This window comes from Protopterus annectens, chromosome 4.part1 (assembly GCF_019279795.1).
Source record: "Protopterus annectens isolate FY-2018-M chromosome 4.part1, PAN1.0, whole genome shotgun sequence".
Lineage (NCBI taxonomy): Eukaryota > Metazoa > Chordata > Ceratodontiformes > Protopteridae > Protopterus > Protopterus annectens.
In genome coordinates, this window is record NC_056734.1 from 268,088,544 (window position 1) to 268,376,901 (window position 288,358).

Genomic DNA, 288,358 nt, shown 5'->3' on the forward strand with positions numbered 1-288,358 from the left:
CCAGTCAAAATATCTGAAGATTTAATGGCAAGCTGTGATTCAATTTGTTTCTCTTTCTGAAAAGAAGTAAGAGGCTGTAATGGTCTGTGGAATACATTGTGAAGGTTTTGTCATGTTTACATACATTTACACTACTAAATGAATGTTTGTCACTAGTTTTTAATAAGTTTCCCACCAAAATGTTAAGAGAGACAATCTGAGATGTGGGCTGTCTCATGCACAGTGTCCATGAACTACTTCAAAACTTCAACTCACAGAATTCTAACAGAGAAACTGAAAGCAGTTAGTATAACCTTTGACATAGTTATCACACTGACACACCACAGATTCAGGAAAAATACTCTATTCATAAAATATGCCAGTTATAATGAGTCTAAATGATGTAGTTTCTTGTAGTAAGTAAATGTCTTATTTTAGAAGGCATAGAAAATGAAACATTTATTTAAATGTTTTTGAAAATCTACTTAACAGCAGCATAATAATCTGTGTTAAAAATTTGTGTTCCAAACATATACTTTACTATAACTCATTTAATTCATCTGATTGACAAGCACAAATAATCTTATAACTCTATTCTGGAAGAAATGTCATGTGATATATTTTAAAGCAGTAGGTTAGCATGATTGTAAAATCTGGTTACTAAAATGTGTTTGCTGTGCATTATTTTGTATAAAGCAGACAGATTTATTCTAGGGACAGCAAGTAGGATAGTGCTCAACAAAGACACAACTCAGTGAGATCAGATATATATATATATATATATATATATATATATATATATATATATGTGTGTGTGTGTGTGTGTGTGTGTGTGTGTATGTATGTGTATGTGTGTGTGTGTGAGTGTGATGGCTTTTTTTTTTTTATATATAATAATGCAAGTGTTTCTGAGAATCTGCATAACTATCCAATATGATTTATAATAATTTCTATGAATACCATAGTTTACTCTATTGACAAAATGAATGTTTGTCACACGTTTTAATAAGTTTCCCGCCAAAATGTTAAGGGAGACAATCTGGGATGTGGGCTGTCTCATGCACAGTGTCCATGAACTACTTCAAAAGCTTCAACTCACAGAATTCTCACAGAGAAACTGAAAGCAGTTAGTATAACCTCTGACCTAGTTATCATACTGACACACCACAGATTCAAGAAAAATACTCTATTCATAAAATATGTCAGTTATAATGAGTTTAAATGATGTAGTTTCTTGTAGTAAGTAAATGTCTTATTTTAAAAGGCATAGAAAATGAAACATTTATTTAAATGTTTTTGAAAATCTACTTAACAGCAGCATAATAATCTGTGTTAAAAACTTCTGTTCCAAACATATACTTTATTATAATTCATTTAATTCATCTGATTGACAAGCATAAACAATTTTATAATTCTATTCTGGAAGAAATGTCATGTGATATATTTTAAAGCAGTAGGTTAGCATGATTGTAAAATCTGGTTACTAAAATGTGTTTGCTGTGCATTATTTTCTATAAAGCAGACAGATTTATTCTAGGGACAGCAAGTAGGAAAATGCTCAACAAGGACATAACTCAGTGAGATCATATATATATATATATATATATATATATATATATATATATATATGTGTGTGTGTGTGTGTGTGTGTGTGTGTGTGTGTGTGTGTGTGTGTGTGTGTATGTGTGTGTGTGTGTCTGTGTGTATGTGTGTGATGTTTTTTTTTTTTTTTAATAATGCAAGTGTTTCTGAGAATTTGCATAACTATGCAATATGATTTATAATAATTTTTATGAATACAATATTTTACTCTATTGACAATAATGAGTTTAAGTAAATGCTCATATACAAATAATTCAAGATTTTTTTTTTTTGGAAGCTGTTAATAGTATTCACATGACAGAAAATAGATGCATCTTAATATATGTAATGTCTGAATCATATTAGCCAAAGTTTTTGATTTAAATGAATGTTAGAACCTAATTTTCTCTCCTCTTGATTTCTAACATCAAGATTATTTGAATGCTATTTGAATACAAGTGTTATATATTACATAGATCTATATAGTATTATGGACAGTTTTTAAAAAAAAAAAAAAAAAAAAAAAAAAAATTTATTTTAGTTTATAAGATGCTGTTTTACCAAATGTGTAGTTTTGTCTTGATAGATAATTGAATTGAAAACTGTTAACCTCAGTTAAATATAACTAGTATTAAATTGATAAGGTGGTAGCTGAGGTACTGCTGCTTAGGGTAGGGGGTTAACTTGAGTAGTAAATACTACTCTAAGTTGGAGTTTTCAACTCCAGGCTGGATGCAAGGTTTAATCCTTACATTATTTTCACTTGCTCATTGTTATATGTATATAGTTTTGACATCCACAATATATTTTGTACACTCATTGTCACTACAAACAAAATTGAATCCTATACAAAATCCCATAAGAGATTTAATAAATACAGCTATATTTAAAGGTACACCTAAAAGAGGAGATGTAACATTATTTATCTTGTTATTTGTTATTTCGATCATAAGATTCTTGAGTTTTAAAAATGCCAAATGACATCTTTAAAAGGAATTTCTTTAAACATTAATGGATTTAATAATCCATGTAAAAGGGCAAGCCTAATAAGATACATTAATTTACACAAGGCCAATCTAGTCTTCCTGCAAGAAATCCATCTCTTGAAAAAAGATATTGATAAACTAGCCACTAATAAGTATACAGTATTGGTTAGTTCAGAGCACACTCAGAAAAAAAGAGGAGTGGCTATTTTATGGAATAAAAGTATGCCCATTCCTAAAACCATTAAGTCTTATCAGGATGACAAAGGAATGTTTTGTATGGTTACAATACAAATTAATGGGAAGACTTACACTTTAATTAATGTATATTGGATACCTGGAATTGGTATTAATACAGTGAAACATCATATTGATAAGATCATATCATTCTCTATAGGGGATATTATTTTAGCTGGTGATTTTAATTGTATACTACATGAAAGTGATACTACCACTATAAGGAAAAGAAGAATTACATCTAATGCAAAACATTTAAATGATTTTGCTAATTCTTATCATTTGAATGATATTAATAATCAGATAGATTCAAAATCATTACCATACACCTTTTTTTTCTAACAGATACAAAACTTATTCAAAAATAGATAGGGTCTTTATTTCTAACCAGATAGTAACAGATTTAATTAATTCCAAAATCATTTCATGTCCTATATCTGATCATAACTCAATTGTTTTTGAATTCATGATAAAAAATACTCATAATGTTCAGATCAAAGGGATACCAGCATACTTAACTCAGCTAAAAGACTATAAAGAATATATACTTTCAGAAGTACAACATTTTCTAGACATAAATAATACTCCTGAAGTCTCCATTGTCTATGTTTGGGATGCCTTAAAATCATATCTATATGGACAAAGTATCAGATGGTATAATAATAAAATGAAATCTTGGGATAAGGAATTGTTAGATATTCAAAGTAAATTAGACTCTTATAAACATAATAATAAAGAAAATATTATGGACAAGAAAGTTATTGAAGAAATAAACAAACTAAATGAGAAATACAAAGAAATTTTAACTCATAAAGTTAAAATAACTTTAGAGAAATACAAGTTTTTGTCTTATTCAATAAGCCCCAAATACTTACAGAGACTTAAAAATAAAACAAAAAGGTTGAATAAACAAAACCATATCAAAGAAATCTTTTCTCTAAGGAAAAAGTAGAATGTTTCTAGTATACCAGAAATACTAGATGAATTTAGAAATCACTTTCACAAGATTAACCATAACAACATTAACATGGAACCTAAAGATAAAATAAAGGAGTTTATAACCACAAACATGAATAAAACGCTTAATAAACAACAGATTAAACTATTGGACAAGAGTATTTCATATACAGAAGTTATTACACAAATAAATAAGCTTAAATCAAACAAAGCACCGGGTAATGATGGTATTATACCAGAGATATATAAAATCTTTTCTAAAACTACATATTCATTAATACATAAGGTTTTTATTTAGGCCCAAACTGAGTTAATAACCCCCCCATCTTGGCAATATACATTTATTTCACCAATTTTAAAACCTAATAAAGATCCAACTAGATGTTCTTCATATCGACCCATCTCATTACTTAATGTTGATTATAAAATGTTTATGAGTATTTTTGCTGATAGATTGAAGACAATCATCCCGGCATTATAGATATAGATCAGACGGGCTTCATTGTAAATAGAAATACTTTTGATAATATAAGAAGAACTTTAACATTAATTGATTTTGCAAATAGGAAAAAGAAAGATTTAACACTTATTAGTCTTGATATAGGTTCAGCATTTGATTCAGTAAGTTGGGACTATCTGTTTACCTTACTGAAATGCACAAACTTCTCTGATGCATTTGTAAATTTAATTGAGCATTTATACAAAGGAACGCTGGCTTATATTAAGGTAGGAACATATGTTTCACAAAAATACCCATTCTTAAAGGTACAAAGCAAGGATGTCCACTTTCTCCACTATTATTCACTTTAGTAATGGAGCCTTGGGCTAATTTGATTAGAAACAGTACTGACATAGACGGTTTTGAAATGGATGAAAATACAACATCAAAAATTCAACTTTTGCAGATGATGTTCTAATTACATCAGCAGGATCTAATTCTTCTATGCAGTCTTTATTTGATAAAATGATGAATTTTAAAAGTATTTCTGGTTTAATATTCAATGAAGAAAAACTAAAATACTACCTATATATACACGAAAAATATTCTCATTAGTGATTTTACTAAATATGTACCCAATTCAGGTCAGATAACTTATTTAGGTATAATACTATCTAAAGATATTAAATCTATTATATATAATAACTATAATACCTGTTTTCTTAATATACAAAATCTTTTTAATACCTGGAATAATATGTTTTTTACTATGGAGGAGAGACTTACAATTATTAAAATGATAATATTCCAAGATTTTATACTTAATACAATCAATAATACTTTCACCTACAAAAATAATTATCAAGAAACTGAATACACTAATGTTAAATTTCTTATGGGCACCTAATAGACCTGGGATTGCATTAAAGAAACATACTAATAGCTGGTTTCAAGGGGGTATTTCTTTTCCAGACTTTAATTTATATATTATCTCTTCTATTATAAAAGTTATTACTTTATTAATAGATCAGTCATATATCTAAAATGGAAAGATTATTGGGAGCTAATTAGTATGCACTTCATGAAAATCTCCTTAACACATAAAAATATGATTGTAAATAATTCCATGTTGTGGTTGCTAAAGGAATTTTGTACTTCACCTATTACACTTAAACATATGGTTTGTTATCCATTAAATATTATTATTAGTTATCGTAACTTTATATTCATGCACCCTAAGTATAGGGAATGGAATTTTATTGTATTCCCAATAATGTATACTCAGGGTATGCTTATGTCATCTACTTCTGAAGGAGCTCATTTAGCTATAGATAATGATCTAAAGTACTGGTATCAGCTGATATCTGATAATAAAGTTAAAAATCTAGATTTCTTAAAACAAGAATTTGATCTAAGAGAAACTTGCTGGTTAGAGGTTCAGATCTTTAGACAACATCTCATTGATAGAATAGATCTAATGTCTACAACAGTTAAAGAATCTATTCCAAAACTGATTGATTACTTGATATTAAATTTACAGCATAAAGTTTCTGATAAAGGTAAACTTTCATATATACATAAAATTATCAGACAAGAAACTTTTTACAGTGTAGATTCATACTGGAATTATTTCACCTCTATTAATGGGGACCCACCAACTCAACAAGATAAACAATATATATTGGAATCTGCTTATAGAACTACATCTTCCATTGTCTGAAGACTTTATACATGGACATTTTTACATAGATCTTTTTATACACCTTTGATGATGAATAAAATAAATAATAAAGATAATCTATGTAAGAGATGTAATGTAGAAATTAATGCTGACTGGGCTCATATGTTTTATGACTGTATGAAGTTGAAAGAATACTGGAAGTCAATTAATGAATTTTTGCAGGCTCTTTTTACAGATAATTTCATTATTTCTAAGTCTCTTATATTATTCAACACACATGTACCTCAATGTGTTAAAAAGATTAAGCTTTCCTTGTTATGGTCTATCCTAGCAGTGGCCAGGAAAATAATAACTAGAAATTGGATTTCAGATACACCTCCTTCGTTCAATGAATTTAAAAATGTTATGAATATAATGTGCCATATGGAAATAAGCACAATTAGAATGAGAACAACTAGAAAAACATCATATTATATTGTATGGGATAATTTACAAAATTTGTTAAAAAAATTCTAATTTCAATAGCACGGTATTTTAGTTTAATTAATTGATCTGATTGTAGTGGATGTCTTTGTAAATACTTTAGATGTTTTGTTGAATATTATAATAATACCTATTTTTAATTACTTGTATAAAATTGTTATGATATTTCTCTTATATGTTAAAACAATAAACCTGTTTTGAAAAAAAAAGATGTGCAGCAACCACATAGCAAGCATACCACAGGTATATATGGAACCATAGTGGCCCTGACAATGGTATGCAGGTGAATAGTCTGTAACAGGCAAGCAATGATAGTGTCACCAAGGGAACATGGCTACAAACACATTGCACAAAGTGTGGTACAATACAATATCTGCCTCACTGGTAGGTAAGCTGTAGCCATACCTATTGAGTTGTGTGTACAGTTTGTTATTGCTGATATGGTGGGAGGGTGACAGTGATGTGTATTAAGAACTGTGGTAACCTTGTTTCATGACTTGCTCACACCTGTGTCCATCTTTATGTCTTTCAGGCAAGATGTCATATGGAAGGCTTCCGGCTTACTCAGCTGCTGAGAATGACATTGTGGTAAACCACCTTATCTAGCACTACCCTGTCTTTTTTGGCTGGGCCACCCATGATCAGCAGGAGTGGACCGCCCTGTGGAATGACTTATTCCACAGGATCAGTGATGTCGGACTGCACAACCACAGTTATGAGCAGGTCCAGCATCATTGTTCTGACCTGCTTCACAATGCCCATCGGCGTGTTGCTGGAGTCCGGGGAGATCACCTCAAAACAGGGGGGGCATGCCATCCATCCCCCCGACAAGTGTGGAGGAGCTCCTAGCCATCCTTGTGGCACCTGCCCATCCACATAGCCAACAACTGTCAGACACCATTGTGGAGGTGGGTGCTACCCACACACCAGTTGAGGAGCATGCAGGTAAGGCCACAGGGCACATCAGTAGACCACTGTTGCGCATACATCCATATCTGTACAGGTAGATCATGCATATCTGACATGTCATAGATATAGTATGTTGCTGCATAGTAGTGATAAACAGATGTACATATGTGGTAGTATTGTGTACATGTACTGTTGATGTATTGCAATGCTGCACCCACCCTGTAGCAGTGCCACAGGTGTGGCCACTGACTTTGCATCTCTCACCCTCTTATGTAGGTCCCTCTGGTATACCACCAAGGCAGCAGCCTGTAGCTGGTGAGTATGGTTAATGTTGATGCTTGCCAATACACTGGGTATGTAATGGCTATGGTATATTCCATGCACACATCTAACACACCTACACAGAATGCATGCTGTACATGTGCATGTATTGTTGCAGTTAAATGCACGGCATCACAGAGGTGATCATGATGGGGTATTGGAAGGGTATGTCAGACACCTGCAAGATAACTAACATCCTGTCATTGTGGAATGTGTCCACAGGGAGTAACATAATGGTGGGAGACATAGCCTACAGTAGGGACATGTTTGAAACATCACCCATATACAGTATAACACCAGTGTATATACCTGTAGGACAATGGCAACTGTGGCAGTTACACTATGGCATAATGTATTACTGTGGTCCACATTATCAGCTGGTACTAGGCTGTAACATGTGGTGTTCAGTGTATGGGACACTGCAAACTGACACATGTGTAGGCCTTACTTGTCAAGCATCTGCAAAAAGGCTGAAGGTGGGGGGTGTCAACATGACACACCAGTGCACTGCAGCAGGGATCCTAAGGATGCTAGAAATGGCTGTATCTGCACATAGTCAGGTTCAGGAACTGTAGCAGATGTAACCCTACCCCCACAGCAATAGTGACAGCAGTGTGTAAACACCAAGGGATGTGCACATGAGTAGACCTTGCAATCATGCAGATTATGGGGACATGTGTAGGGCAGACTGAACATACACTGGAAAATGCAGATGGCCCATGCTAGTATAACCCTACCAGGAGTAGTGACTGCTGTAGTACACATAACAATAGGTGCAACACAACGTCATGGTAAGGGTGTGCACACATATGCCCACACCGAATGTGTGCATCATGGTCAGCATCCGCACACTTAATACACTCCGTAGACAAAGCTTGTTAAAGTACAGGACATATGTCACATATCGGGCTCATGTACGGTTAATATATGTGGCAATGTGGTCCCATGGCAGATCAAGGAAGGGTGTGTCATATCAATAAGGGTGTGTATACTCCCCATACCCGTGGTATGCTCCGATAGTTGTCAGTGTAATAGTATTGGATTGGTCATACATGGTCCGCTGATGTTGAGAGCTGTAAATCAGACATCAGGCATTCACAAATGACATCTGTCCACATATCATCCCAGGTATGAGTTGCTGAAAAACATAGGGGCTGTGAGCATTAAAGCTGACATAACTGATACAGTACTAAACATTCAGCAATGGGTTGTACACCTGTGAGGTGTGGTGCACAGTACATGGCAGGTTGCAGAACAGGTGCACAGCAATACTGTGTACATGGGTGCAATGGTATCCAGGGGAAGGGGCATCACCTAGCAACACAGCACATGTATCACACACATGTATACTGTTGCTAGCATGGATTGACTTTAGCTGCACTGCATGTTGTTGTGTACCATATGTTATGCATGTTCACAGATGGGTAATAGGAGGACTGTGCGTACTATCATTGTTCAACCTCACATGTATGTATGTGTGTGTGTGTGTGTGTGTGTGTGTGTGTGTGTGTGTGTGTGTGTGTGTGTGTGTGTGTGTGCATCCTGGTGGGTGGTTAGTTTGTCTGTATGGTTACTCTGATAAAGTGGAGGGTGGTTGATGCATGTAGGATGTGTGTGTGTATGTGTGTGTGTTTGTGTGGGTGTCCATGTATGCACATGTGTGATTGTGGGGTTGTTCATACAGCAATACCTCCCTTTGGGATTATGCAGTGCATGGACATGGACTGCCACATGACACACCAGGAATACATGTCATGTATGTAATCACAGGACAGCTGATAGTATAATAAGGTCTGTAGCATGGAACAGGCATTGAGAGGGAAGGTAGACACCAGCTATACCCTTGATATTGCATTCAGCAAATAGGTGACTGACAACCCACGTTTACAGCACTACAGATGCATTGGGAAATAACTTATCAACACCAGGGAGTATATCCATATAGTACAGTTGTCACCTTATAGGCTGATTGAGCAGTATATTTGGCATGTACTGAGCAATACATACACATGACACACCAGTGTGTGATATTATGGCATGAACATTGTAGCCCTCACATATAGGAGCTATGCTCATGATGTCCAGATATACATAGAGTGAACACTGAATGACAGCAGTGAGGCCATGTAAAAGCACTCCACTCAGGTCAGGCAGGCAATGGAGTAACAGGTCTTGTGTTGTGATCACTTGTCTAGGCGCTTAGAGGACTGATACGTTAATGAGTGGTATCAATGAATGTATATCACAAAGTGTGATACAGAATAGGGAATGCATGGGAATATACGTGGGACTGCCTGTAAAGTCACACACAGGTAAGTATTAAGGTGGTGAGTGTGTGTGTGTGTGTGTGTGTGTGTGTGTGTGTGTGTGTGTGTGTGTGTGTGTGTGTGTGTATGTGTGTATAGTTATGCAATGCTGTATAGGTCTTAAAGTGCATTTATTGTTTTCTCCCACCGCTGGCAAGGTGGGTCAGGGTCCCTCCTGCATGTAATCTGATGTTGGTGTCCATACAGACACCGAAGATGATGATAGCACTGTTGAGGCACAGGTGGGGTTGTCAGGGGCTGAAATAGCACCATCATTTGACATCCCCCTTTTAGTCACCCCAACCCCGCACACAGTTCCATTGCCTACACATACCCCATCACCAGTGGCCATAGTGGAGGGACAGCTGGCATTTGGTGGCAGTGCACAGGAAAGTGTGGTAACCATGCCTACTGTGTCTGGTCACAGAAGGCATAGCCAGATGTCCGACAGGGCACCACATAGGCAGATGTCCCAGGGTGCTCATGGTAGGGCTGCTGGTCATCATGCCCCTGGCAGATGCAACACAGCCGGTACCAGCAGGTGCATGTGTCTGGCTGTCATGGCAACGCAGACACATCTGGAACGTTACACCACACAGGGCCTGAGGCAGCAGAGGGCTGCTCTCACATCTGCAAGTGACAACATCTGTGAACTGTCTGGCACCATCTGTGCGTATACTGAGCTCATGGATAGACGAACTGGTGAAGTGATGGCCCTCATCGACCATGGTTTGTCCATGCTTGAATGTGTGGTGGGAGTGCAGTGATGGCCGTGTGGATGTAGGCCAGAAATGCCAACAGCTGGCAGTCAACATGGACATGCTAGGACACCAAGGACTCCCGTACTGGCAGTACCAGCCCCGGCACTGTGGGGGGTACTGCCCACACCACACCATAGCAGGCCACGAGCACGTGGTCCTGGCCAGTCCCAGGAGGGACCTGGTTCCAGCGGACATTTGTCATCATCAGGTGACAGTAGCACATCGAGGCCTTTACCTGGATGTGCCCATGGAACCCCTGGCAGACACAGTCCATGTGTCCATGGCTGGAGGCAGTGAACTGCACACCCTGCCAAGTATGGTCTGCAGCTGTCCATAAACACCTATGTAGGGCAGCCACATGGCAGAACTGTGTGCATGCATACCCACACACTATACAAACACACCTAGGGCAACCCCATACCTACACACACCACATCACCAGGCCCAGTTCAGCTCATTACACCCCTCATCCACACACATGGTGTCAAATATATGGCCCACCCTCTGCCTCTAGGAAACCAACAACACACCCTGTGCATATGATGATACCTGTGCCACATCCCCGTCATGCTTACCATCAATGCAGGGACAAGCTAATATGGTTCTGATGCACACAGTGACTGTACTACAGTGTACCTCAGTACTGCAGTGTAACATGTTGTCAGGAGTAAAGTGTAATGCATATATGTCAGGTAGTGTAGCCATCCAGCAATGATGCATTATAGCTATTAGTAACAATGGTTGATTGTGGTGTCTATAATGTTATTCATTTGTGTTGTAGGTGTATGTGTCAGCACGAGGATGGTCTGCAGTCATATTCCACAATGGGGTATGGCACTGTGGTGACACCATGGCTGTGACATATATGTGGTACAGTTGAACACATGCCACAGATTTGTATAACAGTTATTGCCTGTGCCACATGGGCAGGTGACCCACTGGGACATGTATAATCTGCAACCTGATGTAGACCCACCCACATACACGCACACTCTTACTTGGCAACACTGGGACAAGACCACTATATAGGTATGTAGTTATACTGAAGTATGTGGCTTTTGTTGCATACACCACACAGCATTTAGAGTGAGGTGTGTTCCAGGTTACATGTTACATGCAGAACATCCCCAGACATGTACAGTATGCTAATGGGGGATGCAATGGGTGTATATGGACAATACATAGTGTGACATACCTTCATATACACATTAACAGACACATAACAGGCAGACACACATCTGAAATACCTGGGCCTATCGCTGCTAACTAATTTGATCATGTGTCCAATGTGTTACAGGTAGGCTGCACACAGAACATGCATAACTGGCCTTGATTGTGGTATCAGTTACCTGTATGGTTGATGGTGACAGCGGTAACCATAACGTGGTACATGGGACATATACTGGGTGTACCTTGGTGTAATGACAGTGTACACAGCACCCACATCCACCAGTGGATATTGTACTCCCTGAAACCCATGATGACACTCTGACATACCCACCATCACACATTGCCTACAACTGCACTACAACCCATTGTATATCCCAACAGTTTTACTACAGGCATATGCATCTAATGCACATGTCACATGCATAGTAGGGTGTTGCATTGTCATGACTCACCTATGGGCAGCAACAATGCTATCTGTACTACTATGTGGCAATGGGTATTGTAATAGGAGTATGTGGCCTCGGAATGCTGTACCCTACAGATATGCAGACATGAACACATACACACACTTGTACCAAAAAAAAAAATAAAATAGAAGCACTATAATCAAAACCAAAACAAACCGGACACTGAATGGACAGAAACGGAGCACAAAAACTGTACAAAGTAGCCAAATTTAAAGAACCATTTGATTTAATAAACCATTTTAGCACTTTCATCTCCTCAGAGACTTCATCAGAAATAAAACCATGAACTTAGTACAATTAACATTTAAATACTGAAAGTCTTATGACATCACATTTGATCAATTTGTCAATTTAAAAAGACAGTAACAGACAGAAAAAATTCTTTTAAATAAACAAACACAATACTATTACATAAAACAATTGTGTAGAACAACCTAAAAACAACTTAATGAACTGCTTTAGAATATAATAATATAAAAACAACTTTTTATATTTAAAATTTTATGTTATTGCAACTATATAATGTTGGCTTTTTCATGTAACATGGGTGCCAGGGAAACATAATCGTTAAGACCTGGCATAAACATAGCTGCCAGTCTAAGTTGCCACTGGCTCTCTTTTTTCTTTAAAATATTTTTCCAATCCCCTCCCCTGGGATTTATATGTACTATTTCTAAAATTCCAAACATATATTTCTCAAAATTATCACAGCACAAGGAATGTCTATATAAGGCATTGGTGGTTTTCCTGTTTTTAATGTCATTTAAGTGTTCATAAATTCTATGTTTAAGCATACGTTCAGTCTTACCCACGTAGAAATGTCCACTGGTAATACACCAAGCCAAATAGACTACCCCCCCCCCTAGTGTTGCAGTTACCCTTCTTAAAGAAAACTTTACTCCTAACACTGTTGTTTAACTCGACATGTGGTTCCTTCATTATGTATGTACAATATGAACATCTGCCACACGGCCTTGTACCTTTATTGACCTCCCTAAAATTTTCTATTCTATTCTCTAATAATTGTTTAATATTATAACCCACCTTGTATATAAATCGAGGCATGTGTCCTACTTTTTCTAAAATATCTTTTTTTTAGTCCTGAAAATATTCCAATTTTTTACAAAGGCTTCCTGGACCAATTCAATATACTATTATATTGTAAAACACAGGCCTTGGTAAATTTATTAGAACCAGTAGCTTTGTTATCCTGTGTTTCTTCCTGTAAACTAGATCCCAATAAAGGTTTATATCTAATAACCCATTGTGTATAAATATCATGAAGAATGTTTCCTACAAAGTCTCTTGGATAACCTCTCTCCAAAAACATTTGAAAAATATTATTAAACTCTTTAGCTAAATCCTCCTTATGTGAAGTCATCCTAGCAATTCTTATTGCTTGTCCTTTAACTATACTAACTTTTTGTCCCAAAGGATATTCACTCTCAAAATGCAAATAAGCATTGCAAAAGGTCTTCTTTCTATATACTAAAGATTTAAATACCCCTTTGTAATAGGAGTATGTGGCCTCGGAATGCTGTACCCTACAGATATGCAGACATGAACACATACACACACTTGCCAGAACTCAATGGGTATCCCATGCCTATCAACCCATTTGTACAACACTGTTATGCTGGTACTGCAAGGCTCATGTAGCCAGTATGGAGAGGAGCTTAACAGGATACATGTAATGCCTCATACAGCAGCAGCCACAACTGAGTATGGCAATGGGTGTTGCGGTGTTTGTGAAGGCCCTCATGGAATTCCTAAGTACAGGTGTGCTAATACACAGACACTGCTATATTCAGTCATGCAGATGTACATGTGTCAGTACTGGGATGCATCACTGCAGGTGGTCATAGCTGTGTACCTAGCTATTGTCCAAGGAGAGATGGGTTGTGTAGGGGATGTGTGTGCAGTGGTATTCTGCCACCTCCCATGTGGCAGCAGGAAATCTATCGACAGACACTACAGTGGTGACCCTCAGGGTGAGAGTGAAATGCATCAGCAAAACCTCCAGGTGCCTCCTGCGCATGGCCACTGAGTTGATCAAGTTGACATGTATGCAACATGCATTACAACACATGGTTAGTGTCTGTGATGAAGACTTGTACCCAAGCATGTTCTGTTGACTGTGGTAGTGTAGTGGAGGTACCCATGGCATTTGGTGCATACAGGGTATTATCTCCTATATGTGCCAGTTCTTACACAGCTGGGCAGACATGTCAATGTCAATCAAGCATAGGTTGCCTGTGCATATCCCAGCTGGATACCTGCCATCTGCACATCTGTACAGGGACTGACAGTCATCAGATTGCTAAGTAGCTATGCAGTAGGGTGAATGTGTTGACAGATATGCGTTTAATAACAATATGTACGCAATAACTACATGTCAGAAGTCCTCGCTAATATGTGCTGTACAGATGGTAGTCTACAGTTACATTCCACATGTTGGATCATTACCCATTAGGGGTTATATACTGTGACACAGCTCACACACCAGGGATACAACAGGGAGGCCTCAGAGTCCAGCTATGCCTGCAGGTGTGCCTGTTGTCACTACTACATTTACCACTCTACTCTTGCCTGGGTAAGCACTGTCAAAAGTAGTACCGCCATGATACACTACATGCCAGTGTGACAGCACATACCCTGGGCTACTACCCCTGTATGCAACATATTCATATGGATAACAGTGCTGTACAGGCCTCATATATGTCTGTGTCCCAGACATGACACTTACACCCCTTGCTACTTTAATGACAGCACATAGGTGCATGTATTGTACATGGCATTGCATACACTTATTACAGATGTTATTACCCTGCTATGTTATCAGACTGGGTGGTGTAAACTGGTTACAAGGGCTAAGCCATGCTTAGCAGGTATCAACATTGCTGCAATATTACAGCTAAGCTGATTTGCACACTGGTAAGCAAAGCCTACACTATGTAAGCGCCCGTACATTTACCCGTAGCTTTGTACTGCTTAGCTTCATGCAAACCCACTTAAAGCTTCTCAAAACTGCCTTAACCACTCTGTATCCAATAGCCCTTGTTCTGCCTAGCAACAAAATGAACAGCCATTGCAGGTCTTGAACCCAGGACCATGTACACTATAGCTCAAACATTTAACCACTATGCCATGACCCCTGCAAAGACAGCTGTTATTTTTCCAATATATCTGTCAATATATATATTGATTAGTACTGAACAATTGCCTTTACTTCCACAATTGTATAGTACGTGTTATTAATATGACTGTTGCATCACATAGGTTGTTTTATTATAATGTACACATAGCAGATAAATATGGTGAGATACATCTGGGAGGGTATACACAACCATGAGATTTACACATGACAGGAATGTGGATATATACATATAATAGGTTGATATATGTCTACATGTACACACGCATGTATATTCATACATATGTCTGTATACACATCTGTATAGTACACCATATATATGGCCATGTGTACATCTCTTCATATGTGTATATATATATATATATATATATATACATATCTATATATATTTTATTTTATTTTATTTTATTTTCCATTTGTTGACTGGGCTGGTCCAACTGGATATTGAGTCCATTTTCAATGGAGACCCGGGGAGAAAGGCTCCAAAAATACTTTCTTTGATAAACAGAAATTACAGAGAGTAACTCTTTAGTTAATGAGTATTTAAAGTATCAAGTTTTGTCAGGTGCAAAAGTTAGGACATTAACATACTTACTAACAGTCAATTTACTTGTGGACTAATAATTAGTAGGCAGAAAAGGTGAAAGTACTAGAACTAGATGGAAATGTTAGTCAGGGTTTATGCAGGAGCAAAGCCAGCAGGTTCTAAGGAAAGTTTTGAGCTGGGTTTTAAAGCAGTGAGGAGAGGAGATGGAAGAGAGATTGTCGGGAAGAGAGTTCCAGGATTTTCTAATAGTGTTAGAGAACAAGGTGTTAACTGCCAAGTTGTTGGCTTTACAAGTTGCTATGAGGTGTTTGTTAGAGGAACGTAGGCTTTTGAGGTTGCAGTATGGAGTTATAAGGGAAGTGAGTATAGGGGTATTAGTGGGCCTGTACAGAATTTTTTGGGCTGAAGAGAGTTGATGAAACAAGATCAGATTTTGTAATTCTAGCCATTATAATTCCTTTAAGTTTTTGCAATGGTGAGTTCTGAAAGTAGAACCAGAGGCAAATCTGGTGATAGTATTATAGGCAGTAGACAGTTTCTTGAAGTTAGATTTGGAGAGGTTAGTATAAATAGGTGAGGCATAAGGGAGGGTTGAAACCAGATGGGAGTGGGTAATGGAGGTTCTGGCCAGTGGAGTAAGGAATGTTTTGATTCTATAAAGTGAGCCTAGTTTTCTGTTGACTTTTTTATAGTGTTATTTATGTGAGAATCAAAGGCTAGGTTGTTATCTATTTCAACTTCCAGGAGCCTAGTGGAGGGGTCTGGAGATATACTGGTGCCATTATTAGAGAGGACTGAGAAGTTGAGAGGAGGGGACTTGTGGGTGGGGGAGAAAAGTCACAATTTTTTTTTTTTTTTAGGGTTTAAGATTAGACATCGTTTAAGGAACCACGTTTCTGCGGTTAGAAAAGTCTGCTGGGTGATAGAATGTAATTCAGAGGCAGGTGACACAGAACAGATCAGAGTAGAATCATCAGCATATTGTATACAGCTAGCTAAGGGAATACTAGTTTGCAGATCATTAATAAAAATAGAAAACAGAAGGGGGCCAAGAATAGAGCCTTGGCGAACTCCTAGGGAAATGGGGAGGTGGTTGAATAAGTTATTATGCCAGAGTACTGCCTGTTGTCTATTTTGAAGGTAGGAGTGGAACCAATTTATGACACTAGAGTCTAAGGCTAATGTTTTCAGTAAATTTATTAGAATCTGGTGATTGACCATATCAAAGGCTTTGGATAGGTCAATGAAGAGAGCAGAGGTGAGGATATTATTGTTCCGATTTTTGTTGATGCAGTCAGTGAAGGAAAGGAGGGCAGAAGTGGTGCTATGGAAGGGTCTGAGACCATGCTGACAGTTGGATAGGAGGTTGTTATTTAACAGGTATTTAACAAGCTGTTTTTGGATACATTTTTCCATTATTTTGGCAAGGGGGGAGAGAAGAGCTATGGGTCAGTAGTTAAAAAGCTCTATTGAGTCACCACCTTTATGTAGGGGAGTGATATGTGAGATTTTCCAGATTGAGGGAATGTAGCCTTTGGTAATGGTTCTGTTCATCAGAATGGAAACAGGATAGGCCAATGGTTTGGCAGCAATTTGTAGATATTGGGGGGATAGAAGGTCAGCAGATGGGGAGGAGGGTTTAAGTTTGTGGAGAAGAGAGCAGATGAGGGATGTGGGTACAGGTTGAATTTGTAATCGGGGAATAGAAGTGGAAGGGGAGGTGGGCTGAGAAGCTATATCAGGGGATAGTTGTTTAGATAGAGACTGGACAGTTTCAGTGAAGAATGTATTAAAGGCATCAGCTGTTTGTTTTGGGTTGTTATGGGAAGAGTTTAAGGGGTGTGGGGTGTCAGAGTGGCCGGGTTTCAAGAGTCTGTTAATCCCTGCCCAAAACTTTTGTGGGTTTAGCTGGTTAGTTTGTTGTTGGTGGCAGTAGTAATTTCTTTTGTCTAGAAGTATGGCTTTTTTTGTAATGTTTCTTATTTGTCTAAATTTAAGATGGTCGCTGGGATCTTTGGTGCTATGGTATTTGGTCCAAAGCTTATTTTTCATAATTATTTTATGTCGTGTGTCTTTTGAGAGCCAAGGGGCTTGTTTTGAGCGAATTCTAACAGATCTTAAAGGGCATGAGAGTCTAGTATAGATAGGAATTTTGAGTTGAAGTATGCAGCAGCGTTGTTTAGTGGCAGAAGTTTAACAGGATACCAATTTGTAGTTTGTAGTTCAGCAAGGAAGGATTCAGGGTTAAAATCTCTATTTGTTCTGATTTGTTTATATTTAGTAAGGTGAGGAGTAGGGCTTTTATGTCTTATTAAATAGGTGAGGGCATGGTCATTTAAGTCGTCAGGTAGAGTTCCTACTATGTAATTTTGGTTGTGACTGTTAATCAGAATCCAATCCAATATGCTTTCTTTATTGTTAGATTTGTTTGCTCTGGTTGGAGTGTTAATGGTTTGTGAGAAGCCATTGAGATTTAGGAGGAAGGTTGGGACTCCTGAGGAGCAGGCTTTCCAGTCTATATTGCCATCACCAAGTAGTATGGTTTCTTGTGGGTATGTAATAGAGAGTCAATTAAGAATTTCTTCTAGTGTGTTAATATTATTTCCAGGGGGAAGGTAGGTGCAAATAATATTAATGGATTTGTGGGTATTATGGTGTAGTTTAGTGATAAGGATTTCAGAATTGGTAACAGAGGGAGATTTTTCATGGATAACAGTAATTTGCATGCCCGTTTTATAAAGAAGTGCTATACCACCGCCTTTCTTGGATTTACAGTCCAGTTTTAAAATGTTGTAACCTGGGGGAGTAATTTCACTGTCTTGGATTGTTGGTTTTAGTCAAGTTTCAGTTAGGCAATTGAGATCAAATGAGTGGATATCAAGCAGAGCATGGACCTGGGCAATTTTATTATTAATACTGCAGATGTTTAGGTGAGCTATAGAGAGAGAGTTTGGGGGTTTGGATGGAAAGATAGAGCAGGAGGGTGGAGAGAGTGGGGGATTTATAGTAGGAATATTGTTTGGGGCAGGGTTGGGATGAATGTCACCTGCTATGAGAGAGAGAAGTAATCTAATTTTGGTGTCAGAGGGTTTGGAGTAGAAGTAAGATTTTTTTATCTGGCTGATTATTCTAGGTAATATGGAACTTTCTTTGAAGTCTTGGTAGAAGGTAGCTAGGAGAATATATCTAATTTGAAAATGTCTGGAATGCGATTTGGGAAGGTTGGCTAGTGTATTGGGTGAAAGAGTGTGTGCCTTTTAGTCTAAGTTGTTCATATGATCTTAGCAGGTAAGATAGTATAAGGAAAGGAAGAAGTGAGGAAAGGAGTATATGATTTAAATTATTAGAGTTTAGTAGTGGAGGCATAGTGACAGGGATGTGTATGTAAGTAGTTAAAAGGATAGAAAAGAAATGGTGGGGAGGAAGAGAGGGAGTGATGGAAAAAATAGAGTATGTGTTCTAGTAGACAAGGACAGGTTTTGGATGGATAGGAGGGTGAGGTAGTGTGTGATAGGTGAGCTAAGAAGGGGGAGTGGCTAGAGAAGTATAAGTTTAGGACCCCTGGGGGTGGGTGGAATTTGGGGGTAGGGAGGGAGCGGAGTGAGCTCACTGGGCGAACGGAGCAGGTTAGAGCAAGTAAAGGATGAGAATCTAAGAGACAATCAGAAAGCTACAGAGTTTAGAGGAGCTCTTGGACAGTTGCAGGTGAGTGGGTAGTGATTCTACAAGAATCTGTTTACAGGAGAATAGAGGTGAGGGGAAAGGGCGATAGGGTGATAAGGGGTAGGTACAAGAACAGTCAGATATAGAACAGGGAGAGTAGGAAAAGAGACGTCGGAATTAAGCAGAAGTGAGGGGTTAAAAACTAGAGAGGGGGAAGATAAGACAAGCAAGTAAAGGTCGCCACCTAGTGGACAAAGTTAGAAATGTGAGTTGGCAGAGAAGGTACAAAGGTAAGAAATGGGTAAGGTAGTGTTTAGTTACAACAGAGTGGAGTGGTTTATTTATAGGGGAGAGCAGGGCCTGGCTGCTGGATGCCTAGCTTGAGAGAGGGCCTTTTGTACACAAACCAGAACAGGTGATAAAATAGTTCATTACACTGAGGTTGTAAATACACGTACTTCCTTGAGTCCTTTTGTAAGATGGACTTGGAGAGTTAGACAGGATTATCCCCAGAGAGCAGCTCAGATAGCTGGATTTAATAGAAGGGGATCCCTTTTGACCAGGCAGGTAGGTTCACGATCATAAATGAGGGAAGGAGTTTGAGAGCTATGTGGGGTGGAGAGAGACAAAAAAAAAATTACAATTTAGTGAGAGTTCAGTTAGGTGTCAGTGTAGAGCTTAATACAGTTAGGTAAGAGCATAGAGTAAGCCAAAGATGAATTGCACTTAGCACAAGCACTTACACAAGGTTATATACTACATCATAAAATTACTGTAGCTAAGGCTAAACAAGGATGCAGGTTCTGGTTAAATGTTGGTAACACAAGCCTTGTAGAAACAAACAATTATACATGCAGAAACAAGTAGGGAACCTAACAAATCCTTACAATACATTGCAATTGTCAGAACAAAACATTCTCAATGTGCTGTTCTAAAGAATACTAGGCAAGAGTATCTAGACTACTGCAGCTGATAACAGATATTAGTTAAATACAAGAGAGGCAAGCAATTAACATAAAGATATGAGCCAGAAACAATGACAAGTAACAGCTATCACAGTACATTCCCAAGGTGCATTCCTAAGTAATGCTAGGCAGGAGCTAACTAGAAAAAGCAGATATAAAGGAGATAGCAATCTGATGCAAGTGAAGCAACCATAAGCAAAACTGTCACACCAACAAATTACTTTCCAATGCCAAAAGGAAGACAACTAATCGAGTAACCCTGAGCAACAGATGCTAGCCATAGAACGCTCCTCAGTATGTCCAACATAGGAATAAACCATTCTATGTCATAGTAGCAGGGTACTGATTGACAGAAAAAAAACTATTTGGCCCAAGCCAGTAACAATTAGAGCAGAGGCTTTCTGGCCTGTCTGTGCTCGGAGAAAAAAAAATAACCTCCTCAAATATGTGCTAGTGAAAGCGCTTCAGCTACTTGTGTTATTTGAGCTTGGAGACTATCTTCCTCCTAAAATGGGCTGAGTGTAAGTGCTTAGGAGTACAATACAGTCTTTCTATTTGTGTGTCCTATACTTCTTATTTACCCTTATTGTATTATATATACTCAGAGACCAGTGTCCTCATGTATGCGCTAAGTGTAAGCGCTTAGGCTATCTGCGTCTTCAATATTCTGTGACTTATTTCCTTCTATATGCACTACATGTATGCATAGTAAAGGATTAAGGGTAGTAACCAAAAAACAGAAGCTCATATGTATTAGGAAGGGCAACTCAGGAAGAGTCAACTTGAACTAATTATGAAGGCGCTGTCGGGAGTTCTGCACTGTAGTTGACAGCAAAAGCACTTGACCACATGCCGACCAGCACCTTAAAACAGTATGTGCTTCTTATGAGGACAAAACTACATAATAGTACCAATGTATTGGATGCAGAGAACATGCTAAAATAATGGTGAGCTCTCTGGATACTATCCCTGATGAAATACTAAATGGGTTAGTAGCTAGATCTGTACAAGCTTTGTGAGCTGAAGAGCACTTTTTATGCGTTGTACCAGATAAGACAGTAGCATATAAGAGCAGCAAACAAGTCTATGTACCTGATAAGAATCTAAACAAGGGTAAACATAGTATATGTCACCAAAATTAAGGTACACCTTCACCATAAGCGCAGAGCTGCAATGGGATTATCTGAAAACCTGAAAAATAAACTAACTCCAAGGAGTAGGGACTCCCTTGCACACTTTGAGGAGGAAATGACGTGGTAAAGTAACCACGCGGAGTCATTACCTAAAAATCAGGCGTTTTAGATGCACAGAAATGGTGAACAATTAAATACAGATAAGTAAGCAATACAACAAATATACTGGCCTATGTAAGTCCACCTTAGAAGTCACATATAAAACAAAAAGAAGTTAAACATTGATGTTGCAATAAGTAAACAGACTTACATTGCGATCACCTGGTGGGCCAGGGACAACACAGCAGCCAGAGAGAGGTGCAGGATACCAAAGATGGTGCCAGGCCAATTTACCTGACTATAAGCCTTTCGGGAAGGAAGTGAGGAGGTGAGGAGAGGGGATAGGCAAGAAAATGGGAGGGAGGTCAGGAATCTAGGGAGGAGGAACAAGGATAATAAGGTGAGCTAAGATATGTGATAATGTCGTAGCTAACCTAGGACACTATAGGGGACAGAAGGAGGGCAAGAGATAAGAACAGAAGTAGAAGATTGTGGAGCAAGTAAAGGATGAGAATCTAAGAGATAATCAGTAAGCTACAGAGTTTAGAGGAGCTTTTGGACAGTTGCAGTGGGTAGTGATTCTTTAAGAATCTGTTTACAGGGGAATAGAGATGAGGGGAAAGGGAGATACAGTGATAAGGGGTAGGTACAAGAACAGTCAGATATAAGACAGGGAGAGTATGAAAAGAGACATCAGAATTAAGCAGTAGTGAGGGGTTGGAAACTAGAGAGGGAGAAGATAAGACAAGCGAGTAAAGGGTGCCACCTAGTGGACAAAGTTAGAAATGTGAGTTGTCAGGGAAGGTACAAAGGTAAGAAATGGGTAAGGTAGTGTTTAGTAACAATGGAGTGGAGTGGTTTATTTATAGGGGAGAGCAGGGTCTGGCTGCTGGGTGCCTAGCTTGGGAGACGGCCTTTTGTACACAAACCAAAACAGGCAATAAAACATCATCTACTGCCCTCCTTCTGCCCCCTATAGTGTCCTAGGTTAGCTACGACATCATCACATATCCTAGCTCACCTTACTATCCCTGTTCCTCCTCCCTAGATTCCTGACCTCCCTCCCATTTTCTTGCCTGTTCCCTCGCCTCACCTCCTCACTTCCTTCCCGAAAGGCTTAAAGTCAGGTAACTTGGCCTGGCGCCATCTTTGATATCCTGCATCTCTCCCTGGCTGCTGTGTTGTCCCTGGCCCACCGGGTGATCGCAATGTAAGTCCGTTTACTTATTGCAACATCAATGTTTAACTTATTTTTGTTTTTATGATATATAAATATATATATATATATATATATATATATATATATATATATATATATATATATATAGTCTTTCTTTCTTTCTTGTTCTTTTGGCTGCTCCCGTTAGAGGACGCCACAGCAGATCAACTGTTTCCATTTATTCCTGTCCTATGCATCTTGCTCTGTCACACCAACCACCTGCATGTCCTCTCTCACCACATCCATAAACCTTATCTTAGGCCTTCTTCTTTTCCTGTTACCTGGCAGCTTCATCCTTAACATCTTTTTCCCAATATACTCTGCATCCCTCCTCAGCACATGTGAAAACCAACTTAACCCTGACTCTCTGGCTTTGTCTCCAAACCTTCCAACCTGGGTGACCCTCTAATATACTTATTCCTAATCCTGTCCATCCTCTTCACACCTAGTGCAAATCTTAGCATCTTCAACTCTGCCACGTCAAGCTCTGACTCCTGCCTTTTTATCAATGCCACTGTCTCCAACCCATATAACATAGCTGGTCTCACTACCCTCTTGTAGACCTTCCCTTTCACTCTTACTGGTACTCGTCTGTCACAAATCACTCCTGACACTCTTCTCCACCCACTCCATCCTGCCTGTACTCTCTTCTTCACCTCTTCTCCACACTCACCATTACTCTGAACTGTTGATCCCAAGTATTTAAACTCATCCACCTTCGCCACCTCTACTCCCTGCATCCTCACCATTCCTCTATCCTCCCTCTCATTCACACACATATATTATGTCTTAGTCCTGCTGACCTTCATTCCTCTTCTCTCTAGAGCATATCTCCACCTCTCCAGGGTCTCCTCCACCTGTTCCCTACTCTCACTACAGATCACAATATCATCTGCAAACATCATAGTCCACGGGACTCCTGTCTGATCTCGTCTGTCAACCTGTCCATCACCATTGCAAATAAGAAAGGGCTCAGTGCCGATCCTTGATGTAATCCCATGTCCACCTTAAATGCATCCTTCACTTCCACTATATATATATATATATATATATATATACATATATATATATATATATATATATATATATATATATATATATATATATAGATATATACATATATAGCTATATATGTATGCACATTCTATGTGTACAGATATGCCTATTTATGTAGATATTTATGTAGATATCTATAACTATATGTGCATACATATCTATTCTGATATACCTATTACTGTCAATATATATCTAGATATCCATAAGTATATGTGCATATGTATCTCTATCTGTATATGTGTAGACATATATTGCTGTGTATATGTATATATCTGAGTTTTTATATGTATATATATATATATATATATATATATATATATATATATATATATATGTACATATACCTATCCATCTATGTATGTCGAGATGTATATGTGTATATATCTATATAGATATATGGATAATTATATATACATATATGTTCACCATATGTCCAGAGCATGAAGTGGAGTCCTACCTCAGCCCCAATAGTCCAAACCTCTTAGTGCAAGGGGATGCCAGGTATGTATTGCAGGTATATATGTAGACTAGTGCTACTGTAATAGTGGTTGTCTTCACAGACAGGTTGTGTGTGGGAGGTCACATTTGCTTTTAACATGTGCACCATTGGCTACTGACAGACATCCTAAGTACATTATAGTGCTGTACCACTGCTAGCACAGTAATGATCCTGTAAACTACAGCAAAGATATGGCCAATAAATGTGGATAGTCTGACACACTCTGGTCAGTTTAGAGGTATACACAGAACCCCTTAGTGCAAGATATTTGGACCAAGCCTGACAACGTGGATGTTAGCAGCCTATCACGTAAATACTGGTATATATTTGCCCGCATAGGTTATGCATTGACACACTCCAGTCTGTCCTGACACATAATAACCACTGGTACAGAGGTGACATGGCCACATACTACCCACTAGTTAGTGACATACATCTTTACAGCATCCCACTGCTTTGTCTGACATACATGACTGTTATGGTGGCCTGGCAGCAGTACATCTGGCAAGTATCTGGACATAACATCACACTAGGTATGTACAGTAAGCTTCTAGGCATGTAACAAAGCACTTTGCAGGCTACAGGCAGACTGTCACAACACTGGCCTACATTTCTTATGGGGGAATACACATGTACCTGCATATATTGCAGGCTCTACAGGCATGTCACAGCACAGAGTAACAGACACATGTGAAAGTGCTTAACCACAACCAGTGTGAACACAGCCACAGTCACATATGGTAAGCTAGCGTAATATTACAGTATATGGACTATCTGATCAACACCATCCTCATATGTGCCATTCACACACTAACCCTACATATACTGAGCCACTACACAGTGTGGTCCAATGCCTGTCTGTGGTATGGGACATGTTTGTGTTTGGCCCTACAAACATGTAAGCTGATAGGGTACCATACACTGGAGCAGCATGTAACATCAGATAGAACAGGACCAAGAACAATGACATCTACCACAGTCTGTACACCGGCCAAGGTACATATTCACAATACACACACTGTCGACAATCACCATAAGTACACAGACCTCACCACTGTACACACAACCACAGAATGCCCAGGTTATGTCCTCAAAAGAAACCCCTACTGTACATAACATGTGCAGCAGTCTGATATCTCACTGGCTTATCAGATATGATGTTGATAAATTATGGTGTACAGAACATATGCGCCTCTTACTGCATTACATATGTACAAAGGTTGACAGAGTTGTGGCTAGAGGCACAAACACAGGGCCAATATTGACATGTTGCTGTGATAACCTCATACATTTACAACAGTAAAAGTATGAGGTTATCACAGGGCCAATATTGACATGTTTCTGTGATAACCTCATACATTTACTGTTGTAACAGGGTTTGTTGTGACATGTCTTATGAGGGATATGAAGTCAGTAACTCTCATGGCTGTCACCATGTACTGACCGCAGTCCTCACACTATCTTCTGCAGTTCACAGATAGGTACTCTGTGAGTAACACAAGAAACAAAAGGCACCACACACTGCCCAGTCTGCAGATGACCCTACAGATGGTGATTTCATCAGAAACATAGCACTGTCATGACAGGTATTAAAACATGTGGACCAGCCATATCCACGCACACCCTGTTAAACCAACATTACTCCAAATGCAGAATAGCAACACTTACATTCTGCAGTCATGTCAGGCACATCCCCCTCCTGTGTGTTGGCCTGTTTCCACAGTGTATGTTGTTAGAGGTAAATCCCCAATCCATCTGTGATGCTGTTTGTCAAACACCAAATCTAGGTCCTGCTCACAGTGAATGATAAGGCCCAGCAACAACATGCTTTTCCATAGGTCCATAGATTAGTACTAAGCTAACTGCCCTTGCAAGCCATTTTAAGCCTAGCCAATTATCCCTTGCGAGACTCAAACCCTGCACCTTGTGTTTGTAAGGCAAACACCTTCACCATTAGGCCACCATCCTTCCTAGATATTGGAGTGTGTTTCCATGCAATTGGCTATAGGAATATTACCACAGCTGTTCCACATGCAATCAGCTAGAGAAGGGCTGCAATTCATGCAGAGGCCATCAGCTGATCATGAGCATCACTTACAAAACACATGCTGCTGCCTAAACAAAGCGGGTGGAGTTCCTCACATCCACCAGAGAGGTAGTGAGAGAGGTAGACAGAGACAAAGTAAATCAGGGAAAGGGTGGGAGAGTAAAACCTAAGCATGTTTGTGTTACACACCTACCAGTACAGGGTATCAATCCCCTGACTATGTAGTGTTATCACATGTCTATGCAGTTATTGGATGCACCACATAGCTTTCATGTTGAGGAGATCTCCAAATGTATATGTGATGGTGAGTGACATCTGCAACAGTGATATGGTAGCGATATGGTAGGTATAGTACATGTGCCTGTCTTCATGAACAGGTGTCAGCATCAACACAGCCACACTGTCTCAAGGACTCACACACATTGACACACTTGGCAAGGTCAGGAATACACTTCCTCACTAGTTGGTTTCCCACAATACAGTACTGTGCAGGTATCACATGCTAAAAACAATGGTGTCACTGCTCAAAATATCCAACGACAACTCTAAAACACACCAAACACTTTATTGCAAAGCTTTCGGGTCTACACCCTTCATCAGTACAAATCAATTAAATGCATTCAGTATTTAAATAGGAGATGAAAATAAACCACATGCTTCAGCCAACCTATCACACTAATTAACAATCAAAGCTTAAAGGAACTTTTCTAGTAAATGTATTGTTTTCCAAAAGTATTAAAAATTACATACTTATATAGGGAGAAGCTATAAGTTAGATTTTAATATGATAGATGAGAGTGAGAGTATGTGTGTATGTATATGTATATATATGTGTCTATATATGTATGTATGTGTATGTATATGTATGTATGTATGTGTATGTGTATGTGTATGTATGTGTGCATATATGTATATATGTATATATATATATATATATATATATATATATATGTATATATATATATATATATATATATATATATATATATATATATATATATATATTTATGTATGTATGTATATATATGTGCATGTATGTCTCTCTGTGTGTGAGGGCGAGTGTATGTGTAAATGAGAGTTTGCATATATATATATATATATATATATATATATATATATATATATATATATATATATGTGTGTTTGTATTTAAATGTGTATGTATTTTATATGCATAATTGTGGATATAATTGTATATATTTATATATATAAATGTTTAGAAGAGAATATATGTATGTAATTTTTAATACTTTTGGAAAACAATACATTTACTAGAAAAGTTCCTTTAAGCTTTGATTGTTAATTAGTGTGATAGGTTGGCTGAAGCATGTGGTTTATTTTCATCTCCTATTTAAATACTGAATGCATTTAATTGATTTGTATTGATGAAGGGTGTAGACCCGAAAGCTTTGCAATAAAGTGTTTGGTGTGTTTTAGAGTTGTCATCAGGTATCACATGCACCACAGCGGTTATCCGAAGGTTATATGGGCAAAGGGTATGTGGAGGTGTCTGACATCAGACAGCATGCTTCAGTATGCCAAATGTGGTTGTAGTGAGTGTGAATGTTGTCAAAAGCATCATACACAACACATACAGACACAGGGTGCCAGTACTGATATGCATGCGTGCATTGCTTCACGTGTGTGTAGTGGTTGACTGTGCCAGAAGGCTATACAAGGATAGGTGAAGGGTATACCTTGGCATCAGGCCACATGACAGTGGTCTGCAATGTGGCTCAGGGATGCAGTGTCTGGATTGGCCCACACAGGTGGGTATTGTATTCACCATCTAGTCACCTGGGTAACTATTGCGTGTGGCCATTGCTGTTCAATGCTTGCCATGTATGTGTTCTGTAGTCCATGACATGGACGCTGTCTGGGATGTGCACACGTCCCACATGCATGTAAAGTGACATGTGGAACTGTACCTGGGGTGTCTGGCCCATGTTGTATACACAGATTTTTATAATCAGATGTGCCTGTCCTGGCCTCATGTGCTGGGAACAGGTAATGGACAGCAGAATGACCCTGCACCTACATTGATAGCATGATATAGGTATAACCTGGTGTCCATGGCATCCGTCCATACAAGGCATGTGTATAAGGCATGGTATGTCCTTTGTGAGTCACATTTGATGGCACCACAGGTGTTGCAGGTTTCCAGTGGGGAGCATAGTGAAGGCACACTGTCTGCATGTAAATGCATATTACACTGGTGGACAGGGTGCCATGCCCTCTGTAGTCCACTGCAATCACATCATGGTTACTATCGGCAGGCAATATGCAGGGTACTATCAACATAGCAGTTGTTGCCTAGGCAAGTGTGTTTGTGTATGACACATGGGTTGAGAGTGTTTTCTGCATAAAACAAAGGTCGCCAATTTTGTTCACCAGGCCTTGATGTCACATGTAGGGGAATGGATTGCCACCCCAGCCTCTCAGCTATTTTACATCTGTTATCCTTGTAAGGTGGACATTGTGACATATAATAGGGCCACCATATAAGAAATTTGCAAAACCCACTCCACAATGAGTCCAGTTCTTACACACTCACAGCCACCTCCACACAGGATATGAATGACAAACACAGACACACACACACCTGCCATGTCTGGGATTAGAAATCCTACCTAACTAGTTTAGTACACTACAGCATTATGCAGTTATAGGATGCGCCACAGAGATTACTGGAGTACTCCTTCCCCAAAGGTGTATTTCACAGTGACTGTCATCAGCAGCCTTGCCAAAGTAGGGCATTTGATTTGTAGTGAGTGTGACTAGCCTAAAAAGCATTGCTCCCTACACAGACAAAGAAACACACACACAAACATGCACACTTGTCATGTGTGGGACCAGAATCCCTACCAAACTACTATATCACACTACAGCATTACGCTGTTATAGGACACATCACAGAGATTACTGGGCTACACCTTTCCAAAAGTGTATTTCACAGTGAATGACATCAGCAGCCTTGCCAAAGTAGGGCATTTGAATTGTAGTGAGTATGATTAGCCTAAAAAGCATTGCTCCCTACATAGACAGAGACACACAGACACAAACACATATACACACACACAGTTGCCATGTCTGGGATTAGAACTCCTACCTAGCTAGTTTATCACACTACAGCATTACACAGTTATAGGATGCGCCACTGAGATTACTGGGCTACACCTTTCCCAAAGGTGTATTTCACAGTGAATGACATCAGCAGCCTTGCCACAGTAGGGCATTTGAATTGTAGGGAGTGTGACTAGCCTAAAAAGCATTGCCCCTACACAGACAGAGACACACACTCACAAACACACAGTTGCCATGTCTGGGATTAGAACTCCTACCTAACTAGTATATCACACAACTGCATTACGCTGTTTTAGGATGCACCACAGAGATTACTGGGCTACTCCCTTCCCAAGGGTGTATTTCAAAGTGGATGACATCAGTAGGCTTGTCATAGTAGGGCTACGGAGAGGGCAGTGTGTGTGCATGGGCCATAACCCATTCATCTAGAGGTTGACACACCACAAGCAGGCACATGCAGGGTTATATTCTGCAGGTACGTGTATACAGCTGCTAGATTACTACTGCCTTGTACAGTTATGTTGCACAGCTAGCATTTGCACCACATAGTCTGGAATGCTGATGAAAACCAGTGGCTACTTTCAGTGACATTTACACATCATGTGGTTGTAGCCATTTGGCTGTGTGCTGGGTGGGACAGACCTCATCATGGATGGCTCTTCGGCACAGTCACTCTCTTCCACACATCTATGTATGACTACTTTTGGCATATTATAGTGTGTTGTCCTTGGATATATGTCTGTATTCCTATCCAATGTGTGTGCAAAGCATGGCTGGTGCATACTGAGGAGTGTATGCACTAACATCTGCACCTGTCAGATATGTATGGTCCACTGCTGTTTGCAGACATGGGCTTCATTTGTTTAAGTGAGTGTGCATGCCCAGTATGACCTTTCAGTATGTTGTTGTCTGACATTGCCTTTATTTCTCAAAGTGTGTGAGCATGCCCAGTATGCCTTCTGTATTGAATGTGTGAATCCATTCCAGGTGGTTTGTACTCCAGTGCAGACCTTTGCATTGCACACCAACAAGTAGCAAACTGTTTCTACAGGGTATCTGTAGATCATTTGGCAATATAGGGTCAAACTGTGCAAGGGATAGTGTGTACTGTAGGTGGTTGTGTCTGTGCTGCTTCTGCTACATGGTACTGGTGTTAGCAGAGCTATTCAGACATGTGTACTGTTATACACTGTGATGTTTTATGTTCTGAAGTACTGCCAGGTGGACATTCTTGCTCACAGTGATGTCCTGGGGAACAAGGAGAATGCAGCTGTGTACGGTATTGTGGGCAAACACCTACATATTCATGGACAGTTATGTCATTCTGGAGGGGGAGCTGCAGACACTTGCTTCTGGGTCTGTGTATCCAGTTCAGCACCTTGGTACACTGCTGGCAGAGGATCCCATACTTGTACATCCATTGACATGACAGTATGGCCTTATCTTGCTGTGGCAATACCTCACAGCTCTACAGATTCACACAGGTTACCCAGAGGCAGGGGTCATAAGTCAGGACTTTACCCCAATGTAGTGTATGGGCAGGTTTGTAGCCACTCATTTATGTGTTTGCAGCCAGGGATCATATGTGCACACAGCTGTGTGTCGGACCGTGCACATTCCATGATACCCATGCTCCTACCCCCCCCTCTAGTATTCTATCCTATTCCATGCATTACACATAAATTATCTGATACTTTCCCTAAGGTTATCACATCGTCACAGGTGTGCTTTGGTACTGGTCCACAGTTCATGCAGTGGGACATGGTGGACGTGTTACTGTGGTTTGTCCACATGGCCTTGCATATGGCTTATGTGGAGTGTGTTATGTTGTTATTTGGGTGTCCATGACATAACATGCATTAGCAGTACATGTGAGACACAGGCTTTTGACAGTGGCCTGTAGATCATTTGGTGGTGATGCAGGCCAGCTGTGGCAGGCTGTTGCATTCTGTCAGTCCTATAGTCCCAGACTGCCATACAGTACATTCCCCTAGGGTGAAAGGGTAGGTGTGCTAGGTGTTCATGCCAATACTTTCTATCAGTATTGATCAGGTGGTGTGGATACTGGCAGGGTGATGCCTACAGCTAGTGGACACACCTGCATTGGACACCTGCACTGCATGCTGCATTCTTTCGCTATTGCCATACACAGGTGGGGGTCATATTGTACCCATTCCTAACAGCAGGGATACGAGCAGAGAGGTACCTGTGGGTGGTGTTTGGGTGAGCTGGGTGCATTTGTGCTATGGACACTACTTGCATCTGACACACAGATATGCATAGGGAATTCCAGTTATACTGGCATGTGCAGGTACATCAGTTGTTTCCCAATACATCAGTCCTATCACCTTTGTGATCTGCAAGTGTTCGGCCAGATGACACCAGTATTCCCTACTACAGGCCCAGATAATGTGATGCATATCTGTATGTACAATTCCAAGGGTGTGTCCATTTAACAGTTACACATTATATACTGTATCACTGGGGTACATTTCCTTGTGTACTGCTTGTATATGTAGGCCAACAGCCATGCCATGTCCATCTTTCAGACGGTGACACATATTATCACCATACATTTACAATGGCTTACTGCTAGCATGTGTTATACTAGTGGGAATTGTTTTTGGCACTGCAGTTGTGAGGACTTGGCCCTGTCATTGGCAGTAGTGGGCAATGGCCACCAGGTCAAGCATCAACATGCATACATACTGACCACTGTCACTCAATATGAAACACACACCAACTTAACACACACATACCTGCATATTGTACAAATTCTACAATCTATCCTGCTACTTTGGCCACCTCTGGGCATCTGTACTCCACTGGTATTATACCTACACTTACATGTTACTACATTTCTACATAGGATTGGGGGGCACACCTGATTGTTACTACATGTCTACATAGGATTGGAGGGCCACACCTGCATATCTACATAGGATTGGGGGTGCACACCTGACATTTGTACACATTTGCTATGACTGTACTGGTATGTCAGGTACTCCATTTCATTCTGTTTTCTAACCTATCATGCTGACTAGAGGCATATAATTGTACTACAGGACGTATGTTTGATTGACCTACATATTAGTTTCTGACTTCCTAACCTTCAGAACTAATATCCCACTTCCTTACCTGATGTAGTCTGTGTAGGCCTGGGGGAGAGGTTACCCATAGGCATCATTCAGAGGCCTTAGCACAGCCTTTGTATTTGTCTACACCTGTTCTGCTGGCTGAGACTGTTGGATATGTGAACCTCCATGACTGGCATGTGTGTGTCATATGGACACACATGTGGCCCAGCACATTTCCTGCAGTGGGTTTTGCCACCATGTGTAGTACTTGCTACTATGGTGACACCAGTATTTGTTACAGGTCTCATGCTGCCACTATAGGTGTCTACTATCTGCTGGCATCCCATTCAGCCACCCAATTCCCCTGCATGCTCACATCCATACTATAGATACAGGTAACAACACATACTTCTCCATTCAGCAATTGGTAAGGAGAGTGACTTACTTTGTGGGTGTGCCAGTATTGCGGATGGTGCTGGAGGGTTGCCTATGTCGGATGCACATATTACACTCCCTACACATGGTTGAGTACAGGTAGTGTCATATTTGGCATCTCTTTTGCTGTATGTGCGAGTCAGATAGAGGTGTCATTCCCTGGGTCCCTCCCGTGTCAGTGTATGTGCTATGCGTTACCTCTTTGCCAAGGCCAGGGCATACAGGGCATGCCTCCTTCTGCCTACTGGGGCAGGCTCAGGTTGTTCCCCCTCTGAGTCACTCTGTGCCTGTGCAGGCCTTGGCAATGGTGGGGGGCTGTGTGGCCCTGCCCCATGCTATTCCTGCTGCAGCTGTTTCCGCATGATCATATTGTGTAGCATGGCACATATGATAACAATTTGAGTACATATAGCTGGTGAGTACTGCAAGGCTCCACCGGATGTGTCCAGGGACCAGAACTGTGACTTGAGCATCTCAAACACATGCTCTATTATAATTCTGGTCTGTGCATTTGCCTCATTATGGAGTTCTTGTTCAGGTATGTGTGCATTTCTGATGGGTGTCATCAGCCACGGCACCAGTGCGTAACCAGCATCCTCCACTAGATGACCGTAAGGGATGTCCCCATTGGCAAATCCATGGTACAGCTGCATCAGATGCTAGATGTGGGAATAGTGATAGCTTCCAGGGCAGCCAGCACACACATTCATTATTATGCCCTGGGCATCGCACACAATCTGGCAGTTGATGAAGGGGAAGCCCTTGCAGTTGATGTAGACCCTACCCCGCTAACTGGGTGGTGCTTTGATGCATATGTGCGTGCAGTCTATAGCACCCACTACCTCAGGTATTCTGCTATTTGGTGGAAGAGATGCATATTGCTGGCCAATGCATCACGGGTGTTGGGGAAATATACATGCTCACCGGCATGTGCTGACATGGCATCCAGGAACTGGTGGAGTGCCCTGGATGCCGATACCTGTGAGATCCCCATGATATCCCTAGTTGGCCTTTGGAAGGTACCTGTAGCTAGTATTCTTAGGCCGGGTCTATATCACTTCGTCGAAACGTCAGAAGTTTGAGCACCATATGTTCGAACTTCTAACCTCAAAGTGCAAAATCATCGAAGGCTTAGAACAGCAATTTTTTTCCCAAGGAAAAAAATCGCTGTTCCAAGAAACACACACACAACACAAGCACACCAAAAAAATAGCAATCCACACGCATACACTTAAAATCCTACATCTAACCCTACACTAAACTATACATACACTACTATCTATCCACTTACCTTAACCCAAACCCTAACCCTAAGGTCCGTCACTATCGCACACTCACCTGACCCGCGCCCTAACCCTAACTCACCTATCTCACCCTAACCCTAAAGTCTGTCACTATCGCACACCCACCTCATCTGCGCCCTAACCCTAGCTAACCTAACCCATGCCCTAACCCTAATGTCCACCACAGTCGCACACTTACCTGAACCCGGCCCGTAAATTTCCACCACAGTGCTGAAAATCGCGAAGCCACAGAAACGGTCCACAAAATTCTTTCCCTGGGAAAAAATTTGGTGTTCCACGGCTTCGCGATAATCAGTTTTTGAACTTCACAGTTTGAACATATGGTGTTCAAACTGCTGAAGTTTCGACAAACTGATAGAAACCCCTTAGGCCTACACATACCTTGGTATCCACTGGGATGGGTTCCCCTCTGTTAGTTCTGTGTGTGAGGCATGGCCGGCACAGCTCAATAATTTGTTGTAGGAGGTCCCTGTCCACCCTATAGCACTCCACTATCTCCAGCTCAAGTAGCCCCTGGTAGGTTACCCTGGGTCTATAAACTCTTCTCCGTCTCCTCACTGTGGGTTGGTCAACAGCATTCTCATCCTCACCACCTTCAGCCTCGTCCATGTATTGTTGTATAATAGCTATTGCAGCCCCTATAATTTTGTTGCTTTTTGTTTGTTAAAATTTCCCCACTTGTATACACCGGTGGTTTAGAGTATGGGGGAAAACCAGTGGGAAAGGTGTTTGCATAGTTTATAATAGTGTTCTGGGCTGGGCTGCTGCCTGTGTAATTGGCTGATTCTGATACATTTCACCTGCCAGCTATGCTTCTCCCTGATTACCTTCCTACTGCTGTTTTCCCTTCCCATTGCCTTCCTGTTTAAGCCTGCGGGCATGCCGCACAAACACAGTGCTCAAATGTGCACAGAATGGTATTTTCTAGTGCACTTTTTTTTCCTTTAAAACCCAGTGCGAGGCACGCACACCCGCTTAGGCAATGTAAAGAGTGCTAAGCAGCCTCAGACACACACCCTTGCTTAGCTCTGCTAAGCTTAGGGCAAACCTGAGCCACAGGGCTCCAATCCACTTACAGTATGCCTAACACACCCCCTATGATGTCAGATAACTCCTAGGCTCGCACCAAGCTATTCCTGCTCTTACACTGTTGGGTGCTGACTAGCATGCAGGGGAAATCTGGGATTCAGTAGCATTCCCCTCATTTGCATAGGATTGCCTGCTGATGCATAGTTACAGGTCCCACACTGAGCCTCCCCCCTTAGCAACCACTATTCACTGGCCATGTTGTCTTTTGCCTGCCATTGAGTATAATGGCAAAATAGTGATTATGGTTATAATGCTTATTTTAGTTTTTTTTTTCTTATTTTTTGCCCGATCCAATTTGCGCGCCACTGCCCTATGCTTAAACAGTGTATATTTCTTTATCTCCTACCTGAGGAGAGGCAGGTGAATATACCATTTGCAAGATGTGAAGGATCATTGGATATCTTCCTGGATCTACTGATGCAGCGTGATTCATGCAGGTCTTCCAGAGGTCCAAGAGAGGAACCAATGGTTTTCTCTGCTGTCCTTACAACTCATCTAAGAGCCTTATGCTCAGAGGTGTTGCAGTACCCGTACCAAACAATGATGTTATTGATAAGAATGCTTTCAATGGTACCCCTGTAGAGAGGTTGGAGGATTGTCTTTAATAGTTTTGCCTTCCTCAGTTTCCTTGGTAAATAACTCTTCAGTTTCCTTGTGAAGTGCAAGCATTGCTGAGCATTTTTGACCATGTAGGATGCATAGACTGACCAGGACAGGTCCTCAATGATATGTACTCCCAGAAATTTTGCATTTTTGACCCTTTCCACTGTCATCCTTTTCATCTCTAGAGGTTGGTGTGGTTCTTGAGACCTTCTGAAATCCACAATCAGTTCCTTAGTCTTGCTGACATTCAGTGCTAAGTTGTTGTTGTCACACCAGCCCAACAGATGTTCAATCTTGTTCCTGTAGGCTGTTTCATCTCCATCTCTGACCAGACCTGTGACCATGGTGTCATCTGCATATTTGATGATTTTATTGGACTCATGTCTGGCCATGCAGTCATGTGTCAGCAAGGTAAATAGGACAGGACTTAAGATGCACCCCTGTGGTACTCCTGTATTCAGGGTTATGCTTTCAGATCTGTTGCCACCCACACAAATGCTTTGAGGCCTTTCTGTGAGGAAGCTTAGAATCCAATTACATAAGTGGGAGTTGATGTCCAACTGTAGTATTTTCATTATAGATTTATTTTGTCTTTGGATTACTGTTGCTGTTGATATCACCTGCAGTACACTAGTCAGTTCTGTTATGCAGCCTAAACATTCTTTGACTACTACTGCATAGGTACATGTTGCCCAGTGTACCATGAGTAAAGTGGACAGAATAAGGGGCTTCCTGACAGTTGAGAATAACCCACTTTTTACTGTGTGCATAAATAAATCTAAGGTTGTGCCTGCAAGCTCCATTGATGCCTCTACAGCTACTGAAGCCAGTAAGTTACAGCAGACTTTAAAAACGTTGTGCTTTATGACAGAGCAGTGTAAGAAACTGCAGTGGCAAAGACTGAGTTTTAATGTGTATTTACAGGTCGGCATCATTCCTAGAGGTTTAAGAATTACTAAGATGTCAACCTATGGGAATAAGTATAAGGAATTACTATTGAAATGGCAAGAACTGAATCTGTGATGCAGTGAGGAATACATGCAGTTGATGAATGACTTTTTTTATAAACATGAATTGGAACTAGCGGCAGAGATTGAAACATTTGAGAATATTATCACAAGTTCTTTTTACTATTCTCAAGTTCTGGCAGACTAAGAACAGTTGCTAAAACATTTGAAATCATTTGAGAGTAGCCTCATAACAACTAAGAGAAAGAAGCTACTATGGGACATTAACAATTTCAATAATAAAAATATTTTTCATGGCCGAAAGAACAGCACCCAATGGATGAGCAGATTCAAGTTCCTGTTGACCAACCACAGGCCAAACTTAAGTTCCTCCCAACTACCAACACTGAACTATGTAGAGGTGAAGTCAAGTCATCTGAATCGAATGGCTGTGTGCTCACAGCAGTCCATCAATCTTTTGAGGCCATTGAAACTTTACCTTCTACCCCTCTGGAAACAGTGAAATGTGGAGAAGCTGTCTCAGACAGCTTCCCACCTGCTTTACAGATAACTTCAGAAAAAATTATAAATGTAAGCAGTGCTGATTCCGAGACTACTCAACAATTGACTTCCACTACTGCTACTGGTGTAAATGGTGATTTTTTTGTGCAAGGGCGATATTGCCTGCAACAACCAATTATATTGAGAGAAAAGGAAAAAGGCAGAGGAAGAAGCAACGGTCTGAAGTGGACAAGGAATGGAGAGGAATATGAGCAGAAAACAGCAAAGACATTCAAAAAAGTAGGCCAGGGGGTGAAACACAAGAAAATGAAGACATAATGACTGTTAATGGCAATGTGGTGAATTTGTCTGATTATGCATTAAACTCAATGGAACTTAAAGTTCTATCAAAAGGTCTGTTGTTTGTGCTATCCACAGAAGGTGATTTAACAGACCTACTTACAGAACTTAGACTGTTTGCAAGGACTGTAGATTTAAAGTTGTTGTTAAAAGGTGTCGAGTGCAGAGAAACTGCCTTGAAGCAATCTGGTGTTTTTGATCTTGTAATACTCCCCATGTTAAAGCTTTCTTATCTATTTGTGAGCAAGAGATTTATGAGTATATTTTAATAAACAGAAAGGTAGTACATTGTATAACCTTAGTAAGGAAGAACAGAATGCATTAATATCTTTGAGCACCAATGAACAAATTATTATTAAACCAGCAGACAAAGGGGAGATTATAGTAGTTATGGGAAGTGGCCAGTCTAGGGAATGGATGGAAGAATTTCTTTCAGACTCAGATACCTTTATGGTAATACATAGGATATCTGTTGATACAATTATAAGTAAAGTAAAATGTTTCTTATGTGACTTGCTTATAGAAGCAAGTATTACACCAGAAACATATAACTATCTATACATTGCCAAGTCTACAATCCCGTTTATTTACGGGCTACCTAAGATACACAAATGTTTAACTAAACCCCCAATGAGACCAGTTGTGTCTGGTAAAAAATGGGTAACAGCATCAATTTCTAAGTATGTGGATAAACAGATGGTTTCCATGCTGAATTTCTGTCATAGCTTTATTAAGGATACTCGAGATTTTTTGTTAGCTTTAAATGCATGGTGCTCCGATAATATATCTAGTGACATTTGATTGGCTACACTGGACATCAAATCCTTCTTCACTGTCATCCCCAATTCCTATGGAGTGGATGCTATAAGAGAATTTTTAACTCAACACAGTGAACTAGATAATTATAAAGTCAAAATGTTATGCTCAGTGCTTGAATATGTCCTTGAGAATAATATATTTAGCTTTAATAACACATATTACCATCAAAGACAAGGTGTAGCAATGGGTACTCCCGTCACTAATGCCTATGCCAATTTGGTTCTAGGAAGATGGGAAGAACATCATATCTATAAGGAACAAAGTTAAGAATTTAGAAATAGCAAACTGCTATTTTATAAATGTTTCATGGATGATATTTTTCTCTTACGGAATGGCTCAGTTTCTGAGCTGGAGAGTTTTATCTGTTATTTAAAATCCACCACTGATTTTTTGCAGTTTGTACCGAATACTTCAATAGAAACAATTAATTTCCTAGATGTTACTATTAGTAAAGAAGGTTCCACATTGAGTACTGCCATCTATAGGAAAAAGGTACAAGCAGGTAGATATGTTCTTTCAGAAAGCATGCATCCCAGACACGTTTTTAGTGGCATTGTCAAGAGCCAATTCATGAGGGTCAGTAGATTGAGCACTAAGGAAGGGGCATTTATTAGTGAAATGGAAAACATGGTATCTGATTTTAAGAATAAAGGATATGATGTACCTCTTGTTAATAAATCTAAAGAAATTGTGAAACAGCTGAGAGAAGACATAGCTAAACCTTACGTTTCTAATAAAGTAGACACTGCAGGTCCACGAGACATAAATAAGGAAAAGAAATATTGTCAGGTTAACTACAATATGAAATGTAATTGATATTCTGGTGTTATTAGAGACATAATTAGAAGGAATTGGATGAAACTAACTTCCAACCAAGATATTTGTGATCTTATAGAAGAGAGACCACACTCTGTATACAAAAGAGAAAAGACGTTACAACAATTTCTTTGTTATAAGAATGCTAGTAATAAAAGGCATCTTACGACTGGTATATATAAAACAGGCACTATTCCTTGTTATGATTGTGTCCATTGTAGTGATATCTGTACTGACAGATTATTTAAACATCCTATAAGTGGAGAAATTTTCTCCTTTAGAGCAAGAAGGACCTGTACTACTGAAAATGTGGTATTCTTCGGTCATTGCATACAATGTAATTGTTTCTATATTGGTAAAACCAATAAAAAACTAAAAGACAGAATAAGAAGTCACCTTTCAGATATACATAGAAATGTGTTAACTAATACTTTAGCATATATTTAGTGAAGGTACAGAACACAGATTCAAGTTTAGAATTTTATAAGTTATCTGTATGGATGAAATTGGGGGCGATATCATTAATAAAACAGAACTGTGTGAATATAAATGAATACATTTTTTTTAGCAGACCATTTTCATGGACTGAATACAAGTGTTAGTATCAAACCTATTCTGAAAGATAAACACAATGTTATATAAATGGTTTAGTAAGCTAGGATATGAAAGAACTAAGCTAATACTGCAGTGAATGTTTGTATGGGCACTTTAAAGTATTGTAATGAGCTAATTGATTGTTTTAACTAATTGGCTGTATGTTGTTTAAAAAGGCCCTCAGTGACCTTGAGTTTTAAACACTGATGAAGAGATTCTACTTGAAAGCTTTATTTTATTAAACTTCTTTACTTGAGGGCATTGGACTTCTTTGTTTTACTTTTTGGATTGTATTTCTGGTGCTCTGAAGTCTTTTAACTGCTCTGATCATTTATTTGTCTTTAACATTTTCTTTATCAGATTCTGAAGGATGACAGTATTGAAGGCAGAACTGCAGTTTATGAATAGTATCTTGTGTAGCAGTTCTTGCCTTCCAAATGGGTCAAAGTTTCATGGACTGCTAGGGAGATGGCATCTTCTGTACTACTGTTCATCCTGTATGCAATCTACAATGTGTCCAGAGTCACTGGTATGCTTGAGGCTATGTCATCTTTAACCAGCCTCTCAAAGTATTTCATCACTGTTGATGTTAAAACCGCTGGTCAATAGTCATTTAGAGCTGTTGGTTGCGGTTTCTTGGGTAAGGGAATGATGGTCATCTTCTTGAAGCATTTTGGTACACTGGCTAGTTGTAGAGAAGTATTGAAGATGTCTATGAGTAATGGTGACAGATCTTTCGCACATTCCTGCAGCACCCTACCCATGATGTTATCTGTGCCAGCTGCTTTCCTCGGGTTGACCCATTTCAAGGTTCTGATGACATTAGTTGTGTTCAGGCTCAGTACTGCTTCATCCTTGTGAACAGGTAGTTTAGTTACCGCCATTTTGTTATCTGTATCAAAACCTGCTGAGGAAGATGTTCAGTTGGTTCAAAAATTCAGTGCAGTCATCGCATGAGGCTGACATAGGTTTGTAGTCAGTGATGGTTTGTATGGCCTTCCATAGTCATCTGGTCTCCCTCTGGTCACCAAAGTGGCCCTGGATCTTCCTGCCATAGGTTGCATCCTTACTACCTTAATACAGTTGGTTTTTCAGTTTTTTTAGAGCATTCATGTCATTTGATCTGAATGCTGCATTTCTAGCTTTTATGAGCTTGTACACCTCACTGGTTAGCCATGGCTTTTGGTTTGCCCATATGGTGATGCACTTGGGGGTTGTTACATCATGCACAAATTTTGAGAGGTAGTCCATGAATTACTATGTGTATGTATCCAGGTCAATTTGATTGCCTATCATGGCTGCCTCTCTGAACACTGACCAATCTGTGCACTTGATACACTCTTACAAAGATGAGACTGCTCCCTCAGGCCATAGCCCTATTTGTTTTTTAGTTGATTTCCTGGTTTTCAGTAGTGATTTATATGCAAGAATCAGCATGATGGCTAGGTGGCCAGAGCTGCCTAGACATGGATAAAGTGCTGTTCTATATGCTTGATTAATGTTAGTATATACCTTACCCAGTGTATTTATCCATTTTTTTTGGCAAAGTCCACATGTTGGTGGTAACGGAGTAATATTGTCTTTAAGTTGGCCTTTTCAATGTCCCCTGCAATTACTATTGCAAACTCTGGGTTGCTGTTTTGAAATCACTTATAGACTGATAGAGAGTAGAGAGTGCTTCATTGGTGTTTTCATTGGGTGGAATGTAGAGAATGTAGAGACCAGATGGCTTAATGGTTAAAGTCTTCGCTTCCCATGCACAAGGTAAAAGATTCAATTCTGACCTCCGACCAATGCCTCTTTGGAGTTTGCATGTTCTCCCTGTGTCTCCGTGGGGTTTCTCTCATGTCCAAAATACATGATGAGTGTTTCCATCTCAAACTTACCAATGAATGGAGCTGTGTCCAGCAGCACAGACTCAACATGGTGCCCTATAAGGGGAAGAGTTGTACAGACCAGCTGCTTTGGGAATCTACTGTGATGTGCAGTATCTTCAAGATAGGAGAACATGGATCACAGACTGCATGCCATGGCCAGGCTAGCCACTCAACGGTGTAAAATATGGCTCTAAGTGATTCGGTCATGTTGACTAATGTCACCAAAAATGGGCATGGGTAGTTACTGGTGATAAGTGGGTTGATGACCCAGCCTACTCTGACTCACGCCATGGACCCTTCCTAATGGTGGGAGGGGTATATGTGCCCCTATTGGCCAGTGTGTGCCCTGGGTCAATAAGCTACTGGCTGGCCAATGTAGTTGCCCAGCTCTGTTGAGCAAAAGCTGGATGTAAAACCAACCAACCTGACAAATTAATTGCTATGCTTAATTTAGGTTCACTGACAGGATGCAGAGGATGTTGCCTATGTATCCAAGAGACAATATGGTAGAGCAGTACAGCAAAGCCACTTGGGATCCAGACTTTACTATTCTTATGGGGACAGGCTACAAATGGTGAGAGAGAGGCTTTAGAAGGCAGTGAGGGATATAATAAGAATTAATGATGGACTCATGACAATCAGACTCCAGTGTAATTATAGGGCAGTATTCATAATCTCAGCCTAAGCCCCAAGCAGGGTCACGATAATGAGGAAAATAATGCATTCAGACAGCAGTTGCAGGACCTATTAGATAAAGCAGGACAACATGAATTGATGTTGATAATGGGTGACTTGAATGCACGTCAGGACAGACAGAACAGGATATGAGGACTGCCTTGGTCCACATGGGTGAGGCAACAGGAATAAAAAAGGAGAAGCCATTCTAAACTTCTGTCTGGCAAATGGCTTGATAGTAGCCAACATGGTTCAGAAAGAGAGACAGTTACAAGATAGCCAACACGCAACTCAGGTAGACTTCCTCCAAGTAAGGAAATGGGGTAGAATCCATTATTGCAAAGTCATTCCCAGTGAAACAGTCGGTTCACAGCATAAACCATTATTTGCCACAATCAGCTGCAAGCAGTGGCCTGAGAAGGCTCTAAGGCCAACAGTGACCAGGCTGAAGACTGGGAAGTTGACCACAGAGAAAGGAATTATTCAGGGCTCTAGCACTTCAAGAACAGGAGGAAATAGGTGGAGTTGAAAAAGAGGCAGCACCTAAAAGCAGTATGTGTTAGGACTACAGAAAATATATGTGGCTGAGCCAAGTATGGAAATAAGGTATATAAGGAAAGCTGATGGAATGCATAAGTCCAGGAAGTCATCAAAGGAAAGAAGGAGTGCATGAAGAAGTGGGAGATAGGAAATACTGACCAGGCTAGGAAGGACTACTGGTTGGCTAACAAAGAAGCTAAGAAAGAAGTTGCAATAGCAAAGAATAGGGCATTGGAGGCACTGTACCATCTTTTAGAAAATGACTCAGTAATGGGCACAAAGAATCTATATCAGGTTGCAAGGCAAAGACAGAAAGATAAAGAAGATAGTCAGGCACCCTTCATAAGGGATGCCAGCAACAACCTGCTCACCAGTCCACAGGACATCAAAGGCAGATGGAAGGAGTATTTCCAGCAGCTTCTGAATGAAGAAAATCCCACAGAAGCTGTACTGCTCAAGAAACAGCCTATGATGAGAGAAGAAGAGGAGCTCACCTTAGAAGAAGTAAGAACAGCACTAAGGAAAACTAAGTCAGTCTCAAACGAGGTCACAGCAGATATGATAAAGATGCTGCATGACACAGGGGAGAAATGGCTCCTGAGAGTATTAATAGCAGTGTGGAGAGAAAGGCATATCCCAGATGACTGGAGAATAAGCATACTCATGCCAGTGTACAAGAACAAAGGGGACATCCACAACTGTGGGCAGTACAGAGGCATCAAACGCCTACCACATGCCATGAAAGTTCAAGAGAGGGTGATTGATAAACGGATACACAGAGTAGTAGAATGTAAGATGGGAGATGAGCAGTTTGTATTCAGATCAGGATGCAGCACAATTGACCTGATGTTTGCATTGAGACAGATACTTGAGAAGAAGCTAGAGATGAGGAGAGAGTCCAACTGGCCATTCCTAGACTTGGAGAAAGCATATGAGAAGGTCCCAAGAAATCTGATCTGGGCAGAACTGCGGTGGTTTGAAGTCCCAGAAACATTGGTAGAATTAGTGCAGGCTATGTACAAGGACCAAATGACTCAAGTATGAACAGTGGTTTTCCTCACAGAGGGATTCCAGTGAGAGAGGGTGTACACCAGTGTTCATCTCTGAGCCCACTGCTGTTCATACTGGTGATGGACTACATTAGCAAACAGGTTGGAGGGGACATATCAACAAAGCTGCTGTATGCAGATGATGTGGCAGTATAGGCAGACTCTGAGCTAGAACTTCAGCAAAGGATAGGCAGATGGAATGCAATTCTGAAGGCACATGGGATGAAACTAAGCACAGTTCAGATGGCTGCAATGGCAGCAAATTGAGGAAATCAGAAGAAGTTGAGAACAGAGATAGAAGGGAAGATAGTGGAACAGGTAAACAGCTACAAGTATCTGGGAGGGTAGTCTGAATGAAGAGGTCAAAGCTACAATCAGAGGGGCTGCAGCCAACTGGCATAGAGTGTCAGGTGTAGTCAATCACAGAAGAATGCCAAAGAAGCTAAAAAAAAAGGTGTACAAGACAGTGGTGCGACCAGTACTACTGTATGGTACAGAAATCTGGGCAGTAAAAGCAGAACAGTTGAAGAAGGTAGAAGTGATGGAAATGAAGTGCCTTAGAAAGGTGATAGGATGCACACCGTGGGATAGATGAAGAAATGATGACATAAGAGCAGAAGCCAAAGTTGCTCCAATTGCAGAAAAGATCAAAGAGAACAGATTACGGTGGTTTGAGCACATGTGTAGGAAAGCAGAAAACATTGTGAAGAGGAAGATTTGGGACAGACAGGAAGAAGGTAAGAGGAAGCAAGGGCATCCAGCAAAGAGATGAATGGATTGTTTGAAAGAAGATCGGCAACAGTCAGGCATGAGTATTGAAGAAGACAGGAGAGTGGCACTGAATCGAGAGAGTTTGCGACAGTTAACACAATATCACAAACCCATATAGAAAAATATGGGAAAAAGGAGGATGATGATGATGATGATGAAGGTAGACATAGTAGACAAAGTAATACATACTCCATTGAACTCTTTTGGCAAGTAGAAGGGTCTGTATTTTAAGGACAGAAATTCAATGTTGTCTGAGCAGAAAGAGATATACCACTTCACAGTTGTAACACCAGCTGTTATTTACATATATACATACTTCCCCTCCTTGAGACTTGCCTCGGGACTTGCCACAGAGTGATTGAATTCTGTCTGCTCTGAATAATGTCATGCCTTTTACATTTACTAAGCTTTCACTGATATCAGGATTAAGCTATATTTCAGTAAACACAAACAGATTGCTGTTTCTCACCTTGTTTTTTGAAGAGAATTCCAGTCTTAAGTAATCCATCTTGCTTTCAAGTGAGCATACTTTTTCCAGCAGAATGGAAAGCAGTGCAGGCCAGTGAGGGTTAAATTTTAATCTGGCTGAAATTCCTGCTCTAGTGCCTCTTTTTCTTGGTCTGCTGCATTTTTTTTTCTTTTTAAGTGTCTGCCAGGATCAATGAACATATGATTAGCCAGATGTTTACATTCCTTTCTATGATCCAGCAAAATACCCAGCTATATGAGTTCTTGTAGTATATTAGGCCTTGCAGGCCTCTCTGTAAACTGCTGATCAAACAAGCACTGAGAGATTTTAGATCTAGTTTCTAACAGTTTAGATCCAATTTCTAACATTTCTGAAATCCAGTTTCTAAAAATGAGTCAAGTCATAACATTTGCAAGCCCCAGTACATGTCTGAAAAGTTAAGTCATCTAACAGGTACAGCCATGTATAAGCCATAAACTAATGTCAACTGTCAAATTACCCTTCCTATTTCATAAAGTACCTTCCTCTCTGTTTGTTGTTGCTCTGTGCTTAACATTGCACAAACGCAGTTGGCATGGTTGTTCAGGTATGCACACTAGCCATAAAAAGGGATATCACAAATTGGTAGGAAAACACTTCAACTGTTGCTGGATGACCTGTGTAGACATGGCAGCAGCTAGGTTGGAAGTTTTCCAGTTTAGGGCTCAAAGATGGAGTGTAGAGGAGTCCAGAATATTCAGTGGAGTGTAAAGTGCCACAGCTGTAGGCTTCTACAGGGGGACTATACTGGGTCTGCATATACATAAGAGACTTGGAATAGTCTATCAAAGGCTGTCTCCAGTGCGACTAGCATTTCATGCACAGCAGTGCAAGCACTATTACAATTACCTAAAAAGGTGCAAGAAGGAACCAGTGGCTAGATGAGTTTAGTACTGCTGACATCCCATAGCTGTGTAGGTATACAGAAAAAGATACTTTAAATTATATACAAAGCTGGAGATAGCCAACACTGGTATGCATAATGCTCTTCTCTTTTTCTCCCCTCATTATTCTACAGCTGCCCAGGAAATTTTAGAGAAACTGAGGGAAGCAATGTGTATGCATGCAACACAAATTAGTGATCATTTTATGAAAAGTATTGCTCTTCCATGCATTAGTACTAAATTAAGCATACATATCTTAGATGTAAAATCAAGCATGCATTCTACATTCTCTAGGTCAAGCTAATTGTAGAACTCAGTTGTAATAGTGTATTCAGATGTTGTGGATTTAAATCCCACAAGTAGCAAATGCATACTAAAATAATAAAAAAAACATCAAATATTAATTTCAAAAAATTGGCATAAATGCAATGCTGTTAACATAATCTGTATTATTTTAAAAGCATATGTGAAATATATGCATATTGCAAGGATTATTTGGAGAAACTCTCAGTTCTAGTTTGGAATTTTAAAAAGTATAGTTAATGTAAAAGTAAAAATATACTTGTATTGTAGTAATTCATTGTATGTGACATATGATGGTTCTAATTATCTTTTTCTTTTTTTTTCTCTTACCCTACCTCTTATTTCTATTTTATTGTCATATGTGTGATCACACTATTCTGATGTCATAATTTTCTGACTACTAACAAAATGATTTCCAGCACAAGGAGGTAGGCCAACCAGTGTGTTTCAGCCTGCCACCCCTCCAATGGCTGCCACATCAACACCCAGCACATATGGGATGCAACCCTGACACACTGCCTCTGCAGCTCCTGCAGCACCTGGTCCCTCAACATAAGAGGTTCATAGGATCATAGCAGGTTACTAGGCTATTGGCCCTGAGACCCTTATAAGCCTAGCCAAGAGTTTAGCCCATGTTTAGACAAGTCAGCACCCAGAGTCTCTGTCCAGCAGGGAAATAGGTGGAATCCCAGGAGTGTATTTTCTGTTTCCCATCTAATTATCCAGGTTGTGCTTAAAAAGGGATAATGAGATACTCTGCTTGATGTGGAGAGGGTGTCTATTCCACAAATGGGGGAGTCTCTGGGGCACAAATCTGTCATGTAGCATTACCCCAGCAGCTGGTACAGTGATACCTTCTGGGAGTATTGTTGGAGGTAGGGATTTCATCACCTGCCAGGAGCTGCCAGGCCTAGGGCATGAGGTCATTGAAGGTGCCATTGGTGCACACCTCAGCCATATGGAGAAGATGCTTTTTCGAATGCTGAAAAAACAAAAGCATTGAGCACTTCAACAGAAAGCTGAGGAAGGTGACAGTGATGACAGTTCTGAGGGTGAGGACTAGATTCGCACTGCTTGACAGGCATGGGCCTCCAATGTTCCCTCCCTATCCCCAAAAATCTTTCCCCTAATCTTTTGTGTCCCTCACCATCCCTGCCTCTGTCTTGTTTGTCCTGTTTGCCTACACCTGCTTACTCACCTATCCTACTTATCTGACCCTGACATACCTATGCCTCTTACCCAACATTCCTCTCTTACTGAAATAAAATAAAAAAAAAACTGGGCACCTGTCCCACAACATGATGAACTTAGTACTGCCATCAGTGAGGTCCCTTCCTATGAATCATTATTCATTCTTGGCGATTTTACTGCCAGAGCCGGCAATGACCATCACAGTTGGTTGGGCATCTTGTCTGGGAAAGTTTGAAACAGGAAAAATGAATGAAAATGGACAGAATCTCCTTAAACTTTGTTCCCAATATGACCTCTGCATGACTAACACCTTCTTTAATGTCAAACCTCAGAAGAACGTTTCATGGTAGCACCCAAGATCGAAACATTGGGATCAACTTAACCTTATCATTACCAAGCACAGCATTTTAGGAAGTGTCAACGTAACATGCAGTTACCACAGTGCAGACTGTGATACCGACCATTTGCTCCTGTGTAGTAAAGTTAGCATTCAGACACGAAGGTTCTTTCTCTCTAAAAAGGAAGAGAGTCCACGCATTGACATAGGCAGGACTTGTGACCCTTCAAAAGTATACAAGTTTGTTCAAGCACTTGAAAGGCTTTGTCCTGCCTGGATAACACTGACAGCAACAAGAGATAGGAAAAACTATGGGATGCTATATATAACACTGCAATATCTATCTTTGAGAATAAGGCAGTCAAGTGTGCTGATTGGTTTGAAGCCCACATTGAAGTGATGACACCCCCGATTGAGAAGAAGAAACAGGTGTTGGCTGCTTACAGGTCCTCGTCCAATGAGAAAAACTTGCAGGTACTTCAGTGTGCTTGGAGTCAAGTGCAGCAGGTAGCTCAGAGGTGTGGAAATGATTACTGGATCCAACTTTGCTTCAAGATTCAGCAGGTCACAGACAACATGTGAGGAATGTACAATGGGATCAAGCAAGCCATCAGCCCATCATAATGGAAGACTGTCCCACTTAAGTCAGACACAGACAAGGCCTTGAAGGACAAAACCAAGCAGATGGAATGCCGGATGGAACACTACTCGCAGCTGTATGTCAGAGAAACCATAGTTATGGAGAGACCCTTGAATGCCATCGAGCCTCTGCCAGCTATGACTGAACTCGATGCCGAGCCCACCTTGGAGGAACTGAATGATGTACTAAAAGTGGTCTTTTATGGAAAAGCCCCCAGGAACGATGATATTCCCTCAGATATCTTTAAATGTGCCAGCAATATCCTGATCTCAGAGCTGTATGCAATACTTTGCCAGTGCTGGAGAGAAGGTAGTGTACTGCAAGATATGAAGGATGCTAACATAGTTGCTATCTATAAGAATAAGGATGACAAAAATGACTATAACAACTATCTTGGCATCTCATTTCTCTGTACAATGGGGAAGCTGTTTGGACCTGCTGCCCTGAAGAGGTTCCATGTTCTTGCAGCGAGAATTTACCCCTGTCTCAGTGTGGGTTCAGAGCTGCACAGTCTATAGATGGTTTTCTCTCTATTAAGCAACTACAAGACAAGTGTAGGTAGCAGAACAAACCTCTGTATATTGCATTCATTGATCTGACCAAAGCATTTGATTTGGTCAGTAGGTAAGGTCTGTTTGCGATTCTGGCAAATATTGGCTGTCCTATAATGCTGCTTAGCTTTATCAGGTCATTCCATGAAGGCATGAAGGGGACCATCATGTATGATGGATTCATATCCAAACCTTTCAAGATTCTCAGTGGAGTAAAGCAGGGGTGCGTACTGGCTCCAACATTGTTTGGTATTTTCTTTTCAGTTCTGTTGAAATTTGCTTTTAGAATTGAAACAGAGGGTATCTTTATCAGAACCAGAATAGAAGGTAACCTCTTAAAACTTTTGAGACTTAGATCGATGACCAGGGTGTGCTTAGGAAGTGTCTAAGGGAGTTTCTGTTCACTGATGACACAACTATTGTGGCTCAGACTGAACAAGAACTTCAGTCACTCATAAATCACTTTGTGGATATATGTATGGAATTTGGCTTTTCCGATCATTTTAAAGAAGACCCTGGTGATAGGCCAAAATATGGGCAATGAGCCATCAAACATGGTGAGTGACTATGAGCTGGAGGTTGTCCATGAGTTCATGTATGTAGCCTCTACAATCTCTGACAACTTGTCACTTGATAGTGAGATCAACAATTGATTAGAAAACCTGCCATAATATTTTCCTGGTTGCAAAGAGAGTATTGGCTAATAATAAGCTCGCTGCACACACTAAGGTGCAGGTTTACACAGCCTGTGTTTTGAATACATTACTGTATGCCAGTGAAACATGGATTATATGCTCAAAACAGGAGCAGCTGCTCAATGTATTCCATATGCATTGCCTTAGGTGCATACTTGGTAACTCATGGCAGGACAAAATCCCCAACAGCTTACGGCTTGAGAAGATGGGCACCACCTCCATGTTCACCCTCCTGAAACAGGAAAGTATGCATTTGTTGGGTCATGTATAAAGCATTACAGATGGCCAAATACCAAAAGACCTCCTTTTTGAGGAATTGGAGTCTGGAAAGATGCTGAAAGGGTGACCAAATTTCCCTACATGAATATGCAAACATGACCTCAGTGGTCTCTTCATCAGCATGAGCAACTGGTATTCTCTCACCTCAGACAGGATTGTCTGGAAACTTTAAGTGAAGGAAGCTCTCACTATGTATGAAACCACCTTGGCAAGGAGAGCAGAGCATAAAAGAACCCTCAGGAAGATCTGTTCCCATGATACCAGGCTGACATCTGCCTACTGCTGCTCAGAGTATGGAAAGGAATGCCACTGCCAGATTGGACTGCACAGCCAGAGAAGACAGTGCTCAAATCAGTCCCAATAGAAGCTCAAACCAATGATCCTTTGGGATTGAAGAGTGCTTAGCTATATCACTATGGTCATTGTTTCTCACATTTGTAGAAATGATCACATTTACTTATATAATTCCAGCCTGACAATAAGTCTAAAACAATTAGATTGAGCTATGTGTCATTTGTATTCAAAATATGAACTCACTGCTCTTAAACCTGCTCCCACAGGGAAAATTAGGTAGCAGGTGTATTTTTCACACTCAGTACTTTCCAAAGTGCTGATGGCTGTGCTTTGCTGCTTAGCATGTTTGTGCAAAGGAAGGCAAAACAATAGGAATATTACTACTTTCCCATTTAAACAGAAATTTGTGTTTGCTCATTGCTTAACTTTGTGCAAATGAGGAAGGCAATGGCAACAGTCCTTAATGTTAAAAAAGTTGTGACACAACATTTCCAATATAAACTACAATATAAACACCATAGTGACTGTCAGCTAGTTCTAGCCTAGTCCATACGCAGAAGTAATTCTCAAGTTCAAGTTGTATTCATTAAATGTGGATCTCACTTGTGCAAATACTTTGCCATCAATCATGCAAACCAGTTGCTCAGTGGTGCCCCGTGGAAAAATCGAATTGGCATGTATTACTATGTTTATTGTCCAGTTAATCTCCATCTCATTAAAACTCATATAAAACACAACCAAAGAGAAGGGAATTGTTTAGTGACTGAACACATATTTACTCAGACTCATGTGTGCCCTGCACCCATACACCTGAAAAGGTATATATCAGTAATAGTTCCCAAATGTCAACTTTACTACAAAAATAAATAGCACAACTGCATTGTTGCATCATCTAAAGTTTTATACTGACAATGTACATTCATATTGTCTTATACATGTCTTAATTCATCAAAAATATGAACATATGTACATCCACAGTTGCATCCATACTGAGCACCAAATATGTGTGTATGTGTGACTGCAAGTGTGCAATGTACACAGCATATTGAGTAACAGGTGCATATGTCTCAATTCTGCAACATGCATTCCTAACAGCTTACTGCATTTAGTTTGAGAAGTAGTGTTTTAAAGTATATCTCCACACTGGAATCAAAACAGAAGATCCAAAGTTCACAATTTGCACACCACTCTCATAACATGATATGTTACCTGCATCACATAATGATGATGTCATCATCTATAAAGACCACTATGACAAGGAAAAAGCATATTTTAGGAATGGTGCAAATGTTAACTACTGTGTTCTGCAGATGTGAAAATAGTTAGATGAGGGTTAACTTACCACAAGAGCCACAATTTGTGTGTGTCTGTGTGTATGTTTAAGTGTGTGTTTGCATAGTCAGAAGAGCATGAGTCTTAATCCTACTGCCAGCAATGAAGTGTCATGGAGAACAAAATGTTTACAGTCATACATGCCTTCACAACAATTTCATACAAGCCTCCCAATATCTCCCAAACATACAATGATGATATCATCTGGTATAAAGTCCAGCAACCATTTAAAAGTCATACTTGTGCCATAGCACTTGCATTATGTACTGTGTTCTCTAGCTTGTTTAACTAGTTAAGTAGTTGTTCTAATCTCACTACAGTCAACTGGTAATTTTGTTTGTGCACAGTTAGAAGAGCACAAGTCAGTATCCTGCTGTCAGAAATTCAGTACAATAGAGAACAACATTTTTTTTACAGTCATACATGCCTACACAGCCATTTCATACAGGCCTCACAACATCTTCTTCCAAACATACACTGTTGATGCCATCCGCGATAAATTGTTCTGCAACAATATAAAAATCAGTCTTGTCCAGCAGTACTTGCATTAAGTGTGTTTTTTAGCTTGTGTAAATAATTAGATAGGAGTTTAAATCTCAGTGCAGTCAACTTGTGTGTGCCTAGCCAGAAAAGCAGGAATCTGCATCCTAACAATCATATGCAGTCATGTATGCCTATACATCCATTTCACACAGGCATCCAAACATCTTCTCCCAAACATGCACTGCTGATGCCATCAGCTACGAGGTGTTGTCTGACACTATAAAAGTCAGACTTATGCTGTGATGCTTGTGTTCATAGGTTCATAGGTTCATAGGTTCATACTAAGCTATCTGCCCTAGGACATTTATAAGCCTAGCCAGAATGTGTTTGGCTTTCGCCACCCATTTTAAATTTATTTTGCTATGCCCTTTTTTCGAGGTTAGTATACTGTGCCTCTGTCTAACAGTGACACAAAAGTGATACCCGGGGTAAACCTACGATCTCCCATCCACTCATCAAGATTCCTCTTGAAGAGAGTCAATCAGGGACTCTGCCTAACCTGGACTGGGATTTTATTCCAGAGTGAAGGGAGCCTCTGGGTTATGAATCTGTCCCTCCAGCATGTCCTATTTATTTCAGTGCTGAGGTTCAAGTCTCTCGAGCGCATAGCTCGATGGGATTTGGATTTTCTGAGGTGCAGCACGTCCATTAATTCCGGGTTGGACATGGCTTTATACGTCAGGCACAGATCGCCTCTGAACAGGCGGTATGCCACTGAGTAGAGCTGGAGTTTCTTTAACCGGGCAGCATATGACATCTGTTTGAGCCCTTTGATCCTCTTGGTGAGGTACTTTTGGGGTCTTTCCAGTTGCTGCAGGTGTCTGGTAAGGTACATCCCAAAAGGGGCATTGTACTCAATTATGGGCTTGATGAGGGATGAGTAAAGAGGCACAATGACGTCCCCTGATCTAGATGTGAATCCCTTCATGATTAGGTGGGCTATATAAAATATATTTCTAACCACTTTGGCCACGTGGATGTCAAATGAGAGATTGCTATCAACTTGGGTCCCCAGGTCCCTAATTACTTCTTCTGTACTTAATGGATTACCACCTATGTGGTAACTTGTGGGCACTTTGTTTTTGCCAAAGGTGATGACTATACACTTTTTGGCATTTAGCTTGAGGCCATGGCTCTGGCACCAGTTGTCTGTTTCTATGAGGCCCTTTTGGAGGATGCTTGTGTCGACCTGAGAGTCGATTATGGTGCCCAGTTTGCAGTCATCTGCGAACTTGGTCAGCCACAGTCCTTCCGTGTTGGCCTGTACCTCCGAGAAATATATACCGAACAAGAGAGGTCCCAGGACTGAGCCTTGTCGGACACCACTTGTAACTGGTTTGGAGTCTGACACGGCTCCAGCAATTCTAACCATGTGGGTTTTGTCCTTAAGCCAGTTTGCATTCCATCTAGTGACATAGGGATTTATATTTAAGCTGGTGAGCTTATCTATAATGCCCGAGTGGGGTATTGTATCGAAGGCTTTTGCGAGGTCCAGGTAGGCTGTGTGGACCACCTTCCCCTTGTCAATGGCCTTGGTGACTGTTTCAAAGAAATCAACCAGGTTTAAGAGGCAGGATCTGCCCTTAACAAAGCCGAACTGGGTAGGATCCAGTGTTTGCAGGTCCCCAATATCTTTATTTATGAGGGCCATGATGATCCTTTCCATAGCTTTGCAGACCAAGCTAGTCAGGCTTATGGGGCGATAGTTTCCAGGATCCGTTGAGGCACCACCTTTATGGAGAGGGACCACTGTTGCTGTACGCCACTCTTTGGGCACATATCCTGTAGTAAGGCTGAGATTGAACAGTAGTTTTATGTTTGGGTTTAGCTCTTCTTGGAGTTCATGTAGGACGCAGCCTGGGACACCATCTGGTCCCATTGATGCTGTGTTTTTTGCTTTGGAGAGGGCAGCTCTTACCTGAGCATCTGAGATGTCAGGGGGGCAGCACTCTGCTGGGATAGATATTTGCCCTTTTGGTGTGGAGCCTTGGGAGTAGTTTGCGCTGACCCTGTCAGCTAGGATGTTGGCAATGTCTGTGGGTTCTGTGTATTTTTTGTCATTTTGGACTAATTCTGAGCATATCTGGGAATTACCACCCAGGTTCCTAACATAACTAAAGAAAGCCTTGTGATTATCCTTAGCGTCCTGTGCAATTTTTCTCTCGAAGCTGGCCTTAGACAATTTTATTTGTGCCCGTAGTTTTTTGCTAATACTGATCAGTGATGCCTTCCCTTTTTGGGATTTTGCTCTATCATTTAGTAGCTTCCTTCTATTGTATAGTTTGTTTATGGTTGGGGTCCACCAGACAGGATGTCTGCCTTTGGAGGATTGGGTCTTGGTTTTATTTGGGATCGCATGATCCATGCATTCCTGAAGGTGTTCATACAATGCATTTATAAAGGATTCTGCGGTCTGGGCCGTATTTTCCACAGGCCCGGGGGCTTTGAAGGATTCCACCTCAGTTTTGAGGAGTGTGAAATTTGCTTTAGAGAAGTTTTTCACTGTGGTTTTCTGGGCAGGGGGTGGGGTCGGGATGTGAATATCCAGTGAGATTAGTTTATGGTCTGATCTTATCAGTGAGGGATACACTTCTGGTCTGGAGCATAGAGTCCCCATGTTGGTGATGATCAGGACCAGTATGTTTTCCCCTCTTGTGGGAGTGGTAACAAGTTGTTCCATAGAATTTGAGTTTATAAATTCTAGGAACCTTTGGGCTAGGGTGTTGGAGCTAGAGTAATGCTCCCAGTCTATGTTTGGGTAGTTGAAGTCGCCCAATATAATGGTGTTTGGAGAGACCTTCATATTTTCCAGTGTTCTCAGGAAGGCCAAGTGGGGTTCCTGGGTTTGGGAGGGTGGTCTGTAGCAGGCTATAAACTGGAAGGCAGTTTTACCCACTGTTAGTTGCACATGGATAGTCTCTGATGCTTCGTGCTTTGCCACCAACCTGGAGGTGTGGGTATCTTTGATGAATATCGATACTCCCCCTCCTTTTGTGGTTCGGTCCAAGTTTTGGGGCGAAAAGCATGGTATGAGGTATAACCTGGTAGTGCTGGGGTGCTCTCGGGAGCCCTGAACCAGGTTTCTGTTACTGCACAGATATCAATGTTCTCCATGCTAAGGAGAGTTTCGAGTGCATGCATCTTGAGGTTTAGACTTGGCGTTGAGTAGCATTACTCTTAGTTTCTCATCCCTTGTGATACCTGTGGAGGTGGGTTTGTCTTTTGAGCCTTGCCTAAAAAGGCACTATGGGGGTAGCAAGAGCCTTTGCCAATATCCGAAAGCCCAGGGGTGACAGGTGCAAGCCGTCCCTAGCGAAGCATCGTGGCTTGTCGAGCATATCATCCCAAGCTGACAGGCATTGGATCCCCTTTGAATGACACCAGTACTTAAGCCAATTGTTGAAATTGATCATCTTGTCTTCATATTGTGGCATCATTCTTGGTGAGGGTAAGATGCTACTCAAGGTCAGGGTCATACCGGCCTGGGCTACATGCTCAGAGAGCTCCTTTATGTCTCTTTTCATGTAGTCCAGGGAGGTACGTCTCAGGTCATTCACACCAGCATGGACAATGACTGAGTCATATCTGTACTTGCCTTGGAGTGACCTGAGTGCTTGTGTTATGTGGCGGATCCTAGCGCCCGACAGGCTGCTCACCGTGACCCCCTCCTTGTTCAGCCTGGTGAGCAGGACGTCAGTGTGCCTGATGATAGAGTCACCTATTACAAGTGTATCAGGTGTGTTGTTTAGTCTTAAGGGCTGTGACTGTTTGGCACACTGGCTTTGTGAGATACGTGTTGCACGTGTTTTGTTTTGGGGTAGCGGCTGCTTGGATGTCTGCTTTGGAGGTCTCTGCTGCTTCGGCAGATCTTTATTTAGAGCCACCGAGTATGTTTTTGTGTGATTAAGTGTTTAGTTTGCTGTGGTGGTAGGTCTATGTGAGACTGGAATTGTAGTGAGTGTGGTTTCTTCCCCCTGACTGGTTATGCCAGTACTGAGTTGAGAGAGCTTAGCCTCCAGTTTGGCTATATGGTTGCATCTCTCACATGTGTTGGAATTTGTTGGGAGGAGGAGAGGGTTGTCTGTGTACATGAGGCAGTTGTAACATTGCCTCAAGATTCCCAGATTCACCAGCTGGACCGGGGAGGAGATTGACAACTGACCTTTGGACATGCTAGAATAATATTGGGAATTCCTTAATAATTGAAAACCAGGGCCAGTGGGGAGTGAGGGTGTAGTGCTTTTAATTTTTAGTGCTGACTTATATAATTGTTTTAGTGAGCAAGTGCCAGGTAACTTAAGTGCAATGTGTTACAGGTAACTTAAATGCAAAAACGACAAACAGTAACTTTCTTTCAAGTGAAACAAGGAAATAAGTACAGTAAGCAATGCAGATATCACTAGTGATCCACAGAAGCGCTGAGAAGCCGCTTATTAGGTGGAATTAGCGTTCCAGGGAAAGAACAAGCAAACAAACAACAAGCATATAAACAAAGCTAGATTCAGCAGGCCTGGATCTAGTCTATGCTACAGCAAACAAGGTCTACCAATTTCAGTAAGATACAGTTCAAATATTCAGGCACTATAAACCTTTAACCAGAAATTCCCAGCTCAGAAGGGCAGAGTCCAGCCTCTTCTCCCACAAGAGTGCAGACCACAAACCTTCTTAATGTAAAATAACTGGCCTGAAGCCCAAGTGCTTAAACCAGAACTAATACACTTTAAGAATAACAGACACTGGGCTCTCAATCAGCAGTTCCCAACTTAGAAGGATGAAAGCTACTTGTCCTGCCACTGCAGTGCATGCCACAAACCTTCCTAATGTAAAACAACTGGTCTGAAGCCCAAGTGCTTAATCTAAAACACTTAGAATGATAGCTACACTTTAATCAAGTTACTACCAAGCAGTAATAAATACAATTGAATACTTTAGAGAATGCCTGGATTAGTGCTCAAGTTACGCAAACAAAGCTAGATCCAGCAGGCCCAAATCCAGTCTATGCCACAGCAAACAAGGCGCACCAACTTCAGTAAGAAGCAGTTCAGATATGCATGCACTATAAGCCTTCAACCAGAAATTCCCAGCTCAGAAGGGCAGTGTTTAGCCTCTCCTCCCACAAGAGTGCAGACCACGACCCCTCTTAATGTAAAATACCTGGCCTGAAAGCCCAAGTGCTTAAACCAGAATTAATACACTTTTAGAATAACAGACACTGAGCCCTCAATCAGCAGTTCCCAACCTAGAAGGATGTAAGCTACCTGTTCTGCCACTACAGTGCAGACCACAAACCCTCTCAGTGCAAAACAACTGGTCCGAAGCCCAAGTGTTTAAACCAAAAGGCTTAGAATGAGTTACACCAAGCAGTAATAAATACAATTGAGTACTTTTAAGATGATGCAAAAGTAAAAAAGTAGGTAGAAACACAAGTACAGTAAAAGCAGATTCATTTTTTTTTCTGAACAAGTGCTGAGATCAAAGAAACAGATTTGAGTGCTGAAACTAGAAAACTGGCTAGTTATAAGAAAAAAAAACTAAGCTAGAAGGCTTCCCTCCAACACAGAAGGGCTTGGGGGCTCAGGAAGCCTACAAATAGTCTATACCACTTAACAGGAAAGGCAGGAAACAAGCTTAATTTTTTTTTTTTCTGTTTCTCAGATGCTCTCTTTGTACACAGTAGGAGTGCCTGAAATCAGAATATGATCTCACTGCACTCAGTTGAGTGAGCAAATGAGATGGGCCCAGAAGGAGTATCCAAACACAAATTTACAAGAGGGGCGGGCAGTTGCAAGGCCACTAAGATTAACACCAAAACAAAAACAGGGAGGGTGGGTGGGACTAACTGAAGAGCATTGTGAAAACTTCCAGTTCAGTTAATATTCCTTCCACACAGTTAAAATCAATTTAAATACTGTATTTTTTGAAAAAAAAAGAGCAGATAAAGGTACTTAAATTCTCTTATACGTCCAGTTGAATATAGCATGTTCTTAGCCAGCCAAAGCTGAGGTTTTTAAGCAGAAAATGTTTCACACTGTACCACTTAAATAGGCAAGGACAGGAAATCAAAGAATGTGACTACTCCCACACCTGTAATTACTAGCAAATAACAAAATTCAGCAAACACTGACTAACTTCCAGTTCAGCTAATATTCCTTCCACACAGTTAAAATCAATTTAAATACTGTATTGTTTTGAAAAAAAAAGAGCAGATAAAGGTACTTAAATTCTCTTATACGTCCAGTTGAATATAGCAAGTTCTTAGCCAGCCAAAGCTGAGGTTTTAAGCAGAAAATATTTCACACTGTACCACTTAAATAGGCAAGGACAGGAAATCAAAGAATGTGACTCCCCCACACCTGTAATTACTAGCAAATAACAAAATTCAGCAAACACTGACTAACTTCCAGTTCAGCTAATATTCCTTCCACACAGTTAAAATCAATTTAAATACTGTATTGTTTTGAAAAAAAAGAGCAGATAAAGGTACTTAAATTCTCTTATACGTCCAGTTGAATATAGCAAGTTCTTAGCCGGCCAAAGCTGAGGTTTTTAAGCAGAAAATGTTTCACACTGTACCACTTAAATAGGCAAGGACAGGAAATCAAAGAATGTGACTACCCCCACACCTGTAATTACTAGCAAATAACAAAATTCAGCAAACACTGACTAACTTCCAGTTCAGCTAATATTCCTTCCACACAGTTAAAATCAATTTAAATACTGTATTTTTTGAAAAAAAAGAGCAGATAAAGGTACTTAAATTCTCTTATACATCCAGTTGAATATAGCAAGTTCTTAGCTGGCCAAAGCTGAGGTTTTTAAGCAGAAAATATTTCACACTGTACCACTTAAATAGGCAAGGACAGGAAATCAAAGAATGTGACTACCTCCACACCTGTAATTACTAGCAAATAACAAAATTCAGCAAACATGACTAACTTCCAGTTCAGCTAATATTCCTTCCACACAGTTAAAATCAATTTAAATACTGTATTTTTTTTTTAAAAAAGCAGATAAAGGTACTTAAATTCTCTTATACATCCAGTTGAATATAGCAAGCTCTGCCTATAGTTAAGTACTGCCTCCTGTAGATAGGTAGGTAGCGGTTCTAGTCTCACTGCAATCAACTGGTGTGCATGTGTGTGTGTGCGTGTGTGTGCGTGTGTGTGTGCATGTGTGTGTGTGTCTGTGGTGAGTCAGTTCACATTCTGGAGAACATTTTAGAACAGCATGTGAGACACTCCTTATACCATCTTCTTCTCATCAGACACTGCTGATGTCATCATCTATAAAGTGTTGTCTGACAAAATGCAATTTAGACTTGTGGCTTGGTGCTTACATTAAGTACTCTGTCATACAGATAGGTAGGTAGGGGTTCTAGTCTCAGTGCAATCAACTAATGTGTGTGTGTGTGTGTGTGTGTGTGTGTGTGTGTGTGTGTGTGTGTGTGTGTGTGTGTGTGTGTGTGTGTGTGTGTTTGTATTCAGGTAGTTCACATTCTAGAGACTATTTTGGAACAGCATGTGAAACACACCTCCTAACATTTGTTCTTTCTTTGGGAGACCACAAATTCACCACTGGGTGGCACTCTTGTCCCTCATGGACAGGGGTAGCTGCTGTTGATCACAGACTCACTCTGTTCATAAATTTGTTCTGCAAACTACCTAAAAAAAACAAAACAAATGGTGATATGTGGGATTAACATGGCTAAGCTTGTAAAGGCTCTAGGGCTGCTACCCTAGTAACCTCCTATGAACCTATGAACCTATGATGATGTCATGTGCTATAATGTGCCATCTGATGCTATAGAAGTCCATATTAAGTACCGTGTTCTTTAGATAGATAGAGTTGTATGTGTGATTGTGTTCAGTTAGCTGTTATTATAGAGACCATTTTAGAGCAGTAAATGAAATACTCCTCCTAAAATTTTCTTCTCAAAACATATGGATGATGTCATGTGCTATTAAGTGTCATGTGATGCTAAAAAATCAGAATTGTTGCATGGTACTTGTGTTAAGTACTGTGACCTTTGGATAGATAGGTAGGGGTATAATCTCACTGCAATCAACTTGTGTTTGTGTTTGTGTTCAGTTATTTGTAATTGTGGAGACCATTACAAAGCAGCATAATGAGACAATCCTTCTAACATCTTTGTTTCAAAACACACTGATGATGTCATCAGTCTGACTTCTGCTGTGGCACTGAAATTAAGTGCTGTATTCCCCAGCTTATGTAACTAGATAGTTAGGGGTTTAAATCTCACAGCAGTCAACCTGAGTATATGTTCATTCAAATAATATTTTGCAGACAATGTTACACCGAGTTGTGACTCTACATCTATGCCTGACACTCTTCCAAAATCATCTTCTCAGCATAAATGTTGCTATCATCCTCCAAAATGTGCACCGTGACATATGTGGTGGTGCTAGCCTTATATTGTATGGAATTCATCTTCTATACCTACACAGGTTTAATGTTCAAATCTGACCTCAGTCAATTGTTGTGTGTGTATGGTTGTTGGCAAAGTACAGCCATTGTATGATCTTTATAATCTATTTTCATTTGACTCCCACTCAGGAGAACCTTTATCATATACCTATGAATCCAATGTCCCCTTTTTCTCTCTGTCCACATAACATTCTTTCTCAGAAGACTGGAGGATGTCGTCATCTCAAAGATTCGTACACACATCATGAAGCAGAGTCCTTTCATAACCTTCTGCAAGCCATCTTCAGACCACTGGATGTGTGCTTGCTAAATATCTCCTGGTGTGTTGAACATGTCACATATGGACAGAGGCAATATGTAATACCTTCAAACATACACACACATATGCACATACCTTACCATTTTCTATCTTATAGATATTGCAATTTTTGTTTAAATGTCATAATAATGGCTAGAATTTTCTGTGATGTTGGCCCTTAGCCTACTAAATGCTGATAACCCTATGAACACTGCACATGTCAATGTTGTTGGCATCTACATGTGCCATGTAGAGGATTGGATGTATGGTAGCCCTACAACAGTGTATTCCAATCTGTGATTTGAGGTAATATATTGATGTCCACTGCTGCCATTTGTTTATATGTTCCTTACATAACAGCTGTTGTAATATGCCACCTAAGAAATGTTGAGATGGGATGATGCTATGTATGCTGTTTCCTTACTAAGGCAAGTGTTTTTTGTAGTGTAGTATACCACCATTCTAACCAGTTGTCATCCAACCATCACAATTACACTTTCAGTATGGCACAGGTATGCATGTGTATACCTACCATCAATAAATGATCTGTGAGATACATCATTATGACATCATACTGATTACATGGGTGCAAATGTCTTGTTTAATCCACATGTTGTAATGCTGTTATATACACAAACCTATAAGTAGTCCCAATTTAATTGCAACCTTGGTGACTTCATTGTATGTACACTTGTGTTGCTATTCAGAAGAGAATTATTGAGGTGGTCCCCACCAGCATTGTGTGACTTATAGCATTTGTTTTAGTAATTGTTCTGCATGACCCATATTAACCTCATATGTAATGTGTCCATATATGGTATCAAGGCTCTCTCACACACACACACACACACACACACACACACACACACACACACACACACACACACACACACACACACACACAGCTTTCCAGTGAAAAACATATCTGTATATGATATGTAATTGATGTAATTATGTGACAGGTAGAGTTGTATGACTGTGTGAAGACAGCATGTGATGCATACCAAATGTTTTATTTTGGAGGTGTTGTCACAAATCATTTTTTAAATAAGTACAAAATGATATGAGGAATATACAACTAAGCACAGAGCTGTAGTGGATGGCACCACACATACTCAACCAAAGGAAATAGGCAGCTGACAGATTTGAATCAAAATTCACCCCCTCTCCACACTGGACATCACCCAAACTATACATGCAAACATTACTCAGATTATTTTCTCAAGACAGTAGCTCATCTATGTGCTCTCAAAGCTAAAAATGTAACATCAATGGGCCCTGACAACATCCCAGGTTGCCTTTTCAATAACTTGCAAACTGACCTAACAGACATAGTTGGATCCCTACTTAACCACCACCTCCAGACAGGCTATGTTCTGGCAGAAGGATGTACATCAGCAGTCATCCATCTGAACAAAGTCAAACCAACACCTGACCCAGGAAATTATACACCCATAAGCCTGACTTGGCTCATTTGTAAGACAATCAAAGAAATAATCATGCAACTTATCAAAAAGGACACAGGTAAACTTCTGACTGTGTACCTAACCCCTTTTGGATTCCTTAAAGATAGATCATGTCTGTTAAATCTGTTTGAATTTCTTCAAAAAGGCCATCAAGGCCATGATGAGGGAAAGACTGTGCATCCCATCTAACTAGACCTGGCCAAGGCATTTGACAGAAATCCACAGTCAGGTATTACAGAGAAAATCTCTCAAGTGGGTATAAACACATACGTCACCAGGTGGTTGACCAAATGGATCACTGACAGAACACATACTGTCGAAGTGTGTGAATTCACCAGTAGCAAGAAGCAATTGACCATGGCTGTACCACATGGTTTTGTACAACACCCTTTCCTGTTTGGTATTTACTTTCCAGAAGTCAAAACAAATTTAGACAGCCTTTGTCTTAGCAATATTGTGGATAACTGCAAAATATGGACAATCATTGAATCAGCACTCTATTGATATACTGCAGAAACTGTTAATGCACGAAAATGATTTGTGCCAGAGCCATGGAAACACACTACATGAACACAAAAGCATAGTTATTATCTTTTGAAAAGCAAATACTCAAGCTAATTACAATATAGACAGCACACTTCTTTGAGTACACCCAGCAGTAGGTGATCTGGGTACTCAGTTACATAGTAATCGGAACATCGACCGCCATGTGCACACAGTGGTGACAAATCCCTTGTATGTGGCACAGCTTAGAAGTATGGGCAGACCATCCACATCAAAGGACATTATGATGTCATTGGTGAGGAACATGCACTCTTTTGCATGTACCTCACCACACATCTGAAACAGCTGGAGCAACCCCAGAGATTTTGCACAGTGAAGATAAATGGTGTAAACAAGAAGTCATAAGCAGAAAGATTTAAAACCCTAGCACTGTATTATATCTGCAACAAACTATATGTGTCTGGCCTACTGGGTACCCTACAACCTGTCCTTGATGACGACGTTACAAATTAAGTTTAGAGACATAAATTGATCATACTTCTATCAAATAAGATATGTTTCATTATGTCAAAGGCAAGCAATCAATACTGCTACAGCTGTTCTGCAAACACTGAATTCCCTAACTTCAGTGGTTTCGTAAATGTATTTATTTATTTATTTTTACAGCCGGTGGTATATTTTGCCAGCATTTCTTCAAGACATAAATGGATACCAAGAGTACTTAGTGCTAAAGCTTCTGTTGGTGACACAATTCCCATACTTATGCTCCTTCATACCCCCTCCAGATAATTTCCTTTTCACATTGTCCTTCTGTTACCACTGATGTCCATACCCTCCTTGGCATGCTAGATGATAATAAAGACAAGGTATATACATAAGTGTGCAGTCACTGGTTACTAGTTACATTGGTTGCTTTTACAAAAGCTGATGGATGGCTGCAAAAACATAAGCATGCCGTCCACCAGAGACATTGTTTAAGCCATCTCTCAACTGTTTTAATTACATCTCTGTTGATACTGATATATGGATAGCTAAGCATCTGAATGATTATTTAGTGAGACATTTCACATAAAGTAAAATGAAGTGCAAAATTAAAGAGGACTCAGGATGCTAAAACAAATGTATAGCATTTACATTTAGGAAGGCACAGCTTGATTTTTGAACTAAGATCTGTAAGTATTCTGGCTCTTGCTGCTGGAATTTGCCTCGTCTATTACTGATAGTATCATTCTTTTCATCGCGTAGTGAGATCGATCATTTAATGTCATCACCAGTGTACTTTGCTATAGGATCCAAGGTGCTAGTCCTATTATAAATCCACACACAAGTGATTGTGTAAAAATGAAAGGATCAAAATGGTCTAAAAACTACATTTTTAGCTCAAAACCAGTGTTTTTGCAGGTGGTCTAGCTTCATGTGCCCTCACAACACTATTACTTACATATACTGTTAATATTTTATTCATCATCTGACTTTGCTTCTGTTGTAGCTTAAACTGTGTCACTACCATGCACATGTCAGTCTCTTCCTAGCATTCTTTCCCCAGACTTTCCATATTGTCTGCATCATCTACAGCTACATCATTAGCTCTTATAAGTATTCCAGTCTTTGTCAGTTGCAGGCTGTCTTATCTTCTGACATTATAGCAATCAAATAATTTATTGACATAAGTTATTATCTACTAAGGTGAAATGCAGAGTGCTTTCTACCTGCTTGCTATGGAAACATGCTATTCAAACTGAGTGTCATGATTTGGAGTTCCTCATAGTGCTTACTTGCAATTAACATTACCTGAAATTCCATTCAGAAGTCATCACCAGATAAAAATGTATTGTAGATTTACGACTAAAAAATAAATTCATGCAGTGCTGTTAGTTAGAAAGAAATGGCTATCTAAGCAAAATGTTACCTTTAAACACTGAATGATTATACCCTAAAAGTCAAACCTTGCATTTAAACATTCTTAAATAAGAAGTAAAGTATAATGTATATAAGGAAAAATGCTAGACACCACTGAAGATACTAAAATTCAGTAATCTTTACTAAAGACAGAACAATGTTACTTTTATCACACCTTTATCTATTGAAAGCTAGATAGTCATTATTACTTCCCCATTTCTGGAAGGATTGCATAATGTGCAGAACAGATGCCTATGTCTCCAAATTCAAAAGACATACTAATCTAAGAAATAGCAGAAATATGCAGTCCAGCTGCATTAAGTAATACTGTTTTCTGAAACAGATACAGGCAGTTTTATTTTCCACATCTGCATGAATGCATTGAGCAACACTTTCTGAAGCAGATGTATACATTTTTTATTATTATTTTCCACATCTGCATGAATACAGACCCATTTAAGTTCATGTTTCTCATTAAATGACTCGCCTGCTCTTAAAGGCAAAAGTTTACCTAGTTGGTTTAGATGGCAAGACACTCTAATAACACAGAATAAGTAAGTAGATAGTTTGGAGACAAACTTCCCTGAAACAGAAATTAAATATCTTAAAGCTATTTTTTTTATTTCTGTAAAGAAGAGGTAATTAAATACATTAAATGGTATTTGTTACTTTAGCACAGTACAAGTCTTCTCATTTTATTATATTCCCTTGTATACATGTTCAAGGATCTGGTGGTCTAGAAAATATTTTGAAGATATCTTAGGTAATAGTTTCTTATGCTAAAGAACAGCAACATTATACTATCTTTGAAGGAATGAAGGAGGCTATAATTCACGAAAAAAGGATGGCTGCCTGGTAATACTCCCTTCAACAATGAAGCTATACTTTCACTTTGTATGTTTGCTCCCTCCAGACACTTATCATATAGGACTAATAGTACCAGAGGTTACCCATTCCCATAATGACAAGTTTCATTCATTTGTTGAAACTGATGATATGAAAATTTACGAAAAAAGACTTCATGTAAGTAAAACCTTTATTTTACATAAGCTACAAAAGCTACTCGCCCCTGCATGAGAAAAAAAAAACTCCACGGAGATCATTTTTCTTGTCTTACCACCAACAAATATTTGTAGTATTATACAGAAGACGCTTAGTCTATAGAGTTTATCAGTCTGAAAATGGTTAAAGGCTCTTTGAGGCAAGACATGAGGCTTTAGAATATAATGTATATGTACTATTCCAAAATAATTTCAAAAGTTCAGAGACTTATCGTACAACATGTACATCATCACATGAAAGTGATGCAGTAATGCTTTGTGAGTGTTCACTTATAGGATTCTTAGTACCACTTAATTCTCAGCTCTTGTTTTGTGCAGTGAAACAATATGATTTGATCAGCCAAACCTGACCTATGAAACAGGACATACTGAAATTTAAACAGAAAAAGTCAGAAACATAGTAGTGTATGCTCAAGTTTATGTATTTATTTATTTATTTGACATTTGTTTACCAGAAAATTCCAGTTGAGCATAGAACCCATTTTTAGTGGAGGCCCACAAAGAAAACCTGCAATAACAGGACATTTAATTCATGTCAAGTAATAACAATTTGCAATGCAAATGTGATGGCAGAAGAGATAACAGTGCAATAGCTACATAATACAAATGAGGTGACAGAAGAAACACCAGTACAATATTTACATTTATAACCATTTATAGTTTTCTGTGGCTAACTGGTTAACATTATTATTGTAATTTTACAATTTGACAGCTTGCTTATTTACAGAAGACAGCTAAGATAAGGCTTTGCAAATGAGTCATTACTAAAACGAGATGGTGGGGATAGTTGACAGTATTGAAGATGGGAAGAGTGATAGAAAGGTAACAGGAGAACGGGGAGTAGAACAGAGGAAGCATAACAGAGAGACATAAAGAAGAAAGACAATTACTGGAAGAAAACGAAGAATGATGCTCCATCGTGTACCAATGCTCATTGTTTACTTTGAGTCTGCTTTCAGCTATTCAAGCTTAATGAATTACTTTAATAATGTAGTTTATGGCTAATTTACCAAGAATGGTGTAACTTCTATCAAAATGGCTATCATGTCTGACAGTTGATGTAGAGTGGTAAGGCTGTTCCTATGGTACAGGGTTTAGTTCCCTCAGTCTACTTTTGTCCACTATGTGACACTGAGTAAGTCACATAACCAGAGGTTGCCCCTGAAAAGGTATTGTGTGGCCAGGAGCCCTACCTAGTTAACAAAGGGCTGTTATGCTATTACGTACAAGTGAAATCTGATTGCTGCACTACTATCCTGATCTCCAGTTAAACCAACTGCAAGCTTGCACTAACCAAATGGAGAGTGAATAAATGTTGGCCATTTTCATTGCTGGAAGACCCCTTATTTTTTATCTGGATTGGTTTGTGGCTTGAGAGTGTCATTGGACCAGCACAGATACCTGCTTAAAGAAACAGATAAACAAATGAACACACAAAATGACTAGATGGCTTCCAATGTAAAGAACATGAAATTATTTGCACGTGTGCATGCAATATGTACTGAAACACAATCCAGATATTCACATGGTGAAAATGGAGATGTGCATGGACTATGCCCCAGCAGTGCTTTCTGTATGTATCACCTGAGAATCAGAAGGGGGTATATAGTAGTGGGTGGACACTGGTATATGCTTTGGCTACACACTACTAATGGCAGATGGTACACAGATATGCCTTCACATAAGAAGTGATATGTACAGTGTTCATAAGTGATGTGAACTTGTGGACTACCCAAAAGACTGCTCCATCAACTAATCATCACTAGTAGACGCAGTGGCCAGTGGTGACTCAAACATATGTAATACACAGTCAGCAATGTAAGTGTTATATTACTACAACAGTTTTGTCGTGCCATGTTAAGTACTGAATCTAGAGCATGGTCTTGATAATCAGCACTGCAGTAAAGAGAAAACCAGCTATCTGATAGGATATACTTTAAGTTCACAGTGCCTGGCTTAGCAATGGGACCTTTATTTGTCAAGGACTTGCAGATGGGTTGAAATTACCTCGACATTCAGTGCTGCTATCCCACATGTTAATGACTTTGGTTAGCATAACTAATATAATCTTAGCCACAGCTAGTCAAAATAGCTGGAGTTACTTTGCCACAGAGAGTGGCACAGTTCAATGACACTGGTGAATATGTACCAGTTACAAGTGCCTTGCCATATTTTCAAATTTGCAGTATTGATACATGCTGCACAGGCATATTCATTATGGTTTCATTGTTATACAGTATGTATTGCTTACTCATTGTGGAGCCATACCTGACATGCAGAATCTATTTACTGTTGTTTACTCTGGCTGTGTACTCTTTATATCATATGCATAGTGACAGAGCATCATGTTCATTTGCAGATGTAGGATACCTAATGCTGTTAATGTCCTTTGGTCTATGAGATGCCATAGTTACTTTTGCACAATCCTATCGGAACTTGCATCTATTATGATGGACATCTAGGCAGGTGTTTTATATGTACACCCATCAGTTTATACCACTCTGAGAGGTTTTGAACCCCCAATAATGGGGCACTCTGTCATCTTCAGGGCTTCTTGTGCATATGTTGTACAGCATGCTGCTTTTACAAATATCATCAACAGCAGCCACATCTGGTCTAGCAGCAGTTGTTTCTGTTATTGCTATGGTATGTTATGCCTTTGGCACAGATGACTAAACAATTGTCTGCATATTCTGTTATGTGCTGTATATATCTATGTGTCTGTTATCCCATGTGCAACCAGTGAATGCACTGTCCTACTTCTGGTCCAATAAAACATCTATACTTGGAAAGTGCACAATGGGAGCAAAGCATGGGCACAACCATTTACTGAAAACAGCATGTCTTTCTCTATCTATTGTGCAGAGTCACAGTTCCAAAATTTCCTTCTATTTGTAACCAGTTTCAGCATAGTCTTACTTCATGATGTGAATATACAAATGGCATCATCCTTGCATACAGTGCATCTGTGATATCCATGCACTAATGTGCCCCAAGCAATGCTTATCTACTCAGCTGCAACCATATATGAATTGCACTCTTCATGGCAATTGTGTCATGATGTTAAATACATGTGCCACCTGCTCTATGCATGCTTTGCAACTGTCACAGATGTCACTGCACTGAAAAGATGTGCTTGACTATGAATGCAGCTGTGATGGCACGCATTGATGTGGAGCATTTTTTTTGTTCTTATGTTTTGCAGATCCTGCCTTGCCTCAGGCAGGAGGCACACCATCAGTATTATATAGGTATTGTTTTCTTAGCCAGGCCCTTACATTTCCCCTTGCATTATCATATACCCCCATGGAAGCTGACACAGCACTAGAGCTGAATGAAGTCTGGCATTATTACAGGGCCCAACCATCTCCTCTTATCTCCTGATGTTTGCAAGAGTGCACACCTCAAATACCATTTTTCTCTCCTGGTTGTACAACACCACCACTGACATAGCCAGTGTTTATGATGACGGTACCATGAAGAGTGGTCTGTGCTAAAGCAGATGAAGGTGAAGTAAAGGAGGGGAACAGAATAGGGTGGAGGGAAGTAGAACAGGAATATAGAATGCTGTGAGACAGGACTGCTCCAGTAAATGAAGGCAGGAATGCGGGACCAGAACTGGTAAAGTCTGCAGGATGTGTTTGGCATTAATCACTAACTGAATCTTTTTAAATGATGCATGTTACCTGACTGTGGGAGCATAGCATACCAGTCACCTTCAGGTAGGCTGAGAAAAATTACTAGACACTTGCAGCTGGAATTAAAGAGAGAGGTTTCTTCTCTTTTGGGGAAGAAGCAAGCCGACAGGAGCTTGTTAAATACTGGGAATGAGAAGGAGAGATGTTTCTGGGCTATTGGCAAAAAAAAAACAAAATTCTGAATGGAGTTTTGTAAAGCAAAACCCTAAGCTACTGAGAAGACACAATGGTGTGGAATGCAACATAGTTTTTTAGAGGTAATGTTGGGTTTTGTAATAAAAGCCTAATGCTAGCATAAGTGTTATGTATAAAGAACTTCAAAATCTAACTATAAACATGTTAATAATGACAAGAAAAACTACTTAAAACCCCAGACTAGCTTTCAAAGCAACCCTAAAAATTTTGTAACACTTTAAACAATATTCTTCATCCTGGCAAACTGTCTACACCTAACCCATGTCCTAATAACTCTCCCCTTGAAACTGCTCCCTTATTAACTCCTATTTCACTGACTATATTAGTAAACTAACTCAGTCTGCAAACTCCTCTCGCCTCACCTGTCCCTTCTCCTCTAGTCAGAATATTTCCTTTTCACTTAAATCTGTTCCCACTACCTACATCAAAATGCTGCTTAGCAAACTAAAGCCTTACTGGCCCTCTGTGGATAATCTACCTACCCTCTTCTTAATGATTGCTGTTAACTCTATAGCCTATCCCATCTCCATCCTTATTAACCATTCAGTTCTTGAATCTACTGTTCCCACAATCTGGAAACAATTTTTTACCATACCTATTCACAAGGGAGGTCACTCTGCAGAAATATCAAACTATCAGCGTATAGATATATTGTCTCCCCTCTCTAGGTTACTTGACAAATGTGTTCACAAGCAACTCTTGGATTATCTGCTTCAAGAAAATCTGCTCACTTCCAGCCAACATGTCTTCCGTCCTAACCACAGTATAACTGCTGCCCTTATTTCTTTTACTCAAATGATTGCCCAAGGTAGAGACAATAACAAACTTGTTTCCTGTCTCTTTCTTGAACCTCTGTTATGAACCTCTGTTACTCTGTACATTATTATCGTGTTATACAGAAATTGCTTTTACTTCATCTATATTATTTATTGTATTATTGTGTGATACTATAAATGCTACTATCCTACATGTTCTTACTCAATTATTGTATGAGTCTGCAAATATTTCTATTTCATATATTCTTTATTGTATTAGTGTATGGAGTTTTTTTCCCCAGGCCTCCACTGAAAATGGGCAACTCTGCCCAGTCAGACATTTCCACGTAAACAAATATAAAATAAACAAATAAATAATACATTTGATACAGTCTGACATCCTAAGTTCCTTTATAAACTCGCAGACTTTAATCTCTCTAATTCATCTATCTCATGGTTCTCTAGGTACCTCTCCAACAGAAATCTGTAATATGGCTCTCTTTCACTTTTCCCTTTTTACCCATCAATATGGGTATTCCTCAAGTTTATATTTTAGGTCCTCTATTATTTAATATTTTTACAAACCACCTCCGCACCTCTTATTCTCACTCTTCTCTCTTACAATACGCTGATGACTTCACGATCATCTCCACCTCCGGTAATCTTTCTGAACTACACAGCATAACCCAAAATTCTTTCAGTTCTGTGGAAAACTCCCTTTCTGATAATCATCTTATTCTTAATTATAAAAAAAAAAAAAAAACTTCTCTTATTTCTCCCAAAATCTATTTCCCATCTTAAACATACTTTTGCTATTACATCGCTTAACAATACTGTCATCAATGTGGAAACGCACACTAAACTCTTAGGTGTTATCACTGATGATCATCTTAAATTTGACCTTCACAGACATCATTGTATAAAGAAGACTCATCAAATCTTGGCTTACTATACAGAAATAAGAAATTCCTCACCAAACACTCTAGACTCTCTCTAACCTATGCCTGTCTTCTTCCCACTCTTTCACAAATCTTAACTAATCTGCAATCCTCTCTAAAATCTAAGCTTGAGATCACTTACAATAAAGTAGCAGGGTTCACTGCAAACCGGCCCTTTAATTCTCACCACTGCCTCTCCCTTAAATCTCGTAACTGGTTGGAGTTCCCCATCATCTTTTACTTCCTAAACTGCTTATCATTCACTCCATCCTCAACAAACCTACCTCCTGCCCTGGAATTACTTCTCTCATCTCTCTCTAAACCCCTTCCCAGACCCATTGGAGCTCTGATCAACTATCACTGGAAATCTACAAGCACAAAAGTTCAATTGGGGAACATCTTTATAGCCACTCTATTGCACAATCTTGAAATAAACTACCCTTTTCCATCAGGATTATATCAAATGCTCGTGAATTCAAAAAAGCTCTAAAAGCTTATTTGCTGAACTCCTGGACATGTTCTGTAAATACCCTACTTAACATATACTCTCTTTTTTCTCTTTTACCTTTATTCTTATGGGTCTCTTTAACCACTTCTCTACATTACTTCACTTGGTTATATCCCTTCTCTTATTTCTTTATCACAGAGCTTGTATTTCTTCTCTTAGTTATATATCCCTTAGCTTATTTCATCTTTTCTTAAAGCTACTTCATTTTAATTTCTTTCTGTTCTCTTTGTTCTTATATTCTTCTCTGCTTGCCTATTTAAACTTAATTTGCAGATTTATCAAATTGTACAGTTACTTTGCATATTATACCTATCTATCTTAATATACTATTCATTGTTTTTAATGCTTGTTTAGCCTCAAAAAGTATAATTATTTGTTAATTTTAATGTGTTCTGTATTGGAGCTTTTCTCCCCAGGCCTCCAGTGAAAAAGGGCTTATGTTCAGTCAGACATTCCTGGTTAACAAATGTCAAATAAATATGGACATTCCTGGTCAAAAAATGTCAAATAACTAAATAAATAAATAAATAAATAAATAAATAAATATGTACACAGCATTTGCGATCAAAGTAAGCTACGGTGGTGGTGCTGTGGTAGCATTGTCACCTCACAATTAGAAGTTGCCCGTTCGATTCTCAGTTAAAGCGTCTACTGTGTGTCGACATGCATGAATGGGCGTTCCTTCGTTGAAGGTTGTGCGTAAGGCCCGGCAAGCCAGCACGTAAAAATCTACTGCCAATCATTAGTGGACCGGAGTTCTGCTGTGGCGACCCCTAACCGGGAAAAGCTGAAAGACACAATCATTTGCGATCAAAGTAAGAGACAGTTTTGTCCTACATTGTGAAGGAAACAGATGTATCAGGTACTTTACCGAGGAAAGCAGTTACTTTTTATGTTCTAAAAAAAAATAAACTTGCTTTCCCTTATGGTTTTGCTCACATAAAGTAAGGGTTGATTTATTTTTACATAAGACATGAAATAGTGTGTAATCTTGCACTTGTGTCTTAGTGATCTAAAAGGCACAGATGAAGCAGTTTGTCGCATGTGGTGGAAAACTTGGACAGTGAAGTAGCAGTGTTCTATGAAGAAACAATAGAAATTATTAAAATATGCCATCTGATTAAACTGTGTCTATTTGAACCCGGCACCTACTGCACATAAAGCCATTACCTGAACCATCTGGCTGCATAAACACATGGTGAATGCTTCTGCAGTAAAGCTATAAGCTTTTAAAGTACAGCTGTAGAGCCTAGTAGCCTAGCAGGAAACCAGTAAGACTAAATAATATAGGCTTAAACCTCTAGAGTAGTTAGCAATTAGTTAGCAATTGAACACAAGATGAAGATCACTGCCTTCCCCATATGAGGACTAAGGAAGAAAGATAACAACATCCTGTGTGAAAGGATTGATGGTAACAAGGTTACATTAAGTATAATAGAATTGGGCCTGGCACTACATATAGAAAATGATCTCTAATAACACTGAGGTATGTTTTACTGCATATAAATGAAGTATAAAAATTGAAAGACAGCCATTTGGTAAGTAGAGGAGACTGACTGCACCCTCCTTGAGTAGAGAATCTCAGAACGTATTCTTCTAGCTACAGCACTTACAAGGTAATAACAACCCAAACTCTGAAAGCCAAGATCATTACACACCTGAATGCAACAACTGCACTCCAGGCAAACATCAAGCCAATCAATGAACAAGTTTGGAGGATCAACAATTTATTTATTTGTTTTTTATTTAGTTTAGTTATTGTAGTACACTGATCACAACAGACCATTTGCAGGCACAGACCGGGTGAAGAAATTCCCAAAAAATAAAACAGAGCAAATTCACAAAGTAATCATAGAAGGTATATAATCCCTCAGACAATTGATACAATAAGTAAATATTATTAACACAGTATAAAACAAATGTGAACTAATGTTAGTAGTACATATGAGAGGGAAGCAGCAGCTCAGAAAAGAGGGTCAAAGTAGAAGTGATGCAAGTGAGGAGGGAGGTAGTTTATGTGTCCAGTGAAAACTCACTTGCAGTAAAATTTTTGATTGTGGTGTCAAGAGGAGACTTTTTTTAGGTGAAGTGAAAGGGATTCACAGAGTCTGGGTGCAAGAATGGGAAAAGAATGGTCAGAACAGTGCAATTTTGTTTGGCATGACTGGAGTGAGAGAGGTAATTGGGAGAGGTTGTGAAGATTATGTGGGGTAGCTTTATTATGGAGTTTAGCTGCAAGAAGATGGAAGCACCTGGTTGAAGTAGTTTAAAAAGAAAAGACCCTAGGAGTAGCTTAGCTCTGCATGAGACTGATAGCCATTGAGCTTTGAAGAGGGTGATGCAGTGGTGTTGTGTGTGTTGGGGGGTGGGTTTGGAAATGAATCAACAGATTTTATTTTCAATGGACTGTAGAGTGGATGAGCTTTTTTCCAGGCTCTAAGCAGATGAAGAGCCATATTCAAGTTGATCAAAGAGGGTGCCCTTGCCTATTGCAACTCTAGCTGGTCTGGAGAGAAAGGGAAATATTTCCCTGGACAAGAATTAAAGAAAACTGATCTTTTTTCCCAGTGCTTTCAGTGTGGCCTTGGAAGTTAAGTGACTGGTCTAGCCATAAACCTAAGTATTTAAAGAAAGTGGTTGTTTCTATTAGGGAGCAATTAAGATCTGTGATGATGAGAATATTAGGGTTTTTGCCAGCTTTTATGAAGTTCCAAATATCACACTTTTTGTTTTGGATGAGTTTAGGAGTAGCATATGGTTGTTTAACCAATAATTAAGACAACAAAACTGCTCTTCTTAACCCCCTTCCCAACAGCCTTGGTCAGAAATGTCACCCACTCCGCTCTTATCTCCAGTCTCCTTACATTTGAGAAAATATTTGAAAAACTAAGCTACAAACATGTGTCCACTTATATCCAACAACATACCCTCCTCACTCTTAAATAGCATGGATTCTGGATTGATCAGTGCACAATGACAGCACTATGATCACTTAGACATCAGATCCTTGTCACATTGAATAATCAAACCTTTCAGTAGTGACCACTTCCTGCACCATCTTTCCCTATAAGAAATTGGAGTTATCCCCAGTACTTTCATCTGGTTCCAACATTTATTTACAAACAGGTATTTAGAGTCAAAATAGGCTAATCCCTATCATCTCCATCACCCCTTACCACAGGATTACCCAGGGATCCATACTCGCCTCACTGTTTTGTTCAATCTTTATTAACCAACTACCTTCTGATCTCCCCAACCTTCCTAGTGGGGTAAGATCATGTTATTTGTGGTTTATATCACTTTGTGAAGACTTCCTTACCACACCTCTTCTCCATATTTTTAACCTCTGCTTAACTCAAAATGCAATGGGTTCAGTATCTGAGGAAGCATTTACTTGAGCAATGATGGTTGGTTTAAGGTTGTTTTTATTAAGAATAAGAGGGCCCCACCTTGTCTACTGAAAGGTCTTGTGTCTTGGAGGAATTTTTAGGAGGGAAGTAGATGCTAGACATTAGGACTGTTTTGTTTGATCCATGTTTCAGTGATATCTGTTGTCACTCATCTAGTCAGGATGTAATAGACAAGTCTTTGCCGGTCCTGTTCAAGCAACTTTATTATGCTTTGACTTTATCCTGCATAGCTATCAGAACTTTTCTTGTTGGTCTGACTATTAGACTGGCCTCTGGGTCTAACTTCATAGAATACACAAGTGGAAGTTTGCCCAACTTGTGATCGAAAACATCAGCATACTTGAGAAAATGGCTTCCAAAAAAATGGAGGTAGGATATGCGCTTATATGATGAACTTCTTTGGTAAAATAAAGCAGATTCATTCTCAAACTGTCTCTGAGACCCAGTAATGACTGCACAGGTCTTTGGACTACGTAGAATAACAAGCTGTAACAGTTCTTAGCCAAATAACATGAAAGCACTACTGAACCTTTGGTTTGTATTTCTTCACCTCCATAAGCAACAGGTTTCATACTACTAGCCACATTGAGTTGTTCATTAGTTTTTACCTTAGCAAATGTGTCTGCTAACATAACATTGCACTTTGAATCAATGTTTACTTTGAGCTTGGTGGATTTACCATTGATCTGGACATTACAAAACACTTCATTCTTTGCCAACAAATTCACTGCATCAACCTTTTCACTAATTACTGATATACCATCTATGTAGAAAGTAGATCTGCAGCTCTCAACATGATCAACTTGCTTTCTTGAGTGACCCTTTTTTGTAACTGTGTGAGGTTTACTTGATTTGCAAAACTTTTTAAAATGGTTCAATTTTTTACACCTGTGGTATTGCTGACCAAATGCTAAGCATTTCTTTCTTTTAGACTCATGACTGGCCCCACAATTGGGACAGTTAACAATAAAGCTGGAGTTGGGTTTTGCTGATTCATGCTTGTACTGCACTGAGCATTCTCCTTTCTTAGAACTTGCTGGAAACTACATGGTTTCCCAGGAGAAACCACAGGGGCTGTAGCTGACATGTGCTTAGGCCTGCTTTTGCTTGCCACGTGTTGCATGCTGTCTACATTTGCTCTGGAGCCTGCTGAAACCATGCTCTTATCACCTGCAAGCATACTTGTGTGCCTTTTTGTAACTTCATGGATTTGACAAATCTCAATAGCTTTACTCAACATTAGATCACTGTCATGAAGCAACATTTTCTTACAATAGCACTATTAATACCACACACAAGCCTGTTTTTTATTAACTCATCTTTTAAGTCACCAAACTGACACATTTTAGCTTTGTTCCTTGGGTCAGTAATATAAGCTGCAAGATTCCCCTGGTTTCTGATCTCTTATGTGAAACAAATGCGTAATATGTCTGGGAGTTACACATTTCTCTGAATTTGCAGTTCAAACATTTGGGGTCTTCCCTTGATTCAACCTGTACAACAATATGGTGATTTTACCCTCTCCCTCATATACTGCTGGTGCATACACAAATGAACACTCTCTTTCAATGGCCTCTGACACAGCTAGGTTTAACAAAATGAATGCTCTGGTGCATGCATCTTTGTCAGAATAAGCTGCTTGTATAAAAATATTGTACTCTTGCTCAAATATTCTCCAGTTCTCAGCAAGATCCTGATTAAATACAAGTGACAGGGACTTTCAAAATCCATCTGCCATTATTAACACATACCAGTGAAGGGTTTTGCAAATATGCATAAACACACACACATATATACACATGCCAGAAATTTATGCCAGTATTTGTAACTTTGCCCAATAATGCAACAAGCCTCTGAATAACTGAACTTTGTGAAATAAGTCTCTCAGGCACTGTAATACTCTTAAAATCACTGTACTGCAAAAAAAAATCACCCCTTAGTGTAAGAAACATTTCAATATAACTGCACTGTGCAAATTAACTGGGCAGAAAAAGCTCAGAGTAAGAAAGATTTCGAAGTGATTGCACTTTGCAATTAAACAGTACATGGTACACTGAAACTTCCTCAAAATGGCGGTACTTTGCAAGATAATTCTTTACAGTGCAAGAAACACTCTGTAATGGTGGTACTTTGCGAATAGACACATCCAACACAAGAAACTTTTCGAAATGGCTGTACTTTGACTGCATTTCATGAAACAGTTGCACTTTGCACACAAACTCTTCGGAATACATGCACACAAACTTTTTGGAATACATGCACTGTAATAAGCACATGCTGTAAGCACTTTTACACACTTTGAGATACTTCAGATAACTCAAGTTATACCTGGAATACAATAAGATGTAGTAGTTATGTCAAAACACAGTACTTTGCCAAAAAACTTGCAGTTGCTTTACTTTATTTATGCTTAATGTGTTCTTTTTTGCCCTTATTATATTTGTTTTGCTCGCTTAATCTCTTTTAATGCCCATTGTACTTTTCTTGTACTTGTTTTACTCTAAACATGCCCATTTTGCTTTAAACATGTTCATTTTACTCTAAACATGCTCATTTTGCAATTCTGAGGTAATTTCAAACCCCTTATGGGCCTTTCTGATAATTGTTTTATTGTATCATATCGTAATTTTAAACATTTTGTTTAATTAATAAACCTTTTTTGCCTCTTGCTTGTTTAATAATGTGGCTTGTGCCCTCGTAATGCTCCATTTTATCTTTTTTTTATAAAATAAACTGTTCATGCAAATTTGTATTACCTTTGTTTCATTCTGGGCCCTTTTCATGCTTTTTTCTCTTAGTTTACCTTCACTGTTAACTCTGTACCTTGTAGCTCTGAAAAGCAATCTCTGGAATCCCAGTTCTGACACCATGTTGCTCATCTAATCAGGATGTAATAGACAAGTCTTTGTTGGTTCTGCTCAAGCAGCTTTATTATATACAAGGATTGAGGCTTAATGACATTAACTTAGATAAAGTTATATACAGACTAGCTATTATATTCATACATGCTCACTCTCTGGCTGCACTCCCAAAATGGTACTGAAGTTAGCACATGCTTGCTATTTATATGTATTTATATGCACGTTCAGTTCTTCAAATGCTTCTTAAAGATACAACAGACACACTCTGTTCCACATCTGTGATGTCGGGTAAATGGATTGTAAGGAGGATTCTTATTTGCTCAAGTTTATTAGAGATGCTTTAGGCATTAACTAATGCACCAGAAAGAGTGCGGGTGTCAGGAAAAGTTATGGGTGTTATGTGGTGGGAGTGACCTGGATTGGATTCAATGTTAACTCTAATGAGTAGTATGAGCAAGATAAGGGTGAATTTATAAGGGTGGTTAGTAAGTTTGAGGTGGGGTTGCAGGGGGTTGGTAAATTTGAAGGAGATATGGTAAAGGGAGTGTAAAGATGGGGTTGTGTGAGCAGCAGTTGAAGAATGGAGCGTCTAAAAATGTGATAGGCCTTGGAGTTCAGCTGAGTGATCATGTGGCTTTGTGGCAGTGTAGTGAAGGCTACATGTCATCCTCTTCTGTAGTGAAGAGTAGGTTAAGATATGCTATATGTGATATTTTGAACTTCATTATTGTAGGCTGGCATTATTGTGCATTTTTGGCATTTTGGTCTCAATATTGTGAGTGTCAATCTTATGTTAACTCGAACTTCTTAAGTAGACGCATAAAGGTGTACTGCTATACATCAAATACACCCAATGTTGACACACTAAAAGTCGATGCAATAACATCAAACATGCCCATGTAACTACATATGTGCCAAGAAACAGCCTCAAAGCATGCAAAATTTAGCTATAAAAATACAAAGAAAAACACACCCCCTGCAGAGTATATATACTAATGCCAAGATCTCACAAACACAGGGTAAAGGCATAATCCCCAGCTCTGGCAAAGCTTTTGATATTGAACAGCTGCTTAGTCGATCATAAAAAGATGATTAAACAGCTGTTGACCAAACACAGGAGTGTACCTCTATATATATATATATATATATATATATATATATATATATATATATGGGAGTCCTTCATTTGCTTGAACTTTCAAATGTTCGAAACTCATATGGCCGACACCATGTGAGCGAATGTTTGAAAGGCCGGCAAATGATAGCGGAGATCCTGCTACAGTGAGGGACTGCGACATTCCCCTTTCCTGCACTGCAGTGCGATCTCGGAGTGAGAATATTTAAGTAGCAGGGGGGGTGTGGGGGTGCAGGGAGTCTTGCCCCCCTGCATAACACAGTTTTACTGTGTTTACAGGTAGGTAAATGGTGCTATTTCAGGATGTCGGTCTTTTGGAATGTTGATCATATGGTGTCGGCCATATGAAAGTCAGCTTTCTGAACGGTCGACATTCTGAAGTAGACCTATATAGATAGATCTGATCTATATCTATAAATGTATATATATATATATATATATATATATATATATATATATATATATATATGTGTGTGTGTGTGTGTGTGTGTGTGTGTGTGTGTGTGTGTGTGTCTGTGTGTGTGTGTGTGTGTGTGTGTGTGTGTGTGTGTGTGTGTGTGTGTGTGTAGGTTGACTATCAAAATGTGGAAAATCAAAACAATTTTTCACCTTTTGATTGAATTCAGTTTCTAAATTTGGTAATGCAAAATTACCAAGATATCAAAAATGTTAACCACGGAATCGACAATCAAACACAGGAAGTTCCAATGTCAAAATGCTACCAGTAATGTTTTTGCAAGGTGACAAGACCTCTGCACTCCCCATGTACCCTACATATTATTTATTTCAACTCCAAGATCACACTATAGTGAATAAAAAGGGTACATTTCCCAATCCCCACAATAGTGTGGTCTGTTATCATAATGTCGAATGCACATTAATAAAAGTACACTAACATTCTCTAATGTGCTTTTGAATATTTTTCAGTACAGCATTATGGAAACTGGAAAAGATGCATTCGCCCATCCCAGTTTCACGTAAGTGCAGCTCCACATTTTGATAGTATATATATATATATATATATATATATATATGTATGGATCTACTTAAAAAAAAATGAAAACCCACTTACCTGAAGATGAAAAGACTAAGACGATAACACCAAATCTTCATTTCAGCAACTTCTCACATAACTGACAATTTAACCAGAGAAAGGAAGTGGTCACCCAACATTCCGTAATTTGCCCTTCTCCCCACTGTAGTGCGATGTCAGAGTTGGTATAATTAGTTAGGGGGTGTGGGGGGTGCAGTACCCCACACTGAGGGGAGTGTTTGGCGAAGTCCCCCACTTGTGTGGGTTCGGAGAGCTTCCATGTGGTTTCTTGAGACTGTTGGTTGAATGCTTCCTTTCCCTGGGTAAATTGTCATTTATGTGTTGAGTCTTTGAAATGAAGATTTGGTGTTGTTTTCTCGGTCTTTTCATCTTTGGGTTAGTGGGCTTTTGGTATTTTCGAGTAGACCCTTATGTGAATAGATGGAGATATGGATATACTGAGCTACAACTTCAATAATATTCTGAGAAAAATGAAAATTAATTCACTACAGATGAACAAAACGTGTTTTGCTGAAGTAGAGTTTACCATTTGAATCATAAAAGCAGACTGAGGTGATTGGGGAATAAAGTCAGTGCCTTCATTGGAGGACTCCCACACTCACAATTGCCCATATCCACATCCATAGTTATACACCTCAGAGAGATAAAAATATGCTAGCACAGCTCAGCAGAATCCACTTCATTTATTTATTATGCTCTACATAAAATATTTTAGACATGCATAAGATTATAAAAAGCAAACAAATGGGGCAGTTAACATGAAAAAATATAAATATATATAAATAATGAAAGAAGGTTATGCAGGAAAGCATACTTAAAAACAGGACTACTAACACGAGTGTTTCTCTGCAGTAATGAAAGAAAGAGACGTGAGAAATGTTGTTGATTCCAGCATTTTCGTGGAGGAACAAGCCATGAAGAAACTTCATGATGTAAAGACAGACAAGGTGCTAAGGCTAGATCAGAGGAACCCTATCATTTTTACATTACTGAAGGGATAAGTAATAGCACGTGTACTGTAACTAACATTTTTTTTTTATCATGGCAAACAATTAAGGTTTCTGAAGACTAGAACTTAGCAGATAAAACTCCAGATTCAGGATTATAGGGTGTGAAATATGTCCATATGAGGACAATTGATTGGGGACACAAAATTGAATTGCAATGCTACTGCAGAGACAAATGGGTGCAACGACTTCACTGTGGATACAATAGCATAAAGTGCTGTACCTATAGGAGGAATAAGTAAGTGGGGGTGGCTAATGTACATGGTCCCCTAAGATACCAAGGGCAGCATACAGTGTGGAAGGCACCTGCAGCAGGATGCCAAATGGGCATGTTAGTGGCAGAGAAAATGCAGTGTCCAATGGGCAATGCTTTATGAATCTGTATGGGGAAATGATAGCTGTTTTGCTTGGTGTACAGTACAGGCAACTACAACTCACAGAACTGTAGAACAGCATGGAAGAAATCCTCTACATTGATGGTCCAATGTATTTTTGAGGGAGCGCTACAGAATCCTGAAAGTTCAAAATCCTGAAAACTCAAAATACTGAAAACTCAAAATCCTGAAAACACACAGGATACCAACACTTACTATATTCCAGTACAAATACATACAGAAGCATATTACCCTTCAACTATATGCAGGGGGCAAGCTCCCCTGCACTCCCCACACCCCCTGCTACTTAAATATATCAACTCTGACATTGCACTTCACTACACTAAGTGTTATAGTTGTAGAACAGTAATATAGTTTGAGTTTTATTTCTTTTTGTATGTACTTGTGCTGGAATATAGTAAGTGTTGGTATCCTGTGTGTTTTCAGGATTTTGAGTTTTCAGGATTATGAGTTTTCAGGATTTTGAACTTTCAGGATTTTGGTCTCAGGATTTTGGTCTTTAGGATTTTGGGCTTATAGGATTCTGTAGCACTCCCATTTTTGAAGACACTCCCTAGACACAATGGCTTTCTTAGAGTAACTAATAAGTATTCCTCTGACCAGGGATTCTCTGTGAGCATCTGTTAAATGTTGTTCTTGTTGCAGCATGGTAAGGTGTTTCATGACATGCAAAATAGGTCATCATAGTGGCACTTTCAGCCACTGGAGCCAGACGTCCACCTGATTGTCCATTCTTGCAAGATCCAGTTTGAACAAGCCACCTGCATTCCACTATCTTCCTCCAGCACTTGGTTATTCCAGCCATAAGTACAATGCCAGTAGCTTCTTTAGGTCCAGACTGAATTGGCCACAGCATTTCATCTATCCAGCAAAATTCCAGTTCTGCCATGTGTTCCCAAACAATTGGATCTGCTGAGAAATATGATACAAGCTATAAACCCAATCCCTGTAATGTCTCTTCATAAGACTAGATTCAAAAGGTAACTGAAATTTGCTGATCTGTAAGTTGGAATCACTGATGAAGAAGATAAAGTTGGCATATTCATTAATAAGTGGGGCACTGAACCCAAGGTAGCAGAGTTTTATTACAGGTAGCAAAAACCCAGAAAGACCCTGCCAGAGGCAAACCTTAGTGTTTTTTCCCTAATCAATTCACTTAAACTGTATGGCACTAAAACCATGCACCTTTTACCATTCAGGGAAAAGTGATAAGCAAACTCAAAATTGCTTGTCTTCTTTCCTTTTATTTCTGCATTTCATTACAGTTACTGTGTGCTTACATGAAATTAATAATTCAGTCCTTTTAACACTAATAAATATATACTATTATTAACACTTCCTAGTTAAGCACTTAACTGTATATGGATAATTTTAGTGCATCTTAAAGACATGTAATCATGTGTATGCAGTTACATAGATATGAAAATAAATATACTGGGGGCAATAATAACAGTCAAAAATACTGGAAATGGTGGACTTACATGGCTTATTCTTCACAGCTTGCTTTACCTGTTTAGAGATTTTGACTTTCTAAGTTTACCAGAACCAATGCCTAATGCCATCATACTGCACAAAAAAAGTCATATGCAGAGGTAACGGGAACATCGATTAATAACAGTTGTTGTGTCTTTCGGCTTATCCCGGTTAGGGGTCGCCACAGCGGAACTCCGGTCCGCTAATGTTTGGTAGTGGATTTTTACGTGCTGAGTTACCAGCCCTGACACACAACCTTCAACAAAGGTACACCCATTCACGCATGCCTCCACAAAGAAGACGCTCTAGCTGAGAATCGAATGGGACAACGCCTTGCTGTGAGGTGACAACGCTACCGCAGCACCACTACCGCAGGTACAACATCGATTAATAACAGTAATTCAACAAAATAAATAAATGAATAAACAAAAAATATAGAATGTACCTATAGGTTATAATAATGTCATTAACATCTGTGACACCATTCTAACTACCAGGGATAATAGATTGCTGTCCATATACTTGAAATTTCTACCAGCCCTTATTAATGGCTTAGGTACATAGACTCATAGAGTGTTACTAGAATACTGACCTGAGGAGCCTTTCTAAGCCTAACCAAGTATTCTCAATAGAAATAATGATGTCCTACATCCAAATTTGTCATTGAGGGCTAGGTATTTATAAGCTACCCCTTTCCATAAGGGGCATGGGTGCCAGGCCCGGTGTAAATTTCCTATTTCCCATCCACTGGTCTAGGTTGCACTTATACTTGACAATAGATGAACTCACCTTCACATGGATGGGAAGCCTGTTCCGTAGGTGGGGAAGTCTCTGGGACACATATCTGTCTGTCCAGCATATTCTGTTTAAGTTGCAGACAAAATGCAGGTCCCTAGAACTTGTATTTCTGGTACTGTTTGACTTATGAATATGCAGGAGATTCAAAAGTGTGGGGTTTGCAGATGCCTTGTAAACCAGGCATAGATCAACCCTCAGTAATCTATATATGACTGAGTATAGGTAAAGTGCTTTCAGGTGCTTTGCATACAGCAGGTTTGTTATTTCTTGTATTCGTTTTTGCAAGGAACCTCTGACGTCAGTCTGGTTGCTTCATATGCCTGATCAGGTAAAATTTTGAGTGTAATTAACTTACAATAATGACTTTTGTAAAAAGAAGATCTTTATATCCTTATGAGTTTGACTTACAATTGTCCATTATATAATAATTTGGAGTTAGGCTTAAAAGTATTTCAGAATAAATTCAGAGTGGTTAATTAAGATAAAGCTGATAATATGGTTATTTTGAAAAATGTTACTTAGCTGTAATGAACATTTTATTTATTTATTTATTTACATTTGTTGACCAGGAGAGTCCGACTGGACACAGGTCCGTTTTCAGTGGAGGCCCGGGGAGAAAAGCTCCATATTATTATTTGCATTATACAGTTAAAAAAAAATAGCATTTAAATACAGACATTAGTCCAGTTAAGGATGCAAGACAAGAAGAAAATAGATGTAAAACAGCTGCAGAGCATAGTACAGTTTTGAAATACGGTGCCATATACTAAACATTGTTAGAATGTAGTTGAGATTCATCAGTGAACAATTGATACAAACTGTTTTTGAGTTACATAACAGCCATTAGCAGTTGTTGCTACAAGAAGTTAATATTATGTGGTAGATAGCTGGGAACATTAATTGATAATGTTACTTACATAACTGTAGGTAAAGATGATTACAGTGTAATATATCTATTCCCCTTACCCCTATACATTTTACATTTCTTTTTTGGGGGATATATTCATTCTTATGAAGCAATAGCAAGACACATAGGACAAATTGGTAATAAGTCTTTCAGAGTTATGTCTGTAATATTAAAAATCTTTGCAGATATCACCAAGTCTTTCAAAGTTATGTCTGCAATATTAAAAATATTTGCAGATATCACTAAGTCTTTCAGAGTTGTGTCTTTACTGTTAGAAATTTTTGTTTGCAGATATCAACAAATCTTTCAGAGTTATGTCTTTAGTATTAGATGTTTTTGGAGATATCAGTACAGTTTTTCAAGTTCTGTCTTTAATATTAGAAATCTTTGCAGATCTCAATGCATCTTTCAGAGTTGTGACTTTAATATTAGAAATCTTCATTTGCAGATGTCAATAAGTCTTTCAGAGTTGTGTCTAATATTAGAATATTAGAAATATTTGCAGATATCAATACAACTTTCTGAGTTATGTCTTTAATATTAGAAATCTTTATTTGCAGATATCAATACATCTTTCAGAGATGTGTCTCTAATATTAGAAATCTTTGTTTGCAGCTATCAATAAGTCTTTCAGAGTTGTGTCTTTAATATCAGAAATCTTTGTTTGCAGCTTCCAATATGTCTTTCAGAGTTGTGTCTTTAATATTAGAAATTCATAGTTGTAGATATCAATAAGTCTTTTTGTTTTGTCTTTAATATTAGAAATCTTTGTAGATATCAATGTCTTTCAGAGTTTTATCTTTAATATTAGAAATATTTGTAGATATCAATAAACCCTTCAGAGTTGTGTCTTTAATATTAGAAATGTATATATGCAGATTTCAGTGTCTTTCAGACTTTTGCCTTTAATATTAGAAATCTTTGTTTACAGATATCAGTAAGTCTTTCAGAGTTATGTATTAATATTAGAAAATGTTATTTATGTGTTAATGATGTGGCTGAAATCTTTCCACTGATTTCAGTAAGGCTAATGTTACATTCCATACTTAGTAGTGAGTTATAGTCTCTCCTAGTTTATTGGAAATTTTCAGTAACTTCCATCATTTAATGCCTCATAACTAGAACAAATTAACTCTACTGGCACTGATATGCCATTTATTCACTTTGGGCACTAATTTCTGGCTGCTAATTTCTATTTTCTCAAGGGTTCAGTATGATATCTTTGGAATTATTTTATAATACCATGAAGGATAGTTTTTCGTTATCAAATTGTGTGTGTGTGTGTGTGTGTGTGTGTGTGTGTGTGTGTGTGTGTGTGTGTGTGTGTGTGTGTGTGTGTGTGTGTGTGTGTGTGTGTGTAAGTAATAGAAGTTAATGTCATATCTAAATGCAATTTCTTTATAGTGTTGGAACCATTATTTTTGTTTGTTCTTGAGTCTGACAATATAAGTATCCACATACAGTCAGCAATACGACATCTTTAACAACCAAATTCACGTTCTTTCTGGCAGTGACAGCATCTTTCTGGTGAGTTTCATAAATAAAATGCACTTGTATAAATGATAGGCTAGTTTCCCAGCTTACTCATTTTTCAGTTAACATACCTCTGCTAAGGATACACATACATAACAGTTTGAGATCATTATAATCAAACTTATTTGTTTATTTTGTTCTCCAATAAAGACCAACTACTTTATATATTATTTCAATGCTACAGTAATACATTTGGTTCCTAGCAGACACATGCTAGCCACAAGTAAACCAACTAATAGCTCTGAAGTGGCTGTTCTGGTCTACATTTAATATTCTAAAGTTAAAAATGATTATCAAGCAAGATGCAATACAGCTGACGGTGTCAGTCCATTTTTATCTCATTGTCTTCTGGTGTTGGCATCAGTATTACACCATGTCAGGAGAGATCTTGCTTCTTTCTATAACTTTGTCAGGTCTTATCTGAATTTAATTAACCAAACACAGTTTCGTTTTATGTAGGGATTATAGTCTAACTTTAGGTTGTCCCATAGATAGACCTGTATTACTTTCACCCCAGGGTAACAGGGATATGCAGTTTCATTTTTTTATTAAATTCCCATCATCTCTTTGCATCCAGTAGTGAAATAATTCACATTCTTCTCATCTTTGTATATGTCATGGTCAAAATTAAGTTGTCATCTAAGAGCTCCAAGAGATCTGGGCATTAATATAGCTCAGAATCCAGATCCTTTTAAGATAAGCCATAAATTTCTTTAACAATCACTAAGCATTCATAGTGTAGACCTGGTACTACTTACATATTAAATCAGCTACTACAAGAAAACAAGGAAATGAAAGATTATAAACTGAGACACTGAGTATTTCGTCATTTTCATTCCATCATAACAAAGGCATCTTATTGGGTATTACTATAGCTAAGCTGCATTTAAACCAATGGTTAAAATCTTCCTGATTAAATGTATATCAAAAATGCCAACTGAGACAGATTCCCATATTGTAAAACTTTACAAGTATCCCCATTAAAACTTTAACTCAATGTCTTAGCATTGACTACTGCTAGGCATAAACTCAAATAAGTACACTCTTCTGGGACCTCAGTTTGTGAATCAGAAACCCATGCACAATATACACAATGAGTGACTTCACCATCAAAATTGCTGGCAAATATTTTAAAACATTCATATTTCCAAACATTCTTGTTACACAGTTATTTATTTATTTACTTATTTCAATCATGTCCTGGGGTAAAACACCAATCAATCCTGAACAATTTTAGTCTCAGCCCAAGGTCAAAAACTGACAGACAAAAGTATAATAAGACATAACTGACAGTAAAAAAGTACAATGGTAGAATAATGTTTTGGATACATAGCAAATCCAATGTATTAATTTACAATGTGTACAAAAGTTTCAAAACATTTGAAAAATTAGAGTAGAATAAATCAGAGCTATGAAAAGGAGTAAAGGATTTTAGTGACTGACTTAGAGGGGGGAAGAGTTAAAGTTGAGACCTCTGGGGTAACAGGTATATTCTGCTTGATTAATTACATCTGATCACTGAATTATTGACCCTTTTTTCTCCTAATCTATTTCCTGAGAAGTGCATATCAGAACTACATTCAGATACAATTTATAATATGACTTGGAGGCTATGATAATGCCTTAAATAAAAGAAGGCTGCTGGACCTAATAATTTAAGTGTAACCTTCTTTAAAAATTAAAAGTATATATATATATATATATATATATATATATATATATATATATCTCCAATGCGTATCATACTATACGATCATATTATAAAACATGGCATAAATAAAATAAATTACTCAGTCAAGAACATTTTTATTCTTAAACAAAATGCAGACTCACAAAAAAATTAAAAAAAAAAACAATCTTTATGTTAATAATTAATCTAGCTATTGAGATTTATTTAATCATACTGGCTAGGAGGTTTTACCTGGTTGCTAACCAGATCATTTGAAACAAAAAATTCCAATTAAGAATCATAGATTCAAGGTGGAAGCTTGACATGCTAACATTAATTTTCCATGAAGTGACGATACCAGCTGTGATACTCATCAGGGAGGATTTGCATTGGATTCAGGTAAGACATTTCACTGTGGGCATATTCCTGCTGCCATTCAAATAATAACATTTTGCTTTATAGGATAATTATCTTCAAACTAAAAGGATTTATGTAATGTGTTTTTTACCTGTTTAACTTTCTACAGGCACCAGACAGGACTACTCTTTCTCTTTTTATTCTATACCTGGAATTCTTGTTACATAAAATCCTTCAAGATCCCATATTGTTATAAATTATACTTTCAATACAAGCGTTGATATCACTACATTTACAGATGTTATACTTTAGTTCAAGTACATGACTAAATATGTATTTATGTATTTATTTGTTTGTTTATTTATTTATTGTGTGCTTAATTGCAGATTGTAGAGTGGCATCAGTGTATTAAGTAAATATTGATTAGTTAACTGTTTTCCTGTGTGGTCCATGAATAATAAAATTAATTCTTCTCTGAAATCTAATAAGAGAATTTCACTCAAAGAGCACATAAGAATTAAATGCAAATCTAATACTTGCATCTTCATTTATATAATTTTCATTTTAACTCGTAAATGATACAGATCTGGATAAGGATATGTGACCAAACTGATTTCAAGCTGAGCTATCTATCTAGGTGGACAAAGTCCCCTTTCCAGAGGAAGGAGACCACCAAAATAAGTTTGCAGAAGTGCTGTTTATTCCTTGGATGGATTAGCATCCTTGCTCATATACTAAGTGAACTTACAGTTCAAAACATTTCATTCTTTGAAAAAGTTTGAAAAAGTCTTATGCAGATGAAAGTGCTTACTGGTTTCTTGATTAAAGTGGTTTGGTTTGCTCATTTCTATGCCTTTTATTTTGTTGAACTTAGAGTGGTATGGACCTTTGGGTCTATATCACTATATCGAAGGTTCACTACCACAAACCACTGTTCATCACACAGAATGCAATGTACATTCACTTTAGTGAATATGCACTACAGCAAATTACTTACCCAGGGAAAGGAATAAGTTGCCTAGCATTCCGATGTTCACACACAGCAGAGTATTTCAAATCCACCCAGGGGGGTGCCTGCACCCTCCACACCCCCCAGTGTGGGGGACTACCTACCTATATATACCAACTCTGAGATCACACTACAGTGGGGAAAAGGGCAGATTGCTGATGATGGACAACTTGTTTTTTCCCTGGGTAAGTCATTCATTGAAGGGAATGTTCCCTGTATTTGGTTTGATGAACAGTGGTTCGCAGCTGTGAACTTTTGATAAAGTGTTATAGACCCATGGAGCTTTTTATAAATTTTTTTAGCAGGGGAGGAACAGAGGCATGTTGAGTGGAAAATTTGGATTTGTGGTAGTGGAGTCTGCCTTACTGTAATATTTACAATTCCACCATTTAAAAAAGATAAAAGTGAACCTATATAACTAGCAAAAATGTCAACTTAGCCTAATAGGTAGAGTTTCTACAATGAAAATGGATGGTTTCTTGAGATTATTTTATTTTTTGCAATGATTTAATTTCATGTATTCCAAGTGAATTTTGAAATCTTTTACAAATAATCTCAAAGCTTTCATTGAATAACAGCAACACCTCACAGTCAGTGTTAGAAATCCCTCAGATCCAAAGACAAAGGGTAGACTTTAACTACAAAATCTACTACTTTTCAATACAACCTCAAGATTAGTGAAGCTTTTTAGTATTTCTTATCACTTTACTCCAAGCTTCTGCAACATTCCACTTTGATTCTCTCAGAGCACTCAATGATACATTATGTCTGCAAAATGCCCTCTGCTTATCCTTGCATATCTTTGCTACATTTCCACTGTTCTTTAAAATGTTAATACTTGATTCAAATAATGTTTTGAAAAGACTGTGGTTATTTAAATATTTTTTGTTATAACCACCTTTAGATAATCTTAACCTGTTTAACAGAAGAAAGGAAGAAAAAGGTGAATGACTTCTGGAAAGTGTAAGAACATTATTTTCCAAATATTTCAGCCTTTGTAGTTAGGGATGTTATTAAGATAACACTTGATAATAAAGCATATTGCAAAGACAAAAAAGGACATAACTATAAATGAATCTGAAAGGAAAAAAAAACTTAGATGGGTAAAAAAATGAAGGGAAGAAATCAAAATACCTTAAAAACCTAAATTCGAGGAATAGACCCTATTCAACTAGATTTAACAGAAGGAAAGTTAGTGCTCTACAACTTAATATACCTAAGTGTTCAGAAAGGATTATTTAACTGACCAACCCTAGTACAATCACCAGGCCACACTGCTTTGACAAGACTGTTTAAAAAACATATAAAACCATTGTAACCATCAAAAAGTCATATAATAAAGAGCCTTGTTGCATTTAGAAAGGTTTAAGAATGGTTATTATAATGTATTTATTAACCAAAGAGTAGGAGCTAATGATTTATAAAGCATTTTGTGTAAAATTATACCTACATTGATAGGTAACTAATCGACCAACCGACACAAATAATTAGTGAAACACAAAAAGAAGTACAATGAAAGAAGGTCTTTAAACAAGTTTACTGAATAAAACTTAAAGCGCTTTTCACTTGTACTTAAACAAGCTTCATCAGAAGTTAAACCCAATAACATACACATAATTTTTAAATCACAAATGTGATGACGTTGTATGCCCCACCCATGCAGTGTAAACCTGATTTAAAGGTATATGCATTATATAACAAATTTTGATTTAATTTATTTAAATAAATAACAGCAACACCATCATACTGTCTGTAGACCACTAACAATAAACCAAACTAATTATATGACTTATAATATAATTCTAGATGTTAAAAAATCATGATATGGACTAAAAGATATATGTAGATACAGACATACAATCCAAAAGAAAACACCATTTAAAAACACATAAAAGTTTATATAGCTATTCGATGACACGTTGCTATTAATATCAGTCAATTGGCTAGCGTACTACTATTCCCAATAGATGCTTGTTTAAAGCTAAATTATTTACTACCCAGATTTGGCATACCTAGGACTCGTTTTAAATCCAAGGCTTATCTGCAAATATTTTTATATTTCAAAATGCATCCAATAGAACACATATCATTTAAGCCTGGGTATCTATAAGCATTTAGTTTTATCTGCCAACCTAATTCGAGTTCCTCTAGCCAAAGAGGTGTTGGTCCACCCCTTATAGGATGAATTACTTGATCAATTGCCATACATGTAAACCCGTGGTCCTGATATTGATGGACATGTTTGGCTAATGCTTTGTCTAATTTCCCTTTGGAAATTGCATATTGGTGCTCGTATACTCTGTCCCATAATCTGCGTTCAGTTTTTCCAATATAATATGCGGAACATGATTTACAGCATGCTAGATAAACAATATTTTTAGATTGGCAATTAAACCTAAATTTGATTTTATAATGCACGTGAGTGATTACAAACAAATTCATTGTTGCCATAAATTTACAATAATTGCACGCTTCGCATTTAAACATACAGGTCACCCATGGTATAGGTTGTTTTACTGATTCTAAAATATTTTTCAAATTTCAGCCTTTCCTAAAAATAACTTTAGGGATGTTTCCAAACTTATCGAAAAGCCTTGGAGTCACCCTAAATAAGTCCCAGTTCTTTTTCAAGATATCGGTTACTAAATGGCTATCACAACTAAATGTTGTGATGAAACTCTGCCTTAAATTATGATCACTAGAGGTAACTGTACTACTACTGTGGTGGATTTGGCCTTGGACCTCGTTTGTCTCATTCGACAAGCTAATGTTCATTATATCAAAGCCCTTCACTCTTAAAATTGGAGAATATACTTCATTCATTCTCTTTAACCTAACTTAATTTATCAGCATATCAAGTAGTTCTTCTGGGTAGCCATGTCCCAAAAACATGGTCTTAAGGAATTGACATTCAATCATAAAGTCGCTCAGTTGTGTGGTAATACGTGCGGCTCTAACTAATTGACCCTTGACCATTAAGCATTTCTGATGAAAAGGGTGACAGCTCGAGAAATGCAAAAAATCATTTGAATATGTGTTTTTCCTATGTATGCTCACCTCAAAACAATGTGTAGATCTGTTCTTTGTCAAGCAAATATCCAGGTAAGGTATAGTTTCTGTATCGAATCACGAAGTAAACTTGAGGAAGTCTGTTGCACAATTCAAATAATTGACCAAATCATTACTGTCCTGAATAGAACCCTTAAATAGAATAAAAATATCATCCAAGAATCATGTAAAATGGATGATATTTTTAGTCCGCTCAGGATGTTTAAAGATAAATTCAGTTTCCCAATAAGACATAACTAAATTGGCGAAACTTCCCCCACATGGGGATCCCATAGTAACTCCAGACTTTTGCAAATAAAAGTCGTCCCCAAACATAAAGAAGTTGTTAGTAAGTACTAAATCTAGTAGTTCTGAAATTAAAGTGATTTCACTGTTTGAGGCACCCTTACTCTTTAATCTCAATGATGTCCACTCAATGCCCACATCATAGGGTATACAGGTATACAAGTCCTTTACATCAATTGTTAGGAAATTAAACTCATCACTATACTTGATTGTATTTATCTCTTGAAGGAAGGACCAAGAATCCCTGCAAACCTGTGGTTCAGATAACAGGTACTTCTTAAGTAGACTATCAATGAATTTAGCTATGGGGTAAGTGGGGGAGTTTCGACCATCGACCAGTGGTTGCATGGGTGGTGTAACCAAGCACTTCTGCAACTTTGGAGAACCAAATAAATATGGATATCTGGTATAAGAAACTGATAAATAATCGAACACATTTAATTCAATTCTACCCTCTATAAATAAATAATTTAAACATATGTTGATAAGCCGATATGCTCCATCAGCCTCCGAATGTGAGCTAAGTTGATAGGCTGGAGAATTTAGGAGTGATTTCATACGGGCATTATAATTGCTATTATCGAATATTGCTAAACCACCTCCCTTATCTGGTTTACACACACGGATGCTTTGTGATTGTATAAAATCCAAGAATTCCTTCTCTTCCTTAGAGATATTATACTTAACACCCTTCCTACGGCTAAATTGTGGTATTTAACGCACATCAAGTTCACATATCTGCTCGAAAATCTGTAAAGCCAGGTGTAATGGGGGGTAGAAAGTGCTTGGAACAAAGAATTTATCATCGATGGAAGGATTTGTACACTGGTTGCCTAAAATAAGGAAAAGATTAAATTTCCTTATGTACAATTTAATATCAATGATTGTTTTTACAAGGTCCAGTTTTTGAATCGGTACAAAAGTATATCCTCTCGCCAGTAGATCAGTCATGTCTGAAGTAATAGTCACCGATGAGTAATTGTAGATTTTAAAATCTCCCTTTTGATTGGTGACTATTATCGGACAACTCAGATTGTAAGTAGATGATGGATCACATTGCTGGTCAATACCTGGTATAATATTATCACCTATTGGTGACTGTAAGATATTATGCTCAGAAATAAACCTTGATGTTATTTCCTCCATCTGTTGTTTTTGTTGTTGTTGTTACTTCTGTTGTACTGGTGCGGGTAATTCTGCTTCGGCCTGGCACCTGTCCGTGTTGCCTCCTGAAAATCCTGATTTGGATAAAGCTGTGGACCACTACTAGTTTTAGTGGCCTTGCATATCCTCTCACTATGCCTTACTCCCGAATTATGATTGGCAACACCCACACCAGTTCTATCACTCACTGCTTCATTGAGTGGAGTCTGAGCATTAGCCAGAGTGACCTGTACAGAGCTCCCACTTAGCTCGCAGTTGCTACTGTCCCCATTCTCAGTATTCTGATGGACTTTTGTATGATTAAGGCCAGACCATATTTGAGCACCTGGTGGTTTAGGATAGGCTACACCTTGCTGATATGCATCTAGGTCTCTGCTCAATTTTTTAATTTTATTGCTTTTGAGTTTTACCATATGGTCGTCTATGCTGGAAAAGATTCGACCATACTCAAATTTATACCGATCAAAGTTAAAGTCATTCTTAATGCTTGTATCCAGTTCTGTGATAGTTTTTAATAACTCCGAAATCCAAACATAATATTTAATGATGACCTCCAATAACTCTAGTCTTTATCGGTTAAATAACTTAATTAAATCTAAATGAAAAAGAGAATTAGCTTCCAGCCCTGTAGAGAAATGATGACACCTCAGGCCTTTCGGCACAATTTTTAATTTATGGCATTCTTCAAAATACCCAACCTCCAGCTGTAGTTTTTTAACTTTTAATAAAAAAGCATCAAAAGTTTTCAAGCTGGAAACAAGGTTACTGTTTGAAATATTACCTCCTCTGGCCGAATCACCTGATGGATTTGTTGTCCGCCCAAATGACAGATTAAATTTGTCCGATAGCCAAGTGGTCAAAGAGGGCACAGGATGTGATCCCATAAGCTCTGAGGAGTTGCTTCCACACACCACTAAATGATTAATGGTCGCGCTTGGCCGGCTGTTGTTGATGACCGTGTCGCGTTGTTGCAAAGGCTGTTGCTGTGGAAGACTGCCAAAAGATATAATTGTAGGTGTCTCCTTATGTTTTAGACCAATCAATTGTTCTCTGACTGGCCCTTCTTGCCCATTCTGTAGACCAGAATGTGAATTAGATAAACTAATGGGCGAGTAAGTCAATTCAATGTTCTGCTGACCCAAAGGGCAGGACCCGGTTCCAGTTACTATTTGCGGCTGAGGGAGCTGACTCCTTCGCAACGACTCACATACAACACGCTGATTCTCATCCAATTTGTCGAGTCTGTTCAGAATCGATTGGATTTGAGAAGTCAACGAGCTGAGCAAATGCTCGGCATTGCCATTGTTATTGCCACTAGTGTTGCCATTATTTTGACCATTGAAACTGGTATTAATGCTCTCATTGCATGCTGCTTCTTCGGCAGACGAGAAAAGACACTGGCTATTCATTGTACTGGACGACATAACTCCAACTAATTGACCAACCGACACAAATAACTAGTGAAACACAAAAAGAAGTACAATGAAAGAAGGTCTTTAAACAGGTTTACTGAATAAAACTTAAAGCGCTGTTCGCTTGTACTTAAACAAGCTTCATCAGAAGTTAAAACCATTATTAATTTGCCTTATTTTTGGCAACCAGTGTACAAATCATAGGTTCATAGGTTCATAGGTTGGTACTAGGCTATCAGCCCTAGGGCCTATACAAGCCTAGCCATAACAATTCCCTGGCTATTTCTTCCCACATTATTTACTTTCCTGGACCCCTGTCTAGCAGGGCGACTGACGTGATCCCTGGGGTGAATTTCCTTTCTCCCATCCAATCGTCAAGGTTCCCCTTGAAGAGGTCCAAAGAGGCACTCTGCTTGACATGTATTGGCAATCTATTCCAGAGTCTGGGGAGTCTCTGGGTCAGGAACCTATCCCTCCAGCATGTTTTGTTTATTGTGATGACAAGGTTTAGATCCCTGGAGCGTGTAGCTCTGAGGGATTGGGATTTCTTTAAGTGTAGCATGTCCAACAGCTCTGGGTTTGACATGGCCTTGTATGTTAAGCAGAGATCGCCTCTGAGTAGACGATATGCGACAGAGTATAGCTGGAGTTTTTTAAGGCGGTCAGCGTAGGGCATCTGCTTTAAGCCTGTGATTCTTTTAGTGAGGTATTTCTGAGGCCTTTCCAGTTGTTGCAGATGTCTTGAGAGGTACATACCAAATGGGGCATTGTATTCTATAATGGGTCTAATGAGGGATGAGTACAGTGGGACAATGACCTCCTTTTTTCTGGATAATCCCTTCGTGATGAGGTGTGCCACATAGAAGGATTTCCTGACTGTTGTGGCGATGTGGTTATCGAAGGTGAGACCACTGTCCACCTGTGTCCCTAAGTCTCTTATCACACTTTCTGTGTTTAGTGTACTACCACCTATATGGTAATTCATGGATACATGTTTTTTCCCAAAGGGGATAACAATACATTTCTTGGCATTGAGCTTGAGCCCATGGCTCTGGCACCAAGCATCTGTTTCTGTAAGGCCCTTTTGTAGAGTATCCACATCATTTGGGGATTCAATAATGGCTCCCAGTTTGCAGTCATCTGCAAACTTTGTTAGCCAGAGTCCCTTAGTGTTGACCTGTACTGCAGAGAAGTAGATGCCAAACAAGAGCGGCCCCAGGACTGAACCCTGAGGTACTCCACTTGTCACTTGTCTGGAGCTGGATTTGGAGTCGGCTACTTTTACAGTGTGGGTTCTATCAGTAAGCCATTTAGCAACCCATTGGGTGACATAGGGATTAATGCCCAACTTAATAAGTTTATCTATGATTCCAGAGTGGGGGATGGTGTCAGAGGCCTTGGCAAGGTCTAGATAGGCTGTGTGGACCACCTTACCCTTGTCCATGGCTCTGAAGACTGATTCAAAGAAGTCAATCAGGTTCAGGAGACAAGATCGGCCCTTCACAAACCCAAATTGGGTGGGGTCCAGTGTTTGAAGGTTGCCAATGTCTTTGTTTATAAGTTCCATGATAATACGCTCCATGGCCTTGCAGATAAGGCTTGTCAGACTGATGGGACGGTAGTTTCCGGGATCCAAGGTGGATCCCCCCTTGTGGATTGGGATAACTGTAACTCTGCGCCATTCAGTGGGCACGAAACCTGAGGTGAGGCTATGATTAAACATGACACTTAGGTGAGGTGCCAGTTCATATTGTAGTTCATGTAGTACACAGCCCGGGATGTCATCTGGTCCCATGGATGCTGTATTCTTGGCTTTAGAGAGTGCGTTTTGTACCTGTGTGGCCGTTATTACTGGAATTTGGCAATCTTCCGGTATTGAGATGGGCCATTTAGGGGTGAGAGGGGTGAAGTTGGCACTGAATCGATCTGCCAGGATATTGGCAATATCCTTCGGATCAGTATATTTAATGCCATTCTGTTTTAGCTCAGAGCAGATCTGAGCATTGCCATTTAGATTCTTGACATAGTTATAGAATGCTTTGTGGTTGTCTTTGGAATCGTTGGCAATTTTATTTTCGTGACTAGCTTTGGAGGATTTTATGAGGCATCTCAGTTTCTTACTGAGGCTAGTAAGGGAGTTTTTTGCATCCTGGGATTTTCCTCTTTTCTGCAAAAGTTTCTTCCTTTTTTTGTAAAGTTTGTTTATGGCAGGGGACCACCAGATTGGCTTCCTTTTTTTTGGATGAGAGCATTTTGATTCTATTTGGGATGGCACGATTCATGCATGAGTGGATGTGCTCGTACAGTGCCTTAGTGTAGGATTCAGCAGTTGAACTTTCAGTTCCCGTCTGCATGGGTGTCATGAAGTTTGTCACTTCTGACTTGAGTAGCATGAAGTTGGCTTTGGAGAAGTTTTTTATGGTGGTTTCTTTACGGGGGGGGGGTGGGATGTGGATGTTAAGGGTGATCAGCTTATGGTCAGACCTGACTAACGAGGGGGTGATCATAGGTATGGAGCATTGATTTCCCATGCTGGTAATGACCAGGTCTAGGATATTGGATCCCCTGGTGGGACTATGGATTAGTTGATCCAGGGCTTGGAATTTATGAATTCTAAGAACCGTTGCGCAAAGGTGTTGGGACATGAGTAGTTTTCCCAGTTAATGGCAGGGTAGTTAAAATCACCCAGTATTAGGGTGTTTGGTTCTATCTTAATATTTTCCAGTATGTTTAGAAAGGTGTAGTGAGAATCTTGGGGTATGGTGGGGGATCTGTAGCAAGCTACAATTTGGATTGCAGTCTTACCCTAGTGTTAGTTGCACTTGGAGAATTTCAGACACATTGTGTTGGCCAACTAACCTGGTGGTGTGAATATCCTTGGTGAATATTGACACTCCTCCACGTTTAGTGTTTCGGTCCTGGTTTGGTGGCCGAAAAGTGTGGTAAGAGTTGTAGCATGGTATTGCAGGGGTGCTCTCTAGAGCCTTGAACCAGGTCTCAGTTACTGCACAGATATCGATGTTCTCCATTTTTAGGAGTGCCTCGAGAGAGTGCATTTTGAGGTTTAGACTTCTAGCATTGAGTACCATTACCTTCAGATTTTGCATGCTTGTACCTGTTACGGTGGTGGTTTTGTCCTTTGAAGTTTGCCTAAAAAAGGCACTATAGGGGTGGCAATCCTTCCATCGATGATAAATTCTTTGTTCCAAGCACTTTCAACCCCTCATTACACCCGGCTTTACAGATTTTCGAGCAGATATGTGAACTTGATGTGCGTCAAATACCACAATTTAGCCGTAGGAAGGGTGTTAAGTATAATATCTCTAAGGAAGAGAAGGAATTCTTGGATTTTATAAAATCACAAAGCATCCATGTGTGTAAAACAGATAAGGAGGGTGGTTTAGCAATATTCGATAATAGTGATTATAATGCCCATATGAAATCACTCTTAAATTCTCCAGCCTATCAACTTAGCTCACATTCGGAGGCTAATGGAGCATATCGACTTATCAACATATGTTTAAATTATTTATTTATAGAGGGTAGAATTGAATTCAATGTGTTCAATTATTTATCAGTTTCATATCCCAAGTATCCATATTTATTTGGTTTTCCAAAGTTGCACAAGTGCTTGGTTACACCACCCATGCGACCATTGGTCGATGGTCGAAACTCCCCCACTTACCCCATAGCTAAATTCATCGATAGTCTACTTAAGAAGTACCTGTTATCCGAACCACAGGTTTGCAGGGAGTCTTGGTCCTTCCTTCAAGAGTTAAATAAAATCAAGTATAGTGATGAGTTTAATTTCTTAACAATTGATGTAAAGGACCTATATACCTGTATACCCCATGACGTGGGCATTGAGTGGACATCATTGAGATTAAAGAGTAAGGGTGCCTCAAACAGTGAAATTACTTTAATTTCAGAACTACTAGATTTAGTACTTACTAACAACTTCTTTGTGTTTGGGGACGACTTTTATTTGCAAAGGTCTGGAGATGCTATGGGATCCCTATGTGGGGGAAGTTTCGCCAATTTAGTTATGTCTTATTGGGAAATTGAATTTATCTTTAAACATCCTGAGTGGACGAAAAATATCATCCATTTTACATGATTTTTGGATGATATTTTTATTCTATTTAAGGGTTCTATTCAGGGCAGTAATGATTTGGTCAATTATTTGAATTGTACAACAGACTTCCTCAAGTTTACTTCATGTTTCGATACAGAAACTATACCTTACCTGGATATTTGCTTGACAAAGAACAGATCTACACATTGTTTTGAGGTGAGCATACATAGGAAAAACAGATATTCAAATGATTTTTTGCATTTCTCGAGCTGTCACACTTTCCATCAGAAATGCTCAGTGGCCAAGGGTCAATTACTTAGAGCCGCACGTATTAACACACAACTGAGCGACTTTATGATTGAATGTCAATTTCTTAAGACCATGTTTTTGGGACGTGGCTACCCAGAAGAACTACTTGATATGCTGATAAATGAAGTTAGGTTAAAGAGAATGAATGAAGTATATTCTCCAATTTTAAGAGTGAAGGGCTTTGATATAATGAATATTAGCTTGTTGAATGAGACAAACGAGGTCCAAGGCCAAATCCACCACAGTAGTAGTAGAGTTACCTCTAGTGATCATAATTTAAGGCAGAGTTTCATCACAGCATTTAGTTGTGATAGCTATTTAGTAACCGATATCTTGAAAAAGAACTGGGACTTATTTAGGGAGACACCAAGGCTTTTCGATAAGCTAGGAAACATCCCTAAAGTTATTTTTAGGAAAGGCCGAAATTTGAAAAATATTTTAGAATCAGTAAGACAACCTATACCATGGGTGACCAGTATGTTTAAATGCGAAGCGTGCAATTATTGTAAATTTATGGCAACAATGAATTCATTTGTAATCACTCATGTGCATTATAAAATCAAATTTAGGCTTAATTGCCAATCTAAAAATATAGTTTATCTAGCATGCTGTAAATCATGTTCCGCATATTATATTGGAAAAACTGAACGCAGATTACGGGACAGAGTATACGAGCACCAATATGCAATTTCCAAAGGGAAATTAGACAATGCATTAGCCAAACATGTCCATCAATATCAGGACCACGGGTTTACATATATGGCAATTGATCAAGTAATTCATCCTATAAGGGGTGGACCAACACCTCTTTGGCTAGAGGAACTCGAATTAGGTTGGCAAATAAAACTAAATGCTTATAGTTACCCAGGCTTAAATGATATGTGTTTTATTGGATACATTTTGAAATATAAAAATATTTGCAGATAAGCCTTGGATTTAAAACGAGTCCTAGGTATGCCAAATCTGGGTAGTAAATAATTTAGCTTTAAACAAGCATCTATTGGGAATAGTAGTACGCAAGCTAATTGATTGATATTAATAGCAAAGTATCATCAAATAGATATATAAACTTTTATGTGTTTTTAAATGGTGTTTTCTTTTGGATTGTATGTTTGTATCTACATACATCTTTTAGTCCATATCAATATTTTTTTAACATCTAGAATTATATTATAAGTCGTGTAATTAGTTTGGTTTATTGTTAGTGGTCTATAGACAGTATGATGGTGTTGCTGTTATTTATTTAAATAAATTAAATCAAAATTTGTTATATAATACATATACCTTTAAGTCAGGTTTATGCTGCATGGTACAATGTCATCACATTTGTGATTTATAAATTATGTGTATGTTATTGGTTTTAATTTCTGATGAAGCTTGTTTAAGTACAAGCGAAAAGCACTTTAAGTTTTATTCAGTAAACCTGTTTAAAGACTTCTTTCGTTGTACTTCTTTTTAAATTGATAGGTAGACCGCAAAGAGACAAGAAGAGTTATCACAGAGAAAGCGTCTTCTTCCATTTATCTTAATGACATGAGAGCTGTTATTAAAAACAAAACAAAAATGTAACTTAGCTGAAAAAATAATGCATTGTGGATGCAAGACAATGGTAGTGTCCTATAATTTTTCTCCTCTTCTCATTCATCCTGCAGAGACACCAGATACCTTCATATTGGGATAGTAAAGTCTTAACCCTGGAGTATGGCAACCTGTAAACTACTTCTCTAAATTGCTTTTCCTGGAGGGGATCATGGTGAGAGGAAGCTGAGATGTGCAGACCAGACTTCTCCATCTGTAGTCCTAGTACGCAGGTCCTGCTTTACCACCAAAGTGTGGTACAGTGCCTACAGTACTGCTACTAATATAACAATCTGATGTTGCATCATCCATTCACTTAACCCTGACTCAATAACAATTAATTAACTTAATTTGAGTTAGGGTCCCCCTTCCTTATCTACACAAAGCAATCCAATGTCTTCTAGAAAATATTAATTCTTGGAGATGCTAATTCTCATCACAGACACTTTACAGAGCTCCACCAGATGTTTGAGGCCACACTCAAATTAAATCACAATTCACTACATGGTAAATCACATCAGGTAAGCACATGAGGACTTCTCTCTGAACTGTCCCCTAACTCTACAGGAGTCCCTCAAGGCTCATCAAATGTGTAAATGCCCAAAGATGTGAGAACTTTGTCCTTAAACCTGCTGATCCATACCCCCCACACACACACACACACAAAACACACACACACACACTCTCTCTCTCTCTCTCAGTCAGTAGTTAATACTATAAATGGTGCAAAATAAAAAGTACTACCTTCAATGTCAAATAAAAGCAGCACTCAAATATTTGGCAACACTCTTACTAACAGCATTATTAATTATGGGCAACAATTAACAGCTGACAAAATAATACTCAGTCCTAAACTTTCATATGGATAGGGCACCCTCTTAATATAACATAATGCTGAGAGCTTTGGAAGAGAAATTATTATTCCTTTTTACACATATCTTATCTGAACAATTACAGAATACTTCACAATGATTTGTAACCTACCCACTTGCCATATGTTATAATTGGGGAAGGTTCAAAAAATTCTACACAAAATAATCAAGGTCTTCAAGTTTTTTTTTGTAATCAAACACTACAGCAACTCTTTCTCTTTTTCTTGTCAGTATCTTGCTTCCTTCTTAGAGAAGACATTTGCTTGACATACAGAACATTAAAAGACCACTCTCAGATGAAAACCCTTTGTGTATAATATGCTCTAGTGGTCTGAAAACTAGAGGACACTCATCTTAAGTAAAAATGTATGTCAACCATATAATAGGACAACTTTAAAGCTGAAAGAATGACATATCTATGAAATACATTCTCCTCTCATGTTTAATATAATCTAATTATTTCATATCCTCAAGAAAGAATATGGTAACTTCATAGTCCCTCACAAGTTTCAGCACAAGATCTGTGGCATCAAGTGCCTTCATAGCTAACAGACCTTGAGCTTGTCCAGCAAACCTGTGAACCTGTGCTCAGGCTTCTGATTTTCTGGATAAGAGTAAAAAACCCAGCTCTTCCTATTTTACCCCCTCCTCCTTGATAACCCATATATTTCTAATTCTGTTTGGTGATCTCACTAACCTTTATTATTATTTAACTGCCTAAAAATTGTTTTTACTCCCAACACATGCTTCCTGTTACCTCCCTTTCAGCATAGTGGTCATTTAATTAGCTTTATCACTTAGCTTTACTTACACGTTGAAAATGTATAGTTTATTATATTTCATTTGCTCAATTCTCTTGAACTGTCATGTGATGATGTGAGGTACTGCCAGCTATACTAGGAGAAGTAGGGCAGTAGATGTGTAACATATGCCAGCATAGCTACCTGGAGTTTTGAAAAGAATTATATGTCATTTGTATATCAATCTAATTTGTACAGATGCTTTTATGTTGAAAAATCTATTTGTAAAGTTGCTTGTGTTAAAAATGTAGCAACAGTGTGCCCTGCAGGATAGAAAAGAAATGCACCTGCATGTCAGATTGTATTGTAACTGTTGAAATGAATATATTGTAACAGGGGATACTGGAAGATAAGAGGTTAATCTCAGTCCAGCTAACTTTGAAAAATAGTCTGCAGTTAAATTACCTGGTTTAGGCTATAAAGATTGTATCTTGCAGTTCTGATTGCAGCCAGAGGCAAAATGTCTGTGGAAACTGGGACTAGAAACTGTACTGTATTATCCTTAGGGGTGAACTAATTGCTGCCTTGGAGTGGTAGAAGTTTTTGAAATGGTTTCATAGCTTCCAGATGCTGTAACACATCTTAACAAAGCTCTGACTGTGTGAATTATGACTCATCTGTGCTAGATTCTGGTTCAGTTTCTAGTAAATGGAGTAGTGTGGGAACCAGAAGTCAGATGACCAGATGTGTGTGATGGCATGCTGCAAGCCAGCACTGAAATCATGTTTTAATACTAGATGAGACAGATGTCTTAGGTCAGACTGTTTGTTAAATCTGACAAAGAAGGATCACTCACCCACTTCATTTTGCCTTTCTTTTAGTAACCAGATCATTAGTCAGGAAACCATACTGAGATTAGTTAAGTGCTGTTTTTCTGTATTTGTATGAATCTATACATCTGTGTTATTTTTAATATTGCCTGTGATTGAAACTCTGGTGTTTATTGTTAATCGATATTTAGTATTTTATTCTTCTTTTATTATTCATTATTAAATATATTTAAACTTTTCATTGTGGCTGGTCTTTTAGAGAATATTTTAACCTTTGAGAATACTTATATTTATTTGGTGACACTGTGGCCACTCCTGAAAGCCTCACTGCATTGGTCAAACACTACCATTTATATTAGTATTAATTTTACTCAGTATAATTAGGTACCCTTGTTAGAGCCTTAGAGTAGCTGACATTGGAGTATTCTGGTGGCAGTATGTACCTTATAGTCTGGGCAGATGGGGCATAACTGGTAAATCTGTGCCAGCCTTTCCCAGGTTTGTGCATGTGTGTGTGTGTGTGTGTGTGTGTGTGTGTGTGTGTGTGTGTGTGTGTGTGTGTGTGTGTGTGTGAGTAAAAATCAAATCTCAAAGAGTGCATGTGTCAGCTACTTGGAGCAGGGACACAAACCACTGGTTTCACAGAGAAGATGATGGAGGACTTGACTTGGAACACTCAGCTGAAAACTCACCTCTACAGTTGTGCCAGTGGGGAGTCTTATTTCAGGTTTGGAGAGAGCGAGAGAGAGGGGGGGGCCCAGCCCCCAAACTGAGTGTATTCCCTGTGTGCTCTTAAGGGAAATTGTTCTTGGTGCAGACAGCTGATTCTGGAAATGCTATGTGTAACTATTTTTGTTCCAAGTAAACATCTCTCACTGGTTCTGCAATGAGGATTGAGACTCCTTGATCAGTGGCCTAGATGAGGGACATCTTGAACCACTCTAATTGATTATCTCCAGCTTTGCATCCTTTACTTTTAAGTCAGATTCTAGTTTTCCACAAAGCTGCTTGTCTTACCAAATCAGAAACTGGTTTTCACACATACTGACTCCAAACACAAAAAGCAAAAATTGATGTTTAATAAATTTAATAAATACTCACTTACTACAAATCACAAAAGTGACTGAAATGTTCATGGAAAGAATTAATGCAAACTGTACATTGCATGTTAGTAGTGATGGTTCTATTCTATGAGATGAAAGTATCATAACTCATACTTTTGCTGAATACCTAGCCAGTTTGGGCATTCTAACATTTTGTCATATCTCTTAAAACATCACACCACACCATTCTGAATTATTCTGGATTTCTTTCTTCTTTAAAGCCAATGAAATTTAAATTCACTGACAGAGTGATTAAGGAATTTTAGTGTATTAAAAATATCAGCAGAACTGAAGAAGATAACTTTTGCTCAAAATTCATTTAGCAGTGTAATGCTTTCACATCAATTTCTCATCTTCTCCTTCTATTCCTCTCTTTCTCATATATTTATATTCTTCATTCCCTTCAGCTATTTTCATTTATTATGATGAACCAAAAACATTAATAAACCTAGATGTATTCCCTGTTTCATCAGTCTCCTTTATTGTTATACTTATAAAAACATCTGAAAGGGGACTTTCTACACAAATCCATGAGCACAGAAACTCCTACTGTCCTAATGAGCAATATGGGTGAGGCAGCAGCATTGACTCCTCACAAGTTTGTTCTCCCGTTCTTTTATACGCTGAGGCATCTTCTGAGCAGAATCTGAGCATTTCCTCCCTGTGTCTTGCTCGTTTTTTTTTTTTTTTTGTTAGGTGATCTAGTTACCTCTCACACCACAAAAATGTGCTGTAAGTGAATCTGCAGCCATCAAATTATGCAAAGGTAAGTATTCTGTGTCAGTGTATTTGTATGGGCAGCTTGCAATGGGCTGACACTTGAGAGTAATTCCTTTGCCATGTATTCACTGAATGTTGGGATAGGCTCTAACTCTCTTGTGACCTTGAAATACTTTAATGAGTAGCCAGCAAGTGAGAGAATGAATAAAAAGCAATATACATGATGGATTTTGAATGGGTCATATTGCAGTAACAGCACTGCTGGCCTTAATTAAATTAATCTATAAAAATAAATAAGGGTTTAAAGTTTGTTTTTTAGCGTGCTAAGTGAATGGCCCATTTCAGACCATTTTCAACTATGGACCAGACCTTGATGGTAAGGAAACATACTCTGTCAATATATCTTTCTTTCTTTTTGGGAAGGTATCTATTGGATCATCATTGTAAATGCCATAGCCATCCAATACATTGCCCAAGGATGACTGAGGACTGATCTGTAGAAAACAAAGCAAAATGTAAAATGCAGTTTGTTTTTCCCACATCTCAAAATATATTAACTCAGACATTTCACAATACTGAGGGAAAATAATCATTCTTACCTACACTGAAAATATCTCTCGATGAGCAAAAAAAAAAAAAAAAAAAGCAAGTGTCCAAAGAAACTTACCCTGGGATTTAACAACTAGTATGGTGAGATCTTACCAATAAGCTGCCATGCTGACCAAAGATGGCAGCATGCTAGTGTTGTTTCTGCCAAGCGGATAGACATAAGACTCAGTTTACTGTAATATGCTATCTACAAAGCTTTAGTTTTATGAATTTGACAATTACAATAATCTGATTTATAAGAGAGTAGTCATATTAGTGCAGATCAAATTCTGTAGATATTTATTTCTCACAAGTTTCTGTCTTCTTCCAACTTGCTTTAATTCAGTTATCAACAACAGACCAGTTATTAACAACTGTAAATCAGTTATATGTGCATTTGATCTGGTCTTATTCAGAGCTGGTCATTCCAGCAATATATGATCTTGTTTTCAGGATGGCCAAACTGTCTTTTTTACCAGTTTAAGTTCAGGGAACAAAGCTCAGACTTGTTAGAAGAATCAAAGTTTCTTCACATAGTGCTATTTCTCTGTGGGAAATGTGCAGACTGTGTCGTAAGAGTACGTTGGAGTTCAGCTGGATCCCACAGTGTCCTTCTCCACACAGAGTGATGGTATAAAACAGAACCTTCATTCCATCCTAGGTGATTGAGGCAGAGTTAATAGATGTCTTATCAAGGAGACAGGTTTCGTTATTGGTAGAAGTGTGTTCATTCCAAAAGTTTACTTTTCCCTTTGTTTGTTGTCTACAACAGACACCTACATTGTAAATCCATAGCCCTTCTAAAAGATATCAATAAATAAATCTCAGGTGGACATATTCCAATTCACTTAAAACATCTGACTACCTCTCAGTCTTTGTTCTAAACTTTCTGCCTGTTCTCTGATGTATACATTTCTTAGTCTTAGCCTGTACTCTAGCCCATAGAAAATCACTGACACAAAACCAGCTCTCCCAGAAGTTGTGTTCCACATCCTTGACTCTTAAATGCTGTATGTGGAAGGAAAGTATTTTCTATACATGGTCCCAATTAATTCCAGTCTTGTCAAAAACACCAGTATCCCTGCCATTCCATTGTTCCTTAAATCAGCAGAACTCAGCATCAAAAGCCAGGCCAAAGGTTCAGCTCATTCTGGAGTAACATAGGTAATAAACGATTTGCAGCCATTTGCACTTACTTTCACCTTCATTATTATATAGACTTGTCCTGCCAGGCTCCAGCAGACTTTGCATTACTTCTTTTGCTTTCCATCTGATATAAAGTTCTCTTAGTTTAATTACTAGGGGTGAGTGGTCTGATAATCTTCTAATAAATAAGCTTAGGAAATCTACATAGACATATTTATACATATATGTTTATATGGGTCTACTTCACATCACCTAAAACCCATTTAACTGACTTTCATTTTACCAATGTCAAATCACCTAATTTCAAAATATTGAAAACTCATTTAACTGAATCTCATTTCACCAAAAGCAAACAATGCTAAATTTCAAAAGACTAAATGTTAAACCATAAACAAACATACTCACAACACTAACAACTACCTCTTTCCAGACCTTAAAAACTACTTATTTACCCTCTTAACAGAAACCGGACAATATAAAACCAATGTGGGGGGATGTGCCAAACACGCCCCCCCCCCCAACTATATATACTAACTCTAGGATTGTACTACAGTGGGGAAAAGGGCATATACCTTTTACATGACTTCCAGTACTCTGCACGCTGCCACTACTTCTGGGAACGCACAAAACATCCACCATATTACTTTAGATACTTACCATAAAAATGAAAAAAACATACCCACATTTAACAACACTACAATACTACTTTCTACATGACTATCAGTATTCTGACAGTCAGCACTGTAAGTTACAGAAATTCTTTTTATCACAAACAAGTCACAGGTGAATGGAACCCCACATCATGTCTGTGGTTTACAATTCAGTGAAATGAGATTCAGTCAAATGAGTTTTCAGTATTTTGAAAATTAGGTGATTTGGTCTCAGTGAAATGAAAGTCAGTCAAATGGGTTTTAAGTTATGTGAAGTAGACCCTTATATACATATGGTTGTATTTACTCCTAGCTGACAAAGCTTTTTTCAGGGGACACATAAAGCTAGAAATTAAAAAAAAGCAAGGTGCAAGGAGACAAAACAATCAAAAAATCACATTATGCTGTCTTCACACCCAAACATATGCATGTTTGTGTGTGTGTGTATAAATAATTATATATATCTATATATGTATATGGGGGGATAATTATTTTGGTCACATGTCTGGTTCATCAAAATCAGAATTCACAGCTTGTTTGATCAAATTCCTGTTTCATCAATCACTTAGTATACTGGCATTTTTATGTCCTAGAATATTATGGAAGGGAATATTTCTCCCTACAGTTTTTCAGTCTTGGAGATGGTATACTTAATGTAGTGGGGGATGTGGAGGATGCCAGTTGAGGGGGGGTTGTTCTTGCAGAAAAATTTTATTTTTCTCTTTTTTTTTTTGTTTTTGATTTTGCCAGTAGCAGGAGTTATCACGTGTGTGTGTGTGTGTGTGTGTGTGTGTGTGTGTGTGTGTGTGTGTGTGTGTGCGTGTGTGTGTGTGTGTGTGTGTGTGTGTGTGTGTGTGTGTGTGTGTGTGTGTGTGTGTGTGTGTCTGTGTGTGTGTGTGCGTCTGTGTGTGTATATCTATGTACATATATATATATATATATATATATATATATATATATATATATATAAAGAGAGAGGGGGGAGATAAAGAAAGAGAATATACTGTGAACAAACTGCACACTCATCGAAGAAAAATAATAATGGTAATTCTGAATCTCTTATAAGTATTTTTAAATTTATGTAATATGCAAGATTTAAAGAATATGATAAGAAAATTGACCAGCATGGCATGAGACCTAGAATGTTTTTATTCACTCAAATATAAAAATGATCAAATATATAAAGCACAAGCAGAAATTCTTGGCAAAAGAAGTAAAGTTGAGCACAGCCATTTTATCCCACTGTAAATACTTGTGTACTTTAGCTGAAATGGCACGAGCATATTTTAAATTATTGAGGCACTGTTTGTATAAAGTAAAAACAATAGTAGTCAGTAGAGATTTTATTTTGCTTATAGTTCATGACAGTGATGGTATAATAAAACTAAATAATTTACTTTGATTCAAAATATTTAAATCATATGATTTATAAGCTTTGATTATGAAATATATTTCACTGATGCAAATTTAAGGAATCCAGCCTTGTACAAATGTACTTTGTAGTCAGAAATAGGATACATTTCTGAATCATTTTTTGGCAACAAAATAGCAAACTACATAATTCCTGAGCTACCAGTTTTCTTTCACCAATCCCCTAAAATATAATGCAATGTGGAAGATGCTAGTAAAATCTGTACTCTTACCTTAAAGTATTCACTGATCATAACTATCTCCAGAAAAATTTCACGTAAAACATTAAAAGTTTTACAACTTGCGAGTTTCTGTCTTTGCTCTGATCGTCATGGATTCACTATAATTATTTTTTCTATGTTACATAATCATCCAACACACTGCTCATAATTTGTTCACATTTTTTTTACTTACTTCGCCGAAGTAGAACTTCCTAATACTGAATACATAGATTCAAAATGTAAAGCATTATACATGACCCCTGGGAATATGCAGTTTGGGTTTGCAAGAAAACAAATTAAAATATGCATGGTTGGGCTGTGGGCAATCAGACAATAAATTACAAAGGAGATTAATTTACTGCCAGATCTAGTTTCAGGCTTGATTTACCCCTTCAAATGATGTACCTATTTTTGGAGGTACATTCTTGTTCTCATGCTCGACTTACTCCCTACTCCCATTACATATGATTTTTAAGCTGTTTTCGTACACAAGAAACCAGGTGATACAAGCATCATACTGTTGGCATCAATCCTTAAAAATAAGAAGTCCCACATGGTACAAATCCCTTTTGCAGAATGAAAAAAAAATGATGTTTGTGAGGTAGATTTTTGCAATATCATTCATTAAAGTAGCAAAAGAATATAAAAGCCATGTGTACAAAACAGTAGTGCAAGCACTACTGTTGTCTGGTACAGAAACCTGGGCAATGAAAGCAGAGCAGTTGAGGAAGCTAGAGGCGATGGGGATGAAGTGTCTGAGACAGATGGTAGGATGCAAACTGTGGGACAGTCAAAGAAATAATGATATCAGAGCATAAGCTCAAGTAGCTCCAAGTGTAGAAAAGGTGAAAGAGAATAGATTATAGTGGTTCAGGCACATGTGCGGAAAAGCACAAGACAATCTGGAGAAGAAGATTTGAGACAGACAGGGATAAGACAAAAGGAAGTGAGGGTGTCAAGCAAAGAGACTGGATTTTGTGAAAGAAGACATGCAACAGTCAGGCATGCCAGTTGACGAAGATAGGCAAGTGGAACTGAATTGAAAGAGATGGCGACAGTTAAACGTGATACCAAAAGTCCATTTAGAAAAATGGGGAAAAAGCATTGATGATTATGGTGATCATTAAATAAAGTATACTGATTTTACATATCTTTTACAAAATATTTATATGAGTCTACAATGCTACATCGAAGAGTAAGTGGTCAAAAGAAAGTGATTGATTGCCTGCCGATTGAAAAACAAACAATAGTTAAAACATATTTTTGAAGGAGGGCAAGCCTCACTGCACCTCACACACACCCCTACTAGTTGTAGAAACGAACTCCCAGATCACAATACAGTGGGGAAAGGTTAATGCTCCAGATTTCTATTGCACTGTGATCTCTGTGGTCTCACACAACAGAAAAGGTGATGCATTTAATCAGCTAATTTTAGATCAGCTGAACTGGCTTTTTTGCAATTGGACATTTCATCTACCAAATTTCATGCAAGAGATAAACAGTGGTCCCCCCACTCCATGGATGGTAATATCCATCCCACCCTATTGCACTATCAGTCACTTGAGCCACTAATCAAACCCAGGGCAGATGGCCCATAGTCAGGGCTTTATCTCTACTCCAATGGAGTGACCTATATGTTTAAATTTTTGAGTCTTTTTGTTGCTGATGGATATTTAAACTTCTGTTTCTCAGCAATATAATAAAATATGGAATGATGACCTCCATGGACCTAGATGCCATACCTTTGTTTATAAGTTGCACAGTATAAAATGATTTCCTTACTACAGTAGACACGTGATGGTCAAAGGCTAGATTATTTCCTACATGTGTACCCAAGTCCCTGACTACTGGGTTGACTCTTAGGGGTGTGTTGTCAGTATGATATATATCAAGAGTGGCTGACTTTCTGAAGGATACTATTTTGCATGTCTTGGAATTTAGTTTTAGTCCATGGCTCTGACACCACTTATTTATCTGTATCAGCCCTTCTTGGAGAACATTAGTGTCAGTGGTAGATTCTACGACTGCTCCTTATTTGCAATTGCCTGTAAATTTGGTTAGTCAGAGCCCCTTGATGTTGGTCTTGACTTCAAATAGGTAGATGAAAAGGACCAATGCCTGAAGGACTCTAGTGGTGACTGGCCTCTTTGTAGAGGTGGACTCCCCATTTCTTACTTCCAGAGTCCTGTCTGTGAACCAGCTGGCTATCCACCATGTAACATAAGGGTTTATACCTAACCTCTTGAGTTTGTCAACAATGCCTGAGTTGGGTATTGTGTCAAATGCAGTAGCCAGGTCAGGGTAGGCTGTGTGTGAACTATTTTGCCCTTATCCATTGCTTTGGTCACCTTCTCAAAGAAGAAACAAACAAAATACTCCCAATGTACACAAGACTTAGCTTTAATAAAAAAGAGTAAGAGCTTTCACAGACATACACTGTCGCTTCATCAGACTAAAGCTTTAAAATGCATCAAATGCTTAAATAGGAATGAACAGAGCCAATTTGCTTCAATTAATTAATCAATCAAGTAATAAAATTGGTAGATGCAATTCAAATAAAACACACATACTTAATTCTGGAATGTGCAAAAATATATATATACACAACTTACAAATATAGATATATATATATATATATATATATATATATATATATATATATATATGAAACACATATATATGTGTAAATAAATACTTCTATCTAAAACTAATGTTTAAGCCTTTTTAGTTTCAGAAAGGGTTTCATAGAAAAGCATCATTTAGTCCTGGAAAATTTTCAGCATCCAACAATAAAATCCATTTCTGTTCCAACGCTTCAACTTTTGTTTCTATATCGCCCCCTCGTGGGCTAACATTCAATGATTGAATGACAAAAAATTAAAAAATATGTGTTTGGACAGTAGCCATAACAAGGTTTGCTAAGGCATTGCTCAACTTTTGATTACGAATGTGTTCTAATATTCTATCTTTTAATAGTCGATTCGTTTTACCTACATAAAAAGCATGGCATTGCTGACAAAAGGCACAATATATTATATTTGATGTATGACAATCTGCATAGTGTTTAGCATTTATAGTAAATTTTCTAGTGGGATGTATATTTACATAGCTGGAATAAATATATTGACAGGCAGAACAATTTCTGCAAGGGAAAGTTCCTATTCGAGTAGATTCATATGTTCTCCTATTATGGTTACTATCTTTATTACACAAATGCTGTTTAAGGGACATATTATTTCTAAAAGAGAATGGAGGTACTTTGTCAATTTTGCTGCTCAGCTCAGAGTTGGTATGAGAATATGCCAGTTTCTTTTAATGACATCACAATATTCGTTGATGTCACTGGAAAACTGAAAAATAACTCTAAGGTGATTGTTCAGATGTGCATCTAACCCTTGAGTTTCACATTCATCTACAACCGTATCTTTATAATATGGTTTACATCTACTATTCATTCCTAAGTCTCCATGCTTCAGTTATAGTGGTGTTTATTTCTTTTTCAGAGTAGCCCCTCTGCAGAAAATCCTGTTTAAGCTTAGCCAGGGCATTATGTGCCTCCAAGTCATAGTTGTGCAGTCCAAGTGTCCTATAGACTTGTCCTTTAAGCACATTACGTGCTATATGCCTAGGATGCATACTGTTTCTTTGTAGTAATGCATTCTTTCTTGTTGTTTTTTTGTAAATACTACTATGGACCTGATTCAAATCAGATTTAATAAGGAGCACATCTAAAAAATCTATTTCAGTTTTAGAGCATTTATAACTAAATTTTAGAAAATTAGTACTCCTATTCATGTAAGTAATCAATTCTTTAAGTTCCATAATATTTCCTTTCCAAAGCATAAAGACGTTGTCCACAAAACGGACATACCATGCAATATGGTAACTTAGACAATTGCTTGGAGCTAAGATGGTTGTCTGTTCCCACTGGGTCAAAGTTAAGTTGGCGTAACTATTGGCACGAGCTGTGCCCATAGCCACGCCAACCTTTTGTAGAAAAAAGTCTCCTTCAAAAAGAAATACATTGTTTTCAAGAATGACTTCCAATAAACTACATATAAGTGTGACATCATCATTTGTAAGGCATCTTTGGCCAATAAGAAAATCGCTGACCATCTCAATGCCCCAGTCATTAGGAATAGACGTAAAAAGTGACTCTATGTCTAGGGTCACAAACATATAGTCACTATCCATTGTCTGAATCCTGTTATAAAGTCATTCTAGAAAACTTTTAATATCTCTTAAAATAGTATGACATTCTTCTAGAAAAGGATGTAACCTGTTTTCAACATAAATCGATAGGGCTTCAGTACATCAACCACCACCAGAGACAATGGGTATCATAGGTGGGGGGACCCTATTCTTGTGTATTTTAGGTAGTCCATATATTTTAGGAATGACAGGGTATGGTTTATTAAAGTATTTAAATAAGCTCTCATCTATTAAACCTGTCATTAAAAGATCAAATACAAGAAAAGAAACCTTCTCCATAATCCCATTAATAAAGTGTTTAGATATACAACTATAAGTGTTAGTGTCTCACAACAATAGCTTCATTTGATTAATATAAACCTCTCTATCCAAAATAACAATGCCATTGCCTTTGTCCATAGGCTTAATGTCTATAGACTGTAGTTCTTTTAATGCATTTAAAGCATTATAATCACTTTGAGACATGTTACAAAAACCAAGTCTAGTGCCCTTGTCAAACAAAGACCTAAATTACTTTTCACGTACATCAATAAATGTTTGTACTGTCAGATCAATAATAGGCATAAATGTGCTAGGTCTTTTAAACAAAGACACATTGTCAATATAATTATCATTATTAAAATTACATTTTAAAGATAAATTTCTTCCCAACAAACGCAAGTCTTTTAGTAATTCAGCATGTTCCGCCCTCCTAGCTGGAATAAAGGACAAGCTTTTATTTAAAAGCTGAGTTTGTTCATCAGTTAAAACAAAAGAAGATAGGTTAAAAACCAAACCTTCATTCAAAAACAGCATCTCTTCGTGGTAGGTGTGTTCCTTTCCATGCTGTTCAATCTCTTAGGTCTGCCCTTTCTCGTAACACTCCTCGACCTGTTCTTGAAGGGCAGTGGATTCATGAGCATAAGAAGTACTAGGAGCTAGTTATAAGGATATAGAATGTTCCACACTATTCAGTGCTGGTAATTCAGTGAAATGGACAGGGTTAGCATTGGCACTGTTCATTCTTATTTAAGCATTTGATGCATTTTAAAGCTTTAGTCTGATGAAGCGACAGTGTATGTCTGTGAAAGCTCTTACTCTTTTTTATTAAAGCTAAGTCTTGTGTACATTGGGAGTATTTTGCTTGTTTCTTCAATTTTTTGTTCTGCTCCCAGTCTTACCCTCGAGTTATTTTTATCTGATACCTTCTCAAAGAAGTCCACCACATTGAGTAGGCATAACCTGCCGTTGACAATGTCAAACTGGTTCCAGTCTCTGTAGGTTTTCTATGATATTATTGACCATTTCTATGATAATTATTTATATGGCTTTGCATATGAGACTTTTGAGACTTATAGGTCTGTAGTTCCTAGGCTCTGTAGATAGACTGCCTTTGTACAGAGGGATGATGGTTGCTGTTCTCCATTCATGAGGTATGAAGTAACACTTTTAGATTCTTGGTTAAATAGTGATTATAGAAGGCAAATGTGGATCTTGTACTCAATGCAAACATATTTGTGAAGGCGATAGAATCTGGGTAAACTAGAAAGAATGGATTAATAAGAATGCTTACTATAATTGTACTTCCAAAAAAGTTGTTTATACTGCTAATTGTCAGGTATGTGCCAGTTTTTATATAGGGAAAACCGAGAGAATTAAGGAATAGATATATGAGTACATACATGACATTGGTAAGGAGAATGGGGATGGTGCATTGAGTAGGCATATTATTGATAATCCTGAACATTTTTTTAAATTCTGGGTCTGTGATTGCATACAAGTTGACTTGAGAGGGGGCCATGGAAGCTGAAATTAGAAGCACTGGAACTTAAATCTCAGCTGATTACTGCTGCTGATAAATTTTCTAGAATGAATGAAATGATATGCATTGATAATATTTTAAAACTAAAACAGTTAGAATTGTGACTTATGTTAATGTTTGCCTGAATGAGTTTGATTAACTTCATACATTGTTTTACTGTTTAACAGAAGTGTTTTTAACAAGTGTATATGTATTGGGTCTATGTCTCCTTAAAAGTGAACTAGTTTTAATTGATTTGATGATGCCATTGATCAAATTGTTATTTAAATGATGTATAACTTGCTATTTTTTTTTGTTCTGAAGAAGTCCTTGATAGGTTTGGATAAAAGCGCTTAACTTTATGATGTTTTAAATACAGGGATATTAAAATTATTTTTTCTACTAAATCTCTACAATTATTTCAAGGTTGCAGTCCACTATCAGAGCTATTTGCTTGGTTATTACAGAAGGCTTGATAGTCATGTTTCATGTTATTTAGTGGGCAGCCTGGATATTGTTGGGGCTCATGAATGCAGTATTCTTGGTCTTAGAAAGAATATTGAGAACCTGTTCCTTAGTGTTAGTATGTTTGTGTGTGTCAGAGGGGTATATTAGATGGTACTTCCTGAGTGGAGACTTAGTGGAGTGGGGGGTAATGTTAGGGATGAATTTGTCTGCCAGTAGGTTTGCTATATCTTCTGACTCAGTACAGATTGCTTCATTAACAATGAGCTCTGCACACAATTGTATATTGCTTTTGAAATTGTGAACATAGTTGAAGAATGTGTTGTGGTTTTCCTTGGCCTGGGAGGCCAAATTTACCTCACATTTGGCTTTAGTAGACTTCATTTGTCCTCTTGAGTTGTTTGTTAAGTTTGACATGAGTCCTTTTTTCTTGCTGGGTCTTATGCCTCCTTTTTTTGTCATGATTTTCATCCTTCTGTTGTGCAGCCAATTGATGTTGGGATTCCACTAGGGCGGCTTGTTTTTTGAGTTAGTTCTGTACTTATTCCTGGTGGTACAGCTGCCTCTATGCAGCTGTTGACTTGCTTGTATATGATTTCTGTGAACAGTTCCTCATAGGCAGCAGTGTTCTCAGGATTTGGGGGGGGGGGGGGCTGAAATTTTAACTGGTTATCACTTAATAGTAGGAAGTTAGCCTTAGAGTAGTTTCTGCACATTCCAGGGTTAGCTTGGGTTCTGGGTTTTATTTTTACTTCAAAGCAGACCTTTTGTGGTCTGACCTTACAAGAGGTGACATTATACTACAAGGTGTGCAGTGCTATCCCATATCAGTGAGGAATAGATCCAGATGTTTGGACCCTGGCCGGCCTATTGACAGTCTGGTCCAGGGAGTTTGTGTTTACAAAATCCAAGAATTACTGTGCCTGCATGTTTGGTGTTGTATGATTTCTAGTTTATTGTGGTGTAATTGAAGTCACTGATGAAATAGTATTGGGTTGTATGGTGAGTGTTTCCAGTAAGCTTAGATACATGTTTTGTGTTTCATGGGTCATAGAGGAGGACCTATAACTTGCAAAGAAAAGTTATAGGATTTTGCCTTTGGTCATTTGAATGTGGAAAAGCTCAACTGCATTATTCTGTTTGGCCAGCCTTAAGGTATAAATATTTTTGATGTAAATCAAGCCACCTCCATATTTAGTCCCTGCCTCTATAGTAGCTGGTCTAAATGTGTGAACGGCGTTATAGCCTTGTACTGCTGGTGTGCTGTCTCTGGCTTTAAACCATGTTTCAGTGACTGCACAGAAATCAGCATTCTCTAAGGTGAGAAGACCTTGTAGGGAGTAGAGTTTCTTGTTTAGACTCCGAGCATTTAGCAGTAACACCTTTAGATTTCAGGTAACCATTTGAAATGTTGGTACCTGCCAGATCAAGTCATGAAACATGGAGACTGAATGTTCAAAAAAACAGACCTACATATACTAAGTTCACGATGACCATCTCCCAAGATATTTCCTTTTGTCTGAGGTATGGCATATATAAGCTTTGGGGTTGCTTTCCAAATCGAGTTGTGTTGGTGGCTTTCTATATGCAAAAAAGATGTTTTAAGGAAAAGAGCGATGTTCAGGATTCTCTCTCTTACTGTAGTTTTGATCTTTTTTTCAGCTTGTTGGCACTCAGCATTTCAAGTGCGAAGATTTCAACAGGGAGTATTTTCAGTTTGGCATTGCCTAAAATAGGCATTATGGGGAAGGATGATGTTTTAAAATATTTGAAAGCCTGGATGGGAGAGGTGCAGAGCATCCCTGGCAAAGCAACATGGTCTGCTGACCATCACTTAATATGCTGAGAAATATTGCATCCCCTTAGAATGACACCAAAAACAGACAATTATTAAAGCCAGTCATCTTCTGTTCATAGTGTGGCATCATCATTGGAGAAGGTTAAATGCTGGTCAGTGCTAGGCTCATACCAGCCTGAGACACATATTCCAAGAGCTCCATGATGTCTCTATTCATATAGTCTGGGGAGGTATGTCTCAGGTTCTTTCATCCACATGGACTTTGACTGAGTCATATTGGTATTTGTGGTTTAATGACCTGACTTTGTGCATAATATGATGGATCATGGCCCCTGATAAGCAATGAAACATGACTTTCTACTTACTTAGGATGGTGAGGTGGACACTAGTATGTCTCACAATGGAGTCTCCAGTGGTCAGAATGTTGGGTTGTGGGGTGGCTTGCCTTATGGGCTTAGAAGTAAAGGCTTGATAAGATGTCGCTGTGTGTATTGAGGAGAATGCAGCTTTGAAAACATGCATTTGAGGCAGCTGAGGGCATTTGCTATGTGTGCTTCATCTATGAGGTCGTTAGGGTTTAAGAAAGTTACATTTAAGTGCCTCAGCATAGGTAGGTCTATGTGTCTGCTTCATGCTCTGTATGACGGGTGCAGCGTGTGTACTACTGACACCCTGATTAACATTAGGAATGCTTTTATGTTAGAACATTTCCTCCAGTGACATTGTGTAAATACATCTCTCACATACCTTATCAGTTTATTTGAGAATTAGCTGGTTGTCAGTAAACATGAGGCAATTCCTACATTGCCTCAGGATACCCATATCCACCAAGCTGGTAATGGAGATAGTGGGAAAGTTCATATCCATGGCAACAGACCCTTTTATTGATTAGATTGTTGTGATGAGAATATAAAGTAAAGTCAGGAATATCTGGTTTGTAACTCTGGGGAAACTAGTTATTGACAGGAAAATTAATTTATTGTTACTTGCTTGATTTTTTTCTGTATATGAAGAAGTTTTAACTGTTGCTGTAGTTTAAAAAGGAAATTATATTTTCATTCTTCAGTTTTATGTTAATTTTTGCACAACATGCTGTGCTCAAATGCGTTTACTTTCTAGACAAAGAATTTATTGATAAGATAACTTTGCTTAAAAAGTATTTTAGTCTTCAGTTAATTTTGTGGACCACATCTGTATTTTCAATGTGCATGTTTATGGTTATATGTGTGTTTCAGATGAAAATGATTAATACTTAACTTTATACTTGGTTCACTCTGGAAAAATCTTACACACATTATGTAGTATTTAAATAAAAAATATATAAACAGTATAGACCTGCTCAGCAGTATGTGACAGAACAGTGGCAGTCAGTAGAGTTCTTAGACCCAGAAAAAATCCTGGTTTTAGATTTAAGTTGATAACATTATTTTCTCCATAACTAAAAGCATACTGCCGCTTTTATTGCAACTGTATTGGAAAGGGAAAGACAAGGGATCTTCCACCCTAAAATCCTATCATCTCTACCCTTGAGACCAAATGACAGCACCTCAAGCAATGAGTGTCATTTGTATATTACTTCTCATTTCCCCTTCACTTGATCAAGTAAGATCAATAAAGTAGTGCCCATGGTGCAGTTTTGAAACTGACAAGCAGAACAGCAGAAGAAACAAGAATCAGCGTATATGGCCTTACCTTTATTAAACATATTTTGAAACTGCATAGATAACACTGAAGACATTTTCAATGCTGCAGTTTTACTATGGGGTATTTAAAATCACTCTTTTCATTGGTAATTTAGGATTTGCAGATACAAAAGCATACAGTATGTAATTACATCTGCAAGCACTCAGTAACTGCATAGCTGCATAGTTTCCACAGTGTCCATTGCCAAAAGGTAACTGAACAAATTTTCTTTCTAGGTGCTTTATGCCCCCATGCTTGCTGATCATTAAGTCTTCCCCAATCACTCTCTATCCATTTGTTTCCCCTTACTATGAAATTATTCCAGAGCAGTACGTGACAGAAAGCCCTTCAGAGGGCATTGTCATAAGGCAGCCATGAGGAGTGCTTGTGCCCTGTCCAGCATGACAATGGCAACATCTTTACAGCTTAACTATATCCCTGAACATGGGGGTTATCTACCTACATCAATATGTGGGAGCTGCGACAGCTTCCTCAGCAAGTGCACGCTCTTGTTCTTTCACTTATGAAGGCTACCATGATGTGGCAGCTTGCTGAGTTGAAAGCCCACTTCTGGGATGTACCCCTCCTGTGCAGCATTATGGCTGTGTGTCCTGCTCCATCCCCTCCATGGATATACCCATGCTTCTCTCTAGCAGCTTTGTCAAGCACCTAATCAAACCATGATCACATGGGCAGTAGTCAGGGCATTATGTCTCTATGCCATTGGAGCTGGCTAACTGATCCAATGTTTTAAGCTAAGTTTTCGCTATTCATTCTGAACAGAGGCATAGCCTGAATGCCACTACGGCAGAATCAGTGAGATGACTATATGTAAACAGAGGAGCTATCAGGGTCAGTCTTGGTGGGGTAAAAAAACACAAGGTTATGAAAAAATTTAAGAACTAAAATAGTGACAAACTTCAAGCAACAGTTGTTTAACTTATTTGCATATTTCTCTTTCACCTTGCCTAAATGAGCCCCCCCTTAGTGATTTTTTAGTCCACCAGCATACCCTATTTTCTCATTGCCCCCTTCTTTACCTAGCATCCATGTGAACTATTAGTTGTGGTTGGAAGTTCAATGAAGTTATTTCCTTAATTTTCCCAATATCTAACTGCATTTGTAAAAGCATTAAATGACAATAACCATGCAACATGTGCACAGTTCTGTTCCAGCATCTTTGGAGTGTCTGTACAACCAAGTTCATATAAAATTGTCCTATAATCTGTATCTAACTGGCATCACTAGAAGAGGGCCTGACAGTTGTTTAAGTAAACTTTCATCAAGTGCTGATGCAATGAAGTAAATTCAGTAAAAATCACCTTCAGAGACCCACTGTGTTGTAAATATTGAGTAGGTGGGTCTACTTCAGTGGACAGAAATTACACTTAATCAAAACTTAATTTACCAAGATGACATCACCAAACTTTGAAAGAATCGAAGCTTCACATTACCAGATTTTTAGAGGGGAATGGAAGCACTTGTCCAACATACAATGTAAAAACACACCATAGTATGTAAAACCCACCCACATCCCCCTAACTAAATATACCAATTCTGGGATCAAACTATAGTGGGGAAAAGGGCAACTTCCCTCATGTTGACCAAGTGTCTCCATTGCCTTTAAAAAATGTGGTAATGTAAAGCTTTGGTTTATTCAAACTTTGTTGATGTTGTCTCAGTAAAGTACGTTTTGATTAAGTGTAATTTCAGTCTACTGAAGTAGACCTGGAGTGTACATATAGATCATAGGTTCTTAGGTAAGTACTAAGATAGCTACCATTCTGGGACATTTTAAGCCTAGTCATTTACCCTTTTTGTGCTTGAGTTCACCTATCCCATTTGGTTAGAGGCTGGCCTTACCCATCCCATGGTTGATAATTATATATTAGTCCTAATGGAATAACTGGGACCATACCATGTATAATTTGAGGGTACTCATGCATGGGATAAAGCATTTAGGATATAAGTGCTGAGTGTGTGGGCGGTCAGTATGAAAGTGCAGTGGAGCATTGCCCCCTGCAAAAAACTGTAAGTTAGTTAAGTGGCTGACAAAGCCCCAAGAATATGTCATAGAACATGTCAGTAACCATTCAGTGGAACTCTTTGCAGTTAGCTCTCTGGAACTAACTTTGGTTCTTTTACCCACCCAGGGTTAAAAACATATCAGAGTGGACCCCCTCCCTCTCTTTGTGCCAGTGTGCAGGCACCATAGAGTTTTATTCTTCATTACAGATATTCATTTATGTATTATTGGATAGGGACTTAGTACCTTTGCTGTACTGTTACTATAAGGTGGATGAGTTTTGACTCTTGGGTTTCTGTGCCTTAATTCCTAAAGGAAATCACTAATGATGTTGTTTTTATTCTGTATATCAACTGTGATTTAGAGTCTATGGGTTTCTCTTTTTTCTCTGTGGTTGTGCACTTGTAGATCTATTATAAACAGGTAAGGAGATCTGGGTTAAAAAATTACCTTTTTTCCTTTGTTTCCATCAAGAAGAAGCTTTGACTGGCTTGCTTTATCTGGTTGAAATTTGAATGCATTTAATCTTGGTGTAATGTAGGGGAAGCAGTGCTTAGTGACAAATTCATATTCTTATAAAATATGAAGCACGCTATACAGACAAATGTTCAGTATCTCCACAGCCATAACTAGGGTAGGCAAAAGTTGTTAGGGGGCTTAATCTATACATGCTGATGGGGTACGAGTGCAGCACTTGAACTCAACTAAAAAAACAAGAATAATATCACGGTCTCCTAAATTAACATCAATGTTATATTTGTACATTAACATGTTAGTAACAAAGGAGCTTGCTATAGTTATTGAAATCTATAGAGTACCTTTTTGTTTGGCCCTCAGTTTGTGAAGACCCTCTCTGGGATTCATTAAACTTTATATTCCATGCAGGAACAATGTAGATGCTTCTGCATGGAATATGGCCGCCGATATATTCAGCAAACAGCTGATCTGATGTGCATGAGCCTGCCGACACTGTTCCTGCATGGAAAGCCATGTGGAATACTAATTACCTCATTTGCTGGTGAAAACCATGCAAATGAGGTGAATTAGTGATTCAGGAAGCAGGCAGGCATCTGTGCAGGAACAGTGCTAGTTGCAGGAATGTGTTCAGTTACTAATGGAACACTTTTCTGCAAATAGCAAAATGGAGGCATGACAGCTCAAATAGAAACATGTATTATAAACTTTAGGCATGTGAATGGCCAAATATATGGCCATTGGAATGGGAAGGTGTTTAAATTAATAAAGAATCAAATTATTTTTTTTGGCTGATTTTGGCCGTTTAAGCATAAGGCAGTGGTGTGCAAACGGGATCGTACCAAAATAAAAACAAAATGTAAAAACTCAATTTTAGGGGAAATCTGCATTTTGCCATAATAGTCAATGGCGTGCAGAATTAAAACATTACCAGGGAACACTGGTTGTCAAGGGGAAAGGCTTCGTGTCAGAGCAGTAACTATGGATTAAGGCAGTGGGGTATGCAAATGAGGGGAAATTTACTGAATCACAAAATATTCTAAGTCCACACACTGCACCTAATCATGTAGGTGCTAGAAATAAAGAGTGTAGGCAGGAGGAACAGCTAACATGAAAAGGGGGTGTATCATGCTTTCTATAAGCACATTCAAGCTCCATTGCCCGGGTTTGCACTTAGCTAAACACAGCTAAGCAAGGGTGTGTGTCTGAGGCTGTAATGTCTTACACCATGAAATGAAGAGCATGTTCATGTCCAGGGAGGGCCATCTCTGCTAAAATGTGTTTACCTTAGCTAAATGGGTGTGCATGGTGCACACTGGGACTGAAGGAAAAAAAATGGAAATAGCAGCACTGTTTACATTTAGGCAGTGGGTTTTTTTGCCACTCCTTGGAGCTTAAAAGGGGTGGAGATGAGAAGGGAAAAAGGAATAAAAGTAAAATAGCAATATACAGCCACTCAAATACAAGAAAAATAACTGGCAGGTGTAATGTCTCAAAGTCAGCCAATCACACAGGCAACATCTGCAGCACACCACTATAAACTATGCAAACACCTTCCAGTCTGTTTTTTCCTACAAACTCTCACCATAGGTGTACACATACAGGAGAATTTTAACAGACAAAACTGGCAAAAAATCTTAGGGGCTGCTGTCGCATTGTTCTATCAGTATGTGCAAGAGGCCGAGGGCACTGTGAGGGATAATGCTGACAACCAACTCAGACTGAGGAGAAGGAGAAGAGTGTTCAGACCCAGGGTAACCTATTAGGGGCTACATGATCTGGAGATAGTAGAGCGCTACAGGGTGGACAGGGACATACTTCAGCAACTTGTTGAGCTGTGCCGGCCTCGCCTCAGACCCAGAACCAACAGAGGGGAACCCATCCCAGTGGATACCAAGGTATGTGCAGTCTTAAGAATACTAGCTACAGGTACTTTCCAAAGTCCAGCTGGGGATATCATGGGGGTCTCACAGGCATCTATGTCCAGGATACTCCACCAATTCCGGGATGCCATGCGCCCGCATGCCACTGAGCACATTTACTTCCCCAGCACCCGTGAGGAGAGGACCAGCAATATGTGTCTCTTCCACTGTGTAGCAGAATACCCGGAGGTACTGGGTGTCACAGACTGCATGTACATTCACATCAAAGCACCAGCCGGTGACCAGGGTAGGGTCTACCTAAACCACAAGGGGTTCCACTCCATCAACTGTCAAGTAGTGTCATGGGCATTATCATGAATGTATGTGCTGGCAGCCCTGGAAGCTATCAGGACTCACACATCTGGCATTCAACACAGCTGTACCAGGCATTTGCCAGTGAGGACATCCCATATGGCCATCTGGTGGGGGATTCTGGCTAAGAACTGGAGCCGTGGCTGATGATACCCATCAGAAATGCACACTCACTCACACAAGAATGCCATAATGAGGCGCATGAACAAACCTGGGTCATTACAGAGCATGCATTTGGGATGCTCAAGTCACAGTTCTGCTGCCTTGACAAATCTGGTGGAGCCTTGCAGTAATCTCCAGCCACATGTGCACACATGTTCATAGTATGTGCCATGCTACACAATATGATCCTGCGGAAACAGCTGCAGCAGGAACAAAACGGGGGAAGGGCCACACAGCCCCCCACCATTGCCAAGATCTCCATAGACACAAAGGGACTTGGAGGAAGAACATCTTGAGCCTGCCAATGTAGGCAGATGGAGGCATGCCTAGTATGCCCTGACCTTAGCAAAGAGGCAATGCATAGCACATACACTGACACTGTAGGGACCCAGGGACTGATCTCTCTCTCTGACTCACACACACAGTAAAATGTATGCTGAACATCACACCACCTATACCTTACCATGTATAGGCAGTGGACTGCGTGCATCTGACATATTCAGACCTCAAGTACTGTCCTTACAACTGCCTCAGGCACAAGATAAGTCAGTCTTCTTAACAATAAATGAATGGAGTAGAATGTTCTGATAGCTCATCTATGGTATTGATGCAAGCATGCATGGAAATGGGGTGGCTTACTGTGATAGCAGCAGACAACTGACAGCTTTGTGGGACAGCAGGAAGTGTATTCCCAGTACTGGCTTACCCACACTATGCAGTACCACCCTAGTTAACAAATACCACTGCAGTATATGTGGTAAGCCAAATAACTGGGGTGTCATAGGTCACATGCATGGATGTCAAAGTGGGGGTCCCATACCCACCCCAGCCTCACCCAGCAGATCAGCTGTAGAAAACCATACAGAAATGTTTAGCAAAGGCCCCTACATGGTGACATCCATGAAATCCCCACCTACAGACTTACATAATGATATCACAGCAGGTCTGGCAGTGGCAGTATGGCTCTGAAAGGTAAGAAGTCTGAAACTACAAATGTTTATGCCAGAACAATCTGACCTGTGGTTGATACCGTTATGCCAGTAGTCTCAAAGATAGGGCACGCCACTATGTTAAATGGGACAAAAATGTTAAGCAAATATCAGCACAGTCTCTGCAAATTTGTATTGTGTACAGATGTGTCACCCCAATAGTCCCATAGAAATGCAGTAACATGTCCTTAGGCTTAAGCAGCATCCAGCCGTCAACTAGAGTGATGGCTCAACACAAACAGAAAGCAATTGTCAGTAACACCCACAGTCAACTTACTGGTGCTATTCCAGGGGTGTCAACTACCTGCAGCCTGGGAACATATGATCATCAGAATACACTGCCTTGTTACAGATGGCCTACATATGTCACACCTGGCCTACAGGTCTCTGGCAAATACCCATGCCTCACCCACAGTGCCCTGTTAGGGAGTGTCATGGGGTCCATAACACCAACATAACACAGTCGACAAAATGCAAAGAAAGGCCATGCAGCTAACTGTTAGGAGAAAACCTGCCAGTGTCAGAGAGCCAGAATCCTGGACAAAGCAATGAATAATGGGGTGAAAAAGGTCCAAAGAGAAGGACAATTTTGAAATACTGCTCAAATGTTAGAAAGTTAATGGAATGATTGCATTAGCATGGAATGTCTGAAGGGTATGAAGTGTGAAACTGCAATGTCAACTGTCAGTAATATCTGACTTCAACCCTGAGTGACTTGCAAAACACTTTTCCTTGAAAACCACACTTGTTTGGGTAACCAATCAGATACATCAGTCATGAATCTGGACATTCTGTGATGCTCTGTACAGTTGACAGGTAGGGCTAGGAGTTTAAACATGGGAATGCACTCATTGCAGGCAGTCCTAACCCTGGATGAGGGTGACATGCCTGCACCCACAGAACCCTGGCCCACAGCCATGGGGAATAACACACCCTTCCCTGATCACTCATCCTATGCAACATCCTGACCCCAAAATGTGGCCATCCAAGCAAAATGAGATGAGCCATACATATATGTGAGACATACACATATGTCCAGGCTGGTCAAATGGTCTGACACACACACAACCCTCCAAGTGCAGTCAACCTTTGAAAAGACCCCTATGCAAAGTACTGGTTGCTATAGGGAAACATATCTGACCCAGGAGACCCCCCACACACATATCTTATCCCCTACAAATCTATCTGGAGTCTGCCTGTCACCCTGATCCTGTCTAACTTACATTACCCAACAGTGGACTGGAAATCAGACCAGGCCAGAACAGAAATGCACAGAGATTCCACCATTGCAAATATATCCCCAAGGTTTTGGAATGTTTCCACAGCTCCAGCAGTCAATTGCTCCTAGGCACACCTCTCAACAGGCTGGATTGTGCAAGAATGCATAGAATTTGGTCTATAATATCGATGTGTGCATCATCCATCATATATTCCTCTGGTAAATCACTGTGATGATCTGAGGAGGTATGCCATGAGGTGCTGAAACAATACATGACAGTGTCAAACGTCATATATGTCAGATGTCTGCTAAAACAAGCCCTGTAACCCTAGCAACCCATATATTACTGAGATAAATAGTCACAATCACTATATCGCCCATTATCTCCCCATTTTGATAAGCTATCGCAAGATAGCCTGCACCAACAGGTTGAGAGGTATGGCTGTAGTACAAAACAAACCAAGAGTTCTAATGTCAGTTCTGGAAAATGTCAAAGTGTGTGTGTGTGTGTGTGTGTGTGTGTGTGTGTGTGTGTGTGTGTGTGTGTGTGTGTGTGAGAGTGTGATAATCTCTGTGGTGTATGTGATAACTGCATAACATTATAGTACAAATAGCTAGTTAGTTGGAGTTCTAATCTCAGTCCTGGCAAATGTCAAAGTATGTGTGTGTGTGATAACTGCATAACACTATAGTACAAATAACTAGTTAGGTAGGAGTTCTAATCTCAGTCCTGGCAAATTTCAAAGTGTGTGTGTGTGTGTGTGTGTGTGTGTGTGTGTGTGTGTGTGTGTGTGTGTGTGTGTGTGTTTGTGTGTATGTTTATAAGTTAAAGGTTTTGGGTCCATTCAAGCCCAGTACACTTCCCCTTTCCCTACTTTAGCAGTCCTGCAGATATCAGTCACCTTAAAAGTCCCTTTCATCAGGCCTTAGCCCCATAAGCTCTGTGGTGCGTGTGATAACTGCGTAACACTATAGTACAAATAACTAGTTAGGTAGGAGTTCTTATCTCAGTCCAGGCAAATGTCAAAGTGTGTGTGTGTGTGTGTGTGTGTGTGTGTGTGTGTGTGTGTGTGTGTGTGTGTGTGTGTGTGTGTGTGTGTGTATGAGTGTTTATAAGTTAAAGATTTTGGGTCCATTCAAAACAAGTACACTTCCCCTTTCCCTACTTTAGCAGTCCTGCAGATATCAGTCACCTTAGAAGTCCCTTTCATCATGTCTCAGCCTCATAAGCTCTGTGGTACGTGTGATAACTGTGTAACAGTATAGTACAAACAACTATTAGGTAAGAGTTCTAATTTCAGTCCTGGCAAATGTCAAAGTGTGTGTGTGTGTGTGTGTGTGTGTGTGTGTGTGTGTGTGTGTGTGTGTGTGTGTGTGTGTGTGTGTGTGTTAATAAGTTAAAGATTTTGGGTCCATTCAAACCAGTACACTTTCCCTTTCCTTTCTTTAGCAGTCCTGCAGATATCAGTCACCTTAGAATTCCCTTTCATCAGGCCTCAGCCTCATAAGCTCTGTGGTATGTGTGATAACTGTGTAACAGTATAGTACAAACAACTATTAGGTAAGAGTTCTAATTTCAGTCCTGCCAAATGTCAAAGTGTGTGTGTGTGTGTGTGTGTGTGTGTGTGTGTGTGTGTGTGTGTGTGTGTGTGTGTGTGTGTGTGTGTGTGTGTTAATAAGTTAAAGATGTTGGGTCCATTCAAACCCAGTACACTTTCCCTTCCCCTACTTTAGCAGTCCTGCAGATATCAATCACCTTAGATGTCCATTTCATCAGGCCTCAGCCCCATAATCTCTGTGGCATGTGCGATAACACTATAGTACAAATAACTAGTTAGGTAGGAGTTCTAATTCCAGCTCTGGCAAGTGTAAGTGTGTATATGTGAAGTTTAAAGCATGTTGTGGCCTCTCTCACCCAGTACATCACCCATTGCCATACTTTACAAGGACTGGTGATGTTCCTCACCTTAGAAGTACTTTTGGGCAACCTTCACCCTATAATCTCCATGGTGCATGCAATAAATGCATAATACTGTAATAACAATAAATAGATAGGTAAGGGTTCTAATCTCAGTCTGGGCAAAGGTGTGTGTGTGTGTGTGTGTGTGTGTGTGTGTGTGTGTGTGTGTGTGTGTGTGTGTGTGTGTGTGTGCATGTGCGTGTGTACCATATCCATTGGTGGGTCGGTTATGCAACTTTTTGCTGTTGACCACCCAGTACATGTCCCAATGACCACATTACAAGGCCCACAGTTGTCTTCCACTGTAGAGGGACCTGTAGACACTCTGCTGCCCTATAAGCATTGTGTCATGTGCAATAACTATGTGACAGTATGGAATAGATAACAAGATAGGCTGCCCATCTAATCCTTGGATATCACTCTTCACTTAGGAATCATACACAAACACACTCAGGTAGGCAGCCACCCCTACATCAGTAGGTGGCCTGCAAACCGGCTCACAGATAGAATGCACAGTGTCAAAGCAGCGGACTCCATATCAGACTGCTGAACATTCACGAGTGGAGTCCCACAGGATGATGACCTGGGTTTCCTCATGTTTGGGATCCACACCTCTGAGGACCAGCCCAATACAAAGGTGCCCTGGCTGACAGTGTTTGCAGATGACTACAAGGTGGGTGCTATTATTACCCTCCCACGTGAGGTTGACATCCTTCACAAAGGCCTCTCTGAGACCTATGACTTGTCAGAACCCTGGACATAAGCTCAATGCCAGATGATGTGATGCCATCCCCTTTGGGCATGACATGGTTCCCATGAAGTAATACATTGATGGTAGTCCACTGAAAACTGATGTTAGTATAACACAACTGGGAACACAGGTTGACAGTGAGCTTTATGGTGACCACCACAGTGCCACGTCTTCCAAAAGTCCTTACATGTGTCACTTCTCTTGACTCAGAGTGTTGAATCCAGGAAGTAAAATGACAGTGTTTCTCTTTACACTCCTCTCAGTAAGCTAATCAGTGTGTACTATGGCCCATTTGCCATGTACCCCACTGGACACCAGCAAAAACAGGAGAGGCTGCAAATGTACCTCACAAAGAGGATCTTAGGTACTACACACTTGCCCCATATGGACAGACTCCAACAACTGCAATGAATCTCTGTCTCATATTGGCTACTTAGGTGTGATCTCTGCCTGACATACACAGCCATGTCTGACCCAACCCTTTCAGGAATGCTACATCCGAGGAAACCCATCTGTCCACATAACATGCCCCAGATACCTCAACCCCATCCTCACAGTCAACAGGAAATGCTGGAGGGACAGGTTCACAACCCAAAGACTGGCCACCTATGGAATAGATGCCACATACATGTCAAGATGAGCACATCACTGGCCCTCTTCAAGAGAAAGCAGGAGGAGTGGATGGGGAATAGAATACCCACACTGGGGATCACTCCAATGACTATATTCAATAGACACACTGGGGAGTATCGTCAGGTGGCATGATACCAGTATATTCCCATGGGCTAGCCTTGTAAAGCCTCCATGGCCATTTGCTATATACACACCTATGACTCTTTGAATCTATGGATCTCAGTACTGTCAAATGTGTGTGTGTGTGTGTGTGTGTGTGTGTGTGTGTGTGTGTGTGTGTGTGTGTGTGTGTGTGTGTGTGTGCATTAGTGTGTCTGAAAGTGTTTGTAAGTGTGTAAACATATGGGTGAAAGTACTTGGTGGCTCGTCTCATCCAGTACAACTACCATTGGCATATCTTACAAATGCTGTAGATGTTATTCACTATGTAGGTACCGTGGGACACCCCACCACCTATAAGCTCTGTGGTGTGTGCTGTAACTGCATAACACTATAATACCAACAACCACATAGCTAGGGGTTCTAATATGAGTCCTGGCAAATGTGAGTGTGTATTATCGTGCCTGTGTATATGTGTAGGTTACAGTATTTTGTGGCCTCTCTCACCCAGTACATCACCCATTGTCATAATTTGCAAGGCCTGGTGATGTCCCTTGCCTTAGAAGTACCTTCGGACAAGTGGCACCCCATAACCTCCGTGGCACATGCGATAAATGTGTAACAATATAGTAAAAATAAATAGATAGGTAGGCATTCTAATCTCAGTCCTAGCAAATGTGTGTGTGTGTGTGTGTGTGTGTGTGTGTGTGTGTGTGTGTGTGTGTGTGTGTGTGTGTGTGTGTGTGTGTGTGTGTGTGTGTGTGTGTGTGTGTGTGTGTGTGTGTGTGTGTGTGTGTGTGTGTGTGTGTGTGTGTGTGTGTGTGTGTGCGCACGCATGCATTGGTGTGCATAGCAGTGGTTGTGAGTGTATAGACTTGTATGTGACACTATTATGAGTACTCTCACACCCAGTACAGCCACCATTGCCATACCCCACAAGGCCACATGATGTTATTCACCTTACAGGTACCTTGTAACACTCATCACACTAGTAGTCCTGTGCCACCTGCAATAACTGCATAATAGTGTGGTACCACAACTTGATGATTAGGGGTTCCAAACACAACACTGGCAATGGTGATCCTGTGTGCATGTATTATGTGTGTGTGTGTGTGTGTGTGTGTGTGTGTGTGTGTGTGTGTGTGTGTGTGTGTGTGTGTGAACAGTATTCTCTGTGTGTTTGGTCGACTCAATATCCTCTGGGGTTGAGGAAGTTAGCAATCTGAGGGGTGTTCCACCCACCACACTTGCCATTGTCCACTATACTAGAGCTGATGTCAGCCAGCATAGACTGAGATACATCCCCTCGGCCCTATAAGCTGTGAGGCACATGCAAGAACTGTTACACAGACCTGGGAAATGTGTGCAGATACAGCTGTACTTCAACAATGACATAGTTGGTGTGTTACAACACTGCCATACCCCTCATTGGTGATGTCTGCAGGGCCACATCTTGCTGACACACAGACACCTGGAACACAAACAGAATACAGCATGTGAGAACACATTTGCTTAGTGTTACTAACACCAATAATGCATCATGGCTGAAAAGGTACACACGCACACACTCTGATGTGTATGCATTACAAATACCAGATGACAGCACCTTACACAACATTAAATAGCTACACTCTACTGAAGTCACCCTGTGCATCAGACCCATATAAGCATGTATCTGCATCGATGGCATGGACGTGACACAGGTATCATCATATGCACATGGTGTTGTGTGGGTTTGCCACAAGCCTAGGCTGGCCCATACAGTTGACATCATGTGTTTGTTTTTGGGGGGGGTTCATTAAATGGGTCATGCAGGGGTGGTGGTGTGTGTGTGTGTGGGGGGGGGTGCCTGTGTGTGTGTGTAGGTGACTTTTCTGATGGTGATGTGTGTGTGTTTGTATGCACACAGTTGCACCATGTGTGCTCCCTACACAGGGGTATGTTGGACAGCTGTGGGCCGTACATGGCAGGGTGTGCAGTTCACAGTCTCTGGCCACTGACATGGGAAGTGGGCCTGCCGAGTGTATCACTGGCACTACCAGGGCCAAGTCCAGATGTTGTATTACTCCCCACTGGTGACTGCTGCCTGCTGGATCCACATCCTTGTTGGGACTGGCCAGGAACACATGCTCATGGCCTGCTGTGTCATGGCATGGACAGCACACCCCCTGCAGTAGTGCTGGTGGTACTGCCAGCATGGGAACAAGATGGTGCATGGCCATGTAGACCCTTAGCTGATCATGGTGCTGCCCCACAGCCACATGGCTGCTGGCCAGCATCCACCAAACACTCATGCATGGATATTCCATAGTCGAGGAGTGCCAAGGTCTACCCCCCACCATCTATCCATGACCTCAATATGTTTACAGATGACTGCAGTGAGTTCATATCACCACGGATACCAGGGATGTTCTCATTAATGACCCTGCATATATGTCTGGTATTATTGGTTGTTTGTTATTATGTGCCTGTGCCCCCATGAAGGCCCATAACATGCATCTAGTGACTGCTGCCATGGCACTTGCAACAGGGGTATGATGGGCTGCAATCCTCCTCCAAGCACCCCTGCCCATCTGCCTGCGTGGGACCTCACCAGGACTCTGGCTATGGCTAGTGCCTGCACCCTCACTTGTCATAGGTTCATAGGTTCATAGGTGTGTACTTGGCTAATGGCCCTGGAGCCTTTACAAGCCTAGCCCATAGGATTACCCTGGCATCGTGCCACCCAATCTTAGTCACTAGTGCCTTTGTTGAGTAGAGCCACTAGAATGATCCCGGGGAGAATTTTCTATTTCCCATCCACTCAAGATTTCTCTTGAAGAAGGCCAGTGAGGTGCTCTGCTTGACATGTATGGGAAGTCTATTCCATAGCATGGGCAGTCTCTGGGTTATGAACCTGTCCATCCAGCATGTTCTGTTGATTGTGGTAATGAGGTTGAGGTCTCTGGAGCGTGTGGTGCAGAGGGATTGGGATTGCTTTAGATGTAGCATTTTTAACAGAGCTGGGTCAGACATGGCTTTGTAGGTCAAGCAGAAATCACCTCTAAGTAGGCGATATGAGACAGAGAATAGTTGGAGTTTTTTGAGTCTGTCCATATAGGACAAGTGTTTAAGGCCTAGGATCCTCTTTGTGAGGTACTTTTGTGGCCTCTCCAGTTGTTGCAGGTGTGTAGTGAGGTACATGCCAAATGGGGCATTGTACTCGATGACTGGCCTAATGAGGGAGAGTAGAGGGAGACAATTACCTCTTCCTTCTTGGATGCAAGACCCATAGTAATGAGATGTGCCACATAGAAGTAATGGGTGTGTACTACATGTCACAACAACCTTTCATGGTCTCCATATGTCCTGCCTATAGGATAGGTTTGGAAGATGGCAGAAGTTCCATGCCACCACCCACCAACTTTCCATTGTCTGTGGCCACTGGTGGTGGGGTATGTGTGGGCATTGTGAATGTGTGCAGGGATGGAGTTGATAATAGTAGGATGCTAACTGATTGCACAGTATCAGCCACTGAAAACCCCACCTGTGCCTCAATATGAGTGTCATCATAGTCATATTCTGCAGAGATACTGACATCAGTATCAGAGTGGGAGGGACCGCAGCCACCATGTCAACCTGTCAGGGAAAAACAACATGCAAATTACTACTAGCACTATAAGGTTTGCTGGTCTATACACACACACACACACACACACACACACGCACACACACACACACACACACACACACACACACACACACACACACACACACACACACACAAACACACACACACACACTCACACACAAATAGGTGATGTGCCTCAAAGGCATTACCCAAACCTCACATTAGCCGACTGGGGGCATTCATAACACACAGTCATACAATAAAGTACACACTCTGGATGGACTCTCAGCATCATGCATTGCAGCCCTTTCCAATTATGTTTCTACTAATATACACCTCTGGGATACGTGAGTGGTGTTAGTAGTTGCTGGCCCTTCACCTACCACACATTGCACCCATATAAATTATTGCTGTTCACCTTTATAGCACTGTGGCGACTCCTACAGAACATACCACCCAACTGTACTGGGTTTTGCTGAATGTCTACATGTGTGGCTAATATGTTTGGTCTGTTCCTCATAACTCCTGTGTTTGTCTGATACATTACTGGGTTGGCCTGTGGATTGGCGCCACTAAGTAATGTAATAATCTGAGGTGCAGACCGCATAACCTGCAGTACCTGTATGTTAAAACAAAGCCGGTTACTCAAACTACTTCCCAAGCTTACAGTGGATATAGTACGTGTATACACATCTGTTAACATGCCAGGTTTTCATGATATATCTCATGAGACCTCAGAAATCAAGTCATAACATTTCCATTATTTCATATGACATATAACCTCTGCAATCCAAGTGAAGAACATACACATCATTTACAGGTAGCATCTTGTAACTGAAATAGGTACAATAGGCTGGTTGCATGAGTGTGCACACCCTTAAAGGAATACTCTGTTACAGTACTTTTTGATTTAATCACAACATGCAGTCCTCCTAGCAAGGTGTCTATCAGCATGGCACATCTTGACTTGCCAATGTTTGCACACTCTCCCTTGCAAAATACGTCCAACTATGTCAGATTGCAGAGGTCTCCCCACTGCACTGCCCTCTTCAGGTCACCTTGTATATATCCTATTGGATGCAGGTGTATGCTGTGACTCGGCCAGTGCAGAATGTTGCATGTGTTGTGGAGAAGCCATCCTTTTGTTGATATGGATGTATGGTCTGGGTCATTTTTGTGTGGAAAGGTGGAATTCCTCACCATCCATACCTATGTAGCAGACACCAGAACATTTTAGAGCCACAAGGGACCAGTGTTTGGAACTGTTGATAGTCCCCTCTAACTTGGCTACAACCCCACTTCCAGCTTGTGAAAAGCAACCCCAAAGCAGGACATTGGCATCACCATGCTTCACCGGGGGGGGGTGTTGTTGTGGTGATGTGCAGTGGTGATATTGTGCCAAACACACCTGTCAGAATTGTGGCCAAAGAGTTCAACCATGGTCCCATATTACCATAACACATTTTTCCACTTGCTTTTTGGAGACCTGATGTATTGTTTTCAGACTTTCACCAGGCCTGCATATTGTTTGGTGTGAGGAACTTCTTCCATCTTCCACCCCTACCCTGGGTATATATTATATGAGCGAATTGCACAAATTGCGAACGCTCATAATACCGAACATACTGGACCTCAAACTTCCTGTTGTGGGGGGCGCCCCCCGCTAAATATATATTCCAACTCCAAGATCGCACTACAGTGAGGAAAGGGCAAATATCCCATTCTTCACTGTACCGTGATCTCTGAAAAAACACTTCGAGATCCAGTACGTTCAATATTATGAGCATTCATAATCTGTGTGGTTTGCTCATATGATATAGACCCCCCCTACTCTATAGGCAGGGCATATGGAGACCATAAAAGATTGTTGTGACATGTAGTGCACACCCAGTACTTGCTGGAGATTCCTGCTACTCCTTTACTGTTGCTGTAGAGCTCCTGGCAGCCTCCCTGGCCAGTTTTGATCTTGTATTCTCATAGACTTTGGTGGGATGTCCACTTCTTCACAATGTCACTGTAGCCCCATATTTTCACCACCTTTTGATGACTGTCTGCACTGTGTTCTATGGTATGTGCAATGCTGTGAAAATGTTTTGCTACCCTTCTCCAGGTGGATACATCTCAAACATGTGGTCCCTCAACAGCTTCATCAGCTCTATGAGAACCATGGCTATTGCTCTACCAGGCAACTGGGTATCTTCTTCTTCTTCTTCTTTCGGCTGCACCCGTTAGGGGTCACCACAGCAGATAAACTGTTTCCATTTCTTTCTTTCCTCTGCATCTTGCTCTGTCACACCAACCACCTGCATGTCCTCTCTCATCACATCCATAAACCTTATCTTAGGCCTTCCTCTTTTCCTGTTACCTGGCAGCTTCATCCTTAGCATCTTTTTCCCAATATACTCTGCATCCCCCTCAGCACATGTCCAAACCAACGTAATCTTGCCTCTCTGGCTTTGTCTCCAAACCTTCCAACCTGGGCTAACCTTCTAATATACTTATTCCTAATCCTGTCCATCCTCGTCACACCCAGTGCAAATCTTAACATCTTCAACTATGCCACGTTAAGCTCTGACTCCTGCCTTTTTGTCAGTGCCACTGTCTCCAACCCATATAACAGCTGGTCTCACTACCCTCTTGTAGACCTTCCCTTTCACTCTTACTGGTACTCGTCTGTCACAAATCACTCCTGATACTCTTCTCCACCCACTCAATCTTGCCTGTACTCTCTTCTTCTCCTGTCTTCCACACTCACCATTACTCTGAACTGTTGATCCCAAGTACTTAAACTCATTCACCTTCATCACCTCTACTCCCTGCATCCTCACCATTCCTCTATCCTCCCTCTCAATAACACACATATATTCTGTCTTAGTCCTGCTGACCTTCATTCCTCTTCTCTATAGAACATATCTCCACCTCTCCAGGTTCTCCTCCACCTGTTTCTTACTCTCACTAAAGATCACAATGTCATCTACAAACATCATAGTGCATGGGGACTCCTGTCTGATCTCGTTTGTCAACCTGTCCATCACCATTGCAAATAAGAAAGGGCTCAGAGCTGATCCTTGATGTAATCCCACCTCCACCTTAAACATCTGTCACTCACAGAGACCTCACCACTGTCACACTACCCTCGTACATATCCTGTACCACTCTTACATACTTCTCTGACACTCCCGACTTCCTCATACAATACCACAACTCCTCTCTAGGCACCCTGTCATATGCTTTCTCCAAATCCACAAAGACACAATGCAACTCCTTCTGACCTTCTCTGTACTTCTCCATTAGCACTCTCAGAGCAAACATCGCATCTGTAGTGTTCTTTCCTGGCAGGAAACCATACTGCTGATCACTAATCATCACCTCCCTTCCTAACCTAGCTTCCACTACTCTTTCCCATAACTTCAGGTACCAGAAGTGTGTTAATTAAAGAACTCATTTTGTCCTTTGAGTGGTGTTCCTTTTCATGGGATTTATGTTTTTTATGAAGTTCTGTGGTCCTTTGGATGTGTATTAAATTGGTGGCAGTGAAGAGTTAGCAAATATCTGGGTAACTACATCTGATCTAGTAAGGAAGATGAGTAAAATGGGGCTTGGTGTGACATCTGCACAGAGGAAGGAGGACAAGGAGACCTGGTGCTTGCATGAGGAAGCACAGGGCAGTATACAGAGAAAGAGGTTGGCCAAGGAGAAGTGGGATTCTCAGATAGGTAAACAAAGTAGACATGTGTATAGGGAGATGGGGTGTATGGCAAAGAGAGTGGTAGCAAAGGCTGAGGATGCGGAATCTAAAGGGTTGTATGTAAGGTTGGAAACCAAGGATGGAGAATAGGAGCTGTACCAATTGGCTTGACAGAGGCATGTAACTAGGAAGGATGTGCAGCAAATAAGGCTGAGAAAGCGTAATGCTGGAAGTGTACTCACAAGTGAGGACAGTGTGTTGAGCAGGTGGAAACAGTACTTTGATGGCCTGCTGAATGAAGAGAATGAGAGAGTGAGAAGGTTGGATGATGTGGGTATGGTGAATCAGGACATGCAACAGATTATCAAGGGGGAAGTAAGGATAGCTATGAAGAGGTTTAAGAATGGAAAGGCTATTGGTCTAGATGACATACCTGTGGGAGAATGAAGGTGTTTAGGACAAATGGCAGTGGTCTTTTTAATCGTGTTGTTTACTGTAATCATAGAAAGTGAGAGGATGTGTGAGAAGTAGATAAAATGTGTTCAGGTACTGATTATGAGAATAAGGGTAGTGTGCAGAGCTGTAGTACCTACAGAGGTGTAATATTGATCAGTCACAGCATGAGGTAATGGTAAAGGATGGTGGAAGCTAGGCTAAGAAGGGAGGTGAGGATTACTGATCAGCAGCATGGGTTCATGCCAGGAAAGAGCAGTACAGATGCAATGTTTGCTCTGAGAGTGTTGATGGGGACATACAGAGAAGGTCAGAATTAGCTGCATTGTGTCTGTGTGGACTTAGAGACAGCATATGACAAGATGCCTAGCGAGGAGTCATGGTATTGTATGAGGTGGTCATGAGTGGTGGAGGAATCTGTCAGAATGCTACAGGATATGTACAAGGCTAGTGTGATAGCAGTGAATTCTGCATTGGGAGTGACAAGTGTGTTTAAGGTGGAGGTGGGAGTATATTAGGGATCAGCTATGAGACCTTTCTTATTTGTAGTGGTGATGGACAGGTTGAAACACATGATCAGACAGGAGTCCCCCTAGACTGTGCTGTTTGCAGATGGCATTATGGTCTGTAGTGAGAGTAGGGAACAGGTTGAAGAGACCCTGGAGAGGTGGATGTATGGTCTAGAGAGGGGAGGAATGATGGTCAGCAGGACTAAGATGGAATATATGTGTGTGAATGGGAGGGAGGATAGACGAATGGTCATATGTGAGCCGTCCTTTCCTGGGGTGACTCAGGGCCCTGAGCTGTGTTCTATATCACTTCAGACAGACCCAGTTTCTATGGCCATAGGTTCTGCTCAGCAATATATTAGTGCAGCATGTGTTGTCGAGCCATTATATTGTTTGAGCTTCCTGTTTTCCAGGTTTACATACCCCCTAGTACATTCCATTGCATGCTTAATTGTTTGACATACCTGTGTTTTTTTTTTCAGTTCAGTTGGTATAATCCATCAGTTTCAGTGTGTATGTCTGTTTTTCTGTTTGTTTGTTTGTTTGTTTGTCTCACCCTCTCTCCCTCACTCCCTCTGTCTCTCTCTCTGAGACAGATGTAGGATATACATCTGTTTTGTATAGCCAGCAGCTTGCCTTTTGTAGGTAATGCTCATGAGCAGCTGATGGCCTGTGTACCAAATGGAGTCCCCCACTTGCTAATTGCATGTAGAACAGCTGTGGTGTCATTCCCATATACAATAGCATGGAAATGCACTACTATAACTGAGTACTTCATGTGGGTGTTGCCCCTTTTCCTTGTCTGTGAGGAGGACTTCATGGACCTCTTGCAACAAACACTGTGGAGACAGCCCAACAAACCTGGAGAGAATGTTCCAGACATAGGGACAGAATGTAAGTATTGCTGTTATGCAGTTGAAGTAATGCTAGTTTGACAGGGTTTATATTGATATAGCTACTCTGCATGCATTTAAGTCTGATAGTGTTATGATTTTGACATAACTCTCAACTGTAGGACTATCTGCAGACTGGCCAGAGTTTTGACTCTTATATTTGGTGTGTTACTCACAAATGTTTTGGCCTTGGAAATTCAGTAGCATACTCTGAGGAATGCAATCAGTAAATGGTAACATCCATGTGTGTTTCTGACTTCATATCCCTCAGAACAGATATGTTACAAAAACCCTGTTACACCAGCAACTTTCTCAGTTTATAACAGCAATATGTCAATAATGGTCCTGTGTTTGGGCCTCTGCCCCCCATGTATGTCAGGCTTTGTCCAGATGTCATGCTGCAAGAGGTGGATAGGTATCATATATTATTATATAGTGACTTCATTCCTGATCTCATCCCAGTGATGTATCAGACTGCCAGACATGTTATATGTAGGAGGCCTTATATATAAGGACAAGGCCTGGATGCTCTCTGGGACTCTATACAGTTGAGAGGACTGTGTATTTCTGGCAATTGTTGACAGACTGTCAGGATTGTGTAGCAGTGCATTGTGCATGTGTTATTTTGCCTGTGTAGGGAGGTGGTAGATGTAAGTGCTATGGGTCTTTTTCTATCTGACTTTGCATGGTGCTCCAGTTTCTGGTGCTCTATCAACTTTATATATTTGTAGGGGCAGACTGACACATGTCCCATACCACAGTCAGGCATCAGACTACACTGTGAATTGGGCCAGTATATGTAGGGGTAGTGTGTGAGTGGCAAACATGCTGATGATTTTGTTCACACAGTCCATATACTCTACTGTTCATGTGGCTTACCAGTATGTCAATTTGAATTTGGTGAGATTGGCTATGGGTATGCACTTTCATATTAGTGTCTGTTTGTCAGTGTGGTTACATCCCTGTATTGCCTGATATATTTGCAATGGCATGTGTATTCCAACATAGCAAACTTGTGGTGGTATTGTGTTAGTCTGCCTGTAGTTTAGACAGTGTTTGGTGACATGCCTAGCAGCTCAGTGTAGTTTCCATACTGTGATGTTATGTCCAGAAATATATCAGATGTACTGTTGCATGGCCCCTATAAGTGTTGTGTATTTCTGACACATCAGTGGGATGGTGTGAAGATTTATGTCAGTAACTAGTGGGTAGTAATGTGGTTTTGGACTTGGGCTATTCCAATCAATATATGCTACAACAGACAGGAGGGTGTTACTGCATCAACTGTGTCATCTTATCTACTGCAGTAGTTGGGATATGTTCCCAGTTTCATAGCTTTACCCCCCCCCCTTTTTCAGACTTGGTCCAGATTTGTTGCACTAAGGGGTTCCGAGCATACCTCTTGACTGGCCATATTGCTTCAGACTGTCCAGGATTGTTGCTCATATTTCTGGTCTGTTCCACAGAATCATTATTTTCATTTCTGTGGTAAATCACTGTGATGATGTGAGGATTTCTGTCTGCAAATGATGACATACATTTTAGTTTCAGAACTCACATCCTTCTGAACATGTATGCTGACACAAACCCTGTTACTGTAGCAACATTCTACATTTATAACTGTAGTACGTAAATTATGTCCCTCGTCTTGGCCCATTGTCCCTCCATTTTGACAGCCTTTGTCCAGAATTCTTGCACTAAGAGCTGGAGAGGTATGGTGCTGGGTATGACTCTACTACATGTTATGAGCATATATAAATATATATATATATATATATATATATATATATATATATATATATATATATATATATATATATATGGAAGTGCTACAGAATCCTGAAAGACCAAAATCCTGAAAACTCAAAATCTTGAAAACTCAAAATCCTGAAAACACTCAGGATACCAACACTTACTATATTCCAGCACAACTACATACAGAAACATATTACCCTTCAACTATATGCAGGGGGGCAAAAGCCCCTGCTCCCCCCCATTTGGGGGGCCATACCCTCCAGACCCTCTGCTACTTAAATATAACAACTCCGAGATTGCACTTCAGTACATTAAACCCCCCTGCTTATACTTGGAGAAGAGTAATATGATTTGTGTTTAGGTTCATAGGTTCATAGGTTGGTACTAGGCTATTGGCCATAGGGCCTATACAAGCCTAGCCATAAAAAAAATCATGGATATTGTTTTCCCACAGTATTCACTTCCCTAGACCTCTGTCTAGCAGGGCGACTGACGTGATCCCTGGGGTGAATTTCACATCTCCCATCCAATCATCAAGGTTCCTTTTGAGGAGGGCCAAAGAGACACTCTGCTTGATGTGTATGGGAGTCTATTCCAGAGTTTGGGGAGTCTCTGGATCAAGAACCTATCCCTCCAGCATGTTTTGTTCATTGTGATGACAAGGTTTAGATTTTAGTTTTACTTTTATTTGTTTCTGTATGTACTTGCGCTGGAATATAATAAGTGTTGGTACCCTGTGTGTTTTCAGGATTTTGAGTTTTCAGGATTTTGAACTTTCAGGATTTTGGTTTCAGTATTTTGGTCTTCAGGATTTTGGGCTTTCAGGATTCTATAGCTCCCCCCTGCATATAGTTGAAGGGTAATATGTTTCTATATGTACTTGTGCTGGAATATAGTAAGTGTTGGTATCCAGTGTGTTTTCAGGATTTTGAGTTTTCAAGATTTTGAGTTTTCAGGATTTTAAGTTTTCAGGGATTTTGGTCTCAGGATTTTGGTCTTCAGGATTTTGGTATTTCAGGATTCTGTAGCACTTATATATAAAAGATATATCTATACTGATATATATATATATATATATATATATATATATATATATATATATATATATATATATATATATATATATATATATATATATTCCTTTTTTGATATCTATACATATATTTATATAACAATATATATGTATATATTCTATATGTATTTGTTTTATATCTACGGCTCCAGATATCTGATGTATACCCGTTTTTATATTTATCTATCACCAAACACATCTATATGTGTATATTTATATATACTAAACATGATTGATTCCACAGTGTTTGTTCCCTACTATTCTATATTTGTACTGAATGATATATTTCAAAAAAACAGCATTCATTATTACAGTTCAGATGGTGTAGTGGTACATTGTTCTGACTATGGTATACATGGTCCTGAGTCCAAGACTTGGCCTTGTTGCCAGACAGAATAGTATCTGATGGAGACAGGGCGATTAAGGCAGTTTTAAGCAGTTGTAACTGGGTTTGTGTGGGTTTGTGTGATGGTAAGTGATGCCAACAAATGGTTAAATGGGTAACTGCTTATTCTGTGTAGACTTAGCATCGCTAACTCACTTAATGCCACTTACTGCTCCTTATTGTGGCTTACACCCGCTTACTCCATGCTAATTTCTTTAAAAGACAAGAAAAACAGGGTGATAGGAAAGTGGTGAAAAAGGGGGTATGCAGAGGGAAAAACAACATTACAGATAGCTAGGGATGTGCAGGGCAGGTGTAGGGATGGTCCATAGCTGTCTATTACTGATACAGCAACAACTGTGCAGTTGTACAGAATTTGGATGTGAATTTGGACATTCAAACCCCTGAGAGAGGGGTGAGAACAACAGTAATGTATTGTTAAGCCAATTAGTCAAGATTACATGTGTCCAGTGGACACGTGCGAAATGGACAGCTATGTATGGGGTGACATTTTTTCGGGGGGTATATTGCTCTTTTTTTTCTTTTTTTTTTAATAAGTTGAGAGTGGGATGTTGGGGAAGGATAGTGGGTACATTTGGGGAGGTAAGTTGGGTAGGAAGACAGACAAGACTGACAAGACAGCTGACAAGGGTGGTATATGACACATGTGGGGGTAAACACCTTGGATGGGGAGGGTTGTTGGGAATCAGACGCACATGATCCCCATATGGTTACAGTGAGACTGAAGTCCCCACCCATGGGGAGTCACCACTGCACCTTCACAGCCCTGAAGGTGGCTGTGCTGGGGGCTGCATAGGAGGAGCAGGCTGGCCCTCAAGATGTGCCAAACAGCCCCCAAGCTGGAGTAGCTGATCACCATACCCATCCCCGGACCTGGCTGCGGGTGATGGTTTCCTCTCCGCATCCACTCCCAGGGGGGTGAGCCCCATCCCCTGAAATGGTTCCACCCAAAGCTGGTGCAGGACCAATGGAAGAGGAAGGCCCGGGTTGGGTCCCAGACATGCTGGGGCCTGGTGCCATGGCCAGATGAGGAGGGATAGGTAGATCCACCGGGATCTGTCTTCCCAAATATGCTATGGTGTTTCAGTTTAAAAAATATGGTGGTTAGTCAAGAGCAACACAATTCACGATTAGTTATAACAGAATGCATGGGTCTTCTGATTGACCTCATAAAACAGGATTAAAACAGTTGCATAGCAAACCGAACACATACATATATGGATCTGCAGTAGGCATTATAACAGCATGCAAGTTATATTGATAGCAACAGGCCACCAGTGATAGTATTTGAAGAGGAAACATTAAAATTCAAACAGTTCAATATTTGTATAACAATAGGACACGTGTCCCAGCAATAGATTTGGAGATGAACATACCCATTTAATGTGTATGAAGTATTGGTGCAGATAGGGAGGGGGAGAGAGAGAGAGAGAGAGAGAGGTCAATTGACAACTGTCTAGGCTTCAGTTTTCACCAACTTTACAGATCATTACTTTAATCATTACTCTCCATGGCTTACCTCACTGTATATCAACCTATGAGCTTGGGATGGAAAATGAAATTGTTGTACACAGTGTATTGGTTAAATCTTCTTACAACTAATAGACATATTTCCTTATCTGGCAGACCTGTTGAAGAAATATGTGTTAACACTACCTGACTGTTTCTACATATTTTCACATCTTCACAGTTACATATGTGATACTGACAGGAGTGCCCAGCACTCATGCTTGGGGGGTGTGGTACTGACATACTCCACCGGGGTTTCCATCTGTCTCCCTGGTTATTATCATCAGTGACCATTAGCAATGACATTGTGACACTTGAGGGACATGCATCAGAACAAAGTGCTTGGTGTATGTACTTATCTTGCTGTCATTTGCAGCCTTGGGGTTGGACAGTGGATATGTTGAACACAGATTGTGTTGGTAAAACCTTCTTACAGCTATTACAAACATTTCCTTACCTTGCAGACCTGTGGAGGTAATTTATGTTAATACTACCTGGCTGTTTATACAAATATTCACATATTCTTGTTTGGCAATAGGCATTCAGCATACTACCACTGCCAGGATTCAAACCATGCCTGTTTGTGCAAAAAAGTAAACTACAGTTGTGTTTCATCACAATGAGCTACTGAGGAACTACTGACTCATGCTTGACTTTCTTCTCCCTAGTACTCTCTGGTTTGCACAATCTGACCTTCTAGTTAGACAAATACCCTAGGTAATGAGTACTGTACTGCACTTTTCAAATAACAGATATGTGTTAGGTTTTCAGTAATAGTTGCATGAAACAGTTATTTTCTACCAGAAACACATAACTATGCAGAATGTGTACACATTTATATTCCTACCACAAAATGACAAAGTAAACACAACAGTCTGGGGGGTTTATTTTTACTAAATGTTACAGAGACCTTTATTCACCTGATGGCAGTCCTTTATTCTTTGCACACAATACACAGTTTACCTACTAGTTATTGACAATCTACTACTTTCTATTTATTTACCCTGGATAATGCAAGCTAGATATTTACTGAGCAGCCTCCTGGCACAGCCTTAGCAGCCTGCTAGCATGTGCATTAATATTTGCAGCCCTCTCATCTGCAGCTGTACAGGAGATAAATAAACATTTATTCATACCTACTGATTACATACTCAGGCTGGACTTTGCGGAACACTAATTAATACTGATACTTACACACTTCAGGGACATTCCATGCCTGTGCTTCTTGGATCCACTGGTCTAAGACATCCCTCTTCCTATGCTTCAAGTCAGCATAATGGTGCTGGACCTGCTCACCAGTCCAAGGGATACCAGTAGCACTGGTAAGGTCACATGCATGGCAGTCCCAGGTCTCCAATTTGTATTGGTAGCCCTGTTACTGGTCCTGCAGCAGTCTCCCTTCATGGTCTTTTACAAGGAGACCAGCCATGACTCTGGACTCCTGAATGCACTAACACTTCACCCAAAAGCACACACCTTCCCCAATGTCAGCCATAGTGCCTGCAGTGATCAGCCACAACTGGTTATGGGCTGTATTCCCACCTGTGAGGTTTAAGTAGGGCTGATTTCCACCCTTTGACATGATTGGATGATTTTGAATATGCTGAGCTAAACTAAGTGATGGGCAAACCCGCTTAGCACAGATAAGCATTGCTTAAAGTGATAGATGCTGAGCACTGCTTACCAGTGAACAAATCTGCTTAGCTATGATAATTATTGCTAATCACTCAAATTTAAGCAATGCTTATACCAGCTAAGCATAGCTAAGCACAATTTAGCATTGTTCAGCTTTCATTTTATGGGCTATCAGGATTGTGGGGTTGTTTCCTTCTTAATGACATATTATGATATGTATATGTTTCACTTCCATAACATCCCCCCATGTGCTTTAATTACATTATATTCTTTTGTGGCTATAGTGTATGGGACACTTGTGTTTATATGGGGGTTTCACGTCTGTACTACACTGACACCTCACATTTGGACCTACTACACTACCATGGTTATTTAATATATATTATTCACTGCCTATTTATAATAAAAGATAGTTTTAGTGCTGTTTTCACATATAAAAATGAATGGACTGCACTGGAGCTTGAACTGTGAATGACTACATGCTAAGTGGAAGCTCTAACTACTACACTATTTCACTTTGACTATTTTGGCTGTATATTTCTATTTAACTCCTTTGGATGTTTAAGCTATGCTATACACAGCTTCGCAACTCTCACTCCTGCTCAGCTATGCTTAAACTTTAATGGGGTTGAGAAAAAAATATTTGTTTTATTTTTCTTAGTTTAGGGATGTGCACATAGCTAATAGTCATACCTCTCCACCTCTTACAGCATGCAATCTGGATGACACCTAACATGATGGGGGGGTAGAGAGGACATATTTTAAATATTGCTCTTACAAACTTAAGAAGTTGATGAATAATAGGTTTTGCATTAGCATGACTTACTTGATGGATGTGGACTCTTACACTCAATTGTTTGTCATTATTTAATGATTTCAAGCCTCAGCTCTTTGTCAGGACAGTAGGAGGAACACACCTGACATATGAGGCACAAATCTGGACATTTTGCAGATATCTGTTTAGTTGGGGGTATGCTAACAGTGTCTGTGGACACTGTTTTTGTTCTCAAAGTGCTGTAAGGCACTTCCTGAGTGCAGGGGCTGTGTTTACTGTGCGAGTAATTCGCAGACACACCCCCTGCACATGTTCACAGATCGTGCCCATGCAGGTTTTACAGCAGCACACCTTCATGAATATGCAAGGCATGCTTCTGTGCTGAGCGAGCATGATCTGCTCCATGCAAGAATAGGCTTATTCATGCATGGAGCTTTAATGAATACCATGGCCTTTTTTTTTTACCTTAGGTCCTCGACTTTTAGTTGACAGGAGCACCAGTCTGTGGAACCTGCCAGTGCACCACATGATCTAGCTGTCACTTATGCCATCTCCCTTAATGTTTGTTTTTAAGAACTTAATTACAGGTTCACTCATCTTTCCATGGAATAACAGAATAAATTTAGGGAATAAGAAAACTGAACTCAATGTTAAGAGTATATATAAATATACCAGGGACAGTTAAAGAAACTGAAAACGTCTGTGAGTAAAAGCTTTAATTGTTAGCATGCTGATTAATGGCTTCTCTATGGGTACCATATTCTGTCTTCTTCCAGATGAACAATCATTGGCAGAGTGCATTCAGTGCTGCAGTTATTCTAGCAATTCATCATATTGTGTTCCTTCCTGTTATTTTAACTTCACACCTTGCTATACATAAAGTACTTTTCTAACAGAAACATAGAAACACAGGGGTAATATTAGACAAGTGATCATGGAGACTATAAGATGCCTAGCAATATATACCTTGAAGCAGACTCACCTAAATGTTCTCACCACTGTTTATGAGCACTTAGAAGTTATCACTTAGCAAGTCAAGTTAGATCTGTCTCTTTGTGTACTACTGAAGTATGGAACTTAAATTCTTGTCTTATGAACTTCCAAGGAATACTTAAGTTTTATTATAAATAATCATTGATTTAATTTTTTTTTGACAAACCATATTGTAAGAGTGTTCTTCCTCAACACCATAATATAAGCACATCATTTTGCTTTTTGTCATATTTCCTGTATAAATAGTTAAGAATATTTTAATCCTGAGAAGATGTTAGTAGAAGAAAGATAAATTACAACTTGCATAACATCAGTTTGTTCACAGACAATAGGATGAAACAATACAGACAATAAATGGAATGATATCTATTCATTTAGACATGTCAAGTAAAATTCCAGTCACTAGTACAAATATTCAGCTGAAATTTTACTCTTGGTTCTACAAAAGCATTCATATTTTTCATGTGTCAGCAAAAGACCTCTATCATACCATATACATCTAGACTATGAACATCCCCATGGAATGACAGCAGTAGAGATGTCATCAACTGTTGGTGCAAACGTGTAGTCGTAGCACCCCAGCACTTGGAAGTACCACACCCATAAGTATGCCAAGGCTTGTTTTCAATTAACTGTACTTTCAGTAAATTAACAAAACTGTAGGTGAAGCTGTGCTATACTGCAAGCACTTTGTTTTATAGCACACCTCTCCTACCTTAGACAACAGTTGATGTCATCTTCACCTTCCATAAGCTTGGAAGCTTTTGTGATATCAAGGATGTTTTTCTGGTTCATATTGTTTCTCTGTTAAAGAGAACTTGTTTGTGTTAATACCATCAGTTTATCAGTTATTGTAAATATTATTTCAGCAATGGCTATGTTACCACAAAACTACAGTGGTAATACAGCCTGTAGAAAGTGATTGACTTGAAACAACATGGCCTTAAAAAGCCTGTTTTAAACTGTTGGAAATGCCTTATTACGGTGTTATCTAGTTATTAAGCTTTCGTCTTCTTTTGAAGTAGTACATTTCAAGTTGTGTAATAGTAATTTTTCTTTGGATATGGAAAATATTTCTGAAAAGTATAATGTACTGTTTTGTTGTAAAAAGGCAACAGAATGCGGTCTACTGCCACTGAGGTACTGTGTGAAGAAGAATTATTCTTTTATAGAAATTCTTATAAGTTCGAAATTTGGTTGAACTTCTATGTCATCATCGCAAACCTTCATGCAAGCAGTCTAAGCTACCAGTCTTAACTCATACTGACTAGTACTCTTTTATGTTGGACTAGTTGTATCTATAACCCTTAGAAGATAGAAAAGCATGTATTCCTTCTCATCCTGGTAAGAATTCATGTATACACTCACTATAAACAAGATGTTCATTACAAAACATTTGAATCTCAAGATCATAATTACCTTAATTCAAAATCCTTTTTGTCAATAAACAACAAACATTGAAAAAAATGATTTTGTATGTACAGAGTATTTTGAAAGTGTAGACACACAGGCCCTTTTCAGAACAATTTGTTAAATATTTTAAGGATATTCATACTACTGAGAAGCACTAACGAAATACTTTTTATCAAGAACTTCAATACTTTTTTGGATGTCTACTATTTTGTTATTTTTGTCATGATTTTTTAATGTCCTCTAAAATGCCATCTAATGAAAAAAAGCATGTCAAGTCAAATGTCCTATTTTTTGGTCCAAGGTAAGTATTTTTGGCTTCCAAAGATGCAATGAGCTTTAATGATTCAGGAAGAATTCTTAGCATTTTTCATCTATTTTTTTTTTGTGTGAATGCATGAAATTTGAAAATGTTTTCTATTAATTCTTTGAAAATGTGGCATGATATTTTGCTTTGAAGCTGCAGGTAGAATCAGGTAAAGCTTTTAGAAGATCATAGCAAATATATTGTTCAGGAGCATCTATTGGGTCATGCAATTTTGCTCAAATTTATTTTTAACAATATTTACATAATGAAATATGTCTTTAAAAAATTTTTCTGCAGGTTGAAGTATTCAGAATCCACCAGAGGTCTTTCAGAGTCTGACTAATCTGTTCACCATTAAAGCAAAATAAAAAGGACAAAAGATGGACAGTGGTATCTTCTTTCAATGGAGTAGTGCTATATGGGGTAGCATAACTCATAGAAGTAAGTTACATATTCTAATATTACACTGTTTCACAATATTCAATATTTCCATCACAGGCAGTTTAGATTTTGATTTCTATTTTCTAGTAATTGCTTTTGCTTTTTCTGCACCCAATAGCAATAACATTAATAAGACTTTACTGCATCCAGGCAATGGTTCTACTGTGAAATTCCAGGTTCCTGAAAGTTAACATTCCAAAAGGATGAAATAAAATTGCCCAAAATCCAAAAGGGCAAAAAGCTGCTTATTTCTTATTTTTTTTCAGGGTGAAAGACCCCCTCCTGCACCACCCAAATGGTGGTGGCAAGCACACCAATATCCACAAATGTATATTTATAACAGTTTCAAGGCTGCAATAATTTGAAGACGGGAGAAATCTCCCTAAAGAAGTGAATCATTGCTGGCACAAAATTAGAAATTGAATCAGTAATTACTTCCTTGGTATTATGCCATTTGTCTTATTTATTTTCTGTGGGCTACTGATGTTCGAGCAATTTTACCTCAAGCATGTGTACAGCAGCTATAGGCAAAATAGAAATAAAATAAAATTTGTGGGAATAATGCATACATAATAATGTTAAGGAGGAAGAATGAGGTTTAAAAACTGAGCAATTAATGCAATGTAGTGAGTGACAGTTACAAAGAAGAAATTAAATGTAATGTATAATGCATGAAAAAATATCAATATGGATTTTCTTTTCTATTAATCTATATTTGTCTATATCTTAATTGATGATTTAGTAAAGGTGCTTAAATAATCTTTACATCACTCCTCAGAAGCCACAACAATCAGGAGCTTCTCTGCATATGCAAATAAAAAAAAATGACAGGACTTAAAGGAAAATCCTCTGGTGTCCACCAAGATGATGACCACTGTGGAGCCATGGTCTCATTGCATGCAAATGGGTAATAATAACTTTGGTCAAGGCTAGAAGGTTAGAAGGCATGGAAAGGAAAATACTGTAAGGAGAAAAGTAAAATTAAAAGCTAAGCTTCTTGTGGAAATGCAGGAAACGATCTACAGCAGTCCATTAAAATTGCTTTTGTTGAAGTTGTACATCACTGATAAAACTGTTTGTAGTTCCTTTAGCATACACATATTTGCCATTGTTTATTATATAACAGTTTATTTAAAATAATGGGATCACCAGAGTGATGATGGTGACATCTATTTACTATTACAAGGAAATTCAGAAATGTTTTATGTTAACTTGCTTAAGTTAATCATTTGGGGAAAATAACAGTTTAGACATATTTTACAATTCATATTCTTTTCTTTAGACTCAAAAAGATATATGGAAAACAAATATGAAATCTTTGGGACAATGATGTTCACTGAAAAAATAATACTGTTCAGGAAAAATCTATTATATACAATATCAAAGGTTAATATATTTAATGCTTTTTCATTAGTTTTGTACCACAATATAAACATTGCAAACTGCATTTTTCTGTACAGTTTCATGATTTTTTTCACATTTGGAAAACTGCACTAGCCAGATGCATGGCATCAAGCAGTACTTTTTCATCGAGGCTTAAAATCTGAAAAGAATATAAACAATTATTTTCCAGATTCTTGCTTCCAGATATATTTATAAAAATATAGAAAACATTTATGTTTGCATAACTAGCAATATAAACAGCTCTTAGTATTTCTCAAGTTTAGTATGGTACAGTGAAGGCATCATGAACAATTTTCTCTGGTGTCACCTAAAATTTCAGGCAATGTATAAAACAGTTTGCAAGTCCTGTGGCTTTAGAAATATTAATAACTATATATATATATATATATATATATATATATATATATATATATATATATGGCAACATATGTGAAGTATAATGTTTATGTTAATATAGTTTGATTACTTTTATATGAATGTAAATTTGCCTGATAATTCAATAAAGGTGTCAAAAAAAAAAAAAAAGAATACAGCCTGTTTGGTAATGACTAGTCAACAAGCAGCATCATTTCCAGTGTTGTACATTCTACTTTGGCACTAATAGTGTTTTTCCCTGTCTTTCATCACACTTTACATAATGTCACACAATAAGAGTCTCAATTATGAAAAAATATTAACATATACATAACAAGTAACAACTATACAGTACTATACAACACATGCTAAAATGCACTATTATGTTGCAATGCCTACTGTCACAGATTTGAAATGCCATACTCAATGAAGAATGTGATTGTTTGTAATATGTACATTCTATGATTTTTTTTATCTTTTCAGATGATGTCTTCAGTAAAAATGGTACAATCTCCATCAGACAATCCTGGTTACCAGAGTCAGTAAGTAAATAAATATATAAACAGTTATTATATGCACTGCAGTGTATTGTAAACACATGATCCTCATGATATTTTATTTCTTGCATCTCTCCATTACACACTGCCTATTATCATCATCATCATCAGCCTCCTTTTTCCCATTTTTTCTACATGGGGTTGGGGTATCATGTTAGCTGTCACAATCTCTCTTGATTCAGTGCCACACTCCTGTCTTCTTCTGCACTCATGCCTGACTGTTGCAGATCTGCTTTTACACAATCCATCCACCTCTTTACTGGATGCCCTTGTATACTCTTACCTTCTTCCTATCTGTCCGAAATCTTCTTCACCAGACTTTCTTCTGCTTTTCTGCACATGTGCCCAAACCACCGTAATCTGTTCTCTTTGATCTTTTCTGCAATTGGAGCTACTTTGTCTTCTGCTCTTATGTCCTCACTTCTTCGTCTGTCCCACATTGTGCATCCTACCACCCTTCTCAAGATCTTCATTTCCATCACCTCTAGCGTCTTCATCTGCTCTGCCTTTACTGGCCAGGTTTCTGTACCATTCAGTAGTACTGGTCAAAGCACTGTCTTGTATGCTTTATTTTCAGCTTCTTTGGCATTCTTCTGTCATAGACTACACCTGACACTCTATGCCAGTTGGCTGCAACCCCTCTGATTCTAGCTTTGATCTCTTCATTCAGACTTCCCTTCATCTCAACCACTCCTCCCAGATACTTGAAGCTATTTACCTGTTCTAATATCTTCTCTTCTATCTCATTTCTTAGCTTCTTCTGATTTCCCCAGTCTGGTGCCATTACCACTGTCTATGGCTTAATTTCATCCCATGTGCCTTCAGTTTTGCATTCCATTCCCCTGTCTTTTGCTGAAGTTCTTGCTCAGAGTCTGCCTGTCATACCACATCATCTGCATACAGCAACTATGTTAACTAACATAGTTGTTGTATGCAGATGATGTGGTATTACAGGCAGACCCCTCCAACCTGTTTGCTAATGTAATCCATCACCAGTATGAACAGCACTGGGCTATCATTTAAAGGTAAATCATTCAAATCAAATCATTCAAATCAATCAGAAAGAAAACAATCTCCAAACAATATCATCATATCATAAGGATCTGTTGTAATGAAAAAGAAATACCATAAAATGTTATACAGGTGCCAATGAGTTACAATTGCATCATTATGTATTATAGGTTCATAGGTTCATAGGATGGTACTAGGTTATCGGCCCTAGGGCCTATACAAGCCTAGCCATAACAATTCCCTGGATATTTCTTCCCACAGTATTTACTTCCCTGGACCCCTGTCTAGCATGGTGACTGACGTGATCCCCAAGGTGAATTTCCTATTTCCCATCCAATCGTCAAGGTTCCTTTCGAACAGGGCCAAGGAGGTGTTCTGCTTGACATGTTTGGGCAGTCTATTCCAGAGTATTGGAAGTCTCTGAGTCAGGAACCTATCCCTTCAGCATGTTTTGTTTATTGTGATGACAAGGTTTAGATCCCTGGAGCACGTGGCTCTGAGAGATTGGGATTTCTTTAAGTTGAACATGTCCAGCAGCTCAGGGTTTGACATGGCCTTGTATGTTAAGCAGAGATCACCTCTGAGTAGACGATATGCCACAGAGTATAGCTGGAATTTTTTAGATGGTCAGCATAGGCATCTGTTTTAGGCCTGTGATTCTTTTAGTGAGGTATTTCTGCATTATTCAGTATAAGTTCAAAGCCAGGGTTCACTGCAAGTACTGCACTCCCAAGCACTCAAATATCACTGCCTCGAGGACAGGAACTTAAGTGCCTTATAGCTGCACTAGCCTTCTGCTCATGCTTAAACTGGAATATGAGCTCAGGCAAGCAGCAGTGGGGAGGGAGTTCTGCTCTCACATGAACTCAAATATTAGTTTGCACAAGCAGCTGTCAGGAAACAGCCCTGCTCATGCTCAAACTTGAATATGAATTTGGACAATCAGCTGTGGGGAGGGGGGTCTGTTCATGCTAAAACTCGAATATGAGTTTGGGCAATCAGCTGTGGGGAGGGGCTCTGCTAATGCTAAAACTCAAATACAAGATCAGGCAAGCAGCTGTGAGGAGGGAAGGGGATTACGATTAAAGAGTTGGAGAGGGATTTTAGGGTTTGGGAGAAGGAAGAGAATTCAAGGGTTAGGGAGTGGGAAGAGAGTTTTAGGTTTACGGAACAATCAGGGAATTTAGGTTCAGGGAGGGATGCTGAAGTTTTAGGTCTAGGGAGCATGAAGTGAGTTTAAAGGTTATGGAGTGATTTGGGAATTCAGGTTTAGAGAGAGGCATTGGAGTTTTAGGGAGTAATCAGGGGATATATATATATATATATATATATATATATATATATATATATATATATATGGCTCCACTTCAAAATACTGACTTTGAAAATACCTAAACTCAAAATACTAAGACTAAAATCTCTAAAGCTCAAAATACTGAAAACTCAAAATATCGGAAAAAAATCACAGTACAGCAGCTATATTGCAGCAGAACTACATACAGAAACATATTAATCTTCTACAAGTATAGGCAGGGGGGCAAGCCCCTGCACCCCACACACCCTGCTACTTAAATATATCAACTCTGAGATTGCACTTCACTAAACTAAAGTGCAGTCTTGGAGTTGATATATTTAAGTAGCAGGGGGTGAGGGGTGGAGTCCCCCACAGGGGGGTGCAGGGGGCCTTGCACCCCTACTTATACATGGAGACGAGTAATATGGTTTGTGTTTTATTTGTTTCAGTATGTACTTGAGCTGGAATATAATAAGTGTTGGTATCCTGTGTGTTTTCAGTATTTTGAGTTTTCAGTATTATGAGCTTTAGAGATTTTGGTCTCAGTATTTTGAGTTCAGGTATTTTGAAAGTCAGTATTTTGAAGTGGACCTATATATATATATATATATATATATATATATATATATATATATATATATATATATATATATATATATATATAGATAGATAGATATAGATATATATATATATTTATATATATATTTTTTTCCCTAGAAAATTACATTTCCCTTATATAAAGGATAGCATAAAATATTCAGAATAACATGGGATGAATATTATATGATGAATTTAAGAGTAATAAAACAATCTACTGAAATAAGTGGGATATATTTTAAGAAACAATCATAGTCACATTTCTTTAAGTGCAAAATGAAGGAATAGGTTAGTATGTCTTATGTATTATTACAAGTCAGTGCATATTTTTATTATGCAATCATTATTCCCTGAAATAAAAAAATGTGTTACAGTACAACAGTGGAGTACATGCACTTAGTTATCATAGGTCTCTCACTTACCATAAATCATTTTCCTGTTTAAAGACTAGGACATGTTTGAAAATCACTTTTGTCTGACACATTGGGCCGGATTCACGAAGGCTTGCACGGAGTCTAAGAGTAGAGTAAGACTCCATGCAGTCAACATGTCTGACGAGCGATCCAAGAACAGTCGGTAGGGGCGTGCAACAGAGCTCCTAAAACGACTCTTACACAGACAGGGCTAAGATATGCAAATTATCTCAATTGCAGGCGAAAGTTATGCAAATGAGGTAAATTTGCGATCCAGGAAACCCAAACCTGTCCGAGTAAGAGTAGTGTTATTTGCAGAAATGTACTCTGTTGACAACTGAGTACCATTCTGCAAATAGCAAAACGGAGCCATGACAGCTCCAAAAAAAGGATGCATCCAGTTGAGGAAGCATGCCAATGGCCAAAACTACGGCCATTGGCAATGTTCACTGATGCAAAATAAAAATAAAATCAATTTATTTTTTTTTCCTGATCTCTGAAGTTTAAGCGTAGCACAGCATCACACAAATGCGCTGTGCTCTAAAAACCAGAAAAGCAATAATTAAAATCCACAAATGTGGATTTTATTGTAATTTTTAATTTACAATGCAAGGGAATGGCAGGCCAAAGACAACATGGCTACCGAGTAGAGGTTGCTAAGGGGGGAAGCTCAGTCTAAGAGATGTAACCAAGCAATAGTAGGCAATCCTATGCAAATGAGGGTAAGGATAGTGAATCCCAAGTTTACATAGCAAATGAGCACTGTCAGTGGCGTGTAGGAGTAGGGTAAGGGGAGTATCAGAGAAGAAGATAGGTGACATCACGAGGGGGGTATGTATGAAAGAAGTAAAGCTGATTGGAGCAGAGTGGCATGTGTTTGCTGTCAGTTACTCATCACTGGATGAGGCGTGTCAACAGGTACCCTAGCTAAAGGCAAGAAATTGAGGGTGTATGCCGTGGATAACACTAAAGTTTCTTGTAGAAGTGCTCGCAATGTGTTTGTGCGTGGGTGCGCACCCGTACATCTGAGGAAGACTGTGTGCACGTGTGTGCACCTGTGTGCGCACGTTTAAGCTGCAGTAAGCATGTCTAAGGTTGTTTAAGATTGTGTAAGTGTGTTTGCACCTGTGTGTGCACGTTTTAGCAAGAATAAGCAAGGTTTAGCCTGTGTAAGCATGTGTGCATGCGTGTGAGCTGGTGTGAGCATGTTTGCACTTGTGTGCATGGCGCTGCTCCCCTGAGGAAACAGAAAGGGAAAAGGAAGCATAACAAATAGTAGGAAGTTAACCAGGGAGTACTAGCAGAGCTAGCAGGTGAAAACAATCAGAATCAGGCAATTACACAGGCAGTACACTAGCCCAGCCCAGCCCAGCACTTAAAACTCTGCAAACAACATTCCACTATGTTTCTCTCAGAGACACTGCAACACTGCAGTAAGCTAATAGAAGTGAAAACTGAAAAAGCTTTACTTTGACAAAGAAATGTTAGGGGCTGCCATTGCTGTTATAACGCGACATATGCAACATGCTGAGGGTGGTGACAATGCAAATGCTGCTGGACAACCCACAGTGAGGAGACGGAGAAGAGTGTACAGGCCCAGGGTAACCTATCAAAGGCTACAAGAGCTGGAGATAGTGGAGCACTATAGAGTGGACAAAGACCTCATGCAGCAAATTGTTGAGCTGTGCAGGCCATGCCTCACACACAGAACCAACAGAGGAGAACCCATTCCAGTGGAAACCAAGGTATGTGTTGGCCTAAGAATATTAGCAACAGGTACCTTCCAGAGACCAACTGGTGATATGATGGGGATATCACAGGCATCAGCATCCAGGGTACTGCACCAGTTCCTGGATGCCATGTCAGCACATGTCGGTGATCATGTATATTTCCCCAATTCCCGTGAGGTATTGGCCAGCAATATGTGTCTCTTCTAGCAAATAGCGGAATACCCTGAGGTAGTGGGTGCAATAGACTGCATGCACATACGCATCAAAGCACCAGCCGGTGAGTGGGGTAGGGTCTACTTTAACCGCAAGGGCTTCACCTCCATCAACTGCCAGGTTGTGTGTGATGCCCAGGGCATAATACTGAATGTGTGTGCTGGCTGCCCTGGAAGCTACCATGATTCCCATATCTGGCATCTGACACAGCTGTACCAGACATTTGCCAATGGGGACATCCCTCATGATCACCTACTGGGGGATGTTGGCTATGCACTGGAGCCGTGGCTAATGACACCCATCAGAAATGCACATACACCTGAACAGGAATGCCATAATGAGGCACACGCACAAACACGAAATGTAATCAAGCATGTGTTTGGGCTGCTCAAGTCACGGTTCCGGTGCCTGGACACATCTGGTGGAGCCTTGCAGTACTCACCAACTACATGTACCCAAATTGTCATGGTATGTGCTATGCTACATAATATGATCCTGTGAAAACAGCTGCAACAGGAGCAGCATAGGCCTGGGCCAAACAGCCCCCCACCATTGCCAAGGCCATCACAGGCAGAGCGTGACTCAGAGGAGGAACAACCTGAGCCTGGCCCAGTAGGCAGAAGGAGGCGTGCCCAGTATGCCTTGGCCTTGGCAAAGAGGCAACGCATAGCACATACACTGGCTCAGAAGGAACCCTGGAAATGATACCTCTCTCTGACCCGCACATATAGTAAAAGGGATGCCTAACTTGACACTACCTGTTTTCAAACATGTATAGGGAGTGTAGTATGTGCATCTGACATAGGCAGCCCTGCAGCACCACCTGAGGCATGATTGCCATGTGTTAAGCAATATAAAGTAGTGCTAAACAGCTTTTACCCCCATTTAGTATATGTAAACAAAATTGCACACACTAACTAGCACAACTGTGGTCAATGTTGAGCAATACTGGACAACATTCAGCAATGTTGGTTAACTTTGAGCAATGTTAGACAAGCTTGGTCTAAGTTGGGCATAGCTGAACAAAAGCCAACCTGCTCATATTTGCTCTACTGGCCCTTAAGCAGTCTGGTCTGCTCAGTATGAGAATATAAAGCAGTGATAGACCTCGAACCCAGGACACTGTGCACTATAGTCATAGTACAGAACCACTAAACCATGACAGCATTTCAGTGGTCAGCCTGTTTGAAGAAATGTTGATAAGTCTTTGCAAAGTATCTCATGGAAACCCTGCAGACACAGCATAATCCCTGTCGAGTTATGACATGAAGGTGAGCCCTGCAGTAAGAATACAACCTGATTTTCAACACACATATAGTATAAATGTTAATATTGGTCATGTTCACACACATCAACAAATGTAGTGGACCTCAGACAGCAACATATTGAAAGGTCACACTGGGCATGCTCACACACTTGAATAAATGAGACAAATGGCAGGCAACAAAACACTGAAAGGACAAACTGGGCATGCTCACACACTTAGGGCCATGTCTGAGTACAGCAGTGGACCACACATATCCGGCAGTTGCATGTGTTAACCCAGGAACCTCTCACTATTCCCCAATCTGCCTTGTGCACACAGTTATATGACAACAGACACATATATAATATAGTGGAACCCTGTCATAATCAAATATGTTCTGCAGATACTTAGGTTGTTCATAGAAAGTGGGAGAGCAAAGAAGATAAAAAACCTGCAATCAGTATCATCAATAAACAATGTGCATCCCGAACATTATCATAGGTTCATAGGTTGATACTAGGCTATCTGCCCTAGGGCATTTATAAAACTAGCCAGAGTGTGTTTGGCTTTCGCAAAGTCCATCATGATTGAAGTCATAAACAGAGCTATTGGAAGCCGACAAACACACAACCCTACTAACTTTGGTATGTTCATGGGCAGATCATGGTTCCCAAACCTGCTAGACTGTTTGCAAGGCAGCCACCCAGGACATACATCACTGAAAGGAGCTACACACGTCCCACATAGAATTTGAATAGCCCTTTATCAACATCCCAGACACATGTCCTATCCACAAAATCAACAATCTGTGCATAAATATGTATTATCATATGAAGGAATGGCAATTTGTCCACAGATAAATCACACAAGCTAAGAATTGTGGAGTCCTGTTCAAGCTGTTAACACCTGCTGACCCACATGGTTCATTCCTGGGATTGCATAAAACAAAGTGCACACACATTACCATGTCCAGTCTGATGATGTCAGCATCCTACAAATATAGCAGGAGAAAAGACACCATCCAGTAAAGCATCTAGCGTGTCGTGTTAATGCATATCTCTCTAGTATCATAACATAGTTAGGTAGGGATTTGAATCCTGCAATTGCTGAGTGTGTGTGTGTGTGATTTCCTTTGAGAAGAGTGCCCTTTTTGGAGACTGGGAAAACACATTAAAAGAGATTAATTCCTCTTTGGCAAGTTCGATGATGTCAGTATCCCACAAATACAGCAGTGGAAATGAAAACTCCCAGTAAAGCATATAGCACATCGTGTTAATGCATATTTCTCTAGTATCATAACATAGTTAGGTAGGGGTTTGAATCCTGCAATTGCTGAGTTTGAGAGAAGTGCCCTTTTTGGAGACTGGGAAAACATATTAAAAGAGGTAAATCCCTCTTTGGCAAGTCTGATGATGTCAGTATCCCACAAATACAGCAGTGGAAATACAAGCTCCCAATAAAGCATATAGGGCGTCGTGTAAATGTGTATCTCTCTAGTATCATAAAAGAGTTAGGTAGGGGTTTGAATCTTGCAATTGCTGAGTGTGTGCATGTGTGATTTCCTTTGAGAAGAGTGCCCTTTTTGGAGACTGGGAAAACACATTAAAAGAGATAAATTCCTCTTTGGCAAGTCTGATGATGTCAGTATCCCACAAATACAGCAGTGAAAATGAAAGCTGCTAGTAAAGCATATAGCACGTCGGGATAATACGTATTACTCTAGTATCATAACATAATTAGGTAGGGGTTTGAATCCTGTAATTGCTGTGTGTGTGTGTGAGTGACACTATTGATCAATGTGTTGTGGATTTTGCTTTTACTACTGTATGACATATCAGTAAAACAACAGTATGTGCATTGCACACTTCAGGTAGCTGTGAGGCAAATACATATATGTACATGTGACCTCAATTGGTAACTGTGTGGCAAAGACATATATGTACATGTGACCTCAATTAGTTCATAGGTGTACAGCCTGTTTCTACACGAATACATCTGTTACCATTGACAGTTTGTGCTGCTGCTTCTCAGACCTTAGGTCACATATGTATGTATTTGACAAGGCCAGCCACTGTAGTGATTTGTGGCCTAGGTCATCTGTGTCACACACACACATTACAGTTTCTATAGAATAGTGTGAGTGAGGGTTCATGCCTGGGGTATATTTCAGACATGTTCAAACACAACACAGTCTGTCAATAATGGGCATTCATTATAGGTGTACAACAACTCCGTGGATATGCATACAGACCCCTTATTGCATATGTGATACACTGAGGGACATCAGCATACCTTTGGAAATGTGAATACCAAAGGACAGATGACATCACATGTGGCTGTATGTACACATCAGTACCCCTGCTACATGTTGTGGGCTACTACCAATGTGGTACTGTCAGGATACTATTTATAGTAAATGTGGATGACTATGCTATAGTTGGCTTATAGCTTCACAGCATGGGTTGGTCAACAGGTATCTGTCTGTATGATACCCTTGTGGAGGATAAGTGTCTCATCCGGAGAATGCATTGTAGGCCACTGTATGCATTACCAGACATGGACGGACATATCCCTGTGTTTGCTTGTACCTAGGATGGCCACATGCCAAACAGGAGTGGTCACAGGAAGGATTCAAATGCTACTGTGTATCCTACAGCTGTGTGTCAGTTGTCAAGACATCATCTAATGATTGGTTAAAATAAGGCTGTTGAGGTTATGTACACTACCAGAATGCAAACCAATGACCGATATTAACAGTATCACCCACAGCATAGTGTCAAACCATGTCATACACACATGTGTACCCAAGTTGTAACATATGTGTAGTAAAATGCATACTGGCCACCAATAGGAAATATGAAGTGTTAATACTGTGTAATACAGGGCATGTCACCCTTCCCATGTGTCCACCATGCATGTACATGCAGACAGTGCACCTCCACCATGTTCACAAATGTACACCTTCAAATCTGTACTGCACACATCACACACGTAAAGTCCACTCACCAACACATGCTGCCAGTACCACACACATCAGCCAAGTGGCACATGGGCAGACAATCCATTTTTGGAATTAACACTAGTGTAAACAATACTACATTGATAATCATAGCTTTAATGCATCATGCCTGCTCAGATATACCCACAAGGATATCATTACACTTTACTGTTGACAACATGCTAGCATTGCTACACTGCTATTAGGTCACCCTGTGCATCAGCACCATGTTAGACTGTTCCTGCATCAATGTCACAGATGACAGGAGGTGGCACAGTTTCATCATATGCACAGGGTGTGTTATTGGTTTGCCAGAGCCCAACAATGACCCATCCAATCGACATGTGTGTGTGTGTGTGTGTGTGTGGGGGGGGGACAACAGTACAGTATGGGCCAGTGTTGATGTAATGTGTGTGTGTATGTATTAGCCCTAGGTGTTTGGTTTATGTGTGTGTGTCTGCATGCACACAGTTCCACCTTGTGGCTGCCAAATATGGGAGATTGTGGGACAGCCACAGACTGTACCTGCCAGGCTGTACAGATCACTGTCTTTGGTCATAGACACAGTACCTGTACCTGGCAGGGGTGCCATGGACAGTATCGGGTACTAAGCCAGACTGGGTACTATCGTCAGAGGCAGAGGGATGTCGACTGGACCCATGTCCCTGCTGGGACTGGCCAGAGCCATGTACACGTGGTCATCAAGGACGGTCTATTGACAGCCCAGCCCCAACATTGCTGGGGCTGGTACTGCCACTACGGGAGCGGCTGGGACTTGTGTGTCGTCCACCATGACTGCCAGCTGATGATGCTGCTGGCATGCATCCACGTCGATGTCTCAGCCATCCTGCACTGTCCTGGTGCATGGACATTACATTGTGGAGGACATCTAGTGTCTCCCCCCAATGTCTATCAATGACCTCAGTGTAATTACGGATCACACTGGCAAGGTCATGGATACTGTCATTGATAGCGGTGTTATGAGCCCTCTGCGCCCTTAGTCCCTGCCTGGTGTACTGTTCCATATGTGCCTGTGCCTGCATTACAGCCCGGAACATACCTGAAGTTGTGAGACCTGTGGGGGCACGTCTGCCATGGGCATTATGACCAGCAGTGCTCCCACGAGAACCCCTGGACATATGCCTATGTGGTGCCATTCCAGGTGTCTGGGTATGGCTGCTGTGTGGGGTTGCATGTGCCATAGATACCACACTATCCTGGTCAATGCCTACTGTATGCTGTTCCTCAGCCAAGGCCATTGGTGTTGAGGGATGTATTGGCAGTATGAATGTGTGCATAGATGGCGTGGAAAGCTGTGTACTGTCGATTGACGGACCAATGACAGACCCTGTCAAACCTGCCTGTGCCACAACACATGTATCATCATGTCCACTATTTGTGGCAGTGACTTCAGGTTCTCTGCTGCACTCATCCAGCAATACCTCAGCACCTGTGAGAGGGAGACAGGAAACACACTTTACCATCTGTACAGGATGTTAGCACACATGAACACATGCACACATGCACATATGAACACATGCACACATGAACACATGCCCACATGCACACATGCACACATGAACACATGAACACATGAACACATGCACACATGCACACATGAACACATGCATATGCACACGGGCACATGCACACACACACACACACACACACACACACACACACACAACAACAGCAATGCGGAACATACTCATTAGTGGTTGATGGTGGAGTACAGTATCACAAGCCAAAGAGTCCTATCACACTTGTCAGCATGCAGGATGTGTGCTGCTCAACAGCATGCAGTGCGAGTGTAGAGAGTTCTTGTTGATAACAGTATACATGTCTTTGATGCATGTTTGTTGTTCAATGATTGGCCTCACCCTGGAACACAATGTGTACATCGACACAACATTGCTGTGCAAGTCTGAAATGCTTTCCAATGTCCTGTGCACCATCACTCATAGGTATACATACCATGGCCAGATGCACACAACTGTCAGATGTATAGCAATGAATGCTATGTGTAGTACTGTAGTTACTGTAACTGGATGTAGTGTAGTACCATGAGCCATCATCAGGCAGCATCATGTGGTCACTCAAGGCCACTAATGCATGCCACACTGGCAAATATCTTGCTGTACCTGACCTGCACCACTTTGGCTACATTAACCATTTCACAGCCAGTTGTTGCATGGGTATGTAAGGTGTTCAATAGGGAGCATTGCCTAACATGAATGTGTTGTGTGTTGAAGCGTATCACACCGCCCCATGATAGGCCTCTACCCCTCAGGTATAGTATGTGTGCTGTGTTGATGACATTTGGGATACTGGAGTATGACCTTACAGCAGGTGTCTACATATGCCATGTGTATCATATTAACACTTACTGCACATGACAAAGTGGTGTATGTTGTGTGTATGTGTATTGACTCTGCCTATACAATGTCCACTACAGTGTACCACAATTCGTTGTGATGCTCTGTGTATTGCATGTGTTTGAGGCAGCTACTCGTGTTACTGGGATGTGCATAGTCCCACAGAGAACATGCAGAGCATGCATTATGTGTAGGTGTTTTACATGTGTATATGGCCTACAACTCTCCTATGACATGCACATGTTATATGCTATATTAAATGTAGAACACTCACCAGCATGGGTCTGCTGTCTTGCTATCACACCAGAGGGACCTACAAGGATATGAGACAGTTTGTCAGTGTCAACAACTATGGCATTGCTGCTGTGTGTTTGCAATTTTACAGCAGTACAAGAGGTGACAGTCACAGGCATACAGTTTATGTTCCAAATTATCAGTAAAGCATGACACCAGGCTCCACATCTTCTGAATACACAGTACACATCTGATAAATGCATGTTTTAACAATCGAGCTAACAATAGTCTACAGATATGCCATGTTACCTGCATGCTCTGGGTTGACGTGCTGGGTGACTCCGGCGTCCATGATGACACATGTCTGTTGTACTGGTTGACCAGGAGCCACAACGCTGAGGAGCAGCTCTTCCACTCTGGTAAGGGGTGGATGTGTTGCTGCACCACCACTTGTGGCAAGCTGTTGTCTGTGGACATCGGAGGCATGCTGCCGGACATGTCTGATTAAATCACTACAGTGATGGCGTACCTGCTCATAAGTCCAGTTATGCATGCCTACATCATTCACCCGATGGACAACATCCTGCCACAGTGCAGTGCGCCCATGCTGGTCCTGGCTGGTTCTGGAGAACAGCAGGTTGTGATGTTATATCAGGGCATCTAGGATGACTTCCTCCTCCTCAGGGGAATACGCAGGCTTTCTATTGTGAGACATTTCCCTGGAAGACAATAAAACAGTAATTGTGAGCAAGTCATGTGGCACACAACATTCTAAAGTATAGACATCAATGAAAGGCCATATATAACAACCTATTGGCTGCCAGTAGATACACACTGTTAATACCACATATCACTGCTCAGCCCACAACTGCCTGACAGTGCCTGGCACATACTATATACCAAACCATGTTCTGCACAGCAACAAAGTGAAACCAGTATGTAAGACTACACAACAGTACATGGCACGCTGTATGTGATACAATGCACCACCTAGCCACAGGAGGTGTATATGAAGCTAATGCATACAGACATTTGTCATCCATTGAAATGAATGTAAAGTGCAGTTACGGTACTACCAGTACACCACGCTACTTGTTGATAGCAAACCCCTCAGTAACATATGTGCACATTCATCACTATAGGTGGCATACTGCTGTACTACACTATACATGTTGCTAGATATGCACTTATATCCTGTGACACACATACTACCAAGGCCATGTTACAGGCATACCCACACACACATCAGACATACCTACAAGACACAAAGGTATGGCAACCCAGATGAGTTTTACCTGTGTACCATACAGTACTGTGTGTCAGCACCTACAAAATCTCATGCCTGAGGTATGTAATGTGTGAGGACTACAGGTAACAAAGAAAACAGTGTTTCCAAACAATGTGGATATACACCATACTGTGCTGTTTAGGCCTACAGCTTCAGGTAGTACTACAGTTCATACAGGATTTGTATTCACTAGTGTTAACAATCAATAAGCATACATGTACTGCTTTAGCCTACAATGGCACACTCCAGTCAACACCATGGGACTACGTCACACCGTATGCCATACTGCTTTTCCTGCCTAGCAATAGCATACATATCTTTTGCTGGGATCAGAGCTACAACACTACATACCATGATATACACAGTTTCCCACTAGGCTATCACAGATATACATAACTTTGACACATTCACCTACACATTCACCATCACACCCAGTCAACCTCACATAGCAAGTAATGCAACAGGTACATGCGTGTGTGTATCGGGTCCTAAGTAGCTAATAGGCTATAATCCGTAGGGCCTATGGAAGCCTAGCCATATGGTACCCTGCCCTTCAACACTCATGTAATTTAGGTTCATGTGCCCCTGTCATGCAGAGCCACAGAGGTGATTCCCGGGTTGTGTTTCCTATCTCACATCCAATCATCATGATTATTCATGACAACTGCTAATGAGGACCTTCATTTGCTATTGATAGGTAGTTAGTTCCAGAGTCTGGTATGTGTCTGAGATGATAATGTACCACTCTAGCATTGTTCTGCTTTTTGACGTTACAAGGTTTAGATCAGTACAGTGTGCCGCTTGTATGGATTTTAATCTGTTTATATGGAGCATGTCCAACACCTGTGGGTTTGGCAAAGCTTTGTATGTTAGGCAGAGGTTGCCTCTGGGTAGACGGCATGTGACACAGTGTAGCTGTGATTTTGTAAGACAGTCTGCATAGGGCATCTGTTTGAGTCTGGTAATACTCTTTGTGAGGTATGTGTCTCTTCTTCTGTATGCATTTACCAAATGCTGGGCACCTTCTGAGGTACATACCATCAGGGCCATTGTACTCCATGATGGGTGTTATGACTGATGAGTACAGTGGAACACTGACCTCTTTTTCCATGGATGACACACCTTTTCCGATGACATGTGGACCGTACACAGTTTACATGACTAGTGTGGCACTGTGATTTTCAAAAGGGACACTACTGTCCACCTGTGTCCCGTAGTCTCTTATCACACTTTTGGTGTTGAGTAGACTACCACCTATGTGATAGTTTATGGGTACAGGGTTTTTTAACAAAAGGGATGGCAATATGTTTACAACATTGAGCTTGAGCGTACATATGAGCATCCATTGGTGTACATATAGATATACATATAGGCATATATACAGTCCACCATTCATTGTGGGAATATCAATTATGCAAAGGTTGAGAGGGATACAGTTATGTAATGATATTGCACAGTCTTGTGCAGAATGCATAAAGGCATTCCCAGCCCATGTATCTTTAGCAGTACCTCCTGTCTGGAAGACTATAAACCTAACATATCATACCCACAACGTTTAAACACCACATGTCATATGCCAGCACTGTATGCTGTCTTGTTTGCCACACACTACAACCTACATATAAATATGCACATAACAGCCTGCACCAACATATAAAAGTCCATCCTTCACAAACAGTTGCAGTATGTCCCTTGCTCTATGCACATATTAAGATGCTAATATATCGGACACATAAATATCTCTCCATATGTGTGTGCCATACACACACAAGGTCCACACTGTTGTAAGTCCGTACACCTCACGGATGACCTGTTGGGCCTTGCTACAACATGGACAGTTGTCACATGGGTGCATACAGTAATAATACAGGGAGTATATATAGCTGCAAATGCTACATTACTATACTAGCCTGGTACAGCAGTTGCCAATGCTAAGCTACACATTATGTGACTATCATGCATGTCTTACTCTGTCACATCCATGCTTATATAGGTGTTTTCACTACTCCCCCAAACTGCCATTATACGCAGTACTGTACAGAACATAGATAACATGATCACATGTTTGACATATAATGCTGAGCTACATATGTCACAGTTATGTCCCACTGCACACAGCTACACACTAATTTGTCCATGGCAGTAGTTATGCATGGCATCAGTGCATACATACCTACTGCTGCCACATATGCATGTTTCAGAGTATGTACAGTACTATTCTTAAACATCTACTACTTGTCGGTAACTACATATCTGTTACATACCTGTTTGTCACTTTCAGGTCCATCTGTGTATGCTTTGACAACTTTTTTTTTTATTTATTAAGTAAGGTTTTTTTACTTAAGTTTTATTTCTGGCTATTAATTAAGTTTTTGTTTCTTAATTAATATTTTTAGTTAGTAATTAAGTATATATATTTCATACTTAATTAAATATTTCTTTATTAAGTAATATTTTTTGTCACTACTCTCCAGGAGTTCTCTGACACGTGCAATGTAATGATTGCATGTGGGGATAGCAAGTACAGTCTGCTTTTATAGGTATCTGCGCATGTGCATGTGATGCCCTCTGCACCAGTTGGTGCCCAGCATTTGGTAAATGCATACAGCCTGCTGTGTGTTAATTGCAGTACTCACTGTCATAGCAACCCAATGCTATAAATTGCTAAGGTATGTAGGCGTAGCTCTTTCAGTTTTCCAGAGTGGAGCCCATGCTTGTTTGCTGTGGACACTGTTGTGTAAGTCAAAAGTCTGAAACTAGAGGTGTAGACAGTGATGTACATGTTTACTCAGACCTGACTGTTGCCACTTGCAGTACAGAGCTATCAGTGTAGAGTTTAACTCACCCCTACAAATGCTTACACAACATTTATGTGACTATGTAGTTTCTACTCATATAATTAACTGCCATACAAACGTAGTTATTGAGAAGTATTCTTTTGGCACATGAACTGTTTGTGAACTGTTATACTGTGAATATTAATGTACTCACTTCTTCAGGGTTTGTGCTTTTATTATTGACATTAGCACAGGGTTCGCAGGACAACTGGACAATTCCGGTACTGAGTATGCCTACCTGCATCCTTGGTAAACCCTAAACACACAAGTATATTTAAATTGTGGGGGGGTGCTGACATACAGAGAGCATTATGTATTATTGTGTGAATGTTATCTTTCTGGACTTAAAGGATTGGTGTGTACCTGTTAGTTTATCAAGGCAGATGGTCTGTCTGCATAGTTCCCAACTGTGAACCTATCCAGATGGCAGCCCGATGTTACACTGTTATTCTTTGTCTGTGCAACTCACAGGTGTTTTCAGCACTGGTACAATGGCATTGTTACAGTCAGTTGCTACCAGTACATGGCTACATCCTTTGGTATTCCTGTGTTGTACTCCTTATTAAGGGTGTGCTTGTGGAAGTCCTACCAAAGCTATTTGCAGAGTGTGTAACAGCAGAATAGCTGATATGCCTGTGTATCTGTGCCTCTGCCAGGCCTATGAAACACTCAGATACATCTTTGCAGGGATAGGTAGATAAAAGTGAGGTACACCTTACACATAATAGAGACAGTAAGTGTAGATTTGAGTGAAGCAGTGCATATGGATTAGTACTCCTTTTATGAAGTACAAGCGGTGTCTACTGTTATTAATGTAAGTATTTATTGTGTAATACCCCACCTTTCTGACTGACGTCAGTACTTTTCAGAGAGATTCAGAGGGACACAGTTAAAATATGTTTCACAATCAGGGACATCCCTGAAAAGTAGGCACAGTTAGGAAGTATGGCCTCTTCCCTAATCAGATATGCCAGTGTTTGTCCTGCTATGATACTGTGTGGGGGTTGTAAAGTGCCTCTGTAACATTATTTGCTGCTAGAATGGCTGCTTTTCATATCACACTCATGTAATGCAATTCCACAACAATTGCTGGTAAAGATCCACAGAACAAGCTTTGTGTTATGGCCTTCCTGTTTTTCCTTTACATTCACTCATTGTAATGTGTGATATATTTATTTCAGCACCAAGTTATTGTATATCTGCTGTGGCTTAATGGTACTTCATGCAGTCTAGTGTGTCCAAGGTCTGGGGTTTGTGACTGACAGAGGTGTTCTATTTTGCTGCTGAGCAGAACAAGGACCCTGACATAGAGTGACTAAGGCACTTGTAAGCAGTTGTAAGTGGGTTTGCACGGGTTTGCGCGATGCTTAGCTAAGCACACACATGTGCGCACTCGCTTAAACCCACTTACTACTGCTTAAAAGTGCTTACTCTCGCTAACATCCGTGCTAATTTCTTTGAAAGAAAAGAAAATGGAGAGATAGATAAGTGGTGAAAAAGAGGGCACAAAGAGGGAAGGGCAGTAGGGAAACAAGCTTGGGATGTGCAGGATGGGTGTAGGGAAGGTCCATAGCTGCCCATTTCTTTACTTTACCAGCAATAGCTGTGCATATGCAATAAATTTGGAGTGAAATTTGAAACCTTCCACCCCTGGAAGAGGGGTGAGGGCAACAAAGTATGTTGTACTGCCTATTATAATTATCAGTTTACATGTCCAGCGGACATGTGTGCAAAATGGACAGCTATGTATGTGGCGTAATTTTTTTGTGGGTACAGATTTCCCATTTTTTTTTTTCAGGTGAGAGTGGAAAGTGAGGTAGAGGAAGTAAGTATATTTGGGGAGGTAGGTTGGGGAGGTAAACAGACAAGACAAACAAGATGCATACAGGGGCGGTGTATGACACATGGGGTGGGTGAACACAATTGACAGGGATGGGTGTTTGGAAATTGCAAGCCCATGAGCCCACAGATGGTAACAGTGGAACTGAGATCACCACCCATGGGCAGTCACCACTGCACCTTCACCCCAAGGGTGGCTGTGCTGGGGGCTGCGTAGTATGGGCAGGCTCACCCGTGAGACACGCCACTCTTGCCTCGAGCTGGCATAGGGGATCAGCGACTGAATGCTGGATCTTCCTACGCACCACAACCCGGACCCTTTGAAGGGTGACAGTTGGCCCTTCTCTGCCCACGCTTGCATGGGGGGATGAGCCCCATCCCCTGCAGTGCTTCCACCCGAAGGTGGCACAGGACCAACGGAGCAGGGGAGCCCGGGCTGGGCACCGGACCTGCTGGTGCCAGGTGCACTCGCCAGCTGAGGAGGGAAAGGTGGGTCCGCTGGGACCAGCCTTCCCATACATTCTGTGATTAGGTGTGTTTAATTACAACATAAACAACAGCATTCCAAATTAGTTGTAACAGCATGCAGTAATATTCCCATTAACCCAACACACCAGGGTTCCAACAGTTGAACAGCAAGCATAACACATGCATATATTGAATGACAGTGGACATTCCAACAGCATGCAGGGATTATTGGTGGCAACAGGCCACCATGATTGTGGTGTTTGAACAGGGCACATGCATCAAAGTGAATGCAGATATTTATAGAATAGGACATATGTCCCAACAAATGTTTTGAGATTACACATACCCATTGAGGTGTGGAATTGCATTGTTTATGCACATACAGTAGGGTGTAGAAAGAAACCTCAATTAACATCTTATAAGTACTTTTAGTCTACACTACATTCCTATTGACTGCAGGTGTATATCCCCTACATGTATTATTACACTTGCCAACATGCATTAGGTTGTGTAATGGGTTTGGATAGTTCATGATATACCTGACCTATATCTGACATACTAACTATCCAAGATGCAGATGTTACCACTACATATTTATTGATTTTATTTATATTTCTTTATCTACATATCTGGATGTGTTCACATGACATTTTCAGTTAAATTTGTACAGAACCCTGCATTTCGTGTAGCACACTCACATTTCTAGGGAACAAATTAACGAGCTACTCATGTGCCAGATTTACTTATGCATGCCAGCCAGTAACTGACTGTTGAGGACTGTATATATGCTTCACAGCTACTGGCACTTCCATCAACCACTTTAGATGGGACTGTGGGTTGACAGCACTTATTAAAACAGTGCTATTTGTATAATGCAAGGGTACAACAACATTTCAAAGTACGTGACACAGACACACTCCAGGTTTTATACCTTTATTAATTACATTACACACTTTTCCAAGGGCTCTCTCCTTTATTTGATATTATAGTGCATATGGCAGACATATTCAAGACATATTATACCTTTATTAATAGGTTAGAACACTCTTTTTCAGGCTCGCTCACTTATTTTATATGACAGTACATGCAGAGATATTATTCTGGACATATTTTACCTTTCTTAATGGGTTACTACACTCTTTTTCTGGCTGTCTGACTTATTTTATATAACAGTACATGCAGAGGAATTATTCAGGGCATTTTATGGCTGTGTTATTGGGCTACAACACTTTCTTTCAGGCTCTCTCACCTATTTTATATAACAATACATGCAGAATAATTACTAACCTGCCTGGTGGCACAGCCTTAGCAGCCTATCTGCATAGGCTTGCTGATTCACAGCACGGACACCTGCAGCTGTGAAGTAAATGAAGGGATATACTGAGACATACCTATCCATTATATAGAATAAATTAGTATGTCGTACATACTGCATTCCATGGCTACCTACTCAGTTGTGGGGCATCTTGCATCCCACGGGCCTCCTGTATCCATTGGTTCAGTAGGTCCTGCTTCTGTCTCTTCAGGTCTGCATGGTGGTGACGGACCTGCTCACCAGTCCGAGGAACACCTGTGACACTGGTGAGGTCATGAGCTAACCGGTTCCAAGCCTCTGCTTTGTACTCCATCCCTTGGAACTGGCCCTGCAGGAGTCTTGACTCATGATGGTGGACAAGGAGCCAAACCATGTATTTTGACTCCTCGATGCCCCAGCATTGCACTCTAAAGCGTGTACCCTCTCCAGCACCAGCCATTCTAACTGCAGATGGGAGCTACAATCAGTTATGGTGAGTATTCCCGCCTATGGGGCTTAAATATGCCGCATTTCCTGCTCTTTTTTGTGATTGGCTGTTTTTTAACATTCTCGGCTGACTGCAGGCCTGCTTAGCAATGGTTAATCTACCATTTATAGGTATATGTATGTTAACAGTGGCTGTTTATCCTAAGCTGTCATGGCTTAGTGGTTCAGTACTTTGATTATGGTGCACAGTGTCCGGGTTCAAACCTTGTCATTGCTTTTTATTTTACTACTGTCCAGACAGGCTAGGGGGTGTGGCTGTGTTTAGGCAACTTTGCTCTACGTTGCTCCATGTTGCCAGATGGTGCGCTGGTTGGCATGGTGCGCACCTCCACGCAAACCGATTGTCCTGGATAAAGCTCTATTTAGCTATGGACAACTACACTGCGCTGGGTAAAGCACTGCTTAACTACGGACAGCTATATTGCACTAGGTAAAGCGTTGCTTACCTACGGGCAACTATATTGCTTAACTGCGGGCAATTATATGTCAGGTTCCTTTATAAATATACATTTTGTTCACTGATACATAGGCCATTTCAATGCTTTTTTGTACAATTTTAATCATATATGTCAGGAATTTTTTCATATACTAATTTAGAACATAAAATAGGAAGGGGAGTGGTGGGACTCGAACCGTGAATGCTTCCTCTTTGTGCGAACGCTCTACCACTACGCTATTGCTATTTGGCATAATTTGCATAAACATTCCTTATTATGCTCTTCCATGTCGAGATTGCTAACTGCAGCTAAGCAATGAGCACACCCGCGCACACACGTGCAAATACGGGCAGCTATATCGGGAATTAGAAAAAAAAATTAATGTTTTACTTTTTATAACTGTGCTGGGGATTTACAATGTCAGGGAGTGTGGTGTTGGGTACATGGACATTTGAGCGGACTCGCTCTTGTGTGTTGACATTTTACATTTCAGACACTTGCAGGGGCGTGGACCTTTAGACTGCTCGGCAGTCGGACATGCCCCCTGCTTTCCTGCAGGGTCCGTGTTAGACTTGGAGTGGAGACAGCATGCCCTCATAAATATTCATGGCATGCTGATGTCATACCGTTCAGCTGCAGTCTCCGAGTAAGACTTATTTAGTCTTACACGGAGGATTTGTGAATCCAGGGGATAGTGATCTCAATGGCAGATTAAATGTATGTGACAGCCTATCATGTTAGGAGGTATAAAGAAGCAGGGGGGCTTGAAACCAACCTGCAGAAATATCCGATGAGTGAAACACTAGCATTCAACTGTAACTGATTCACTGGAAGTCTGATACTCGGATGACTCACTTCTGAGTCTTGATGGAGTTCCTCCATGAAGCCCCTCCATATCACAGAATAGCAGGCAGACCAGTCCTTCCATAAAAAGAATTATGTTTTTAACAATGTTAATTCCTTGCTTAACTAATTTCTGTGCCGTCAGACATCAGCTATATCCTTAGTTTCCTTTTCTGCTACAAAATAGCAGTCCATAAAGTTTGCAGTTCCAGTTTAACTACACTTACTGAAATGTAAGAGACTGACAGGAGTTATACATTTTAGTCAACACTGTTAACATGTTGAACCATTTTTATATTGCAGTTGTACAGTTTTACTGAAAAAAATGCTTAGAAGATTTATATATTTTGATAAAATAAGCTACATTAAAGCCAGGAAAGTTTTATACTAACATATTAAATAGAAACTCTAGAAAAACATGCACACACATTCATTCATACTCAAACAAGGAGAGAAAATGAATGCATTTACAAGAAACGTCAGCTTTGCAGAAAAGACTTTTACATTTGTAGTTATCTCCACACCAAAATATGCTTTCAATGATGCATGAATTCACATAATCAGTTTCAACATTTTGGGAAACATTTTCATTTTTTTATACTTTTGATAAGTACCCACTGTTGGTATTTTTTGCCTCTTTGGTCAAGATGACCATCTAGAGATGGTTAGTACCTCTTTTCCCCCTCAGAAACCCCACCCCACCACCTTCTGGTTTAACCCCAAGACTGGGACCACTGACCTACAGGATATCTGGCAGGGCATAAATCCATCTTTGCTGAGCAGGAGAGAAGAGAAAGGCATCCTCATCCTGTGTTGAACATTACTGACCACACAGAAATGTTATATGTCCTGAATTTCCTTAGTGACATACATTCTTGTCTATAGGTACTGCTGCACATGAAGTGTAGACCTTCTCACCTCCCTCGGTTAACATATATGTCTACTCTCTAACCACTTTGACAGATCATTTCCATGTGCAAAAGCCCATGCCATCTCCCCCTGAGGTATTCAATCTGACCTCTAGCTGCCCAAGCTTACCCCCTCCTTGTGGTCAGTCCTCCAGCTTTCCAGGTCACTAGTTGATGCTGGGTCATTAGCAACACAGGTGGATCCCCTGCCACTGTACTAATTGGCTTATTTGATAGATATTTGTTATCAGCATCTAATAAAACAAAAAATCATGCATGGTTGTTTTAAATATGTCTGAAACTGTATATATTTCAATACTCAATCAATGTCAAGACATTCAAGGATCAAAGTATTGGAGATTATTGAATAATTTATAGTATCTTCACATGGCATTTGGAAGATGTACATATTTAAGATGTGGGCAGAGGACTGGGAGAAATATAAAAAGATAGTACCACAGTGCATTGCTTCTGTAGTTATCTTTTGCAACAAACAGATGGACTGACCCTGAATGGCACTAGAAAATTATCTTTATCATTCATGTATTCCTACCACAACCTTAAAGTTGACCATAATTTCAACTTCCCTTAAACTCATGTTAATTGCTTCCCTCAGCACAATTTTTATTCCATAAAATCCATTTTTTGTTATTCACATTACAGACCAGAATATGAAAGTATGCTTCTGTAGTGTTATATGGACTATCAAGGAACTTGCAATACATTCATGGAGAAATCTATACTGCTGGCATATCTATAAAATCATATGACTTTGACAGCAAGCTCAAGAAATGTACTACCTCTGCCCTGTCTGTTCATATTTTTATTTTTATTTTTCATATAAAGCTACGTACTTTATAGAAATAATTCTGCAGTGGTTGTATTCATCACCCTCTCTTCGAGTCTGGTTAGCTTCAGGTGATTGGCATATTTGAAAATTAACATACTCCCTCTCTGTGAATGGTCATTAGACTATTAGCTGAGCAATAATATTTCTGCACTGATCTGTCAAGACATTTAGTATTAAGTGGTACCTATTCAGAAAAGCCTCTAGCAAAACTAGCCCTGGCATTCTTTACTTGCAACTAGTTTCATTAGCAATTCACTAATTAAATTATCCTCCTTATATTTTGCAATAATATAGGTAATTCGCCCTTAAAGATCATATCTATGGATAACCACAAATTAAGGAAGTCATGGATATAACATTAAAGAAATGCATAACAGTTATAGATGATTTTTCTCTAATGAAAGGCATGTTGGTTATTATTACATGCATTCATATTATATAGTTTGCTATTAGCTTTTTCTATTTCCCATACTGTAAGTAATTGCCAGCAATAATAAGATAGTGACAGGCTTAAAATTGCTACTAAATATTGAGTCACTTTTTTTACTGGTAAGGAAGCCTTTTACACTTCTGTTTGAAAATATCGTAGATGATTTTCCAAAAGTAAGTGCTCTATGTCCAAAGCATTTAGGAAGGTGTGAACAGATATCCTTCTATCAGTTATTTGAAAAATATTATGACTGCATGCAAGTCTTGCATGTTGAGTTTCAAGCATTTAGACTTGGCTGAGTCTTTGAAATTATGATTATAGCTGACGTTTGGAAATTGTAAAATAAATATAGAAACTTTGTTTTGTTTAGCTTTTCTGTTATTACCACATAATTACTATGCCAGTGGTCCATCAAATAAGACATGGTGACAGTCAGGGTATTTTCTTTGGGAATTTATTTATGGAATGTGAAAGCCATGTGACTAAGAAAACTGAAGTTTGCAATTATACTGTATTTACAAGATAATGTTTCTTTTGCAGAACACATTTTGGTTGCAAAGGCTATAATTATTACATTTTACATAAAATATACCTAATCACTGTTTACCATAAAGCATCTAGTTTCATATATGCATTGATAGCTGGCATACAATTTGTTCTCACTATATCATTTCAGGGTCTCATAAGAATACAGAGTAATATTCTTTCTAAATACAGCTTGTATGGAAATAAAGGGCTTTCATTCCCTTAGTATCCTTGATTTATAGTTCAATAATTAAAACTCAGTTCCCAAGGTTTATGAGAAACTATTGCAGTGTGCAGAACAGGCCAAGGCTGCAGGCAGCTATTGCATCAGTACTTTCTACACCTACAAATTCATGTCACCAGAATGCCTGCAGCATAACTTACTGTTTAATGTTTAACAGATTTTCTATTACTCGTGATCTGCATGTCCAGACTTCAACAGTCAAACAGAAACGGCTTCAGCAAACAGCAAAACCCTTTGGCTATTGCTAATGTGGTGAATATATAGTGGAAATCTATACAGTGATTATCCATTCATTACAGATGGCATTTCTCTACCATCACTCCATAGAATTGCTAGAAAATGTAAAAGTATTGCATGCTAAGAAATGGAAAATACACAGGCTATGCCATGTAACATTTTGCATTGTCTAGTGATGACAGGCTACAATGATGACACTTTACATATTCAGAAACAGGGACTCTTACTAATGTGACACAGGCTAAGTATATTAAATAAACCTAGCAAAGTATACTGCAGATGTGCATGTAGTAATAATAATAATAATAATATATCTCATACAAAGCAGTATACTGACATTGTTTAATAGTACACCTAGGAATATACAACACAAAGCACTGATTTTAAAGTAAGAATGAGTTCAGATGTTATGCTGATGCATTAAAATGAAAGAGCTTGATTATGTGCACATACTGCTATAGAAAATATAAAATAAAAACAACTAATAAAACAGAATCAAATAAAATGCATGAGTAAGGAAACAAAATAATTAAAATATGCACTAATAGTAATACAGAAATGGAGAAAAATGTCTGGCAAAAGAGTTTTGAAGTATGGTAAAAACAGCAAAAAAAGTTTGACACATGAAAATGCCATTAAAGACAGTATAAGTAGTAAATATAAGTTGCCAACAAACCTATAATGCAAAGTAATGGTGAGAGTTTCTTAGAAATATAGACAGAGGCCATGTACTACTGTAGTTTGCTCTATAGTCTGTGAGAGTATGACAATAAAGACTTCCAGAAAGAGAAAGGCAATTTAAAACAGACAAATGATACTCCTCTAACAATAATGGATAATGGAATAACAACCACACCTAGCCTCATATTGCAATGTAGAGAGAGATAGAGACTTGGCTTTGAGTCAGATGAATGGAGTTTGATTTGACACCCCAAAACTGGAAGAGCCAGATGGTGGAGGAGTGAAGGGGCGCGGGCACTCAGGTAGCATAAGAAGTGCAATTTCTCTGATGGTGAGTAGAGAAACCACTTCCCATGTTTCAAGGTTGGGATAATTTGTTTGCTGACAATGTCCCTTACAGAAATGAAGGAGAATCAGCATGATCAGCCATTGCATGCCTCATTCCATAAACATTAAACCCTCAAACCACCCCCTAATGGCTGCTTTAACAATGGCTGACTCTTGTCTTTTGTCATGAAGGAACAAATGGGTTAATTGGCTGAGTAGGTATTGATGAGCAGCAGGCAATGGGAGAAGTAGTGCAAAAAAAAAAGAAATATATGAAGGAAGTGCAATCACATACACATCCAGGCTTCTAGCCTCACTCCCTACCAGCTCATTCTTTGGCTGGGATATATCACCCAATGTGAATGTGAAGATATTCTGTGCAACTGAGCTTGGAAGTATGTATTAATTAGTTCAGAGGAGACAAAAAAAGCATTAATCTCTGAGTAACAGAATTTCTATGCCCAAAATGCTGCTTATTACAATAAATGCATACTAAAGGAATATATAAAGGATACATATACATAAGTGACATATAGGACTATGGCCCCAGTATAGCATTGTAAATTATTATAGGTACAGAGAACCCTGTTATTGTCTAAGGACACTGCATGCATATTGTAATCCTCTGTACTAAATGTGCACCATGGTATAGTAAGAAGATGGCATTGTGATCCTATTGATTGACAGAAAACTGCATGCTAACAAAACATAAAGGACTTTTGGCTAACTGAGCCCATGTCAAATGCAAGTGCAACATATTATATAGTGTCATACATACAGCACATCCAATCAATGTAGCTATAAAGTCTCAAAACCAAAAGAACATGAAAAAACAAACCAGGATATGAGACACATTGGAATCCAGGCACCAGAACATAGAACCACCTCATTTAATGAAAATAGTGAAACTATGTAGATAAAAAGAAACTTAGGTAAAAAGATAAGCTCTTTCATTCTAAACAATCATAAAACAGATAAGAAGTCCTTTTAAGTACTTACTCAAAATCTTGTGATAAAACTAGTCCAATCATTGCTTTCTTAAAGCAACACACCCCCTAAACCAAGTGAAAAAAAGTGCTTCTTTAAAATTATCTTACTCTAAAATATTTCACCAAAATCTCACATCTAAACTATTAAATAAGAAAACTTTATATATAACCATGAAAAGGCACAACAGTAAAAAAATAAAATAAAATAAAACAACAATCATCTTCTCAATGCTTTTAACTTTAACATCCGTGCTATGCTGGCTTGTTCATTAATGCCTGGCCAGCTGTAAGCATTTCTGTAAATCTGCCTAAAGATTTCTCTTACTTCTAATTTAAATTTCAATGGACCTCCTCTGGGATCCATATGTACTTCTCCAAGACTGAAAATTTAAAAGTATGACCGGGATGATCAATGATATGCTTATAAAGGGCATTGGTCACTTTACCTTTTTAATGTCATATAAGTGTTCATAAAACCATTTGTGGAATTTCCTTTCAGTTTTTCCAATATAAAATCAATTGCACTGCTGACGAAGTATGATGTATACTACAGATTTACTCCCACAATCCACTTTATCCAGCATCTTGTAAGACTTGCTTGTAATAATAAATTGGCCACCTATACTGATGAATTTGCAGAACAAGCATCTCCTTCATTGAAACATTCCCACATTAGCTCTCCTGGTTTGCTGAACACTCTCAAAAATATTCTTCAAAGTACATTCCCTCCTAAAGATCAGTGATGGTTCCATTTTCACCTTGCCCTAAAGTGATTTATCCTCTTTCAGCAATGTCCAATTCTTGTTTAAGATAGCTCTAATATTAGTGCTATCAAGGCTACACATAAGAATAAGGGAAGCAGAGAAGGATGTTGACATTTCCTGTTTCTGATTCAAAAATACATGCCCCTGCACCATTGCATTTAATAATGGGGAAAATGCCCTGAGGTACCCCATTATGCTCCTGCCAGTTGCTGGAAGATTCCTGTTGCAAACATTTTCAAAACTACACTTACTTTTGTATCCACTGAGATAGGTATGTCACCACTCCCCTGGGCCTGCAGATGAAGTCACACATCTCAACCAGCCCCTGCATGGTGATTCTAGCAGTCTATAATTTCAGTGTCATGAAGGGTATGAAATGGTGAGCAGTGTCAAACAGCACAGAACCTTAAGGCCAACAATACCATGACTACAGACAGCAAGTACAGCCTGTTGCATCTTCACATTTTTAAAGCTACAACTACCCCAACATCATTCCATTATTCCTCTCCTGTAATTCCAGGATTTTGTGGTGGTCAAATTCACTTGAGGTAGCACTTCAGGTAGCAGATTTTATAAATTTCTGAACCACTTCACTATATTGTTTACCCATCAGCTCTCCCACTTTAAATGCATGGACCATTTAGAAAAGCTTGAAAAAATTCCTATGCGCAAGTGAAGAGCCACTAAAGATGGAAACTTCTAAAATCAGCTAGAAAACATGCCATGGCACAATTAAATTGTTTAGGGGTACATCCATAAGTTAAGATGTGGCATAATGGTGATTTTCACAATAGTGATGACACAGAGCCACCCAAAAGGAAGCACCATAAAATGTCCTATACATCCAGGGAAGCACAAAAATAAGCCGGAGATTATGTGCATGTGTAGAGTTATAATTAAAATATAAGAGTGCATGCACAGATATTCTGAGCTTGTGCAAACAATTGTACACATAGTAAAATGTACATCAAGAACTCTGAGAACAAACTGAATTTCAGCTTAAAATGCAATTAACAAATGCATCAAGTCTAATGGAGATGATAACATCATTGGTTATGCAACAGTTATAGTTCACATAGTTCACGTATTGCAAAGTAAAGGAATCTTAGCAAAACTTAAGCATGCCACATTAAATGTTCCATATAAAATGAGGTCAGAACAAAACAAGGATATTAATAATGCAAATATTAATGCAAAACTTAAAACCAGACAAGATCAACCTGCATGCAGGTCCCATTAAGCAAATACACAATAGTCCCCTACGTAAAGAACTTAAACTTATTGAAACATACAGCAGACACATATGCAGAAACCTGATTGTTATTTGGATAATATGCAGATAATTAACATGCTGATAATTTTGCTTATATATGAACTTCTTATTTAGCATTACAAAGGTGAAACTAAATATAAACCTGCAGCAAGACCTGAAACAAAGATTAAGGAGCTCAAGAATTTGATCAGCATATGCATGATGCAATATGCAGGAGCCTGTATGGACAAGTATAATCTCTGACTGCATAGTAAGAAAGTATAACCCTTCCTCCTAATCTGATATTAAGGCAATAATACAAAATATTAAGTTATACAGTGACAGCAATGTAATGTGTTGGCATTAAGCCATTTAATATACTGCATACAAATATCACCATCAAGGTACATAATTATTCCTGCAATAGCTCTCTGAAACAATTCAGGTGCTGACAGCATATCTAATTAAAGTGTTAAAAATCTGTAGGAATTAAAAGTTAAAATCTTGCAATTTTCCTCATCAGATTTGATTTACCAGACTCTTCAATTTCTATCAAGTACAGAAAAGCAGTTTGATCTTGACATTGAAGTCACTAGTTCTTTAGCTGCATGAAGTGAATAGTAACTCATTCCCCGCAAAGGAGCTCTTGAAGTTTGCGCTGTAACTGCCAATGGGTTGAGCCTATGTTTTTGATAGAACACAATTATGTCCTCATATTTCAAACAAATGTTCATATCTCTAGAACCATAGATGTTACTAAAAAAGTGGACATTTCAAACTCTTCAGCACAAACTACTTTTATAAGGGTAGTATTATTTTGGTTCTAGGTCTTAAACAGAATTTAATAACTACAATAAACACAGTAAATATTAAATTTGTAATATTTTGTGAACAGCTTACAATATCTCAGCAACCACTCAAGTTACACATGTACTATTATCAGCATTTTGTTCATCTGGCTTAGTGTTTTCATATAGGACGAAAAAGTTCTGCCTGTTTTAAGATATTTAAAAAAACATGACATTTATTACAATATAAATATATATTAATATCTTTTTATCTGCACTAGACAGAAAGCAAATATCAATACAGTTGTGTTTGGTATTGTGTAAGCTTTAAGATGAAATGTTTTAATACTTTGTATGTAGCATTATTTTGGAGCTGTAATGAGTTAACAATTTTATTAAGATCTTGTGGCTTTATACAAAAGCACATTTTATCTGGTTTCAAAACAGTAACCATGTGGCTAGCCCATTCAGTAGGCTCAACCTCTTCATGCACAGTAATACATTTCATGCTGTTCTTGCCCTTCCTAATTCAAGTCCTCATACTTACTGAAACTATCCTTGGAGCACGGATGACTGGTAGGCATAGCTGTATCAATTGAATGTAATAAACTCCTGGTCAACCATGTAGACCAGTAAATAATTCTATGTACTACTTAAGCAAAGAATGTAATATTTAAGAAAAACAACAATCTACACAGTTTAAAATCTATAAGGAAACTGTCATTCACACTGTAAATTATTTTCTCCATGTTCATAGGATCATAGGAGATTACTAGGCCATCAACCCAGAGGTCATTTTAAGCCTATGTAATACTGTAGAGGTATTAGTCAATACCCAAGATTGCATTTAGTGATGACTGCCCATGTCCAGGATGGTTGTAGGCAGTAACCCTAGTAAGAATTTATGGTACCCCATCCACTCATCCAGGTTCTGCTTGAACAGTGTCATATAGGTGCTCTGTTTCACATGAATTGGTAGCCTGTCCCTCCAGCATGTCTTATATAAGTCACAGGTAAGTCTCTGAAATGAGTAGCATTAGACCCATTTGATTTATGGATATCCAGTAAGTTCATTAGGTTTGGATCTTGGGTTGCTCTGTAGGCCAGGCATAAGTCTCCCCTAACAAGTCTATATGATATAGGAGTAGAGTGACAGGTATTTTAGTTGGTCCATGTAAGGCACATGCTGGAGATCCTTGATCTTCTTTGTTAGAAACTTCTGAGATCTCTCTAATTGCTGTAGATGCTTAGTACGGTACATACAGAATGGGGCATTATACTCAATTATGGGCCGGATAAGTGCTGAGGATAGGGGGGGTTATAACCTATTTTGCTCTAGAGGTGATGCCTTTTCTAATCAAGTGAGCTATGTGAAAAGCTTTCCTTACAATGGTAGAAAAGTGGTGGTGAAAGTTAAGGTCATGGTTAACCTGTGATCCCAGGTCCCTTACCACTACATGGGTACTTAGGGTATTTTTATTGATTTTATAGTGTGAAGGGACATTGTTTGTGCTGAAGGGAATGATGATGTATTTCTTTGCATTCAGTTTTAGACCATAACTAATGCACCAGTTGTTGGTCTTTGTGAGACCATCTTAGAGTATACTGACATCACTTGTGGATTCAATGACTGCACCTAGTTTGCAGTTGTCTGCAAACTTGGTCAGCTACAACCCTTTAGTTTTGACCTGAACTTCTGAGACGTATATACCAAACAGTAGCGGGCCCAGCACTGACCCCTGTGGCACCCCACTGGTAACAGGTCTGCTGGTTGATGTGGATTCACCCACTTTGAGTGTGTGTACAGTCTGTGAACCAGTTGGCAACCCATCTTACAATAAAGAGGTTTACATTCAGTTTGCTAAGTTAATCAGTAATGCCTGAATGTGGGATTGTGTTGAAAGCCTTTGCCAAGTCTAGGTATGCTGTGTGCACAGATTTGCCCTCATCAATGGCCTTGGTCACACTTTCAAAGAAATCCACCAGATTTAACAGGAAGGCTCTGCCTTTCATGAAGTCAAATTGGGTAGGATCCAGGGTTTGGAGGTCACTTGTTTTGGGCCAATAGCAAGTCAAATAACCCCAAATTGGCAAATATTCTCTATTAGTATCTGACTGAAATTGAATCTTATTGTTTATTTTTATTTTCATTCATAAGCAGTTTTCTGATCTAGTACTTTTTCAAAATGCCCAAAATAAGTAGGTAAATTGCATATTGACGGATTCAGTTTACTCATTTTCAAACTCAACTTCAAATGTTTAAGAACATATTATATTACCCTCGGCATCAGTGTATAAACAAAACACACCTGTTATAAATGTTAAGATACTTTTTCCAAGATTTCCAGATCATTTTTCTTTTTTAAGCCTTTATTTAACAGTTGAAAGATAGACCATATTACATACTGCAATAATGATAAAAAACAGAACAGCTAACAGGCCATGTATCAGAAGTGATAAATCATGAACTAATAGAAGTTGTAATAACATGACACATTGAAATTCTATAAGCTATAAATATGTTTTCTAATAATAAAATTCTGAGTGAAGAAATTAATGTGTCTCTAAGAGCCTTGATTTACAGACTACTTACTGGATGTAGAAATAATATTTTGCTAAAATAGTTTATCACCTAGCAAGCCCAAGGGTGAAAAGATATTTCAAGAGAGATAAAGGCCAAGATTCAAAAAGAAGACAGATGTAATCACAGTTAGCCTACCTCAATTTCCCTTGTTTGTGCAACAAGCATTGACACTTATTAAGAATAAATATGTGGAGGAAAGAGTGTGAAAACTTCAGATCATTATATACACCACTCATGGCTATAGTAGGGACTGTATAAGTGTTGCAGTACACTTGAAGAAAAGCAGTCCTAATTAGTTGTTGTGTCTCAATGATGGTCTGTATGATCCCACATGCACAGAACACACAAGAAGGAAAAGTTCTGTGCAAGCCTTAAAGGGCCACTGAGTGGGTGCTGATTTTTTTTACAAAAATAAAGGTTGGACATGAAAATATAGGAAAGTTATGAAAAGGGATAAGTAAGCAGAGGGTAGAACATAAGGAAGAAAAAAGTGAATGAGTAGGATGGAAGTAAGGAAAAACAGACTTTTAGGGGGTTAGGTACCCTTTTTATATATACAATACGAAGACAAGTTGAGGGAGGTAGTAAAGGAAGTAAGAAAAAGGCAAGAAGGTAAGGATAGGTAGCAGGGGTGAACAGACAAACATAGAAGACTGGCAAGACTGACATGGAAGGTATTGATAGAAAATTATAGGGGAAACACAATGAAGAAGGGGACAGTAGACTCACAGAAGAAAGACAATAGTGATGGGGAGGAATAAGACAACAAACAGGGTTTGGCATAGACACAAAAGGAAGGGGAACACCAGGATGGGGGATAGAATGGGGTACACAGTTGCATTCTCTGCCAACTGTAACCCAGTGGGATCTTAGTTGCAGCCCTCAGCTCCCACTCTACTAGACCCTGGCTCTGATGGCAAAGCCAGTGCAGGGCAGGGACATGACTCAGTGAGTCACTGGAGGATGGTCTCTAAGTGGCTGATTTGGGCATCCAACTGACTGTCAATAAGGCCCTACAATATTTCCTCCACTTGCTGATGAATATGTGCCACATTTGTTGACTCTGCTACCTGCAGGTGCTATAGCAATACCTACTCTTCTGAGTCAGTGGCCACTGCAAGTACTGCTGGGGGGTGGAGGTGACAGTGGCAGCTGGTGACACCATTGTCAGTGGTGTCAGTGCCCTTGGTATGCTTGCCACCTGCCATAGTCTGACAAACCTAGATACTGGCAGGGATGATGGTCTAATGTTGCTGCATATAAACATAAAATAAATGTAAAGAAACAAAACTACATCTTTCTGTTTATCTATCTAATGGAATGTATAGTGGGAAAGAGAGTGGGGGAGAAAGAAGTACACATACAGACATCCAGTGAAAAAAATGTAAGTAAAACATGACCTGAGTCTGACTATTTTACATGTACTATATTGCAATTTTCAAGAAACACCAAACCTACAGTAACAGTCCTGTGGTAATATATAATCCAGTGGGAACTTGAACTCATAGCTTTCAGCATACATTTCCATACTGAGCTAGATCTGCAGCCTATGTAATGCCTGCAGTGAAATACACACTGATGTGTTTTTCACACAATTGCAGGGTGAGACAGACAATGCTTCAGTGTGTACATCACATTGCTGTGGGTACTGTAGTCTGAAGGACAATGAAACACCCACTAGAAATTGTGTGCAATTCCACAAGAAATGTCCAATGCATGAGAATAGAACCCAGAACCACAAGCACATACAATGCATATGTCCAAGGGGAACTTGTTTGTGTTGTAAAGATGTAAATACAGTCCATGATACTGCATGTAGGCATGGATAGTCTAGACAAATCATACATGTCAAAAATAAAGCACCACTCTGGACACTTGATAAGGAGGCAATCCTGCAGAAAACTTATACTTACTCTGACTATTGTTATAACAACTGATTAGATTGCTGACATGTACAGCTATACTACCATTAACAGATATACTCACCCCAGCACTCCCTGAGGCTCTCTGACCTCCTTCTGTACAGCTTCACATTCTATGTAATTTGCTCAGGGTCTGTGGAAAAAGGTTTACTTGCTTTACATAGTTTATGCATTCTCCCTCACCTCAATGTCTCATCACCCCAGGAGGACAGGATTCCTAATTTTTATATCATTACAGTAGTGTTGGCATTGCTCACCATTATGAAGTCTGCAAGCAACAGTTGTGAGGTCCTGCAATCAAGTGGAATTAGGCCAGTGCTTTACACTGAGGTTTTGGTAACCCTCTTCAAGGAACCTGGCCCTGTACTGCTGGTGGAAGAATATAGTCATCTCCTCAGCACACCATGTTTGTGCAAGAAACCCTCCCTCATATGACATATTGGTAGCTGTATCAATATGCAGGGAAAAATGGATTAAAATTTGTGGTTTCACCCATTTTCTCATGTGACAACTTTTGCAAAGCAACAGTCATCTTACAACAGCCAAGCTTCTTGGAATATGGTGGTAGTGAACTATGCATTACAGCAAATCCATTTTCAGTATGTATTGTCTGGAGTTAGAGATACCCCCACCCCCCTGCCAGGATGGCCACACCCATCCATCCATGTCAGAGCCTGAGGTGTTAATCAAACCCAAGTCCCCTGAGCTGTAGTTAAGGATTTATCTCTCTACTCCATTGCTCTAGCAACATATAGTCCTCTTTGAATATTCCATTCCTGAGTATGGCAAAGTGCTGCAATAAGGGTGAATTTTGTTTGATGTCTTTTTAGCATGTTTTATCTTGAATACAGATAATAGCCTCTCTACTGAAAGTGATAACTATTTACTGATGCTGGCTCATATGTATAATGAAGTTCTGATATGGTATAAATTTCATTCCCATCTAAAATTTGAACCTATGTAAAGATACGCTTCACTTTCCAAGGATCGAGGGCTGTAGTGTTTAAGATGGAAGGGTGAGCTCATGTGGTTTATATGGAATAAAATGTGAAAACTTAAAAATTGGATGACCCTTCCAGGAAGATGACTAAGGGATATTTTTTTCAGATTAAGTAACCTGCCTAAATACAATGGAAAGAGACTATAGCTCATTTTTTTTTTTGTTAACACAGTTAATGTGGAAATAGGAATATTTTAAAGTAAGGATTATCAATCTGTTTTCTGTGGCTTAACGGAGAAGTCCAACACTTATGAAAGATACATGAAGGTCTGTCCATAAAGCAGTGCAGTAATAATATTATCATAGAAGTATGATTCTTAGCTTACATGGCTTAATGACTGACTATGGGCAGGGAAAACCAAGTCCTACACATATTGGATAGTTGTTAATTTCAAAGGTTCTTGGTCTAGACAACAATCCAAATATGTGAAAGAATATCTGAGCTCCAAATACTAAATATCCTGATCAAGTAGTAGATAGGTGGGGCATATAAAATACATAAAATATTTGGATACAAAGTCATGGTTGCCAAGCACATTTTTTTTCTTGCTCAATGGGTAAATCTAAAGTATTATAGAATATAAGACATTCCAAATGGTAAGATTAATAGAGTCATGGACAGCCCTGTCCTTATGCTGCTACTAATTGAAGATGATTTTGAGGGATATGAACCAATCTTTATTGTGGCCAAGCCACCAGGCTAGACTAACTTTAGAGACTCCGTCATACTATTGGCTAACCTCATTGATCAGATGGGTCTATATTAGACCACTGAAGTTTCAAACTTCGAATGTTCTAATATCAACCCCTATTCAGTGAAAGCTGAAAATATCGAAGCAACAGAAAACCAAATTTTTTCCTAGGGAAAGAATTTGGTTGTCTGTTTCAGCACTGTGGTGAAAAGTTACGGTTCGGGTTCAGGTAAGTGTGCGATTGAGTGCAGGTTAGGTTAGTTAGGGTTAGGGTGCAGGTTAGGTATGTGTGCGATTGTGTGGACATGAGGGTTAGGGTGGGTTAGGTGAGTTAGGGTTAGGGAGCGGGTTAGGTATGTGTGCGATTGTGTGGATGTGAGGGTTAGGGCAGGGTAGGTGAGTTAGGGTTCGGGCGCAAGTGAGGTGAGTGTGCGATATCTTAGGGTTAGGGTTTGGGTTAAGGTAAGTGGATAGTTAGTGGTGTGTGTATAGTTTAGTGTAGGGTTAGGTGTAAGATTTTAGGTGTATGTGTGTGGATTGCTGTTTGGTGTGCTTGTGTTGTGTGTATGTGTTGTGGAACAGCAATTTTTTTCCCTAGGAAAAAATTTGCTGTTCTGTATGTTTGATGTTTTCAGCTTTCACTGAATAAGGGTCGATATTAGAACATTCGAAGTTTTGAAACTTTGTTGTTCTAATATAGACCCGATCAGATCATCTCCTTCAAATACCTTGGTATGTAGCTTGATTGTGCACCGAACTTTTACCGTCATCTAGAGCAAATATAAAAGAAAATCAATTCCTTCTAATGTTGGTCCTATAAGATTTCCCCATTTCTCTCCAGACCAACCAGGAATGCCATAGGCAAATGCATTCTACTACCCCATCTTAAATATGGATTCCCGCAGGTTGCAGAAGCATCAAAGGAAAAAAACTCCTCTGCCATTCAACCTATAAGCAATTCCATCTGCCATTTCATTACCCTGTCCCTTAGAAATGAGCATCATTGTACCATGCTTAAAAAAAACAGTCGGTTATCTCTCCACTGCTAACTTGCTTCTTAGATCCCAACTCTACAAGCTCCTCAAAAAATACTTCTGTCCTTCCCTTGCATCCAAACTCTTCAGATAACCCCACAGTTACAAACAGAAGCCTTAACAACTCTGGTCCACCTCTTCAATGTTCAGGAATCAGATTTCAAAGCACTAATCATGTCTTCTTCCTAGGACCCAAAACTCTAGGAATCCCTCCCTACTAACCTTAAATACCTCACGTCATACCCATTATTTCATGCTCAGCTTAAAGATCATCTCAAGTCTGAGTCAATTTGCAAATGCTTTCCCTCTGGACACATCATCTAATCTCCCTGTCTTTCCCTCACCAATCAGGTACATTTGTCTTTCTCACATTATTTCCCAACACTAACATGTGACATCTCTTCCACATTGTATATATTGCATGTAATTAATTTCGGTGTGCCCATACTTTCACTGTCTTTTACACTTTGTATTTTATCCCTTTACTATTTAATCCTCTTCTTCTTCACTCCTTACTCTAACCATCCCTTCCTTGTGTCCTCTCTTCTGTGTACATTATTATTACTGCTGTTATTGATTTGTTACTATCTGCATGCATTTTGTTTGTATCCATAATCAAGGGAGCCCGCAGGATTTTTTGCAGGGGGGTGCAAACCCAGAGCCCCACCCACATAGCTCACCCCGCCCCCTGCCAACACAGCCCCGCCCAAGTCCACCCACCCCAAGCCCCGCCCACACAGCCATTCCAGTGTCCCATTACTTGGCTATTTCTCCCCATTTACTGTAGACACTGTTCAAATCTGTGTGCATACTGTTTTATGCTTTAGTTCTACAATGATTACAGGCAGTTGGATTTAATTTACAACTTTTATTTCAAACATTATAGCCCAAACACTGAGACATTTACTAAACCTAAACAAAGCAATAGTCTTACAATGAAAACAGACTTGGCATTAAAGCTTCTCTACTTTTGAAACTCACATTCAACGAAACAGCATTGAAACCCACATTCAAAGAAAATGCATCTGGCCAGTGGCAGGTTATTTACCTTTGAACTGTTTTCAAGCAATAGGCTCCTTGCACACCGTTAGGGCCATGCAAAAGTTATTTGATTTACCTGATTGTATTAATTATAATATATAATTGAATTATATCCCTTGTATTATACAGCAACACTTGAGTGTCTCTGCTGAAGTAAAAGTAATCTGAATAATTCCACATTAAAGATATCTGAAACTAATGAAGATGTTGTTGCTAGAAAACAACTGTATATTTCAGTGTTTCATCTACAAATTCAGTGCCTGCTGCCGTCAAAGAATAAATTGCATATGTTAAATTAAAAAAATGGTAAGCTGGTATATTGCAATAGAAAATGGATGACAAGCTGAAAAACAGGTTCATAGTTATTAGGCATCTCATCCAAAGGAGGACATCCTGAGGACTGCAGCATACAAATGTATATGCTGTAGGAATAGAACCTCAAGCCTTTACATTAAGATGCAAGTATTTTACTTGTGGTGCTACTAACATAGATTTAAAACTTTATACCACAATAGAGATACCATTTGCTAAACAAAACAGTTGCACATTGTAAATAGACTTGGCATGAGCAGCAGTGAACTTAGCTTCCTTAAAACTCACAGTTCCTTGAAAATGCACTTGAAAATTCCACCTGCTAACTCTAACTTGGGCATTTCACTTTCTCTCACAAACATACCACACCCCTCAAGGCCTCAACCTTAGTGCAAGAAATCTGGACAAAGCCTAAAATAAATAGGGACAGATTATAAATATGGCTCTCAGAAACTTAGAAAATTGCAAGAGTAACAGGATTTGTTAGAATGCATTTTCTAAAATGACATGACATCTAAAACTGAAATGTCTCATTTAGCAACTTCAATCCTTTTAGGAGGAATATGGGGCAAAAATCTGGACAGCTGAGGGGTATGTTACTCCCTCTTATACACACACCAAATAATTCTGGTCAGACTTGAATTAGTTCTGGGAAGGTTGCACTGAATGGCACCGTGCTTGAGCTGAAGTGGGTGAAATCCTGGTAGCCATTGATAACTGATCTGCAGCTCAGCAATGTGGAGCATTAAAGCATTTTTAGCAGAGCATTGTTTCATCACTACCTATTGTGTTTGCACATAAGCTGTAGTTATTTTAAACACTTGCCTTTTTTGATTACTACAGAGTACATTTACCCACCAGAGCTATTGTGTTTTGACTTCAGTGTGGAGCTAGTTGTTGCAGGGCTTGGCTTTTAAGTAAGGTAGCAATGCTTATTTACCATATACCATTAAAGCCACCCAACTACAAGTGTACTAACACACAGACACTGCTATAAGACACTGGTCTGCAATAAAATGTAATGAGCTTCTGAAAATACTGTAATCCTGTCCTTTTATTACAATGAATATAAAAAACTTCGAAATAAGGTAAAAAAAGCTCATAATCTTCGACCGACAAAACTACTTTTCCACACTTCAAAACAATAATAAAATCAAACCCTCAGAAATTTTGGAAAGGTATCTCTACTCTACTTAACCCCAGCAAACCAGATACCCCTACCCCAGACCCAAACGCTCCTGACCAAGACTTGGCTACCCAATTTAACTCTTTTCATTGAATCCATTTCCAAATTAACGTCATCTTTCTCTAACACCACTACATTCTCCAAAACTCCCTTACCATCCCCAACCATCTCTACCCTACTCTGCTACTACTTCCTCATTCCCATCTACTAACTCCCATCCCTCCACTCCTCCTTCTCCTACTACTTCAGCTTCATCTGCCCCTAATTCTCCCTCTTCACACTCCTTTTTCTCATTTAAACCTATACCCACTTCTACTATAAAGAAACTCCTTATGAAACTGAAGCCATGCACCAATGCTCCTGATAACATCCCTTCTTACTTTCTTAGCAAAGCTGCTGAAGCAATCGCTACCCTATTAGCATTTTAATCAACCGCTCTATCCAAGAATGTATAGTACCCCAAGTCTGGAAAAGGGCCTTTATCATACCTCTACATAAAGGTGGCAACAACAACAATGTTACTAATTTCCGCCCATCGCTATTCTGTCCCCCATCTCTAAACTCCTAGAAAAGTGTATCCAACTACAACTCCTTCTACATCTCTTAGATAATCACCTACTAACTCCCACACAACATGGATTCAGACCACATCATAGCACTATGACCGCCCTCCTCTCCTTCCTTGAAACTGTAAATAAAGCCTGCGACTCTGGCCAAATTGTTTCTACCCTACTACTCGACCTCTCTAAGGCCTTTGACACTCTCTCACAGCCTGCTACTAACTAAACTTTACCTATCTCCCTCCTCCTTGAACTGGTTCTCCAGCTACTTATCTAACAGATCTCAAGCAGTCAAATGGAAAAGGCCACCTCCTAATTTCTAAATACTCCTACTGGGGTACCCCAGGGCTCTATACTGGGTCCCCTTCTCTTCAATATATTTATAAATGATTTCCGCAACTCTATCCCATTCTCAGACATCATCCAATATGCCGATGATTCTGCTATTATCTGCGCTGCCACTTCTATCCCTCACTCCTAAAACTGACTCGAGATGCTTTTACAACAACTGAGCAATGGATGAAAAGGAATCACCTAGCACTCAATGCCTCTAAAACCAAATTAATGTTATTCACCCTCTAAGGCATCTTCTTTCAATATAAACACATTCCACATCTCTAGACAAAATAATCTACCCTGGAACTGGTGTCCGAGACCAAGTTACTTGGGGTCCAAATTGATAACCAGCTCAAATTCAACTCCCACCTACAGTTAAATATCAAGAAAACCCAACAAAAACTAGGTATGCTTTACCGACAAAATCATTACCTTACACTTGCTACCAAAATCACCCTCTACCTCATTTCTTATCCCCTCCCTCTTCTATGGAGCTCCACTCCTAACTAATCTACAGACCTCTCTAAAAACACAACTTTCCTCTTGCTACAACAAACTTGCCAAGTTCGCTGCCAACCACAAGTCCTCCACCCACCACTGTTCCACTCTCCAAAAACTAAAATGGCTAGAGCTACCCAGTTATCTCACATATACTCAACTAAATCTTGCACATAAGCTCATTTTCAACCCCTCCCTTTGTCCCTCCCTTTCATCAGCCTTTAAAATGCACCTTCCTGCTGGAGTATTAAGGTCCAACAATCAAAATCTATTAGAAGTATATAAACCAACTCATCCCCCAGGCAAAAATCTTCTGTCTTATGGCCTTGCATGCCTTTGGAACTCCCTACCACCTTCCATTCGCACCACCCCCAACCATTTTATATTTAAAAGATCTCTTCATTCACATCTAGTATCCCAATGGGAATGCTCTTGCTCCCACCCCACATAACTAACACTTGCAAACTCCATCTTCTTTCTTCCTCTGTTTCCTCCTGCAACTTTCCTAATTACCCACCCTAACTCATACATATTATTATTCCTACAATAATCGGAAAGAATATACTAGGCCACACTTCCCAAGTATTGCTTCCCTAATACAGTATTGCTTCTCAGTACTTTTATGCATTGCTTCCTAATATGTTATTATTCCTCAGTATTGTCATGAAATGCTTCCAAATATGTTATTTCTCAGTGCTTTTGTGCTAAATTTCCCTTTAGTCTGTATTACCTATTAATTTCATCACTAGATTGTACTCACTCTAGTTTTTGTTGTATTATTTGCAAATTGTTATTTCTTGTATGATTAACTTCTGTGTAATTGTATAATTTGTATATCTATTAATAACCTACTTGGTTTTGGAGCTTTTCTCCCCAGGACTCAATTGAAAATGGGTTCATTTGGCCCAATGGACTATCCTGGCAAACCAACTGCAAATAAATAAATAAAATACTGTCATATGCATTTCAATACGCAAGGTTTATACATTATCTAGTCATGTAAATATTCTCTGCATGGCAACAACGAAAAGGCTTTCAATGCTGGTAATTCTTTAACAATATACTTACTAAAGCTTACTTGCATCTTACAATGTCCGACAAGCTTACTAAAGCTTACTTGCATCTTACAATCTCCGACAAGCTTACCTGATGTTCATTAAACCATGGCTACTTAAACAGAGCAACAGGGCACTGTGACAGCATACAGTTCCTGAATAAGAGGCATAAATCAACAGTACAAAAATCTGATAGAAAACCATAGAAAACCAAAACATTTTGCAAAATCAAGGACAGATGAAAAGCCACGGTCGTATTTGTGATCTACTTTGGATGGGGGAATACTCTGCACACTTACACTGCATAACTGCTCCTTGCCTTCCATGGACACATCCAGAGCCACTACAATGGGGAGTGGGGTGCAATAAGTATGTCACAATTTGAAATGTCTCTGGCTGACAGTGATGGATCTGACACTCATACCTCTCAACTTCAGAGCAAGAAATCTGGACAAAGCCATACATAGAACTAGAAGTGGGACACAAGCCCAAAAATAAGGCCAATTTTTTAAATATTGTTCTTATAACTTAAATAGAACAGGTAGATCTTGCATTAGTACAAAATTTCTGAAGGGTATGAAATCTGAAACTCAAATGTCTGCCATTATTTTCTAACTTCAGTCTTTAATGACTTGCCACTAATTTGCCAGAAAACCACAATTTTATGAAAAACGGACCAAAATGTGATGCAAAAATACCTGCCAAAAAAGGGACACCTTTTTAATATTAACAATTAACTTGAAGCAGCTAACAAAGAGCATCCACATGCATTTCTGAAATAAAGGTAATCTATAAGTGATCATTACAGTTATATATAATTGTAAACCCTCCACATTTTCTTCCAAATTTTGGAGGAGGGATTATTAGGGGAGAGCAACATTTTGAGCCAGAATTGGGGACAATTGAGATGTTTGGATATTCCTAATCTACAAAGTGATTTGCACGTACCTCTCAACCTCTTAATGCAGGAAATCTGAACAAGGCCAAATATATTGGGGAGCATACAAACACTACTAAAAATTGCTCTTGTATAAACTTAAAGACAGTCTTGCATTAGCATGCATTTTTCTGAAGGTTATGACATCTGAAACTCAATGTCTGTCATTTAATGGCTTCATTCCTAAATGATTTGTTAGAAAACCACAAATTTGAGGAACAAACCAAAAATAAGCAGCGAATATATATTCATTCTGCAAAGATATGGACAACTAAGAGGTATAGTTCAACCAGGGCTGTCTGAATTTGCTACCCCCCCCCTCACAAAATCATGGTCAAATGGAGCCTCCCCCCTGCAGCCATTCCAGTGTCCCATTCCTTGGTTATTTTGCCCCATTTATCATAAACACTAATGTGCATACTGCTTTACTTCTGCGATGATTTAGGATTTCATTTGAAAGTTTTATTTTGCATTTTACAGCACAGACCCTAACACATATCTATTAAAGCAATGCAGTCTCACAATGAAAATAGACTAACATTAAAACTTCTCTGCTCTTGAAACTCACATGCATTGAAACAGCACTGAAACCCACTTTCAGAGAAAATACATTTTGCCAATGGCAAATATTAACTGTGGGCTGTCTTCAAAATCATAGGCCCCTCGAACATAACATACACGTGCTCTTTGATACACCTTCCTGTCTGTATTACATTATATTCCTAGTACAATACAGTACAGTTGTTAGAGGGCATTTTAAATTTATTGTTTTGAACATTTTTCCAGTATACAATGAAACAAAAAGCATCCACCAATGACAAAACTGCCCAATTCAGAGCATTTCCATCATAAAAAGTCTACTCAAGTCCACCAGTATCAGTAAAAAATATACACAATCTCTGAAGTAGTAAACTCCACATTGAAAAAATTTGTAACTAATAAAGAGGTTGCTCCTAGCAAACACTTTATATGTCATTGTTTAATATACAAAAAGTGCCTGTTACCCTTGAAGAATAAATTGCTTTTGTTGCATGCAATAAAAATGAAAAGCTAGTAATACCGCAATAGGGAATGGATAGCAAACTGTCAGGTTCATAGTTACTAGGTATCTTTGCCAAAAAGACTGCAGCATCCACCCCCTTTACAACACAATACAGCATCAGCAATGCATTTACCTACTGTGGGAATAGAACCCACAGCCTTCAGCATCTAAAGCAAGTACACTATCTGTTGTGCTATTAACAATGCAAGCAGACTAAACATAAGCAGCACTAAACTTTTGCTCCCCTGCAGCTCTCAGCTCCTTGTAAAATCTACTCGACACTCAGCTGTATCTCTGAACTTTTCAGCACAAGAAATCTTGAAAAAGCCAAAATTTATTGGGGTGGGGGATACAAAGGCCAAAACCAGGGACACATTTTAAACATTGCTTGTATAATGTTTGAAAGTTGCTAGAATAAAATGCTGCGTTACCACCATACATTTCACTGCCACGTCTTGAACCCAGGGGACCCTGTGCAAAACAGTCAGAGCAACATACCACTACGCCAAATCAACTGTTTTGTGAAAGAGGAAGACTGAAACTTAAATAGCTACCATTTAGTGAATTCAGTTCTCACCGTAGCACAGCTGTCAACCTCTTAGCACAAAATACCTGAACAAAGCCAACAATGGGTGACTACAACCACCAAACATTCAGTGAATTCAGTTCTCACCATAGCTCTCAACCTCTTAGCAAATAACACCCGGACAAAGCCAGTAATGGGAGAATATAGCCCCCAAACATATTCAGTGAAATCAGTTCTTACCATAGCTCTCAACATTAGCAAAAAACCTGGATGAAGCCAATAAATACCTGAACAAAGCCAATACTGGGTGAATACAGCCCCAAACATATTCAGTGAATTCAGTTCTTACCATAACTCTCAACCCTAGCACAAAACCTGGATGAAGCCAATAATGGGGGGAATACAGTCCCAAACACTACCTAAACAAAGCCAATACTGGGTGAATACAGCCCCCAAACATATTCAGTGAATTCAGTTCTTACCATAACTCTCAACCCTAGCAAAAAACCTGGACGAAGCCAATAATGGGGGGAATACAGTCCCAAACACAAGGATGCATTTCAAATATCCATCTTGTACACTTAGAAAATTGCTAGAATAAGCTAGAATAAAAGCTTTTGTTACCATGCACTTTCTGAAGAATATGAAGTCTGATATTGAAGTGTGTCCATTTTTTTTAACTTTTGTTAACCAGGAAAGTCTGACTTTGAAAAAAAAAAGCTAATTTTTAGCAGAGGCCCAGGGAGAAACACTCCAGACAGCCAAGAATAAAACCAGAGAACATGTAGCTGTCAGGCAACAAGGACACAAATGCAGAAACCACAGATTTTGAGGAACAGAAAAAGTATGAGGGAAAATCCTGCAACATTTTTACAGATGGTGGTGGGTAGGGAATTCAGGCTCTTGCCACTTGAGCCCAAGGTACAGGGTTCAAGCCTTATTCTCTACCCACCACCATGTACACCTGGGGCATTACACACACACACACCAATCTTCAGTTTGAATAAAAAAAAAACTGTTCCTTTTGTATCTCATTTTTTTCCCTTTAGTTATCTCGATATCATTAAAGTCCACAGGTTTGATTTGTAACACCAGCTGTGTCTTTTCCAATTTCTCTGGCTCTCCTTCTATGAACTTTTTTGAGTCCTAGATATCTGCTAGTGAGTCCATCAGGTCATCTAGTGTCAATAGTGTGTTGTCTGTTTCAACTTAAGTCATAGCAATGCTGCTCATCAAAAATCATCTGCCATTGCTATTTCCACAAGATTTCCTATTCAGGAGGGAAGCGTAGTTATATATACCTCTCCTGGAACACTGAGGAAATCACTTTGGCATTTTGACTACATTTTCCTAGTCAGTACAAATTCAATCTTGGGAGTAATCTGAAGACAGGCCATAAGCCTCATGGGATCTACCTGCTTACCAAAAGAAAAAAATGGGAGACTCAACTACTAAGGTATACTGTGAATGCCTTTTTAACCTGCAACTTCTGCGTGTGTATGAGGATTGAAGTTTCATAACGTACAATTTTGAGACTGACTCATACAAGTGAAACAGTCTATTTCTTCATTAAAGATAAAAGGGATAAAAACTTCTACACACAAACACGAGCGCACGCACACACACACACACACACCTGAAAGTGTTCTGTCTGTTTACTCCCGCTTGCTATTCCATTTCAGATACCGCTTACCTGAAAGTGTTCTGTCCGTTTACTCCCGCTTGCTATTCCGTTTCGGATCCCGCTTGTAAACCCATCTGTACTCCCAGTTGCTATTGCGTTTCAGGTCCTGCTCAGAATCCATCTGTGCGAGTTCCCGCTCACCAACTTCTAAAGGAGAGCGATGATGTCAGCACGCCCACGACTTGACTATTAGCACAGACTTCTTTCTTCTTAAAGAAGAACGCACGTAAAAAAAACTTTTTTTGAAATTATCTAGCCGATTCCAGGGGGGTGCAAGTGCACCCCCTTGCACCTGCCTGCGGGCGCCCTTGTCCATAATACTTGTTGTTAATTTGCTTGTCTATTGTCAGTTATATTTGCCTGGACCAAGACTGCAATAGGTCCATTTGGATCAGTGCTTTACTCCAGTTAACAAACTGAATAAGTGAATAAATAAATAAATAAATCAGTTATAAATTTTCATTGCTGCAAAAAATGGGCCAGAAAATGGTGTCACAGATCCTCTCTAAATCACAATAAAGGTCGATATAGGGTATGCCCTTTTTATGAAGCTGTTCCATTAATGTGGTTACCTTTAATACGCTATCATGTATGGTTCAGCCTAGGATAAAGTTGAACTTCTATTTGTGAACAAGAGAAGAAAGGTAGGGGACTTTCTTATTACCAATATCTTATAATTAGATATGAGCAGGAGTATATAAGATAATATGTCTTCTTTGAGTTTATATATATATATATATATATATATATATATATATATATATATATATATATATATATATATAGATATATATATATATATATATATATAGGTATAAAGATAGATGGATGTATATGTATATGCCATACTGTATGTATATATGTATATATATATATATATATATATATATATATATATATACATATATACATATATATATATATATATATATATATATATATATATATATATATATATATATATATATATATATATATATAGATATGCATAGTTTGACAAGGCTTGAATATAATAGAAAGCAGTATTTGTTTCCTAGAGACTGGACAGGTTTTTTCAAGTTAAGACAGTTTAAAAGTTAACCACAGTAGTTCGATCACTTGAAACTAGAGTTTTTTTTATAGTTCTGCTATCATGTCAGCAGAGCCTTGATTTATCATTATTTTCTGTCTAAAAGGTTGCACAAAAAATATTACCTTTGATATAGGAACTGAAAGTTGCTAACATATATAAAACTTGATTGTTAAGTTATGCTGAAAGTTAGTAACAACTATAGGGGTGATATTAGATAACTCACAGTGAAAAGTCATAGCATAAATTCCCTAAATACTTTTACAATGGATGCACTCCCACTGGCTTCTTCTGTTTTATTGCATAATAAATGTTTAAAGTAATTTTCTTAATGAGCTGAATTTTCTATACATGCATCTTGGTTCTTCTTGATGACCTTGTCTGAAACTCTCTTATTTGCATATAAACTGGCTACTACTTATAAATGGATCACATTCAAGGTACTTTCTGAAGACCATTTTTTTGAGATGGACCAAAATCCAAGTTTTTGATTGGTACTATATTTAGGTTTTAAACGTGTCAACCATGTGTGTTTTCTCAGAATTTTTTCTCAGTGATACTCTAAAAAAATCATTAGTGAAGTGTAGCAAATTATCCCAGAATTCTAGTCTCTTGTGAAGTAAGTAAGTAAGTAGTCTGCAGTGCTGAGAAGGGTCAGAAAAAGGAGATGTAATTTGATATATTAATGCATTATGGTTTAAGAAGAGACATGTCTACAGTTTAAGATCTGAGACAGCATTGCCCATTCCCTTTGTTATCTAAATCCTATTTTACTTCATGTGTTTTATTTGAAAAGTGGAGAACATGGTATAAGGAGGCTGAAGAAACAAGCTCCAAGTCCAAAAGTTTATGGCAGCCATTTCCCCCACAGTTTTAACTAGGTATGGGATATTAGGTGGGTAGGAAATGGTAGGATAGAGGGCTCAAATAAAGTTGAAATGCCCTCTGCTTGGTTTCCACCGATGAGTTATTTAAGTAAGGTGTGTAAAATAGTGCATGCTTTGCTCAGAATAGAGACAGCCATACATTTCACTTTTACCTCATTGTGAGGAATGTTCCTCATTTGGGGGTCTTAAAAAGTTCATGTTCCTCAAAGTTTCAGATTGAAAGTGTTTGTCATGTATTGATATCAATGGTAAATAGAACTGAATCATATTATTTCATTAAAAGATCTATTCTATTAGTAAAAATGCCACATTTTAGCCATATTATGAGCTTCTGAGTTGTTAGTAAGCCATTAGTAAGTGTTCCACATTTTGCCCATTTGTTCCACACCATGAGAGGCACTGTTCTTCATTTTGGAGATGGAATGTTGAGAGCTATGGAGACAGACAGAGCTACTTATGCAATGTGTACCATATAGTCTACCTACAATTCCTGCTAAAACATCACTGGAATCTTAATTTTTTTGTTTCATAGAAGTCTCCCTGCATATTCAAACAGTGTAGCCTTTTGATTTCTTGAGGAGTGTAAAGTAAAAAATATTCTTGCCGAATATCACCTTAAGAGATGCATATGCATTCCTGCTGCTGGTAGACATAAGCAGAACGTTTCACCAACTAAAATAGCATGTATGCCCTTCTAATTTGGCAGGATACCACATTTAATTTTAATGAAACTATGTTCAGAGTAAGATGACCACCAAGGCTGGAAAACTTTTACACTGCTTGACTAGCTAACCTAGAGAGAAAGTACATCTAAATATGCTGGGAGCTATTAGCATATCCCAGAGTATGAATCTATAACATATGAAATAGTATGTGGAATAGGCCATTTCAAGCAAATACATTTTGTGAAAACTTAGGTCAGGTGAGGTGAGATAAACATCAACAGAAGTCATCATTTAATTACATTTTGTCAATGTAGAATGAAATAAGCTCCTACCCTAAATTATAGATAAAATGCCTCAAAACAGTTTTACTACTGGAAAATAAAGTCCAATCAGAAAGTCACTATGAAACAAAGAAAACTTAAGCTAGCATCTGTGTATTTAAATTTGAAGGAAAAAAATGTGTGTGGGGATGAAAGAATGAACATGACCAAAATGAATCATTACACATAATTAATTTTTCTGTTGTCTGGATAAGTTCTTGAGATTTCGCCTAATGTCATAAGGGGTAAAATCTTAAATGAATTATATTATACATACACTGTCAATTCTACTTTTAGTAAAATAATGTATGACTATTTTAAAATCAGTTTAATGATTCTGCAATGATGTGTCTGAATATCTAGACTTTTTATTACATGATCAGTTTGAAAAAAAAAAATATTGGTAAATAAAATGGGAAAGAGAATATATATAACAACAATTTTTAATATAATGGAGTTGCCTGTATAGCCTAAAGTCCTATCAAAGGCATACATGTATTCCCTTACAAAAAAGCTGTACATGAGATTGGCAATCGGCCGTTTAATAAAGTAGTAAAGGTGTGTCACTCATTTCTCAAAAAACAGTCCAAGAAGCTCCAAGTTGAACAACATACCACTATGCAGATAAACGAAAGTGCTCAGTCTAAAGGTTCAATAAACATTGGTTTCTACTATCTGCATAGTGGTATGTGGTTCAACTTGGAGCTACTTGGACTGTTTTTTGAAAACTGTTGGCTGGCTCTTGATTCCTGGTTTGTGTTTCTCTGACACTCATTTATTAGAAATGAGAATGCAGTTTGGCACTAGTAACATGTTTCTACACAAATATAAATTGTCACATCTGGAAAGCTTTTAGGTAACAATAGGTTTATAATCACAGGAGAAAAAAATACAGCTGGCCAAATAGACAAATACTTAAATAAGAATAGCTTGCTAAGAGATACGCAGACAGATATACAATGAAGAAATAACAAACCCTATCAGTGTCTAACCTACTGATTGGTGACATCAGAAAATGGGACAGAGCAACTGAAACAAGGTTAGGCACCAGATTGATTATGAAAGCATGGTGGGGTATTATATTGAACTAATGGATCACTCTTGAATGTTGCAGGGCTTGTTTTTCTTTTATATTTATTAATTTATTTATATTTATTTATTTTTCATTTTAGCAGGGGCTAGGTTATAATTATTTTGTTGTGTTTCCAAATAAAAGTAGGCTGACTTCCTTTATTAAGCACAAGTGCAATGTACACTGCATGTAGGAGTCACAGTTCAAGATTATTTAATGCATTTGTATCACAGAAATTACAAAAAAAATGTACAAAGGTGAATTAGACACGTCTGATAAAGCAAATGCAAGTTTTACAATCATAACAGTGCTATTATAAGTAGATTATTGTGTGATGAAAATATATTGATTTTAATGTTCAGATTAAAACAACTATCACATACCAATTTGGTAAGAACAGCAGAACAAATACATTGGTGATCTCAGCTTTACTGAAAACAATGAGCAAACAAATTTTCCACAGACACCATCTCAAGCAATTAGCTTTTCATGGAAAGACATGGCAAGCTAGTGAGATGACAAGCTTTGTAGGCCAATAGTGTTACTGTACAGAATTAAAATACTGAAACAGTAATCAATGCAAAATTAAATTCTTTATTAAAAACAGTAATTTCCAGCACCATTAGTACCTGACCCTCAATATACTTGTCTCAGCTACCATCACTGAGTCTTTCCCAGATTCAGGGCTGTGTTTGCACTTGCCAAAAGTAATTCAAGTAATATGATCAAGAATATATTAAATCATTCTTTTTTTAACACCAGCCAGTTTAATTTCTAAGAAAGGATTACAGCTTACAGACAAAAAGACTACTTAAATCCAGCCATCTGTATGTTTTCTGTGTTATTCAGTGTGTTAACAGCTTTGTTAGCTGTTTTTTGCAAGTCTTTATGCAGTACTGTCAGAAAGTTTTTCTGCAGTTTTAGCCAATAATGTTTCATTATTTGCAAAGGCCACTTTTACTTACATATATTCTAGTGTAAAAGACCCTGCACTTTACACAAGGTCAAAAATAATTAATAACAATTAATACATTCATTATTGAAAGAAAGTCCTTCTGTATTGCACAGCTTATAAACAAAGAGATCATGTTTAATTCTAAGGATGTAATTGTCCCCCTTTACAAAGTCCTCATTAGGCCAATCATTGAATATAATGCTCCATTTGGCATTTATCTGTCCAGACACATGTAGCAAATGGAACACCCCATAGACACCTTACTAAAAGGATACAAGACCTAAACAACATGTCCCACATGGACTGATTCAAAGCTTTGTCACTATATTCAGTAACCTACAGACTGCTAAGAGGTGACCTGTGTATGGCATACAAGACACCCACTGACCCATTACCGATGGATTTATTGCACATCAGTAAGTCAAATGGCATCAGAAATACTCAGTCTTCTCGGGATCTAAACCTCTTCTACAGCATCAACAGAACATTTTGGAGGAACGAGTATATCTCACAGAGGATACTGCAGCTGTGGAACAAAATTCCCATCCACATAAAGCCAAGTTCATCCCTGTCCATATTCAAGCACAACTTAGCTCTATGAATGAGAAACAGAACATTTACCCCAAGACTGCTCCCTGTACTACTAATGGACAGAGACAGCTCCTAAATGCTTTATCACATGCATGGATCCTCTCAAATTATACATGGTATGATCCCAGTTATTCTAATTAGGGCTAATATGTATAATTATTAACCATGGGATGGGTAAGACCAATCTATAACTAAATGGGATAGGTTATTTCAAGGACAAAAAGGGAAATTGGCTAGGCCTAAAATCCCAGCTAGCCTAGTACTTACCAATGAATCTATGAACCTATAATACCATCTTACAAAGAAACTTAAAAAATGAAAAGAACAATTATTGCAACTGGAACAGTAAATCTGAACAGGCTAACACGCATTCCGATTTCCCCTTGGAATAAAGAAATATTTGCACTTTGTGAGCCCCAGACAAATGCTTCATGTGGGTGGGGTCCAGTACCTAGAGGGATGGATGAGCAACAAAAGTTAACAGTCTATCATTCATTTCTCTCATGGGGCTAAAAATGCTTCTTAGACCAAAAAGGAAAGTAAAATGTGGTCATGGGTAGCCCTTTTAGGGAAAGGCTACTGAATTCTTGTCCTTGCTGTTTGATGTCCTGGGAAGTTTTCAGATTTTTTATGATCCATGCTTACATTTTCATTGGTCATGAACTTTTTTGTGCATCATATCATACTCTACCATTTTATCCAGTATGATGAATCTTCATTCAGCCAATACTTTCTCACCTTACACTTGTTTGCAAAGATGGCAGGGCTATCTCATAAAACAGATTTTTAGCCTGCTAGGGTAGAAGATAGTGGAATTCACTTTGTTAAATCTTAACAAGATGATGAGCCAGAGCTTTACATTTGCTGATTATTTGCTTACAGAAGAAACTCTCATACTTTTTGGTGTCCAAAGGTGTTTTTAAAGGAGAGGTCAAGGTAGCAGGCTGTATACTCTCCTTATTTACATAAGACATAAAACACATGAAGACAGAATGAATCTCCTCAATTTGACAAGCTTCAACTACAGGGATGACGGTGCCTACTTGTTGTCTGAGGTGAGAGACAAATAGTTTAAGGAAGGCTGACTTCGAGGCAGCTAAAACATATATTATATTTCTTTCACTTTCCCTTTATGACAATATCTTTATGTAATTGTGTTTCATATGATTCTCCAGGTTATCAGCTTGTTATATAAAGATGGGGAAAGCACAGCTAAAAAACATTTTCTTATTCAGCTTCTTGCACTTATTTAACTACTTGAGACAGAAGATAAAGTGTTTATTATTATTTCTTATGAACATAGTTTTCATGTCAATGAACTCTATTTGAACCATTAGCTGAAAACTGATGAGTGTTGTAGCTAACTGTTGAAGATGTACAAAATAATTTGCAGACCATGATTGTCTGGCTGGGAGGGTGGATTATTTCTAGAGAGGCTGCCGTATGCTCACTGGACAGGCATGTTTATTTGACAAAGTTTTTTGAAAGCTCACCGTCATTTTTAGAAAAAACAAAACTTTTGGAGGGTATCCAAACTAACAGAAACTCAAATAATAGACATAGATCAAATTTACAATCTCTGAAATCCAGAAATAGGCTCACTACTCAGGGTAATTGCCTATTATAGGTAGGATTATTGCCATGATGTGACTCAGGGATAGCTAAGAATGACCTCAGTTTCACCTCATTCATGTGTATGAATTACACTGTAGCTAACACTAGCACTCTCAGACTTCACAGCAGTAAGATTCACCCTAGTGGTCCATGCATTGTTTGCAAAGGTACCTCTACACTTACACATATTCAGGCATACTGCCAGACTTTCACACCCACATGCACACACCTATCCATTGATAAACCATAGCATTCATGCAGTCAATCAGTCACAGAAACTCTCACCAATTTACTCATACGCATTCATACAGACTCTCAATTACCTATCTAACCCCTCCCCCCTAGTGTGACCACCCAGGCAGACAGACACAGACACACACATGCACAAACGCACACCACACATACACTAAACACACTAAACACACCATGCACCCCCACATCTTTGCTGAACTTACCGGCACCACAACTGCTTCCATAGCATTGAATGAGAGTGGCTACCATATTTTAACAGTATTCACCTTTTCTTCTAACTCTGAGTTCTTAACACAGCCAAGCAATTTACTGATTCATTTGGCAGTATAAATCAAGATCTTCTGGCATTTTGAGGGAAAACAGCATTAGCCACTCCCCCATATTGCCATGTTATCATGTACCTCTACCTGCAAGACCACCCATCATGCTGAGTCCCCTTCTAGAGGGATATCTCAGAAGTAGGAGAGTCTTAGAATCAAAAATGCTTACCATGGAGGTGGGGGTGATCCATTTAAGGCATTTCCATCTTAGTAAGTCTTTTTGAATCCTAGTCTTTCATTGTGTCAAAAAGAGTTTGCAGGAAAAGTTTTCTTATCAGTCTTACAGGGACCAGAAGTCCCGTTCTATGCATCTTCTTAGCATAAATAAATCATGAACTTATTTCACAACTTTATTCAAATACATCCAGTCTCTACAAATTGAATGCTATTTCGTTCACTACACATTTTATTATTATGTTGTTTCATTTCACCAACCTCTGTTCAATTCATGGGGTATGTCTTTTAATTGCACTCCTGTCTATTCCTCATGCAGAACTTATTAATGACACATTTCACATATTTCACAGTACTGAGCTGTGATAACTACTCACTGCTAGATTTTAATCTTTTTTACTTGTTTTAAAAATCTATAACTTGCAATTAAAAAAGCTAAAAGGGAATTTTCTTGCTGAAATATTTCAGCAAATATAAGTGTAGACAGACTAATAGACTGAACTTCTAAAACATTCTTTTTACTACAATACTGTTACCTTTAAAATGAAAATAGAAATTAACACATTTTTTTAAGTATTTCAACACCAGATGTATTTGACTTTTGATCCCACTTAATCTCGGTTTTCAGAAAGTTTAGCATGTCTTGAGCATCTTTGGGAAGCAAGCCTAAGGAATATGAAGTTATTGAGTAAATTTTGCATCATTTACAGCTAGGTCGTTCCACTGATGTTCCTGTTCCAACCAGGCTCTATGATTTTAGTGAGTTCAAATTTGAATTACAGCAGCCTCTTATAACAATGTATCTGCTTCATGTAGTATCACCATTACTCCAAGAAATGTCTGTTATAATCATTTCAATTATGATAATCATGCAATCATATCAGCTACCTTTAAAAATATTAACTTATTTCCTGCTAGCTTCCCAGACAACTATAGACCGGACTACAATTTTTCCCACTTGTGCAGAAATATGCCTGCTCTGTCATGGCATCCACTTGATGGCCTTGTGAAATACCTTATAAAATGGATAAGGAAAACTGACCAGTCATATTTCTAGCTACCTGTGTGTCAAATCTGTTCCAGACATTCCACAAAGTTAATGCAAGTTACATGGACTTCATATTCACTCACAAATCCCTACTCCTTCACAGGTTTCTAAATCTAGCTAACTGCTATCATCTTGAAAAGTAATTTAGCAAGGAAAATGTATCAATCGATAACAAATCAAACACTAGAAATAAACATCTCCATATAAATTACATTACTAACTCTGCACACTCAGGAACTGTAAGCTAGTTACCATTTGGACTCATGTCATGTCTCAAATACCCTTTATGTCTGTGTCTTGCCTCACAATATTTTTTGTGCTTGTATCATGCCTCACAATACTCTTCTGGCTTGTAATGTACATCACAATACCCTTTGTGTTCATAGCATGCCCCACAATAGTCTTCTGGCTTATGTCTCGCCTCACAATACCCTTTGTGCTCATATCATGCCTCACAATACTCTTCTGGCTTGTGCTGTGCCTCACAATACCCTTTGTGGGCATATCATGCCTCAGAATAATCTTCTGGCTTATGTCTTGCCTCATAATACCCTTTGTGCTCATAGCATGCCCCACAATACTCTTCTGGCTTGTGCTGTGCCTCACAATACCCTTTGTGGGCATATCATGCCTCAGAATACTCTTGTGGCTTATATCTCATCCCACAATACCTGTTGTGCTCATATCATGCCTCACAATACTCTTCTGGCTTGTGCTGTGCCACACAATACCCTTTGTGCTCATATCATGCCTCACAATACTCTTCTGTCTTGTGCTGTGCCTCACAATACCCTTTGTGCTCATATCATACCTCACAATACTCTTCTGTCTTTTGCTGTGCCTCACAATACCCTTTGTGCTTGTATCATGCCTCAGAATACTCTTTCTGGCTTGTGTCTTACCTTGCAATACCCTGTCTGCTCATATTATGCTTCACAATACTCTTCTGGCTTGTGTCTTTCCTCACAATACCTTCTGTGCCCATATCATGCCTCACAATGCTCTTCTGTCTTGTGCTGGGCCTCATAATACCCTAGAATGTGCAGTAATATCTGTACAATGTATACCGCCATGCCTTAATGCATATATGTATATAAAAAGTCCATTGGGCATGTGTCTCTCCCACCTCATAGAACTAGGATCTGTACACACATATCTGCAGGCCTGATTCAAACAATACCACATCTTTACTGTGACTTTCACATATTCTGCCTTTTCTTCAGTGTTCCTGTGTCCATCTGTCTGTGTTGAAATCTCTGCAGCCAGGTTTTCACCTGTGCCTTTAACAAACAGTGCTCATCCATCTTTGGGTATTGGGTTATACTTCCCTCTTGGCCTCTAGCTGCGAGAGAGTAATATCTACTTGCACAGAATGTGTGCTGTATCCTGTAATAGGAGTTATACTAATCCACACAGCTAACTAAGCCCAGTCCAGTGTTTTCAACTATACAAGCATAGTTCCTCTCACTGGGCCTTACATGGCTGAAAATAAGTTATGAGTCACAGAGGTCCTTTATGATGCTGAGCAATCATGACATTATAAAGCTCTTCATCTCTGTGAATTCAAAGACATTTAGTAATCTCTCAAATGCTTAGCAGGTGAATTTGACAATGCCTGTTTAATTTATTAGTATACCTGCTCCTAAACAACGGTTCAGTCAAGGATCTTCTGTGATCAGTCAGCAAATAGATTTGTTCATCTTAGCAATGTTCAGAATGAGCTTCTGACTGCAGTTCAAAAGTTCTATTAAATTCCTCACTAACGTTACAGTAATTGGGTGTGGCATGCCTTGTATAACAACTCATTTGGTAGTAAACTTTGCTTCCTGCCCTTTAAATTGTATATCATAGGTAACAAATTTGACAGTCTCAGTTTTATCTTGTAAGTTTTGCGCAGATTTATTTTTATCCAGCTTTGTCCTCTGCTGCAAAAATTCACAATAAGACCCCCATATTTCCCTGTGAGACTAAGCAATGAAATTATTGCATAAGTATTGTAAGAAAGTTCTACCATGCTATTCTACAAAAATGGTATCTAAAGTCTCAACCGGTGCTTTAAGAAAAAGTGCTAAGCTGCTGTGAAACTGTAGAGGAAGTTGATCCCATGTATACTAAATGCATGCGCCCTACTGTAGTGTCAAATGCAAAGACCATCACCAGAAACCATAACCTAGACCGAGTACAGTATTCTGGAGAGACTCCATTCAAAATCTTAACCAGACTTGCTATACTTTGGTAGATTTTAGGAAAACACTTACTTAAAAGCAAATAATCCTCAGGAAGCTACCATGACACTTCAGGATGCCTAAGTGGTAATACCAGGAAATTTTTGGTTGAAGTAGCTTCTGGGATAAATACATTATATGCCAGATTTTCAGCTTTTTATTTTGTACTGTCTAATGTTTCCAGCTAAATTGTTTGTGTGGAAGAAGTGGACTCTTTCCACCAGAATCACAGGAATCTGAGCTTTTCTACAGTGTCGCTCATCTATGGTTCAACTCCCTGGAGAGTGAGTACAAATGATTCCTATTTACAATCTGCTGTTTAGCTCGATAATGAAAGAGCTGCTGCTGCATGTGAGCAGAGTCAGGAAAAATATCACACATTATGCATATTCCACTTCTTACCATCTACAGAAAAACATGTTTTTGGATTCAGACATATCTGTTACTGTTCTTGGATCCTGAACAATATCAATACCAATGAAAATACTTTAATTACAGAGACAAAGCCTGAACAGTATTGTTAAAAACATACCTACTACTTCCAACACATGAAATTCACTTTCAGCTGTGAGCATAGTTTCTCTTTGCAAACGTGCCATCACAAAAGTCTTTCTAGTAGTGGGGAGGAGGTAAACTAGTAACTGATTCAGGTATCCCATTATGTAATGTGCATGCTGGCTCCTACCTATGCATTGATGTACATCTTTGAATCAGCTCCAGTTCTGAGAGGCAGTACATTTTATTTCACAATGATTAACTGATTTACCGCGGCCAACAATTCCAAATGTGGCATGTCATCCTGTATGAGTACAGAAAGCTGCAATGACTGCATGTCATCCTGTATGAGTACAGAAAGCTGCAATGACTGGTTGTCATCCTGTATGAATACAGAAAGCTGCAATGACTGCATGTTATCCTGTATGAGTACAGAAAGCTGTAGTGACTGCATGTCATCCTGTATGAGTACAGAAAGATGCAATGACTATATCTCAGTTTTTCCTGCCTGCTTTTACATCTTGCTCATCCACTAGTTTAGGATCATGACAGTTCTTAGCAAAATCTCATGATTTTCACAAATTGAATACCCTAACATTTTAGATCACTGCTTACAGTCTTTCACCTGACATCCTTCCTTCCTACCATTTCAAAATACCAGTGCTTAAGCTGAGACTTTGGATCATTTTGCTTGAAATTTTCATTCCCTGTCATTAGAACATATTAACGCATTTTGCTAAATGTCCTTCCCTGAGATCTATATTTTCAAGATGTGATTATGTTCTTGAATGAAACCCCTGTACAGCTTTTACAGTAAGGTGGGTCCCCTTCAAGCTGGATACATTAAGCCACTAAGGCTGTTAGGATTCTCATTTACATTTGGCATATTTAGTTGGCATACCCCATAATTTCAATTCTCTCCCAAGGTGAGACTCCAGTCTCCTTTAGTTTTGAGATAACCTATCCTTAGAAGCATTCACAATCTCATATTTAAGTTAAACTAGACCCAGTTTCATCTAAGTGCCACCTACTTGAGCTGTGTACTTCATGTAGCATAACTCCAATCTCCTTTGGGGATTTAGAATATACTACAGGATTCATGTCCCCTGGGTGCATATTATACAGTATTATTAAGTCAAACTGTTCCCAAAAATCAGCATTTTCCATTTCCTTTTCAAAGCTGGAAGAGCTCTTTCCACAGATGAAAGAGCTCTTTAGGACTGTTATTTGCAGCCTTTACCAGAATGGATGTTATAGGCCTCGACATCTCACTAATCTCTGTTGTTGCTCTTCATATTACAGCAGACACCTTACTGGTAGTATTTCCAATGTTGATTCCTTCCCTTCAGTGCTCTGTCTATATTATTATGGACACAATCAACAGCAGTCATATTCACCCTTCAGTGCCTTCTTATCTACATAGTCAGCCTCACTTGCATCACCATTTTTCACTGATTCCCATTGTGCAGATAAATTAAAGTTAAGCTTCAACCATCTTAGCTAATTTTGCTTTCCAGAACTGCTTATCTGTTTCATAAACTCTAGATTTTATTTTGGGTTCTCTCCTTTGTGTCCTGGTAAATTTTACTTGACTTTATATGTGTGGGTGTGTGTGTGCGTGTGGGGGGGGGGGCTTGCCTGAATGTACTCATATGTATGTATGCACACCTGTGCCAAATCATCACTGCCCTTTTACTAACTGTAATTTTCCAGTGTTTGAGACATCGCATGATGTTCATCAAGTAACTAACCCAATTTCTATAGAGTTTTCCATTTTACCTGTATCTTTACATATATTTGTAAAAGGTTACTGAATAACTGATGGCCTTTCTCATTCCAGGTTTGACTCTCCCATCAGTTTCAGTGGCATTTCTTATGTGGTCCTAGCCCTGATTTTCATACAGTCCACTGTATACTTCCAATTGGTGACTTTTACTTTCCAAGTCACAGTTCTAGTCCATCACCAGTCTTGGAAATCTCCTACTTCTCCAAAGTCCTATTCTTCTGGAAAAAATCATGTCTGAAGAGAACAATTTTTCAGAGGATTTCCAACCCAACCTTTTGGCTGCAGTTGGATTGGGTTGTCTTATCTTCTCAGAAGTCATTTCTTCATTGTTCAGGATTCTTGTACCCCAGTACAGATCCTGGCACCTATTCTCATCTTCCATTATGCAACTCTACATTTTCACCATATGCCTCTGTTACAATGGATGGATTCTTTTCTTAGCACTGAGTCACCTACAAACCTCACAGGAAGGAAGTGAACATGAATAAACAGACAACTTCCTGACGGTTTACATGTACACTATGTGTACACTTAGCGTACACAGTCTGTATTCAAGAATATCCCTAGAACAGTTTTTGCACTTTCTAGTCACTCAAAAATATTTCTTTTAAGTGTACATGTAGTCTATACATTGTGGTAACTTTTATGAACCCCCCCCAATATCCCCCCAATAGTTAATGCTGCAAGAAAATCAGTAGGAAAACTAAAATTAGGAGAAAGAAGATATGAGTTATGCTTGTATTGTCTGTTCACTCAAAATAGTGCACATGTAGTAAACACTTAGTGTAGGTGTTAATGAATTCCTCAGTTCTCCCGAGCTATTTCAGAGTCATAGCAATCTAAGGTATGATCTGCATTGTCCAGCCAAATAATTCTTCAGTATTCATTATGACACGTTTTGTCCAATCTAATCTGAGTTATTTCAGTCTTTTAGTACATCAGGAGGGAATGTCCTTAACAAATACCCCAAAACTCAGCTAAAATAAAATATAATAATTTATGTAATCTTCTTATACAAAAGATGCACTATGACTGACACAAGTAATTACTTAGAAATATAGAAAGTACACTACTGATTTTATTACCACTGGTAGAGATAGTTTATCTCTTACTGTTACCTGGTGGAAAAGCAAATATTCATCATTCTTCTATGAAAACTTTAATTTTAGCAAGTAACTTGAAGTGAGCAATCAAAGCCAGAGTTTATTGCCTTACACCAACAAACAAAAATAAGGTTTCTGTTTTCTATCCTGTGAGGACCTGGGTCACCTTTGAATTCAGAAATAAGAGCATCTTGAGAAAACACTAATATATGCTCTTCTAATTTTAAGATACACATTTAAGTATAATAAATATAACAGAAATAATGGTACACAGACACTCATGTAACTTCAGTTCTAAAGTGAATGTTAAAACATAAATTAATTAGTGTTCATTCATATGCCTTAACTGAAAAAAATTATGCTTTAATCAAGGCAGTGCATCCAAACATATTATATGAGTAATAAAAAATCAGAGTGACCTTGGTGCAATACATTTGGATATCATTTGGATACCCTTCCAACTCTCTCCTCAGCTCCCCACCCTCTACTTCTTTATCTCCTTTCTCCCCTGCTTAAACTCGATATATATTCCTTTTACATCCTCTTCTCCCCAGTGCCTACATGCCTTTTTTTCACAAATGTATCTTTTACTTTTTCATAAGATGTACTTTTTCTACTCAAAAATAAAATGAATCTTATTCTAACTTTTCTTTTTTATCTTCCTCCTGGCATCTCTTCTCCTTTAAATTCTTTGCACCTCCTTTTTCCTAGACTTCTCCTCTGATTTACTTCTTTTGCATTTCATATCTATGTATAATTTATTTTTTTTCTCTCTCTTCTATGCTAACAATACAATTGTAAAAAATTTAATTTTTTGCATGTAAAATTGTTAAATGTGCTATGTTTTTGGAAATTGTTAAATGTGCTATGTTTTTAGAACACAGAGCCTTATGTGTGTAATGTATTTGTAATATGGAGCTTTTCTCCCCGGGCCTCCACTGAAAATGGGCTTTCGGGCCCAGTGGACTTCCCCGGTTATCAAACTGGAAATAAATAAATAATAAATAATAATAAATAAATCAGAAAAAAATTGTCTTTTTTCAAACTAATTATAACATATGAATAATAGTATTATTTTTACTTGGTACAAATTAAGCAGCCATCAATTTGTGCATATTACTGAGCTGCTGATAGGAATATCTGGATGTCAGCCAAAATACTTAACATGTGGTACAGAAGGATGACGCCCTTCCTGTGCCTCAATCAGTATTTTACTGGTGACAAGGGTACTGGAAGGTCTGTACTCTTAAGGCTGAAAGTGAGCAGTCAATGTCAGCTCACCCATCCTGGGGGGAGAGAGGGAGTCTAGGCTCACTGCAATACTAGTGTTAAGAGCTTGACGATCTCTGTGGTGCAAGTGACATACTATTTGGTTAAGAAGTATTGCATGCACTGAAGCACACTTGTGTCTCCTGAGGGCAACAGCTGTGGAGCTCACAGACTATTATGCAATGGCAAAGAGTAAGGCATACTTTCCAGCAGCAATGCATTGCTGCACCAGTGTCTTCAATATCCTCAGTGGCTGTAGATGCGGGCTGCGTTGAGCTAGTGGAGCCTAAGGTGAGGCCTGTAGATCCAGTGAACAAAGAGAAGAGCTGGTAGTAGCTGATGGAGAGCTGCATGGAGAAAAAAACTCAAACAAATATATACTTTATAGCATAAAAAGCTTTTAAGAAAGCGATTTTATTTTATTTTATTTATTTATTTATTTTACATTTGTTAACCGGGCTAGTCTAACTGGATATATTTCCATTTTCAGCAGAGGCCCGGGGAGAAAAGCTCCACATAGACATAAAAACAATTACATAGGATGCAAAAAAAAGCAACATAAAAAAAATAAGGAGGGAATATCCAGTATATGGAATTATAATATAGGATTAAAAAAATTGCACACAAAATTCACACTTGCACAACAAATGCACACAACATTCTTGTAGTCAAAAAATGCACAACTTATTTAGCATTATCTAACATTTTAAGAAAGTAAAAGAGAGAAAAGACATTCAAAGACAATGAAGTAAGTAGATTAGTTACTTATATAAACTCCCAGCAGTCAGAGTATTACAATCTGGAGGAGAAGGATAGTAGAGTGGTAAGTCTTATGTAGTGGAGAAATAAAATATAAGGTAACAGAAGTAAAAGAGATGGAGGAGAAGTGGAATAGTAGAATATATGGTTTCAGTCTGGGTTAAGGCAGGGACAAAGCCAGTGATTTCTAAGGTAAATTCTAAGCTTTTGTTTGAAAAGGACAGGAGATAGAATAGAAGTCAGTTCAGAGGGGAGTTGATTCCAGTGTTTACCAATGGTGTTGGAGAAAAGGGAGTCACCAGCAAGGTTGTTGGATTTAGTTAAAGTTACTAGGAGTTTGCTAGAGGAGCGAAGTTAATTCAGGTTAGAATAAGGGGTAAAGAGATTAGAAAGTACAGGAGTGTTGTTAGGCAGATAGAAAGCTCTTTGGACAAAGGTAAGTTGGGAAAGAAGCAACATGTTTTTTAATTCAAGCCAGTGAAGTTGTTGTAGGTTCAGGCAGTGATGAGCTCTGAATTGATTACCAGTAACAAATCTCGCTATACTATTGTAGGTGGTAGTCAGTTTAGAGAGATTATTTTTCTTCAGGTTAGTGTGAATTGGTGAGGCATAGAGGAGAGTGGAAATGAGATGAGAGTGTGCCAAAGTAGCTTTGGCTGTTGGGGATAAGAATTTTTTAATTCTGTAGAGGGAGCCCAGTTTTCTATTTACAGTTTTAATGGTATTGTTTATGTGATAATCAAAGGTAAGATTGTTGTCGATCATCACACCTAGCAGTTTGGTAGAAGAGTCGGCTGATATGAGGGTATTGTTAATAGATGAGATAGAGAAGTCTAATGGGGGGGATCTAGTAGTGGGCTTGAAAAGGAGGAGTTTTGTTTTTTTGGCATTTAGAAGTAGGCAGCATTTTAAGAACCATGCTTCAACAGTATGGAATACATTTTGAGTAATAGTTTGAAGCTCTGGGATGGTTTTAGCAGAGCAAATGAGTGTGGAGTCATCTGCATATTGTATGCAAGTAGCTTGGGGAATAGCTACTTGTAAGTCATTTATGAAAAGGGAGAATAGAAGGGGTCCGAGAACTGAGCCTTGTGGTACACCAAGAGAGATAGGGAGAAGACAGGAGAGTTTGTTATCCCAGAGGACAGCCTGTTTCCTGTTAGAAAGATAGGAAGTAAACCACTGGATGCCATTTGGTTCTAAAGCAAGAGATTCCAGGATTTTTAGGAGGAGGGGGTGATTGACCATGTCAAAAACTTTTGATAGGTCAATAAAAAGTGCTGAAGATAGGATATTATTATTGCGTTTTTTGTTAATGAAGTAAGTAAAGGAAAGGAGAGCAGTGGTAGTACTGTGAAAAGGTCTGAAACCATGTTGACATTGAGATAGAATGTTATATTTAGTTAAGTGATTCATTAAGTGGTGGTGAATACATTTTTCCATGATTTTTGCTAGTGGAGACAGGAGGGCAATGGGTCTATAATTAGAATATTCTGTGGAGGTTCCTCCTTTATGTAAGGGTATAATATGTGAGATTTTCCAGATATCAGGGATGGTTCCTTCTTTAATGGTTCTGTTTATAAGAATAGATATGGGATAGGCTATTTCTGTGGCTGCTTTTTGAAGGAATTCAGATGGAAGTTGGTCAGCTGATGGGGTACATGGTTTAAGCTTTTGAAATCATTTTTGGATAAAGGTGGTAGAGATGGGCTGTATTATGAAGATTGGTAGATTAGAAGAGGCAAGTTGAGGAACGTTAGAGTTGTCCGTAGAAAGGTGAGAGGCTAATGAGTTGATAGTATCAGTAAAAAAGGAGTTGAAAGCATTGGCAGTTTCATGGGAAGAATTTTTGTCTGACCCCAAGGGGGAGGGAGTGGTAGTCTGTCCAGGGTGAAGAAGTTTGTTCAAAGTTGCCCAGAATTTTTGGGGATTGTTGTGACAATCACAATACATAATACAATTATGTATTACAAGATAGAAGACAGAATCACATGCTCTGTTTAAACTGAAAGCCAATCTACTTTTAATTAATTAAAAAAAAAAATCACTTGTAACAGTAATAAAATCTATGTTCCTCAGTTAAAGGGAATGGAGTCAGGGCCTGACTTCCAGTCATTGCCCTTTTGGAATTTGCATGTTTTTTTCTACAGGTAATTTGCTATCTACCCACCTTCCAAAAACACTGATTGGCAGCACTAAACTGTCTTGTATACATAGGGTGCACTCATTTTAGTCTAGTGTAATTTTAGTCATCATCTGTTTTATCAATATACTTTGGTTGACAAAACAGATGATTGACAGTTGTACGAAACTGACCATTCACTGGGTTGGGAATATGCTCTTTCTCTGGGGATTGTGCAGTCACAGACTTGTAATAAATAATTAGCAGGGGTGTGCAGGACACATAAGCAAGTCAATGTTTTGTTGTTGACAATGTGTTGATGTTAGCTTGTCAATATTTAGTGGACTGATATATATATATATATATATATATATATATATATATATATATATATATATATATATATATGTATATATATATATACATACATATATATATATATATAGCCACTCGGCATAAAATACGGCTCTAGTTGATTCGGTCATGTTGACTAATGTCTCTGACCCACACCAGGGACCCTTGCTAACTGTGGGAAGGGTATATGTGCTCCTATTGGCCAGTATGTGCTGCCATAAAGCCCAGCAGCCCTGGGTCAATAAACTACTGGCTGCTTGGTGTCTAGTTGCCCAGCCTGGGTTACCTGGGATAGCTCTGTTGAGCAAAATCTGGACGTAAAACCAACCAACCTGACAAACATAAACTGATAATTGCTATGCTTAATGTAGGTTCACTGAAAGGATGCAGCTTGGAAGTGGATGACATGATGATATGGAGGAGGCTGGACATCCTATGTATCCAAGAGACAAGATGGAAGGGCAGTGCAGCAAAACCACTTGGCTTGGGATCCATAGTCTACTAGTCAGGTGGAGGGCAGGCTAGAAATGGTGTAGGAATTGTGGTGAGAGAGAAGCTTCAGAAGGCAGTAAGGGATATCATCAGAATTAATGACATACTTATGGCAGTCAGACTCCAGTGTAATGATAGGGCAGTATTCATAATCTCAGCCTATGTCCCACAGCAGGGTGGTGATAGTGAGGAAAAAAAAGTGCATTCAGACAGCAGTTGCAAGACCTAATAGATAAAACAGGACAACATGAACTGGTGCTCATAATAGGTGACTTGAATGCACATATCGGGACAGACAGAACAGGATATGAGGACTGCCTGGGTCCACATGGTGGGGCAACAGGAATAAAGAAGGAGAAGCCATTCTAGACTTCTGTCTGGCAAATGGCTTGATAGTAGCCAACACATGGTTCAGAAAGACAGACAGTCACAAGATCACATACAAGAGTAATCAACATGTAACTCAGGTAGACTTCTTCCTAGTAAGAAAAAGGCACTAGGGCAAAATACATGATTGCAAAGTCATCCCCAGTGAAACAGTCAGCCCACAGCATAAACCACTAGTTGCAACAATCAGCTGCAAGCAGTGATCAGACAAGGCTCTAAGATCAACAGAGACGAGGCTGAAGACCTGGAATGACTGGAAAGAAAGTACAACAGTTCAAGGAATTACTCAGGGCTCTAGCACCCCAAAGAAGAGAAGGAAATAGGTGGAGGTGAAGAAGAATGGCAGCGTCAAAAAACAGCATGTGTTAGGACTACAAAACAGATATGTGGCTGAGCCAGGTATGGAAATAAGGTATATAAGGAAAGCTGGTGGTGGAATACAGAAGTCCAGGAAGTCACCAAAAGAAAGAAGGAGTGCAGGAAGAAGTGGGAGATAGAAAAGACTGACCAGGCTACGAAGGACTACTGGATGACTAACAAAGAAGCTAAGAAAGAAGTTGCAATAGCAAAAAATAGGACATCAGAGACACTGTACCAACTTCTGGAAAGTGACTCAGTAAAGGGCACAAAGAAACTATATCAGGTTGCAAGGCAAAGACAGAAAGATAAAGGAGATAGTCAGACACCCTTCGTAAAGGATACAAGCAACAACCTGCTCACAAATCCAGAGGACATCAAAGGCAGATGGAAGGAGTATTTCCAGCAGCTTCTGAATGAAGAGAACCCTACAGAAGCTGTACTGCCCCAGGGTAAGCCTACGATGAGAGAAGAAGAGGAGCCCACCCTAGAAGAAGTAAGAACAACACTAAGGAAGATGAATTCAGGGAAAGCAGCAGGCTCAGATGAGGTCACAGCAGATATGATAAAAATGCTGGGTGAAATAGGGGAGAAATAGCTCCTGAGGGTACTAATATCAGTCTGGAGAGAAAGGTGTATCCCAGATGACTGGAGAGTAAGCACACTCATGCCAGTGTACAAGAACAAAGGGGACATCCACAACTGTGGGCAGTACAGAGGCATCAAACTCCTATCATATTGCATGAAACTTCTAGAGACGGTGATTGATAAACAGATAGGCAGAGTAGTAGAATGTAAGATGGGAGATGAGCAGCTTGGATTCAGATAAGGATGCAGCACAACTGACCTGATGTTTGCATTGAGACAGATACTTGAGAAGAAGCTAGAAATGAGGAGAGAGTCCAACTGGGTATTCCTAGACTTGGAGAAAGCATATGATAAGGTCTAAATAAAGCTGATCTGGGCAGTACTGTGGTGGTTTGAAGTCCCAGAAACATTAGTAGAATTAGTACAGGCTATGTATAAGGACTCAGTGACTCAAGTACGAACAATGTTCCGCCTCACAGAGGGGTTCCCAGTGAGAATGGGAATACGTCAGGGTTCAGCTCTGAGCCCACTGCTGTTCATACTGGTGATGGACTACATTAGCAAACATTTTGGAGGGGATGGATCAACAAAGCTGCTGTATGCAGACAATGTGGCAGTACAGGCAGACTCTGAGCTAGAACTTCAGCAAAAGATAGAAAATGGAATGCAGATCTGAAGGCACATGGGATGAAACTAAGCACAGATAAGATGGCGGTAATGGCAGCAAATTGGGGAAATCAGAAGAAGCTGAGAAAAGAGATAGAAGGGAAGATAGTGGAACAGGTAAACAGCTTCAAGTATCTGAGAGGAGTAGTTGAGGAGAAGGGTAGTCTTAATGAAGCGGTCATAGCTACAATCAGAGGGGCAGCCAACTGGCATAGAGTATCGGGTGTAGTCTATGACAGAAAAATGCCAAAGAAGCTGAAAAGCAAGGTGTACAAGACAGTGATATGACCAGTGCTATTGTATGGTACAGAAACCTGGGCAGTAAAGGCAGAACAGTTGAAGAAGCTATAGGTGATGGAAATGAATTGCCTGAGAAGGGTGGTAGGATGCACACTGTGGGACAGACGAAGAAATAAGGACATAAGAGCAGAAGCCAAAGTAGCTCCAATTGCAAAAAAGATCGAAGAGAACAGATTACAGTGGTTTGGGCATATATGTAGAAAAGCAGAAGACAATCTGGGGAGGAAGATTTGGGGCAGACAGGAAGAAGGTAAGAGTAAGTGAGGATGTCCAGCAAAGAGGTGGATGGATTGTGTGAAAGAAGATCTGCGACAGTCAGACATGAGTGTTGAAGAAGGCAGGAGTTTGGCACTGAATCAAGAGAGTTGGCGACAGTTAACATGATACCCCGACCACATGTATAAAATGGGAAAAGGGGGGGGGCAGATGATGATGATGTGTTTGTGTGTGTGTGTGTGTGTGTGTGTGTGTGTGTGTGTGTGTGTGTGTGTGTGTGTGTGTGTGTGTGTGCGTGCGTGCGTGCGTGCTTGTGTGTGTGTGTGTGTGTGTGTGTGTGTGTGTGTATATATATATATATATATATATATATATATATATATATATATATATATATATATATATATATATATATATGGGTCTACTTGACATCACCAAAATATCAGCAGACTGACTTTCAAATCACAGAGATGAAAAGAGTAAAGTTTCATATCACTGAAACTTCATTATGCCGATATACAGATGACTGAACTTTTGAAATGCCGACTGCAAGCTGAGTGGAACAGGAACTCCTTTCATTTCAGCACTGTAGTGCAATCATGGAGTTGGTATATTCAATTTACAAGGGGGCTGGGGGGATGCAGCCCCTTATGGAGGGTGCAGGGGGTGCAGCCCCTCTTGCAAAAACATAACATTTTAAATTATACTGTTTGTAATTTTTGTTTTAGCAAATCTCCACTGAATATTTTTGCGGGCTACCTGCATGAATATTCAGTGGGATTTGTTATTTTCAAGCAGCTGTTGGTTTGTGGATAGAGTCTGGAGGAGAGGTACGTAGTTGTCTAGTTCATTTTATTTAACAGGACAGTGCTTACATTGCATGAGTTTTTGGTTTTGTTGATGAGTTATGTGAGAGGTACTTTGCACATTACTGGGGTTTTTTTTGATAGTTGGCTATGTGGGGTTTCAGTGTTTTGGATTTTCGATGTCTACTGACATTTCGGTATTGTCAGCTAGACCCATATGCATATATAGAGAAATAACTGGGTTCCTATTAGATAGTCGAACTTCTGCAAGTTCAAACCTCATATGGTCGAGCCCATAAGTTTGAATTTGCAGAAGTTCGAGCGTTTCAACGGAAATCTCCGTAATAGGAGGTTTCCGTTTTGTTCAATGTGGTGCGATCTTGTAGTTTGTATATTTAGGTAGTGGATGGTGGGGGGTATAGGGGGGCTTGCCCCCCTGCTTACAACAGTTTATTTTGTTTTCTTTTCTTTTTTTTTTTTTTGTTTTTTATCCATAGTCAAAGTTTTTTAACTTTGAACAGGATGGTTCGAACATTCCGCGTTCGAAGTTATTAAACTTTGACTAGGTGATATAGACCCCAGATAACCATGTAGACATATAGATACATAGATAGCTACGTGTCATTTAAGTGGTCAAAAGATAATTCATTGTATAACAAAACAAAAGCTGATAAAGCTGCTGAAAAATCAGCTGATCACATATTGTTAGCTTTTTTTCTGTACAAGATCACAGAACAGTGAGGCATGGGGAATTTACCCTTTTCCCAATGCCAGAGTGATAATTAGTAGAGGGCATGCAGCCCCCTAGATGTACAAAAAACAGTGTTTCGTGTGTGTGTGTGTGTGTGTGTGTGTGTGTGTGTGTGTGTGTGTGTGTGTGTGTGTGTGCGTGTGTGTGTGCGTGTGTGTGTGTGCGTGTGTGTGCGTGTGTGCGTGTGTGTGTCTGTGTGTGTCTGTGTAGATTATTTCTGTATTTGTGTTTTGAGCAGTTCTTTTCAATGTTTTAAAGTTTCATTTGTTAAGGATTTGATTGTGTTATATATTAAGATTTAGTATGTGGGCCACATTTTCTGCCTATCAACTTTTGTGTCACATATTTTGTAAAGAACAATTCAGAATATTAACAATCGGAAATGTTCAAGTGTGTGTGTGTGTGTGTGTGTGTGTGTGTGTGTGTGTGTGTGTGTGTGTGTGTGTTATACCTTTCATACTAATGTTGGTTGAAAGATGATTCAAATTTAAGAATTGCTTTTATTCGATTTTAAACAGCTGCATTAAATTACTCAGTGCATATGTTATTTGGGTCTATATTAGATTATCGAACTTTTAAAAGTTTGAACACCATATGGTCGACACCATATGTTCGAACTCTTAAAAGTTAAAAAATCAAAAAAAAAAAAGAAAGAAAAAAAACTACCTGAAAGGTTAAGCAGAGGGACAAGCCCCCCCCCGCATCCCCCCCCCCTGCTCTTTAAATATACCAACTTCAAGATGACAGTACAGTGCAAACAATGGAAAACTTTTACATGTTCAATCATATGGTGTCAACCATATGATGTTCGAACATGTAAATGCTCGACAATGTAATATAGACCCTGTTATTTTATTCAGAATTGTATAGTTACTATTTGCTGTTGTTAAATAGTATTCCTTGAAGGGCTACTTAGTTTTGGGAAAGTGACCTTGATTTGTCCATCAGGGCAACTGAAGCACTGCTAACAAGGATGCAGGCCTTCTTTTCTTGTCTACCACCTTATAGAGTTGAGGATGGGGATGAGGCCAAGGCTGAAGAAATATAACTTGGCATAATTTGATATCAAGGTCTATTTTCAGGTCTGAATTCCAAATCAAATGATATCTCGAGTGTAGTAGACATTTTGTATTTTAACTGGACTGGATTAGATTATTATACTGTATTACAGTTGGCATATTTAGTATTTCTCTAACAGAGTCAGGATTTTTGTGATTTGTTTTTCTTAATTGCTTTTACTTTGGAGAATTAGGCTTTAAACATGAATATAAGTGCCAGAATATAAATAAAATTAAAAATTGCCTGCTGGTTTACACTCACGGAGGATGTAAATATCACTACTCAAGTTCTCAGTCCTTTAGTGAACAAGTTCCACAGCACTCGTAGCAAGGTATATAAAAACGTAACGCTGTAGAAACCTTTCAAGGAATCGACTGTTCAGTCCAAGCAAGATCTACAGCACTCATGAAAAAGCTGTAAGCGAAAGTGCTCACCCGAATAAATTGTGTTCTGGTTCACGTATATATGCATCTTTTTTGGACTGAACAGTCGATTCTTTGAAAGGTTTCTTTGAAAGGTTTCTACAGTATTATATTTTCTATGGATTTTGTTATGAGTGCTGTAGATCTTGCTTGGACTGAACAGTCGATTCCTTGAAAGGTTTCTACAGCGTTACGTTTTTATATACCTTGCTACGAGTGCTGTGGAACTTGTTCACTAAAGGACTGAGAACTTGAGTAGTGATATTTACATCCTCCGTGAGTGTAAACCAGCAGGCAATTTTTAATTTTATTTATATTCTGGCATTTCACATCCTACTGGTTTTCCTGTGTTCACCAGGGGCTGTTTTATTAATTACTTTATGAATATAAGTGCAATGGAATCCTATCTTTTGTTTTGGATTTTGTTTTCAGTTTTAACTGAAATTACAATTAGTATTTTATTGTTTATTTGTAATTAATTCACTTTTTTGAATTTTGGTTTTACGTATGACCTCTGTTGCAATTCTTATAATCAAATTTGTGTTCTGAAAGTTCCTCTTTTGCAAATAAAAGCTATTTAACACAACCAGGGCAATAGGTATATTTAATTATAATAAGACGATGATTTGAGAAAATCTCTATTGGATGGAGTATCCATTGATATTTACAAAAAGTAGGCACTCCAGTTACAGAACAACAAGGGGGAAAGTCCAGGATATGTTACTGCATATGCAAAGGTATTTGTGAATCCTCAATGGCGTTTACCAAAACAGGAAAGTACTCTGCAATGCCAGGCCAACAGGCAATAAGCCTTTCTGCTCTTGCTGCTTAGTATCCATTTGTGAATAAAGACGTCATGGCTAGATATGAGCTGTGGTTGTCCTTTCATGAAGACAGTCCTGCTTGGCTTTTTAGCTGTACATTATTCTCATTTCTATATAAGAAATTATGAAGTAATTTTCATTACTGAAACATTGGTGGGACAGAATTAGAACATCAGCACTTCTGATTTCATGATGTTGAAATTTATGAAGTTCAGAATTATCCATTTTACTGTCTACCAGAATATATAAAACCTTTAGTTCAGTAACAAGCTTGCTGATTCATCATGTTTTCGGCTTCTGTTTAAATGATGATAATTCAATTGTATATCTGAATTCTGCCAGTTGTAATCACATTGTTACCTTAGGCTGGTTTAGAACTACCATTTACAAGCATATAAAACATGCTATACACCTCTTATTTGCCTTAGACTTGCATAGAGTTGATTAATGAAAGATAAAAGATTAAACAGAAGTCCTGGGATTCCGGATACTGGCTAAGGCTCTTACCGCCCCTATAGTGCCTTTTTTAGGCAAGGTTCAAATGACAAATTCACCACCATAACAGGAACAGGCAAGCAAAAACTGAGGGTGATGCTACTCAATGCTAGAAGTCTAAATCTCAAAATGCACTCACTCGAGGCACTCCTTAAAATGGAGAACATTGATATCTGTACAGTGACTGAGACCTGGTTCAAGGCTCCAGAGCGCACCCCTGCACTACCAGACTATAACTCATACCATGCTTTTCGGCCATGTAACATGGACTGAAACACCAAAGGCGGAGGTGTGTCCATATTCATTAAGGATATCCACACCTCCAGGCTAGTTGCTCAGCATAATGTATCCGAGGTTATCCAAGTGCAAATAACTCTGGGCAAAACTGCAATCCAAATTGTAGCTTGCTACAGATCCCCCACCATGACCCAGGATTCTCACTCCTCTTTTCTTGATATACTGGAAAATATTAGGGTTCAACTAAACACCCTAATAATGGGCGACTTAAACTACCCCACCATCGACTTAAACTACCCCACCATTAACTGGGAAAACTACTCGTGTACCAACTCCTTAGCTCAACGCTTTCTGAAATTCATAATCTCCAATGCCCTGGATCAACTTATCCACACCCCCACCAGGGGCAGCAATATCCTAGACCTAGTCATTACCAGCATGAATGACCAGTGTTCCACTCCTGAAATCAACTCCTCATTGGTCCGATCTGACCATAAGCTAATCACCCTTGATATCCAAATCCTGCTCCCACCCCCCCCCCCCATTAAGGAAACCAAGGTAAAAAATTTCTCCAAAGCCAACTTCATGCTTCTTAAGGCAGAAGTGGTGAACTTCATGACACCCATGTAGATGGACAATACAGTTACAACTACTGAATCCTACACAAATGCACTCTATAAGCACTTGCACAAGTGCATGGATCATGTTATCCCAAACAGAACCAATACGCTATCTTCCAAAAAAAGGAAGCCAATCTGGTGGTCCCCTGCCATAAACAAACTGTACAACAGAAGGAAGAAACTGTTGCAAAAGATAGTAAAATCCCATGAGTGGAGGAGCTCCCTGGTCAGCCTCAGTAAGAAGCTGAGATCCTTTATAAGATCCTGCAAAACTAGCTACGAAAACAAAATCGCCACTAATTCTAAGAACAACCACAATGCATTCTATAGCTATGTCAAGAATCTCCATGACAACACCCAGATCTGCTCTGAGTTACAGCACAACAGCACAAAAATTACAGAACCAACTGATATTGCCGACATCCTGGCAGATAGGTTCAGTGCTACCTTTACCCCCCCTTCACCCCCTAAAGGGCCCATATCTATACAGGAAGAATGCAGAGTCCCTGTAATCACAACTACGTGGGTAAAAGCTGCACTCTGTAAAGCCAATAACACAGCATCCATGGGACCAGGCAACATCCCAGGCTGTGTTTTACACGAACTTCAGAAAGAACTGGCTCCCCACTATAGCACCATGTTCAATAATAGCCTCATATCAGACTTTGTGCGCACCAAATGGCGCACAGCAACAGTTATCCCGCTCCACAAAGGGGGTGCCACCACTGATCCCAGGAACTATCAACCTGTTAGCCTGACGAGCCTGGTCTGCAAGGCCATGGAATGTATCATCATGGAACTCATAAACAAAGACATTGGTAACCTCCATACTCTGGATCCCACCCAGTTCGGGTTTGTGAAAGGCAGATCATGCCCCCTGAACCTGATCGACTTCTTTGAGGCAGTCACCAAAGCTGTAGATGAGGGTAAGGTGGTTCACACAGCCTATCTTGACCTCACCAAGGCTTTCAACACCATCCCCCATTTTGGAATTATAGCTAAAATCACTAAACTAGGTATAAATCCCTACATCACAAGATGGATTCCCAAATGGCTCACTGACAGAATCCACACTGTAAAAGTTGCAGACACCAAATCTGACCTCAAACCAGTGACAAGTGGAGTACCACAGGGTTCAGTCCTGAGACCTCTCCTGTTTGGTATCTACTTCTCTGAAGTACAGGCTAACACAGAAGGCCTCTGGCTAATGAAGTTCGCAGATGACTGCAAACTAGGAGCCATAGTCAAGTCCCCAAATGATGTGGACATCCTAAAGAAGGGCCTCACTGAGACAGATGCCTGGTGTCAGAGCCATGGCCTCAAGCTCAATGCCAAAAAGTGCAGTGTCATCCCCTTTGGTAAAACCTCTGTACCCATGAACTACCACATAGGCAGCAATCTATAAATAAACAAACAAAAACACAAAATTCATGGACTGCACCAAGCCGCTTTTATGAAGACCTGAACAAGGCTCCAAAATACTAAATGAAGACCTGAACAAGGCTCCAAAATACTAAATGAAGAGCTGAACAAGGCTCCAAGGGTTTAGCCTGTTGGGTCTAGTGCATAGGCAGCAATCTACTTAACAGTGAATGTGTGATAAGAGACCTTGGGACCCAGGTGAACAGTAGTCTCTCCTTTGATAGTCACATCACCACAGTAGTCAGGAAGTCCTTCTATGTGGCATACCTCATCATATAAGGGTTCTCATCCAGGAAAAAGAGGTTATTGTTCCCCTCTACTTGACACTCATTAGACCCATTATAGAGTACAATGCCCCTTTTGGAATGTACCTCACAAGATATCTGCAGCAGCTGGAAAGGCCACAGAAGTACCTCACAAAGAGGATTACTGGCCTCAGACAAATGCCCTACACTGACCGTCTCAAAAAACTCCAGCTTTATTTCATAGCATATCGCCTACTCCGAGGTGATCTCTGCCTAACATATAAAGCTATGTCAAACCCAGACCTGTTGGACATGCTACACCTAAAGAAATCCCAATCCCTCTGAGCTACACCCTCTAGGGACCTAGACCTTGTCACCACAATAAACAGGATATGCTGGAGGGATAGATTCCTGTCCAAGAGACTTCCCATACTCTGGAACAGGCTACCCATCTATGTCAAGCAAAGTTCCTCATTAGCAGTCCTGAAGAAAAATCTTGATGAGTGGATGGGAAATAGGAAATACACCCCGGGGATCACTTCTGTGTCTCTGCTCGACAGTGGCACAGGAAAATAACTTTCTTGGGTGTTGTAAGCCATGGAACCTTGTTGGCTAGGCTTACATAGGTCCTTGGGCCAATAGCCTAGTACCTAGCTATGAATCTATGAACCTATATCAGTTAGATGTATTATCATCATCTTGCCAAGTTTTAATGCAACACAAGATCCACAGTTAAGAGATTTTGTTTAAAAAGGCTTTCATAACTGAAGTACCATATAAAATATTTTGAATTCAGTCAAGGTATAAAGAGTATTAAATATAGCTTATTAATGTATTACTCTGGTTTTATTTGATATGTTATACAGTGATTTGATAGATTTTGGTACTTTAAGATTGCAAGTCACAGAATACCTCTTTATATTAAAGATTCTGTACACTTTCTATATAAACTTAATCTCAGTACTTTGATGGAAGAAACTGAAGAGCTTTGTATGATAACTGCTGATGTTGTATTGCAGTGTACAGTTATCTCACATTATGTGGGGATAGGCATTTCAAATTTTATTTATTGGTTTATTTATTTGACTGAATTCGCTAATGGTTAAATTATAGTTTTTTTGTGCACTATAATGAAGTTATATGTGTGTGTGTGTGTGTGTGTGTGTGTGTGTGTGTGTGTGTGTGTGTGTGTGTGTGTGTGTGTGTGTGTGTGTGTTTGTGTATATATATACATATATATATATATATATATATATATATATATATATATATATATATATATATATATATATATATATATATATATATATATATTATATATATATATATATATATATATATATATATATAAAACTTAATGTCAAAGACACAAAGACAGCTAATATCATAATATCAAGTGGCAAAACACTGATGCCAAAATTTCAAAAAAAGTAGACAATAATGATTTTTAGAACCAGAAGATCCATTTCCAGCATCAAAGAGGTGTACCAAGTTGGCAAACAGACAAAAACTGAGCAACATGATGATGGAGGAACAAGAGAAAGTCAAACATTACGAAGTAAAATCTCAGCACCATTGGAGAGGAAGGGGTGAAGACGAGGGAAAACTTTTGGATATGAAAGCTCCTGTCTCCATTTTAAGCTCCCAGACATTAATTAACATTTTGGGCATGTTGTTATCAAAAGGTATGTCATTTATATCACCAAAAGGGTGAATTTAGCCAACACACTTATTTAGTTAAGAGCTTTTGCAAGGAAATTGAATTTCAATTTTGCGTTAAACAACATAAAAGAGCTAAATACATATTATGACTTTGTCTTCCATAAGAAACATAGTATGTTTAATCCTGCTTTGAGTGATACTTTAAATACTTTTGTTGAGCACTGTGAGAAGGACATCAGGGAACTGTTAGAACACAATAGTATTTACGGACATTTTAACATAGCTAACGAAGAATGGAAAGCTTTGTTGTCATTTATGTACAATAAAAAATACCCATTATTAAAGTCGATAGACACAGTGGGTTGGTTTTGATGGACATAGAAGATTATTTTAGGAACATAAATTCCATGCTGGAAGATATTGTGTTTTACAAACAAGTCAACACTGATTTTATATATAACAAGCATAGAACTATTGACAGCACCCTGCTTGAGTTATTACATCAAAGGTATATCAGCAATGAGCTACACAATTGTTTGAATGTTGAAACTCCTAAATTAGGTAAATTATTTGGAATTCCAAAAATGCACAAAAATGAAAAAAAAAACAATCCTCCTTTCTGACTGATAATGGACGCTAATGGCTATAAGATCAAATTTTTAAGTATTTATTTTGATACTATTTTAAATCGCATAATACAAAGCATTCCCTGTTATATAAAAGACTCTTGGCACTTTTTGAATTTACTTTGTGCCTTTGAGTTTAAAGGAAATGAAATTATGTGCTTCACCTTAAATGTTGTTTCCTTTTACATGAGTATCGCACAGGAGGATGGACCTGATATTTTCAGTGAACTGATTAGTGAAAGAACAGAAGTCCACAACAGTAGCATTAATACTTTGTGTGTTTTAATGTATCTATTGTTGAAAAACAATTTTTTCACAATTGAGAATATGTTTTTTCATCTAATCAAAGGTGGCTATCGGGAAAACAGTAGCCACTGCCTTTTTGCATTTAATTATGTGGCATTGGGAACAAAATTTCTAGTACAGACATTTTTTGTTTAAATATGTTGTTTTCAATAGACATTTTATTGATGACTTTTTTTGAATTTGGAATGACAATGAATTGATGTTAAATGATTTTTTTCAATGCAATCAATCACAGTTTCTCTTTTTTAAAATTCACATTATGTGAAACTGGTAATACAATAAATTGATTACTCTAATTATGCAAGTCACTGAGAGTAGTTTCCATAATAACATTTACAGAAAACTGACTTTTAACAGCAATTATGTGCATGCAGAAAGTTTACATCCTAAGTTTATGAAAAAGAATGTAATAAAAGGGCAACTGGTAAGAGTGAATAGATTAACCTCTGTGCAAGATGATTTCCTGCACGAAATTTAATTTTTAGTCCAATTGTTTTTAGAGAGACTGTAAAAATGATCTGATATACTGTAGCCGTTGCATATATTTTTGTTGGTAAAACTAAAAGAATTTTTTGAGACTGTATTAGGGAACATGTAATTGACATAAAAATAAAAAATTATAAAGTGTTTTGGCTAAGCATAGTATGGTTTGTACGAATTTCAACAAGTTTATTTTCATTGTGTTCGATCATGTTTCTGACATTTTGAGGAAGGGATTAAATAATAAGTTAAAATTCAAAGAATTAAAATGGCAATTGACTTTAAACACCAGAGTTTTTCTGATGTGAATGATGTCAGCATATAATGTTATTAAAATTCCTCCAAGCCAGAAAATAAATAACTAAATAAATAAAAAGTTAATACTGTACTAAAATTCATCAACTTTTATACATTTATGTTTTTGCTAGTTACATAGGATACTCTGTGATGTTCAAGAGTCATATAACTGTTTAAGTTCAAAGCAATGTAGCAAATTAAAGCTCTCAAAATTTGTTTGATAAATTTTTGTATTTTTTTATACCAGGTGCAAGTTTTTTTAGTTTTGTTGTTTTTTTTTTTTGTCATAAGGGAACATAGTTTCCATTTATTTTTCATTTAATATAAAAAAATAAAAATAAAAAGTGCCAATATTGAAGTGTCATTACCAGTACGCATGTACACATGTGCAAAGAAACAGCCTTGGTGCATGCATGCAAGCCTTCCTGTACCCCCCATGTAGGAGTCTGCATCCCCCTACCTTCTGATAATTATAAGTACTAACTCCAACTACACACATACAATGGGTAAATTTCCAACCAAGGGAATTCTGCAATCACAAACACACCTGTCAATCAACTACTTTGTCAGTCATAAGTGGTAGACTAAATAGCTGTCAGCAACACACAACTCAGCATTGTGGAGGGAATCCATGTGTGGGTGTGTGTGTGTGTGTCTATATATATATATATATATATATATATATATATATATATATGTGTGTGTGTGTGTGTGTGTGTGTGTGTATATATATATATATATATATATATATAAAATGTGTGTGTGTGTGTGTGTATGTCATATTTGTCTATATAAATATATATATATATATATCTACATAGATATATAGATATAGATAGATATAGATATAGATATATGTGAGTGTGTGAGTGTGTGTGTGTGTGTGTGTGTGTGTGTGTGTGTGTGTGTGTGTGTGTGTGTGTGTGTGTGTGTGTGTGTGTGTTTGCACATATAATAAAAAATGCAAGGAAGATCTAGCCAGGCCAGCATCTTTACTGTCCAATATCTTAAATTTCCAGTAGTGGAGACCCATAGGATATATGCAAATGACCCCTTAAGGATATACAGTATTTCAGCTACTTCTAAGTAAAAACTAAAAAAATACAGGCATTCAAAGCTATGTAGCTGAAACACTCTGTTGCGTCCTCTTTACATAGTATGCAGGTTTTAAATCTGCTGTTTTTATTCTGGATTTTTATTTGTTTTTATTTAACCTATTTGTAAACTGGAATGAACAGCAGATGCAGGGTGGTATCCAACGAGACGGAGCCCGAATAATGAAAAAATTCTTTACTTAATCCAATGATCAAAATGAAGTACAAATACACATAAAGTCACAGTTTAAAAATGATAAAACAACAAGTTAAGCGCTTTCGTCAATACTCAGACTTCTTCAGAACAGTGAATTGCTGGCTGATAACTCCTTAAATACACACCCATTCAATTAGTAAAATATTACTAATTAAGAATTTTTTCATTATTCGGGCTCCGTCTCGTTGGATACCACCCTGCATCTGCTGTTCATTCTAGTTTTTATTCTGCTTACTGAGTTTGTCGCTATTTGTAAACTGGGTAGGTTCAAGGGAACAATTGTTCCTTTCTAGGGGCAACATGAGAGCACTGTTTGGATGAGTATGAAGGAGTCAAACATTGTACATGGGTAAAGGAGCCATGCTGCTCATGAAATGTTCAGAGATTTAGTCCTCTGCATTAACTACCAGATGTACACAAGATAGTTCAATGATTTTTTGTATTATTTTTTTGACTTATGCTCATCTTTTAGACTTTTAAAATCAGTTACCTATCAGTTCTGCTTATTTAAAGTTCATCTCTTCCCATAGAAATAGTAATATTCATTTTTAAATGTTGCAGTTCTTGTGATTCTAGAGACAGCAGATCTTGATCCAGTTTTTTAGAAAAGTTGTTTTTGATTATACTTATATGTATGAAAGCAGAACATGCCCAATTCATGTGAAAAAGTTATTAAAATTAAGGAACTAGGTTGCTAAGGCTAGCTTTCTACAATATACATTTTAAACAAGATTTAACAGAATTATTTAACATTTTTCTAAACAGAGATATTCTGAATTTATCACTCCTACTTTGGAAGAAGTGAACTTAGACAGTGTAAATAAACTCAGCAATTTTAATCTCACAGAGAAAGTTATAGCACGCAGGGGAGATATTGGCCCAAACATAGGTCAACATAGCTTCTCAGTGGTTTATAGTTTTGAAAGTGAGCATATTCACATATTGATTCCAATATTTGTAGGATTTTAGATGATACCCTGACATTTTGAAATAAAAAATAGGATTAAAAAAGCATGTTTCTCTGACAAAAAAAAGGAAAAAAACACATTCAATGGGGAGGCTGCTTATTGAGTTGTATGAAAAAGATACAGAAAGATACGGGTATTTATTCTTGTGGATTTTGTCATACATGCCTGTGGTATTTTTAATGGTCTTGAGCTTATTTTAGAGTATATGGTACTGAGTACAATGCGATTGTAAATTTAATTATAGCAGGAATCTATTTACTGTGGCAAACATTTGTCATGTAATGCATTTTATATAGTCAGCACTAAGGGAATGCAAAGTAGAAGAAAAGCTGTGTGTGTATATAGCATCAAAACTAAAACAGTAAGATATATTCTAATGAACATCCTTTTTAATACAATTTTAGTTTTTGTTGTAGACTATTTGATACAAGGAGCCCTGGCTGCATCTCTGAATACTAAGTTGAACGTTAAGAAAGTCAAGTGGTAGACACAGTTATGTGCAGGACATCCACCTGGGATAAACACTTATTTAAATATTTAAAATGCTTTAAAATCTATCCATTTATGTAGATAATTGTTCAAAATTGCATTTTGTACTATGTCATATTTTATCCAAGTTATGTTATTTGTATGTGAGGTGCTCGCCTACATTATGTTGTGTTATGTGTATTACTCTTTGTCACATAATTGAAATAAGTCTCATAATTTACATATGTGTGACCAGCCTCATATGCAAAGCCTTGGAAAGAGTTATCATAGAACTAATCAATCAAGACTTAGGAAACTCCCAAACACTGGACCCATCTCAGTTTGGATTTGATAAGGGCAGGTCATACTTACTCATCCAGGTGGATTTTTTTGAAAAGGTCACCAAACCAATAGAAGAAGGCAAAACAATACACACGACATACCTCAACCTGCCCAAAGTGTCTGACACAATTCCCTATTCAGGCATAATTAAAAAGCTAAATAAACTAGGAATAAACCCCTATGTCACCCACTGGATTGAAAGTAGCTCACAGATAGGATGGAAATAATCAAAATAGGGGAAGTTACCACCACAAACAGACCAGTCACCAATGGACTCTCTCATTGTTTTGTGCTGGGACCTCTCCTGTTTGGCATCTACTTTTTCAAAATAAAAGTTAATATCTAGGGGCTGTGACTGACTAAGTTTGCAGATGATTGCAAGCCAGGAACAGTCATTGAATCCCCAAATGACTTAGCCATCCTGTTGAAAAGTATGTCCAAAATAAATAACTGGTGCCAAAATTATGTACTGAAACTAAATGCCATAAAATATATTATCGTATCCTTTGGGCTGTCATCTACCCTAGGGAACTACCACATTTAAAAAGTACAGTGTGTTTATTGTAAATCAGGTCAAGAAAAAATGCTTAGCTGAGGATCTTTTGCTGTATTAAATGTTTCACCATATTCTGTGACATAACTTTACTTTTTTTATGCTTTTTCTTCATTACTTGGCTCTATTTTATAGTTTTATCTTGCTGGGTTTTGAATATCTTATATATCTATTGTTTTCCTCTTTTTTAGGTGCAATGCTGTTATGAGCTTCTGAGTAATGACATTTTTTGATTTGTTTTTAGGAATATTTGAGCAGGTTGCTTTGGTTCTTTAAAACAGGCTTTTTAATGAAGTATCAGATTAGATAGTTCCTGAAATGTCTGGGTATTTCTATTAAGTTTATTAAGTTTACAACTTCTCCTTTATTTTATAATGTATTGTGAGAGCCTTGTATGACAGGCTGTAGGTTAAAGAGGAGGTAGTAGAACTTTAGCCATGAAGGCAGTGTGAAGATTGGGTGAAGATAGATGAAGGCTGCCAGCCTACCCAGATAGAATTTTGGAGATACTTCTGTCATCTGTAAATATTAATGTAAACCACAGGCTTGTTGTCTTAAATGGTAAAAATAGTGTTACATGTGGAACTGAAAAAATGTAACAACAGTGCACTCTACTGACCAAGTAAAGCATGTTGTGACCCTTTGATGTTAAAACTCGAAGCCAGTATGACTAGAGTGAGACATCCTGCCTATTGTTTTAAGGCCAGAGTTAATGGCCAGAATTTACATGCATAAATGTCCTTTATTGCTCTGGTTTCTGCCCAGAGGTGAAGAATGTAAATGTAGTTTCTGTTAGCCTGGAAACCCAGGGAAGTGTGAAGAATGATGTAATGTGAACCAGGAATGTGATTTTAAAAACAGAGATAATCAGAGAGCATTAAGCATTTTTGACTTGACTATCCAACTCATCAGCACTGTCTTGTTCTATATGTAAGTTTATCTTAGACTTGTGTTTTCTCTTAGAAATAGCTAGAAACTAGAAAGAATAGACTAAGTGTTTTTCTGTGATGTCAGAACTCTTGACTAGCACTGTGTAGTAAAAATATTGTCTTGTGTTTTGACTATTTGTTATTAAATATTGTTTAACCCTTTCAGCTGTGCCTGTTTTTGTAGAGATAATTTAAGCTCTTTAGAGTACTCGCATGCCTTTGGTAAAATTGTACAAATCCACTCCAATAGCTTTAGCCCTGGGCTACACTACCAATTGAATAATAGTATTGCACAGAAATAATTTGACACCCTTTTAAGGGCCTTAGAGTTGCTGATAAATATTAGTGAGTGGTGGCAGCTGGCACTACTGTATAGTCTGGGAAAAAAAGGGCACAGCAGGAGAACATGTGCCAGCCTTCCCCAGGAGTGTATGTGTGGTTGTATAACCTCTTCTCAAAGTGTGTGTGTGTGTGTGTGTGTGTGTGTGTGTGTGTGTGTGTGTGTGTGTGTGTGTGTGTGTGTGTGTGTGTGTGTGTGCATGTGTGTGTGTGTGTGTGTGTGTGTGTCAGCTACTTGGGCAGGGCATTGGTTGGACAGAGAGGGTGCTGTAGGTTTTAGCTTCCCCACTAGGCTGAGATCTGGACCCTATAGCTGTGCCAGTGGGGAGTCTTATTGAGGATCTGGAGAGCAAGGGAGTGACCTGCCCCAGACTGACTGTGATCCCTGTGTGCTCTTAAGGGAAATTGCACATTACTGTGTGTATTTGTTATCTTTTCCTCCTATATGGGACGCCCCTCACTGGTGTTAGTGGTGAGGATTGAGGCTCCGTGATTGCTGGGCCAGGGCATGGGAATCACATATTAATTGTTTGGCAGCGGTGGGATATCCACACCATATATTAATTGGTTGGCAAATACTAATTGGCTTGTAGTGGTGTGGGTAGAATGAATTCCTGTAGCTGGTGTGCAGTGAGTTCTGAAGGTGTTTTGTACTCTAAATCAGCCACACAGTGAATACTCAGAGTTCAGATCACAATTGTTTTATTTCTTTTGTTAGCTTAGTTAGTCATGGTGAGCAGGCAGTATGTCAACAGAGGAGCATGGAAAGCTGACAAGCAGCCAGCTAGCGGAGATGTGCCAGACTAGGGGACTGGTGCATGGAAACCTGACTAAGGTAGACTTGATTGCAGTCTTGGTTACAGCTGCATCAGAAAACAGCAATCAGGAGGACAATCAGATTGGTGGTGTAGATATAATACCCTCAGAAAATGGACTGCTCAACCTTACTGCAGAGGACTTAAAAATCTATCTGGAGCTAAAGAGACTTGAGTTGGAGGCCAGGCATGTGGAAATAGAAGCAAATGAGAGACTGAGGTGTCTAGAAATTGAGGACAATGAGAAACTATGATGTTTTCAGGCTAAGGAGAATAAGAAACTGCTACACCTAGAAGCTGAGGAAAAGGAGAAGAAGAGGCAGCATGAGAAGGAGATGCTGACTCTTCACCAGAGTCATGCAATGGGGAAGGGAGTAACTGCACCCCAGAAGCACAAACGGTCAGTAAATTTCCTCCGCAGTTTAAAAAGGGGGATAATTTTGATAGTTTTATTCATATGTTTGAGAGGGTAGGCAAACAGTATGGTGTTTACCAAAGGCTCTGGGTATGGTTCCTGACCCCCTTACTCCATGGTAAAGCTGTAACTGTTTTGTCAAAAATGTCTGATGTTGCATGTTTTGATTATATTGCTGTCAAAAATCACTTGCTAGAATTGTTTAAGCTAAGACCTGAAACATATAGGAAAAAGTTTCATGAGCATAGACGCAAGACAGATGAAAGTGTATGTGAATATGTAGCTGAACTGTGAAGTTATTTCCATAGGTGGGTGAGTGGATGTCAGGTCACCACTTTTGAAGGGCTGGCAGACCTTTTGGTGAGGGAACAAGCCCTTAGCACTTTGCCTGGGGACATGAGGATCTGGTAAGCTGATAGACAATGTGCTACTTCAGATGAGATGGGGAAGACGGGAGACCTATACCTGGCAAGCAGGGCAGCCCTGCACAGGAAAGGATGCCACAGTACTGCTCATGTGTCTAAAGGAACCCAGGGTGGGCAGCACAGACTGCCCAAACAGAATCTGCCAGTAGCAGGGGAAGCCACTAGTCCAGCTACACATCCAGGAGCTACAGTTAAAAGTTTTGAATGCAAACAGTGGGCCATGTAGCATACAAGTGCCCATGGAGGCAAGGTGGGGAAACAAAAAGTGAGGGAGCCAGTAAGTGGGAAAGACAAAATGCCAATAGTAGGTTGGCTTGCGGCAACAAGGGTACCAAACTACCCCCAGAGGTTATATCCCATTATAGTGAATGGCAAATAGGCCATTGCCAAGAGAGACACAGCCTCTGATATAACCATTGTAAAGCCAGCAATGGTTACAGAGGAGCACTACTTGCCTGGGCAGTCTACTCCAGTCAGGGCTTTAGGAGGGATCCCATTTCAAATAACTTTGGCTTGGGTTCACTTTGACTGGGAGGGTGGAAAAGGAAGCCAGCAAGTAGGTGTGTTTGAGGATATACATGCAGATGTCCCGATGAGGAATGATTTTAATAGTGCAGTACCCTGTGCTTGTGCAGTTACATGCAGTCAGGCTTAGAGATAAGCAGGTAAGTTTGGTAGCCTGGGAGAGACCCAGACAGACTGCATACTTGCAGCCAGGACTGGTGAGGTGGTTACTTCAGGGAGGGAGCTACCCTGTAGCAGTGAGACTGAAGGTGAGCCACAATGGCTTGGGGGTACTGATGGTTCCTTGGACAGAGTGACTGCAAAGGTAGAGGTGAGTAGGAGTACCCAGGCTGACAGTGAGGCACCACTGTCAGAGGATGCCAGACTTTGTGTAAAAGGGGAGCTTTGAAGGGTTACAAGGAGAGAGTTGAGACAGACTTAGCTGTCAGACCCTACATTGCAAGGCCTGAGGCAGGTAGCTAAGGAGGCACCTGATTCCCAAAGAAAGGGGGAATCTGTATGCTGAGACATAGGGTTACTGTACAGAGAGTGGACCACTGAGGGAGGGCTAGAAGGTGAGAGAGTACAGCAGTTGGTAGTGCCTAGAGCCTACCATCTGTCACTTCTAGTCATAGCCCATGATATTCCCTTTGGAGGTCATATGGGTATAAAATGTACAAAGAGGCATATTATGCAGAACTTCTATTGACCTGGAATTTCCAGAGATGTAACAGTGTACTACAGGACCTGTGAGCAGTGCCAAAATGTAGGCAAGGCAGGAGACAAGGTGAGAGCTCCTTTGATGCCTTTGCCTGTGATTGAGGAGCCATTTCAGAGGGTAGCTATGGATATTGTGGGTCCTCTGAGTAACCTAAGTTTCACTGGGAAAACGTATATCCTAGTGGTAGTGGATTATGCTACATGATACCTTGAGGCAGTGGCTTTGTCCTCCATTGAGGCAGAGAAGGTGGCAGATGCTCTGTTAGAGATTTTCAGCAGGGTAGGTTTCCCAAAAGACATACTGACTGACAGAGGTGCCAATTTCATGTCAGACTGCTGGGTTGTCTGTGGAAGTCCTGTGGGGTGAAGCACATGAAGACCACCCCTACCATCCCCAGACTAACGGTCTTGTTGAGAGATTAAACTCTACAATCAAGTCCATGCTACGGGCATTTGCAGATCAGTTTAAGAGGCAGTGGGACCAATATTTGCCACATCTCCTGTTTGCTTACAGAGAGGTTCCCCATGAATCCACAGGTTTTTCACCCTTTGAGTTGCATGGGCATAGGGTGAGGGGACCTCTAGATTTAATTTGAGATGAGTGGGAAGGTGTGTGTGAGTCTCACAAGGAGTCTGTTGTGGCATACGTCCTAAACCTCAGGACAAGGCTCAGGGAACTCATGGGCTTGGCCCGGGAGAACCTGCCAGAAGCCCAACAACAGGAAAAGGTGTGGTATGACAGGAATGCTTGAGCTAGAGAGTATGCTGTGGGGCAGCAGGTAATGGTTCTCATTCCTGTCAGACACAACAAGCTGCAAGCAGCTTGGGAGGGACCCTACAAGGTGGTAAGAAAGGTAAGTGATGTTAACTACATGGTGGAACTGCTAAGCAGAAGGCAGGAGCACAAATTTACCATGTTAACATGATGAAACCTTACCATGATAGGGAGGTCCTTGTGCTGAGCATTTGCAGTGGATTGCAGGAGGATTCTGAGGGAGATCTGGGAACTGATCTCCTCAGTGAAGCTCAGGCTGACACCTCAGTGGAAGGGGCAGCAGTGTCCCAGCAGCTATCTCCTACCCAGGTTCAAGTAATCTGAGCAGTGTTGCAGGCATATGGGGATATGTTCACTGGGAAACCAGGATGCACCCACCTGGGATACAAGACCCCAAAAGCCTATTAGGCAGGCCCCCTTATAGAGTGCCTGAGGGAGTCAAACAGACTCTGAGGGAGGAGGTACAGGAGATGTTAGAACTAGGGTTGATTCAAGAGTCCAACAGTCCCTGGGCCTCCCCAGTGGTGCGGGTGCCAAAGAAGGATGGCAGTGCCAGGTTCTGTGCGGATTACAGGAAATTAAATAGTCACACAGAGTCAGATGCATACCCCATGCCTAGGACAGATGAGGCCCTAGAGCAGCTGGGTGGGGCTAAGTATCTTACAACCATTGATCTTACCAAGGGTTATTGGCAGGTGCCCCTGACTCCCAGTGCTAGAGAGATGTTAGCCTTTGTGACTCCTTTTGGCTTGCATGAGTTCATAAAGATGCCCTTTGGGATGAAGAATGCCCCAGCAACTTTCCAGAAGCTGGTAGATCATATCCTAGCAGGAACAGGAGGGCTTGCCTTTGCTTACCTAGATGATATTGCCATCTACAGCCATTCCTGGCCAGAGCACCTTCAGCATGTCAGGGAGGTGCTGGGCAGACTACAGAAGGCAGGGTTGACCATTAAGCCGAGCAAATGTCAGGTGGGTATGGCAGAGGCCTCCTATCGAGGCCATAGAGTGGGGAGTGGTAAGATAAGGCCAGAACCTGCCAAAGTGGAAGCCATTCAGGCATGGCCTGCATCTGTTATCAAAAGACAGGTGATGGCATTTTTAGGGACAACGGGGTACTACAGAAAGTTTGTCCCCAGTTATAGTACCATAGCTGCTCCCCTCACAGACCTGACAAGGAAGAACAGGCCAGATAAGGTAATGTTGACCCAAGCATGTGAGCAGGCATTCCAGAAGCTTAAAGAAGCTTTGGGAGGACCCCCTGTGTTAGCCAGTCCAGATTACAGCAAATAATTTGTTGTGCAGGTGGATGCTTTGAACCATGGGGTGGGGGCTGTACTTAGCCAGATTTCTTCAGATGGAGAAGAGCTCCCAGTGATTTATCTCAGTATTAGGCTCCAACCCAGGGAGGAATGCTATGCAGCTGTAGAAAAGGAATGTCTAGCCATAGTGTGGGCATTGCAGAAACTGCAGCCTTATCTGTATGGAAGGAAATTCACAGTAATGACAAATCACAACCCCCTGACATGGTTAAACAGAGCCAGCCAGCAAAATGCCAAGTTGCTAAAATGGAGCCTGGGGTTGCAAGCATATGATATGCCCATGCAGCACTGCAGTGGGATTAGCAATGCCAATGCAGATGGGCTCTCAAGACAGGGAACAGGGTAAGGTATACTCAGATAGACTTAACTACCTTAAGCAGCGTTTCTCAATGGTCACTTGAAAAACTAGCTTGAGTTCTACAGGGGGGAGATATATGAAGATTGGGTGAAGATAGATGAATGCTGCCAGCCTACCCAGATAGAAATTTGGAGATAATTCTGCCATCTGTAAATATTAATGTAAACCACACACTTGTTGTCTTAAATGATAAAAATAGTGTTATATGTGAAACTGAAAAAAAATGTAACAACAGTGCACTCTACTGACCAAGTAAAGCATGTTGTGACCCTTTGATGTTAAAACTCATAGCCAATAAGTCTAGAGTGAGGCATCCTGCTTATTGTTTTAAGGCCAGAGTTAATGGCCAGAATTTGCATGCATAAATGTCCTTTATTGCTCTGGTTTCTACCCAAAGGTGAAGAATGTAAATGTAGTTTCTTTTAGCCTGGGAACCTAGGGAAGTGTGAAGAATAATGTAATGTAAACCAGGAATGTGATTTTAAAAACAGAGATAATCAGAGAGCATTAAGCATTTTTGTCTTGACCCCCCAACTCATCAGTACTGTCTTGCTCTCTATATAAGTTTATCTTAGACTTGTGTTTTCTCTTAGAAATAGCTAGAAACTAGAAAGATTAGACTGTTCTTCTGTGATGTCAGAACTGTACTACTGAATTATTTTAAGCATTTTTCTGTGATCTCTGAACTCTTGACTAGCAAAGTGTAGTAAAAAGTATTGTCTTGTGTTTTGACTATTTGTTATTAAATATTTTTAAACCCTTTCAACTGTGGATGTTTTTGTAGAGCTAATTTAAACTCTTTAGAATACTTACATGCCTTTGGTAAAATTGTCCAAAGCCACTCCAATAGCTTTAGCCCTGGGGTATACTACCAATTGGATAATAATATTGCACAGTAATAATTGGACACCCTTTTAAGGGCCTTTAAGTAGCTGATAAATATTAGTGGGTTGTGGCAGCTGGTACTACTGTATAGTCTAGGGAAAATCGGCACAGCTGGAGAACCTGTGCCAGCCTTCCCCAGGAGTGGCTGTGTGGTTATATAACCTCTTCTCAAAGTGTGTGTGTGTGTGTGTGCGCGCGCGTGTGTGTGTGTGTGTGTGTGTGTGTGTGTGTGTGTGTGTGTGTGTGTGTGTGTGCATGTGTGTGTTTGTGTGTGTGTGTCAGCTACTTGGCCAGGGACATGAAGCACTGGTTGCACAGAGAGGGTGCTGGAGGTTTTAGCTTGCCCAGTAGGCTGAGATCTAGACCCTATAGCTATGCCAGTGGAGAGTCGTATTAGGGACCTGGAGAGCAAGGGAGTGACCAGCCCCAGACTGGCTGTGATCTCTGTGTGCTCTTAAGGGAAATTGCACTTTACTATGTGTATTTGTTATCTTTTCCTCCTATATGAGATGTCCTTCACTGGTGTTAGCGGTGAAGATTGAGGCTCCTTGATTGCTGGGCTAGGGCATGGGCATCACAGGCAGTATGATTCTCTTGTAGGAATATTAAACTGGCCTAGCAGCAATTGAACAGAAATAACAGAAATAAGTTAAAGGTAATTAAACTGCAGAGGGAAGAAAATGTCCATATTAGCAGATCAGTGGTAAAAGTGCTTAAATATTAGAGGATATCAAGATGGTACATTTGTAAAAGGCTGGGAAGAGAGACAATCAAACTCCAGGGCTCATAACAGTGGTGGAGCAAGTCTTGCAGAGAATTTTCAGAGGAAAGATAGCTAACGTGGATTTCTTGGCCAGAAAGATCTGTCAATCAGACCTAATGCAATTTATGTCAGGGCTACAGGTGGATGTGACAGGAGTGTATTGGTAGACACACTCTAAATTTCTCAATGACATTGACTTGGCCCTAAACACTTAACTGATATGAAAAAAGGAGAAGTTGTGGTTAGGACTGAAACTGAGGCAGTAGACTGCTGCGTGGCTAAAGGGTAGGACACAGTGGTTGCAATGAGAAGGATAAGGTCAAGAATAAATAAATTCAATAGTGGAGTACTGCAGAGGTTTGTCCTGGGACCAGTATTGTTTGCCTTGTCTGAGACACACCTAGCTGGGTTACATACAACATCAAACTCTGATGAAATCACAAAGACAGATGCAACCAACCAAAATTAGAGATACGATTCTATGGACGGACTTGGAAGCAGTGTAGAAAAATGAAGGAATGTAACAGGTGATGTTTACAAAGACAAATGAAAAATTCTGCATCCAGGGTACAAAATCTTTATTGTGATATGTCTCCTGTAAGAGTGGAACATGATTGCAAAGGACAAGAAAAAGGATCTCGGACTGGTGATTACCCACAGGCTGTATAAACATGAGCAGAGTGAGAGGGTTGTGACAGCAGCTAACTAAATACTGGGATAAATCCCCAGAGGAGCAGACTTTAGATGTAATAGAAGTCATTGTCCACCTGCACTCATCACTGGTCATAATACACTATGAGTATTGCAGGTCTGGAGAACATACAAGGAAAAGGATATCAGACTGTTCGAAGAAGTCCAAAGGAAAACAACAATAAAGGAGGCTGGGACAGAGGCAAATATATGTAACCAGAGACTAGAAGACTCAGAACTCTTTTCAGTAGAGGCAAAAGAAATGAGTGTGTGATGTGATACAAAACACAACATCACATCAGGGAGATTTGAAAGAGCATCTTCAATGGTGGGCAGAAGAGGGGAGTATAGGTTATAGAATGCATGGATGAACTACTTCCAAGATTTCCAGAAGTAATTCTTCACAGAAAGAACTATCCACCATGGAATAAACTAATGAAATGGATTGTAGAAAGATGGACTTCACAGAAGATATTTAATAAAGCATGGAAGAGGTGAAGTAAGATAGGGACAGGTTAAGAGGGAAGGAAGAGAGCAAATGTATTGCAATGTCATACAAGGTGCAGACAGCATAACCTGGGTTCTCCCAATCCCTTAATATGTTTTATAGTAAACAGTATAACATCACAGCACCACTCTTCATCATGACTATTGGCAACTTCTGAATACTAATAATGGACATCATGACGTTATGACCACTGGAACATACTCAGCTAAAATTCTAATGAACGTGCAAAAGCCAAGAGCTACAGTTCTGTAGCATCATTACATCATGTATGACAGACTTTTCTACAGTCTATCAAATGCTTTGGTCCTCTTTATTTGCACTCTGCTGTCCCCTAGCTGTTATTTCAAAGCTCTTATACACAAATGTCCTGTGTTTAACTACACCTCTAAAATGTTTTCCTTGTGTCTTTTTCCTTCATCTTATTTCTTTTTTCTCCAATTTACTCTACAGCTGTGCACACCTCTATCTACCTCTCGTGTCTTAATCTTAGATTTTGTTGTAAATTGTTTATTTATTTTGAGTATAGTGGTGACCATAAGTTCATAGATTCTTCTTAACTTATTGCCAGGGGAGACCATTAAGCATAGCATTCAGCCACATTACCCAGTACTAGTGGAAGATTAACAATGACCCTTTTAAGTAGATTCTTCACACGTCTCAGGTGAAAATTTGCAATCACTCACACTGTCATCGAGACTGCTTTCAAAGGTGCTAATGATTTATTTGGCCTGTTTATATTTTATTTTATTTTATAAATGTGTTTACTGATTAAGGCACAATAGGAATAAGTGGCCCTTATCAGGGGATGATCCTGGAGTACTATCTGGTTAAGTGACTTGCTCAGTCACACAGTAGGCAAATGGAGGTGCTTGGAATCAAATCCTGTACCATAGACTACAAGAAGCAACTTCTTAACAGTGCAGTCTTAATTCTCTGCATGCATTACAAGATAGTAAGGTCTGCTTATTATAGAAACAGGAAATATATTGAATTAGGTACCCATCTCATCATTTGATTGTGTCACTATTGTAGTATAGAATTAAGTCTTTAGGCTGGGTATTTAATTGACCACTGGTACTATTTAAGTGGAGGAATTCAAAGAACACTATCTTATTCATAGCAAACCTCTGGAGTCTTGGTGACATTGAATAGAGAGACAGTGCTTTTAGTCTATCAGAATACCTAAGGATATTGAGACCTGAGACATGTTTTATGAGGAAACAGTGAGATGTACCTCTCAATAATCCCTTATTTTTCCTTCTGTTTTAGTACAGCCACTCTTCCTCATAAAATGTTTAATTTTCTAGTAAATTGCTAAGGATTGCAGTCCATCCGTACTGCCAGACATTAGAATTTCTTATTATTCAGAATATGCACATTGAAGCAAAGCATATTGTTCTATTAAACTTTGGGGAAATATTTAAAAACGTCACTTATTTTGAGCCTTTCTCCCCAACTATTCTTGGATTTGACCAGACTGTTTTAGAAAAGAAGTTAAGAAGGTACACTATGCTGTGTTTAATTACTTAGTGAAGTATATACCCAGGAAGGCATTGTAGTCAAATATGAGCTAATAAGGGAGGAACAAAGTGAGACAATAACGTCTTTGAACTACAAAGAGATACAGTGGTAAAAGGATTTTCTAAATATCATAATGAAATAGTAGTCAAAGAAGAGTATGTTATCAACATAGATACCAGAGATCTTGATGCCTATATCACATGAAATATTGTCTATATAGTAAGTAGGAATGATGCTGCATTTACCAAAAAAAAGCTGCATTTCTTGGCATTGAGGTTAAGCCCATGATTAACACACAGGTATTTGTTTGGATAAGCCTTTAATTTAAGTAACAGAACTGAATTTGATAACCACCCCCAGGTTGCAGTCATCCAGCAATGTTAGACATAGTCCATGTTTAGGAAAACTGCAATAATCCCAGAGTACTTCATGAAAAGAAGAACATAAAATCTGAAATAATAGCTAAAAAAAAACAACTTTATTGAACAACCTTGTGGTAAGCGCTTTTGTCCTAAAATAATAGACTTTATCAGAGCATGAGTGCAACCATATTCTACACTGAAATGTATGCAAAACTTTACCCAAACTAAACCTCTCAAGAAATTCACACAGTGGAAAAACATCACAATATAAAAATCACATGATAAAAGGATCTCATAAATATTTATAAAATATTATAAGCGTAGTGAGTGGTATGAAGCCTTCATGTACAACTGAACATTAATAACTATTTTCCAAATACAAAAAAAATTACTAAAAAAGTTGTACAGAATATATAAAATAAAAAATCACAATGCAAATATTAATACCTTCTGTATGTCTAAGTATGTCCACAAAACTTTATAAAAAGTTTAAAAATTAAATGTTTGTGGAATTTTGTAAATTAATTTTAAAACATAATAAATCTGTAATTTGGCAGTTCCAAATTTTAAAATTCTGCTAATTGATATTCCAAATGGCTTTCCCATCTGCAACCCCTTAGGTCCTTCAAAACTCTATCACCCCAAATTTAAATTTTTATCCCCTTTTCTGTTCTACAAATAAGGGAATGTTTGTATTTTGCATTATTAATATTTCATTTAGTCATATCATACAGATGTGCATGATTCCTCTTTTGAAAGAGGCATTCAGTCTTCTAAAATAACCCTGACAATCATAACAGACTGCAATATACATCACCTCTGAAGTACTGCAGTTCACTCAAGTTAGCATGGCCAAATTGCTGCCTTGCTGTAATATTTGCATCTTATCACCAACCAAAATATATTTACAATACTGACACATTCCACATTTAATAGTGCCTACCCTACCTTCAAATATGTTGCAACCCTGGTAAGTATCCAAAATACCATCGCATTTTGAAAATAAAATGAAAAATGTATTCATTGAAGGTGCATTTGGTAATAACATTGAGATGAAATTGCATACTTACTAGAGTTATGACATTTTTAACTATAGTGATATGCAAATAACCAAGAAGCATTTTACCTTTTTCAAAAAGATTTTACTTTTGTTCCTCATATCAAGGGAGGTTTGCTATTGCCTTAATTGAGTTAAAACTTTTTGTTAAGAAATTAAATTTTCCATATATTTTAAAAAGCAAAAAGACAAAACTTCTGTTTGTACTAGTGAGTTTAGAGTACCAAATTCATATAACAAACCTTTAAACGTCATGATTCAGGCATTTGAAAAGGCCTGTGAATATGATAGATATTAATTACTTCAGAAAGGTATGAAACAGTTTCACAAAAATTTAGACAAAGAAGAATAAGAACTGTTGACGATTGTATCTTCTAATACATCTATAAGTATTATGAAACCAGATAAGGGTGGAAGGATTGCAGTGATGGATAGCATCATATACTCAGGTAAAATGGTGAATATGTTATATGATGTTACAAAATATTCTGCTGTCTCTTTCAGTGAGGTTCTTGTAGCACGTAAGAAAACAGATATTTTCTTATCTGATATTTTGCTGCAAGGAGCAATTAATAAACAGGAATTTGATTTTTTACAGATTAATGAACCCAGAGTGCCTTCCATATTTGGTATCCATAAATACAATAATATGAGCAATTCATCTCTTAGGCCCATTGTAGCTACCAAAAATGAAAAACTTACCTTATTACCATTTTTATTGACAGAGTTTTGAAACCTTTCTTAAGTCTATGTCCACATATTCTGAAGGATTCCTGGAACTTGTTGATAAGTACCACAAATAATCTATGGAACTGTCAGCTTTGTTTTGTGATCATAGATGTGATTTCCTAGATTCAGATAGGTTGAATTTCATTGTTGAATTAATAGAGATAGTTCTAAAGGCTATTTTTTTTTGTTCAAAGGAAAAGATTTTAGACTGATCCAATGAGTAGCAATGGAGGCAGCTTGTGCCCTGGTCTTTTTTGAATTATTGGACTAAGTATTTTAGATTTTTGGATATCATATGTATTTTCTGGAAGGATTCAGTCAACAGTTTCATTAAGTTCATAGAATACATTAATGACAATACAACATTTATGAAATTTACATGATCAAATATTAGAGACGAGATTAATTATTTGGATGTTACTCATTACAAGGTTAATGGAGGTTTTAAAATCAAATATTTATAGAAAAACAACTTTTTGAATTGTTATCTATATTATCATAATTGTCATCCAGGATACCAGAAAACTAACCTGGTCAAAAGAGAGATGATAATGTTGGCTAGAAATAGTATCAAAAGATAATTGGTTTGAAATGAAGTGGAATGTTTATATAGAATGTTCTTGGAAAGATGTCACCCAATGGAATTAATCTTAAAAAATTAGAGGTGAGGTATCACAACACAACAAGGGAAATTTAAACCTATTTGGATATTAGTTGTGAATCTGAGTTACTTACTGAGAACAACAAAAAACTAAGAAAGGTGGTTATGAGTAAGCAATGATTGTGCATTACAGTTCTGGAGCACTTATGGAGATTATTAATAAGAACCAGAATATTTTTAAATTTGCTTCCACAGTGATGGTTTATATAGCTATCTGTCCAAAATGTGTTTATAAGAAAGCTTCAAACCTGAAAAATAAATTTGAAAACATTAAAACCATAGGATTGGATAGGGTGAAAGGAGGTTGGGTAGGTACTACTAAATGTGGAATGTGTCAGTATTGTAAATATTGAAATTAAGGTACTCCAAAAGGAAAAAGCAAACTTGTAAACATAAAAATAATGACAAAACAGTCACCAGAGAAAAAAATCGATGGTCTTCCACTTTTAATACGCCAACAAACACAGAAATACCAAATGACTCGCCAACAAACACAGAAATACCAAACGACTGTTTGGTATTTCTGTGTTTGTTGGCATATTAAAAGTGGAAGACCATCGATTTTTTCTCTGGTGACTGTTTTTTCATTATTTTTATGTTTACAAGTATTGTAAATATATTTGATGGGTGACAAAATGCCAATATTGTACCAAGGCAGAAATCTGACCATGGTAACTTGGGCAAACTGCTGTACTTCAGGAGTGGTTTATATTGCAGTCTGTCAAGAATGTCAAGGGTTTTATGTTGGAAAGACTGAATGCCCTTTGAAAAAGAGGCTTTACAAATATCTATATGATATGACTAAATGCTATGCTGCGAATACATTGTATAAACATATTCTTGTTTGCAATACACAAAAGGGGATACATTTTACATTTTTTGTGAATGATAGAGTATTAAAAGACCTAAGGGATGGGAGATGGGAATGCCATTTGGAATATAAAGTGGTAGTATGGCATTTGAGACTAAATGCAACAGTACAGCATGGATTGAATGATAACATATTAACTGGTATTGTTTTAAAGCTTAGAACTTCCAAACTGCAAATTTGTTATGTTTTAAAATTTATTTACAACATTTCAGAAAAAATTATTTTTTAAACACCTTTTAGATGTTTAAACATTAGAAACAATTTTGAAAACATACTTAAACATACATAAGGTATTAAGATTTGTAATGTGATTTTTTATTTTATACATTCTATATGACATTTATTTTTACTAATGGGTTCTTGTATTTGGTAAATAGTTATGTATGTTCAGTTGTTATGTAATGAATGCTTCCTACCACTCACTATGATTATAAGATTTTATGATCATTTATGAATATTAGTGAATATTTATGCGATCCTTTTATCATGTCATTTTTTCATCATGTCACTTTTTTGAGAGGATTTGATTGGGTAAAGTTTTATATATATTCAATATACAGGAAATTTGCACTCATGGTCTGCTGAAGTCTTTTATTTTAGATGAAAGAGCTTAGCGCAAGGTTGATCAACAAAGTTGTTTTTTCAACCATTAATTTGGATTTACTGGTCTTCTTCAAGTATTCTGGGATTGTTACAGTTTTGTGTGTTTTTTCCAGAATAAGTTGCCTTCATTTTGTTTTTTCAATTGATGTCAACTTTTATGCCAGAAAAATATATACCAAAGAGAGTGAAGCCCAGGCACTGATGATTTTTTTTCTGCCTAGAGTAGACATCCTCAACATTAATGGTTAGGGGGTTGTCAGATAGATAGTCAATTACCTATCCATGTGCAATGTATGTGCTAAAGTTGAGGTATGAGATTTTGTCAATAATTCCAGCATGAGGTATAGTACTAAAGGGCTTGGCGAGGTCCAGATAGGCAGTGTTAATGATATGATTTTTATCCATGCTTCAGTGACCATTTCAGACAGCTCATCTGATTTAAGCAGGCATAATTGGTATTTTACAAAGCTACAATAGTGTGCATCTAGGTGCATAAGGTGCCTATATAGCTGTTTATTAGTTCAACTATAATACATTCAGTAGCCTTACAAATATTATTAGTGAGATTAATAGACCTGTAGAGGAACAACCTTTATGCAAGGGTAACACAATAGCTCTTCTTCACACCTTGGAGATTTCATGGAGGATTTTTTTTTTGATGGGGCTAACAATTGTCATCATGCATCCAGGAATATTGATAGGATCCATGGAAGTAGTATTTTTAATTCTGGATAGTGAAAAGCTGACTTGGTCCAAAATGAAGTTGACTAGGATGATGTAAATGGAAGTGGGGGGGGGGGACAGAATGAAGATGTGGATGAGATGAGGTTGGAAAAGAATTTGCCCAAAGGAATATTAGCAATATCATCAAGGTCAGAAAGGAAGTACCATAAGAGATAAGCTTGGTAAAAAATGTTTTGTTACTTCTAAGCTTCCCCATATAGCTGAAAAAGGCCTTGCGGCTGTCTTCTGAATTAGTTACATCTCTAAATCCATAGTTAGTTGAGGGACTTCCTTACTTTTAAATGCTTTTTGTAACACTTAATAGACAAAAATGAAGGTTATCTGAACACAATGCCTGAGTTACAGGTTCAAATAGCAGCCTATATTTGGGTATATAGAGATGTGAACAACTTTTTGCTTGCTCATCTCTTTTCATGTCAACTGATGGATTAAAACACTGTTACAACATTACCTGATCATGACCAGCAGAGCTGCAAGCAGGTCTACAACAACTGGGGCATGTGCTAAGGGTAAGTGCTGTAAGCAGAAGCATGGAAAGAACTATACATTTATATCTGAATGGCTTTCACTCATTGCTTTGTCTGACAACAGCACCATGATATTTCAAAATTGCAAACAGTAAATAAAGGCATTAAGTATTTTTCACATTTATCTTTGGAAAAATATTCTATGTGATACATATCTGGCCCCTCCAACATCTTCAATTTATGTTGGAAAAGAGATTTAGATATGCTGAGTTGGTATTTATCTCCCACTGGAATTGCAAAGGTGCAATAGGTCTGACGGGATATGGTCTTTTGAGGCTCTGTACATGAGATAGAGATAGCCCCACTGTAAAGTATATGACACACAGAAGAGGGAAAAGGCTGCATAGCTTTTATGATATACGCCTTTGATATTCTTAGTAAGAAAGCATTGAGGGCATTAGAGTTGTTTAAGATGTTTGGACAGGTACATACTGAAGGGGGAATTATTCTTAATGACTGGCCTGATGAGTGTGGAATTAATTATAATGATCATATCCATGAACCCTGGACCTGGATGCCATAACCTTAGTAGTGAAAAAGTGTGTTCTTACATTAGTGGGTGCATGGTGAGCCAATGACAGTTCATTCCCTTTATAGGTTCTCGGGTCCCTATCTACTGGATCATTTTTTTTCAGTTGAGTGTTTCCAATGTATGAGTACCCTCAAATTATTTATGGTATGATCACAATTATTCTCATTAGGGTTAATATATAATTATTGACCATGGGATGGGTAAGAGCAATCTATAACCAAATGGGATAGGTTATTTTGAGCATAAAAAATGGAAACTGTCTAGGCTTAAAATGTCCCGCAAGGACAGCTAGCCTAGTACTTACCTATGAACCTATTAACCTATGTCATAGTTACATTGGACTTCTTTCTCCCCAGAGGATAGTATTATACATTTCATGGTGATCAGTTTTAGTCCATGGTTTTGTCACCAGCAATCAGTTTGGGAAACACCCTTTTGGAGGATCTTAGTTCCCCCTGGGAAGTGTATGATGGGACCAAGTTTACAGTCTTCTGCAAACGCAGTCAGCCATGAATGCTTAACAGTAACTTTGACGTCTGAGAAGTAAAAGCCAAAGAGAAGTGGCACAAGGATTGAACCCTGGAGTATAATGTTAGTGAATGGCCTTTTGGAGGAGGTACAGCAGCCCATCCCAATTTCATGTGTTCTATTTGCTATCCAATGAGTTATACAGGGATTTACATTTAACTGGGAGATAATCTACCATGTGAGGTAGTGCCGAACAATACCTGAGTGTGGGCTGGTATCAAATGCTTTTGTAAAGTCTAGATATACAGTGTGTACTGACCTGCTCTTATCAACTACTTCACTAACCGTCTTGAAGAAGTCAACAAGGTAAGTAGGCAGGATCTGCCCATAAATCCTAACTGTTTTGGGTCAAGACTTTCTAGGTTAACTATGTCCATTAATTTCCTAATGATCCTTTCCATAGCCTTATGGATGATGCTTCATGTTTCCTTTGTCTATTGGGATATTAGGAGTATGTAGACAACAGCAAATATCTTGTAAATATAACAGATCTGACTGCCCATTAAAACATAGGAATGCTACCATGCATGAGACACTTCTACTGCATAGACATCATGCGAGCAATCATGTCTGAAACTATTTCCCAGAGGAAAAATTGTTCTCAGAGGGAAGCTACATTAGGTTGGACCCAGCAGTTCATTTCCCCACTTAAGTATGTGTTTTGTTTTATGACTGGCTCAGAAATATGGCACCACAACAGTCATGGTATCTAATATGAGTAAAACAGACTTTTCTACAAAAAGATAAAAGCAGATGTGTTTTAATTTTCCCTCAAGACTTATAAATGGACTATGAGATGTATTCCCTGAGGAAAATCTGACTTCATTGTCATTCTGCTTCCTCTAAGATGCTGATTAATCCTTTTCCATACCTCCACCACCATCTGGCAGCTAGTATAAATATGCCCAAAGACATCCTTTGACAGGAAAATGCTAATTCATTAAGAAATCCATAAAACAATGATACCTAATATATTAAGCTGCAGTCCAGTAGCTGAATATTAACCGGTTTCTAACTTATTTTAAGATAGAAATAATCATCTGCTGCTGATTGTCTGCTGTATGAAACTCCTGTTATTCCCAGTAAAACCCCGCCTGCTACATAGAACAGCAGGTGACACACAGATAACTGCATTAATTGTCAGGGGAACAAGTACAAGCAGCTCATAAAATTCTGTTAATGTCTGCTACAGTTTCCAGCCAGAGGCTTTCATTTTATTCTTGATATTTTCAGGTCATGGGGTTTACTGTCAAGCACACATAACATCTCTGGAATGCCTAAAACTATAGATTCAGTAGAAATCTCTGCGGCTTAGCGGGAATTGATTGAGAGCTATTTCTGGCTGCAGAACAGGCTGTACTCATTGAGATGAGTGCCCTTGGAAAGATGACGAAAAGCAGAGCTGCATTTATACTGAAAAAACAAACCTATAATGCTTTGCATACCTCACAAAATGTTCTACACTGTTATTAAAATCAATACATAAAGCAGTATTCTATTAAATGTCTTATATAAAATAATATGCATCCATTTTAAAAGGTACTGCAAGACTCCAATATTCAGTAAGCAAAACTGCTGCCAGATATACTCAATAACAGGTTATCTTGTGAAAGCCAAAGTTCTGTCAGTGTGAGAAAACAGCCATTTCACTTTGAGTTTTCTTTTTCAGTATATCCATTTTAAGGAATTCTCATCTTCTTTTACCTGAAATATTTTATTCTTCTTCAACATCCCAGCAAATATGAATCAGTCTGTGGGAAACAAATAAAAATATTTGTATCTATATATACATCGCTCTCTCTCTCTCTGTATATATAGATAGATAGACAGGTAGATGTGCAAAATGCCTTTTAAATCACCTAGCAACACCTAGCAACACAACAATAGATAACAATGCAGCTAACCACCGAGAAGGTTCTACAGCATAATAGAAACCTGGCAGCCTAGAAAAGCATAGTGTTATTGTCACTGTTACAGCTGTTATTTAGAGAAACATTGCATTGTTATCACTGTTGCAGTCATCATTTTGTTACGGTGAACAGTACTATAAAATTAAAAGGAAAATAATGAGAATAAGGCAAAAGATGGAGATACTTGTTACAATGCAGCCTGCTTCCATTTGCAATGTCATTTTTTCCCAGGAGAGCATGGCACTTGGTGGGAACTTAATACAGTCTGTTTGTGCTGGTGTACTGATCAGAGGACACAAACAATGTAGCGCAACACAGCAAATTATACACACACTGCAGTATAACAAATGTTCACATGATGAAAGAGCAAATAGGTTTTAGACTGTACAAAGAAACAGGTAAAGAATTTTCACAGTTGAATTCAAAAATGTTTTCTAGTAGGAGGCAAAGCCCAATACATCCCTGATGGAGTGAATTTACCCCCATTCCACATTTACTCTAACTCTGCTGTACTTTAAGGGAAGTGGAATTTCTGCTGTAGTGTCCTCCATTGAACCAAGTTTACTTTGGCACCCTAATACATTTGTGTCACTGCCCACCCCAAAGACAGAAAGCTACCTGTCCAACACATTCAACGGATTAGAATTAGTATATAAGTCTTCACTCTCAAATGTTATGAATCTGCTGGGACCTATCAATCACAAGACAGAATGCTGATCTTAAGGGACTTGTGCACTAGCTAAATAGAATTCTTCTAGACTGTTACAGCCCCTAGTTTTCTTCTTCACAAAAGAAGTAACCCATGGAGATGGGCTAACTGAAAGATGTTAAAGAAATGGAATTCTCTACCCCAGTACAGCTACTCCCTGTTGTATGATATATCATTACCACCTCTATATGCATTCTTACACTGCAGATTTCTCAGTAACGGTGCACATGGAAATGGGCAGCCAGACATAAATCAATGTAGCATTTTCAAAGCATGGAACATGATTAAATGAAAGAAAGCCTTTGGAAACTAAAATTTGGATTCAGTTTCTTAAATACATTATAGGACACAGCTACAGTCTTCCTGTACTTTCACTGAAGCACTACAGTACCAGATTTAAGGAGCATTATAATTAATGTGTCAGGCTAAGAAGCCTGACAAAAAGCAAGAGAATTTCCAAGAATGCAGGATAATTTAAAATGTTGGCATTATTTTCTTGACTTTCATGCTATGAATCAACAGTTTTCTCCTAGACAGTAACACAGATAGTAGAGATATGATATAGACATTTGAAAATTAAGGTAAAATATCATTTAAAGTATATGTTTCATAACTACAATATAAAGCAGCTTGTTGGAGATAAACTGCAGGGTAGGTATATGTCCTGTGCGGAGAAATCTATAAGAAGAAAAAGTATTTGTGGGTCTAGTAAATATAAAAAACACTAAGTATAAGTTTTGCAAGGGTCATCAACTTCCTGATCTCCATGATACAGTCACCTGACTTTTAAGAATCAAGGATTGATAAAGACTGCTTGCAGAAATGAAGGACACAACACTCTGAAACATGAAGGCAGATGGAAAGAAGAGCCTAATGTCAGGGAAGCATGTACTGGAAAGAAGGAAATGATGAATGGTTGCAGTAATTACTTATATGTAGCCTCAGGGAGAAGCAATGCAAAATTCCAAACTGCTATGCCTGAAGGTCATGAGTGAGCATGTAACTACTCAGATAATTATGCTCCGCTATTGTTTTACAATACTTACCCCCCCTCCCCCATAAATTATTTTTAAGCATTTGCTCCATATGACAACTCTTCATTCATTAATTTATTTTATGTTTTAGAATGTGTTCACTCAGTGGCGAAGTTGTTCAGAAGACCCATTTCAGACATAATGATGATATCCTTTGAGCTGTAGTCATAACTGTGAGAAACTGTTTATACTTTTGTCTTTGGTTTCCTTACCACACCACCAGCTGACCATCAGCTGCTTGGCTTCTGCTACAGTTGTACTTGACCTTCACATCTGATATTAGCCCCTGTATGGGGAATTCCTGATTGAAGGAAGGGGAGGAAGATGAAAATAGGTGACTATGGAGTATTTTCCTGAAGATGGCAATGCCCTGCCCTCAACCTGCTGACCCTCTGTCTCTGTCTCTCTCTCTCTCTCTCTGATATGCTTGAATGAGCAATGAGGAGTTGCCTGTGAGGATGGACCCTCAGGTCACCATGCCGTCCTGGTCTTCCTAGGTGCATACTTCCACCATCATTCCAAGACCTGGCCTCCAGAAGGGCTTGAATAATGATTGAGCCATGCCAGCATGGATCGTCTCCCATGATAGGCATGCTCATGTTCCCTGTCAGCTCAATCAGGCACATAATCGACTAATTAGTCTTGGGTCACTTGGGCTATGGTGAGGAGTACTGCTCTACTCTTTCAGGTTGACAACTGTTGCATGGTCTAACAGCTTGAAAAATGCCATTCCATCTAGCAGAAGCAATCTTTGAAAAAAAATGTTCGTAATTGATTGATTAAATGTTGGTTTGCAGACTAGAGTAAACAGCCTTCTAAGTTTTTAAACAGTATGATAACATTTTTGTTTTCAGTTTGATGGCTAATGGTGATCTACTTTAAATGATCTACTCATGCCTGAATGCACTCATACCATCTTTTATACTGTATTTCTACTTGTTAATATTTAAAATGTCTCACAGTTTACAGTTTAATGCTTGCATATATCAGTTGTTGAAGACAACCCATAAATGATCAATCGTCACAATTACACTACTGAATAAATTAATATATACTGATAACACCCTGTGATACTTGTTTTAATAGCCTACTTTTGACTGTATACCTATAGTTAATAACTTGAATTTTCAGTTAAATAGATGAAACACTGTGTGAAAGGTTATCTGTTTTGATAAAATTCTATTTGTCAGTTTTTGCCTTCATTTCGGTAGAAACAGCAAAGAGGAAATGTGTTACTAAGGTAACGGTTGACAAATGAAAATAAAGCAGAGTTTAGACAGCTTCACTAACCAACATAAATATGGCATCATATATGTAAAAGCATATTGTGCATTTTTTCCTACACAATCTTAGACATGTCGCCATGCAGACATGTAGTAGCAATCACTATTTTTTTTTTTAATTATTCACTGGTACACATTTTTTGCTGGTATCTGATAAGAACCTGTTTATAATAACTTATAATGTCTAAAGAAATATATATTTTTACCTCATTCTTCAGATGTACTGTAATACAGCTTCATGAATGGGCATACCTCTTGCAATGTTTGCAGTGGTGTGAAATGTAAGAATATTTTTAAAAATATGTTTATTGAGCTTTTATACACAAGAAATGAAGTGTGACTTTTTTAAGTTACTCTTTTTTGGGGGGGTGTAATAAATGTTATATAACCTCTCTTCTTTATTGCTATTGTCTGAAAATAAGTTAACAAAAATATCTGTTGTCTGAATACCACAGTTCTATTACTATACTATTTGCACAGCAACAATTGTTTAATAAAAAATAATGAGCAGAAATTTAGAAGGAGAACCACCTCTACTTGATTTATTGCCAACAGTTTTGAGTGGTACAAAACAATAAAGCATGATGGGAAATACCAGTTTCAACCAATTATGCATTCTGTATTCTACATGTGACTCCTTGTTTGCTACGTTTTTGTTGATCCATACTCTCATGCCTGATAGGAACTTCCTTCCAGTCTTATTAAATCACATAAATGAACATGTAAGTCTATATAAGGCACGGTTCCTAATTTTAATCCCTATAGCCAATTTGGGGATCAGCTAGTGTGCAAAACATGTGCATGAATGGTTTCTTAGAATTCAGGGTAAGAGCTGTGAATGTGCAGTGCTGCATCTACAGGACTTGGAGATGATTGATACTACAAGCTGTTCATGCATGTACTGTAAGACAACAGCAGAGCTGTCAGTCTCAGTTCCTGCTGTCACTAACAGACACACCATATTACTGGATTACATGAAGCAGGCAGTTTCTGTTCAGTGAGTGGTAAATTCATCATTCCCACTGATGGAGTATGGAAGTATTTTAACAGACTGTTCAACAGGAGGGTAATGCAAAGAATGCTTAAGCTCACATTGCAAACTCCGTATCAGGTTCTAGAGTGAGCTCCTACTAGGCTCAGGAGTGGGAAATTGATATTACAGACCAGGTCAGTATGTAAGTATACATTTATAGTACTTTGGTATATAAAATCAAAAAAGCAGGTAGTAACAGGTTAAATAATCACACAAAGATTTGGCTTTTCCCTATGTCATGAATGCTGTAAAAGTCTAGAAGAGTACAAAGAAAGGGGATAATGTTTGCAAAATGAGATTATGTGGCAGTCAAGGAAAACCAATGCATTGTTTCATACCATCTGTGACAACATCCCAAATGACATCCATACCATACTCCTTTCCCCTTAAGAAATATTTATACATACTAATGTCATACCGGACATCCATAAAGCATTTTATTTACAGAATTGTTGATATCATGCAGCATAGGCATTTGTATTTACCTTATCTAGGAAATGGAGTAGACTAAAGTATTCATAATCTGTTCTGAAATTAATTCTTCCAGGCAGCTGTCTTGCTTAAGGAAAGTGTGTGATGTGAAAATATTTGTTTTTAATTCAGCAGGGAAAATTATGATACATATGCATTGTTTTCAGTGAACATTTCATCGCTGTCTCCTGACTCACAGATGAAGGTAAACCCCATCATGATCTAAAACAAATTAATAAAGAAGCATCTATTTAAAATATTAAAATATCATTAATCTGGTACAAGATTAACAAAAAGAAGAAAATATTTGTTGTTTAATATTAAATATTTTCACTACAGTGGCACAGATGTTATTGTTATAAGTATCTAGTAAGGAATGAATCAGCCTTGAAAATGTCTGAACCTCTGGAGTTCTTGAAACACTTAATTCTAGTTGAAGTTGTGGGGAGAAGCAGATTTATTGATTTAGTATTAGTAGAACATCCCATTAGTTTCTTATAATGGAAAATACTGGATTCCACTTAAGTGCATATCTGGAATAGCAGTAACATTGTTATGCAATTCTCTGTTGTTGATGGTATCTTGCATTTTTTTTTTTCACCCTCATAGTCTGGAATTATTTATGATTTTATTTATTGGTATACAGAGATACGTAGGTTAGTTAATATTCACTTACAAGTTAGAAAGCAAATAGATGGACAGACAGACAGGTGTTAGAAGGAGAGAGAGAGAGAGCGAAAATAGATGACCACAGCCAGACAATTAAGTTATTAAGGAGATTACCACCCCTTAACCCTGCCTGCATATAGCATTTTTTACAGAGATTGAGACTTGGGAGTTAAGAGTGCACTAGCCTGTCCTCGTAAATGGAATTCATGAAAAAATGCAAACAAATTATGTGTCTCCTGTCACATCAGCCATGTGCTGACTACGGCCTGGAAACCATCACTTCTGCAGGCATCACAGCTGCTTCAGTGTCAGAGCTGCTATAAAACAACACTGCCAGCATAGCATTTTGATGGATACAAAAATATACTAGCAGCAGAGTTCTCGACTCTCACCATTATTCTTCTGTTGATGAGGGAAACTTTCAGAACCCATACTGCTATAACAGGATCATTAGCTTCAAACTTCATTAAAAATGACCTGAATAAATAAGTTCTAGTACTGACAAGCAGAGGAAGTTGGTTCCTCTATAGTTAATTTGTCCTTTGCAGGTATCATTAAGCTATGCTATATTACAATTTTAAAGAATTTGTCCCTTGGACCATTAGTGAATACATAAATAATAATAATAGTGACATGAGCATAATTTGATATAAACTATAAACATAAAGAAACCCTAAAGGAAAGGGATAGACACTTTACTTAAAAAAATACTTTAAATGCTTTTGCCCCGCTTATAATACAGATTTAACCACTTCACCAGAGCAATTCAAAACTGAAAAGCTGTACAACTTAAGAACAACCGTGTTATGCAATTTCTGTAACTGATTAATTATGCTTTCTAATATACTTAATGCTTCTGGATAATGAAACTGTATACTTAAGATAAAACTACAAAAGAAAAAATTGACAGTAAAATAATGTTCTATCCAATATAAAAATGAAGTCATTTGTAAGTATAATAAAATCTAATATAAGCATGGAATTAATGAACTACCCAAAATCAATTGGTACAATGTATTTAAAAATAATGTACATGTGAAATATGCCTAATTTAAATTTAACTTTGGTACAATTTTTATATAGGCCTGTTCACTCAAACTTGTAAGATGATTAGCTTTTAATAAGAACTGCCAGTATGATTCTTTGTCTTTTATAGGTTCATAGGTTCATAGGTAAATACTAGGCTATCTGCCCGAGGGCATCTCTAAGCCTAGCCAGAATGTGTTGGCTTTCACTGCCCCCTTAGATTAGCTCCCTGTGCCCCTGCCCAGAAGAGCCATTAGTTCCCTGTGTCTCTGTCCAGCAGATCCACTGCAGTGATCCCCAGGGTAAATTTTCTGTTTCTCATCCACTCGTCAAGGTTTCTCTTGAAGAGTGTTAGTGAGGAGCTCTGCCTAATGTAACACATAAATGAGTGTGCATGCAAATGTGTGGTGTGGAAAAACTACTGTGGCAGGGCTAGCCACATAAATCTCTCCTCTCCAAAATCTAGTATAACACAATCAATGACACAAAAACACATTTTAAATGCTGAACACACAAGTATCTTTTATATATATATATATATATATATATATATATATATATATATATATATATATATATATATATATGTGTGTGTGTGTGTGTGTGTGGTACAGTGGCAGAGTGGAGAGCATTTTCATCTCAATTCTTGGATGAGGTACCTTCTATGTGGAGTCTGCATGTCTTTCTTGTATTTGTGTGGGCTTCCTCTGCATACTTTAGTTTCCTCCTACATTCCAAATCCATACTGTAGGTGGATTAGACACTCTGAATTGGCCATAGGTGTAAGTGTGCATGTGAATGTGTGGTGTGGAAGAACTACTGTGACAGGGCTAGCCACCTTGTGGTAGAACCCTTGGCCCTAGATGATTGTTGCTGTTGAAGTGATACTCTGACCCCATGTGCAAATGGATGAAAGTGCCACTGCTTATGCACATTTTCATAAACTATGCTCCACAAACAGGTCCACTCACAGAATTTCATATTAATGGCATTTTAATAAATAAATAAAACAGTAAAAACTGCAAGAAAAACCTAGCCAAGATAGAGTTTTCACTGTGTGATATCTTAAACCTCCTGTAATGGAGGCCCATGGGATATATGCAAATGACCCCTTAAAGGATGAAACACTTGATGTCCTTAAGGGGTCATTTGCATTATCCCAGGAGATTTAAAGTATCACACAGTGAAAACTCTAGCTGTGTTAGGTTTTTCTTGTGCTTTTTAAATAAAAGAGTAAGTGCTTTTGTCACACAGATGTATATATGAAGATGTCATCATTTTCATTACGGCGTGTAATGCCTTTCCTGTGAGCAGGTGCTTAAAACCCAGTGTATTTAATCAATTTGGTAATCTTAGTTATCCTCTTCTTTATACTATGGAAGCAATTTAATTCTTACACTATAGGTTCATAGGTTCATAAGAAGTTACTAGGCTAATGGCCCTAGTTCCTTTACAAGCCTAGCCTTGTAAAAACCCATGTACACTAACTGACCATAGTTAGATGGTCATTGTTAGCAGAGCAATTCTATGATCAGCATTGACTAGCCCCATATGTGAGTGGCATAGATACCACCCCCAGGGTAAATTTATGGTCATCCATCCAATTGTCAAGGTTGCACTTAAATAGAGTAATATTGAGGAACTCTTCTTCACGTGAAGTATAAGCTTTTTCCAGAGGTGTGGCAATCTCTGGAAGATAAATCTGTCTCTCCAACATGTTCTGTTAATGTCATAGGATAGGTTGGGATCCCTGAAATTAGTGACTCTTGTCACATTTGATTTGTGGATGTGCATCATTTCCATAAGGACAGAGTCAGAGATTGCTCTGTAGGCCAGGTACAGGTTGTCTCTCAGCAACCTGTATGATACAGAGTGCAGTGACAGGGATTTCAGTCTTTTCATGTAAGTCAAATTTTGGAGGCCTTGGATTCTATTGGCAAGAAACCTCTGCGGTCTCTCCAGTTGCTGCAGGTGTTTGGTGAGATACATACAGAATGGAGCATTGAACTCAATTTGTGGTCTGATAAGAGTCGAGTATAGCAGAGTTATATCCTACTTAGTCTTGGATGTGATGCCCTTATTTATGAGCTGCACAATGTAGAAGGCTTTTATAACCACTATGGACACATGGTGATCGAAGTTTAGAGTGCTGTCAACTATCAACCTGTGTTCCCAAGCCTCACACCACTGTATTTGAGCTTAGAGAGGTGCTAAGTATATCATAATTAACAGGGGATACTTCTTTGCCAAAGATGATAATGAGGCATTTTTTTACATTTAGTTTTAGTCCATCTCTTTGGCACCAATCATTTGTCTGTGTCAGCCCCTTTGCTAATATGTTTACGTCATTGGGGACTCAGTGATTGCACCCAGTTTGCAGTCATCTGCAAACTTGGTAAGTCACAGACCTTCTACTTTTGTCTAGACCTCAAAGAAATCGATTCCAAACAATAGAGCACCCAGCACAGATAATTGTGGTACCCCACTGGTAACTGATCTACTGGTGGAGGTGGACTCCCCAATTCTGACAGTGTGCATTCTGTCAGTGAGCCAGTTGGGTACTCATCTAGTGACATATGGGTTAATCCCAAGCTGAATGAGTTTCTCAGTGATTATGCCAAAACCCTTGGCTAAATCAGGATAGGTGGCATGTACTGCTTTGCCTCACCCAGGACTTTGGTGACATTCTCAAAGAAGTCCACCAGGTTTAATAAGTAAGATCTACCCTTTACAAAACCAAACTGGGTCTGAAGGTCACCTCTGTCCTTGTTGATAAGGTCCATGATGATTCTTTCCATGGCCTTGCAGATAAGTCTGGTTAGGCTTATGTGTCAATAGTTTCCTCTGTTGGTTGATAGACCCACTTTGTGCAAGTGGATTACTGTTGCTGTTTTTCAGTCTACTGGAACAAAGCCAGTGCTCAGGCTATGGTTAAAGAGAGTGCCAAGTGGTTCTGCTAGGTCTTGTTTTAGATTATTTAGTAAGCAAACTGGGATGTTATCTGGTCCCATAGAGGCTGTATTTTTGTCCTTGGAGAGTGCTTATATGACCTGTTCTTTGGAAATACTCAGTAGAGGATGGGTGTCAGGAATGCTTTGGGGAATGGCTGGTGGGAATAGGGGGGTAAGTTTATTGCCGAATCTGTCAGCTAGCAGGTTAGAAACTCCTTCAAGTTCAGTGTGAATGGTACCATCTACTATAAGTTCAGCACACAGCTGGGCATTCCCTTTTAGGTTTCGGATGTAGCTAAAGAATGCCCTATGGTTGTCTTTAGTTAATTATGTTAATTTAGTCTCATAACTAGCCTTAGAGGACTTTACAAGATATCTGATTTGCTTGTTCATGCTGTAGAGGGTATTCTTCCTCTGTTGAGTAAGTTCCCTGCTCTTAGATATCAGTTTCTTTCCTTTGCTATATAGCATATTTATACTTAGTCCACCACAGTGGCTTGATTTTTCTGGAGGACCTGGTTTTAGTCCTGTCAGGTACAGCTGAGTCACTGCATTTGTTTAAGTGTCTATAAAGGGCATTTGTGTACTCTTCTGCATAGGAGTCATTGTTGGCTGTGTTAGCAGGGGCTTTGAAATGTTTTATACCATCTCTTAGAAAGTTATAGTTTGCTTTGGAGAAATGTTTCTGTTTTTTTTTTTTTTTTGCTCCTGTGGGGGAATCAGGTCAGAAAGTAAAGATCAGATCTGATCTTTACTTCAGATGAGACTGATTTATGGCCTAACCATACCAAGGAGGGCAACATACAGTGGGTAGTGCAGTGACTCTCCACCTACATACCGGTGAGCACAAGGTCTAGAACATTTGAGCCTCTTGTGGGGGTGCTACCAACTGTTCCAGGGCATCTGAATTAACAAAATCCAGGAACCTCAGAGTGCTCATGTTTGTGCTTGTGTAAGTTGTCCAACTGATGGAAGGATAGTTGAAATCTTCCATGACCAAGATGTTTGGCTGCATAGTGAGTGACTCTAGGAAGTCCAGGTAGGTTATGTGCTTCTCCTGGTGGACCTGTAGCTAGCAATGATGTGGTAGGGTATTTTGTCTACAGTTATTTGGACCTGCAGTAGCTCAGGAGAGTCATATTGTTTTACCAATCTTGAGATCTATTTGGATTTAATGAAGATGGAAACACCTCCACTCCACCTCTGGTTCTTTCACATTTGTTTTGAGGTCTGAATGTGTAAAATGCATTGTAGCCTTGTACAGCCAGGGTGCACTCTGTGGCATTGACCTGAGTCTCAGTGACTGCACAAATGTCAGCATCTTCCAAAGTCAGGAGTGCTTCCAGAGAGTGCAGTTTACTGTTTAGGCTCCTAGCATTAAGTAGCATGACCTTGAGTTTGTCTCTAGTAGTTTTCTTTATGTGAGAAGTTTTGTTGTTTTGACATTGCCTAAAAAAGGTACTATGGGGGCAGACAAACATCTTTGCTGGTATCTGAAAGCATTGAGGAGACAAGTGAAGGACATCTCTGGCAAAGCAGCATGGTCTGTCGATGATGTCTTCTCAGACTGTCAGATACTGGATCCCCTTGGAGTGACACCAGAAGCTAAGCCAATTGTTAAAATCAGTCATTTTTTATCTGTATTGTGGTATCATCCTAGGTTAAGGCAGATTGCTGTTTAGGGCTAGGGACATATCTGCCTGGGACACATAATCTGAGAGTTCAGTTATGCCTGTTTTTATATAGTCCAGAGAGGTACATCTCAACTCATTCACCCCAACATGTACTATGACAGAGTCATAACAGTAATTATTGCTGAGTGACTTTAGTGCATGAGTGATTTGATGGATCCTGGCACCTGATAGACAGCTGACTGTCATCTTCTCCTTGTCAAACCTGGTGAGGAGAACATCTGTGTGTCTCACAATTGAGTTGCCTATGACTAGGCATTAGGTTTTGAGGTGTTTTCCATTAGAGGCTTAATTGTTGAGACACTGACATGTGTGTTGTTATGATTAGTGGTGGATTCTGTTTGTGTACCAGTATATGTAGGTTGTTTGTGCTTGGAAGGTCATTGGTTTTTTGATAGGCTCTTAGTAAGTGCCTCCGCATATGTGGGTTTATGTGTCTTGACCTTATCTTGTGTGACTGGAGAGGTGTGTGGTGACAACCTGTTTGATGTCTTGTTCATTGTTACATGAGAGGACTGATTCTAGTTTCATGGTATAGTTACATCTCTCACATACTGTATTTGTTTGCTTAAGGAGCATCTAAAGTTTAGCACCCACCTCCCCCCATCCTCAACTGCCTTCCCTGTCATGTTGCTCCTCTCTTTCATGCACCTCTCACTCTTTCTCTCTGTCAGCAATGTTGGCCTCTCTTTGCACCATCAGCTGCCTACAGCTTTAGTTTGATTTTTTCAGTTAATGTCATCTGTGGAGGGAACAAATTGCTCTGCTTCATGATCTCTTCTTAAAGCCACTTCCTGAATCTCTCCAGTTGTACTGGGGTGGATTTCAGCTGCATATAATGATGCTATTGTGTCCTTTTAGGGTACAACAGCATTTGAAATTCCCTTGGCTTTGTACTCTTTCATCAGTTGTGTTACTATTTTCCATACTCCAAAGTTTATTTTTCTGGTTTGTCAACAACTCAGACTAAAAAAATAAGATAAATGTTGTGCAAGATATACTACTGTATATTTACTTTCTGGCTGCAAGAGTTTTTACATTTTTTGGTGACCAAAACTGTTTTATAGGCTATACAAGTTCAAGATACACCTATTGCTTATCAGTTATTATAAAAGCAGCAGGGTCATACCAACCACTGCCACCAATTAATATGGGAACAGTTGTATAATTACACCTATCTAACATTTAAACAGCAATCTATCTGCTTTGAACCAGGATCCCCATCCTCAGCATATGGGCTAAATGTTGACCACTGGCACTTAAAATCCAGGCCATAAACCTTTGTCCATAGGGTCTATATTATATAAACTAATGCACTGAATTGTGAAAGCTATATAATCGACCAACAATCCCTGGAAACCCAAAATGTCGAACACACAGATCAGTGATTTGTTTTCCCAGGGAAAAAAATCACTGATCCGTAAAAAAAAAAAAAAAATCAAAACAGAAAACACGCCCCCACACACTTAAATATACCAGCTCCGAGATCACACTACAGTGGAGGAAATGGCAAAGTCCTGAAAATAGCCCAGTGATTTTTTTTTTCCCCTGCTTTTGGTATTTTGCCATTTTGTGTAATGACGCTCAACTAAACAGTGCTCACAATTCATTGCATTCGCTAAAATAATAGGGACCCTGTCCATATCTGTCCTGTTTCTCCAAATCCTTTCTTATTTTAGTGTGTCTGGTCAATTTGTAATATCTACCGACAAGTTTTACCTGCAGCACTGCTGATGTCAATATCTGAATGTGTTAGAGAACTAGCTGTATGAAATGTGAGTCCCACCAGTGGTATCCATTATAATACTTAAGATGATGGCTTTAAGAGTACATGGCAAATGTACACTGCTGCTTTGAATAACAGCTAAGTCATTCAACATCCAGATAGGTTTAACACAGCCCAGCTACAGTTTTATAATCATTAGATGCCCATGATTCCATCCACCACAGGTTAAGCCCAGTGTCTTTTATTGCAACCTTACCATCAGTAAATAAAGCTTGATCAAAACTGTTTTGCTGATGTGACACAGAAGAGAGCATTCAGATAGTGGTTTGGCTCTCTGTTTCTTTGTTTTGTCTGAAGAGTCAAAAGTATGAAATCATAATGTTTGTTATTATTATTGAATGACATCAGCCCTTAGTTATTTATCAGAAAACCAAAACTTTGATGAGAACATACTAACAATATCATGAGCTTGAGGGACATTCTGAAAACCTTACAGCTGAGAAGTAAATTTTGCAGAATGGTCTGATTTTTTTCATATTCTTGATGGAAATCAAAACTGAACGGCATGGGCAGGAAGTGGCAATAGAGTGCTGACATGATGACTTCATGCTGGTTTCAAAAATCAATGTGTAAAGTCTCTGCAGATGTGAGGGTTAGCGGTGGAAGATGCATTTTTTTAAACAATTAATATACTTTTGTTTTTTGTGTGTGTTTGTCTATGTAGCCAAAAGAATGCTAAATCAGCACCAGTGTCTGAAAGTGTCCAAAAGCACAAATGGTATAAATTATAATAAAGTTTTAACTTCATGCCAACACAAGTATGCTATCTCCCTTGAGCTTTGTACATTCTGGACTATCTAAATTTCATCTGTTTAAAAGTGCTGAAATCCCACAATTTGCCTACATTCTTCAACACTGCATGTAAGTCTTTAGTGCATGTAAGACTGTCTCATGCCTGTTCTGTGCACTTCTGATTTCTGTCATTACTTCTCATGCTGATAAATCTTCAGAGATGTTGCAAATGCTGTTTTAGAAAAGTGACTTGGAACGATGTTTAGAATGAATGTTGCCAAAATACCTACAAAAACAGTTTGGTAATTGAAGCAATATGAATCTATGAACCTATATGCTGTACAATTCCAAAGGACACAATTCGGTACTTATGTATTATCGCAACCAGATTCCAAACAAGTTGATAATACGTAAGTAGCGATAGCTCTTGTCAGCTCTCCAATTTCTAAGAAAGTTTCTAAGAGCAATGTTTAAAATCTGTCCCCATTTTGACCCACCATTATTTTACACTTTGCCCCAATTTATTCTGCTAACAGATTGGCAGGTATGCAAAGCAATATCCAGCGCCCGTGCTGTTAGATCAGTACCTGCAGAATTCAGATTGTATGAAACGGTAACACATGACATGGTGACATCATTGACTCACTGACTGCATTGCTTGCTGATTTAAATGACTGACTGCAAAGCTCAGAGATTTAGGGAAAAAACATTTTATGAGGGACAGGAGAGGTGCCTGTAAGGAATAGTAACTACCGGGCCAGTCATTTCTCAGGGACTGCTGCCTTTCTCCCCAGTGGCACTCCTGTGCCAGGGGTGCAAAGCGTTATCCTGCTTCACACAGCTAGTGCTGGTAATCTGAACTTGTAAAGGTAGCAAGTATCAAGCAACAGTCATTAAGTTGGCAACGTTAAAAGATGGTGACAATAACAACACAATCATAACATATTATAGGTAGTGTCAGAGTGTCTTCTAATGGCTCTGGTACTCCAACTCACATGTCTACCAGCAAAACACCACCTCGATCGTTCTGCAGGCCTTTGCAGCCAAATCTCCCCAATATTTGTCTCACTGTTCCCACTACTCTAAAACTACACTTTATATGTTGAAAAATATATACAACAGAAAAAAAAAACTAAGGGTAATGCTGCTCAATGCCAGAAGTCTAAACCTCAAGATGCACGCACTCAAGACTCTCCTCAGTATGAAGAATATCGATATCTGTGCAGTAACAGAAACCTGGTTCAAGGCTCCTGAAAGCACCCCAGCACTACCAGGCTATACTTCATACCATGCTTTCTGGCCCCAAAATTTGGACCGAACTACAAAAGGAGGGGGAGTATCCATATTTATCAAAGATACCCACACCTCCAGGCTAGTGCCACTGCACAAAGCTTCGGAGACCATCCATGTGCAACTAACAGTGGGCAAAACTGCCTTTCAGTTTGTAGCCTGCTACAGACCACCCTCCCAAACACAGGAACCTCACTCGGCTTTCCTGAGAACACTAAAGAATATGAAGGTCTCCCCAAACACTATTATATTGGGTGACTTCAACTACCCAAACATTGATTGGGAAAACTACTCAAGCCCAAACACCCTAGCCCAACGGTTCCTAGAATTTATAAACTCAAATGCTATGGAACAACTGGTCACCACTCCCACAAGAGGGGAAAACATACTGGATCTGGTCATCACCAACATGGGGTCTCTATGTTCCACACCAGAGGTATACCCCTCATTGGTAAGATCAGATCATAAACAAATCTCACTGGACATTCATATTCCGTCCCCACCCCCAGCCAAGGAAACCACGGTGAAGAACTTCTCAAAAGCAAACTTCACACTTCTCAAAACTGAGGTGGAATCCTTCAAAGCCCCTGGGCCAATGGACAATATGGCCCAAAATGCAGAATCCTTTACAAAAGCATTCTATGGACACCGACAGGAATGCATGGAGCATGCTATCCCAAATAAAACCAAGACTCACTCCTCCAAAGGCATGTCTGGTGGACCCCAGCCATAAATAAGCTATACAACAGAAGGAGAAAGCTACTACATGACAGAGCAAAATCCCAAAAAGGGAAGGCATCACTGATCAGTACTAGCAAGAAACTACGATCCCTCATAAAATCTTCTAAGGCCAGCTTTGAAAGAAAAATTGCACAAGACACTAAAGATAATCACAAGGCCTTCTTTAGTTATGTCAGAAACCTGCGAGGCAACTCCCAGATATGCTCTGAGTTAGTGCAAAAAGACAAAAAATTCACTGAACCCACAGACATTGCCAACATCCTGGCAGAAAGGTTCAGTGCAAACCTCTCCCCCCTTCCCCCCCAAAAGAGCAAATGTCTATCCCAACAGAGTGTAGCCTCCTGAGATCACAGATGCACAGGTGAAAGCTGCCCTCTCCAAAGCTAAAAACACAGCATCAATGGGACCAGACGGTGTCCTGGGCTGCATCTTACATGAGCTCCAAGAAGAACTAAACCCTCATATAAAGTCACTGTTCAGTCTCAGCCTTACTACAGGATATGTTCCCAAGGAATGGCATACAGCAACAGTGGTCCCACTCCACAAAGGTGGTGCCACAACAGACCCCGGAAACTATTGCCCTATAAGCCTGACTAGCCTGGTCTGCAAAGCTATGGAACGTATCATCATGGAAATCATAAACAAAGACATTGGGAACCTCCAGACACTGGATCCTACCCAATTTGGCTTCGTTAAGGGAAGATCTTGCCTCTTGAACCTGATCAACTTCTTTGAAACAGTTATCAAAGCCATAGGAAGGGAAGGTAGTCCACACATCCTACGTAGACCTCGCAAAGGCCTTTGACACAATACCTCACTTGGGCATCATAAATAAGCTCACCAGCTTAAATATCAACCCCTATGTCACACGATGGTTGCAAACTGGCTCAGGGATAGAACCCACATGGTCAGAATAGCAGGTGCCATGTCAGACTCTAAACCAGTTAAAAGTGGTGTCCCACAAGGCTCAGTCCTGGGACCTCTCTTGTCCGGTATATATTTCTCTGAGGTACAGGCTAACATGGGTGGACTATGGCTGACCAAGTTCGCAGATGACTGCAAATTGGGTGCTATAATCGACTCTCTGACTGACACAAGCATCCTCCAAAAGGGTCTCACAGAGATGGATAACTGGTGCCAGAGCCATGGCCTAAAGCTAAATGCCAAAAAGTGCATAGTCATCCCCTTTGGAAAAAACAAAGTGCCCGCAAATTACCACATAGGTGGTAATCCATTAAGTACGGAAGAAGTAATTAGGGACTTGGGGACCCAAGTAAATAGCAATCTCTCCTTTGACAATCACGTTGCCAAAGTGGTTAGAAAGACCTTCTATATAGCCCACCTTATCATAAAAGGGTTCACATCTAGATCAAGGGAGGTCATTGTGCCCCTCTACTCATCACTTATCAGGCCCATAATTAAGTGCAATGCCTCATTTGGGATGTACCTTACCCGACACCTTCAGCAACTGGAAAGACCCCAGAAGTATCTCACCAAGAGGATCAAGGGGCTCAAACAGATGCCCTATGCAGTTCAGCTAAAGAAACTCCAGCTCTACTCAGTTGCGTACCGCCTACTCAGAGGCGATCTGTGTCTGATGTATAAAGCCATGTCCAACCCAGAATTAATGGACATACTTCACCTCAGGAAATCTAAATCCCTTAGAGCTACACGCTCCAGGGACCTGAACCTCAGCACAGAAATAAATAGGACATGCTGGAGGGACAGATTCATATCACAGAGGCTCCCCTCACTCTGGACCAAAATCCCAATCCATGTCAGGCAGAGCCCCTCACTGACCCTCTTCAAGAGAAATCTTGTCGAATGGATGGGAGATCATAAGTTTACCCCTGGGATCTCTTCTGTGTTGCTGCTTTACAGAGGTACAGCAAACAAACCTTAAAAGGGCTACCTTCTCCGACCTACTACACAAAGGCACAATCAACTAATCTAAAAGGGTGGTGAAAGCCAAACATACTGTGGCTAGGCTTATAAATGCCCTAGGGCAGATAGCCTAGTATCAACCTATGAACCTATGAATATCATTCCCCCTGTACACTTGTGTGACAATACTGTACTGCAAAGAGCACACTGAAAAAGAAAGGATGCAGTATGATTCTGGTTGCAATAATATGTATGTACCCAAAATTCATAATAAAACTATATGCAGTGTACTGATGGACTGGGAGATGAATAGTGGAAGAAAACTGCACTAAATCTGTGTAAAAGTTACAATAACAGTTTTTATTGCTATCATATTGGAAAATCTTACTTACAATATTTCACCAATGCCTCAAGTTTTAACACAGTTGACTTATAGATCAACTTACATCTACAACCTCTCTTATGATCAATGGTACTCCAACAAGGAGCATGTGTGCATCTGTGTGTGAGACCATGCATGTGTATGTAACTGTATATATGTCTGCCTGTCTGTCTGTGCATATGTGTGAGTGCACTGATGCATCTGCTTGAGTGTGTGTGTGTATGTGTGTGTGTGTGTGTGTGTGTGTGTGTGTGTGTGTGTGTGTGTGTGTGTGTGTGTGTGTGTGTGTGTGTGTGTGTGTGTTAATGCCTTCCTTGCACTGCACTGATGTACTTTTCAAGCATGTGGATGTATATACCATAAACATGTGCAGTACATAAGTGTACAGGATAGATGATGGAAAAATGTTGAAGTGCTGTTATTACAATTAAATTATTTAAGAAAGGTAAGCAATTTATTTCTTAAATAATCCATTGTACAACAGCAATAATACACTCCTAGGTGCTGGCATCACAGAACTTACCCATGGTTGGCTTTGTCTTGGCACTCGAGTCTCATCCTCATAATTAATCTCTACCAACTGTAGGCAACTCTTGTGATTCCCCTTACTCAGTCATGGATTATTGCTAAAATATGAGAATGTAGAAAGGAAGCTTTATACTCAGCAGGTAGAAATGTTTGTGGCTGGTGGCACAGTGACTGTAAGCCCAGTCTACTGCTGTGGGGCACTGTGCTATAACTGACCATGTACATTTAACAATATAGGATAACAAGAGGCTTCCCCCCCTAAGATAACAAAGAAATTCTTTATAGGACTTACATAGTACCATCTTCTTGCTAATTGGGCCATGATAGAGCTCCACCTATATTACTATATGCAAACTGGTAATTTTCTGGTAATTTCAACTTCTTCCTCCATTTGTGCATGCGTGTGTGTGCATGTGTGTGTGTGTGTGTGTGTGTGTGTGTGTGTGTGTGTGTGTGTGTGTGTGTGCACCTGTGCAGACATGCATACATGTGCATGCCTAAGTGGCTTTTTTTTATTTGCTAGGCCCATCAGTTAGTGAACTCTTCTTCATCTAACATATGCTATCCCTTGCTATTTCTGGAGTTTTAGTCCAAAATAGAATACATTTTTATGGAGACCTTACAGGTAGTATCTCTATGCAGCAGTAAATGTCAATTAACTAACTTGGATTGATACACACTCCCTCTGTGAGTCCCCAAGCAGGACTTCCTTTGGCTTTATTTTGAGTTTTATACAATACCCTTTATGCTTTCACTCATAAATATCCAATAGGGGAAGGATAACATTTAATAAGCTGGAATCCAAATAAGGTAATCATCACGTGACCTAGTGCAGCAATCTCCATGCAGGAGGCTCTGCAATACTATACACATTTTTATGGTTAACAAAGAAGCAAGAATTATATGTTTTACAACAGTAAATGGAGTTTCATACCATTATACAGATTTAGGTTTACATATTACACCTCTCTTAAAACTGAAATACAATGCTGCATTTTTCACTCTTCCCTATTATGTGCTTGTAAACATTTTTAAATCAATACATTTCCAAAAAAAATAGTTGACTTTTTATTTTATCCCATTTGAATGAGATTTAACTTTCTCTTAATTTATTAAATTCTTCCACAAAATACCTCTCAGGTGTTCGCTTTCCAATTTGGATTCCGCAATACTGTTCATAATGGACAGTGCATATGCTTGCAAGAAAATATAGTTATCTCCAAGGACCAATACTGCAGTATAGTCAGAATAAGCTCACTTAATTCACTAGTTTAGTAAATCTGGTCATAGTGTTTAATAGCAAATAATGGTCTGTATATCTCATGTGTACACACTAATGATATTTCACTTAAGCTCTAGCATCTTGTCTCTGTGTTTCCTACCCCTTTAACACCTATGTGATATGGAATATCATCCCCCTAATAGCCAACACGTTTTGTTACATTCCAAAGCATTTTCTGGGAAATCAACTTAAAAGTGTAACACAAAAAATGCAAATATTCTGTGAATAATAAAAGCTATTAAAATGGTACAAACAACTATGTTATTAGTAAAGTTGTCTTTGCATTGATAACAGTCAGTACAGTCACAATCATTACATCAGTGCTATAATATATTATTATGAATACAAAACCAAAATTATATTTTTATCTCATGTTTCACAAACAAATGATCATATTTTGGAAACCATATAACCTAGATGCAATTTGTCAACTTACTTTTGTTAGCTGGACCTATGCGTTCACGTGACAGTAAAAAGTTCCTTTCTATATGCATCCTTACTAAGATATTTACAGAAATATGAACAACTATGTTTATTTGTAAACTCAGCAATATAAATATCCCTGAATAGCTTTCAAGATGTGCAACTTAGAGAGAGAATATCAATGGCAGTTTTCTGCAATAACATCTAAGAATTTATCTGATGCCATGCAATAGTTTGAAAGTTACACAGTTTTAGAGGTATTAAGTACATAAAGAAATATTTTATTTTCATAATTACTAGCAAATACCAGTATGCCACGGTGGTACAGCGGTAGCGTTGTTACCTCACAGCAAGAGGTTCTCCCGTTCGATTCTCGGCTTGGCTTGTGAGTGCCTTCTGTGTGGAGTCTGCATGTCCTCCCCATGGTTGGGTAGCATTCGAAAGACATGCATGCATAAATGGGCATGCCTTCATTGAAGGTTGGGCGTCGAGCTGGCACCTCGGCATTTCATAAAAATCTACTGCCAATCATTAGCGGACTGGAGTTCCGCTGTGGCGACCCCTTACCAAGAAAAAGCAGAAAGACAAACAAACTAGTAAATAACTACCAATATTTCCAGTATAGTGTACTGTACCTGCATATTGACAATGCATTTTTCTTTCTCCCACCAGGGTATTTCACACTATGGCCCTCAATAACATGTAGGTCTCATAGTTATGAAAATATGAATGCAAATATGAAAATATGAATAATGAGGGAAAATCAGTCATTCATTTCTCCACAGTAAAACATCTGAGATTAACAATGTTATTATCATTTTGTTAAATATACTTTGCACTTTCTAATACTGCCTGTTATTAATCTGTGGTTCACTTGATTAAAGATAACACACCCAAAAGCTATGGGTATTAACTAGAAGAATACAAAAAAGGCACTATAGGCTTGAATGAGCTGAAGTTCTACCTTGCTTTCTAGATTATTGTAGGAATTCATAACTTATACATCTTATGTTCATAATATGACAAAGACAAAAAATAGAAAACTATGTCTTTTCTGGGTTCATTAATTACAGGACTGCTAAAGGTAGCAACCAAATGGAAGTAGGGGCTCCAAGCACAAAATAAGGTTCTACTAATATCAGGACTGTTCTCCAGGATTATATGTGACAATTATACAAAATATATACTAGCTTTTAATAAGAGAATGTATGCTTTCAATCTCTGTAAACTTTGGCTTCCTTACAAGAGGTTTCAGAAGTAACTCAGGCTGCTATGGCTTGTGAAGCTCGAATGGCCTCATCTCTGCAAATACATATTTTTATGGATGCATATTATATAACTACTAGTCTGTTTCTCTTACTATGTGTTGAATGATTTTGAAAACTGGTGCTCTATTAAAAAGTTATATATTAGTTATTCTTTGCATTGTTTTCTATATATGTGTAATATTTCCACTTTTTTAAAAATGATATGCCTGTGAAAATTCCAAAAAGTCCTTAACTACGAAATCCTGCATATCTCACAGACATTCTTATTGGTATACTATAATGTATATAATTATACTGCAAAAATATGCATACAGTTATGCTTATTACCTTACAAGCTATGTTATAGCACATATCTTAAATATGGAAGGGCCCTGTTTCTAAGATACCTAATAAGAGATAAGCTTTCATCTCCAGCAGTGTAGGATAGTTGTGGAATCCTTGTGCATGCATTGCTGGTGCAAACATGCATGTTACCTGCACATTCCTCCAGTACTGCATAATAGGTCATAGTCTATGTGGTACTAATCTAGAGTCTTCTTAGCTCTGAAGTTCTACAATGTCAGTTACCACCTCTACCTAGACTGTTGCTGCTGCCTATGCCTTTGATTTGTAGCTTGTCACTTTATTGGATGCAGTACCATACTTGGTTCTAGTGTGCAGGCTGAGTCCCATGCATTTTTCTGTATGCTAGTTATTTGCAGCATGTACATTGTATTTCACTTCTTTTAATAAGCACAGCACAATGCAATGATATCACTGAGTAGTGTTCAGGTCCAAGAATGCCTCTTTGTACAATTAGCATATGCAGTGTTTCAGCTTTTCTGGCTTCAATAGCTTCATTCATGCCATTAAAATTAATTTTAGCCATTCTACATATATTAGCATGTTGTACATTGTGCAAATTATTTATAAATCCCAGCCATAAAGTCTTGATTTTTTCTCCTCTATCTGATTTTAATCTCTTAATTTTTTCGACAGTATGCAAAATAGTATAAATGTTTTTTGCTATGTGCTGCAGATAGACTGACTGGATCTTGATGATCATTGCTGAATAAGTACGGATGTTTAGGGGTTGGGTGTTGATATAATGAATAAGGTGCTTACCTCACAGACACAAGATACAGGGTTTGATTCTCACCTTTGGAAGGGAAATTGGCTAGGCTTATAATAGCTTACAAGAGCAGCTTGCTTATGAGCACCTTACATTAAAAAATATTTTATATATATATATATATATATATATATATATACTTGTATCTGTAGTGTAGAAATATAGTAAACCATAGGTTAACCATAGAAAAATGGAAAATGTAAGGAACAATAACAACGGACGGGTGAATGAATATCACCAAGTGTTCACTACTCCAGTCTCTTTCCTTCCTTCTTTCTCCAAAAATGCTGCTGCACACTTAGTGACACCCTACTGCATGGTATTGAGGTATTAACAAGTCCATGATAACATTGTTGGATATTAATAAAAAGTAAAGTCACTGATGAGTAAATGGGCAGAAGATGACACAATGGCTCTTTTTTAATAATTACATTAGTAGCATAAGAATCGCCTGTGTATGTAGAAAAAGTGATTACATCTGCTAGAATAACATCAAGATTTGTCAGCAATTTTTTAGGCACTAGTTTACCTGAACTTCATGCATCGCAGAGACTGGTGAGTAAAATTGCTGTTTTTGTAGATATTCATTCTTATCAGCATATCCATCATGGTAAGGACTGCTGCCTTAAAAAGTTGTAGATAACATTTGCATCTGAGCATAAATGGATGATCCAATAAATTATTTTATTTTATGTGACAAGCTAAGAAAAACATGAAAAAGTCATACCTCTGTAAAGTTTATCCCAGCACTTATTGAGTGAATTACATAAAACCAGTCTCATCCTGTTCTTCCATGGGACATCAGTAGTTATTTAATTTCAAAGCCCATTTTGAAATATAACAAAGTGGGACTATTTACAGTCTTTTAGAATGCTTGAAAAAATATTAGAGCCATCTGACTGGTGGAAAGGTAGTGTAAGTGAGAACTTTAATAGGCTATCAATTAAAGACTAATCCAGCCTATGTAATGTCTTCCAGTATTTATATATTTGTGGCACTTAAGCTCAGACACTCACAGACTGTATGAATATCATTGCTGCATGAGACAAAAATATCATAGTGTACTTATAGATATATCTCTATAGCACAGATTTTGGAGGGGAAGAATTTAAGGTGAGAATGATAACGTTTCGCAACAGAGGGTATACACTGACGTACCCAATGCAAGTACAATGTAGTGCAGTATACAATTAGATATTTGAAATATATCCACAAATCATGCCTTCAATGATTTGTCCCCACTCAGAATTTCTAAGTATATGAAACTGTTAACAAATTTATCTGCAGCCACTAACTAATTCCTGCATGAAATAAGGTACAAGCAGATGAGGCCTTCATCAAATGTTGTAATAGTAGATAAAAAAGAACTAAAATAAGCCTATATTAAAATGTCAAGAGATTTGTTTAATTAACAAAATGCTGCTAATATTGTATGTTACTAGAAATGTATTCTATAAACCAGCCTTGTAAACTTGTAATAATGACGGCAACACTGGATATGATTTTTATGCCATTACTAAAGAAATGAAAATTACAAAAATGTAAAATAAAATCTCTGTCTAAATGTCACAGACACGTAAAACACAAAGATGCAAATTATGTAATGGATTATGTTAGTGACTTTGCATACCTGTTATGATATGCTTATTTGGCCAAAGGTTAAGTGACAGAATCCCTAAGAGTGACTTGAGTATTACCATGTATAGGTTATACTTGGATATTAATTACTTTTCTTGTACAATCAATTTTTTGAATCTATACATTATTATTTTTACATTTTTGTTGTGTGCTATACAATATAATTTTATTAATATACCTAAATTTGCATGTTGATTGGATAAAAAAATCAATGTGCCTGTGATCCCCCTGCAGTGGCCCAGTAATCAAGGATCTTAATTCTATTGGTATGCCTGTCGGGCGCTAGAATCCGACAGGCATACCAATCATGATAATAATCTGGTCGGCCGGGATGCCTGTCGGCAGCCTAGAATCGCCACAATAACATCAAGCTCTCAACTCAAGCAGCAGGTACAATGATGACCTGGTCATTGTCCACGCTTGGTGTAAACGACCTGAGACGACTTCCTTGGACTACATGAAAAGAGGAGCTCTCTGATCTCTTATAATGTGCAGGCAGGCAGGACCCTGATGACCAGCAGTATCCTACCTTCACCACCAATAATGAACAATACAGAGATAAGATAAGATGACTCACTTTAACAATTGTGGTGTCAACATCCACATTGAGGGGGATCAATGTCTGTCTGCCTGGGATGACATGCTGGACACAAGCCACGCGCCTTCTGCTGGCACCTGTTTGCACCCCTGGGATTCGGATATTGGCCCAGGCTCTTACCACCCCCCCTACTGCCTTTTTAGGGCAGGCTCTCACTCCCAAACCCCCACCCAAGAACAACAAAAAAAAAAAACTAAGGCTAATGCTGCTCAATGCCAAATAAATCTCAAAAAAATGCTTCGAGGCCTCATCCTGGCTCAGTATGAATCAGTGTGACTGTACAGAAACCTGGTCTCTGGAAAAACAGGGCACCTGATATCAGGTTATCACTCACATCATTCATACATATCATGCTCCGGCCCCAAAATACCAAAAATAGGAGGTAAGTCAAGGGTTCATCAAGCACCAAGGTTCAAGACTGAACAAACCTGCATGGCAATAATGGCTATAATCACCATAGAATTAAGGCATCTAAAAAATGCAAGACGTTACAGGGCAACTCACATACAGGCCACACCAACTCAGGAAACTCATACCCTCACTGGAAAAACTGAAACACAAAAAAATATCACCAAACACCACCAAACATTCACCTCTCCTTAATTGACTTTATAGACTACTCATCACTACAAGCCCCCAACACCTAGCCCAAAAAGTTCCCTTCCTCCAACTAACCACAAAAATGGGAACACACAGTCCCATCCCACAAGAGGGAGAAACATACTATGAAACATACTTGATCTCATCATCACAATGCTGTACACCCAACAATCAACAGATCACAAACCAACAGATGAACAGATCTGAAACTAATCCAATCCTGTCCCAATCCCACACCCACTGAAAACTCTAAAAAGAAAGAACTTCTCAAAAAACTTCTAAAGAACTTCTAAAGACTATAAAGGCCCAGACTAAAAAACAGTACTCAAACCAAAACAGTAGTTACAAATACCTATACCAGCACTTGCATGAATGCCAACAGCAAATGCAAAAAAAAGCAAAGAAAAAGAAAGGCAAAACAAAAACAAAAAGAAAAGCAACCCAAAACTCAAACAAACTCAAAACACAGGAGAGCAGGAACAAGCTACAGCAAAAGCCAAAGAATCAGACAAGAGAGATGGCTGAGATAAAAAGTAAAAAACTAAAAAAATCATCCTAAGATAATATCACTCAAAAAATTAATAAAGAAAAAAAAATCATAAAAAAACCAAAGAAAAGTTATAAAAAAAGAAAGCAAAAGATATAAAGACAACTTGAAGAAATGATGTGAAGAAGGAACCAAAAGATGACAAGAATAACATACTGGCAGACATAGTATATGCACTGCCCCCAAGGACTCCTCTGACAGACACTGGCTGACAGGTTCAGTCAAACATTCCCCCATAACAACCCCAAAGCCATCTCAAAGCAAAAACACAGCATCCATGGGGGAAAACTGCCTCCCCTCCTGAAAACTGCTCCACCAAATCCATGAGGAAAACCCCTCATGTGATAGACACGGTCAACATCATGACTTACCTCATAACCCCTTGGAAGGTGCAGCCAGCACTGTGCCAGCTGTGGCTCTTCACTAAGACGCCTCCACTTTGACCCTGGAAAAGTCCCTGCCCAAAGGCGGTGCCTCCACCATTCCCTGGCCCTCTGGAGAGAAAATTAATGAACCTCATAAATAAAGAGATAGGGGAGAATCATTTTGGATCCCATCCCAGTTTGGCTTAAATAAAGGCAGATCATGCCCATAGGTCTTGGTTGACTTTTTTGAAACAGTCACCAAAGCCATTGATGAGGATTTTTCGTTTCAAGTCAGCCCAGCTTCTGGGGAGGCAAACTTCATACAACCTGAGGCCTCGATACAATTAAAAATCGATCTCATAAAATAAAAACTCTTGAACCAACACCCGAATCAGGCATCTGCTCTGTGACAAACTGGGCGCCAAAAGAGAGTATGGGGAACAAGATGGGTGACTCAAAGAGGGTCCAACAGAGAGGATACAGGGGTCACAGTCCTGGGCGTAAAGTCAACATCTACTTACCACAGGGCCCAGTCCTGGGCCCATCTGAAGATGCAACAAAACCCCAACACTGCAAGAAGATGAAGCAGTTTCACAGAGTTACAAAGATACACAGAAGTAGGGAAAATCAGCTATGGCCAGATGAAAGGCCTAATCTGGTCACAGAAAAACTATATAATGCCCTCCTGGGCAAAAGTCATGGCCTAAGAGCTGCAAAAAGGTTACTATAGCCCAAAGTTGAACACCAAAATCCTAGCGGGGAAAAAGTTGGATCCCCCCCACTTCTACCACCCATGTAGACCAAGTAGTGGTGTGACCTTCCCATAGAGCAAGTGGGGACAAGAAGACCTAGGGACCCAGTAGGGAGGTCATAGTCTCTGCCCTCTCATCACTCATCTTCTCAATTGAGTCTAGGATAGAAATGCCCCATTCCTCCTTCTCTGACCACACTCCATGATTCTAAGGAGCACGAGACCCTATAATGAATTCATTGCTGAACGGACATCTGTCCCTGCAGCGGCCAAAAAAACTCGGCACTAAAATCTGACCAGTCACTTGTGCTCTGTCCTAGATCTAAAGGCCAACTCTAGCCTAGCTCAGAAACAAACTCACTCTATAATCAGTCTAACATGTGCCACAAGGCGAAAGACTTAATGACCGACCAATGCCACCTCAAAACGTTGATTTGATTATGAGTCACCACAAAAATCTGTTGGAGACAAAAACATACAATTAGATGAATAGGACATGACCCTCGGATGGCCACAAATGCTGACTAATATGCTGTGGAACAAAATCATACCTATGTGAGGCATCTCTGTAAATGAAGAAACAAAGAGAAATCGGGCATAATCCCTCCTCGTTCATTGGATATCGTAAAGAGTGATGAAGTGTCACTGGATACAGATCTAGATCCCGGGCAAGGGGTATAGTATCACCCTATGGAAGGGGCCTAATCCTCACCACAAACACCAGTGAGCGATGTGCACATTGGGAGGATGACAAGTACACACAGTAAAATACAATTTCTCTTAAGAGCACACAGAGATCACAGTCAGTCTGGGGCTGGTTTCTCCCTCTCTCTCCAGGTCCCCAATAAGACTCCCCACTGGCATAACTATAGGGTTAAGATCTCAGCCGAGTGGTCAAGCCAAATCCTCTAGCACCCTCTCTGTACAACCAGTGCTTCATGTCCCTGACCAAGTTGCTGACACACACACACACACACACACACACACACACACACACACACACACACACACACACACACACACACACACACTTTTAAGATTTGATTTATATACAAACACACAAAAACTCTTGGGAAAGGCTGGCACAGGTTTACTATCTATGCCCCCTTCTGCCCAGACTATAAGGTAGTAATCACTGCCACCAACCATCCTTAGTTATCATTTACTATAAGGCCATTTCCAAAGGGTGACCAATTCTACTGCGTAATGTTACTATTATCCAAATGGTAAGTGTGACCAACAGCAAGGCTAATTAAGACTGGCCTGTACAGTGTCACCAAATACATATGCAAGTACTTTAAGAGATTAAATATCTCTAAACAAACCAGCCACAGTTAAAAGGTTTAAATATATTTAATAATAAATAATAAAAGCACAAGACAATACTCAATAACTCAACACAGTGACAATAGAGTTCAGAATCACAGGAAATATTTTAAAACAACACTGTAGGACAGTCTCAAATAAATGCAGAAAACATCTAAACCAATCTTTATTGTATTCCTATCTATATCTAAGAGATACTATGCACTAAATGACTTACTTACAGAGTCAGGCAAATGTAGATGAGAAGTGCTGATGAGAGGATGTTACTAGATCCAAAGACAAATATAAAATGCACAGACTCACTCTCTGAGATAGTTCTTAAATTAATAATACACATTACTGCTGGGTTAGCTGGATGAAATCATGCTATTTGACACCTTCGCTTTCAGTTCCCAGGCTAACACCTCTGTGTCAAAAATACTTATCTTTTAGAAGTTTGCCTGTAACATGAAGTCATAAAACAGCTACACACTTTTACCTTTGAAACCTGTAATTATTTCTGTTTCCAGACAACAGAAAGAATTTCTAGCTGCAGACATTCTGTCTCCTAGTTGAGATAAACACCATTGTAAACAATTCACTTATTTTCTTAGAGTTTGCAAGTTAAGTCTGTTCTTTTCCAGTAGGGTACACTGTGCTTACATTCTTGAAGCTCAGCTCATAACATACAGTTTAATATACACATGTTTTTTTTTTACATTTGTAAGACAAGTATACCAACCATATTACTATTCACAAATAACATAGAATTATTTACAAAATTCCAGCTAGCTGGGCTGGCAGCCTTCATAGTGCCCATTTTAAATTCAGCATAACTTATGTAAATTAGCTCAGCAGTTGTGTTGAAAATGAGTATAACTGCTGCTGCAGGCTACCAAATTGAGAACACTCACAGTTGCTGTTTTTCTGTTATCTTTAAGGGTTGTTTCAGTTTATATGAATGCAACTTATGCTCTCAGCAGCATCAGCCCTTAAAGACAAGTACGGAGTGAAGGAACACTGCAATAAAAAGAATGTTTAGTTACAATACTAATATAAATGCTGGGGTGCCTTCTGTGTGGAGTCTGCATGTCCTCCCTGTGGTTGCGTGGGTTTCCTCTGCGTGCTTCGGTTTCCTTCCACATCCCAAAGACATGCTGTAGGTGGATTGGGCACTCTAAATTGGCCCTAGGTGTGATTGCGTGTGTGTGCCTTCTGTGGAAGGTTGGGCACTGGGCTGGCAACTCAACACCGTAAAACTCTACTGCCAGTCATGAGTGGACAGGTGATCCACTGTGGCGACCCCTAATCAGGAAAAGCCAAAAGAAGAAGAATTTAAAATATTAATAAAATTATATGGATAGCATTAAAGAAGCCAACACCTAGGTGCAATGGCATGAAAGATACTGTACAATAAAATTAAGGGAAGGTGATTAGCAGAAGTAATGTTTCTAATATTTTATCCTGATATAAATAACATTGGACAAAAAAACGATACATAAGAAATGAACAATCATACTGCTCAGTTTCAGAGATCATAATAAAGTGTGATATGGGATAAGTGGCTGATTTCATTTGAAAAGTCCCTTCAGAGACATTGATGATATATAAATAGTTGATACCAATATATTTTTTTAAGTTACAACCTCAGTAAGATATCAAGGGTGGAAGTGTGAGTTGAGGAAGGAGACAAGGAGGGGTCCAGTGAGATTGGAAAGCAGCTGTCAATAAATGCTGCATTAAAAGAGCAGAAGTGTTCTAGGCTTACTTGTGAACTAATGGTTAGATCAAGAAGAATAAGAATCCAAAAACTAAGTGTTTTCATTGTTGGGGGGGGGGGGGATGATGTCCTTGAAAAAATATGCAATTATCAACTTCTAGATAATTTTTGAGGCCACTTCTACGGCTAAGTAAGAGACACAATACTGTTGACAAGATGAAAGTTTGTCACATAGTTTGTGTGCTAGAAGAGAGAAGCTATGCTCACTACTGATATGTTTACTTTGAGAAGTAATGCAATGGGAGACCAGAGCCATTCTTGGCTCATTTGGCACCCAGTGTTGTTCTTTGATCTGGAGCCCCTTGACACTAGGTATGGAACAAAAAAAAAGGTACCATCTCTGATCTGGTGCACGTTCTCTAAGGAGGAGGAACACCAGATCCTAATGATCAACACTTTCACTGTCTATATGAGAGTCAAAAATAAAGTTCCTTCTCTGAAATGGCTTGTCTAGGGAGAAATGGTAGGTATTAAAGTCGTCATGCTCTACTATCTCATCAACACATTGACATGAGGAATGAAGATTACAAAAAAAAAATGTATCTGATGATCATGACCCCTAACACCTTGCAACCAGTCGGTTGTTCCTTCGCCCCTTGTATGAGGGACTATTGGCTGTCAGAAATGTGTGGCTGTACAGATAGTGCCTAAGTGTGAGTCTGCCTGCCAGGAATGGAAATGTGTAAAGTCTACAGAGTTGAAATCCTAGAAAAAGATCTAATTTTAATTGATAGGAAGCCATTTTTTGACTATGAAATGGTGTTTACATCCAGAAGCAACAGCTATGAATTAACTTCAAGTAAACATATTTGCAAGGAGGAACAGATTTTTTTGATGCAGCTACTGAGAGGCAAATCACACTACAAAGTATTTCTTTTTCACCACTGCACTACTTTCTTTGGATAAGAAGTAAGATATTTTCCAAACCCAAAAGATTAATTTACTGATTTTTTTTTTATAGTTTGTTTCTGTTATATGATGCTGGAAATTTAGATTGTGCACAATCAAGAAACCTATGTACTAGAAGATTTTTTTTAATTTTGTTTGTTTGTCCTTTTGGCTTTTCCCGGTTAGGGGTCGCCACAGCAGAACTCCAGTCCGCTAATGATTGGCAGTAGATTTTTATGGTGCTGAGTGAAGATTTTTGTTAGTACTCTATATAATTCATAACTTCAGTTTTATTGTAGCTGAATATAAGATCCATGTTGTTCATTGAGGTGGAAAGGTGGTATAAGGCCCTGCTCCAAGACATTTATTATTTCATGGCATGGGATGTACCTTTGTACCATCATTTAATCTACACAGAAAGTAGGTACTGTGAGGAGGTGGTCAGGAAGTATCTTTATAATAAGGGACAACAGGAGTGGATAGACAATGGAGACTTGGATATTTGATTAGATTAGCTGAATCTATGGTGGTGTTACATCTTTGTACCTTGGAGGTCTTGTCTAAAAACTCCTTAAATATCTGGAAGATTTATCACAGATACTTGTGGCTAGGAAGCCACTAAATAGCAGGTTATGGTTAGCGAGTTGAGGAACTTTGGTTAAGTCTATAAAGAAGACAGTCCTACCCACATATACTTGTGTTTCATTACTTGAGGTCCGGATTGCTGTCATGATATTTCATCGAGTACAAAAAAATGTACATGTTGACGTGTGGAGAGGAGAGAGTGTTTCCTGGATAAAGGAGATTTTAGCATAAATCCATTTTTTGTTGATTTTTCCTAATAAGGCAGAATAGAAATATGACTGAAATCTGTGAATGTTGTTGTTTTGTTTTGTTTTTTTTTTTGGAAGAAAGTTTACTGCTGCTGTATTTTTTTCATGTTTTGAGAATGATGTTATAATTCAGTGATGTGTTCTAACTATAGTGTAAGTAGATAAAGATATACTCAGTATGGAGTGAGAACAGCTATGAGTTCAAATTCTCAGCTCCAGTTGAAAGATCATGTGGATTTTTATGACATTTGTTTCTTTCTTGATTTCTTTCTTTATGATATAACAAAAGTAAAAGGGGGGAATACATTTTTATGTGGGAAGGGGTTCCCAGGGATTTACATAGGTGTAGGATGATGGGCTGGGTTATTCTCGATGATTCCTAATGGAAGCTGAAAATGTAAAGGAGTGTGCTATTAGGTATGGTGTTGGTGGATCTTTAGTTGTACTTGGTTGGGTCGCATAGATTGTTGAAATTTAAAATATGCTACATTGATGATGATTGGCTTTTATATTCAATTTCATAAAAAGACAAATATTTCCCACCCTTTCTTTTTTTTTAATTCCTTCAAAAGAACCCACGTTTGATCTCAAAGTTTCAGTCCTGGGTTAAGCCATTACTTGCTACTTAAGATTGAGGCTTTTTAACACAGACAAAGGAAATGAACATCAGGTTATCTGACCTGAAGAAAAAAATGAAGGGACCAAATCACAGATCATAAAAGTGTCTAGCCTGTGTAAAACTAAATCATTAACCATGTATTGTAAAATAATCAGCAGCAAAACAGACAAAAGAGTCATTAAAATGTGTCATAAGTATAATGTTTAAAATGTCATTCAGAGGTCAGTATTATAAAAGTATAATGAAACACACACAAAGTGGACAAGATAAATGGTTCACTCACTACAAAATAATAATGTCCAACACACCAAGTAGAGTGAACCAAACCAAGGCAGACGCTCCCAATGCATGTTTGTCTGTTTCTCTTCTTATTGATTTAAAACCTAAATCAGCATGCTAGATGAAAGCATATACAACAGTGTGAATCTAAAAAGTAGGCTGATAAAACATTTTTTTTGTCAAGAACTTTCTACACATCACAGAAACCTGTAGGAAAAAAATGTACATTCCAAGACAGTATATTCTAAAAGTTGTGTAATATAAAAAAATACTGTGACAATTTGTTAAGCACTGCAGATGGAATTAATAAAAGTGCAAAATACTTTTCCAAACATTTCAAAACAACACACTTTTCAGATAATTTACCAATGAAATAACATAATTTATTAGATGGTGTAGGAATGCTTAAACTATTTAAAAATGTTAATAGGAATATTGCAGATAGAAAGTGTTTGCATCATTTACTAGTATTTTCTTTATAAATCAACACCTCAGTTGTACGTGTGGAATATGAAAATATCATTGCAATGAATGGAACAAGAGTTCTTACAGATGAGAAAATACAGAAACAAACCAAAATGTTATGTTTCAGCTTATTAATATAAATTTGTCAAACACAATTCTTCGTACACATATTAAGAATTTCAACTGTACCTGAAACTGGTTCTCTTAATTCTCCAAGCTAGAGACTATTAGAGATGAGCCACCTTGTTGAGAGGTAGGAATAAAATATCCTGTTGTTTTCCTTTATATAATTCCCAATCAGAAAAACAAAATGAAAATTCCAGAAAAGCTAGAAATTCCACTGAGTGACCTCCCAAACCTCTTGTGTCAGACGCACATGGGATATATGCAAATGACCCTTATGAACATTAGGTGTTTCAGCTAATTGGCAATTCTGAATGCCCATGACTTGTTTCGTCATTTTAAAGAACAATTTCAGGCCAATAAAGCCAAACCCCACTAGCTGTGGATATGCATATTTTGTCCTTGTTATGACCTCGTCAGCACAGCACAAGCAGAGTGCTTGACTAAGCATAAGAAACACAGGGCTGGTATACCCAGCTGATGTCCATTATCATTAGGGTCACTGCAAAAATATCCCAAACAACAAACTAAAACAATAAGTGAGAAGGTCACTGAAAAACCAATCAGTAAAAACAAAATGAAAACTCCAGCAAAGCTAGGACTTCCACTGAGTGACCTCCCAAACCTCTTGTGTCAGAGGCAAATGGGATATATGCAAATGACCCTTATGAACATCAGGTGTTTCAGCTAATTGGCAATTCTGAATGCCCATGACTTGTTTCATCATTTTAATGGACAATTTCAGGCCAATAAAGCCAAACCCCACTAGCCGTGGATATACATATTTCAGCCTTGTTATAACCTCATCAGCACAGCACAAGCAGAGTGTTTGAGTGAGCATAAGAAACACAGGGCTGTTATACCCAGCTAATGTCCATTATCATTAGGGTCACTGCAAAAATATCCCAAACAACAAACTAAAACAATAAGTGAGAAGGTCACTGAAAAACCAATCAGTAAAAACAAAATGAAAACTCCAGCATAGCTAGAACTTCCACTGAGTGACCTCCCAAACCTCTTGTGTCAGAGGCACATGGAATATATGCAAATGACCCTTACGAACATCAAGTGTTTCAGCTAATTGGCAATTCTGAATGCCCATGCTTTGCTGGAGTTTTCATTTTGTTTTTACTGATTGGTTTTTCAGTGACCTTCTCACTTATTGTTGTAGTTTGTTGTTTGGGATATTTTTGCAGTGACCCTAATGATAATGGAC